Source organism: Rhinichthys klamathensis, unplaced genomic scaffold (assembly GCF_029890125.1).
Source record: "Rhinichthys klamathensis goyatoka isolate OS25496 unplaced genomic scaffold, OSU_Roscu_1.1 h1tg000566l_1, whole genome shotgun sequence".
Lineage (NCBI taxonomy): Eukaryota > Metazoa > Chordata > Actinopteri > Cypriniformes > Leuciscidae > Rhinichthys > Rhinichthys klamathensis.
Window position 1 is genome coordinate 953,605 of NW_026607032.1, and position 240,178 is coordinate 1,193,782.

Below are 240,178 nucleotides of genomic sequence, written 5' to 3' on the forward strand. Positions count from 1 at the left end.
CTCTACTCCTACAGATGCTTGGCAATGAGTGTGAGATCTGCTTTTGTAGAGTAGCACACAAGGTTAACTCCTGACAATTTTGATAAACAGTGAAGGACTTTTTTTTTAGTGTCATAAAGGACGATAACTAGAAAATCCAACGCCCACTCAACAGCCTCATCCATCCCCCATTCTTTTCTGTGGCAGGCAGTTGTCCGTGTCTGACTAGCGCCCAGACGAGCGTGTTTGTGCTAGACTGAACGGCTGCACTTTAAGTGTCTCTTGGCAGACACACAGCAAATATCTGCTCCAGGTGGATCGGCAATCCCAACACACACACACACACACACACGGCTCAGGTGTGACTGCAAGCCCGATCTCATGAAAGTGCGTATCTATACCACGAATGTCATTTCTCGTGCCATTTATACGCCAAAAATGGTTTTTGCGTCTATATGATACGCAGTTTTCGCGTGCATATGATACGCACTTTATGGCGTGTAATACGCACGCACTCCCCACCCCCCTCCCCCCTAAACCTACCCAAGGGGTTTTCAGTGCGTAGCATATGCACGCAAAAACCATTTTTGGCGTATAAATGGCACGAGAAATGACATTCGTGGTATAGATACGCACTTTCATGAGACTGTGTTGGCAAGTCCGAGAATTCCCAAAACAGTCAGTGTGGTGTAGACTTGCACTTTCAAACTTAAAACCTTGGTAACACTTTATTTTGATGGTCCCTTTTGAACATTCTGTTGACTATAACTTTGCAACATCAGTATTAGCAGACTTAGGGTGTATTCACACCAGGAAAGTCCGATAGTTCACTTGCTTTGGTCCGGACCAAATCATTCTTTTTTTTTTTTTTTGTACGGTTCGCTTTCACACTGCTCTTTTTGCAAGTGAACCAAAATTTGTAGACAAAACCACACGTGTGCTAAGGTCGTCCATTCATTGGACAAGGATTCTCAAGTAGGGAAATCAGGAAGTGCAAAAAAGGCTCAGCATGGAGATATTTCGTACTGCAATATTTGTTATTTGTGTATATATTTGTGTTATTCTGTGCTACATGGGCAGCTGTGCTACATGGGCATTTGCACAATTGTTAATAAGGCAGCGCGTCTCTTCGAAGCTCCAGGTCAAACCATGCCTCATTTTATCAAATGTAGTAACAGATCACTTTCCCATAACGCAACTCCGACTACGGAAGCCTGTTAACTCAAAGGCGCAGTGCTTTCTTGCAATTGGGTCGGTTCATGTTCACACCGTAAATGAACCGTACGAGAGTTCGTTTGGAACCGTACCGAGACCACCTCTTCAGCTGGGTCTCGGTTCGGTTGTTTGGTCCGCACCCGAGTTTGATTGCTGTATTCACACCTGCCCAAAAGGTCCGCACCAAGGGGGGAAACGAACTAGAGTTCGATTCAATTGAACCAAACAAGGCAGGTGTGAATACACCCTTAATATCTGCTAACTCTTTATTGGGATGGTTCTCCAACAGATATTCTACTGATTATATATATTTGCAAACTTCTAAAACTTTTAAAAGACACTTTTTAAAACTACTTCAAACTTTTCACTTCTCAAGCCAACATCATTGTGATGAACTTCTTTTATAGTTATTTATAAACACTAGTTTGTAGCGCAGATAGTTTTACTTTTTATCATTATTCTTCTAGTTATTTACCTATATCGGTTAATGAAGTGAGATTAACATACATTTCATTACTCGGAAGTCTTAAACATGAGAATGCTTCAGTAAGTTAAAACCACAACTTGGGTTGTGCAGAGTTCACTCTGTGATGTCTGCTATCTATAGATGTATTTTGTCCATAGAAATACATTTTTTATTTACAGTGACTGACGGACGTTTTCAATGCACAGCTCATAGACCCGATTTATTGATAATGACATTTGTAATGATTTTCATTATTGATGGACTGCATGATCAATTCCACATTTACCGTCAATGGCCATCACAACTTTCGGTGCAGTGCAGCATAGAAAATTGTGAGAAGATTATGCACAAAATTAAATCTTGTGGAAGTCTCCCATGACAGGACAAAGCAATACTGATACGATCCACCTATATATATATATGTTTGTTTTTTTTGCCTGAGATTCCAATGGAAATACACTCCAGTCAATAAAAATATAACTGTTTTAATGTAAAGGATTTTTTTGTAGTGATTTTTCACAGGTGCTTTAACCCGTGTTTTGAATTACACATTGTGTTGTTTGTTAAATGAAATGTTCGTAAACTTAACAGATAATGGCCTGGCAGACAATCTATTATTCAACTGACTTTTTTTCTAGTGTAGGTCGATGGTCTGCATGCATAGAGTCCACAAGTTGTTGCAACCCTATTTCCAATGCAGGTTAATCAGCATCCTCCAGACACTTTTCAATACTACTACTAACAACAGCAAAGTAGGTACTTACGACAGTAACTTAGACAGTAGTACTGGAATTGTGCCTTCAGGGGTCACAGAATTAATTTTACCTCAAATAAACCTTCAGAAAGAAAAACAAACCTCCTCCTTTCCATATGAACATGTGTGTATGAGACCATATGGGCAAGTTTATTTTTAGTTGGGAGCACTATTGGGTTTCATTAAGGCTGCAGTGAGGGTCCCAGACGGCCCGCCTCGGTAAAGACCACGCAATGCCAGAGGCCAAAGTGGTTTTTTGCCCATGTTGTGACGCAGAGCGGTGGAGCACACATGCTTACATACACACCATCTCTCTCACACACAAAGAGCGTGTAGAATGGGTTCTTTGTACTGCTTTGGTGCCATGTCTCTCTGCTGACAACATTTTTCCCCTTCAAAGACCAAATCCAACACAACTCCATCTGTCTGTTTGGGTGGGCGAGAAAAGGGTCAGGACTCAGGAGTGAGGGAGAACCACGCCATTCTTATACGTTTTACTTTAAATTATCTACTACGTCTGTGCCAAGACGGTAGCTATGATTAGACACCGCAGGGTGTTCTAATACACGAGTCCGCACTGGTGTCAGGTATGGGTTATAGGTTTTCCAGACCAGCCGCATCCTGCGTCTCTGATTGCTGTCTAAATCTCGGAAAATTAGACTTCTTAAATGTTCTTGCCCTTTACCACCATTTAAAAAATATTCCCTGCTGGGTGAAAGCAATTATAAGTAAATAAGAAAAAGGCCCTCCATGGAGACGTTTGTTCTCATTTATCTCCATCAGTATTGCTTGCGCCTCTTACTCTCTGCTTCCCTCTTAGGGCAGAGAATAGAATTGCAGAGCTTGTTCTTCAATTCATTTGCAATCCAATGCTGCTGACATGTCTCTGCCAGTGAATGCCAGTCTTAATGCTCCTGTGACCTTGAGAATGGAGCGAATAGACAAATAGATTAAAATAGAATGTGGACTCTTACAGAATTCAAAATGGGATAGATTATAGCCTCATATAATGAATAAAATACAAATTCTGTCAGTGTTTTACTGAGAATCAGAAAGATTTTTATTGTTTATCAACTCTGCTCACATACAGAGGGAATTTGCCTTGGTATCAGGATTTCCACTTTTTTTGTTTGTTTGTTGGATTTTGGGCAGGTTAGATTATAATGTGTTGTAAAAAAAAATACTTTTTACCTTCAGAAATGTATTTAAAATCTGGAAATAATTATTAATCTAAAGTAGATCTGTACGTTACTACTTGTATTTGTATTAATCTTTTATTTGAAAAATAGTAAAAAAAAAAAAAAAAAAAAAAATTATAACCCTAGTGCACATGGACGTGTAAGGAAAATGTTTTTACTTTTTGTTTGATTGTTACACCACAAAAGTTTTTTAAGCATTTGAAACCAACATGAATACATACATTTCTAAAAACTTAGATTGAACAAGATTCTCCTTTTTAAAGGATTTTTTTATATTTATGATGGGCATCCAAGTTGGCATTTCTCAAGTGCAGTTAAGGGCAATTAACATGCTTGTGTAGTAAGTTCTACCAAATTAATGAGTTCTGCTATCTTATTAGGGTTTACAGTGCACTTTAATGTTACTAACTCATTTTCAGAATAATACAAGCATAATGAATATGTTTAGTATTTGTGTACTGAGAATATTATATGCAGAAAAAAAATGTCTGTACAAGTAGTTTCAATAAGGAAAACAGAAATGTGAATATCAAATAAGATATAATAATAATCCATCACACACGGATTTGTTAAAGGCTGAAGTGAACATACATGTTTCATAAGAAATGAATGTGTTACTGTTAAGAAACCTTATTGGGCAGTGGTGGAAAAACTGTTCATGAGACAGATTGCCTGCAGCAAAAACAGTCGATTGGTCTCTAACGACTTGCCTGCCATTTTCTCACTTTGGAAGTGACAAGGGCAGGCAGGGGTGCACTAATGATCTTCTTAGCTGTCTTGACTGTCTGTTGTAGCCAATTTTTGTCTTATTTGGTTCCTAAGACAAACCAGACAGCTCCAGATGTGTACAGACTCAATGCCCACTGAGTGTAACTGTATCAGAAACTCCTGTATTTGGCAAGTTCAAAGTCCTCAGTTGGCGAAGGAAATACATGCACTGTTGACATGTTGAGCCTTTTTTACATCAATGTAGATCTCCCACAGATTCTGGGAGAGTAAATGACAGAGAGAGTTCACGGCTGACAGTGATGTTGAGTATGGTGAATTTTGATGTCCACTATTATCTCTACATTCATTCAGTAATAATAATTTGTGATTTAATAATAATAATTAGATGTTCATAAATATTGTGGAAATATACAAAACCGAGAAAAAAAACCTTTGTAACCAACTGCTTATTACAAATTTACAAGCAATATTTTCTCAGCAGAGAAATACTTTTTTAAGCAGTATGGTTTCATTTCTTTTGCAATGCAATTGAATCAACACCAAATTCCAAAAACACTGAGACACCCACTTCAGTGACAAGTGAGTGCACTGGAGAGTGATTACAGAACCAGTCTCTCTGTGCCCATAAAGATGATGAACTTTGGAATTGATGCATTGAATTGAAGAGAAAAACTCAAATAAGTGTTTTCAAATAAGTGTTTAGTAGACATATCTGACATTAAAAAAATAACAGAGGGGAGAGATAATTGTGCCAGTCAATAAATGTGACATCTGCCACCTTTCAAAATAATGGACAGTTTCAGTAACAATCAATACCTGATCATCTGATTAAAAAAAAACTTTTAAGTGAAAATGAAAACAAAAATGCATTTTTTTTCCATGTATATATTTTTGTTTTTTAATTCCGATAAGTCAAACCTTAGTGACATCACTTTTAATTAAACTGTTAGTATAATTAAAATACTATTTTTGCCATAACATTTACATTTAGCCTATATGTGGATGAGGGGTAGATTTAAAATTACCCTCATATTTCACCAATGTTCTTACCAATTTACAAATTATATATTTTTTTATTTAAAGTTTATTAAAATATGCATATATTTTATATTATATTATATACTTTCATAATAGTTTGATATTTTGAGGATGTTTCATTTTTATTATATTATATTGTGTCCTGTCAAACGATAAAAAAATAACTGGATTAATCAAAAAATGTCTGTGATTAATCACGATAAAGCTCCAGTTGGGAGTTTTGAGAAAACGTTGACTTAGCCTGAAAATTTGAACAAGCACAACTTACAGGTCCCACCCCCTTGCTCTCTGCTGCGCTACAGCCCTCCCTCCACTCCTCCACAGCGGAGCCTGTCGTGAACGCGCAGGCTAGTAAACAGGGCCACCGATAACAGCGGATAAAAAGTTATATGGCACATTCACTAATAGGGACTAAACGTCAACAATATGCTTTACATTGACTATGGCCTGCCCGTACTTTGACTACAAACTTGGTCCTCAAATCATTATGTATTTTGCAATAGCCTACATGTAACTTTATAACGTTGCACTCTTTCTATAAGTTATAAATAGCTAGTAAGATAACGTTAATATAACGGTAACTAACGTTACAGTATGTAAGTAATTATTCTAGCGATATATAATGCTAGATAAGGTGTGCTAGTACATTATTTCAGCAACATGACAAGCCAGTGAGTTAGCAGATTTCAATTGTTGCTTAGCAGAGTGCGTGACATTTTATCTACATGTTATGCGGCTAGAGTTTTGACACCGAATCAATGGGCTCTGTGTAATTCTTTCTTTTTCGCTTGTTTATCATCATCAGTCTTTTTCCTTTTACCTCTTTGTTTTATGAGCAGGTGTCACTCGAGAATTGGCAGTTTAGGTTGTTTCTCCGTCATAAGCACAGCTGCAGCACGCCGGCAATCTTGAGTTTGAGCTCCGGCGCTCGCGCTGTGCAAGAGAGGGGTGTGATCAGCGCGTACACGAGCGTGATTGACACTGCTAAGACACTCCTCCTGGCTCTGATTGGTTGTTTCTGACCGGGAGCGTGTATTTCTTGCAAATGGCAATAGGACCACTATGAGGAGCCAGAGGAGCTTGATTTTTACACAGATTATCTGTCTCATATTCTACTGTCAGGACATAATGACAGTTTTAGCAAATAAATTTTTTCAAAAGATACCTACAGCAGCTTTAAGTTTTCTTTTTTTAAATATATTTTATAATGTAATAATTTCACATTTAACGTCGCCATGGTCTCCTGAACTGCCGGCTCCACCGTGGCCGCCCAAAGGGTCTTCTCGGCAGTGGCCGCCCGAAGGGTCGTCTCCGCCGTGGCCGCCCGAGGGGTCTTCTCCGCCCTGGTCCTCTGCACATCCTGATCTGCCCTGGCCCCCTGAACTGTCAGGTCCGCCCTGGCCCCCTGAACTGTCTGCTCCGCCCTGGCCCCCTGAACTGTCTGTTCAGAACTGTGATCCCCTGTTCTAGTCATGTGATCTTGCCTTGTGTTCCCTTGTCTGTTGTGTCATGTTGTCATTGGTTGATTGTTTAAATGTCCACAGGTGTTCCTTGTCTTGTTTATTAGTCTCCCCAGGTGTCTCGGATTAACCACGCCCTCTTGTTATCTTGTTTAGTTTGTCTACTTGTGTATTTATACCTCTGTGTTTCAGTTGTGGTTTGTCGGTCGTTGTTGCTTGTAGCTTTTTTCTTGTTCCGTGTTCCGAGTTCATGATCTGTTGTTTTGCCCTGGATTACCTGTTTGTTTATTAAATTAGTAGTTGCATTTGGATTCTCTCCGCTTCATTCCTGCCTAATCGTTACAGTCTCGATGAAAATGATTCCCCTATTTTAAACATAAATTATAGCCATTCCAACATTACAGTGTAATTTAAAACTCTATACATTTTTAAACATTTATTAGGCTTCAAAAAAAATAACAACTTTTAATTTAAGTGAACTTTAAAACAATCCTCCCATAAACCCATAATAAATTGAATATTTACCTGTGCCCTTCCTACCTATAATAGGTAAGAAATATACAAAAATTGAATAAAATTATCAAACAGTCTGCACTGCATGAGTTACAAATTAAATATAGATTAATCCTTATTAAAGCTACAAAAGATCTTTAGTCAAGAGCAGGGAGTAATTTTCTCTGTTCCCTTTGTTCTTTGATTAACGTTAATGACAGACAGCATTATTGTCACGATACCACACACAGGAAACAGGGGTAGATCCAATAGCAGTTTAATGGGTATCCGTAAATCATAAAACCAGTCCAGGCAGGGGTCAAAATCCATATAAGCAATCCTAAACGAGAAACAAAACAAGAACAGGCAAGAACACAGACCTCCAAAGTGGTGTGACGAATAACAAAGACTCCGTAACAAATACTAAAGGCAGGGTATTTATACACACAGAAACTAACAATCATGATGGGGAATGGCTGAGTGCAATGAACAGTGATGAGTGCAGACAAGGATTGTGGGTGATGCAGTTCCTAATGCGAATGACACCGTGGGGGAAGAGGACCTCTAGTGGACACCAGGGAACATAAACCAACACTGTGACAATTATTGGCTGCTGTCACTTTAAGATCTGCCGCTGCTGCATATGACGCGGATCTCACACGCGCCTCCTTTTCTGACAATTCTTTACGCTCATTTAAGACTTTAATTTAAGACTCATTTAAGACCAGGTCCATGAAGGGGAACAGGAACATGGGGTGACGGCTTAGCCGGCGGCCAGGGCGAAACAGAGAGTCCATCGGGTGACCAGGGCGAAGCAGGCGACCCATCGGGCGGCCAGGGCGAAGCAGGCTGTGCAGACGACCAAGGCGGAGACTTTCCCTCTGGCGGCCAGGGAGGAGACAACCCTTCAGGAGGCCAGGGAGGAGACGACCCTTCAGGCGGCCATGGCACAAGAACAGGCTCAGGTGGCCATGGCTCAGAAACGGTAGCGGACACCGGCTTAGGAAAGGGGAAAGGACACCGGCTCAGGAAGAGGAATCGGCTCAGGAACAGAAACAGGACCTGACCCTGGCTCAGGAACAGACACCGGCTCAGGCCCCGGTTCAGGCACAGGAACAGGAACAGTCTCTGGATCGGCAGACATGACCTGAACAGTCTCTGGATCAGCAGACGTGACCTGAACAGTCTCTGGATCGGCAGACGTGACCTGAACAGTCTCTGGATCGGCAGACGTGCCAGGTCGCTGGGGTGGCACCGGCAGGGCGAGCAGCTTGGGCACAACCTCCGGGGAAGGCAACGGGCTGCTCGGGCACGGCCTCCAGGAAGGCAGCGGGCTGCTCGGGCACGGCCTCCAGGGCGACAGCGGGCTGCTCGGGCACGGCCTCCAGGGCGGCAGAGGGGCTGCTCGGGCACGGACTCCGGATTCTTGTGGAGGCTGGAGGTCGTCCCCCTCCTCCGCCGTTTCTGATGGCGATGTGGAGGCAGGAGGTCTTCCCCCTCCTCCGCCGTTTCTGATGGCGATGTGCAGGCTCTGGGCTGGACGGGAACCGCGGCGAACAGAGCTCTGGGCTGGGCGGAATCAGCGGCGAACAGAGTTCTGGGCTGGACATCACCAGCCCAGGGTTGAGGAGGGACCGAAGCAGAGAGTGTTGCCGGAGCTCACCTCTAGCACCTCCTCTCCTACGACCTCCACGGGTCCCAGAAAACCTGGCCAGACGGGTTCCCTCAAAAGATTGTCCGTGCCTGATGGAAGGGTGCTCCAGGGAATTGACCGCCATAGTCTCCTCATTCTGACGGGGCCACTGTAAAGTACGTAAAGCACTGAAAAATGTTCATACGAGGCGGAACCTCTCCAGTTTGCGAATTCCCCCTCTGCTGCTTCCTCTCCCTCTCGGTGGTTGGGGAAGAGCCACGAAAACCCATACCGCTGGATCTATACATGACGGAGTCCTTCTTTCACGATACCACACACAGGAAACAGGGGTAGATCCAATAGCAGTTTAATGGGTATCCGTAAATCATAAAACCAGTCCAGGCAGGGGTCAAAATCCATATAAGCAATCCATAAACGAGAAACAAAACAAGAACAGGCAAGAACACAGACCTCCAAAGTGGTGTGACGAATAACAAGGACTCCATAACAAACACTAAACAGGCAGGGTATTTATACACACAAAAACTAACAATCATGATGGGGAATGGCTGAGTGCAATGAACAGTGATGAGTGCAGACAAGGATTGTGGGGGATGCAGTTCCTAATGCGAATGACACCGTGGGGGAAGAGGACCTCTAGTGGACACCAGGGAACATAAACCAACACTGTGACAATTATTGGCTGCTGTCACTTTAAGATCTGCCGCTGCTGCATATGACGCGGATCTCACACGCGCCTCCTTTTCTGACAATTCTTTACGCTCATTTAAGACTTTAATTTAAGACTCATTTAAGACTGCTCTTATGAGGATACTCAAAAACTGACATTTGGCATGAATCTGTGTTATTGTTCGTTCAAACGTGAAAGAGAACTTGATATTGGCGCTCGTCTTTCTGTGCGTCATGTGTGTGTCATAAGGACGTTCAAAGACCGCATTCTCTTTTGTCTAGTCACGCTTGAATGGTTTAAAAGCATTTGCATGAATAAGAGTGTGGTCATATAATATAATGCTAGCCAAAAGATGACAGAAAAAAAACGGATGCTGCATAAGTTATATTATATTATTGACAGCAGTTATTCTATTATATTAATAAAGATTTTCATTGATTGTTGCATTTATGACACTGCCAGTTACAGCATGGCTGTTTTGAGTGTAACATCAGGCTTTGTGTAACCTACTTCTAGTTTAATTGTATCAGACATGATTAAATTATAAATTTAATTGACACTTGAAACTGCTGCTGACATTTTGAAGATGTTTGAGGTTAAATATCAGTGTGGTTTGGGATAATTATTTTCTGAATAAATTAGCTACAAGTGTTACAATTATTCCCTAGTCTCCTCTACACAAACATAAATAATTTCTTTGGGGTTGTGATATAATGGATAGAGTGACTCATTGCATCTCTCTGTTTTAAAGTGAATGAAACTATTGCGGTGCTTCTGCTCCATTTACTGACCTTAGGCCAAGTCGTGGACAGATTATTTAGCGCTTTGAAATAGAAAGACTGATTACGCACTTCCTGCCCCTTTTCCAGTGATCAAGATAATAATTGGCTGCCTGTGTAGGTGGCATCATGGGGTTATTTCCATGCTATTAGTCCATCAGTCCAACTGCTTGATTTTGCCTTGCTGTTTCTCTGAGCGATACAGTCTGCATGGCAATTAAAGATGCATTATGCAGTGAATATCAAATATCCGCTTGATGTCACTAGAGCAAATTGAAAAACTATTAATAGATTTGGCAAATTTATTTATGCTAATCCACATTCACTTGGTAAATACATATATCTCAGTTTGAAAACTCTGATTATACATTTATAGATATAAAAAAAACATTTCTCAATGCAGACAGTATATGCGCTGATAATGATTATAAGATTCTTAAATGGACAGGACATTTTAGACAGATATCTGTTTAGTCTCTTCTGTATCCTACAACACCCAGTAGGCTAATAAATAAATAAAACAACAAATCCTTAACGAGAAATATGGAAATAAAAAGACAAGAAGAAGACAAACAAGGCTACTCAAGTACAGTCAAATTTGAATGCAAAAATGAATTCAATAAGGCATTTATAGAGCTAACAGGACCATGCTTCAAAGATGCTGAATAATTTATTAATGCCAAGGTTAAAATGACAGCACTTCAAGTGCTTGAAGAAGCTTTTAGCTACTTTGCTCTGCTTGTCAAAACATTTCACAAATGCTAATGATAAGACATCTATTTCTGCTAAGGACAAATGTAATTAAGCAAGCTTTGCGATAGCATATGCTAGCAAACGAAATCAGACTTAATTCCCCTTTGAATTCCTTCTCACTAAGCATGGTAAGTAAATCTACCCTGTAAATGTGTTGTATTGCCATTTGCACATGAATGAAACATTTTACCTCAATTAGTACATCAAAATGATGGTTACATTTAGAAACCCTTGGAGGATGCTATTTATTTAAATTCAGTACTCTGAAATGTTAGGGCCGCTTCACTCAGAATGCGTTTTTGTGTTCCACTGCTCTGCTTGTTAATCGTTTTTCATTGTAAGCATACAATGTAATGCATAAGCACCACTTTTTTAAGATGCCCTCAAGGGTCAAGGTAATGGTTCTCACAGAACACGTTTTTGAATTCCACTTTGCTTCTTTTCCATTGGTTTTCTTTTCAAACATGCATTATATGGCCATGTTTTACCGGTGAGCTCATGTCTTCCATTTTGTAAAATCTTACACGTGACAGCCTTCTAAAAACATGGCACTCAAGTTCAACTCTTAAAAAATCTTGTTTCGGGACTAAGGTTTTGAGACCTTGTGAATGGCTTCCAACAAGAACACCTTTGACCATTACGTCCTGTTGCTTTTTCACGTTTTTATGATGCTGTGTGAAGATATAGCCTATAGATAACTTATTGGCCCACTTCATTTTCTGTGTTCCTCTCCATCTCACGCATAGTTCAATGAACTAGCCTTTCAAAGTATACTCCTTTGGCCGTGAGTGCAGTAAGACGCGTTCGGCAGACATTGTTTTCAAGCTGTTGTATACACACCATCCGCGCTGACACAAATCTTTTGGCTTCATGCGGACAGTGCGCCGACTGCCGTGGAGGCAGACAGCTGAAGTATAGTTTAGGCCAGGGATAGGCAACGTCGATCCTGGAGTGCCGCTGTCCTGCAGAGTTTAGCTCCAACCCTAATCAAACACACCTGAACAAGCTAATCAATGTCTTCAGGATTACTAAGGCTAAAGGTAGGTGAGTTTATATCAGGGTTGGAGCTAAACTCTGCAGGACAGCGGCACTCCTGGATTGACGTTGCCTATCCCTGGTTTAGGCTATAGAGGCTGTTCACAAAGAAAGCATTTCTTTTCCATTGTTTTCTTAGTAGACATGCACAAGATGGATGTGTTTGAATGCTGCGCTTGCAACTAGTGTCTTGCGCATGACACAGCATTATATAAACGCTGCATTCAAGTTAAAAGATGTTCAACTTTTAAAAAACATTTTTTTTCTTTCCACTGCCCTTGTTCTTGCTTTTTTAAACTCAAAAATGCATTCTGTGGGAATTGGCTTTTGCTGCGTGACGTCTCGTGTTTTTAAACGCAAGTTGTGTGTGAACGGCCCTTTAGTTTTAAATCAAAATCTTCCATTTATTATCACATTAATGATATCATTCTGTCATTCTCAATTCTGTTCACACTGTTTGCCAATCCCCAGTATCTATCACATGATAATCTCAATGGCCTTGGTGGCAGGTGCAGCATAATATGTTATTCTGTGCTGCGAACAGCATTCACTCAGTCTTGAGAAGTGGCGTGCTTTGAGAGTCTTTACCTTCTGGGTACACCTCTTCAGGTTGATCCATGCCTTAGAATGTTCAGAATATATAAATATAACCGATGAAGATCAGTTTGGAGTGGATGTTTCGAGAGGAAGTGTGCACAGGGTGGTGTCGTGTATATGTCAAGCACAATGGATGAGTCAACAGTTGCCATGTTTGATTTAGTCAACATCCTCTCAGGCAAGCTCCTACACATCTCCACTGGCAGAGGATCCGTTTGGCTCCCCATGCTCAAACTTACGCACTGTAAAATGAGCTTTCCATCCACAAATTTAGAAAATGCAAGCTCTCTATACCACAGCAGGGCCACCAATAAGAGTTTAACCTTTTGGTTTGGATGTTGGTTGCACAAAGGATGTAAACATCAAATTATACTATTTAACTCCAGCTGTAATTACAACAGTAATAATTAATGTGCACTTTTGCAGTTCTTTGCTCTCTAAATGCCCTTTCGCACCACATTAAAATATTTTTTTCGCAGCTCAGTGAACTGAATTTTACTCTTGTTAATGCAGAGGAAGCCTGAGCTTCAGCAACTAGTTGGCATGCGAAATCATGGTTTAGATGTAATTTGCTCTCATTTCCTCTCAGTGTTGCTCTCCTCCGTTGCTACAAACTTTATTTCTGCATTGGCAGTGCGGGAGGCGACACTGCTGTCCCTCACTTTGTGTCTAAAGAGGAAGGGGAAGGTCTTCCTGAAAGACTTGCGGAAGCTAGCGCCCATAAAACCGTAGACAATAGGGTTGATAGAAGAGTTGGCATAGGACATGCAGTTAGCCCACGTCTTGATCTTATATGTTGCGTAGTTGGCCTTGAAGTTGGGGTAGAAAGACTGGAACAGGACAAAGATCTGAATGGGACCCCAGCAAATGGTGAAGAGGACAACAATGACCACTACCATTTTGGAAATCTTACTCCTAATGGAGATAGTTCTCTCTGAGAGCAGGTGGACCTGAAACAAACAATGTTTTGACAAGAAGAAGGGAACTTAGTCTGATATCTGCTTTCACTTACAAAAAAAGGCAATAAAATAATAGATCAGTGACATTTTAATAATAATCTGCATATGTTTATACATAGTGAGAATGCTCTGCAAAAGTACCTATAGACTTCTAGTCATTCTAATGAAGGTCTACACTGAAATGCAATTCTTTGTAATTTAATTGAAACTTGACAAAACAAGAAACTTTCATTTTTTTTCTGCCTGAATGTTAAGAAATATATTAAAAATGCTATTATACTATACTACGCTATCATACAGATAATGACTTGAATGCACCTCTTCTATGATGAAAATGTTTTCAATTTCTGAATTAAAATTTACTTTTATATTTTTCATAGGGTTTAAAGTAAAAGAAAAATGTCGCAATTAAAGGTGTATCACCATTAGAAGTCTCATTAAATGTCTGAAAAAATGTTGACATAAGTAGTTTTACATAATTTTTATTCATATTTTCTATATATTTAAAAATATAAGTAGTTTCCTATAAAATATTGTTACTATTTGGAAAAACTGCCAAATCTATCTAATATTTGAAAAAAGAAAAAAAGATCAAAATGTGTATTTAAGGTGTAGTGACATTTTCTGGATAAAGGTTCCAGTTTAATCCTGCCATATAAACTCACTATACAAGAAAAATAATGTTAAGACATGTACTCAAGAACTTTGAGTGAGTGAGAGGTCACTCAGCCGTATATGTGGGGAAAAGTCTTTTTTCTCAGACAAGATGGAGCTTTTAGGAGCTTTTAGTCTGAAATTCAAAGCGAATATGTGGCAAAGCTAACACTGCCTCCTCCTCAAGGAGTCACTATATCTACAGCGAAGTCTGGTGTTTGGCAGCATCATGCTGTGAGGGTTTTTTTCACTTTCAGTGACTGGGTTTCTTATCAAAGGGAAAAGGTGACTGCAAAATATGGGAAAATACAGCACATCTCAGTTCAATAAAGCATTTGTGGCACTACTTGAATATTGGAAGCACAGGTGCAAATCTAAACCCTGTCACAAATATGTTTTGAAGGCAGCATTTATCAATTGGCTCAGCAGTTGGTGAAAAAAATAAAACAAAATGATAAAATCTATTTATACATGTCATTTATAATTATTTCAACGTGATTCTGTCAAAAAATAAGCTATTTAATATACGACTGGTTATGTCTCATCTATCTTTAGACATGATGTTTATGGTGCTTTGGAAATCAATTTCTTTACAGGGAACCTTTAAATACAAAACGTGTGAAGTCATGAGATTTTGGGCACTGCCTATGTGATACTGAACCACACCTACATCAGATTACTTGTGAGAATGCTGTGTTTGCTGTGAAAATTAGCTTTACAAAATATTTAAAGTAAGGATTACATACTTTTATAAGAATATTTTATATTAATTACATTCATTAATTCTATCACTATATTTATAGTTATGTAGTTCATTAAGAATTAAAGATGCAGTAAGTGATTTCTGAGAAACACTGTTGATATTTGAAATAAACCCAAACAAACACACCCCTCCCTTCATTTGCTATAACGTAACATTTCAATTATATTCTGCTAAAGTGAACTAAATGACTTGGAAAAAAGATTCATTAATTTTGCCGAATGAGACTCAAAGATCTGAGTCAGTAAAATGATCCTAACTTCCCATTGCTACAGAGAATATGTAAGAAAAGTGAAGATGACGAATGAACAACTAAGAAAAACAAATGAACAGTTCACAAGATTATATGCAAGCAAAAATGTGTTAGTTGCCAGACTGTCCGTTTACTAAAGCTAAAATTACAACAACAGCATATTGGTTCTGTGAAACATAAAAACCAATGTTACTCACCAGGGTTTCATTTTTCAACAAATGAAATGTCCGACAAAATTAAATCTCTCCGGTCAAATTGTCCGATTAAAATGGCCTAATAATCCAGCCCCCCTAACACAATCTGAATCTGAGAATAAGCCTTAAAAAACGTGCCTTACTCCAGTCCTGTGGTGGCGGTAATGCACAAGAAATAGTTGCTAACCGCAAAATAAGAAGCAGCCTAAAAAAAATGTATAGGGCTTGGGCGTCGTGACGTCATTACTTGGCGTGGCGGCCATGTTGACAGCTTCGCGAATGTAAACATGCAGCAAGTCGAACGAGGAGAAGCAGCAGAGTTGGGAGAAAGAAAAGAAAAAAAGATGTTAAAATCCCTAAAAGGAGGTGGAATTTACCGGGATACGTTAAATAGGGAAGCCAGGGACCGGTATGTGGACAAAATCGGCACTTTTAACGGTTTGGATCCATATGAAATTTCCAACAAAGAGTCGGCAAACAGTGGGAACACAGTAATCCGGACAAAGGTAACTTTAAGATGCGCTCCACCTAGCTGCTAGTTTAGTAACCATTACTGCTAACAACCTTCACACATGTACTTTTAACTAACGTTATGTGTTTTAAAACTGTAACGTTAGCTTTCAACCCTCCCGTTTTTTTCCGGGCTTCTCGTGTATTTGAGCTCTTTTCCCGCTGTCTTCCCGTTTTAGAATTTTCCTGTAAAATATCCCGTATTTTAATAGTCTAATAACATTAACGTTAGCCCTTCCATCGGACCTGTCAGTCTCTGTACTGTTGTCCTGTTGCTACCCCCTTGCCCTAAGTATCGTTTTGCTTACTAACTTAAGTTTTGCTTAAAACAGCTACTAACTACACTTTTGAAACACATAGTTAAAAGTACGTTACATGTGTGAATGATTGTTAGCACTAACTGTTACTAAAGTAGCAGCTAGGTGGAGCGCAGCTTACCTTTGTCCGGATTAAGTTACTGTGCTCCCACTGTTTGTTGGAAATTTCAAATGGATCCTATGGAAGCGTATTGCATTCACTGGAGGAAAAAATCTACTCTGTTTTTCTGAATTAACGAGTTAATTATCTCAGAATTACGAGATAATTTTTCATGGAAAAAAGATTTTGCTCTGTTTTTCTGAATTAATGACTTAATTATCTCAAAATTATGAGTAACTCATTAATTCATAAAAACAGAGTGAAAAAAATGTTTTTCAAGAAAAATGTGTCTCATAATTCTGAGATATTAACTCGTTAATTCAGAAAAACAGAGTAGATTTTTTTTCCTCAAGTGAATGCAATACGCTTCCGTAGGATCCAAACCGTTAAAAGTGCCGATTTTGTCCACATACCGGTCCCTGGCTTCCCTATTTAACGTATCCCGGTAAATTCCACCTCCTTTTAGGGATTTTAACATCTTTTTTTCTTTTCTTTCTCCCAACTCTGCTGCTTCTCCTCGTTCGACTTGCTGCATGTTTACATTCGCGAAGCTGTCAACATGGCCGCCACGTCCCAGAATGCAACGCGGCGCCCAAGCCCTATAAAGCAAAAATACACGGACCGATCAGGGGTGCGTTTCCCAAAGCCAACTATGGTCGCAAGTTCCGTCGTTATCAATAGAGTTCAATGGAAATTGCAATCATAGTTGGATAACGATGCTTTCGGGAAACGCACTCCAGAAGGATTATTTACCATTTTACAAGCATTGAGTCTGCGGACACTGCTCCTCTTAAAAATGCCGTAAACCTGCGACGTGATGCCCTCGCTGTCATGACAGCGCTCCGTGGCTATGGAGGACTGCATTTCTCCACAGCCTGCGAAGCCCTCATATGTGATTTCAACAAAATGTATGCAGCAGGGATGCTCATTTCGGTTAATTTTCCCAACCGACAACCGCCGCTTGTTAATCGATTATTAACCGTTAACTGATAAGATTATAATATTGAATTGGCATTAAATAAAAATAAAATTGACACATATCTGTGACCCGTTAAAAATACAAACATTTTTATTTATTTATCAAAGGGTTTATTTAAATGTGCAAAGTGCAAACAGCAGCATACAGAACAGATCAACAACAGAACTCAGATCAAATTTTCACGCACCTGCAACATTTCTGACAGTGAAAACAGAGAAAAACAGAATAAAATAATACAAATAAAAAAACATAAAATTGGCCAACACTAAATATATATTTTTTAAGTTAAATAATTAACAAATTAAGATGACAAAAAGAAAACACTGAATCCGAAGCTTTAAAAAAAATAGCAATTTTTTTCTGTTAGACTAAGATTTTTCGTTAAATAAAAATAGCAGCCCTACCTCAATCCACACCGAGATGTTTTTATCTCGATGCGGCACGGACGCGCTTGGAAAAAACGAGCGCGTCGCTTCCATTATGAGCGCGCATACCAGCACCTACTTTTAAAATAACGAACTTGAGCGCGCAAAAGACGTGGTGTGAAGATGTGATCAGGCCCTTACGCGGCTTATGAGCATTGCAAGTTGTGGAGACACTGGTAAGTTTTGATTTTAAGTCGGCAGCTGCACAATTCAGCACTGCAAAACAGCGTAAAAAGTAGCCTAAAATGACTCGAGGCAATGTTATAGGCCTAGTCATTTGTTTGTTCCAGTTCATTTCTCAAGGAGTCATTTCACGGTGGCCAATTTAAATGTTACCAGCTAAATGAGACCTACTGAGAGTGTATAATTAAGTTCGCTTGAGTAAAAACAATAGGCTACTATTCAGATATTTTATGTGGGGAAGGGGGATTGGTTTGTTAAACTATGTGAAACCATAGTAAAAACAATTGCCGTTGATTGACGCCAATCGGACATTCACGTTTCTGTTCCGTCTATTTGAAAGTTAGGCTAATAAACATGTTGCATTCAATACGGCCTGATTATGTCATTTTTTAAGTTACATAGCCTGCCTCCAGTTTTCCTCAACTTGACTAATTAAGAGGCGATATTTGACCGGCATATCATCAAAATGTCCGTAAAACGAAAACTCTGCCGGTCAAAGCCGGCACCATTTTTTTCTAGCGGAAACTCTGTTACTCACATATGGAGCAGAATCAACGCAACCTCTGCATCCATTTTCAGGCCTTTCCGCTTCCTGTCTCTCCAGTGTTGAAAAGCTTGTAATTTTAACTCGAGTTCTAAAGCTCTTGCCTGATCCATAACCCTTCTTTTTCCAGTGATATTCCTCTGACCTTTTCTCTTTTGTAATGTCTCTCAGCCATCTCCCTTTCTACATTCTTTTTTCAAATTTCCCTCTTGCTCTTTCTCCCTCTACTCCCCCCATCATCATTGTATACGCCCCCTACTGCTGATTGGCTACAAGTTTGTTGTGGTGCTCGGTAAGATTCACTTGCAACAGCATTTCTCAGAAATCACTCACTGAACCTTTAAAAGTATTTCCAGTAATTTTTTTTATTTATGCAAAGCACTGTCTTTCATTTTGGCCTTAAATTACTTTTATTTTACCAAATAAAAGGTTACTACTACAACTACTTTGTCTTTACTGTTGAAGAGAAGGAAAGAAACAAAGATATTTCACAACCCCTCGTAGCACACCTGAATTATAGATTAAAGAGTGTATAGCCTTTTATATATATTCGGTGGAGTGTCATACCTGATGGCTGTTATCCACTGGTTCCACAGAGGCCTGTCCCACTCTCTTCAACATGAAGGAATAACAGAAGGAGATGGTAATGACAGGCAGTAGATAAACAGCTATGAACTGATAGAGGATGAAAGCCTTCTCAGTGGCCTTTGATGGAAACCTCTCCATGCAGTATTTTCTTGGTCCATACCAATAGCCGTCCTCAAGCCTCTGGTACAGGAAGATTGGTATGGAAAGAATGAAGGAACCTTGTTGCATAAGAGAGGGTAAGATGAGAATTTAAATGCTCATTAATTTTCAATATTTTACATAGTATTCTGGGTGATGAAATGCAGTTGAGTGCTGTCATCCACTTATGTTAAAAAGCATCAATGTGAAGCTTGAATTTTTGTTGAAGCTTTTAACCTACATTCATTTTTCCGTAAAAATAAAGTTAGATATTTGAGCTGTATTGTCTCAACTGTTCTTTTGAAGTGGGGCTACTTTTAGGTGGATAACAGGTCGACCTCTGGTTACTTTATTGATGTAATTTGGTATCCTTGTGTGAACATGCAAAACTTAGCAGTTTTACATGGTAATGACGAGTTAAATACATTTGATAACCAATCCTTACACGTTGTGGTTCTAGCATGTTTTCGTATGTTTACACTGAAACGCATTTTTTTTTACGTATTATTGACAGCAATTAAGATATCTACAAAACTACAATGCTACAAATAATAAAATACAAAAGTATATATAATATAAAGGACAGCTTTAATAACTTAAACACATTTATGAATTATTTATATTTATACTGTATTGTAAATATATTTGTATAGTTACATTTTACTGATATACAGTACATATACATTACGTCGAAAAGACTGACATTATGGGATCTCACTTGGGAGCCCAATCATCTTTAAGTGGTAACAAAACAAGCCAATGGACATTGGCGAGTGAGATTTGCATGGCAAGCCACTCCCCTGGACATACAGGTATAAGCTTGCTGGCAACTCACTCATTCAGCTTTTTGCTTCTGAGCCGAGCGGTTGTTTGTCAGTGCTCTGCCAATCTGCCTTCATTCACGAGACGTTCTGTCACCTTCATTTATATAGCGCTTTTCTGTGTTAGAGAGATGTCAAACTCAGTCGTGTGTTTCGACATAAAGAGCAAACGTGCTGTGTAGTGATCATCACACCCCTGGGCATGGCCGTAGATTACGCGGGAGAATCCATCAGTATCAGTTCAAAACGGCAAAAACTCTTCACTTGTTTTTCACGAAAAAGTCAAGCACTGTAAGTAAGTTGTCATGTGGTATCCGAATTGTGTTGCACAATGATGAATAACTCTGCCTATTTCTCTTGTTGAATTAAGAAGTTTTGTTGTAAATTGAAAATATTCACTACCCGCAAAAACGTGCACTATTTTCAATCTTTTTTTATTCGTAATGTCTTTTATTTTCACAGATATGTTATCAAAGCCCTTCAAATTAGAATAAACATGGTGATTGTTAATGCTGAATTTGTATTTTCATGCAATAACAGCCACGATCTGCTTGAATCAGGCAGCGTTGTAACATTTACATGATGTTTACCATAATTCGGTAACACTTTACAATTAGATAAAAAAGTTATAGACAAACTTTAAGTTCTCTTGAAAAAGCCTAACTAGAAAGTTTTAAGTAGTTTTAAAAGCTTGAAGTTTGAAGGTTTTCAATTGGAAAGTTTAGTAAGACAGACATTGTTTAGGCTTTTAAGGAAATTTAATTTTGCCAAAAGAAGAACTTTTATTCTAAGTAACCTAAATGTTATTTACACAATTTTCTTACGGTGGGGCATGCCCCCGGACCCCCCTAGAAGTACCGAGATCCACCTACAAAAATAATGTGGGTAACACAGTAGGCTATATGGTGATCTACGAAAAATAAACATTTTATTATATAATTTAAATACATGGTCGGGATTTTACCACCTCCGCCTCGTTTTCAACCAAAAACCCTGCATGTGCAATATAGTACTGAACATCTGCATTTCTTTCTTTCTGTTTTATTGCTTTAAAAATAAATTGCATATTAAACCAATTAAGCAAAAACCTGTCAACAAAAGTCTGAAGAAAAAACCTTGACATTCTGTCCGCCTCACTTTTGAAATGATGGCTACGCCCCTGCCCCTGGGCGCTCCTGGCCCAGTCTTACAGCCACTGCCTCACATGTCTGGGCCGTAAGCTCACTGAGGAGGTGTTCGTTAATGATTCATGTTCTCACTGCGGGAACATGACGATTGTAATGTTAAGATCGAGGCTCCGATACCTTGAAAAAGGTGGAGTACCCTCTGTTATACCCCGTTCTAGTTTCTCTGCTCCACAGAGGACCCCTTTGGTTAATACACAGGGAAATCTGTGAATTATAGTGGGAACGAACCCCATCTCAGCCATCGCTACACCCTCAAAAGTGTTCGGCGAAACAACATCTCTGAGACAGGTTACCCGGAGAATGAGGGATCTGCTCTTGTCCATAAGATGGTATAGGCACCACTCCTTCCCCTGGAGGAGGGCCAGGTGGAAAATCTTTTGTTCATCAAAAAATAATTTATTTCTGTTCCGCCGCTGGTACTCAATTTTTTTTTTTTTTTTAAAGAGCAGTTTCCTCAATCTCATTCCCCTCTTCTCTCGCCACAGCGCAGGAGTTTGTTGCTCGAGGGCGCAATGCCTCCTCACATGTCTCCAACTACTCCCTTGTGGGAACCATGGAGCCAGGTAAGTCACATCACACTCACTTCCTCTACTTCGGGACGCTACACCTCCCAGGTTGGGACCCAGCGATCCACTTCGCTGCCCCTCCGCTGGTGCATCTGTAGTTCCACTGGTGCCTCTTGCATGGTGTCTGGGGGCCGGGCTAGTGCTTCCCAGCCCGTCTCGTTGGCTCATTAAGATGATCAGACTCGGCTAGGCGATTCAGGTTGCTTGGTTTCCCCCCAGGTTCAGCAGCGCCCTGTTTACCGTAGTGGCATAGAAGGATGACCCTCTCCTGTGTGCAGAGATTGCGATCAAGCTGGCAAGGACGCAATAGAGCCAGCCCCTCCAACAGAGATAAAGTCGGGTTTTACACCTCATCCTTCATCATACGCAAGAAACGCAGTGGGTTACAGCCAATCTTGGATCTGCATGTCTTGAATCGGGCAATTCACAAGCTTCTGTTCAAGAAGTTGCCGCAAAAACGCATCTTCACATGCGTTCGCCCTCGAGATTAGTTTGCAGCGATCGACCTGAAGGACTCATAAATGTCTCGATTTTGCCTCGACACAGAGCATTCCTTTGGTTTGCTTTCAAGGGCATACCAGTACAAGGTCCTCCACATCAGGCTGTCCCTGTCCCCCTGTGTCTTCACAAAAGTCGCAAAGCCTGTCCTTGCCCCACTAAGGGAAGCGAGAGTTCGCATTCTCAACTATCTTGATGGCTGGCTCATTTTAGCTCACTCTCGAGATTTGTTGTGCGAACACAGGGACCTGGTGCTCAGGTACCTCAACCATCTAGCGCTTAGGGTCAACTGGGAAAAGAGCAAACTCTCCCCTATGCAGATGATATTTTTTCTCATTATGGAGTTGGACTCGCACAACATAACAGCTCATCTGACGAACGAGCACGCACCGTCAGTGCTAAACTGCCTGAATTTGATCAGGGGGACAACAGCTGTTCCACTGAGACTATTTGAGAGGCTCCTGGGGCGCATGGCATCCTCAGCCATGGTCACGCCGCTCAGATTGATGCATATGAGATCGCTTCAGGACTCGTGGCGCACATCGGGTGACCATCACACCGATCTGTCGCCACACTTTCAGCCCGTGGTCGGACCTTGCCTTTCTATGGGCTGGAGAACAAGCCCTGGAGAACAAGTATCCAGGCACGTTGTTTTCTCAACAGATGCCTCCAGAACGGGCCTGGACGCTGTATGCAACGGACGCTCCTGGACAGGATCTCGACTGCAGTGGGAACATCAACTGGCTCGAGTTGCTAGCAGTACTGCTGGCCCTGCGCAGGTTTTGAAGGTTGTTGCAGGGCAAGCACATGCTGGTCCGGACAGACAACACAACCATAGTGGCGTACGTCACCAATCAGGTTGGTCTATGTTCACGCTGCATGTCCCAACTTTTCCGCCATCTCCTCTGGAGTCAGTTGTGAACCAGGTTGCTCCGTGCCATTTACATTCCGGGTGAGCTCAATCATGCAGCTGACCAGCTCTCACGCTCCCGGGTGAGTGGAGACTCCACCCCCAGTTGGTCCAGCTGAGATGGAGTAGGTAACCGGTTTGCCGGGTCCTCCCATTGCCAGCTGTTCTATTCCCTGACCCAGGGGACCCTCTGCACGAATGCACTGGCACACAGCTGGCCCCGGGGCCTACGCGAATATGCGTTTCCCTCAGTGAGCCTGCTCGCACAGACACTGTGCAAGGTCAGGGTGGAAGGGGAGTAGGTCTTGGAGTAGGAGGGGTGGTTACAAGTGCCCTATTTGCTCTGGCACACCCCACCTGTCACACCCTGGATGGAGTTTCCTCCAAGCATCCTTCGGCAGTGGACGCAGCGGAGGAGTCCGACACCAGGCTCAGTACACGAGATGCAAGCCTAGGTAGTCAGCCCATGTACTGGGCTAGATGCCCCATATGTGTATTCTTCCAAGGCACGGTTTCCCTGTCGGTAAACCCGTGTCTTTCCCTGGGCAGATTCCACTTTGCCCCGTCTCTCCATCTGTAATGGTTCTATCCCTGACTGTCTAGGCAGGACCTACCGCAGAGATCTTCCATATGTAGCACTGCCCCACGAGTCAGTCCATATATGTATTTCCACATGTTACCTTCCTATCAGCAGGATGTAGTCTCTGTAACGGCCCTTTCCATCTGGACTCGGCGCGTTTCCCCAGTATTGTCCAACCAGTCGTGGCTGAATTGGTGAAACAGATAAGAACAACAGCTATCGACCTTCCTCTTGGAAAGTTCTATCCTTCCGCCCCATCAGGTACGGAGGTCTGCCCGACTTACATGGGCGCTGGGTAGGATCAACGGTTTAGGCACTTTCCATAGGGACAAACGTGACTGACTGATAGGGAACATCTCGGTTACTGTTGTAACCCTCGTTCCCTGAAGGAGGGAAAGGGTACGTTATGGCCCGCCTGACCTGTGTATATATATACAATATAGCCAATTTTCAAAGATTTATTACACTGTAGGATGACTTGAACTTATTTATGTGATAATCGACAGCAGATACTGTGGAAGGAGATTAAGTTGTACATTTAAGTTGTTTACATTTAATAAAGTGGACTAATTATTGCAGTTATAGCGAGAATACTGTTACATAAGTGTAGGGATGGTGTCACCTTTATTGATATTAATGACATGATAGCAACGTTATGTGTATAGTGTATAATTCTACTAAATGACTTACCGATCCAGATACAGATGCTAACAATCATTGCGACACGAGGGGTCCGATGGTGCAGGGATTTCAGAGGATACACAGTCACATAGCAACGGTCTCCACTCATCGCCGTAAGAGTGATGCACGTCGCCTGTACGGTCACCTACACATTGCCAAACCTTTTGTTATCATGTGTTCATATCATTATCAGTACATGCAAGACAGACATGCCCCAGAGCGCTGGAGTAAACATAAAAATTGGATTTAAGTAATCTAAAATCTAGCACATCAAAAACGCATAATGCTTTCAATATAGGCCAGTCTTTAGCTCATCCCTTTCTGAATTCATTCTAGACCGAAAAAACAGCCCCATTCATTTGTGGTTTTGTCTGGTGAATTAATTGAACTGAAGGGCCTGATTGCTTATCTTAAATTAAAAGAATCAGGTAGGAGGAGAGGCTTTAGAGAATAAAGTCACCCATTGTGCTGAGTGTTTTATACAAGCTTAACTATCCCTTAGCTCTTTGATGCAACAGGTGTGAACAAAGAGCTGTTCCTTCCCATCATTTTTTGTATAAGGTATCTAATGATTAAACAAAAAAGGTGTGCGTAGCCTCAATCTGAGGAAGCCTGTGTTTATGACACGAAAAGCTTCACGGCTAGGAAAATACCAAAACCACAGCTGGATGTAAATACAACTAAGAATGAAGACTTGTGAATTAACCATAGACTTTCAGTAGATTTTCATGTACAGATAGTAAAATTTATTTTACTTTCAATTGCACTGCAACATTGCTTATGTAAGTGAATTTAATTCAAAGTATAGACGAAACAAGTAACTATTCATATGTTTAATGGGATGACATCCCTTTTGTTGCATATTCTTTTTTCTTTTCTTATGTTTTTAATGGTTCTATAAACATATTGTCCTACTTTTCTCTTTGGCCAATGCAGTCTCTCACGAAGCAGTGAATAAAGATTGACTCACATCTTCTATTATCTACATGAAATGAGGGATGAATCATAATGTTGAAATGCCACACAAAAATAAATTCTTCCTCCATGTGTACCTAAATGTAAAAAAAAAAAAAACACACACACACACACCTTGATATTCCTCGGAGCATTTCTATTCAATGATGATTTTCTTGTATGATGTACACTAACCTAAAGGATTATTAGGAACACCTGTTCAATTTCTCATTAATGCAATTATCTAATCAACCAATCACATGGCAGTTGCTTCAATGCATTTAGGGGTGTGGTCCTGGTCAAGACAATCTCCTGAACTCCAAACTGAATGTCAGAATGGGAAAGAAAGGTGATTTAAGCAATTTTGAGCGTGGCATGGTTGTTGGTGCCAGACGGGCCGGTCTGAGTATTTCACAATCTGCTTAGTTACTGGGATTTTCACGCACAACCATTTCTAGGGTTTACAAAGAATGGTGTGAAAAGGGAAAAACATCCAGTATGCGGCAGTCCTGTGGGCGAAAATGCCTTGTTGATGCTAGAGGTCAGAGGAGAAATGGGCCGACTGATTCAAGCTGATAGAAGAGCAACTTTGACAGAAATAACCACTCGTTACAACCGAGGTATGCAGCAAAGCATTTGTGAAGCCACAACACGCACAACCTTGAGGCGGATGGGCTACAACAGCAGAAGACCCCACTGGGTACCACTCATCTCCACTACAAATAGGAAAAAGAGGCTACAATTTGCAAGAGCTCACCAAAATTGGACAGTTGAAGACTGGAAAAATGTTGCCTGGTCCGATGAGTCTCGATTTCTGTTGAGACATTCAGATGGTAGAGTCAGAATTTGGCGTAAACAGAATAAGAACATGGATCCATCATGCCTTGTTACCACTGTGCAGGCTGCTGCTGGTGGTGTAATGGTGTGGGGGATGTATTCTTGGCACACTTAAGGCCCCTTAGTGCCAATTGGGCATCGTTTAAATGCCACGGCCTACCTGAGCATTGTTTCTGACCATGTCCATCCCTTTATGGCCACCATGTACCCATCCTCTGATGGCTACTTCCAGCAGGATAATGCACCATGTCACAAAGCTCGAATCATTTCAAATTGGTTTCTTGAACATGACAATGAGTTCACTGTACTAAAAGGGCCCCCACAGTCACCAGATCTCAACCCAATAGAGCATCTTTGGGATGTGGTGGAACGGGAGCTTCGTGCCCTGGGTGTGCATCCCACAAATCTCCATCAACTGCAAGATGCTATCCTATCAATATGGGCCAACATTTCTAAAGAATGCTTTCAGCACCTTGTTGAATCAATGCCACGTAGAATTAAGGCAGTTCTGAAGGCGAAAGGGGGTCAAACACAGTATTAGTATGGTGTTCCTAATAATCCTTTAGGTGAGTGTATATTCTGTATGGCTGTTATAAATGGAACTGTTTGGGTTCACAGAGGATTAATCTTTTATGTATTGCTGCTGAGAGAGACCGCTTGCCAAGCTATAATCTACAGTTGCTACTTTTAGTTACTCCAAAACACTAGGGGTACCAGCACTTTTAGCCCACATCCCCATTGCCTAGTATTAAAATATTTAGCTCACCCATTGTTGTCGACTTGCATTAAAAGCACATCTGTTGCATAGTTCACAATAGTTTTAGCGCCGAATAATTTTATAAAAAGTATAGACGCCTTTCTGTCGTTTCCTTTTACCTATTTTTTTTTTTACCAACCTCACTGAGAAACGTGCACGTGGTGACGACATTTCTGCAAAATTATGTCATGCTGCTTCTTCCACATTTTGCAACACTTTCAAAGTTAAATGTCCAGTTATTGGCACCAAAAGGGCAAACAGATGAACGTAAGTCTGGCAAAGTATTATTATGTTGGTTGTTGTTTGCATCGCAGCAGTTCGGAAATGAAATGTCCAGTGAGTGGTACTAAAAGGTTAATGTTTGTTTAGAAAAACATGCTACCTAATCTAAAACCCTTCCCTAAGCCTAAAAGATACCGGTATTATGAACAAAAGAAAATATAAGATTAAAAAAAACATTTGGAGAATCCACCATTAAATTTTAGCTTGGTTCTTCATGCTCTTTTATTGTGACTGCCGAGAAAGTTTATGATGTCAGAAAAGCCTTATACTGCTTATGGAGCTGGTTAAGTGATGCAAACGTCAAAATGTTTTCATTTTGTTTTCAAATCATGCATTATGGTAAATTATGGGTTATTGTGCAAATTGTTTAATTATTAATAAATTATTAAATGTAAATTATTGTGCAAGGAACCACTCGAAAATAAGTCTCCATTAATCAATAATCTGCCCCAATCATAATTTCTGTGAAAAGAAATCAAAGTTGTTGGTCTTTTAATGCCACTAGTAGACATTTTAGCTGGACCTGCATTGAATTGTTTTATAAAGGTAAAAAAAAATGAAGGTAGAGACACATTTTTTAAATGAGTCTAGTTTTTTATATATATATATATATATATATATATATATACTTTTTTTTTTTAAATCAGAGTTCCTGGAGCGGCTTTCTCTCTGCCAGACAGTCAGAATGTGGTTGTCCAGAGAGGTACATTGATTGTGAAAAAGGTGATGAAATCAGAAAATGTGCGATGATTCTCTACACACCCCACATACCAAAGCAACTACTGTACGTTTGTTTCGAAATGTATCTTGAATTTTTGACATTTCAGTTTTGACATCTCTCTATACAGAGTCAATCTAAGAATACATTTTTTATTAGTATTAAAAGATATGCAAGATACTTTTGCAGTATACAACTAAAGCATTTCTAATTCTATACAAGACAAGACAAACATTTCAAACGTCATGAACATTTGGTCATGCGACTTGAACTAATTAATTTCGTTGCCAAATAATTACATCACGATGTGCCCATCTTCGGCCATCCCCAACTCCACAACACGTTGTGGCTTCACTACACAACACTAATTTTCTATTAAAAATAGGGACTATAGTCTTAATCAGTGTATTAATTAATTTATTGCTAGTTGACACTGCCGGCTACCGTATTGAAATGCAGAATCCTATCAGCATTGATTTTACACATTTATTCCTCCTACTTTGTACTTCACAGTGGCTTTGTCGGTGTGCCCATTGTCCTCAAAAACATTCTGAGATCATGCAGCAGGAAAAACATTTGCACTACACAAAAGAAAAAAGAATCTTGTTTTTGAACACTAATCTGTGTTTCCTTAGGTGTTCTCCTTACCTGTTGGAGAAAAGCAACAAATTTGCACATGAAGTCCCCAAATATCCAGCCTGGCAGGGGGTAGAGAGTAGCAGTGAACGGCACGCAGCATAGCAGAAAAATGATGTCAGTGGAAGCCAAGTTTGCTGAGGAATTAAATATATGTGTAATGAACGATCTGTCTCATCTGAATAGGTATGCACAATTGAATGAGCAATGTGAGGTGGCACTGTTCGTATTATTGTTATCTCCACGGGGTTCATGGATTCTGCCAATTCTTCAAATATTGTGAAGTTAAAACAATCTTAAGAATTATTGGAGACAGAAATGGTGGAACATGCAAGGATATGTGCAGTGAATGAAATACAAAGTTCTCTCAGCAACACTGAAAATGGATGTCAATCTGACTGCCTGTCGTGCTATGATTGATAAAACGTCCCTGCAAAAAAAAGACTAAAAGTACAAATACAGTAACATTACAAATACTAAAATACAAACATATAGGCTTTGAGTGAGTGTGACTTTTTGTATTATTATTAAGTCATTCAAGTTACATTTCCTAACCTCGCAATCTTGCTCAAGAGGTCCTTCTGCAGTGTTCCTTGAGATAATGCAATAATTCTTTGTTACATGACAGCACATCATCCTGTGGCTAATGAATCATTTACCACAAATATAATGTCAATAAGAGTTTGAACTTCAATTTGTTTCCTGTCACAGCAATTCCTGTGCAAAATTAATTCATTTCACTGTGCTTGTATGGAGTACTAAATAATCTTATTAATTACTTAATAATTTTTGATAATATGTATAGCTCCTTATATATAAAATTAAGTTCAAAGTACAGTAGGTCTGAGCATCATTTTTACAAGAAATAAAGCATAAAACAGCTGGGCTGCTGCAACGTGATCTCATGAGAATACGTGTGTATTTTTTTACGTAAAGTGTAGTTCTATCATACGTACATTTATTTACGTTTTATACACGCAGACACGTATAATACTGACGTATTTGCAGCACTAAAACGTAAAACATTTACGTATTGACAGCACAAAAACGTAATTTATTTACGTATGAACAAATCTACCGACGTACAAATTTTTACGTATTACTATTTATGCATATTAAAAAGTTTTCAGTCACATTTATTTATATAATACTAATAAATATTTACATTTTGCTCGTTTCGCCTGAATGGTGTTAAACAATAATACACTTTAAAACCTTTAAAATACCGTCTTTACTCGTTTTTGTAATATAGTCTATTTACCGTGAGACACAAAAAGCGTTTTCTCCAATAAAACACAACATAAATTCACAAGACATCAATTTTATTAGTTTGATGTAATTCAAATCTTTAGAATCCATATGTTGTTTGCAATAAACACATCCAAATTCAGCCTTTTATCCAGTGATCTTCAACTCCATTTCTCAGCAGCGACCGTTCACGTCAAATTCCGCGATGGTGATTAATTCAAATTCAAAAATTGCGCCCTCAAGAAGTGTTACGTCATGTTTTACGGCAGTGATATCAAACGCTCATTGGCTCTTCCCTGCTTCGTCACAGATTGCGACATGCCGTGTTTCAGTTGGTGTAGATTTGAAATGGAGAAGCGCGCGCGCCTTCACAGAGCGAACCGAAGCCGGATTAACATTTTCATGGATTATTAATTAAAAATCTGCTCTGTACCTCATACAAAACTATTATAATACTACCAGAGAGGACTGCAACACATCATCATGTGAACGACTTTTGGTACCGGTTTTGACATTTTCGCAAAATATAAATTATTGTGATTATACTTGTCTGTCTGTTTTGTTTTTCTTCATAATTGTACTCTAACGTTACGTTGTTTTAAGGAATGGTTATGGGTAGGTTTCCATTAATGTTACGTTTCATCCTTCTTATATTCTGTATGGGTAACTTATGTTTAGGTTTGGGAATAGGGTTAAGGGATCTTACATTTATCTATAAAATTGTAAAAATGGTTACAGAAATCTTTATGATATGGAATATACGTAAATAATTAACGTTTTGTAGCTGTAAAATCGTAATAATGTTACGTTTAAATGTTGCAGATACGTCTTATACGTTTCAGCATCTATCCAAACGTATAAAAAAGTACGTTTTCGATCTTTGAAAATAACGTATTAATACCTACGTATTAACAATGAGACCAGGCTGTAAAAACAACAAGAATGATAAAATAATTTGAAAAATATGCAGAAAAGTACAAAAATAATACACTTACAATTGCTTATATTATTCCAAAGCAAAGAAATGTCTTTAGAAGCTTTTTACATGTGAATGCTTATAGAGCTGGTCTAAGCTGGTGAAAGGTTGTACAGGAAAAAAAGGGAATTGGCTGAAACTCACCAATGTAAAAGTTAGTGGCCGTCCTCATCTGTCTGTGCTTGGAGACGACATATATCACCAGTGAGTTCCCGATCAGCCCCACCAGCATGATGAGGGAGAAGAAGAGGGGCACCAGCCAAGCATCCGTCAGGAAGGGGTGCTCCTCGTCCTCAATATCATCCATAGAGTAGTTTCCAATGGAGCTGTTCAACAGCTCACTTGAGTTCCAGTCTTCACCAGGAAACATGATTAAAGACCTTAAAACAAGATGAAAAAAGTAACGTTTCTTCTTTTCAGCAGTGACAAAATCCTCATCTCCACTAAGATTTCTCTCCAAGAAATATTAAGAAAAAGCCGTCTGAATCTGGCGTTGTACTTTCATAAACCTCATACTAGTCACTGAGGGAGTTTTGTAAGTTGACAGGTATTTGAGGGAGATGATCACCGCAATTTTTCTGACTTCTCTTCAGCTCTTTAAAAAAGGAGCCCTGCGAGCAGTATCCACTCAAAGACAGAGTGGTTTCGCTCCCATTGGCTTTATACACAGCCTGAACACACGTGGGCAACAGAGTGATTGTAGAATGAAGAACTGATGTCAGGTCGCCTAGCAACAATTTTAGATCTCTTGCTCTCTCTCTCTCTCTCTCTCTCTCATTCCACTGCTCTCTGTGCAGAGAGAGTAAAATATAAATGGTATTTACCCTGCAATATACACATAGCCTAAAGATACGCAACCCTGTGCAATCAAAGAGATCAATGTGGTACAATTTGTTCTACTATGACAACACATAATTCTTCCCTAGAAATTATTGGCCACATGGAAACACGCAATTACCGCTTCTTGGGACTGTGCACTCTACATCATGGCAAATTGCCATGTAGGATCTCCTTTGTTGAGCTCATGAAAGTTTTTCCTCCTTACAAATTGGTATACATGCACTTTTAGTGCAAATCGAACCAAATTCAGACTATGAACGAGCATTTCAATCAGACCTAAGTTCTGTGAGAATAAGCCCACAATCATGGTCTGACTGCTCAGATAAGAGCACAGTGGTCCCTCTGAACACTGATGATGAAGAACACTCCTGCATTATATTCAGTCAAATTCAACAAGCTTTCTTTGACCCCCTTACAGTGCCTATAATTGCACCCATTTAATACATGAAAGAAAGTGCTTATTATAATCAGAATTGTTTTTGTTTGGAAAAAAGTTCATCTTTTGTTTTTAATTTAATTAAAATATTAAACCAATATTACACAAGCAAGTGCTGTTGTTTGACATATTAGAGTATGTAAATAAATATGCAATATAAAAAAATAAGATAAATAATAAATAAATAAAAAAGAATATAAAAAAAATATTAAAAGGTTTTCTTGGAATTCTCAAATCTAAGTAGTCCATTGCATTTAGATGGCTGATATTTCCTATAACATTCACCCTTACCTATGGCAATGCAGTTAATCATACCATTAGACTGTCATTTAACTGTAAGAATTATTGCAGGAAAACTGCATAGAACCTCTTGAGCGAGACTGCAAGGTTAAATTGCTGGAACTTGAATACTTACTAATAAAAAAAATCATAATCCTAAAGTCCAAAAATGTTGTAGCTCAATATATTAAAGTGAAAGTGACATATGAAGGCCATCATGGTAACCCATACTCGAAATTTTTCCTCTGCATTTAACCCATCCAAGTTAGTGCACACACATTAGGAGCAGTGAGCACGCACACACTGCAAACTGTGGACGCACACACCCGGAGCAGTGGGCAACCATTTTTGCTGTGGTGCCCGGGGAGTGATCGGGGGTTAGATGCTTTGCTCTGTCACAGTCACCAGGGGCCGGTTGCACCAGCTGTGCGTAAGTTACAACTTAGCCTAGTTTTGACGTAAATGGGCACTAAGTTACAACTTACGCACTACTAAATATTCTTCCGTTGCACCATTAAACTTAGTTTAAACGTAACTCTACGTCCCAACTAAATATTTACGGCAGCTCCGATCAGGAGTAACGGTTGGAGTAAAATATCAGACAGACTGAACTGCATCAATAAGCTCTTCTTTTACCTGACAGACTTCAATTCTTTAGACATATATGATAATGCTGACATTTACACTCGCTTACATTTTAAGAGAGAGCAGTGGCGTAGGTTTGATTTTGAAATTGGTGGGGACGGGGACATCAATATTTAATATATTTAAAGTTTTGATCGAAAATTTTGCTAGGGATATATCAGTGTCACTGGATGGTAGGGACACGTCCCTAGCGTCCCTACTAAATTCTACGCCCCTGAGAGAGAGAACATTATGTGAAAAGATTACTTTGTTAGCAGCACTTTAACACGAACCCGTCCTAAACGACTGTAAAAAATAGGTCCTACACAGCGCCGCTGTGTGCATTTGTTCATGTTGTGCATGTCAAATATCAGTCATAATCAATAAACGTAATTTCTTGTTTTTTGTATGAATATTTATTTATTGATCCTTATTAATTTCATTTCAAATACAGTTTCTGAATGTTATTTATATATAAAAACACTTATGTTATTCATGATCAAGTATCGTATTAAATGGAAACTTATTTTTACCGTTAGTAACGTGAGGCAAAAGAAGTTAGAATGAAGGATAAACTGAAATTCACGGCATTTCAACACAACTTCTGCTCACGTATTTGAAGGCTGCTATTGGTTCATCGAGGCTAAACGTCATATTATGCGACTACGCATTACTTTACGGAGAGTTTACGACCTACTAGCTAAGTTCTACCTTACGAACAAATGGTGCAACGGAATAAAGTACAGAGTTAGTTACAAACTAGCTAGTAGTTACTAAGCCTCTAGTGTGGACTTTACGTTACAATTTAAGAAAGAAGTTACGAACGGCTGGTGCAACCCTACCCAGGTCAGTAACCTGTCAGCACTACATTTCCCAGCATCCCTCATGGTCCCCACCTGCACTCAGTCAGCCATCACCACACCTGCTGCTGATCATCACCAGATACTGATTCCCTGCACCTGCACTCCCTCATCAACACAGCCTATATCAACCTGAATCACCCTCACATCAGTGTCTGGTCTCGTCAACGTTACTACGAATGTATATGCTACGTAAACAGTCAGACTTCTTACCTGAACGTTCACCTGAGATTGTCCTGTCAAGTCTCCCCGATCCAGATCTCCTGTCATTGTGTTCATCCTTCACCTGCACAAAGAATTCACTTCAGTCATCACCAGCTAAGTCTACATCACCATTCGTCAAGTCACCATCATCTGGTTCCCGCTGTTTCCCCACACTCTGCTTCAATAAACACTGTTTGCACATTACCATCTGTCTGCTCCCTTCTGTGTGACATGCTCAAGGGCACCTCAGCCATTTCCTGCCGGTATTGAGAATCAAACCCGCAACCTTCGGGTTACCAATCTGACTCTCTAACCATTAAGCCACAACTGCCCCAACTCTGAGTTTAGAGTATAGATTATTTTTTTAATAAAAAATATGTGATCTCTTTGGAATTCTTAAAGCGGTCACACTTTAGTTTAGGGTCCAATTCTCACTATTAACTACTTTTGCCTCAAACTCCTAATTACTGCTTATTAATAGTTAGTAAGGTATGTTAAGTTTAGGTATTGGGTAGGATTAAGGGGTGTAGAAAATGGTCATGCAGAATAAGGTATTAATATGCGCTTTATAAGTACTAATAGACAACCAATATCCTAGTAATATGCATGTTAATAAGCAACCTTATAGTGAGAATTGGACCCTAAACTAAAGTGTTGAATCAGTTGTCTATTTCATAACATTCGTCATCCAGGGCAATGCTGTTGATCAGACTTTTTGACTAATCTGAATATCACCACGGATCTTACGTCTCAGTTATCGACTGTAGGGATTTTTTTTTTTTTTTTTTTACAACAAAACATTAAAACTTTTATATGTTTCACAAAAGGATGTGATGGACAATTGCCGAAAAACCCTCAAGGGGCTTAATTAGTGGCAATCTCCATAGAAAAAATTATATTTAACAAATTAAAAACGTTTAAAACTATTTAAAATTGAATTTAGAGCACAAACCCATGTGGAAAATTCAGACAACTTAGTAACAACAATTTTACTCTCTGTTTAAACTGTTCTTTAGAAACCTCAATAAGTGATGTGGGGAGACTGTTCCATACCTTTGACCCTCTGTACAATACACTAAACTGTGTTTGAGTCGTACGAGAGTAAGGAGGCCTAATAAGACAACTACTACGAATTGGATACTGGTGAAATTCATTATTAAAAATAAAAATATTACAAAAGTGCTGGGGAAATAACTTTTTTAAACGAATTAAGCAATTTGAAGTTGATTCACTTGGTAAACACTAAGCTACGATTTACCCAAAACATTATTCTTAAAGCTCGCTTCTGAAGTCGAAAAACAGATTCCAGTTTAGTTGGGTGGGTGCTAGCCCAAGCAACATTACAGTATAATTGATATAAGGGTACAACATTGAAAAATACAACATAACTGCTACTTTTCTATCAATCAAATGAGTTTTTCCTAGTATACCGACTTACGCTATTTTTCAAAGTTAATCACTCTAAAACTACCTCTGAGTACTTCAGTTCTCTTACGAGAGGTTCTCTCGTATTGCGTAAGTTTAGCTTACGCTACGGGAAAGATTCATCTTCTCGAGATATTGAAGCCAAAAAATTATCCTAATTTTGTATTCATTGTCAACGCAGTGCAGCAGCTAGCAGACCTAGAGCAGGCAGTCTAGCGTGCTCATTGGCTGCCCTGCAGGCAACTGCTGCAGCCTACCAGTGAGCCCGGCGTGACGTCACGCCCAATGAAGGGCGCTCGCGCCTTCATAGCGTCACAGCCCGCCAGAATGGGCGTGGCTTAGCGTATAAAAGAAGGGGCTCGTAGGCTGAATTCCCTGATTTTTCGACTCTTCAGCGAGCTCTTCGCATCGCTGGATTGAGGGAAGCCACCGTCGCCGTCGAGACCGCGAACAGCCAGCCAGGACAGCGCTGAGGAAGCCGGCCGTCTTCGCCACCTTCAGCCATCCGTGCGAGCTACGCTATCCGGCGACGTATCCTTTTTACATTGTTGTTGTATTCTCTTTTCTCTTACTCCTAAAAGAGCAGCGAGCGTCTTTTTCAAGATGCCTCGCACTTCCTGTGGACAGCCGGAACCTGTGGCCACAGCGACGCGCTCGCCGGAGAACCTCCCTCGAGCCTCGCTCTCGCCTTCCCCGCCTCTCTTCACCGACGCGCAGCTGCCGCTCACGAGCCTCACTGCCGTCGCGTCTGAGGATGAGGTTGAGGGACACGCCACAAGGGACTGCTGTTCTAACCGCGGCTAGCTTCCTTTACGTTACAAGGAAGCTACCGCGACTCCGCAGAAGCAGTCACTCCGCCCTTTGTGGGACCGCGCAGTGATAAGCGCCGTTCCCAAAGGCAGCCGGAGCCTGTAGCCACAGCGACGCGCTCGCCGGAAAGCCTCCCTCGAGCCTCGCTTTTTCACCTTCCCCGCCTCCCTTCACCGACGCGCAGCTGCCGCTCACGAGCCTCACTGCCGTCGCGTCCGAGGACTGCTGGACTGCTGTTCTAACCGCGGCTAGCTTCCTTTACAAGGAAGCTGCCGCGCGCGCTCTTTGTTATCTGCTCGCGCTACTTAAGCTTATGTTGTTTCCCCCGTGGCTCAGTGGCTAAACTCTAAGCTTTCGCGCCAGAGACCCGTGTTCGATCCCGGCTCTCGCAGCAGATACAATTTATGCAGCTCTCCTCTCTGAGCTCGCGACCAGCTTTCTTACATACAGAAAGCGAGCGCGCGCCCCGAGCGACACGCACACGAAAACTGTGATGACGCTCTCTCTCTTATCTGCTCGCGCCAACTAAAGCTTACGTTGTTTCCCCCGTGGCTCAGTGGCTAAACTCTAAGCTTTCGCGCCAGAGACCCGTGTTCGATCCCGGCTCTCGCAGCAGATAAAATTTATGCAGCTCGCGCGACCAGCTTTCTTACGTACAGAAAGCGAGCGCGCGCCCCGAGCGCATGCGTCACCGGCGAAAGAAGGAAAGAGTGGTTTTTTGTCCCGCCGAGGCTTGACAAACCCCCTCTTTTTCTCAAACATTTTCCAGCTCCTCCTAGTTCGAGCGGCTGGTAATGTCTATACTGCAGTAGAGAGCCTGTTATAACACGCACGCCTGCAGACAATGCCGACACGCACACGAAAACTGTGATGACGCTCTCTCTCTTATCTGCTCGCGCCAACTAAAGCTTACGTTGTTTCCCCATGTGGCTCAGTGGCTAAACCTTAAGCTTTTGCGCCAGAGACCCGTGTTCGATCCTGGCTCCCGCAGCAGATAAAATTTATGCGGCTCTCCTCAGCAAGCCGCCGTTTTCGGATCCGGCTCACGCCGATGGTGTTTTTTAGTGTAGAAAGGTGCCCACATCTCGGTGTTCACCCCTACACACAAGCACAACACTTCCCGTGTTATTCACAGAACAGAGCCCACTCCCTTAAAGCGGGAAACCGCTCGAGTGTTGAACGTAGGATATGTGTCCACGAGATCGTGCCCATGCCTATTTTTCTGCCCGCTCTATCACTAAAGACTCATATCAAACTATGAGAGAGAAAGACGCGCGTGTCCCGCTGCGGCCGGACCGCCGTCAAAGTTTATTTCCCTGTCAGTCCCCTTCAAACAGGCTACTGCAGTGGTCCATTTAGCAGCCAACGAGCCGGTTCATTTACCCTCTCGCCTGCACACATACGCCGTCTTCACGGCGACCCAGAGAAATCTCAAAAGAGTATAGTGCCGTTGGTGTCTTAAGTGTAGTGAAAGTGCCCACGCCCCAGTGTTCACCCCTACACACAAGCACAACACGTTCCGTGTCACTCACAGAGCACACTCTCATAAAGCGCAGAAAAGCCGCTCGAGTGTTGAGTGTAAGAAATGTGTCCACAGGTTTGTGCCCACTGTCTGCCCGCTCTGTAACACGGTCAATGAAGCAGGTTATGAATGTAAGTCTCGTGCCCGCCAGAGAGCGTTCACGCTTACTAACACACACTTCTCCCCGGGCGCCGCCCGCGCGTCTAAGTGTTATCACAAGGCGCAGGGCGTTAATAAGACGCTCCCCATCCTATTCGATCGGGGCGTCAAATACACTTGTAAGTCTCGTGCCCGCGCACACGCGTTCACGCTTACAGAAAGCTTCTCCGCCCAGAGCGCTGCTCGCGCGACAAAAAGTGGAAAGAGAATGTTCCCCATCCCTTATGATTGGGACATTCCACATAAATCAGCCGGTTTCGGTTTTCAGCGAGCAGCCATTGCCCAGAACCGAGAGCGCGCGCGCCACGCTTTCGGCTCCGGTTCAGTTTTCACAAGCCCGCGAATGGCGGCGATCTGAACCTGGAGGCCATTCGCCCCCTAGCGGCTCACGTAGCTGCATGGGAAGCTATCCCAAGGGTTTCAGAATGGGTGCTGAGCACAATAAAGCATGGCTATACACTTCAATTCATTCGCCGTCCCCCGCGCTTCCGAGCCCGGACCGCGACGATAGTGAATGCGGAAGTAGCACACCTACTTCACGCAGAAATAGCAAAGCTGCTGTGCAAAGGGGCAATAGAAAGGGTACCGCCTTCTCTGAGCGAGTCAGGCTTTTACAGCCGATATTTTCTCGTACCCAAGAAGGACGGAGCCTTCAGGCCCATCCTCGATCTGAGACATTTGAACAAGGTGCTTGCGAAAAGACCGTTCAAAATGCTTACGACCAGAAAAATCCTCGCGCACGTTCGCCCGAGGGACTGGTTTATTTCTCTAGATCTGAAGGATGCCTATTTTCAGATTCAGATAATACCCCGTCACAGGCGATTTTTGAGATTCGCCTTCGACGGTCAGGTATATCAATACACCGTCCTGCCGTTCGGCCTGTCTCTAGCACCCCGTACATTTACGAAGTGCATGGACGCGGCGCTCGCCCCCCTGAGAAGTCAGGGGCTGCGAATAATGAACTACCTGGACGATTGGCTGATATTGGCACAGTCAGAGACAGAACTGATGTCTCACAGAACAGTGCTTCTCAGTCACCTGGAAAGCTTGGGTCTCACGGTCAACTGGACCAAGAGCTCATTAACGCCCAGCCAGTCAATTTCCTTTTTAGGAATAGAACTGGACTCGGTGACTATGACGGCATGTTTATCGACGCAGCGCGCGCGCCGTGTTCGACACCTAGCCGCATCTTTCCAGAAGGGCAGCTTTCTCCCTCTGAAAACATTTCAAAGGATGTTGGGCTGTATGGCGTCAGCTGCAGCGGTCCTTCAGCTGGGCCTACTGCGCATGCGCCCGCTCCAGCGCTGGTTGAATGCTCGCGCGTCTTGCCGAGCTTGGGTGTCTGGCGGCCAGAAAATCAGAGTGACTCAGACCTGCATAGCGGCTCTGCAGCCCTGGTTAGTAGCCGACTTGTACCAGCAGGGAGTGATGATGGGAACCATCTCTTACCGAAAAGTCACAGACCGGCCTTCGGCCAGTGGTCAGATCAAGAGAAGTGTTTCCACATAAACTGTCTGGAGATGTTAGCGGTCGAGAACGCACTGAAGTGCTTCCTCCCGTTCATACAGGACCAACATGTTCTTGTCCGCTCGGACAACATGTCTGTGGTATCCTATGTCAACCGTCAGGGCGGTGTCAGATCCAGGAATCTCTGCAATCTGGCGGAACGCCTCCTTATGTGGTCTCAGATGCACCTGCGTTCGCTGAGGGCGACGCACGTGCCTGGCCATTTGAACGACGGCCCAGACAAACTGTCCAGGGACAATGTTCCCCCAGGGGAATGGTCCCTGCACCCACAAACGGTCCAGAAACTGTGGCGCCTATTCGGCAGAGCGGAGGTCGACCTATTTCCGTCAAAAGACAACGCTCAATGTCCGATATTCTTTACGAAAGACGAGGACGCGCTGGCCCAGGTTTGGCCCAGCCTCCCGCTTTATGCTTTCCCTCCGGTCTCTCTGTTACCTCAAGTGTTCAAGAGAATCAGGGAAGCACGCCACTCGGTGCTCCTCATAGCCCCGCGATGGGAGAATCAGATTTGGTTCCCGGAACTGACACAGCTGTCACGCACAGCTCCGTGGCTCGCGGCACGATCTGGCATCCCTATCCAGAGCGCTGGTCTCTGCACGCATGGTTGATCAACGGGTACTCGTTACCCTGCCAGAAGGAGTGATGAACACAATCACACAGGCTAGAGCTCCTTCCACGAGAAGGCTCTACGCGTCTAAGTGGTCGGTGTTCTCCAGATGGTGCACCGACAGAGGTCTGGACCCGCGGACATGCGGGGTGGCGCATCTGCTCACTTTCCTACAAGAGATGTTGGATAAGGGGAGGTCCCCATCCACGCTCAAAGTGTATGTGGCGGCCGTGGCAGCGTTCGCAGAGCCGACGCACGGCCAGTCATTGGGAAGACATGAGCTGGTCATCCGCTTCCTTAGAGGAGCTAGAAGGATGAAGCCGCCGCGCCCCCCGTCGGTTCCTGTGTGGGATCTTTCATTGGTCCTCGAGGCCCTGAAAGCTTTTCCATTTGAACCACTGGACTCCGTGGGGTTGAAATATCTATCACTAAAAACCGTTTTTCTGATTGCACTGTCGTCAGTAAAACGTGTGGGGGACCTGCACGCGCTGTCTGTCAGCGCATCGTGTCTGGAGTTCGGGCCGAATGACTCTAAAGTCATCCTCAGACCTAGACATGGCTATGTCCCTAAAGTGATGGGCACTCCATTCAGAGCGCAAGTCATTTCACTGTCAGCTCTGCCAGCATCTGACAGCGAAAGTGATGTGAATCTCCTCTGCCCTGTTAGGGCGCTGAGGTTTTACATTACGCGCTCCGCCTCCTTCAGGCGTTCGGAACAGCTGTTTGTTTCGTTTGGAGGGCGCACCAAGGGTCTCGCCTCCTCGAAACAGAGCCTGTCCAGATGGATAGTGGACGCTGTAGCAGCCGCTTACGCGTCAAAAGGTCTGCAATGCCCTTTGGGTATCAGGGCTCATTCCACGAGAGGCGTTGCCTCGTCGTGGGCGTGGTCCAGTGGGATCTCTATCCATGACATATGTGTAGCGGCGGGCTGGAGCTCCCCGTCTACCTTTGTCAGGTTTTATAACCTAGAGGTTCCCGCCTTGCAGGCTAAACTTTTGTCAGTTTGAAAGGGATGTGTATTCTGCCCAGATATTCTGCTCAGATCACTCTCACGTGACTCAGCTCTCCTGGTTGAGCTGCACCAGTAGGGTATGTGCCATGTGCCTATACAGACCACCGCGCTGCTCTGTATTCCCTATGTGTGCTTATATACAAGTGATGGCCCGCATGGCTGGCCACCTTATTTTTCCCACTTATTGGGCTCCCCTGAAGTTCGGGGTCTCATGGTGGATGCTTGGCGCGCACGGCGTTGACAAAGTGTTCCCGTAGCGTAAGCTAAACTTACGCAATACGAGAGAACCTCTCGTAAGAGAACGATACTCGGTTACTAACGTAACCTCGGTTCTCTCTAGAGAGGGAACGAGTATTGCGTAACCGGCCGTGCTCGCGCCACGAGCGACTTCGCTTCAGTTGTCGAAAAACCAGGGAATTCAGCCTACGAGCCCCTTCTTTTATACGCTAAGCCACGCCCATTCTGGCGGGCTGTGACGCTATGAAGGCGCGAGCGCCCTTCATTGGGCGTGACGTCACGCCGGGCTCACTGGTAGGCTGCAGCAGTTGCCTGCAGGGCAGCCAATGAGCACGCTAGACTGCCTGCTCTAGGTCTGCTAGCTGCTGCACTGCGTTGACAATGAATACAAAATTAGGATAATTTTTTGGCTTCAATATCTCGAGAAGATGAATCTTTCCCGTAGCGTAAGCTAAACTTACGCAATACTCGTTCCCTCTCTAGAGAGAACCGAGGTTACGTTAGTAACCGAGTATCGTTTTAGTATTACTGTAACAGTGTTCATCTTGTAAGCCAATAGTTTTATACGTTGTACGGTAGTTTTTTTTCTTAAATGGTGAGTGATTAACTTTGCATTACATCAGCTGGTTAGTACATACTGTGGTGCCTTAATATTTCTGAAATAAAGCAGAAGTCTCCATCAAAATTGACAGTCCTTGGAATGGAATATTGCAATATTATGAATGATTTATCAATCCACACCATTTTAAAAATGCATGTGCCCTCATAATCTTTCATCAAAATGACTTGCCCTCTGTCTTCTTTAATGATGTGTTTACTGGCACGAGGGCAGGGCAACCTGTAGGCTAATGGACCCTTTTCACATTTCTGGGGTTCTTAGAAGCAGAAGTTGTCATAGTTCGGTAAACGGCTATAGCAGTGAATGAGAGATGACTGCAAATATAATTTTGTATTTGCATTTGCTCTAATTGCAAAAGTAAAAAAATCCATGATAGCGTTTCCAGGACTTGCAAGTTTATATCTGGCAATTCAGACTTTTCTCAGAATTGTGAAATATAATCTCGCAACTGCTGATCACATCAATTATTCATTTATTTTTCATTGTTTGCGTTTGTATGTTACAATTTTCAGATAGTATGTGCTGTGAATAATTTTGCAAGGCTTTTTAAAGTAGTCATGAAACAGAAGTTGATAGTCTCCCCGAAAAAATGTTGGACAGGACTTGATTTTGTCAATTGGGGACTGATTGGATTGTTGTGGTTTAGTATGGATTATTTTCCCAGACTGTGATGATGCGTTATCAACATCACAAGTAAAGTTTTTAATATTTTCATAAAAAAAAAAAAAAACACATTTATAACGCTATTCTTTGTGTGTTACCTTGGCAGGAAATGACAAAAAAACGGCTGCGGGAGTGACCGCAAATTTGAAATCTGTCTCTCTTCTGACTACCATGGAAGCTTGTTTCTGCCACTGAATAATACTTTTTTTAAAAAGTTAATTGCGACTTTTTATCTCACAATTGACTTTTTTTCCTTGCAATTCACAATTTTTTCCGACAGAACTGCATGATATAAAAATCACAACTGCCAGTTATAAAGTCAGAATTGCGAGATATAAAGTCGCAATTGCATGTTATAAAGTCAGAATAGTTGGAATTCTGAGAAAAAAAGTAAGTCTTTTTCCCTCTAAGCATTGGACTTTATGACTGGCAGTTGCGATTTTATATCATGCAATTCTGTCAGAAAAATTCAGAATTGCAAGAAAAAAACTGTAGCTGTAACAATGTCAGTTTCATGACAACTTTAAAAGCCTTGCAAAATTATTCACACAGTTTTGTTTCACAACATCCAAACTTGACATGTACTGAAAATTTAAATATTCAACCAGATTAGATGTTGTTCATAGTGATTCATTTCACCGCATACTATCTGAAACTTGTAACATACAAAGCCATACAATGAATCATTGATGTGATCAGTTATTATACTTTGATCACTCTTGCACTGAACATGGCAGCATGGTACACCTTACAGCACAAAAAGGTTTAGTTGAACATTCAGGCACTTAGTATGCCTGTCTGGTTGTTTTGAAGGTCATAGGAAACCATGCATTTGTATTCTGCCTCTGGCATTCTCTGAGTCTCTGGGGACTGGGGCCTGCTTCAGCTCAGCCTTCATATGTGCTGAAGGGCTCAGCTTCAAAAGTGTCATGTCCACGGCCCTTGTTCACAAAGCTCCTGTCTTCCAAAAGGCATTGTGGGCACCTTATCTGTTTCACTGCAGCGGTGGTGTATTATTTGTAAACGCTTTACCATGGAAATAATTGCCAAACGCTTGACTGCATCGATAAAGTAAAATTTTCCGAAATCCTCCCATGAAATATGTATGCCCTGCAGCAAACAAGACAATCAAAAATATCAAAAATGATAGATACATACAGAGCAGAACCTGAGGCTAGAAATTTGCCCCAAGCACTCTTCAAAATCTAATTACTGTGAACATGGGCATTATATTTTTCTAAATAAGATTTGTTTTTGTTTTGTTTTTTGTTATTATTTTTAACCTTTGTGGGAAAGACCATTGCTCTGACCTTTTTCTCAGTTACCTGGCAGCTGAATCAAATCTAGTATATGTGCCAGGGGATACGTAGTGCTTAGTGCCATTGCATAAACATATTTCATTTCTCCATCCTGCAGTTCGCCTGGAATGGCAGAGATGTTAGAAGCAAGTCACTTAGCTAAAACTTTACATAGGATTGGTTTGCTTTTCAATTTGTCATTCATAGAAGCCTGTGGTCATGGTTCATAGGACAAAACAATTAAGAAAACTGAGGGGGGAAGTAATTGATGCTCCACAACTTTTTCGTTTGATAATAACCTTATGTGTTGGCATTGATAGGATGACACATATAATTTGCATAGTGGTAACTGAAGCTAACAAACCAAGTCCAAGGCTGTTTAAAATGCAAATTTTAAAAGCGTATATGCTAAAAAGTTTTGTCAATATTTTGGAGTATGCTATATATATATATATATATATATATACTATATGTGTGCATATAGATGGCCTCAAAGCTGTTTTCCTCCAAAAATAATATAAAACTCACTTAGATTAAGCAATTTCACAAAAGCACATAATCTAGACAAAATAAGGCTGAGGAAGGTCGATTGACTGAAACTGCTACATCAAGTTTGAATAGTGTGCAGGATTTATTTATTTTTTACAGGATTGAAAAATGCATTTTACTTTTATTTATGAAGAATGTTTGATGTTTATGAAAGAAGTCTCATGCTCACCCAAGGCTGCATTTATTTGGTCAAAATACAGCAAAAACAGTAATTTTGTGAAATACTAAAATAACTGTTTTCATTTCATAATTTAAAATGTTATTATTCCTGGGATGACAAAGCTGAATTTTTAGGATCCTTCAGCACTTCAGTGTCACATGATCCTTCAGATATCATTCTATGCTGATCATCAATGTTGAAAACAGTTGCGCTGCTTAATATTTTTGTGGAAACTGATATTTTTTTCTTTCAGGGTTCTTTGATGAAAGTTCAAAACAACAGCATTTATTTGAAATAGAAATCTTTAACATAACTTGATAATGTACTTACTCTCACACTACCCTTGCCTTTGAACTTACATTTGTATAGGCTTAAAGCTGCAGTAGGGAGTTTTGAGAAAACGTTGACTTAGCCTGAAAATTTGAACAAGCACAACTTACAGGTCCCACCCCCTTGCTCTCTGCTGCGCTACAGCCCTCCCTCCACAGCGGAGCCTGTCGTGAACGCGCAGGCTAGTAAACAGGGCCACCGATAACAGCGGATAAAAAGTTATATGGCACATTCACTAATAGGGACTAAACGTCAACAATATGCTTTACATTGACTATGGCCTGCCCATACTTTGACTACAAACTTGGTCCTCAAATCATTATGTATTTTGCAATAGCCTACATGTAACTTTATAACGTTGCACTCTTTCTATAAGTTATAAATAGCTAGTAAGATAACGTTAACATAACGGTAACTAACGTTACAGTATGTAAGTAATTATTCTAGCGATATATAATGCTAGATAAGGTGTGCTAGTACATTATTTCAGCAACATGACAAGCCAGTGAGTTAGCAGATTTCAATTGTTGCTTAGCAGAGTGCGTGACATTTTATCTACATGTTATGTGGCTAGAGTTTTGACACCGAGTCAATGGGTTCTGTGTAATTCTTTCTTTTTCGCTTGTTTATCGTCATCAGTCTTTTTCCTTTTACCTCTTTGTTTTATGAGCAGGTGTCACTCGAGAATTGGCAGTTTAGGTTGTTTCTCCGTCATAAGCACAGCTGCAGCACGCCGGCAATCTTGAGTTTGAACGACGGCTCGCGCTGTGCAAGAGAGGGGTGTGATCAGCGCGTACACGAGCGGGATTGACACTGCTAAGACATTCCTCCTGGCTCTGATTGGTTGTTTCTGACCGGGAGCGTGTATTTCTTGCAAATGGCAATAGGACCACTGGGAGGAGCCAGAGGAGCTTGATTTTTACACAGATTATCTGTCTCATATTCTACTGTCAGGACATAATGACAGTTTTAGCAAATATATTTTTTGTCTGAGATGAAAAGCTGCACTGAAGGACAAAAAAAAAAATCAACTTATAAATGATGGGCATTTTGTCACTTAGCAACCATTCGCATCAAGTATCTGGGTCAGTCTTTATTAACAAAGCTCGGCAAAAGTGCACATCCCTCATAATATGTTTATCTCTGTGTTGTGTTTTTCCTCTCAATAGGTGAGATGGCAGCTGCCAGAGTGCTCCCATTTGCAGAACCATACATTCTGTCTCTTTTAAAAATCTGTGGATTTTTTTTCTGTAACGATTGTTTGGAGAATTCGGCCAAAACATCAGTACCCCAGGCAACAGCAATACTGCCGGCTACAATTCCTCAGTGAGTCTCACTTCAATCTCAAAGCCAATGCCAAAGGAAAATCTATCCACCCCTTTAAGGCTAAACTCTTTCTTCCAGCCTTTCCTAAACTTATTCATCAGCATCTCTACATGTTCCCCACTGAATTCAATCAAGCTGTTCATGATGAGGCTACCAGACTGTTGGAATATCTGGGCCAGAACCATGAGTGCAATGTCTTGATTGATGAGGTGATTCAGTGCTTTTTACATTTTTTTCTGAATATTGTGACATAATGATTGGTGGGAAAATATGCAAGGAGGATGGGTGATTTCACCCGAGTGTCATTATGATGCACGCATCATCAACATATGTGCATAAGGTCTCACATATTCTGCAATTCACATGCCAATCTTTTGTCCTAATAAATTACACATTTCAAGAGTAATGTACACATTCCTAGAGTATCAAATAGAATATGTTTGGCATCAGTTATTGCTTTGATATTCAGTAAATAGCACATTCACATCAGAAGGCATTTGTGATATAAGCTGAATAATTTAAATCAATACTTTTTTAAGCTGTCTTTTGACAAATGTATTGGTTTGAAATGTACAGACAGCATCATATGGCAAACACACAAAAAAAGCACATCTACACAGAAACACTTTCTTTGTCAATACACCTTACAAGTATTTGATGTCTATGAAATATTTTACAGAACTGGCTCTTTCAGGTGACTGTTGTTGTGACAGTTGTAAACAGACTGTATAGGGAAAAGAGCATAGCCGCTTCTACATAATTATTACCTAAAATTCTTTTCAAATGGAAATGCTTTGATCTCACCAAGCACTTACCTGCGTGAATAAGACCTTCAGAAAAGGTGTGCGGTAAATTTAGTAGGGATTCTTTTGGGAATGTTGATGATTACAGAGCTAGCTAATTGATGATGAAGTGGCTCTAAATTGCAATTCACACAATGAGATTCTCTGTTTGTATGAATTAAGCGAAGTCTGAAATTACATTACTTAAAATGTCTTGTGTCTCTTGGTGGTAGATGGGGCTTGAAGAGGCCATGAAACCTGGTGTGTAAGTACCTGAAATGTCCATGGTTTCAACAGCAGCATCCATTTGATCGCAGTGGCTCAGTGGTTTGTTTCAGTTGAAGAGATGCTGATTATAGAAACTAGAGAGAGACTATTTAGACCCTGAAGTGGAAAAATGGCTTGTTTAAAAGCTAAAACCAAGATGATTCTTTTTTTTTTTTTTGGTTTACTTTTCATGCTGGTAACCAAGGGAGATGATGTTCGCCTATACGGCAGGCTGAATTAGGCTTCATGCATATTCGTCAAGAGTTAGATAATTAGTATTGAGGGTTTTTTTTTAAATGGTTGATGGTAATGTGAAGAAAGCATTGGTGAAATATGGGGTGAAATAAGGGAAATGTTGTCTCTGAAGCCACAAAGTTCAATCTACCCAGAGCTCTTTTCTGTCTGAAATGACAGGCTTTGGTCCACTCAGTCAATGTAAAATCAGGGATGGGCTTGTAAAATGGGCAAAAAGACAGTAAAAGTAGACATCCAGAAGCCTCCTTGAAGTGATGAGACTGACACTGGGATGTAAGTAAAGTCTATTATATTGTCATCTTCTATAGAACTAGTATTGAAACATTGTCAAAAGAATTTCAGACTTTTTTTGTTGCATTTCTTAAGAAAATATTAGTGGTGCTACAGGATGGTTGCTAAACTCCTTGTTCATCCAAAAAATAAAAATAAATTTACTCATGTCATTCTAATGACTGACTTTCTTTTAGGGAATGCAAAATAATTTATTTTAAATAATGTGGATATGGTGGGTTTTGTCCATACAATGAAAATGAACGGGGTCCAAAACAATGTTGTTATTTTTAACCCTCTAGGGTTGTTCGTTGAACAGTCACACTTGGGGTGTTCGGGTCCAAATGGACCCAAAGGGCAGGATTCATATTTTTTTTTTTAAATCATATTTTTTTTTTTTTTTACTTGTTTTTTATAATATTTTTTTCTTTTCTTTTTTGGTGTTTTGAGATAATTTCAAAAATAAAAATGATTTATAATTAATATTAATGCAATAATTATAACCCATTTTTTCCCCATTGAATATAATAGAATTTTTTTTTTTTTTTTAAAGCTGTATTCCATTTTAGAGTCAAGCCTAGGCCTCATGAAAGCAATTTTTGAAATGAGATGGATGCCATCTGGTGGACAAACTGAGCATTTTAAAAATTCAAAACCCATATGTAATCTGAATTTATTAGTGTGTATGTGTGTAAAAGTGTGTGTGTGTGTGGATGTGTCTGTTTTGCACTCTTGATGTTTTATAGATTCACCCCTTCACTCTTGTGTGCTTTTTTTCTGGATCGTGGCTGGTTTGTAGATTGTACGCACAAAAAAACTCTGTATTTTCAAATTTTTGCCAATTTCCCATTCATTTCCTATGCGGGTCCATTTGGACCCGAAGGTCCTGAGTGTGACTATTTTTTTTACAACCACTTAGACTATTCAAATCCTGTCCCCAATTTTTTTGGGTGTTCATATACCAAGCACCAACAAAGTCACCAAATTTCGGACCATTCCGATAAAGCTATGATTTAAAAAAAAAAAAAAAAACATTTAAATGCTTCGGGTCCATTTGGGCCGAACAACCCCCAGAGGGTTAAAGGGTTAGTTCACCCAAAAATGAAAAAAAAAAAGTAATCAATTACCCTCATGTCATTCCAAACCCGTTAGACTTTCGATCATCTTCGAAACACAAATAAAGATTTTAAATGAAATCTGAGAAATTTCTGTCCCTCCATCAACAGTTCACGCAACTACTTCATCGTATAAAAGCCTAAATCAAATCTGTTCATCATAAAAAGCGATCAAGTCACTTCAGAAAATTTGAACTAAACTGCTAAATTCATACGGATTAGTCTCACGATCTCTTTATGAACTTTTTGAAGCGTCAAAATGGTTGTTGCGTAGACAATGGAAAGATAAAAATTACAGACAATCAGCAGAACAACACAGGGAGTAGGGGAGCGCGGGGCACAAGTTGCACAACCTAACACATTTTGGTTTTGGCTCAATTATTTAAAAAAAAAAATTAAGTTCGATTACTACATTTTTTTACACAAGCAACATACAAATGAACTAGTTACAACTTTTTCTAGGACCTACCATTTTTGTTGCACTGAAAGTGACAGAACTGCAAATGTTACAACTTACCCCATATGCGGGGTTAATTGTAACAGACAGAGGGGTTAGTTGTAACACTTGTGTGTGGCACACATAATTCAGTACTATTTTATCTGTATAGTTTGATATTGTTTGTACATCTGTATAGATAGATATCCATATATCCATCCCTCATCCAAACATCCTTCTATTATGGATCAGTATCATGGATAGAGAAAGGGCTAATAAATAAATAAAATCATAAAATATTGTAATTTCTATTGAATTATATTTGTGTGTGGCAGCTGCATGCAACATTATTATTATTAATAACATTAATAATAATAAAAACGAGCTCTAAATCACATTTTAAAGGGTTTATTGCATTAAAAAAACAGGCTTTTTAATAAAAAAAAACAAGAGATCAATGCATAGTTAACAAATGTGGGAAAAAATCATACTTTGACATTTAAATTCCAACATTGTTTGTGAAAGTTAAATGTGGCAAAATAAATATATAAATAAATAAATACTCAAACCTGAAAAGTTGTGTGGCTCCCTGTTTTCCTTTCATTATCGTTGTAGCCTACACTTGGCGGCTTAGTTGTAACACTGCTACAACTAACCCCGCTGTGAAAAAAATATTTTAAGCCTAGCTAACAGTTGCTAGGAGTTGCTGATGATAGGTTTCAAAATGTTGCTATGTTTCAGCTGACAGTGATTAAGGTAATATTACTTTAGATTTGGTGACGTACACACCCAACTCAGAAACCAAAAAAAAGTTTGATGAAAAAATTTACTAGCATGGTGTTGTTATGGAATTTTTCTATTATTACTCTGATTTCAGTGATTCCTAATGATGGCCTCATCTGTTCTCAGGAATGTAGTGAGAGGGGGCCTTTGGGTGATAATTTACTGTGGTTGGGAGTCAGTGGAGGTAAGGAAAAGTAGGTGGTCAAGGGGTCATCTTGAGCATTTGTACGTTATAGCCTAAAGGGTTAAGGGGGCATTTACCTCTCAGGGCCAGGGAGAAATAGAAAAAAACAAAGTATATCTCTCCTGTGAGGGGAGGGCAGAAATAAGGCCTTGGAGGACACAAGATATAAAAAAGACAGACACTGCTTCTCTTTATCTCTCCTCACTGACTCACGAATGTGTATTGGTGACGAAGATCTCTCTTGCAAGAGAATAAATACTTTATAAACTATCAAATTGGATTCAGAGTGTCTCTTACTCAGTGATGATGTTTGTTTAATAAGAAAAAAGCCACAACAGTGTCAAAACACTCTTTAGTATCTTCACGAAATCTTATCAAAACTTTCCACAAATCAGCGGGAGACCGTCTTCTGGCAGCGAGAGAAAATAAGCGGAAACACAACCTGCTTGACCCTGACTAACTATGTAAAAGGTCCGTGTTGCATTTAACCCCGCATTAGGTTGTGCCCGCGCGCTCCCCTAAATACACAGAGAACTAAACTAGACACAGGTGGGACTAATCAGTAACCAGGGTAATAAACAGGGAGGAATTAGTAACTAAGGAACTAAACTGAAAGGAAACAGAGGGCCTGTCCAAATTTCCACATTTGGCCACTTGAGAGCACGCACACAACAGGAAGTGAGTGCGCAAGACCCTGGTCTGAAAAATGTCAAAGCGCAGTACACTTAACGCACACTAAATCCACATTATCTCTAATACCGCGTTGGAGTGGTCTTTGAGGCTACTGTCATTCATCACGTTCAGGAATTTACGTGCCCAGATTTAAATCCCAGTTGTGCAGGTGGGGAACTATTAGAACTATGCTATTATATTCAATACTTTTATGAATTCTTTTGAGAAATCATGAGAAAAGGTGAATAAAGCTTGAGTGTCAATGTGTAGAAATTATTCATTATTATTATGTTGTTATTATTATTATGAACTATGCTGTAGCTGTGTTTTGCGGTGTGTTTGTTTTTTTGTTTATTTTCATTATTAAAAAATGCCATTATTTTACATGAAAAAGTTCCTAATTGTATTTTATTGACAAACTATTTTAGTTTGTCTTATTTAGTTTGTCTGTTTGATTAGGTCAGACAACATTTTAAGCTGTCTATATGGTCATGTTACAATGTGCATGCTTTTCACTTCCATTCTTTCAGGTTAAATCAAGAAAAAAGTAAAGTATACACCGTATTAATGAAACAAAACCACATAATTGTATTAGACGTGTGACATGATTGTGGGGAAAAATAAATACCCTGAACCCCAAGTTGATTTACACAAACTGAGAAAGTCAAAAAGTGTTAGGTTGTGCCACGTTCTCCTCTGATTTGTTTGTAAAACATAAAATGTTGCACATTTCATTTATGCAGAGACTGCAGAGATTATATGCACTTTGTAAAACGTTTGCAAATGAAGCTTTGGCACCAGTCAAAAATCATAAATTTTGAAAAGTAATCAAATCCCTACTGTAATGAGCTATAGTGATGTTTGCTGTAGTGAGCACCATGAATAATACATCAGACTTTGGTGCCTATTATTTTCCCTGTTAAATGATTAATGTGTATATCATTATTCATAAAAGTAATATGCATATTTAATGAATGTCCTAATGAAATAGCTTCTTATAATAATTGCAATAAAGTGACAGCCTGTGTGGAATGTTCCTCGTCCATATTTAAATGGTAACAGACAGAACAACTATTAAGTTAAGCATTGTTGTATCTCTGAGTCAAGATCAAATCTTACCACATCTTTGCTTTCTGCATGACTTCCTTTTGAGCACTCAACAGGTCTTGTTATGTGCTTCTCTATTAACAACATCAAAAACTGTATAATGCATGAACATTAAATTTACCTCTTAAAGTGTGCTTATCTGCGGGAGATTATGTTACTCCTGAGAAGATCCTTTGCTAGCTTTTATATATTACGACTATCACAGTAGGGTATCTTTTAATATAAATACCTCATTTCATTTGACTACAGTTCAGTGAGCTCATAATGGACAGTGTGGTTAAGAAATATGTATAAGCTACAGACCTGAAGTTGGTAACCATGCCAACGTTTTCTTTTTCATAATCACCACGGGTAAACCAACCAAAGTAATTTTAAAATAATATAATAAAGTATTAATAACGCAGTGTCTGTTATGGAATGGTTCAGCATGTTTTCTCTCAACTACAGAACATTTAGAGAGTAACGCAATGTGTCCTTTGAGAATTTGCTTTTGTAACAAGACATTTAAGTTTGGATGTAGCAGGCTCAGCTATATTGTTCGCATAAATACACATTTAATAAATTTTCAGGTATAGGCCTATGGATTGCTAAGCAGGTTTTATTACATGGAATAGGCTACTTTGTGTATACTAGTTGTGTACTGTACATGCGTCCCAATTCAGAGGCTGCGTCCTTCGAAGGACGATTGCGTCACCGCTGTGCGACGAAGGCTTTCCCAATTCGAAGGCTCCTTCAGATGCGTCCTCCTTTTCCCGTGAAATAAAGGATACAACAGATGGATCCTTCGCTGCCTTGCCTAACCCAGAACTCATCATTGCGTACTAGCGACAACGGGATATTTTTGAGAGAAATTGCAGAATTAAGCTTTTAAACGCAAGTATTGGGTATGAGGTGCCCCTAGGGACATTATTCAGAATTACCTTGCATATACATGTACTTTTCCTCTCACATACACATATAAAACCAAATTCATTCACATACTATAATGAAATGCTCACACACATACAAGTGAAATGCTCTCATACATACAACTGAAAATATTATGCTCACACACATAACTGAAACACTCACACACACACAACTGAAATGCTCACACACATACAAGTGAAATGCTTTTACAAACACAACTGAAACGCTCTCATACATACAACTGAAAATATTACGCTCACACACACAACTGAAATGCTCACACACATACAAGTGAAATGCTTTTACAAACACAACTGAAACGCTCACATACATACAACTGAAAATATTACACTCACACACACTACTGAAACGCTCACACACACACAACTGAAATGCTCACACACATACAAGTGAAATGCTCTCACACACACAAGTGAAATGCTCACACACATACAAGTGAAATGCTTTTACAAACATAACTGAAACGCTCTCACTCACACAACTGAAAATCATTTCAGTATGTTATATGCAAGCATTTCAGTATGTTGTATGCAAGCATTTCAGTATGTTGTATGCAAGCATTTCAGTATGTTGTATGAAAGCATTTCAGTTGAAACGGAAGCACATTTCAGTTGAAACGGAAGGTGGTTAGAGTCCCCGCCCACTCCAGCAGGGTTGCCAGATGCCAAGGTTTTCCATCACAAAACCTCGCCAAAAACTGCGAGAATGCACAAAAAAAACGCCCCAATTTGTTTTGGCTTGTTTCTCGTTTAAACACAGTGAAATCATTAGCAAGCTTCAAAATTACCCATGCTCCCTGTACTTTTGCGTCCATTCGTTTTCCCCTTTTTAACCCGTAATTGAAAAACGAAAAATGGTTGTTGTAGGCCCTATTTTTAAAACGCAAAGTTGAACACCAAAATTTGAATTTGACCTGTAGCCTATACACCAAATGCTACGCAAAAAAATAAATGTTGAAGTATTTTTGAAGTAGTGACTTTTTGCCCCTTTATTAAACATTTAAAATATTCACAAATTAATATGCAAAAAAAATGATTTTACTGGTTTTCTAACTAAGGCCAAACCAGGAAATGATATTTTTCCCGCAGTGCTGAATGAAAAGAGCCATAGCCTACTCTCTAACCATACAGAGAGGTGATTTAGGCTTTAGGTGATCTGAAAAAATAACGAGGCTATACCTCCATCTCCGCTGTAAGGATGGGCCTTTAGAGAGAAATTCATATGGATTACATTATCAGACGGTATTTGCTTTCGATTCGAATTGGTTCTTTAAAAGTGGACATTTCAAGCTTTAGCCTACATAGGCTATATTTTGTTTCAGTTCATTTTTGAGACGCGATCACGGAGACCATGAAAGCTCGCCTGATTGTTTTATTTTATTTTACAAAAGCACAACGTTTTCTTGTTATTGTAAGTTTACACAAATAAAAGTAGTTGCGAATGATGTATTATTATTTTCTGTATGACCAGAAATTATAGAGTATTTTAAGTTGTTTCCACTGCTGATAGGAAAACGCAAGTGTTCGCGCCTCCGTGCCATGCAGTGCGCGCTCCGCACAAACCTTTGGATAAGCGTCACAATCTTGTGTTTATTTGTAATAATCTTAGCCCTGTATTATTATTGTCTAACCTGTATTATGACTGACATTTGATAATTGGTAATTTCTTGAATTTTCTAAAAAACAACATTTACATCTTTAAAGTCATTTTGGGGGGGGGGGGGGGGGGGGGGGGGGGGGAGCTCAGTATAATATAATAATAATTAAAAGAAAAGACTTCACATATAAAAAATAAACATAAAACAAAAACATTTCAAAAACTGTAAAATGTCAGGTTATATAAAAAATAAAACATTAATAAATTATTTTATGAGAAACATAATTACTGTCTTAAGTGAACTCATTTATAGTTATAACCGCAAATAATAATTGCCATTATTATTATTATTATTATCCTACATTTAAGCTAGAAGACGGTTTTATCCAAAAAAAGGAACAAAGCATTCGTCAAATGTCAGTCATAATACAGGTTAGACAATAATAATACAGGGCTAAGATTATTACAAATAAACAAAAGATTGTGACGCTTATCCAAAGGTTTGTGCGAGTGTGGCACGGAGGTGCGAACACTTGCGTTTTCCTATCAGCAGTGGAAACAACTTAAAATACTCTATAATTTCTGGTCATACAGAAAATAATAATAATAATAATAATAATAATAATTCATTACATTTATATAGCGCTTTTCTAGGCACTCAAAGCACTTCACATGGAAGGGGGAATCGCCTCAACCACCACCAATGTGCAGCATCCACCTGGATGATGCGACGGCAGCCATAGTGCGCCAGAACGCCCACCACACACCAGCTTACTGGTGGAGAGGAGACAGTGATGAAGCCAATCAGTGTATATATATATGGGGATGATTAGGAGGCCATGATGGACAGAGGCCACTGGGCAAATTTGGCCAGGATGCCGGGGTTACACCCCTACTCTTTCGAAAGACATCCTGGGATTTTTAATGACCACAGAGAGTCAGGACCTCGGTTTAACGTCTCATCCGAAGGACGGTGCTCTTTGACAGTATAGTGTCCCCGTCACTATACTGGGGCGTTAGGACCCACACAGACCACAGGGTGAGCGCCCCCTGCTGGCCTCACTAACACCTCTTCCAGCAGCAACCTGGTTTTCTCAGGAGGTCTCCCATCCAGGTACTAACCAGGCTCAGCCCTGCTTAGCTTCAGTGGGCAACCAGTCTTGGGCTACAGGGTGATATGGCTGCTGGTTGTACATCATTGGTAATACATCATTCGCAACTACTTTTATTTGTGTAAACTTACAATAACAAGAAAACGTTGTGCTTTTGTAAAATAAAATAAAACAATCAGGCGAGCTTTCATGGTCTCCGTGATCGCGTCTCAAAAATGAACTGAAACAAAATATAGCCTATGTAGGCTAAAGCTTGAAATGTCCACTTTTAAAGAACCAATTCGAATCGAAAGCAAATACCGTCTGATAATGTAATCCATATGAATTTCTCTCTAAAGGCCCATCCTTACAGCGGAGATGGAGGTATAGCCTCGTTATTTTTTTTAGATCACCTATAGCCTAAATCACCTCTCTGTATGGTTCGAGAGTATGGCTATGGCTCTTTTCATTCAGCACTGCGGGAAAAATATAATTTCCTGGTTTGGCCTTTGTTAGAAAACCAGTAAAATCAATTTTTTTGCATATTTATTTGTGAATATTTTAAATGTTTAATAAAGGGGCAAAAAGTCACATACAAAAATCGGAAAATACTTCAACATTTATTTTTTTGCGTAGCATTTGGTGCAGGGCTTGACATTAACTTTTTGAGGCACTTGTCCTTCGGACAAGTAAATTTATGTTTCTCTTGTCCATGCACAAAAGTCACTTGTCCGGGTAAAGATTTATAATTTTATCTAGGGCTGCACGATTTGGGGAAAATGTCATATTGCGATTATTGAGTTCAATATTGCGGTTGTGATATGCAATTGCGATATAATAAACAAATGGTTTCAGGAGTTAACTTGTTTGGTTCTAAACCAAATGCACACACAGATTAGTGATAATTATGAAATTAGCAATAACAACTAAATGATTGATAACACCTATAATGATCAATAAGCCATTGATGTCTGGATAAAAAAATAACTGTCTAACAGGTAGGACATATACAGAAGTTGAATAAAGTTATCAAACAGTCTGGGCTGCATAAATTATAAATTATATATAGACTACTACTTATTGAAGCTACACAAGTTCTTTAGTCAAGAGCAGTGAGTAATTTTCTCTGTTCCCTTTGTTCTTTCAGTAACTTTACTGACAGAACGCTTTATTGGTAGCTGGCCCTTTAAGAGCAGCCGCTGTGGACCGAGACGCGGATATCACACACGCCTCATTCTCTCACGAGTCACAACTCTTTATGTCCATCATAAGACTGTTCTTATGTTATGAAGATACTCGACAAATGACATTTTGGCTTAATTGTGTGTGTTGTTGTTGATGTTCGTTCAAGCGCGAAAGAGAACTTCTGGCGCGCGGTCTGTGCATGCGCATTATACTGGCGCGCGTCTTTCTGTGAGTCACATTCAGGACATTCACAGGCAGCGCGAAAAAATGTGTTCGTTTCAAATCGGTAAAATTAAATCTGTAAAATAGACGTAACGAGTGGCACATAACGTGAAGTAACATGGCATTTTATTTTGTTTGAAATTTAACTTGTCCGGTCGGACAACTAATTTTCTCTTCTAGGCTACTTGTCCTACAAAAAATCCACTTGTCCCGGACAAGCCTTAATGTCGAGCCCTGTGGTGTATACAATTCAAATTCAAATTTTGGTGTTCAACTTTGCGTTTTAAAAATAGGGCCTACAACAACCATTTTTCGTTTTTCAATCACGGGGTAAAAAGGGAAAAACGAATGGACGCAAAAGTACACGGACCATGGGTAATTTTGAAGCTTGTTAATGATTTCACTGTGTTTAAACGAGAAACAAGCCTTTTTTTGTGCATTCTCGCAGTTTTTGGCGAGGTTTTGTGATGGAAAACCTTGGCATCTGGCAACCCTGCTGGAGTGGGCGGGGACTCTAACCACCTTCCGTTTCAACTGAAATGTGCTTCCGTTTCAACTGAAATGCTTTCATACAACATACTGAAATGCTTGCATACAACATACTGAAATGCTTGCATACAACATACTGAAATGCTTGCATACAACATACTGAAATGCTTGCATATAACATACTGAAATGATTTTCAGTTGTGTGAGTGAGAGCGTTTCAGTTATGTTTGTAAAAGCATTTCACTTGTATGTGTGTGAGCATTTCACTTGTGTGTGTGAGAGCATTTCACTTGTATGTGTGTGAGCATTTCAGTTGTGTGTGTGTGAGCGTTTCAGTTGTGTGTGTGAGCGTAATATTTTCAGTTGTATGTATGTGAGCGTTTCAGTTGTATGTATGTGAGCGTTTCAGTTGTGTTTGTAAAAGCATTTCACTTGTATGTGTGTGAGCATTTCAGTTGTGTGTGTGAGCGTAATATTTTCAGTTGTATGTATGAGAGCGTTTCAGTTGTGTTTGTAAAAAGCATTTCACTTGTATGTGTGTGAGCATTTCAGTTGTGTGTGTGTGAGTGTTTCAGTTATGTGTGTGAGCATAATATTTTCAGTTGTATGTATGAGAGCATTTCAGTTGTGTGTGTGTGAGCGTTTCAGTTGTGTGTGTGAGCGTAATATTTTCAGTTGTATGTATGAGAGCGTTTCAGTTGTGGTTGTCAAAGCATTTCACTTGTATGTGTGTGAGCATTTCATTATAGTATGTGAATGAATTTGGTTTTATATGTGTATGTGAGAGGAAAAGTACATGTATATGCAAGGTAATTCTGAATAATGTCCCTAGGGGCACCTCATACCTCATAATTGGGTTCTACTTATTCAAATAATCAAATGTATCTAATTATACTAAAATAAAAATACACAGTACTGTGCAAAAGTGATATAGGCACGTTAGTATTTTCACACACACAAAAAGGGTTTAAGTCAGTTATTTAAATCGTTTGCTGTAGTGTCAGTAGGAAATATCAGTTTACATTTCCAAATATTCCTTTTGCCATTAATTGTAATAATCCAAGTCTGACAACAGCAGGGATGATCTGATCTCACCATCATCGAGTCCATCTGTGATTACATGAAGAAACCGAAAAAACTAAGACAGCTATTTTGCCCGTTCATTTTTTTTTGTACATTGGAATTAAATATTTTTCCTTAGAAGAAACTTTGAGTTAATATAGAGGGAAAATAATTTCAACTCAAATAATGTCTACGAATGAGCTGCTGATACAAGCATGTGAACTAAGCAGTTGACTTGAACAAGGGAGCAAAATAAATGTTTTTTTGATGGTTTTTCATGTTTTATGTAAAAAAGGTGAGTTGATTAGACCATTTATTCACTTTTTTATGCTTTAGACATGTAAAACATCCGTGTTTCACTTCATTAGGTGCTTTAATAAGAATTGCGTATACGTGACATCATTTGTGATTTCCTGAATGAACTAGTGATTTTTTTAACAGTTAATTGAAACGAACTGTCTGAAAGAACCAGTTCACAGAAAACAATCAGACTTCCCATCACTCGTCATGGGCTCTATTCATTTATTCTGGAGTAGCCTGCAAGAAGGTCTTGGTTTTATTTTTACAGTAATGACCCGTTCAAGTAGTTTATAGCTAAGTGCTCTTATAATCGCAGAATGATTTATCCTTCAGGATTTGGTGCACAGATACTGAGGTCACCGGAGACATAGTTTGTCATATCTGCCAGTTAAACTTAGCTATTCAACATTTATTTCACAATTGCAAACAAAAATTACCTCTTAATCTAATGACTAGTATTCAATAGTTAGACAACAAAACACTATTGTTGTTGCATAAATGGTTCGCCTGTGAACTTCCATTAATATGCATACTCAGACATCACTTTTGATGAGGTATGTTGATGTGGACTCTGTAAACACAATACAATTGCAAAGTATTGTTTCTTTCCAAGGTTTTTCCTTTCTCCAAAGGGCACCTGATTAACAGGAGCTCTTACTGATTCTGAGCTATTATGCAATCCCACTTTCAATTTCTGTTCAGAGACTGGCAGTTGTTTGTATGGGATTTGAATGTGGGATTTTTTTCTCTCTATGCCATTCACGTGTATAATAATAGCACATGCATATTATGTTTCATGCATTCTGAGAAATGTATGCAGCACATAGTCATCTGTTTACTTTTGGCTGATCAGGATCAGTAGTAATGAACCCGTAGTTGTTCCTCTAACTCTCTCTGTCCACAACAAAGCTGATTTGTTTCAGGCATCACTTCTCTTTGCTTGTTATTTTTCCTTTATTTTACTGCAGGAGTGTTGCTTGAAATTTAACATAAAAGGACAGCTCAGAATCTAAGAATGAAAATCGAGTATCTGGTCATCCACAGATGCCTTTGATATTATTGTTTTCTGGACAAAAATATAGCAGATTGAAACAGATCTTAATATTCTGCATGGTTCCATCTAAAATAGCACTGCAGTATTAAGCAATTCAAATCTAATGGTGACGACATTTGCATGTCTTTTTTTTAAACAGAAAATAACCTAAAGAAAAAAACTCATTGTTTTTTAAAGGTGGATTTGAACAGCAGGCGATATTCACTCTAATGTGAGACAGACACATGATCTGTTTTGGAAAAGCAATCTGTGACAAAAAGTGCAGTTGAGATGTTCAATCTGCACTCTCTCATTATAGGTTTTTTCTCAACTGTTGCAAATAATACTACACTGTGAACCACAGCTTTGCTGGCTGTCTTGCAGCTGATTTTCCCCCTAAAGTGACAGTGAAATAATTACAAGGAGCTTCTTGCAGCAGCTCAGGGTTTTTCTAAAGAGGGTCACTCACATACTTGGGACTGAATCCACAGGCTTTCAGTTAGCAGCCCAGATCCTTAATCATCGTGAACACCACACCCCGTTTAAAAAACAAGAGGCAGCTGTACTGGCTCCGTTTACCTGTAACGCTGCAAGAAAAATGTCTATCTGCTATAATGAGGTGGTTAAGCTGGTTTTGTTTGTCATAAAACTATTACTGGAAAGAGCTGGCAGGCCATCCGAGTATTCAAGGACATGTCAAAATGCAAATCATGTTCCCGACTGAAATTAGTTTCTCATTATTCCATGAAAGAGTTTCACAGTTTGTGATAAAAAAAAGTCTATTTTCATATGTTATTTTCAATCTTATTCTCCTCCAACCTCATGATGTCTTATCTGTACTCATTTTTCTCAAAGAAACTATCCAAAACACATGAGAAGCGTTCTAGTGTTGGGATTTAGGATTAATGCGAAAAAAGACTTGTGAGCCCGGTTTAATTAAAACATGACGTTTTCTTAATTAATCTAGCAGGAAAAGCTGCATCTCTTGAGAGCATTGTGCCCTGACACTGAGAACGCATGGGACTGTACGCTCCATCCGCTCGGTTCAGAATGCTGACATGTGACACACAACAACACGTCCGGGTGAGTTGGAATAGAACATCAGGTTTGCATCATTCAGCCTTTTATTAATCTGCCGCTCCGGGCCTGCTGATATTGGACATATGTTCCTTTTAGCCGAGCGATGTTAAAATTATCATACATCATGTGCTCTCAGATGCACCCTTGTGTTGTGACTTTCGCTCACATATGCTTCATAGGCTTTGACATTCATTAAGTCCCATTTACTAAAGCTGAAAAGCTTTTTGCTCTCTGAGTTTTAGCTGTGGAGATGTGCCTAGAATGAATAAATCACACTTAGGACATTGATTTGGTTACACTGTTGTTTGCACTTCAATTTCCCTCACTTAACCCAGGGAGCTATTTCGTTTAAATTGTCTCTTGTCCCCCTTCCAGCTGTGTAATGTTTTAAACTGATTATAGGAGATGACTCAGTGGCTGTCTTTAGGACAAATGCAATCTTTTGGTTGGATGGAATTCAATGTGAACTTGCATAATCGCACACAAAAGAACAGAATAATATAGCAGTAATAGAAAATGAATCATAAATCTTTTATCATGCCCTGCAAATTCGTAAAATTACCATGCATTCAATAACAGGAGAATCACTGTCTATTTGGCTTTATTTATTTATTTTAAGTTTTAGCACTTTCATTTAAGTCTTTATCTCATTAACCTAAAACCTAACTTTTAAAAATGTACATGAAAAATTAAAAACATTTATATTGATTTTATCAGTTATTGTTAACAATACCTTAACATCACATCTGTCACGGATGGAACAGGAGTCAGACAGGTGGTAAGTGAAATAGTGTTTATTTACAGGTTGCAGATCCAGACAGAGATATGGTGAGTGAGTATGCAAGCAGACGATATTCAGGATGGAACTTAGCTGAAGGATAACCAGAGTCTTTGTTTACAGATGCGGATGGAGAGTCACTGGGAACAGGCTGATAACCGGAGACTGGAGACTGAACTTCCGTGTGAAGGCTAGCAGGTGATCGATGGATGGAACTCAGGTAGGTAGCAGGTAAGATGCAGGTAAGTAGCGTGATAGTCTGCAGTGTCATGTAGAGACGAGACCAGACAATGAGTGTGTGAAGAGGAGTTGAATATATAGGGAGGTGAACTGATGAGGTGCAGGTGATGGTGATTAAAACTCAGGGGACTGTGAACGAGTGAGTGAATGAGTGGGAGGAGTGAGTGAAGCTGGTGGAATCCTGACGGTACCCCCCTCTGTCCCGACACCTGAGACGAGGGACGAAGACGGCGACGAGGTCTACCACAACCCCTGGGAGCGGGGCGATCAGGATGGTCGACGTGAAACTGAGTGAGGACATCTGGATCCAGGATATCATCGCGAGGAACCCACGACCGTTCCTTTGGACCATAATCCTCCCAGTCAACCAGATACAGTGCCCTCCACAATAATTGGCACCCCTGTTTAAGATGTGGTCGAGGACTTCTAAAAATTCTCCTTTTTTTTTAAAACAACATAGAACCCAAATGCAAAAAAAGAGAAAATCCAACCTTTTATTTAAGTACATTACTTTGGTGGTAAAAAAAAAAAAAAAATAGAAAAAAAACCCACCTTGAAATCATGTGTCCCACAATTATTGGCACCCCTGATGTTAATACTTTGTACAACCCCCTTTTGCCAACAAGACATCACTTAATCTCCTCCTATAACATTTCACAAGATTGGAGAACACAGAGAGAGGGATCTTTGACCATTCTTCTTTGCACAATCTTTCTAGATCATCCAGTATCCTGGGTCCTCTCTTATGCACTCTCCTCTTTAGCTCGCCCCACAGGTTTTCGATTGGGTTGAGGTCTGTGGACTGAGATGGCCATGGGAGGACCTTGAGTTTGTGACTGCTGAACCATTTTTGTGTAGGTTTTTGCCACATGTTTTGGATCATTATCCTGCTGAAAGACCCAATGACAACACATCTTCAGCTTTCTGGCAGAGACCATCAGGTTTTTATTCAAAATGTCCTGGTAGTTCAAAGCGTTCATAATGCCATGCACCCAAACAAGGTTCCCAGGGCCTTTGGAAGAGAAACAGGCCCACAGCATCACAGATCCTCCACCATACTTCACGGTGGGCATGAGGTACTTTTTGGCATACTCATCTTTTGTTTTACGCCAGACCCACTTGGAGTGTTTGTTGTCAAAAAGCTCAATCTTAGTCTCATCTGACCAAAGCACACAATCCCAGTTGAAGTCCCAGTGCCGCTTAGCAAACTCCAGACATTTACGTTTGTGAGTGTTAGTGAGAAAAGGCTTTTTTCTTGCATGCCTCCCAAACAGCTTGTTGGCATGTAGAGAGCGTCTGATGGTTGTTTTGGAGACTTTGTGACCCCAAGATGCCACTCTTTGATGCAATTCTGTGACAGTGAGCTTAGGACTTTTTTTACTTCTCTTAGCATCCTCCTCACTGTGCGTTGTGGCAAGATAAACTTGGGACCTCTTCCAGCCTTGTTTGTCACTGTTCCAGTTGTTTTAAACTTCTTAAAGGGATACTCCACTTTTTTTGGAAATAGGCTCATTTTACAACTCCCCCAGAGTTAAACTGTTCAGTTTTACCGTTTTTGAATCCATTCAGCCGATCTCCGGTTCTGGCGGTACCACTTTTAGCATAGCTTAGCATACATCACTGAAGTGGACAAGACCATTAGCATTTCTCAAAAAAAAATGACCAAAGAGTTTCGATATTTTTCCTATTTAAAACTTGACTCTTCTGTAGTTACATCGTGCACTAAGACCGACGGAAAATGTAAAGTTGCGATTTTCTAGGCTGATATGGCTAGGAACTATACTCTCATTCCTGCGTAATAATCAAGAAACTTCACTGCCGTACCATGAGTGCAGCAGGCGTAAATGATATGACGCAGCGCCTGAAAATAGTTCCGTTGTGTTGACGGAAGGTGGCCTATTTTCAGGCGCTGCGTCATATCATTTACGCCTGCTGCACTCATGGTACGGCAGTAAAGTTTCTTGATTATTACGCAGGAATGAGAGTATAGTTCCTAGCCATATCAGCCTAGAAAATCGCAACTTTACATTTTCCGTCGGTCTTAGTCCACGATGTAACTACAGAAGAGTCAAGTTTTAAATAGGAAAAATATCGAAACTCTTTGGTCATTTTTTTTTAGAAATGCTAATGGTCTTGTCCACTCCAATGATGTATGCTAAGCTATGCTAAAAGTGGTACCGCCAGAACCGGAGATCGGCTGAATGGATTCAAAAACGGTAAAACTGAACAGTTTAACTCTGGGGGAGTTGTAAAATGAGCCTATTTCCAAAAAAAGTGGAGTATCCCTTTAATGATTCCTCTGACTGTAGATACGGGCAAGTTAAGGCAAGTGGCTATTTTCTTGTAGCCATTGCCTGACTTATGAAGGTCGACACACATCTGTCTAACTTGAATGGTGTGTTCTCTTGTCTTTGCCATGTTGACAAATGGGTAAGAGAATTAGGCCTCTGTGTCACGTCATATTTTTCCAGGGAAACATGAAGTCATGAATTACTAATTAAAAGTTCCTAGATACCATGACCAACTTTAGCAACTACAGAAAAATATATATATATATAAAAAAAAAAAAATCAATTCAAATTTTCAGCAGAATTGTTAGGGGTGCCAAATAATTGTGGGACACATGATTTCAAGTTATTTTTTTTCTAAATGTGTGATTTTTTTTACCACCAAAGTAATGTACTTAAATAAAAGGTTGGATTTTTCTCTTTTTTTGCATTTAGGTTCTATGTTGTTTAAAAAAAAAGGAGAATTTTTAGAAGTCCTCGACCACATCTTAAACAGGGGTGCCAATAATTGTGGAGGGCACTATTCCAGCCGAGGACCTCGTCGCCGTGAGTCCATGATGGTCCGGACTCGGTAGATGGGCTCTTGCTCGACTGGAACCGGAGGAGGAGGTATGTCCTCTGGGACGGTTTCTGTGGGAGGAAAAGTGACAGGTTCAATGAAGGGCTTCAACAGTGACACATGAAAAGATGGTGAAATCCTGTATTGTGGAGGAAGGTCAAGCCTTAGGTGAGTTCGTTCAGCTGCCTCTGCACGGTGAAAGGACCGATGTATTGAGGACTCAGCTTACGGCAGGGCAGGCGGAGGCGGATGTCCCTGGTCGAAACCCACACCTTTTGTTGGTACTTGTTGGTACAGGCTGGTACTGTTGAGGTTCAGCACGACGACGATCCGCTTGGTCCTTGTGCCTCCGCACTGCCTGCTGGAGGTGCGCGTGAGCCGAGTCCCATACCCTCTCGCTCTGATGGGACCAGTAATCGACAGCTGGAACCTCAGAGGGCTCACCCGACCAAGGGAAGAGTGGAGGTTGATAACCCAGGACACACTGAAAGGGGGTGAGCAGTGGTGGATTGCCGAAGGGAATTCTGGGCGTACTCCGCCCAGGGAAGGAACCGGCTCCAGCTGTCCTGGTACTGGTGGCAATAGGTCCTGAGATGTCGTCCGATCTCCTGGATCTTCCGCTCAGTCTGGCCGTTTGTCTGAGGGTGGTATCCAGAAGATAAGCTGACAGTAACCCCGAGGAGTCTGAAGAAGGCTTGCCAAACCCTTGAAATGAACTGTGGACCTCTGTCCGACATTATGTCCTCGGGGATGCCGAAGTTTCGAAACACATGATTGAAGAGGGCCTCTGCGGCCTCAAACGCAGTTGTAATAGCTCTAATAAAAAAAAAACATTCACTCTTAATTAGAAATTGATGACTGTGGCTCAGTGATTTGTAAAAAAATTCATTGCAAAATTGTGAATTGCATTAATGGAACTTGCCTCAAACTGCTTCACAAGTCTCTTATCAAAACTGTGTGAAATAGGAGTTATATTTAAGCATATGAAATGTTTATTACAATATCGAGTTTCTTGGCTCACCAACGTAGGCTGATGGATGGATTTCAGGAAGTCAACGTGAATCTGGTACAGGGCCGTGCACAGACATTTTGGGGGGTAGGTGTCAAGTTAGTTATATACTGTAGAACTGTAGAAATAAAATACTTTATTTAAATAAATAAATAAATATGTCCTTATTCTGGATTTGGGAATTGGTACACAGGCATTATGCTGGAATTGATAAATGAGCAAAATCAATGTTGTGCATTATTGACAGAAATTACTATTTCTTATTACTATTATTTATTTAGATGCATAGACTGCAATTACAGTTGCAGTAATAATGTTATGAAATAAGTGTAAAAATTTGAATTGCTATAGAAATATGAAATTATACTTTTCTATATGATTATTTTATATGAAACTGAAACCACCAGTAGCCTAAGATGCGTCAAGTCTTAAAGCAACACTAAGTAAGATTTTTTACCTTAAAGCTGCAGTCCGTAGCTTTTTTGGGGTTAAAATTAAATGATCCAAAATACAAATTTGAGAAAATACATAACCAGCCAGTGTTCAACACTATATGCTTGCCGTAGCTCGATTCAAAATGGTAAGCTTGTAATAATGTTTTTAATTCCAGTGGTACTGGTGGATTTCCGCGGGAGATTCGAGCATGTCTTTGCGTTATTACGTCACATCTGTACACATAAAGGAGTCTCGGATAGTAGGCTATGTTGCGTGTGAGGATGCTGGAGGTGGAGATTTATAGCCTTTTCTCACAGCACTTGATATAATCAAACTTATCAATTTGATGGCGGATCCAGAAAGGTTCAAACGACAATCACCAGTGACAACCGATTCACCCGCTGTAAAATGCAAAAGACTACATTCGGACTTCGGAGTGACTACAGAAAGAAGAGACTGCAACCGGCCCATGCGAAAACAAGGATACATATCGGAAGGACATTACATGTAGTCACGCAATGCTTGCTTATGTTGTTAACATTAACAATTTGAGAACAAAGTATAATTTGCACGGTTTTGCGTGATATGATAACTTATAAGCGATTGTTAGATTTAATCAGCGCGATTTACTGCAATGTCAGAACCAGAACAAAAGTGGATGTTTCTTACTAGTTCAGAGGACATTTTCCGGTGAAAATTCTTATGTTGGTCACACTTCCAAAAAGAATAATCTGTGATTCTGAATGCCACTATCCACACCGGCGCGGTGATTGACAGCCTCACAGTCTCCTCAAACATTGTGTTCATCCGCGCTGTGCCGTGTAGAGGGTGTTGAACTACAACTCACGTAAAGTTGATAATTCCGCGAATGACTGCAATTGCAGATTTCGAACAGAGATGGCGACAAAGAGGAAAAACGCCGGACTGCAGCTTTAAAATAATGCTTCCAAAATCGTTTCAGTGGTTCATCAAGTCGTAACAGGGTGAAAGGCACTTATGCCTCAGCTTTGCAGTCCTACATCTGCTATAACCACGCTATGTAAAATTGCCAGATCGGGTCGAGTTTCTGTAGTTCTAATGAGACATAAGAAAACTACAAATTTGACTTGCTTTACGTCAAGCGTTACAATAGTCATTATTTTGTTTTTCTTCGTTTCTGATGTCGCAATACATCATACTTTCATGAAATCATGCAACATACTCTACCTTGTCTGTGGACATCGTTCATTTCAAAGCTGGTGCTGGATAAACAACGTAGAAATACTAATAGTGTAGTAACAGTGGTTTAAATTGACAGTAGTGACACAATTCAAAGCTTAGGGTAAACACTATGGTTAATTGGCTGTCACCAATGCTGCCCCGCTCGATTTTCGTGGTGGCTATGAAGAGGGGGAAGAACATGGCAGGGGCTTGTGCGGTCTCGCAGAAGCCAAATTTAAATAAAACCTAAAATATAAAATTAAATTAAAAAAGGGAACTTATGACTTAAAAAAGGGCACTCATCTAGTCAGAGACCAAAATGGCAAGTAGTACTTGAGCACCACTTGGGCTCTATCTGTGCACATATGCTATCAAAAGTAGATGAACAAGTCTGACTTTGCCACAAGGAAAGAAAGCAAATAAAGCTTGTCCATTGAATTGACTGTCTGCAGGTGAAGATAGGAAATTGGTGTGAAGCTCACTCACCATCCTCTACTAGCACTGGAAATAAGACTCCTGTGATGATGTAGCAGAACCCAGAAACGTATATCAATGTGTGACTGACAAATGGGCTACATACAACACTATCTAGCATATTTTTTACCTGTTTACCCACCATCTTCCAGGAATTCACAGTTCAGATGGCACAGAGAATATCAGTAGTAATGTCTATTTGAAAAACACACTGTCAGAAATGACACAGTATTTGCACCTCCAGTTAAGTAACATTAAGCAGATTGAGTGTTTCTCCTGAGGAATGATGATACAAGCATAGGGGGATACAAGTCATCAGTGGATTTTCTTCTGACAGACGCCTGAATTTAGATTTTCCTCATTATTGGGAATTTACTGCCATCGTCTGGGTAAAGGATGAACTGCAATAAATTTAAATTAAAAACTTTTTTATTTATTTATATTTTTCAGGTGTTTATTATAGTCCTTCTTATTCTGACTGTTTTACAATCAGTTTTTCCTAAACCTTCCTAAACCTTATTTTTATTTTTAAAAGCCAAAAATGTTTACTTCTATGAATAGAATCTTTTATGAATATTATAATGTTCATATTTTCTCTTCTTCTGACTATTTACAATCAGTTTCTCTTAAACCTATTTTTTTTTATTTGATAGACAGACAGACAGACAGACAGACAGAAGGACAGACAGACAGAGACAGACAGATAGATAGATAGATAGATAGATAGATAGATAGATAGATAGATAGATAGATAGATAGATAGATAGATAGATAGATAGATAGATAGATAGATAGATAGATAGATAGATAGATACCGGTAGATAGATAGATAGAAAAATATATACCTTTTCCCCAGATGTTTATTTATTTATTAATCTTATGAAAATGAACATGAGTTGCCGATGTCTTTTTTAATAGACAACAGACAATATATGTTATAAAACAAATGTATATGTAAGTATGGCAGACAAACGGGCAGTAGGGGGAGCGCGGGGCGTAATGCGGGGCTAGTTGTAAGTTACAGTAACACACTTGTTTTAAATACTTCCACACATGCCAGCATGACGAAACTTGGTGTATTTACTAGTTGCCATTTCAACACTATATAGAGAAAAAAATGCGCCAAAATTCAGAAATCTTTGCAAGATATCACGGAACATTTATTTAACCATAGCAAAAGTACATTTCTTGCTTAAAGAGGCTATATGCGTTTTTCTGAAATTTAAACTCGCGACTGACACCTGTGGCCAAAAAACAGAACTGCTCTTCCTTTCTGCTCGCTCTCGTACGTGCACAGTTCACAAGTCATCTGCTGCAAGGAGGTCAACATTATGTTTACAGAGGTAAGAACAGTCAAATACATATTGTTTGAGATAAGTGCTGGCAAGCGGTGGTGGCAGAGTGATCTGAAACGTTTAACATGAACGCGCTTGACGTCACATCCGCCGACAGCGCGGGAAAAATCCGACCCGACAGAAAATAGGAAAAATAGGATACAGGCTTATAGGTGCACCCACTGTGAGCGGACAAGGTGTCAGTATGCTCAACAGGAGATGTTTGAGTCATAAATGGTAAAATAAAAAGGCTATTGTTACGTTTATTTTGGGGAAAAAGTTATATATAGTCCCTTTAAGTTAAATTTTCTTCTCTTATTTTTGTGTTTATTTAAAATTAGACAAATCTGATATTATTTTAATCTTCAATCAGTTGATTAACAGTTGATATAGTTCTTTAATGCTTCGCTAGCAGAAGACACTAGCAGGGTTTAAACCCCAGTTGTGCAGTTGGGGCATGTTGTAACACTGCGTTACAATGTGCCCCTATTAGAAATATGCTATTATATTCTATACTTTTATGAGAAAACATGAGAAACATGTAAATAAATACTGAGAGTCAATGTTCAGATCAGAAATTAATTATTATTTTGTTTTGAACTATGCTGTATAGCGGTGTTTTCCGGTGTGTTTGTTGTCAAACTCAAAAATTAGTTTATTTTTAATTATTAAAAAATGCCATTATTTTATATGAAAAAGATAATAATTGTATTTTATTAAGAAAATATTTTGGTTTGACTTGTATATATTTTTTTTGATCAGATAGCATTTTAAGCTGTCATATATGGTGATGTTACAATGTGCCCCTCACATGTTACAATGTACCCCATCTATGGGGCATGTTGTCACATTTCACTTCCATTCTTTCGGGGTAAATTAAGAAAAAAAGTATACACTGTATTAATAAAACAAAACCACATAATTGTCTGTGGGAAATTAATGTGGGGGAAAAAATAAATACTCTAAAGCCTAAGTAGATTTACACAAACTGAGAAAGTCAAAAAGCGTTACGTTGTGCCCCGCTCTCCACCTAGGCCTAGCAAAACAAATGAACATCTATATTTTCTTAGTAAAATGTCGCTTTAAGTATATTAAATTAAGTATATTAAATTATATCAAACTATATACGCTTTAAGTATATTAAATTATATCAAGTATATTAAATTATACTTGCTTATGTTTGTTATTTGATATATCGACAAAGGGAAACCAATATGAGCTGACCGGAGATCAGCGTTTAAGATCACTAAAAGGAAGAGTGACGTTTTGCGTCACGTGCACAGCTCGAGCTCGTCACATGATCAGCTGGTGACTCCTTCCCCTCTGATGGATGCAGGATTTACAGCCTTCGCCACTTCGAAGGGCTCACAGGAATCCATTTTTCTTCAAAATACAATTATCCAACAGAAAATAACATCACAGTAGCTTTAGGTTTATTCGTGGGAGAACCTTTAGAGAGCAAAACTGGCGCTGTTGTTGGAGTGGATGATGAACGGGCACGCAATTTTATACACCGGGGTCACTTTGGCCTTCTGGACGACCATCCTGATTGTTGGTAAGCGCTAATGAAACCTGCTGACATAAGCACACAAATAACACACACATCTTAATACAATTATCTTTATCTGCTTTATTCGTACGCAGATATCGTTATAATCTTTCTCTGTTTCTCATGTTTCTTTAGCTGGAAAGCCATTTTTTGGCTAACATCAACGTTAGCTGTCATACACTAACTAGCACGATTACGTCAAATAATAATTTAAATATAATTTTAATGGTATTAAAGGCTGTTGTCATAAAACATTGGTGTACACATTTTAAATTCGAGATCTAGTGATAGTACCAACAATTTTAAAGGCTGTCATTGAGAATTAGACGTACACCTGCTCTGATGAGAACGTAAATTATTTTAGCTAACGTTATAGTTAAAATGTTTGTCTAGTATTTATATTCTGTTCTTCTCCACACATGGGCTGGAATCGCACAGGAACAAAATTCAACATGTAATATGGATAAAAAAAAAAAAAGTAGATCTAAGGCAGTTAAACAGGGTTTTATGACCAAATGAGGAAGATGGCTCTCACATGACTGTGAGCTTTCACATACATACCCTCTATGATTCTGAATGGAAAAAGGCTATCCATATTTTGCCTTTTATTCAGATTATTCCACTGATTTTTGTTTTCTTTTTGGTTTAGATGAAAACTATATCACTTTTATACTATCACTTTATTACCTACTCTGCTTATTTACACGTAATTTAAACACTACTAATCATCTTTTTTTTCTCCCCAAAGGTACTTGCTATACGATATTTGATCTTGGATTTCGATTTGATATAGCATGGTATGTGTTTAGTAATCCTTGAAACATTAAAGCATGTTATTGCTTAGCAGGCTTTTCTTGTTCACTACAGTAACATTTGTTATATTACTGATATCCACAAAACTTAATGTAAGACTTGAAGTAAATGAATAAAATGCTTCTTATGATGTCTTGATAACATAACCTTTTCTGTCACAGGTTTTTAACAGAGACTTCTCCATTTATGTGGGCTAATCTTGGAATTGGCCTGGCCATCTCTCTGTCTGTTGTTGGAGCTGCATGGTGAGACTGTCCATTTCCTCTTTTTAGTCTGTCACAAAAGCAACAATGGGAAATTTTGACATGTAGTACAGTTTTCCGTATCCTCTTCTGCAGTGCTTAGTTGAAAGAGGTCCATAACAAAAAGAAGCATTCGACTCTTTTTATCAGTAGCTCACTCACCAAAATATGATCTAATGCAAAAGCTTATAGCATTCTCCTTTTGTGGTATATACATATTTAGATATTTGAATGGTGGTAACAAACAGTCAGTGACATACTTGTTTGTGGAAAATGATGTATTTTGTCTTGTTACTCTGCAGGGGGATTTACATCACTGGGTCCAGCATTATTGGTGGCGGAGTCAAAGCCCCTAGAATCAAGACCAAAAATCTTGTCAGGTATATGCGGTGTGCTTAATGTTTTGAAGTTTTATGTGAAAAGATTCTCCTTTTTTTGCTGCCTAATATCCTGATTTAGACATTTCTGGGTACATTAGTTGTCAGTGGAAAAAAAGGCTAAACTTAAATGAAGTCAAATTTTGAGGCAAACGTCTCTAAAATATATATTTTTTTGGCTCATGCCGCTTTTGTCAGATGAGCCTTTTGTTCTTATGATTCCTTCTGTCTTGTAACTCGGGTTTATTTGCTTGCCTAAGGCTTTTTTGGCTCACATTTGCACTTAGTGACAGTTAATTTTTTCTTTCTAGCATTATCTTTTGTGAAGCTGTTGCCATTTATGGGATCATCATGGCAATTGTCATTAGCAATTTGGCAGAGGTAAGTTAAAACTTATTTAATTTATTTCATTCTTTGAACACATTGGCTTTAGAGTAAATCTTAAGTTGTAGGTTTAGAAAAGAGAGCAGATGTTTTCCCTGAGCTTTTTACATCATTTAAATTGGCTGTATTACATGTACAGTACGATAGTTGTTCTCAACATTGTTTTTAAAAACATTTTTTATGTCATTTAGAACTTCAGTGGCACGACTCCAGAAACTATTGGGGCAAGGAACTACCAAGCAGGTGCATTTTACTTCTAAATCACTTCTCATCTCGAGTGAAATGTTTTTCTTTGCTTCTTCTGAGCAACCAAATGAATTTGGATGACACAGTGGTGCTGTTTTTTTCAGGCTACTCCATGTTTGGTGCTGGACTCACTGTTGGCTTTTCAAACCTCTTCTGTGGCATCTGTGTTGGCATCGTGGGCAGTGGAGCTGCCCTGGCTGATGCTCAGAATGCCAGCCTCTTTGTCAAGATCCTCATTGTTGAAATTTTCGGCAGTGCCATTGGACTGTTTGGAGTGATCGTAGCCATCTTGCAGGCAAGTGTTTTTTCTGAAATTACCATGTATGTTTCTTCTCCTGCAATATTTTAATATAAGCTGTTGTGGTCATTGTTCACTAAATAAAGCATAGCTTTAGTTTTTAATGTTCAAACTAAACTTTTTGGTAACACTTTACAATAAGGTCTCATTTGTTAACATTAGTTAATGTATTAACCAACATGAACTAACAATGAGCGATACATTTATGTATTTTTTAATCTTTCTTAATGTTGGTTAATAAAAATACAGTCATTGTTTGTTCATGTTATATCAGAGTGCATTAACATGGAGCTTATAATATGACAAAATGTGTATATTTGAATTATTGACAAGTGTAATCTAACAAAATGTAATATTATGTGGAATTTTAAATAATTCTGAATTTGATTTCTTTAAACGAATATTTAACATTTGAAATTAACAAATTGAAATGTTTTTATGGCTGAATTTTATAGATATGTATTTTCAAACAGCTATTTTTTTTTGTTCTGAATTCTTAGACTGCAAATAGCCAGTTTTAAAAAATACAGATTCAAGGTTTCAAGAAGAATAAGAAATTCGGAAGGAACTTCAAATTCAGTTTTCTAAAATTCAAAACGTTGAAAATTCAGATTGTGCAGAAAGTAGGTCACAGAGAAGAGTAGAGGATTTCAGAAAAGTCAAACTGAGCATTTTGGCTGCACTGGAGTAGTTTTAGTAGAGAATCCGTGTATCATTCGTTCAGTCGTTTTTTGATTTAATATTATGAGTAGAAAAATGAGAAAACAGCTTGATGATTAGATTTCTAATATTCTAATAATAGTCCTCCGCTGCTGCAGTTGCACGGATTCTTAACACGTTTATTGCAACTACATAGTAAAGATGTATAGGGTACATTTAATCTTTTTCTCATCAAACAAACAGACTAACCAATGGCTCGACACAACCTGTACCGGGGAAGAGCCTAGACAGGGCTTTCTTCTAGATATAATTTCACCTATGCTTTGCATCAGCTGGGTATGGCAGGGTAGGCTAAATGACATCTGTCATAGTTAAAAAAAAGAAGAAGATATAAATCAATATAATTAGTAGTAAATTAAATATTTTTAACACTAATACAAAAAGGAAAGAATAATGCATTGACTTGGGTATATAATAGGCCTAACGTTCACGCATGAACTGTCAGAGTGACTATCAGAGATATTAAAATACATAATCTTCTGAGTTTTATGATGTAGGCCTTGTGTTTTATTTTTTTTATTTTTTAATGATGTCAAACAAAACGGTGGGTGTTGTTTTCTCTGCCAACTAAACTTCCAAAGTTAAGTCATTGTGCGTTTTCTCCGCGTTTTCTCTTGTCTACACCAAAATAAATTTCCAAGGACCCCCTAATAATAACAGTGATTAAGCCCAAAATAATGTGGGTGAGGGTAATAAACACAATGTTTTTTTTTGCCCAAATGGTCTCCAGTCTGAATTTTGTAATAATACAGCAACATTTTTTAACTGACCGTATTTGCCAGAAAATAAGTCGCATGCACCTGAGTGTAAGTCACACCGGGTCATGAGTAGGGGTGGGGGAAAAAATCGATTCTTAGATGCATCGCGATGCGGACGTGGACGATTCTGTATCGATTCACAATTGTCAAAAATCGATTTTCAAAAAAAAAAAAAAAAATTTTTAGATATATATTTATAATAACGTAATATTGACGGAACGCGAAAGACGGAACTCTGAAGCGCGGAAGTGCAGTGGCCGGTCCGTCTGTGGCGTGCACATAACAGACGCGGACGCGATGGCTGAGCGCCAAATCCAAACACCCTCCTCGTTAAAAGCTGACGTGTGGAAATATTTTGGCTTCTGAAGTTGAAGGGGGAAAGGAGCTGGACAAGAGCCACACTAGTTGTAAGCTTTGTAGAGTAAAACTAAAATATTTCGGAAACAAGACACATGAAGCCAAATGACACGTTTCCAGCCAGAGGAGGAAAAACACTCGGCTGTAACGTTACCGGTCGTTGTTATATTATTAATTTACTACAAATATGCTGCTGCTAGTTCAGACACACATGTATTTTCCTGTTGGTTCTTTGCAATGTTAATAAAATATATTGTACGTTAATTCTTTATGGGTCATTACTTTGTACTTTTAAAGCAAAGTATTTATAGTCACACACACACAAAAAAGATTCTGATAATCGATTTAGCATCGAATCGCAGCCCTCTGAATCGTAATCGAATCGAATCGTGAGGTGCCTAGAGATTCCCACCCCTAGTCATGAGAAGAGAGAAACATGCGCGCGCATCACATTGTCGTAAAAACTGCATTTTATTCAGCAATAGTGTAAAAGACCAGTAAATAAAATACAATATTAACATTATAAACACTACTAACATGTAGGCTATGTGTATTTTACTTTCCCTTACTGTATGACAAATCCTTTAATGAATGCAGAAAACAACAAGAATGAAAAAAATAAGTAGCCATGTATAATAAAAAATATATATACACATAGTAGCCTAGCCTATAAAAAATAGCCTATATTGTGCTCTTTATTACAAACAACATTTAGCCTATTTTAAACACCAAGCCTAAACAAATTTATTTGAATGGAAACTGAAACTGTACCGACGTTGAGTTCGCGCATCTCTCATTCGGTCCAAAGTTTCTATATTTGCAATGTAACATTTGGATGCTAACTATTAATATAAAGAAGGCTTCATACTTCAGTTGAGTTCCAATATACACGTATTTGCTAAATCAGCATCTTCACTGCAAGGTACATGTTCCGTTGTGTCAAACAATTCGTTAGTCTAGTTGTTTGATGAGAAAATGAAATGTAACCTTGTTGCAATAAACGCGTTAAGTTTCGTAAAAGCTCCGTGCAACTGCAGCAGCGGAGGACTATTATTAAAATATTAGAAATCTAATATTCAAGCCGGTTTCTCATTTTTCTACTCTTAATATTAAATAAAAAAACGACTGAACGAATGATACACGGATTCTCTTGAACCACCACCACGTTTGCGGCAGAAAACTACTCCAGTGCAGCCAAAATGCTTCATTCGACTTTTCTGAAATCCTCTACTCTTCCCTGAGGATGACCTGTGACCTACTTTCTGCACAATCTAAAATTTCCGCGTTTTGAATTTTAGAAAACTGAATTTGAAGTTTTGAATTTCTTCTTGAAAACTTGAATCTGTATTTTTTTTTTAAACTGGATATTTGCAGTCTTAAGAATTCAGAACAAAATAGCTGTTTGAAAATACATGTCTATAAAATTCAGCCATAAAAACATTTCAATTCGTTAAATTTTAAATGTTCAATATTCGTTTAAAGAAATCAAATTCAGAACTATTTAAAATTCCACATAATATTACATTTTGTTAGACTACACTTGTCAATAATTCAAATATACACACTTCAAATTCAAATCATTTTGTCATATTATAAGCTCCATACATTAACTAATGTTAACACATGACTTTTGATTTCAATAATGCATTAGTAAATGTTGAAATTAACATTTAAATAATAAATGCTGTAGAAGTATTGTTCAGTCTTGTTAACTAATATAACTTAAGTGTCAAGTTTTATTTGTAGAGCACAAGTTTAACACAACCGTAGTTGATCCTAAGTACTTTACAATACAATGAAAATAAATCCGAATTTGAAAGAAGAGGAGTAGAAAAAAATATAGAAATTGAGACTAAAATCAAGGATCAAAATCAACCAAAATGTATATACATACAAGCATAATGTAGAACACCAGCTTTTTAAAATACATACGCGGCAGCATTACTCGAACGCTAGAGAGTTAAAATAAGCCTTTAAACTGGATTTAAAAGCATCCAGTCATGGAGAGGCCCTGATGTTCAAAGGTAGACATCGTTCCTAAGCTTTGGGGAGACTACAGAGAAAGCTTGATCACCTTTTGATTTACAACGAGAATGAGAGTCGGATAAAAGAACCTTTTCACAAGATCCCAGTGACCTAGAGGCTGTGTATGGCCTAATAAGATCACAAATATAATCCGGGGCCGAATTGTGCAGTGCCTTGTATGTGAAAAGAAGGATCTTAAATTCAAATCTGCGTTTGCGCGTTGGCTGGCGCTGAGCCAGAGAGACAGACGCTCTCAGCGCTGTCATATATCACAACTATTCAGTGTTTTCAACCACATAAGCTTTATTAATTTAAAAGCACATAAGTAGGCTTCTAGCAAAACAACATTTGAAGAGTTCAGATGCAAAAGCCTCTAAATGCCATCTGAAATTTTCTTCTAAAATGATCATTTTTATCAAGCTCGTATATTTAAATTCAGTAATTTCACTTAAATGACAACTAATGGGTAATTTTTCTTGCCATTCAAGTGAAATTATTGAACTTAAATATACGAGCTTGATAAAAATGATCATTTTTAGAAGAAAATTTCAGATGGCTTTTAGAGGCTTTTGCATCTGAACTCTTCATTTATAGTTTGTAAAAACCAAAAGCCTTTGGTTTACCTAACAGATAAAGAACTGTCATGAAGCATATTCTTCCCCATCTGGCTTCCAGCAGGATCATCTTTTGAATTATTTCTCATTAATATCCATCTAGCTACTTATGACCACCCTCTGGAAAATGAATATTTTATCACCATTTCCAGTCACACACTGTAAATTGATCTGACATGCATACTTGAATTCAGATTGAGATTATTCAGCCACACAAGAGCAACTCCTATTAAAACTGTCATATCATATGGCTTTTGCAGTTGCAATATGGCCTCTAATGTTTTTTGATATCATTTTGGTTCATCACAGTCTTTTCAGGAGAATATGTTTTGTGGCCATGAGATATCAAATTCTGTCTGTTAACCTAGTTCATTTTTTTTTTTTTACCTGTAAAATCATTAACATTGTTTCTCTCTCTGTTTAGACATCGAAAGTAAAAATGGGAGATTAGAAGACTACACGACCTACAGATCAAAGACGCTGTGTTGCTGGTGCAAACAGGAGGTGTAAATACATAGTAAATTATTTAAATGTATTTTCCTTTGTCTGTTTTTAACCATCATTTTCTGAAGATTGAATTATTGTATGTGCACCAATTTGTCTTAAAAGAGTGCATGATGATGTCAAAGGCAGATCTTTGACGACTCACTTAGTTTGACATCTCATAATACTGAAAATGAAATATCACTTAATGTTTTTGGCCATACCTCCACGATGTCATAATATCAAATTTAAACATTAGAAATTTTATTTTAATTAAGAGGTATTTTATTTATTAAAATAGCCTAATCATATAAACGATGACCCTGGAGACAGAAAAGACAGTCAATAGACCCAATGTTCTGGTCTCTTGACACACAGGGTGTTATGTTTGTAATCATCTCAAATTTCAATATATAATTCGTTGTGATTGTTCTGTACAGTACAAGAAAAGTGATCAATTGCATTAGTGTGGTTCTTTGCGTTGGATGGCTGTAAATCGTAAAGTATTCTCTTGATCGCTGAATGCAAGAATATTCTTGTATTTGCGTGATGACACCTGGTGTATCCAGTGTGCTTGACCTGATCTCACTCTCATGTGTTGTGTTTTCATGTTGCTACCATGTTGAATTCAAGTAAACAATATCTTTGAGAAAACAGTTATACCAAAACTATGTTAAAAAAGAAAAGAAAAAAGAAAACCAGTCTCCAATTGTATTTCTACCGGTGTGGTCCCTCACTTTGTAGGGCTATCTTCAGTTCAACGAAGTTAAAAATAAGAGGATATAATAATAATCTGATGCGTGTACATATTTAATGCAGCTGTTTATTTTTGTGTGTGAAGCATGAGGGTGTTTGCCATTCTGTATTTCCCTAGTTGTCTTGTGATTTTTGTCTACTTTTTGTATTTTATTATTTTTTTGGAAGCAAGAAGTGGTCTTTATCCCCTAGGTCTCTTTCGTTACTGTATAATGTCTACAATCAAAGCTGGATGAACGATATGAAACATCAACTTTGTTGTTCAGTTAATTCTGAAAATGATAGAAGTTCATAGCAGAAAAGCATAGCAAACAGCTGTTGAAGGTTGACTTTAATTGGTTACAGACATTAGATTCCATATTTATTTTAACGCAAATAAAAACCAGGTTTTAGGGTTTACTGTATTTTAAGATCTCATTTTCACAACCAAATTTTTCGTCCACTTGAAATGTTTTGAAAAGACGTACTTTCAGTTTTGCATCAGCTGAAATATTTAGCAGTACAACAACCCATTTATTCATCACAGCCTCACTTTCACTCACGTAAAATGAAATATGGTGTTTTCCTTTTGCTAGGGTCCATAGGTTATTGAATTCTAACAGTATACCACTGGTTATAACAATGATCAAACTTGTAAGATCAGTTGACCTTCTTTTAGCTATACTTGGATGCTTTTCAGTCAATGATGTGTTTGTGAATTGGAGGTACACACTAAACATGATTTTACTAACCGCTGAATGTCCAAAATCAACTTCTGTTAATTGTCTGTTGTTTAAGTTATAATGATCAATCGAACTGCATACCCCCTCTGGAAAGCACTATAGACTTTTGAATCACTTCAAGTCTATTGAACAAGTTGATCCATCTGTGTAATTCTTGAACTGGATTTGTGGAGTGATGCATTATTTTGTATTGTTTTTTTCACCCTCATTCTTTACCTGCAAGTGTTTATTTTAAAACATTCCAATTTAGACTTGGTTGTAATGACTCGGTGGTTAACCCACTCCTGGGGGATCACACTGCGAGGCTGCTTTAGGTCTCATTATAGTGGGGCTTCCAGGACCTGGACTGGCTGTCTGTGGTCTAGTGGTTCAGGAGTTGACTTTTTTCCCATTTCTCCTGTTTCAGCGATTGTTAAATATGTTAATGTGGTGATTCCATTGTTTTGATGTGTACAAGTGGATCCTCTAGGCTTCATAATTGTCCTCTAAGAAATAAAAAAGAAATGTGGAAAAGTTCAGTGCCATGTTTTCTGTTTATTGTACAGTATCAGCAGTAGCATTGTATAGCATAACTCAAACACTAGGTTAATAGATGACTAATAATTCATTTATATTTTAGTGCTTTACACTATAGACGTGGAACTGCACACTCCATGATCGATCAGCCAATAGAAGTAAACTGACTACCCCCTCATTACCATATTGCAGGAGGAAATGCACTACTATTCAAATGTTTGGGGTTGGTATGATTTTTTTTTTTAAAGGAAGTCTCTTGCTCACCAGGGCTGCATTTATTTGATTATAAAACAGCAAAAACAGTAATATTATGAAATATTGTTACAATTTAAAAAATAACTTTTATTTTAATATATTTTAAAATGTAAGTTATTCCTCTGATTGCAAAGCTGAATTTTAAGCACCATTACTAGTTTTCAGTGTCACATGATCTTTCAGAAATCCGTCTAATAGGCTGATTTGGTGCTCAAGAAACATTATCAATAAGATATTATTGATCAATTACATTATCAATTATTTTATATTATTATTACATTATCAATTATTTTATATTAATATTGAATCAAAATCCCACATATTTTATAAAACATATTTTGTGAATTATGTGCTCCAAACTAAAATTTTAATATAGTTTAGCTATAGCTGTTGCGGAAACAAGTAAACACAAAAAAAATACTGACACTGACACACTGACATACATGATGATGTATCTTGCCTAAAGTCATGCTGCCTATAGAATTATGTGTGTGTGAATATATATATATATATATATATATATATATATATATATATATATATATATATGTCACATGTGTTTTATATGTTGTCATTTTACAGAATTTATTAATAATGGTTTGATATTTTAATAAGGTTATCTTTTAAATGTTTTGCTGTTTCTTGAAATTCTGCCAACTGGCCCTGGTCTTCCCTAAATTAAAGCACAATTATCCCGATTTAAAAATATAAATACAAATTAAAATACAATATCAAAATATCATGCTTTGGAAATTGCCAATGTATACAACTAAACATTATTGGCTATGCATGATGATTTAGTAAATGCAGCATTGTACAAGCATTAGCGATCAGGTGACTGCTTTAAATATCCACCAGATGGCGCCAAAGGACGCAACACCGTTTCATGGCTTTCGTTTATTTAGCAGCTCCATAGTCCATCGCTTGTCACAGTTGCTGGCTGCTTATATAGGACCCTTTAAGAAACATAAAAGTAGAGCTAGCTTCACCTGTCAACCGTGATTGCAGTAAGAGAGATACATTTCATTCTTGACTGAACTGCAATGAACACGTTTGGCTAAAGAATGGACCACGAATCGATGGATGTTTGATTCTCTCGCTTTCAATCATGCTCGTGTGAAACTGCTTAAAATTGGGAAAAAAAGCTGCTATAAGGACAAATAATTATGCTCCCAAATAAAAACTAAATAGTACAAGTGTGTTTCAACCACTGATCTATACATAATATACATACATAATGTCATTATATAAATCAGTGGTTTCAGCCCAGGCAAAAAAAAAAAAAAAAGATAGAAAAAAAAATAATAATTCCAAAACAAAACAGTACATGCCTGGCTCGATACCTATCGAAGAGATATTAACTGCGCCCTCTTGCGGTGAATAAGCAGACCTCCGATTGAGCCTTCCGAGTCTCCGTACAAAAAGAAAAACCTGCCTCCCTATTCCTTTATTCGCACACCCATCATCTCTCCTCGCAAAAACACTGACCGGGCAAATGAAAATACAGGGCAAAATATTCAGTTTCATCATTGGAGTGTACGCTGTTGTTAAGGGCTCTGAACAACATGGAGAAATATAATGTCCCTGCAATATGGCATAATCCTTTCATCAGTGTGCATTTCTTTCCGAAAAATGAATTAATCGGCGTTATCTGCAGAAAGAAATAACGGTATCCGGCAAGTAACTTCCTCCTTTTTATATGGATATTATGATCAAACTAACTGTATTTCACACAGATGACACATTTATGGCTGAAACTGACAGTTCTTCCGAAATAGACAGTCAGCTGAAGTGAATACAACAAAGATGAATCCCTTTTAGAGGAGCCCCCTGGCTTGCAAAGGAACAAGGTAAGAAATTGCATGTTTGTGTTTATGTAGTGCAAATATGAAACATTTTAATCTCTGCACGACTTCCTTTGAACGATGCTCTTTGTTTTCGCTTAATATCACATGCTATCTTTATTGCCTGCCATCTTGATCAAGGCGCACATATATTCAACATAGAGATGGTGCCTATACAATCTTAAATCTTGGCCAGATGACTCTACCACAAAATAGTATTTTTCATCGAAATGCACATTTCAGCTCCTCCCAGCAGCAGAGACGAGTATAAGCAGAGGGATGATGCTGTGTAATGGTACCCACAGCATCCATGGACAGCATCTTGCCCAGTGTCTCAGGGTAGGAAGCTGGCAGGACATGTGTGGCTTTGTGGCCGAATATCTGAGAGTGTGGAGAAGAATTTAGAGTAAACACTCTGTATGAAGCCTGGATGTTTAATGCATTATAATGATATTTGTAATGCCTTACAATGCATCTTTAAATCACTGTAGATTCTCATTAATGACAAACAAAATTATAAGACTTACATATACATGGTTAAAGTATATACAAATATGGTTAAAGCCACATTTCATGTATATACTCATTCTTAAGCATGAATAGGTACATTTTAATATCTATAATATTTGGAAACCTTCTTTTATGAACAATAACGGCGGATCACATTTTTTATCATAATGCATGATGTTTACAGACTTCACAGAAAGTGTTTCTGAATATTGTGTAGTAAGCTTTCTAGAATCTTTATAAAAGTATGGCGTATATGAAACATTTTCCTATTAACCTTTTGATTAGTAAATTATTAATGAGAGCACATCATGGCACTTAAGTCTCAGGGCAACCGCTGTTTATGGGGTCCAATTAACATGCTGCTGTCTTCCCTTTTTATTTAATCGGTGATTGCAGTATATCTCATTAATTTCACAAATTGTGATACCGTCTTAAGCAGTTCCATTCTTAAAAAACATCACGTTTGCTCAATGTCAGCTCATGCAGTACGGCATTGAGACAGTTTTGTTTTGATGTTTTGTTGTATTAAGTTAAGGGGTTTTAGGGCTGTTTGTTTCACTTGCAAACAATCTGTTTCTCTTTCTTTAACCTTTTTTTCCTCTTTATCAAGACTATTTTCTGCGGAATATCTCCTATCCTGTATGTTAGTCAATCTGCAACAATATCACATAGTCAGTAAGGAATGAAGTTTTAGCACTCTAAAAGGTTTTGCTCACATACTTGTGTATAAAAACATTATCTAGTCCTTATTTAGATCCTGCTCTGAATATCTTGTCCGTAGTATATATATATAATAGTGCTGTCAAATCGATTAATCGCGATTATTCGCATCTAACATAAAAGTGTTTGTTTATATAATTTAAATGTGTGTGTGTGTGTGTGTGTGTGTGTGTGTGTATACATTTATATATATATATATATATATATATATATGCATACATAAATGGGTGTGTGTATATACACAGACATTATATAAACAAAAACGTTTATGTAAGATGCGATTAATCGCAATTATATATATATATATATATATATACTATGTACAGTATATATATATATATAACTAAATAAATAAATATTTAATGTAAAGTAAATTAAAATATAATTCTGATTATATCACTGACAGGGTGAAAGTTAAATAGGGTGTCAATTTAAATTTTAGCTGTAACTTACTCATTTATAGTCAGTCACTTCTGTTGTCTGATATCTGTGGTCCATTAGTTCTCGTCGGTTCCTCCAAGTGACTTTCTCTCAATGTCTGTATCTGTTCCTCTCATTCACCCACACAGTCTGCTTTTTAAGCTCTTTCTACAGCACTATGTCTGAGAGGCCCAAGGGCAGATTGTCCATTGGTCCATTTTACGGTTTGTTTTAAACAGGAGCTGCTCTGTTTGGCTAATCTGCCTGCATCCACCAGAGATAAATGACCTTTCAAGTCTGATGCCGCCCATGAGTTCCTTTCCTTATATGATGGGAATGATTTTGATGGGAAATTAGGGATCAATGTGTATTGTGCTATGCTGAACAGATACACGAGGCATGTCTATAGAGCGAAACCGTTGGGTGTTGGGATTTGTTGTCATGGGAACAGTAAGACCCGTAACACAAAGGTAGCATGAAGTGGACAGCTTTGTTTTGTTCACTGTCTTTTGTCTCTTCCTCAGCAACAGTTTAAAGTTAATTTTTCTGAACTCATGAGCGTGAAAATAACAAATTATTTATGATATCAGTCAAGTCTGGTTGTGCCCTGGAGTACAGAATGTGTTTGTCGGTTGCTGTTTATTTCTTGGGGAGTTGCAAGGGTATTTAGGTGAATGGGGATAATCATGTCTAAGTCTATCCAGATGCCAACTTGGAGGTCCGTCCAAACGAAGGCTTCAACTGCGGCGGTTTAATTTGTCTCTTGGCTCTGAGTAGAGTGAGCAGCTGGACTTGAGGCAGGCAAAAGCTGGGGCCGCGGTCTGTGGAGCTCACACGCTAACAGAGCTGGAGCGCAGCCACCAAAGCCTTTCTTCAGCTGTTTGTGTGCTGTGGTATGAACTGTGTATTGAGACAATGCTGTGTAATTAGCCGTACGGGTTCACATTTTGCTCAAGGAATGTCTCTGCAATGGCTTACCTTTGTGATGTTCAGAATTAGATACATTTCAAACTCTGAAAGAGAGAAAAGGACTCGATTACATAACTGCCTGGTGTTCAAATAAGGCTGCTGAAATGTTGTCTTGCTTGAGTTAGCCTTAAAGGAATAGTCCGGGTTCAATATAAGTTAAGCTCAAACTACCGCATGTGTTTGTGCCATAATGAAAAAAATCATTCTGACTCATCTCTAGATTTCTCGAGGATACAAATATTGGAGGATTTATTAAGAAATATTAAGCAGTTTTGTTATTGTTTACAAATTTTTTTTTTTTTTTTCGTTAGTCGAAATAAAGCTGAAATAAATATAAATATTAGATGTAAATTAAAATAAGTACTACTAAGTAAAAGGACGTTACACTTACGGTTACACTTTACAAAAAGGTTTCATTAGTTAAGACTAGTTAACTACTTGAGTTAATATGAACTACGAATGAACATTACTTCTACAGCTTTAATCTTAGTTGATGTTCATTTCAACATTTATTAATACTTTATTCAAATCAAAAGTTGTATTTGTTAACATTAGTTAATGCACTGTGAACTAACATGAACAACGTCTGTACTTTTATTAAATAACATTAATAAAGATGAATAAATATAGTAACAAAAGTATTGCTCATTGTTAGTTCATGTTAATTAATACATTAACTACTGTTAACAAATGAGACCTTACTTACCTTAAGTGTTACCAAAATTACTGAGAAAAAAAAGATAATTAAAATGATGAATAAATACTTTATTGGTATATAAATAAAAAATAAAAAAATGAATGTAAAGCTTACAATTTTATAAAAGCTTGTTTAGTATCTGAGCTGTAAAGTTGTTATTATTTTTCTGGTTATTTTAGGGTTTTAGGTATTGTGTTGTTGAGGCAATAAAGATGTTAAATTTAATATATCTTAAAATTAGCCCTTCAGCCGTTACTTATTCACGATACAGCACAGCCTCTCGTAACTTATTGCTTACATAACATTTATGGATTGCCTCCATTTACTTCCAGTGTAAGTGCCTTCATGTTACCAAACTCCCTTTAAAGGGATAGTTCACCCAAAAATGAAAATTACCCGATGATTGACCCCAATCGTTCTTCAAAATATCTTCCTTTGTGTTCAGCAGAAGAAAGAAACTCATACAGGTTTGCAACAACTTGAGGGTGAGTAAATGATGACAGAATTTTCATTTTTCAGTGGAGTATCCCTTTAATAAAGGCCTTCTGAAGCAAAGTGATGCGTTTGTGTAAGAAAAATATCCATATTTAAAACTAAATTAAAATACGTAGCTTCCGCCCAAACGAACATACGGATTCCACTTAAGTCTAAAGCGCAACTTATGCGAGTAATGCGACGTACTGCTGATATTAGGCTACGCCATGACGCACTACGCCACTTCTGACGTCACAAGTTGCATAAGTTGCCCTTTAGGCGTAAGTAGACTGGGTTTTCGCTGGAAGCTAGAATTTTACTTTGTAACGTGTTAATTATGGATATTTTTCTTACACAAACTCATCACTTTGCTTCAGAAGGCCTTTATTAACCCCCCTGAGCCGCGTGGAGTTCGCTTATGATGGATAGATGCACTTTTATGGACTTGAGAAACAGCCATTCGCTGCCATTATAAAGCTTGGAAGAGCCAGGACATTTTTTAATATAACTCCGATTGTATTCGTCTGAAAGAAGAATGTCATATACGCCTAGGATATCTTGAGGGTGAGTAAATCATGGGCTGAGTTTTCATTTTTGGGTGAACTATCCCTTTAAGACTATATAGACTATTAAGTCTTTGCTGTAACCCAGATACAAGTTGAAATAAAGTTGTTGTAATTAACATTATGCTATAAGTTCTGTCAATTGAACTTATGGAATATTCCTTTAATTTGGTTAATCTGCAAAGATTAAATATTAAATTGTTTTATTTACAGTAGCCTACAACTGACATTTTAAAATCATATCTTGATACTTCTTTCCTTTTTACACCTCCATATTTTCAGACCTCGCATTTTTCTCTTCGCTTATTCAAGCTATTGTAGAGAAGGTAACATAACACAGCACAGGATCTTGAAAGTGATGTTTACATCAAAGTAGTGAGTTGAATGTGTTTTGAAAAGTATAGGCTGCTGTATACTCGTCGTAAGATTGAAAGAGTAGCTGAGTGGGTCTTCAAGCAGAGTACCATTGAATCTGAAATTGATGTCACGTTCGCATCCCACTGAACAGGTGCTGGCCACAGATTTACAGCCAGAGGAAGCACACTTTTAATGTGGGAAAATCATCTTAGGTCAAGGAATTTTTAGGCATATATTTTCAATATGTGGGCCTTAGCCTCCTACCTCTCAATATGAAGCATCTAATTTTAATCTTTAGCGATTAGTGGGTGGGGTTTTCTTCTGGGATGTTTTGCTGAGTCTGACTTTGTAACCCAATTTGAGCTTGACAGCTCTAACTGGTGTATAGCTAAAGCTGCTTGAAGCTTATCCAAAACAACTTAAAATGATGTTTTTCTTTTCTTAATTGATTTAGGGTTCTTCACTAAAGCAGTAATTTAGTTTAGCTTTTCTCTGTGCTTTAGTTGTCCGTGAATGATGTATTGTGAAAGACCTTGTTTTTCCCCCCAATTATTATAATGAGGCTATTTATGTGAAGCAAGCAGCGTTTCGTTTGGACTCTATTCGTGTGAACCATTTTTCACAGTGTTATACTTTAGATAGAAGAAAAACATTTTTACATAAAAAATACATAATCTTTAATGAATCTCAAAATATTGGCAAGATGGAGAACACTTTAGGCTATTATACATTTTACTTGTCAATACGGTGCTGTTTTCAAGTAACTTGTAGGAGTGGAAACATGCCAGTAACCTTGATTAATGGAGGTCTTTATGTCCCAGATCCATATATTCCTGTAGAATATCAATATCTTTGTCTGATTCGTTCAGTTTTTATTAAGAGTCAAAGTAAGAGTTGTAAAAAAAAATGCCCTCCAGATTTGAAGAGGATAAAAAGCTCTTTACATTAATAGAAGTGTGAGTGTTTTATGAAGTGGCATGCAGAGTATGTTGTCCGCGGAGCTCTAGATCACAGGTTTAGGGATGTGTGCCAGCGTGAGGTGAATGGTGTCATGTCCATAGGGAGGCTGGTATTCAGAGTAATGAAATATTAGCCAGAGGCCAGTGACTCTTAGCTCGACTCTCTTCACCTGCTGCCATGAGTGTTTATCAACTCTTTGGTCCTGCAGGGGTATGACATGTCATGCCACTGACCCCTCTACTTCACATCCATGTGGCAGTGCTGGTAATTGAGTGGATGCAATCCCCTTCTCTTTTTGTCACTGGTTTGTCACTGGTTTGCAAGTCGCTAGTCTCTGTACTGTGAAGTCGCTTGGGTGTTCCTAGACTGCATGTCTGGCCATATCTTTAGGAAATGCAATCACAAGATATCATTCTAATTTCACGAATTAGACTTAAAAGTAGCATTCTGCTGTTGGAAAGTGTTGTGGTATAAACTACAGCAGTGCTCAGTGCATTAATACATTAACCAGATTAAAGGGTCACTCCACCCATTTGCATTAAGAGGTCCATTGTTAGACAACCAGTCATACTATTGAATGGTCGTGCAACATTCTTTCATTTTCCCCTGAGACGAGAGAAATCTACTATTTACCTTTTTCACTTCCTCCTACAATGACGCAAAAATCGTCATTTGACGTCATTGTAGGAGGAAGTGTAAAAAGGGGGGATTTCTGTATAGACTACAAGCACAAATTCCCACCCTTTCAAACCCGCCCATAGGGGGTTGTGCCTAAAGCGCTAACAGAGCTATCACAGATCAGTGGGTGGGACTTCACTTGAAGATACTGAAAGCAATATCAGCCATCTTGTTTATAAGCTAAGCTAACAAGCGCTGTGGAGATAGGAAGTTACGACAATGACGGAAGAAACTAAACATGATATGGAAGTAGAGGATTTTGAAATTCTGCTGCTCGAATCCGCTCTTCGTGGCTATCTTTACGAGCCGCAATATAGTGAAGAGCAGCTGAGGCTGATGGAGGATCAGGAGGCGGCTGCCTGTCGCGAACGAGGAGCCCGGACTGGCTCGAGCTGGGCGGACTGCTGGTGCCTGTGCTCTCGCTGTGCGCTACGGACACAGATAGATAGTCTGATCTATAGACTATCTGACACAGATAGTCTGCTGCAGAGAATTTCAACGATCGCAATTTCTCCTAGACGAAATCTCTGAATCAGACGAGCGCACGGACGTTTGTGTTGTGATGTGAACCATCCTAGTTTCGCCTGACTGAAAATCCAGGTATCATGCAATAATTCACCATATAGAAAGAAATACAAACGAGTAATTCACTAATGAGTTTGCCAATGTAACGGGGTTCGTTGTTGTGGGAAGAAGGAGGCTGGAACCGGCGAACATTTAAACATTTTAATAGTAAAATAAACAAATACAAAACAAAAGTATAAGCCAGCTGGCCACACACAACAGAAACAAAACATAAAATCAGGCCTGTTCCTTTTGTGCTTCCGCTCCTCCGTGAGAGATATGAGACAGCTGCACAGGTGCCATTCATTATCACTCGCGTCGTCCTCTCACGTCCCTCGCCCTCGTCCTGCTCGCCACAGCCAACTAACTAGACATTTTTTGTGAAATGAATTTCAAACTCATTTAGCAGCTAGCCTTCTTGTAGACGGAAAAATGATTTCTCTGATGTTTGCGCTGTTCTGGATTAGTGGGAGTGGCTTGCGGAGCTGTGCAACGTGGTGCATTGTGGGAGTTGTTGTCTTACATACAAATGCGCCCTAAAGTTATTTTCTGTCTTTTCTCGGTCAAGAGGGCACCAAATTCAAAATTTCTTTTACATTTCGACTACATATATAACCCACTTTCAATAAAGATTAATGTTGAAATGGGTGGAGTGACCCTTTAACGATCGATCAATCAACAAATTAAACTCCCTTATACCGTTCAAAATGACTAAAATGTCATTCGAATATAACAAATAATCAATTTTCTTGTCTCTAATAATCAACATAATGCAGAGGAAACTGTAAAACTGTAAAACTGTTCACTGCATCATAATTAACAATACGAACTATCAATTTATGAATCAAACTCACTAAGACTGCCAGCAGTTTCCCACGCATCAATCAATCAATCATTTTATTTCTAAAGCACATTTAAAAACAACACAAGTTGACCAAAGTGCTTTACAGACCCAACCTTACAAAACATATAGACAAACACACCAGACAACTAAACAAAACACTAAATAAACAACATGTAGCTAAAAACAGTTAAAAGCAGCAGAGAAGAGATGGGTATTCAACCTAGATTTAAAACACTCAATGGAATCACATGATTTAATGTGTAAAGGGAGACTATTCCAAAGACTGCTACCACAAAAGCACGACCTCCCTTAGTTTTTAACCATCATTTTATTATATCCTTGTATGTGTTGTTTACTGTCTAATAACAAAACAGTGAATTTGCTCCGGAACTCTGTCCTGGACATGTGTGTGAGTAGGCCTACTATCCCTTTAAGTGAAATTTGACAAATCAAACTGTAAGTAAAGCAAAATGATTTTCATGTGCATAAGCTCAAATATTTTTACAAACATTTTAACAGTAATTTAAGATATTTTTCAAATAATTTTCCCAAAGGGAAATGGCCTGTAATGTATAAAGAACGGGGTCTGGTAAAATCTTAATAGAATTAATAATTATTTGGAAAATAGAATAAGACGTTTTTAAAATAGTACAATGGTTTTGTGTGTACTGTGGTTATTTATTTTAAATGGTTTATAATTAAATATAAGACTACAGTGTGACTAATTGTTTTTTTGTAATTGCAAAATACTGTATCACAAATTTCAATAATTTCAAAATTCTTAATAGAAATGTTGGAGCGCACTTAGGGCAATATTAGTGTAGTCTAATAATGCAATTTGAAAAATGATTATGATTTTAATTAAAATTTGTTTGATTTGGAATGGTATTTTGTGGTATTATAAAAATGTTCATTATGCAGGCAAAACAATTTTATATCAATGGATTATTTGTTTATTTATTTAAAAAAGGATCTTTGTCAAGTTATCTGTCAATACCTTTCAGGCCTTTTGGCCGGTAACACGTCTACAATGTTCCCTCTGTAGTCAAATCATTAGGTTTTGAAACAGAGCATTTGTGATTTTCAGCAGAAAGATTAGTTATATCCACACCTCACTAGTTCATACTGTACGTGCCTTCATGTGTAATAAGTTTCACACTTCTTTGGTGTGAGATATTGCTTGGCTTGTTATTGGCCTCAGAGAGTAAGATACTAAAAGCATGCATGGCAATGTTGAGATATGGTAACAATTTACAACAAGCTTTCATTTGTTAATATTAGTTAACTACATTAGTTAACATGAACTAAAAATGAGCAATACTTCTACACCATTTATTAATATTAGTTCATCTTAATCTCGGTATTTACTGTATTTGTAAGCTCAAAAGTTCAATCTGTTAACATTAGTTAGTGCACTGTGAACATTAACATTTTTATTAACTAACATTAACAAAGATTAATAAATGCTGTAAAATATTTTGTTCATTGGTTCATGTTAGTTAGTGCATTAACTAATGTTAACAAATGAGACCTTATTTCCAAATTGTTACATGAGTGATTGATTGCCATTCCATACAAATATGTATTGTGTGAAGATTCAGACATTTGTGGTGTTCATGACAATTAATTTGTTCAAATTTGAGCTAATAAGCAATTACATGAAATGTTCCAGTAAATACTGTTTTGAATGTGGCTGGTTTCATTTTGCTTGTCGGGAATTTTCTAGGAAATTAGATGTTTTTAGTGACATACATATTTTCTGTTATTAAGTCAATGGGTTTGGAGCTGAAATTTCAAAGAAATGACCTTGAGTCATCTGCTCAAGTCTAAATCAATTTATAAGTAATTGCTCTTAATTTAAAGTTAAGCCCCAGTTCTCATGTTGACATCTCCAATATATATAATTTTCTGTGGTGGCAGTCCTCTTAATGGAAGATGATTTCTGATTTGTAAAAGCCTAAACGTGCATCGATTTCTCGGATATAATTCGCTTGAGTACCTCTGGACATACATTTTTTCTTTGGTTTTATAATTTGGGGTAGTTTTCCTGAAAATGAAGCATTGGAGAAAAGCTTTCTCGGTCGTTTTGCCCTTTATAACCGAGCAGATGATTAGTACTGATCATAGCGCTGCTGACAGACAGCCGCAGTCCCTCACACATGTATGCTGAAGATGCCTGTCTGTAGAGTGAATCACTTGGTGCTGCCACCCTATTAAACATGCTCTTGCTATTAAACATCAAAGTCAGGACCTGATTGGTTTCTCTAGGCCCAATTAATTTCCCTGGATGGGTTGAAACCCCTCATGTCAGGTCTTAGCATGTTGTTTGAAAATGAGCCTGATAAGAGTTTTTCCATCATGAGGATGAGAGGAGGTCTGAGGTGAATTGTGTTTTCATCTACTGTATTTTGAATGAGAGCGGGAGGGTGGCTATAGGGCTTTTTGATCTTGGAGGACGACCAAATTGGAAAATGCTTCCAGTTAAGAAAGGCACAGCTTGTTGGGTCGGACCGAGTTTATGAGTTTTTTTTTTTTTTTGCATTGTTGTTAATGCTAAAAAAGATAGGAAGGAACATGTTGTTTGAAAGTTTTTGCTTACAAATAGGTTAGACTTAAATTAGGGGAACTTTTCTTTCTCCTAAGTGGATTTAAAAAGAAAGAAAGAAAAAAATATTGTGGCCAACATTCTTTTTTTTGTTTTTGTCTCTTTAATTACATTTTTCTAAATTGTTAGTGTTAAAAATGTCTGCAAGCAGTAGGTTAAATTTGTCAGATATTTTGGGCTTGTCCCCTAACTATACTTTTTAACTTTTCTTCCATAGTTTATTTATTTATATATTTAAAAAAAGCATTAAAATTTGGAGACTAGTTTGTACTTTTCCCTAAGAAAATAAAAGCATTTCTTTTAAATTGCCATTTATGGGTACATTTATACATAACAAACACTGTCTCCAATGCTGTTGTCATTACCATCACACCAAGCATTTCAGAAAATGATTAAGTTTTAACAAGAAAATATATTGGTTATTATGGATATTAGAAGCGACCACATGTGGATCAGAATTCTGCTAATGAAGTTTTTCCACATGATTTCAGAGTATTTTTTAAATTTGTTGTTATCTATTATTTTAGACTTATAATTCAGTTTAAAAAAAAAAAAAAATTTTACATTCAATATGTTTTTATTCCAGGGCATGATAAATGTTTTAACATAGATGAAACAGTAGTTTGGAGAAGTTTAATTTGTCAAGATTTCAAAAAGGTTCCTAATTGAAGAATCACCCAAATGCATTATGGCACATTAGTGTTTATCAATTATAGCACTCAATACAATCTGTCGTCTGACCAGAACCAGGATATGTGGTTCCTGAGCCATTAAATCTCACATTTATGCCTCCATCTAGCTATGCAGTTTGTAAATAGATGACTGATGAGTCTTTTGTGAAGCGTAGCCATTAACGTCATTTTGAATGATGGAGAAACTGGAGAGGCTGCCCACCTAAATCTCTCAGAACTCTGCGGTCTGTCCATTTTAATGTCACAGTCCCATACAGAAGTTACAACAGTGTGCAAAAGAGAGCACCAGAAGTGATTAATAGATTGTTGGAAACTGCTTTAGGCAGTGGAAGATGGCTGAATCTGTCATTTCCGGATACAGAGATGTGGCTTCTGAAGCACAACTCTCCCACTCTACCAGATGTTTCTTTATTGAGTCACTCATGCTGGGCTTCACCTGTTTCTTTTTCCATTATAGCTGTTTCCCTGTCTTTGGGAAGGACATAGTACAATTCCCACACAGTTATTTTTCTTCATGTCATGAATAACATCCTTGACTAACTATTCAGTGTTCAATTCGAGGCCTACAAGTTGTCATTTGGTTCCCATAGAACTGTGTCTTATAAAACTAGACTACGGTGTAAAATTACTCTACCATTCAAGTTTGGGGTCACTTTTCTATTATAATTTATATTAAAAAGTAATTTATTTCTGTGATGGTAAAGGTGAATTTTCAGCATCATTACTCCAGTCTTCAGTGTCACATGATCCTTCAGAAATAATTCTAATAAGCTGATTTGGTGCTCAATAAATGTTTCTTATTATTACCAATGTTGAAACCATGATGGTATTGTATTTGTGCCCTTATGTGTATGTTCATAACATTCTAATTGTGACTATATTTTGTATAAAACAATTATACAAATATAGGCTGCTTAATACATTTTGACTCTTATTTAAGTCTAGATCGTTATAATAAAGCTCAATAAGCTGGCTAAATAACACAGTAAAGGCAATTTAAAAATATAATTTATAGAGGCATTTACTGCAAACACACTTTGATTTCTTCTTTTTAATGTTTAGTTAATGTAATTGTTTAGTAAATGTTGGGTTGAAGGCCAACATGAATAATACAATGCCACAGTTTGGTCTGTTGGTTATAAAAAATTAAGCATATAGATGCTGTACACATTTTGTTGCCAGTTGATTTAATGGATTCCCTTGTGTCAATGTAAAAACCTTGCTTTTTTCACCCATTAGTTTATAACATAGGTGTAATATAAAATATTCATTAGCCTCTATTTCTGGCTTATTCTGGACAGCCTGCATTGCTTGAGTTTGTGCTAGTGTCAATCTTTTTTCTTTTCTTTTGTTTTTTAGTTTATTAAGATAGTCTAATGTGGGATACTATTTGATTCAGGGTCTTGGCTTATTAATGATCCTGACTTTATTGAGACCAAATTGCTAACTTCTGGATTGTTCAAAATGTAGCCTCATTAACATTGGCATTTTCAAAAGAGGCGTAAGTCCCTCTTTGAGAGTAATATTACAGTTAAGTGGATATACTAAATTAATGAGCACAATCCTGTGGAATTTATTCTAGAGAGCATCTGGAAGTGTTCCATTTATTGAATAATTGATTGGATGGCATTTGAAAGAGTAGGTGGTTGATATTATCTTACCAATTTAAATTTTATTGTCGTTCTGTATTGCTTCCCCTCCCCCAAAATGACAGTTGAAATTTCGCTAGAAAGTGCTTTGTACTCTCTGATGGGTAAGAAGTGAAGCTAAAGGAATGATGTGTGGTAATAAGGTAAAGTCTTTTTGCTCAGAATTTTGCCAATGGGGGTCTTCTTTTTCTACAAGGCCATTGGAGCTGTGATGAATATTTCAGTAGGCCTAGCTTTGGTTTTGGGACTTCAGCATATACCACTATATTCTTTGAGACAAAGTTGCAAGTATGCCTCCCATGCTAGTTAGAAGAGAGTAAAGTTTGAGAAGGATCTGATGACAGCAAAAGGAGTTTGTAAATGTGATTTTGAGAGAAGATCATATATTAATGGAGTAGCAACTTGGAGTGACCTCAGCCTTATGTGTTATATTGATGTCCTATTATTAAGGACCATTACTGTGCTGAAACATCCACCCACAGCTACAGCTCCAGAGAAAGATGCACACTGCAGAATCTACGGCCTCCGTTGGCTTTCCTTGGCCGTTAACCTGAATGATCACAAGAAATGCGATAATTTGAGGGAACCGTGAGTGAGTCCGAGTCTGATTCCAGGTCTGTTATAGTAGGCGACTGATGACTGAATGATATACTGCATCTGCAGGGGCTGAAGTGTGTAACCACTGGACATTTCATTGTCCCATAAGGTAATGGGAGATGTAAAGACAAAAATTGTGAGCTGGGTGTCTCCTTTTAAGTGTAAGTGCTATATATATTTTGTCATGGTTAAATTGTATTCATTAATTGATTTGACATTTGTTTTTATAGTCCAGGAACACAGCAATTAATACTTGTACTCAGCAAAGACGCATTAGATTGATCAAAATGTTATGATGATTACAATGTTACAAAACATTATATTTAAAATGAATGCTGTTCCTTTGAACTTTCTATTCATCAAATAATCTTGAAAAAAGGTATCACAGTTCCCACAAAATATTTAGCAGCTCAACTGTTACCAACTATTATCAGCATTGATAATCATAAAAAATGTTTCTTGAGTAATGTGACACTGAAGACTGTCTGGAGCAATGACTGCTGAAAATGCAGCTTTGATCACAGGAATAAATTACATTTTAAAATATATTAAACATTTATTTTAAATCGCAATAATATTTCACAATATTAGTGTTCTTACTCTATTTTTGTTAAAAAATGCTGTCAAAAACAAAGAAAAATCTTACTGACCCCAAATCTTTGAACAGTAATGTATGTCCAGTAATGTATTTATACTACACACCTCCCATAAATGGTCATGCATGTCTGTGACTTGCACTCAACTCAAGTCACACTTAGGACACTAAAAAGAGTTGCGTTTGTGCAAGGCACATGTGAGTAAAACATCCTCTTATTGGTCAGATTTCACCTGTTTACGTTCCTCTGCATCATCCATCAAGATGGATAGACATTTTTCGCTCCTCGGGCGTATGTGACACGCAAACATATACTTGATTCCTGCTCTGACTGATACATTTTATATATTTAATTATATATAAAATTATATACAGTATATATATTTAAATTCAGTTAGAGCGGGAATCAAAGCTTTGTCAGGACAGCATCACCGTCCTCTCTGTAACTCTGTATTTTTGTCTTGTTCCTGTGTTTTTGACTGGCGCCGGTGTGATTCATTAGGGGGGTTGGTGAGTGTTGAAAGATTCCCTAATTAAAGGATCTCAAACCAGGCTGAGCCGTGTGAATTGTGTCAAACAGTGTTTTTTTCTCCTTAGTGCTGATGATGGTTATTGCAGAGGAGTCACACATGCTACACGGGGTGGTGGTGCAGGTGAGGTGTACGGGGCCAGTCGTGGCATGTGTTGAGAGATCAGTACATCCTTTACATCCTCCCCTACATGGCCAGCCTGTGAGTTAGCACTTGCAAGCTGCTGATGTGAGCCCCCCCCCCCCCCCCCCCCCCCGTCCGAACTGCCGCGGGGGAGCTTTCAACAGCTGGCCATGTGTGAAATCAAGAGGCTTTCCCATCCGGTTTCATCCAGCGATCACGCCAGGAGAGAGTGAAAGGGAGAAATTAGCCGCAGGTCTCGACTTCAGGCTGTAGTCTGTTGCTGCGTAAACTTTCTTGCCTTTGGCTTCTTACTCTTAGTGTTGATTGGAAAAAAACCTGTCAACATTGTAATTGCTCACAGCAAGATTTGGATAGCCAATAAGTGATTTCTAGGTTATCCCAATTAAACCTGAAGAAAGCTGCAGTTTCACTGTTGCTGTGCAAATTACAACGTCTCGAATAGATTTTTCTTACATTTATTTTTGCTTCACATGGCTAATGGGGTTTGAAAGTGACTTTGGACTTTATTTATCAATATTATACTGAAAAATAATGCTGTGAGTAAGGGATTTTATGTTTAAGATAATTCAGTGGGTATAGTATTCTGTTTTAACTGCATATAAAAAATAATTGCCATGGAGAATTTGAATGAGCATTTAGCTTATGTGAAAAATTGGAATATCGCATAAAATATTTTGCCAATAAAGCAGCGTTTCCATCCCATTTGTTCAAGAGAACAAAATCGTCACTTCCTGAGAAACTGGCACAAAAAATGTTGTAACAAAAATGGAAGTTCCTGCAATAGGGGAAGCCACTTTGGATTTTTTTTGCCTTCATCATAAATGACTTACACCTCAGAGCGCGTAGACGAAACACGATAAATGACAGACTCAGGCATTTCAGAATGACCAAACCAACATTTGATATGCTGTGATGTGATTGGTTCACACTGGTTAGTCGAGTTATCCAATCACTCCGTCTGTTGAGGCAAAGTCACGTGAGTTTGTTGTTGCACATCGAGGGATTTATTCGGTAAATGTGTTTCCATCGTAGTTCATGCGCATGTCGTCTTATTGGATGAAAAATGAAAATCAGTGTTTCACCATTTGTGGGTCTGTTCGACAAAAAGGAAAAAAAAAACATTTAATAAAATGTAACTAACTATATAGGGATGCATAGTTAAGATAGCAAAATCAATTGATTTTAAAAGGGAGGAGAAACACTTCCTTTTGTCAAACTTTTTGATAAATTGATATGTCAGCAAACTAGGCATATGGCAAAGTGGTTAAAATTTCCAAAACAATAATTGACAAAATATTACAACAAAGCTTGCACAAATTATTAGCACATCTACTACTGCAGCATTGGCACAGCTAGGGAAGCTACTCCGACATAGTATTAGCATAATTAATGTTTGGTTAAACAGTAATTTACTGCTGCAATAGAGATTATCTTAATAACATACCAACAAGAACATAACAAGACAGTTCAGCTACATGATGCTTCATTTTGAAGCTATTTCTGCATTTGGGATCGAAGCTTGTTCTCACCCAACAGTTAAATCATAAATGCACAGGAGTGTGATGTAACTCCCCTCTCTTTTGTTTTGTAGGCGATTTTTGTAAATTGAAATCCAGGAGGGTTCAGCGGCGCGGAGAGGTGACGTTGACCGGATGCGTGTAGCGGAGCGTGCCGTGTGGCTTTGACCATGAGCCGGCTGATGTTGGGCCGGACCCTGGAGCGGATCTGCAAGGCTGTGCTGTTGCTCTGCCTGGTGCACTTCATCATCATGATGATCCTCTACTTCGATGTCTACAGCCAGCGTTTCGACATCTTCAGCCGCTTTAACAATGGCCGTGGAGTGAACAGCTCACGAGGACCCCACCACAACTACTTTAACTTCTCCAGTGGAAGGCCCAACACTACCTTTGCAAGTTACCTGGCCACAGCTGACCATCTTCTGCCCAGCACCAAGCCAGAGGCAAACCACACTCCACCAACCCCTAAGCCATTACCACCATGTCCGGAGGTACCTCCTGGTCTGGGTAAGTAAGTTCTTATAGGTACTTACTCGGCACATATAGAAAAGTATGAGCGCTAGGGCTGTACGCTAAATCAAAATGCAATCAAAATTGTGACATAGCATAGAGCTGGCGCTATTACTAAACTTATGGTCAACTACACGATACAACTGAAAATTTGACTTGTCTTTTTCACCCCCCCCCCCCAAAAAAAAAGGCATGAGGGTTTAATTGGACCACCTACCTTTACTGTGTGAAAGTGAAGAAATCATGACAAAATATAATAATAAAAAGTAATAGAATTGGAATATCTGAGTGTAAAAATAATAATAATAATATAATTTAATAAAATAATAATCTCTCTCTTATTATATTGAAATTCAATACCATTTTCACTACCACAGGGAAAACTTGCCACAACATTGAGGGCATCAAATTGGAACAGTAAGTTTATTTACTTTTGACCATGGTCAAATTTTTATCAACCGAAACTCTGCTTTCTGATTATTAATTAATACGAATAATAATAAAAATATGAATAAGAAAAATATTAATAATAATAATAAAAATAAAATAATAATAATAATAATCACAATAATTAATGTTTATAATGATTATTATTATTATTAAGATTATTATTATTATTAAGTCAAAGACATAAATATATTATCATTGTTATACACTGTACGCTGTAAAATAAATACTTCAGTACTCCCTAATTTTAATTTCTTAAAATGTTTTCTCTTTCAATAGTTAAACCCTTGAGCTTTTATTTTGTTGAAAAACTGCAACTACACACTGAGGTGGATGCTTAGGTGGGTTATAATTGTTGGCCAAGCGACTCCTTGTCTTCTGTGACAGGACTCTCTTGGCAAGGAACTAGATCAGGCCTCTAATGTTGCAACTTCGTAAAAGTAAGAACAAAATCCCTTACATTACAACAGTGATCAAACAGTCAGTTGTGCGAGAGAAAAGAATTATGAATAATACGAGAGACAGTAATGCATGGAAGGCGCTCAAGCCTCAAAACTCTCAATTAGTGGCCTGAATAGTTGAAAGCAGACGATGACTGGTGTGATATAAGGGACATGTGGGCAGGACCCCAGTCACTGTTCCCCATCTCAGAGCCATAATGGATTCTCTGCAGACTCCAATTACTGTAAAAGCCGTCATCTCGCTCTGTTTTCCGAGCTGACTGGAGAGTTAAAATGGATTTAACATCAGCATGCTCTTCAGCGCACTTATATTTCATCCGCCGAACCGCTTTATTACCGGTGTCTTACGCAGTGCGTGACGTGTTCAGAGACGTGTTCAGAGAAAATGAGCTGAAGACTAACAGGACTGTACCAATTTACTATCTTATGCTACTATGTCAGTCTGTTCCTGTTCACCGTAGAATAACATATAGGGGAAAAAAGAACAGAACTGCTTTATGGGATGTCTTCCTAGGTGAAGTGGTTATTGTGCAACAGGAAGTCAAATCTCTGCTATACATTATAAGGCAAAATACCTCTTCCAGAGTAGTATAATCCATCTGCATAAAGAAAAAAAAATCTAATTAATTACGATGTCATTGCACTGCATTTTCTAGCTCATAATAGGGCAAACCTTCAAAATGAATGTGCAGCAGCTATTTGATATGCCTGCAAGCAGCGGGCCTTTGCCACCCATATCCTTCTAATGAGTTTAATGCAGAGCTCTGGAGGGAGTTGAGCTGTGTCATATGAATCGTTTGCTGTCTAGCCTGCTCAGGGGTCTCTCTCTTCTACCCTCTTGAGTAATGGCAGAAACCCAAGATGGCCATCTCAAAACTTGTTACTTTCACACTCATGGCCCAAAATGCTAAGAGAATTTGATAGATGTCTTTAGGGGCTCTTCATGAAATCAGATTTTGCCTCATCTGTAAGGCAGAGTGGAATCTGTCATTCACTGGAACTTTGACAGGAAGTGTTCAAATGAAAATGCTCTACTGTATTCCCACTTTTCCCAGCTTTTTTTGTGTCCCCCTTCCTGTCTTCTAGCTGCAGGAAGTACAAAGAACCCTGTGTCGACCACTGTTTTCAAAGAAATCCAGTGTTTCCAGCTGTTAAAGTGTGGAACAGGCCGTTTATGAGACCATCCCAGCCTCTCGAGTTCAAAGCCACATTTCAGTTTGTCATTGGCAGCGCTGCTTAGTCTTCAAAATGCCACCGTAATGCGTATTTGATGTTTGCTGTCAAGCCAAAACAAGTGTGTCTGCAGTAAACACTCGCACTTTGGCGATTAGAAAACTGTAAACATTTTGAAAAATCGTCTTGATTGAGATGCCATTGAGCCGTTATTAGCCCAAAGAGATTTCGCGAATGAACATTGATTGCATTTGGCGCACCCTTTCATTCGTCATCATTCGGTTTACAAGAACTGACCTGTTGATGTTGGTTTAGAGAGACTGATGTAATTGAGGCGTGTAAGAAGCAGACGTTTCTAGCAAGATTTCCATGCCGGTCCCAGGTGCGTGTAGAACATGTATCTTATTGCAGCAGAGGCCTGTGGGGAAAACCCAGTGTCTGTGGTAGATTGCTTCCCATCTGGCAGGTGTGGCTTGTGGATGATGATGACTCACTGGTGCCGTCTTCCTGGAGGGAAGCTGTGTCACACTGTCAGCCACCACACAAGCGGCAGGAGGCCTTCCGTGTTATAATCACTCACAAGCAATTAGTGCATTAGAAATAGCCAACAACCTGGTGTCACAAACAGAATGTTTTTATATCAGAGCTTAAGATTTTTTACAATATTGATGACTGATCGCTTAGATACAGTGGGGTTCAAATGTGAACACATAGAAAATCTGGAATTCAGAATATTTTCTTTGTATTTTTAAATCGCAATATAGTACAAGAATATCCTATTCAAATCTATGTGATAAACAAGTTAAGGCTAAAAGTAAGGTCAAACGTAATCAAAAAGTAATCCGATTTTATTACCTAAAATGTGTAATGTAATTGATTATACAGTTTTTGTCATCTAATTTGTATTCAGTAATGGACCACAATTTGTAAGTAATCTACCCAGCACTATATGTAAGGAATAATTGACAACGGGCCGATGAATTATTAGAAAAATAATGCACACCGGAGGTGGTAATGCGGCCGCAACGCAAAGCAGAGTTTTTTTCAATTCATTTCATTATTTTTCAATGATTCAATGACCCGGAGTCAATTATCCTGCTTATAGTTACCACACCTCAAAACATTGTTCAGATGATGTATTTCAAGACATTTGTCAGGTTGCTTTTCCCTTAAAACGCTCTTGTGTGTAGGACTAATTTCCAAGCCTCTGTTGCTAATTCCAAAACGTTATTTTAGAGCTAGTAACGGAGGCTTGAGCCATTGATAGCAGACTAATGCAGTTATGAGAGGGAGAGATTAAGCGTATGTGAATTACCCGAGTCTGTCTCTCAACAGTGTTCGGCAGCAGCGTCTCTACTAATAGCGAAACTGTAAGTTTATCTGCTCCAAGAACAGGGGCATTATTACCTCACGACTCACGAGTGAGAAATGCCATGTAGCTTTTAAGTTGTTGAACTATTTTACTGATAAAATCGCCAGAGCAGCGCTGACAACACGTTTCTGTGCCAGGAGTGTGTGTCCGTACTGTATGTGTGCGCGCTTGAGTGGAGAGAGAGCGGGAGAAAGACAGTGTATGCTGTCCGTACATAAACATATTTTTGTGCAAAAAACATGGAAAAAATTTGTTGTTTTAATTTGCCTATTGTTTGCCTATATATTTTATTTTGCTTAGTCAGTGTCTTTTTGGGTTTTGGTTCTTTTGCTGTTGTAGGCTGTAAGGACCTTTTGAAATAACTGAAATCGTTTGGCGAAATGATATAGATCTGTTATGCGGTCAAGACCTACCTGGAACTACTTTAGCTGTGCGTTTCCCTGAAAATTATTGCACACCTTAGAACATTTGTCAACCAATCAGAATCAAGCATTCAACAGCCCCGTAGAATAAATATATATATTTTACACTGTAATATATATATATATATATATATACTGTATATATATATATATATATATATATATATATTTATTATCAGCCAGAATTGTAATATTGTGGCATCACTAAATTAAATGTTGTAACAATTAAGCACAAGATGCTGTTTGGATAATTCTCAGGAATACTGGATGACATTATCAACAATTTTTTTTTATTAAATTAGAAAAATCCAAAATAGAAGCATATTGACTAGTGCCCTCTGACCGTTGATTCCCTCATCAAAATCATGTCTTAATACGACAAGTGCACCTGCCAAAGTGAATAGTTTAGCTTCAGTAATAACTCATGAATAGTTCAGCTTCAGTAGTAACTCATGAATAGTTCAGCTTCAGTAGTAACTCATTTAAGCGTCTCATAGAGCTGATGTGTTGGGATGCTGTAGCCTGCGGCGTTCTGTCTGTGACCGTTCTTGAATAAAACTCGGCCGGCTGACCAGCTGGCCCAAATGTCTTTGACTCATAGGAAACTGACAACCTACTCCATGAGGAGGGAAAGACATTCTCTCGGGCCCACTGACATCCTTCTCTCCCTTGAGTTTCCATCAAGCAAGAGGGGAAAACTCATCCCAGAGATAGCACTTTAGGAAGGGGCACTGCCAGCACTTCAGCAAAAAGATTTTGTGAGAGGTGAGATACAAATGGGAGAGATCAGAAAAGGCAAATATTAAAGGGATAGTTCACTCCAAAATGATAATTCTGTCAGTATTTACTTACCCTCGTGCTGTTCCTCCAACTTCTTTTAATTTTGACTTTTCATTTTTGGATGAACTATTCCTTTAAGATGGTGCTTTTTAATTGACATTTAAGAGGGTGTTTTGTTTGCACTTAAACCATCACTGTTCTTGATGAATTGTATATTGGTGCTTAAAAAGTACTAAAACTTATTAAAATTGAAGTCAGATAATTTTGTAGTGTAGATGTGATAATTGCCAGTATTCATGCACAGTATAAATATGGATACAGTATATTGTGCACATGCCTTAAGCACGGTTTCTCTTCTTCTATCGGTTGAGTCACTAGCTTGCTAGTTGGGTTGTCAGGCTGCCACAATGTGTTAATAGTACTGTAAGACCAGAGATCTGTATGTTGTAAAAGAGCTTAGAAAGCTGTCTGGGTTTGGCAGAGTAAAGTCTACCATTTTGTGCAGTTCGGGAATAGTATTAGGAGACATGTTTTCTTTTTCCTTTTTTTAAATAAGAAAATATTTTTTGGCAATCAGCCAATTTTCTTTCACTAGGGTAAGCAGTATTTTCTCTTGGTGTTTTAAGCTGCACTGCTTCTGCACATAAATTTTACAGTAAGGGCAATTTCAGGCAACAATCAGTCATGTGTGTAAGATGTGTATGTAGACATAAATCCATAAAATGGTCCCTTTGCAGATACTTTCAAACAGTATTTTAATTGATGTTCCACAGTCTCTCCTCAAGAACTTCAAAACCTCTTCCTTATGCATACTGTAACTTATGCAACATATTCTTATTCTTCATTAGAAACATGAATGTATTAACAAGGGCGTTATGATCTCATTTGGTTCCGGTTCAGTTAGTGATTTTTCTATTAACTATTAAACTGAAATCATTTTCGAATCATGAATGAAAAATTGAATGGAGGATTTAAAAACTTTAAAAAAAAAGTTTTTCATTTTTAAATTCAGAATGGGGCTCTCTGTTTTTTCTTCTTCTTCTTCTTTTAATGGTGGTCTTGGAACTTTTTTTGGCAGTCTCAAGCCCCCCCCCCCCCCCCTCAATTCCTTTCAATCCTTAACACTGTTACACCTTCTTTAAAGACTCTTAGTTCAGTCCCTTATGGTTAGTCCTGCAGGCACAGGCACCTCCTGGCATTTGATCTCTCTCTTTTTAATTAAAACTTCATATTTAGATCTTCTTAATGAAGAAAGGTCTAGAAAAAGTCTAGCCAAGTAGTTAAACATCAGCATTTTCCCCTCTAACTTTGCAGCAGTTATATAACCATACAGAAAACTGAATATATAACTATGACTGAGAAGCAAAATTGTAATAATCTCAGTTCAAGTTTCAATCCTCTCTCCATTAAAGCCTTAGCAAAGATGCACTTTTGTTCATCCATTTCAGCCTTGTCTTAAGATGCTTCTTGGGATCTCTCTCATGAATTATTCATGATCCTTCTTCGGTTTTTACTTGGTACATGGAATTTCCTGTGGCCTAGTAATAGCTAATCCGCTTTTTAGTGTTTTTCTAATATTTCTGTTTCTTTATATAGGCACCCCAGGGTCTGTAGGGTTCTCTTCTTGAGCTGAAGGTATAAATAGCTCTTTGGCTTCACCCAGACGGGTCCATGCTCTGCCCCTCACCTTCCCTGGAGCGCCTGCTTGCTTCCTCCAACACGCTCGCTGAATATTTAGTTCAAGTGTAAGGAAACTTAATGTTACTTGTTTTACAAGAAGAATACCTTCACACATATTACTTCATAATGGAACATTTTCATCCGCTGAGCAATGCGCAGTTGTGCAGCGGCCTTTATGTATTTAAACAGGTCAAATTGTACAAGGTGGCATTTTTTGCAAGAGTGAAATATTCAGTGGTATTTTGTCCACTAATTTCATCTCTCATCACTGTTGACTGCACATTCATCACAGAATAGGATGTTTGGCTTTGCTCATATGATCACATCTTGTTTTCCTCATCAGAAACTAATTGCTTTCAGCGAGATTACAGTTTCTCAGATATTTAAGCAACCATGTTTTATTTGTGCATTTGAAGTGGATGAAATTGAAATGGAAAAGCATTGATAAATCAGCAACATTTAACATGATCAACCTGATTGTATTTTAGAGTATATGCTGCTCTAAGAGTAACAGAATAATTCTGTAAAAAATACAGTAAAAATGTAAAACAGAACAACCTGTAAACGTGGTGTTCCTGGTGGTTGAGGAGATTCCCCCTTCCATGTAAAGCGCGTTGAGTACCCAGAAAAAAACGCTATATAAATGTAACAAATTATTATTATTATTATTAAACTGTAATTTACAAACAAGAAAATTGCAATTTAAACCGGTAAATCCTAGAACGCACACTGCTACTAAAAGCTATTTTGTACCTTTAACTTATACTGAAAACCACCATAATAATGCAGGTGGTAAAAGAGGAAGCCACATGAAGAATCATGAAGAAGTTCATCCTTTCCACAAGCCAAGCTTAATTATACTAGTATACAAAAGGTGCACAGAGTCATTCACACAAACACAAAACACCATCATGGTAACACACAACACTAAAATAATGCAATAAACATTAATTGATTAAACAACAGAAGATGTCACATAAACCCAAATGTGTATAACTGAAAACAAATACTATTAAGAAACATTTAACATTTGATTTGCCTTTTTTACTTCTAAAAACTGTACATTTAACAATATTTTACTGGAAAAATTACATGAACCTTGATCACTAAGATGGCAAAGTGCTCTGGAAAGGGAAAAATACATTTAAATGAGGCTGTTTTCTGTGGTCAGTGTTATTTTAGTGTTATTTATATACTATTATTAATATTTTAAATTGTTTTTATATTTATATTTTCAGTTTTTATTTTAATTTTAGTTTAAGTTAGTTAAGTAATTTTGTTATGTGCTTTTGTCTTTTTTTTAGTTTGCCTTTAATATTTCTATTTAGATGTTATTTATTTGTATTTCATCTTTAGTAATTTTAGTACTTCAACTTATTTCACTTAGTTATATTATTTTTTTTATAAAATGATTAATGAAAACATTTTTTTTATTAGTTTTAGTTTTGGTTTACATTAATAACCTTGCCTGTGCTGTGGCGTGTGTTTCAGACACAGTTTTGTTTTGATTAACTGCTGCCCTGTTTGGACGCTCAGCGGATCCTCGAAATATGATAGTTAATGGGGCGGCAGTATTAAGATTGTCACATCGGTTCAGTGTCTGAGAGAAGATTGTAGACACAGAATCAATGAATGCCAAATGTGAACGCAAGGAGCTAAGGAGGCAAGCACTATGGCAGGCAGAGAAAATTGCATTCATCCCGCCATAACACCCAGGAAGCCATTAAGACGTTGGTGCCTCCTTAACTAGATGAGCAGCGAGCTTTTCCAAATGATAAATGACAAAACAGAGGACTGATATTGTCATCTGGAAGGGGATTACAAAATTGTTGTTGTTTTTTTCTGTGATCGCTGTGATGGAAGTCTTTGAGCAGAGAGTGTGAATGTCTGGAGCATATATATTTTTTATAGGATGGATACGTGGCTAAATTTAAAATGCAGATGTGGGTGCAGCCATTTCATTTCACATAAACCACTCTTTATAACACTGTTTATAATACGAAACACCAGAAATAGAGAACAGATTGTCATTGTTTTTTTGTTTTTTTTTATTTCCAGCTGGTTTAATTTAACAAAAAATTCAGTCAGTGTCAGTTTCTGTTGATTTATTCAGAGGCATTTGCTTATTTATTAGAACTGTTTATTCATGCATTGTGTTTCCCTGGATTATGTAAGGAAAGCCAGTTCTGTGAGATCAGGGGTATGTCCTAAAAGAGATCAAAGGATTTGATGTGCACATATTGGATTAGGCCATGGCCTGTTAATACAATAAGCTTAAACTGATGGCTATTATTGCACTAACAGGATAAGTGACCTCTCATCCCGTCTGGTTTAACCAGTAGACACAGGTGAGATCAATACGAGGTCTCGCAGCAGCCTGTCGCTAATGTCATGTTCATGCCAGTTGGAAAGTCTCCCATTCTCATTTCAAAATGTTTGCAGCTCTGAGAATATGATGATGAACCTCAGTGGCATCATGCTCTTGGCAGAAGTACCTTATACTGACTTTTTTTTTTTTTTTTTATATACACATCAGGTTGACAGAATTCATAGATTTGGGAGAATTGCTTAAAGTCCCCCTGTAGTAAATAATTGTATCCCTCAAAACTCATCTTTGATCACCAAAATGACATATTTAAACGTTATTTCATGTGAAAAAAGTTCTTCATGCCTTAAAAGCTTGCATGCAACTCTACACCCTTGCTTCAGTTAGTATACGTAGATCCATGAATATGCTAATTAGCCCCGTCTCCACTCACGCCAGCTCAGAGATTCACTCGGCCAACTTACTGAGGTAAAAGCTGCACAATGGCTCTTTACAACGACACGTAATTAATATTATTATATATATATATTAGCCTTTTGCTTGACTATGTCAAACAGCTAATAATGTGTTGCTAATGTTACACAAACCATGTTCCTGTTCGCCATCTCTGTCTGCCTTCTAACAAGCATCAGAAATGCTTTTAACAACTCAGAACGTTAGTGGAGAAAGGCATATAGTTCATCATAACATTGTAATATACTGTACAGCATACACCCGCTATATTGCTAAACCACCCGATTTTTCATATCAACAAAAAAATATACCAGGATAACCTGGCTTCTCTCGAGACTCACCTGCTAGTTCGCTGTCGATTATATGCTAAAGCCCGCCGGCACGTTGATGTGATTGGTTACAAGGTAGTTTGTGACTTAAGAATCACCAGCGATTTCAAACCGCGGTTTTGAGACTGTCTTTAGATCACTGCAGGTTTAAGGAGAAAATACTCAGCAATGGTGTTGACTTATGAATTTGCACATGGTTTGTCTAAAAGCACATTAAAAACACTACATAGACATATAAACAACATTAAACACTTGATTTTCACCACAGGGGGACTTTAACATAATGGCTCACATTTCCTGCAATTGAAACATGGGCACCAAAATGTGAGAGGAGCCATGAGAATGTCTCTGATGATGATGAGTCACTCCCCCACAGTGACATTAAGCTGGTCAGATGATTTTTTAGGAAGGTGCAGTGTTGAGGGGGCCGGAGTGGTAAGAAGTTGACGCTGTCTCAGAGAATACCTGCCAGTGGCATCACATGTCACATCTGATTCGTGACAAATGGATTTTGTGCTTTGTGTAATTAGGAAATAATGCTGCTCGACCACTTTTGGCACTTGTAACAAAATACGTTTCTACAGATTTGTGTTTCTGCTGCGATCACAAGGTCGTCCGGTTACTGCCGCAATATTGAGAGTTTCTGTTACACTTTTTGAAGAACGAAGGACAATGTAATGAACGAGAGAGAGAGAGAGAGAGAGAGAGAGAGAGAGAGAGCTCTACCAGAGAACAACTGCATGCCACAGTAATTGATTTTTTTTAAAAGAGGAATGTAATCCTTAAGCTCTGGCAAATTCCTCTCTGGCAGAAGGTCTTTTCTTTTCAAGTTTTCTCTGCTACATTTAAACTGTTTTTAGTAACAGAAAAAGAGAGCGAGAGGAAGCGGGATGCTTTTAAACTCGGCCTGTTGAAATGGCAAGTATCCAATGGAAACTTTCCATTGTTCTTGAACATCGTGCAATGTAAAACATAAAAAGAGAATATCACTTTTAAAACAAGCAAAGAATGCTGAAAAAATAAAAAAATAAAAATATTTACTTTCGTGAATTTGGTTTATGTATACTACAATTCTTGAAGTAAAAAAAAAGCAAAGCAGGTGGCTGGATTACTGTTTTTTTTTTTTTTTAGTTTTTTTTTTTTAGTCCCATTTGTGTTCCCAGCATGAATTCATATGGCTGCATTTTTTTTTTTTACATTACTTGTGATGCTTTCCTGAAGCTCAGAGGTCTTGAACCCTGCTCCTGGGGACCCGCAGTCCTGCAGAGTATAGCTCCAACTCTACTCAAACACACCTGAACCAGCTAATCAAGCTCTTCAGGATCACTTGAAATCGGTGCGTCTCAATCAGCTCCCTATAGCTCCCAAACTCGTGAATCAGTATATCGTGTTCACGAATTCGGGCACTGGTAGGGACAGTAAAGGACGCTGGCTCACTACAAATTGGGACACTGATGAATCTATTTCCGGCGACGTGACAACGTCCTCTTTGTACAGCATCACTACTGGTATTTATGAATAACAGCAGAGCGGATATCTTTCTGACATTATATGCTATGTTACATTATGATAAATATTTTGCTTGTTACATATATGTGCAACATTTCAGCCTTAAATAAATGATAAATGTTTGCTAGATTATGTGTATTACCTGTCTAGCGATGTATGTTAATGCTGAAATATAATTGTAAAATGGTTTGTATTTTTAAAAACATCTACAGTATCGTGTTTCGTTATATGTAGTAAGCCTGGATACACCCTGGTTTTCACAGTGCATTGTGGGACTTTTTAAGGAGCGAACTGGAAGGATTCTGCGATTGAGACAGCCCTTAAAATGGCATACTCCCTGATCAGTGCCCTAACTACTGAACTAACGTTCTGACGTTCTACACTGATACAAATCATTCAATGGCGAAGTAAATGCTACAGAAAAAACAAATGTAATTTCTACATTAAAGGGGCCCTATTATGCAAAATTCACTTTTGCATGGTGTTTGGACATGTGTCCACATGTGTTGGACATGTGTAAATGTGTGTTGGCAGTGTGTGTACACAACCACCCTACAGTGATAAAAATCCACCCACTCCTTTTTTTTTTTAAATCCCCATAAATCATAAGCAGTGTCTCCCAACGACCTGTTTTCAGAATGCGGCTTTAGTGACGTCACTAAAGCCACAGGCTCCGCCCACGAGTGTTGACAGACACTGCCGTTTTAACATAGAACCGCCCTGATCGAGTTCACAGCGAGTTGAGAGTTGTACACATCCACCGTTGCTGCACTGACGAGAATGTCTCCAAGGGTTGTCGGTGTTGTGTAGCTGGATGTATTAATCCACATAGCTCTATCTATTTACTAAAAGGTTACTCCTGAAGGATGTAGCAGTGCCAACTGTTCGTGATCCAGCTACACATCTAGAAGTACGTGTAACGCGTGTAAATTACATTACGCGTAATTTGTCAAGCTCATAATAACTTGTTAGACTTATAAAGTTTGTGATAGCATGTGATAGCACCATGAGTCCGTCCAGCTATGTTGTTATTTTTTTATCGCGCTGATAGTGGAAACTTTATTTGTAAAGGATAGCACATCAGAACAGAGCAGCCAAACAAGAGATATTGCTTGCCAGACAGACTCAAAACCACTGACCAAGTCTGTTGGTACTCAGTTATCATTCAATGAAGACGTTTCATGTTCGCTACAGGAGTTCAGGTATGTTTATGTATTACATGATACTGCTTATTATACAGAGGACCTCTCTCGTTGGAAAAGTGGGGCGAGAGCAGCAGCTCATTAGCATTTACAGGGAAACGCACTAAAACGGTGCGTTTTTGCACAAGCCCAAATTTGGCAATTTTAAAATGCTATAAAAAATTATCTGTGGGGTATTTTGAGCTAAGACTTCACATACACAGTCAAATACTTGTTTTACATCTTGTGAAAAGGGGCATAATAGGTCCCCTTTAAGTTAGTATTAGTACTCAATTCAAGCTATGAAAACTCCTTTAAATGCAAAGATCGACGACGGCCCCAGATTATTGTTTTTCAACATTCACTGTACTTTAAAACATCACACTTTTATTTGATCTGGAAGAGTATCATTAGAAATATTTAAGACTCCAGCTTCGATATTTGACCACTGTTTATGATAAAACTAGGTTACAGTGACAATAATTTCTTAACTTAACTTATGTCAGGAGTGAAAAATAATCAATCTGTAATTTTTGATAGTTTGAATAGAATAACAACTTGCATTCATTTTTTGTCACATGTGCTGCGGTTTATTTACAATAGATTCACTAGACAGCGTCCGTTAGGGCTCTTAGTCCAAAAGTGTGCATATTTGGCGAAATATTGATTTATTCTCACATGTTTGCAAAATATTTCGTCATACAGAATATAATTTCTAATCATTTCCAACTGAATTATGCAGCCTGAAGATCTGAAAGAGCATTCAGAGGGAGCTCTGCCTCTCCTGTTCTGGGTTTTGCTTATGACTGAGAGCGACCATTCGATCTAGAACTGTCAATCATCTTACGTGACCGTAATTCTTGCCCTTCTGCATGACACTGTCATGTACACTTGATGAAGCTTGATTTTACTTAATTCTATACATGTGAAATTTGGAGCAGAAGTTTATATGCCTTGTATATATAAAATGTATAGAGAACAGAAAGCTCTCAGATTTCATTAAAAATATCTTCATTTATGTTCTGTAGATTTACTAATGTCTTTACAGTGCAGTGGTGACACGTGAAAGTGTGTGTATGAATAAAAGTAAGTTCAAGTCTCCTGAGTGAATCCAAACTGAAAAGCAGCACTCAGTTTTGTTCAAATCTGGTGAAAAGACAGCAGCATTATCAACATGATACTGCTGATAGTTTGACAGTTGTTTATGACAATATGCAAATAGTTGTTTGAATACTTTAGCAATTGGACTGTAACATCTTTCACAGATTGTGTTGGGATTCTTTTCTAAAGACAGAAGAGGCGATGTAAAACCAAACTCCAAAACAAATTTGATAGAAAATAGCCTCTGTTACATTTCATGTGAGTTTGTTCAGTTATTTGATGCAAATTGATTGTTGCAGTAAAAATTATTGTTGCAGAGAAAATAGCAGTTGTTTTATTTTTTTAACAGAATTGACATTTTGTTACATTTAAACAGTTTAGAGTATAACAATTTGTCCTTGTTTACCCCGGAAGGTTTTTTTGTCACTGTTATTGTCCTGATCTTCAACCAAATCCCAAAGCAGAGGGAAAAGTGTTCTGTAGTCATTGTCAGTGGTAGTTAATGTCAGCCACAGATGAACGACTTCTATTAATTAGATTTAAAGACAATGCGCAGCGACTTCCACTAGTAAGTGGGCTGCTCATAAATCATGAGGACTTTAGGTGCTGCAATGAAACTGATGAAAAGTCTGGCTGCAGAATAGTTTTAATGGCTCAGCAAGTACATTGTAGATGGTTAACAAGTTGTAAATGCTGCTGTTCAGATTTGCTGTCACCTAATTGAGGCCCCTTTTTGTTGTTGTTTTGAGCACATGGTGTATTGTTTCACAGTAGCCATAAAAGCTAATGTTATTGAGCTTGTCAAATAAATATCGGCATGGAATTAACTTTATTTAGACTTATCATAAATGGTGTGTATTGCCACCCTGATAAATATTTTATATACAAGGCATATAAACTTCTCTAAGTCAATATATCTCTGTATGAATTTGCCACACAACCACTTTAAGGTGTTTTGGTCCGCTTGCCTGGTGAAAAGGCTGAAGCAGTAAATCGCTTGTACCTTGAGGAAGTAGGTCACCACTGTAAATATCCCAGCAGTAACGGTTCTAGCCGTTGTAGCTGTATTGATCATGCAGCCGCTGGAGATCTGGCTCAAAGGTTTTGTTTTCCCACACTAATAAAGAGAAGGGAATTGTTGCAGCACTGATGCACTAGTTACATCTACTTGTAGGTCTAGTCTGAAAAATCTGAGGACTGGAAGAAAATTGTCTCTGAATTGCAGTTTTCCTCTCGTCGTTATTGGATGGGCACATTCAATAGCACAATGTCCTGGGATTTCTGTCAATGCAAGAGGAACTGTATGAATAATGATTGACTAGTATTCTTGGTGTTTTCTGTATTCTGGGACGTTCCTTTGAGAAGCACTGATATCACAGTAGAATCGCTATTGTAACCTTTCAGGCTTTTGTCTTATGCGAAGAGACTTTCAAGCAGCATAACAAAAAAAAATTCTGCAACAAATCACCTACCTTGCCTTTAAGGGTCTACATTCTCCGTATATATTCTGTGTTCTGTATATAAATATTGAAGCCAGTTTCCACCTTACAAGGTACTTGTGAGAAAGTTTAAAATAAGAAATCAACCCACACTGCAATATAAAGTTGTAATTACGAGAAACAAAGTAATTCCTTTGATATATGAAGTCATATTGCAAAATATAAAGCAATTACCTTTTTGTTTACTGTGATACGGAAATGCGGCTTCCATACACAGTACTGTTCAAAAGTTTTTTTAAAGAAAATAATATTTTAAAGCATCCCTGACGAATAGATAAAAAGTAACAGTAAAGACTTTGTTAACTTCCAAGTAAATTTAAAGTAAATGTTTTATTTTTTATTCTATTCATCAGAGAATCCTGAATGTGTCTGTGTAGAGAATTCTGAATGTGTCCATTGAAATATAACACAGCACAGCTGTTTTAATCTTGCATATAATAATAAGAAATGTTTCTTTTGCACCAATTTTGCATAGCCTATATTATAATGATTAATGGAGAGTAATGGCTGCCTACAATTCAGCTTTGCCATTACAGGATTTAACTACATCTACATTTTAAAAGAACAAACAGAAAAGGTTATTTTAAATTGTAATAATATTTCATAATATTAGTTTTTACTGTATTGTTTTTTTAGTCTTGTTTAGAATAAGACTTCTTTGAAAAAAATCTTACCAACCCAAAGCTATTGAATAGTAGTGTATAATAAAGCAATAAGCCCATTGAAGCCGTGATTTACAGGGAATTTAGAACAGCTAAGGGGGTCCGCTCCACGTCGTGCCTAATAACGCCCATTAGCTGTTCTAAATTCACTGTAAAACACGGTTTCAAGGGGTTTATTGCTCTTATAAAACGGTTACTCCATAAAAATATTCATTTTAATATTTATTTTATTCATAAAATAAACACCAGCAACAAAACATATAACGTTATAACAGATGTATTCCTCCGCCAAGCAATGTAGTTCCAAAGAGGTTGCCAAGCAACACATCAGAATCAAGGACCGGAACTATCCGTTTTTTAAATGTTAGAAATAAACACAGTAAATAAATTACTGCCAGAAATCACTTATGATCAGCAATTTGAACAAAATGTGTTTTGAATGTACCTGTCCAAACCTGTATTTCTGTAGATTTCACTGCAGAGCTGACTTCATCAAAAGTTCGCCTTAATAAAAGCTACATAAGAGACACAACAAATATTAGGATGCTCAGTTGTAAAATACAAAACAAATAGTTCACATTTTCCTTACCGGTACAGAATGTGTTGCCTGTGCTACTTTTTGGCTGATTCAGTTTGACTGAATCAGCTGAAAATTATTTTAATTTTCTCTCTTGTCTCTTTCAGCTTATATAAAACTTGTCTTTTGGACTTAATTCAGAACTGATGGTCAGTACCAAAAGTCTGATTTAGAGCTTTCAATCAAGATCATTTTCTGCTATAGGCCTTCTGCTCAGATATCTCTCCAGCTGGCAGTGGAGAGGGGTGCATGTGGCCCAGTTAAACCCCAGGCTTTGGTGCGGCCACAGAATGATAAGGCTGAGCCAGTAACAAGCCCTCAAACCGCTTGGCCCAAACTCCAATTACAGTGGAACCCTGCTCTGAGTTCTCAGCATGGACATGAAAGCCAGTTTAGTGGGGTATAATTTCACTGCGGCCATCAAAACTGCCCAAGGCTTCTGTTGGGTCATATTATGGCTCGTTCAAAGAAAAGGGACCAACACAATATATAGCAGCTTCATGGATTCCTCCTTTGACCATTGGCACGTTCATGTACAGTATTTTTCTATTGATGTGGGTTTTGAGAATTTCTTCCTCATTTGAGACACAACTAAACTGTCTGTTTCTAAAGTCTTGCAATCAATTGCTAAATTCCTGAACAAAGACAGGGCCCGTTTTCCATAGAAAGGACGCGCAGTGTTCAATGACTAAACTGGAGGAAGTGATCACAGTACCTTCTGGGATAGGATTATAGCTGTTCAGAAAAGGCTTGCCAAGCTGAAATCTCGCTAATTATTAATTACATACCCAAGCACTTGGCTCAGGGGCATGGCATATTTTCTGGAAATATGTTGTTCTCAGAAGGCAAAATACAGCATTTTACTGTACTAAGTACTGACGGCCTCTGATACTGCCATCTTATGTTCAGCAAACAGCCTGATAAGGGCTTTTGGTTGTAAATGACTGTCAAGCAGATAAAATGAAAATGCACAATGGAAATGTGCTCTGGAGTGTATTTGCTGTCTCATAGTCTCAGCCTCTGTTAAGAGGTTATTAACTCAAAATAATCAGTTGAAGCCATTGACCTCAAACAGTAGCACTTTGTAGTGATTAGTAGACTTATCTAACAGCTAATTTAGAAATATTTAAAGTCTAAATGTAATTACCGGTATTGCATGAGGGCTGTAAACTGCAAACAACTATTTATGCTTGTGCTTTTGTTTGCTATAGGTTTTCAACCATGTGGGCCATGACCTCTGACGGGGTTGCTAGAGATGAACATGTTTTATTTCTACGAATTGTATCCTGTTTATGGTACATTTTTCGAGCATTATTTTTGTAGTTGTTGGCTAGACTTATGAAATATGCAGGTGAAATATAGAATATAAGCATCAGTTCTGTTTACAAAGCAAAGGAAATCTCAAAATCTATCACAATCACTGCATTTAAAAACAAGACATGTTTAGTTTTAGAGTGAAGCAGGTGTTATATTCTGTTCTGCTTCATTAAATGTTTTAAAAAGTGATATAAATCTATATAACCCTTAAGTTTGGGTGAATTGAGGGTCATAGAAAAACTTGATACTAGGTTCAAGGACCATTTACTAAATTATGAGCATCCCATAGTTAATTCTGGGTATTCATGGAATAAAATAGGTAAGGAATAATTGACGACGAGCCGTTGAATTATAGAGAAATAATGCAAACCCGAGGTAGTAATGCGGCCACGATGCGAAGCAGGTATGCATCATTTTTCAATAATCCAATGGCCTGGAGTCAATTATTCCGCTTATACTACGGTTACCACACCTCAAAACATTGTTTAGATGATGTATTTCAAGACATTTGTCAGGTTTCTTTCCTTTAAACGCTCTTGTGTGTAGGACTTATTTCTTATGCATCTAATCCCAAGCCTCCGTTTCTAATTCCAAAACAAAAGTTTAGATCTAGTAACTGAGACTTGAACCATTGATAGCAGACTATGCAGTTATTAATGCAGTTTTTAGAGTTCGGCAGTAAGTTTTGCATCTTTCTTACTGTAAGTTTCTACTTTTGCTGTTGTAGGCTGTCAGGACCTTTGAAATAACCAAAATCATTTGGCGAACTGGTATGGAACTGTAATGCGGTCAAGACCTGCTTGGAACTTCTTTAGCCGTGTGTTTCCCTGAAAATAATTGCACACCTAGAGATCAGATTCAAGCACTAAACAGCCGCGTAGTATAAGCTGTCAATAAATCTGAGTCGGTATGTGACCAATAACTGATTTAGAATTGTCATTAAGGTTCTACAATAATACTGATACATTTGTTTGAAATCTTTTGTAACATAATTGTTTACTGTCACTTTTGATTAATTTAATTCATCCTTGATGAACAAAAAAATATAAGAAAGAATAGAACATTGTGAATCTTACAGATCTAAATATGCAATACTCTCAGTGAATTGGTGCCCCCTCTGCAAAAGCAAAATCCTGAAGGAAACACTGCATTTTTTTTTTTTTTACTTTTGGCCTTGAAGTATAAAGTGAAAAGGGATCGGTGTTTTGAAAGGTGTTTCAAAAGCAGCGAGAGGAAACAGCACAATTTCACAGCAGTTTGCTTCTGTACTGCAATAGAACATTGTGAAGAAAGATTGCAAGAATAAAGATAAATTGTTTCATATGGCTAAACTATCTAAACATAGTGCAGGGGCCGGTTTCACAAAGATAGACTTTGACTATCGCTTAGATATAGTAGATAGTCTGACTTCAGATAGACATCTAAATCAGACCGTTGCACAAAGCACTTAAGACTCTGACTATCTTAAAACCCTCTGATGGTCTTCGGGGTCTATTGGACCCCAAATGACTTTTGCTCAAATTAAAAAAAAATTTCTCTTTGTCCAAATGGTTTGAAACTTTATACGGCTCTCAACACTTTCTAGATCTACAAAAAAAAAAAGAAAATTTAATGATATCTGTTTTTATGTTGGCGTGACAAAAATAGTCACACTCGTGGTCTTCGGGGTCTATTGGACCCCGCAATCAAAATAGACAAAATAACACCATCAAAATCAGAAACAACGTAGAACACATAGACAGAAATGACAGAAATAAAGTGGCACACTTCCAACAATGCAAAAAACATCCACAATCCAAAATTATCATGCTCACCACAGGCGCACACACACACACAAACACACACATAAAGAGGAATACATTTATACAGGAATACATACAGACTATAAAAACTGTTCTCTTATCATTTGTAAAATAAAATAATCTAAAATGCAGAACCACCAGAAAAATAAATTGTTAACACTTAGACGCATTGAAAATGTGCGCACACACACACACACACACACACACACACACACACACACACACACACACACACACACACACACACACACACACACACACACACACACACACACACACACACACACACACACACAGACACACAAACACACACACACAGGAATACATTTGTAAGGCTATAAAAAGTCTTATAATTTGTCAAATAAAATCATACAAAATGAAGAACCACCACAAAAATAAATTGGTGACACTGTACACATAAAAATAAAAATAAAATGTACACACACAGACACAACAACAACAACAACAGTGAAGTGCCAAACCTGCTCCAACCCTGTCTGCAGAAGTAATGCGGTTTACCATGCATAGTGTTTTTTCAGTACAAAAAATGCAAAATTTTGACAAAAATTATTTTATTTTTGTTATAATTGTGATTTTATAATATTTAGATATGAATCCAACTGAATCCAACTTTAGAAACTAATTTTTTCAGTAATTCAAATAGCAAATAGCATATAATGGAGCTCTATAGCCATCTAGTGGTTAAAGTGATTTATTACAAATTTTAACCTGTATTTTCCAAAAAATGGGCAAAAATCTTACATTAAACCTTGTAAAATTATCCATGGTATCCCCAGGAATGAAAGTTAGAAATCTGGGTCTTTTATAAAGTTTATTTAACATAAAATGCTGTTTTTTTGTAAAAATCCTATTTAATTAAATATTTATTTATTTATTTATAGAAATTAAAAAAAAAAATCATAAATTCTCCAAAAACTGCACAAATGTTGAGTAAAAACATTAATAAACAGAGTAAAATTATATTTGTTAAAAAAAAATATATTGTTCGGTTACAAAATTAAATGTTGTTGTCTGGGGTCCAATAGACCCCGAAGACCACGAGTGTGACTTTTTTTTGAAGACCATCAGAGGGTTAAGTAGGACTACACTGCAATGCATTTTGGGTAAAATAAGACACTTTTCAAAACAAAAAACATGGCGGAAAGATTGCTACGACAGTGTGGCGAGCAGGACGAGGTCGAGGGACGTGAGAGCGGCGCGAGGCCGGTGGCGTGATTGATAATGAGCGACACCTGCGGCTGCGAGACGCACCGGTCTCGTATCTTCACAGTCGTCGCTCCTCCTTTATGCTTCCGCTCCTCCGTGAGAGATACAAGACCGGTGCGTCTCACAGGTGTCTCTCTTTATCACTCACGCCACCAGCCTCGCGCCACTCTCACGTCCCTCGACCTCGTCCTGCTCGCCACAGACAGTTAACAGCGTTAATCCGACCGTTGAGCGGAGCGTTAAAGACGTACAGAAAAGAAACAAAAATATATTTCCAGTAGGTTACTGCGGTCCCTAAAAACCCTTTCCCTTCTCATAGCTCTCTCCATAACGTCGTCAGCAAACCACAAATTATGAGCCATTTTCCCTTTTCTTTCGGCTGTTTCTAATGTAACTGATTGTTACTGCTGGTTGCCAAGGTAACAGAGTCTTAGACCTAAGTTAGCCTGGGGGAAAGTTGTCTAATGTTCTTGGTCTAAATTAAGTTAGTCTTTATTTTTGTGAAACAGTCTAACTTGCATTAGACTAGTCTATGAGCTAATTTCAGACTTGTCCAACACTATAGACCGGTCTAAAATAGCTTTGTGAAACCGGCCCCAGAATGTGTTATCAAAATCGTTTGAGGTGATAGCCGTGGTTGATCTTTTCTATTTCTAGACATTACATTGCTTCTCTGTGAGCAGAGCAGACTTGTTTTTAGTTCTGCTATTGATAGGCCTGGTTTCATGGCATCCTTTAGAAGGGCTTGGCAGAAGTTTGTGTGCCCAGTTCTAGGGTGGTGCTTCCGGCTCCTGCTCATTACCTATGGAGGTAGTGGTGTGAGATTGCCTTCCCCTCTGGTTGGCTCAGCTTCTGTGGTTTCACATGAAAGGCCCGGTTTGACTGCGGATGATGGCAGCTGGGAGCCCCAAACAAAAGGATCCTTTCTGTCTTTGCTCTGTCTCTCTCAGCTGGCCCTTTTATTGCCAGGGCTCTAGCCCGTTTGGAAGTCAAATCTGTTACATGGGCAGTGAGGAAGATGGAATCCGGTTGCCTGGGTTGAGCAGGATACAAATATGAAAACTCCTGCAAACACTGGGGAAATCATTTCCACAGATTCCCAGAATGCACCTGACATCCAGCACTGGTCCGACCTTTTGTTTTACTGCTAGTTAATCTTTTTGTGCCTTTCTGGACACTACTAGAATCTTCGATTGGAGAACCAGTAGCCAATCCTGTTCCTGGAGATTTACCTTCCTGCAGTGTTTAGCTCCAGCCATGCTCAACACACCTGTCTGTAATTATCAAGCCCCGTGTTCGAAATCGCCCCCTCCATTATTACTCCAGTAATATAGTCCACTTGAAGGAGTGAATGAAAAAGAGTGAGTGAATTTGGACACTGAGTGTGCCAAAAGGGCTGCCGCTTTTGCATAGTTTGTGCCTGCTGTAATCATTTGACACTTAGCAAACAGCTCCAGCAGTAATGAAAAGATTTGTCTTTAACTCTGTTATTGAAACTAGTATGTATAAACCTTAATTAAGCAATTTCATAATCAAGTAAAAAGGAATTATTTATACCTGGATGATATTACGATGTAGCCACATTAGACCAGCGGTTAGAAAAATGGTTGGATGGATGATGATTAAGCATTTTCTGGCGAGACGCGGAAATTCATTTGGTGCAACTATCACAGTGCATTATGGGTATTTTCTAGCTGTTGAGCGTACATCAGTTGTGCACTCATTATTGCAGTGCATTGTGGGATTGAATGAGTGCACTCAATAACGTCCACTATGGTTTCGACCAGCCATTATTTTCTTTTTTTGTTGTTGTTGTCTTAGTTCTCCCAAAAATTAAAACCATCTTTCTTTACTCTCTCATCTAGTTCCAAACCTGCATGACTTACTTTCTGTATGACAGATGTATGTTTAACCTATCACTGAAATCAAGGCTGATAAAATATTTTATTTGCTCTCTTTTTTATTTGAATCCATTAGGCCTTTTTTACACTGCAGACGGAAGCAGTGGATATTTAGTTCGCCGCCGTTAAAAACAGGTTACAATTTCACACTGCCTGCATAAATGCACTGCTTATGCAGGCACAAACATTGTCAGAATTAAAGCACAATGTGATGTTTGCTGCAGTTAAGCTGCTTTTTCACCTTATACAGTTCATTTATAACGGAGTCAGAGTTATATGCTTATGTTTACTATTGACAGAAATTGCTGTTCCGAATTCTTCATACATCTTACTAGACCAGTTTTTTTTGTCTCTTTGTGGTGGGATTGAATTCGTAGCGGGCTCCTAGAATAAGAACCTCTCATCTTTTAATTAGAATTACAGGATGTTGTCTCTCTTGCCACACAATCGTTAGTCAGGACAACAGGAAATGGGAATGAGTCATCATTAATGGCTTCAGCCATCTTTCAATGTTTTCAGATGCCAGTGAGCTACTAGTGCTTGATGAACTCTGTGTACAGTCAGTGCTGCTTTTGCTCTTATCTATTGTACACTCAGAAATGTTGCTGAGTGGACCCACACTATGTGAGAGGATTGGCAGGATCGGAAAAGGATGTTTTTGTGTATTGCACAAAAGATGTGGTGTACATGAAGTGTCTTATGATTCACTTAGAGAAGACAGCGTATATGGCACCTTTTCATTACAGAAAAAGTCCTGGTGGTAAGTGAGATCGACTGAAGCTTTATGGCTGCTTCTGTGAGAAATGGCTGTAGCACACTATTTTGTAAGGGATAATATTGGGCCTGTTTACACCTGGTCACTTTATGCATTTTTACTGATCGAATAGCTATCCCATTTTGTTCCAGAAAGAGGAACAACTGTTCAAACAACTGTCGCCCAACTGTTCCATGTATACTTGGCCATAGGGCTGTCACGATGTTAGATTTTTCACACCACGGTTATTGTGGCCAAAATAATTCACAATATCGATATATTGCGATATCTATAGAATCTATAGGGGGGGAGGGGTTAATCCCCATTAATCCTCATTAATTTGATCTACAATCAATAACTGAGACGCCAGATGTGCGAGTCCTGGATGAGCGGGCTGATTTACAACATTGTATTTTACACGCTAAATGCCGCGATCGACCAATCAGAATCGAGAATTTCAGAGAGAAGTTTAATGGAGAACAAGTCGGTTCCGGAAGTAAAAATGCCTTTCATTTTCTACATTGAGGAAATTATTTTGAAAACGATAGCTAATAAACCTTTAATAAAACAAAATATCATAACCGCAAACTCGTTGCCTTTCGGCGAAATTTGTCATTTTGACATCGAAATAAGCCATTCACATGATTCATGCAAATCCGAGGACTCTTCACTTTAATATATATATATATATATATATATATATATATATATACACTCAGCTAATAGATTATTAGGAACACCATACTATTACTGTGTTTGACCCCCTTTCGCCTTCAGAACTGCCTTAATTCTACGTGGCATTGATTCAACAAGGTGCTGAAAGCATTCTTTAGAAATGTTGGCCCATATTGATACTAGGATAGCATCTTGCAGTTGATGGAGATTTGTGGAATGCACATCCAGGGCACGAAGCTCCCGTTCCACCACATCCCAAAGATGCTCTGTTGGGTCGAGATCTGGTGACTGTGGGGGCCATTTTAGCACAGTGAACTCATTGTCATGTTCAAGAAACCAATTTGAAATGATTCGAGCTTTGTGACATGGTGCATTATCCTGCTGGAAGTAGCCATCAGAGGATGGGTACATGGTGGCCATAAAGGGATGGACATGGTCAGAAACAATGCTCAGGTAAGCCGTGGCATTTAAACGATGCCCAATTGGCACTAAGGGGCCTAAAGTGTGCCAAGAAAACATCCCCCACACCATTACACCACCACCACCACCACCACCAGCCTGCACAGTGGTAACAAGGCATGATGGATCCATGTTCTCATTCTGTTTACGCCAAATTCTGACTCTACCATATGAATGTCTCAACAGAAATCGAGACTCATTGGACCAGGCAACATTTTTCCAGTCTTCAACTCTCCAATTTTGGTGAGCTCTTGCAAATTGTAGCCTCTTTTTCCTATTTGTAGTGGAGATGAGTGGTACCCGGTGGGGTCTTCTGCTGTTGTAGCCCATCCGCCTCAAGGTTGTGCGTGTTGTGGCTTCACAAATGCTTTGCTGCATACCTCGGTTGTAACGAGTGGTTATTTCAGTCAAAGTTGCTCTTCTATCAGCTTGAATCAGTCGGCCCATTTCTCCTCTGACCTCTAGCATCATCAAGGCATTTTCGCCCACAGGACTGCCGCATACTGGATGTTTTTCCCTTTTCACACAATTCTTTGTAAACCCTAGAAATGGTTGTGCGTGAAAATCCCAGTAACTGAGCAGATTCTGAAATACTCAGACCGGCCCGTCTGGCACCAACAACCATGCCACGCTCAAAATTGCTTAAATCACCTTTCTTTCCCATTCTGACATTCAGTTTGGAGTTCAGGAGTGTCACGTGTTTAGTTCTGTGTTTCTGTATTTGGGTTCATGTTTAGTGGTCATGTGTTTAGTCTTGTGGTTTTGTAATATTCTTGGTTAATTGTTCCCTGCGTGTTAATACTCTTCCCAGGTGTTTCCCATTGACCACACCCTCTCGTTATCATGTTAGCTTATTTAAGCCTGTGTGTCTTGTGTAGTCTTTGTGAGTGCTTAATGTTTGTGAGCTGGTTGTTCTGTCCTGACCTTGTTTCTTGTTCCTGAGTTCACGTTTCTGTAGTTAGAGTTTGTATGTTTAATAATGGATCCTACTCTCTTGTTCACTTCAACCGGCCGTGACAAGGAGATTGTCTTGACCAGGACCACACCCCTAAATGCATGGAAGCAACTGCCATGTGATTGGTTGATTAGATAATTGCATTAATGAGAAATTGAACAGGTGTTCCTAATAATCCTTTAGGTGAGTGTATATATATATTAAGGCTGAAATCTAAAGTTTATCATTTTATAAAACTTTTTGTTTTTGTAAAAAAAAAAAATTAACAAGTAAAATGAGTTTGCAGATATGATTATATTCAGAGGTGCACATGCATGTTAAAAAGAAATGATGCGCAGCAGAAAACGTGGAGGGAAGTTGTTTGAGTACCAACATTTTTGGGGACATGGACACGTTTACTTAAGTAGGATTTTTCTTCATCTCTGGTAAGATAGCAATCATGATGATGAGTGTGTTGATTAATTTTTAGGGGTGCAATGAATCGCGTGATCCGTACAGACCAGGCCCCATGGTTCGGCACCGGCACGTATTTGCAGATTAACTGCTAAGTTTAACCATCATAGAGTGAAAGTTTATAATTTGGACGTGTTTTGTTTTGGCAATTTACACATTCAAACGATTTTAAACTCGGAAGAAAAGGCGAAAATCGAGACTCGCATGCTGTTATCTGTGTGCACAGCCTCACACACCTGAAGAGCGCGCACGCAGAGAGAGAGAGAGAGAGAGAGAGAGAGAGAGAGAGAGAGAGAGAGAGAGAGGCATGTTTCAGACAGCACTCAAACACCAAATTGATTCCTCTTTCGCGTTTACTTGCGCTTGAGTGGACACATACACACAAAATTGACAAAATACACATCTTTGCAAGTATTCTCTCGGTTATGTCATAAGTGAACAGTTGAGAAAGAAACCGGATGTGTGTCAGTAGTATATTCTGTCCGAGCATTCGGTCTTAAAGGGACAGCAGCCTAATATTCCTGCTGTTGACTGTGTCATTAATGTTAATAAAATGAAGGAAAAAAAAACATCATCATCTACCATGTTTGAGAGAAAAGAAGATAGTGAGTAGAGCAGTCAGGAGAAAAGTGATGGCGAAAGCTTGTAGGATAAGTGTGCCACGTATAAAGTGTGAGTACCAAGCAGCATCTCCAGGTGCTCCCTTGAGAACCAGAACAAAAAAGGTATGTGCACACCTGAATATATTGTTTCTATATATAATCAACAGCATTCCCTGATTAAAGCTGGTAAGTACTTTTGTCTTTTTGTCATATTTTTAAATAGCTTTTTGGTTCAAATCAAAGTTTTATTTTTAGATTAATGTCGTAGTTGGTCTGTTTGGGGCATGGCTTATAACTCCTAAACAAAGACTGTTTTAAAAGTCGTGTTAATGTTAAACAGCATCAAAACAGTGATCAGGAATAAGGGTTACACACAAGCAGGTAAACATGCCCCCATTTTTCAGACGTTATCATAGTGTCCAACATGAACTGTATGCGATTCCAAAATGTCAGATGTTCTAGTATGTTGTTTGTTTTGATAAGAGAGATCTTATCAAAATCACCTTTCATCTGCTTCATGGGTAATCTCTCTGTTGTCAGTGAACCTCTTTGCCTCTAAGCAGTTATTTAGCATGCCTATTAGCAGCACAGCAATATTTGAATGCTATCATTTATAAGCACCTGCTTTGACTTGACGCTGTGTGCCGGTTGCAGTGTAGCATGCTAGCATTCATCACGTTCTCCAGTGTCTTCCTTACTTACGGCTGGCTGACACCAGCACTGATGGGGCTGCTCCATCAAAGGGCTCTAGTATCTGTCAGTGAGTCACCAAGTCGCTCTGTGAAATGTCAATAGAGTGCACGGCACATTCGAGGATCAGTTCATTTAAGTTGGCACATGCCGAATGGATGAGCAGAGGGTGAAACCATACCCTCTGTGAAAGGTTATCTCCTCACCCCGGTCTTCACCTTTGAAGTTGTGCTGCGCTAAACAATGTGTTATTGAGCAGGATGTAACTCTAGAGTTCCACGGACTCTGTTGATCTGCCGCTGAGAACAGCAGAGATGATGAATTATTGAGTCCCGGGGCGATAGAGGCATTTGGAGGCCATATTGTCCTGGTCTGTGTGAAATTTTAAATTGTGATGGTCAGAGAGAGGGAAGCAGAGTTCAAATACGTGGTGATTGAATCAAATGAGTAACATTACAAAAGGGTGCTTGCGCTGATATTCTCCAGTGATCTGTAAAGGACAACACTGGCTTTTATTTCCCACTGCATTGAGGGTCATCTAAATTCAATGATATGATTTAACTCGGATCTGAGTGCAAAAATGTGACTTGAAACTTGAAAGGCCCGTTCACACCAAGAACGATAACTATAAAGATAATCATAACTTTTTTATTTGTATTAGCCTCTGGTAATGTTCTGGTTGTTATAAGCTGTTATAATATGTTGCAGTTATTTCATCTGCCACTAAAGGCTCAAGCTCTTTAAAGTCAGGTAGATTCTGATTGGCTGTCAATTGTGATTCCAAAGTTATCGTTCCTCTGTGTCATTGTTGTTATAGTTGTGGTAAGGACTGAATTAGAATGATTATTAAAACTTTTATGGTAGTAGTTAGGGGTGGGAGAAAAAATTGCTGCACCGATGCATCGCGGTTCTCTCTCCAACGAATCTCACTCTGTATGTGCTTTAGAAACAACCGTATTCTGCCTGCTTCTAATTCCTCACACACACCACTCAAACCTTTCATAAAATAATCTTACATAAAGTTTGGGAAGGTTGAAATGAATTACAAGGACATTCGCAGGCTTTATTTGCAATGGATAGGTGCTGTGCTTGATGTTATGCTTGCAGTGTGTGGTCTCGCCCGCTGGTATTTTTCTTACAAATACTCTACGAAGGCATAATTTATGTTCTTTGGAATGCAGTGGGGAGTGGGCATTATGAAACTCACTGACAGAAGGCTGCTTTCAATTTCAAATGCTCACGTGCACTTTGTGCAAGATTTATGTGCGACTCTATGTGTTAAATCTACTTGCATCTCAAAATGCTTTTATGATGCGAAATTAATGTAAACAGTCAATTATGTCTTAAGGGATTAAACAGACAGGACAAAAACATCTTATATTTCAAAAGAGATCTGTGCATTAGTGTGATTACAGCTTATTAAAACATTGGCTGTCTATGATGTCATCATAATAATCTAACAACAGTAAAGAAAAATCTCTCTCTGAGAAAGAAAAATCACTCACTGCTCAGCTCTTGAATGGAAACCTTTCAGATACTCTTAACCCTTTAAGTGTCACCCCTCTTTTTTGAATAGACATAAAAATGCACATTTCGAACTTAAATGGTTGTAATTCAAGAATGCTTTGGAATATAGACGCAAGATTGGTTGTTTTAAAGAAGACATATGGCAGATTTTTGTAGAAGTGAAATAAATTAAGAAAGTGAAACAGAAAAAAAAGTTATAGAAGTTTGAGTTTATGGAAATCTGCAATGTAAAAAAAAAATATTATTCATATTTTATATAAAATATATATTTTCAAAATCTGGGCTACTCTAAAACTGCAGAAAAATCAAAGCCAAAAATCTGAACAAGTTGTGTTTTAAAATTTTAGGTTGATATCTCAAAAAATGAGCTTTCAGTAATATTTTGTTTGGGCGCAGTACCACACTTTTTCACTTGGTCACAACCAGACTCCATTACTGCCCATATAAGGGCGCCTCCATTTCCATATGTGTTTTGAGTGATCTGAACCATTATTTCCACAATTTTCATACAATTTATGAAGTAGACATTCTATTCAGAACTAGTATGGGAAGTCTGGCAGATTTTTATATGAATTCAACCTCTAAGAAACACATACAAAGAACACGCATGTGCGTTATAGCTCGCTGCCACATCACAAATGGTGAATTTATTATTTTTTTTCTTTATATTTAAAACATTTTCAGACCTTTTTTTCTAAAATAATTGAATGGATGTTATCTTTTGAACTCTTGGCATGAAAACAAACTGAGGTTTCTACCATTTTTTCATGATCAAAGAATCGGATCGGATCGTGGGGTGCCTAGGATTCCCAGGCCTAGTAGTTGTTATAAGTATCGTCTTTGGTGTGAACAGGCTTTTTGACTTGTTTTGAGTGTTGAGTTGCAGGGCTCCAATTTAAAGAATTGTGAGCAACAGGTGTTTAGATCTTCAAATTTCGATCTCCAGAGAATTTTTTTCTCTGAATATCAGAAAACTGCTAGAAATTTGCCACTTGTGCAGTCTTTGTCACTCTTTTCTGGTAAAAAATAATAAAAATTCTAGGAAATTTATACAAATAATAATTTAAAAAATGTATATGTGAAATTTAATTGTTCTCCATGGTTTATAACACATATTGAAACCTTGAGCTTGACTTTGTATACTCTGTATAAAAAATGGCGAAGGGCAGTTTGGCTTGTATGTTTCTGCACACCTTGACTTTGAACTACCACCTGCTGAGGTTTAATTAAACATCTGATATATACAGAGCTGTGTTGCTTTGAGCACTGCTCTGCCCAGTAGCAGTTGGTTTTCTGCATGGATGAGGTGTGTGGAGCAGCTGGTGTGATACAGGTAGTCTGGGGTTTCATCTCTACAGCCTAAAGGAGTCTGTTCTGAGACTTCTCTCTCTCTTTCTCTCTATTTATCTATCGATCTGACTGTCTGTTTGTCTGTCTGTCCTTTCTTTCTGGCTGCGTCCGAAAACTTAGGAAGCTGATGTGTTGCCTCACTGCCTTATCAGGCAATGCCTTTGTAGACAGCGTTTGCGCACAAAGGCACCTCACGAAACTGATTTCAGACAGCGTAACAGTTTAATGATCTACAGCAAAATAGAGCGAGCTTTGGTGATAACTAAGCAAAATATTTTTACTACAATAGTTATTTTTCGCTAGAAATGACGTCAGAAGTGGAAAACATTGGCAAAATAAACTTACATTTACACACAAACTGACCTCCAACCTCCTTTTTAGCTCAACTGTCACAGAATGGAAAGCTCATGATTGTGGGATATCAAAAAGATATTCAAAATCAATCAGATGAAGTTATCTCAGGAAGTGAAGCTAACATTGGATTGGGACTTGCCGAAGGCAGCATTTTTAAGATTTCAGACGCAGCCTCTCTCTTGTTAATTTTTAATTTTTCAATCAGCCATTGTTACCTAAATGTTTATTGCAAGATATAAAATAAAGGAAACATCTAGTTAAAAATAATCATGCCATGTTTTCCATTTCTTTTTCACTGAATGATCGCAAGGAAGATGTTCATGATGAATTCATTAGGATTGACAAGGCTCCATTTATGTGTTCTAATATAGAGGAAAAACTAATATTGTGAAACATTTTTACCATTTAAAATAACTGGGTTCTATTTTACTATATTTTAAAATGTTATTTATTCCTGGGGTGGCAAAGCTGAATTTTCCGTTCTCAAGTAACCTTTGTTATTATGTTTTTGTTAAATGATTATGTTTATAATAAATGTCTCTACTATCACTTTTGATCAATTTAATGCATCCTTGCTGAATAAAAGTTAAAAATCTCACTGTTTGGGATGTTGCAAGTTGCAAAAAAGGAGACAAATTATAATAAAAAATCCTCATTGTGAATATATTGCAAAGTCTCCTAGCCCTGCCCTAGTGCCATCTCAAAATTTAGAGACATTCATTACAGCACTCTCCTCCTGCCCACACCCCCTTAGTCATGTTCCCTCAGCCCATTTCTCTGTCATTCTCTCTTTTTTGGCTCTCCGATTGTTCGCCTCCAGTTCTGTCCTCCCACTCTCTCTCTCTCTCTCTCTCTCTCTCTCTCTCTCTCTCTCTCTCTCTCTCTCTCTCTCTCTCTCTCTCTCTCTCTCTCTCTCTCTCTCTCTCTCTCTCTCTCTCTCTGTCTCCCCCCCCCCCCCCCCCCCACCATCATTACCTCTACTGCTTTACTTCTCATGGCTCTCAGCGTGCAGTGTTATGTTCAGTGACTCCTCCATCTGTTCATCTTTTCCTCTTCCTCTTCCTCTCTCTCTTCTGCTTCAGTGGTCACTTACAGCCACGTGGTTCTGCTGTGTAGTTCACAGGGCTGCCAACGCTCCATCACCAAAGCTGGAGACATAGCTGTAGAATACGGGAATGACCCAGGGTCTCTTAAAAAAACATTTGCTGTGACTAAACACACTTTTCATCCTCTCTGTATACATGTATTTCCTCTACCAAACACAAAGGAAAATATTTTTAAAGATCTTTTTTTTTTTTTTACTGTTTTCGTCCATACAACAAAAGTCAGTGGGTTCCAAAACAACACTGGACTCTCATCCTGTGTAACTGGAGTAACTATCATCGTGTGGACAATGCATTTTCCTTTGTGTTCTGCAGAAGAAAGGAAGTCATACAGTTTCAGAATGAGCCCTGTGTTAAAGTTTAGAGCCGGGTAGAGGATGTTCTCACTGTTTGGATTTGAGCATTACAGCAGGTGTCAAAGTAAAGAGAAATAATTGGATTGAGCTTGAGCCCAGTTTAAGTTAACTAGATTTTACAGATACTACAAATGTCCTATCTGAACAGGAAAGGCGAGACCTCCCCCCAACAATGACCCAGTGGGTGACATTTGTGTGGTGGTGAAGTGGTTGTGCATTTGACAGGATTCGTTTCTAATACTCCCTTTCTCTCTACAGTATGTTCTTCTCCTTTCTTTTTTCTCTCTCTCTCCCTTTCTCCTGTGCTCCAGCTGCCTACATTATTATTTGTGGTGATGTTGCGTAACTTTGTTGGCTGTTGGCCTGAGAGCCATGCTAGACCTCTGCAGGGGTCAGAAGAAAGTGTGATGGGGATAGAGAGAGAATTAGAGCGAGTAAGCCAATGAGCAAGTGTGTGTGGCCAGGTAATAAACCGTTTGTGCTTTGAGGCACCTACAGTAAAGTATATTACAGTTTCATGGGCTCATCCCCCATGGTGGCCTGGCTGATGTTATGTAATGACATGTTGGATGCACTTAGTAAAAGTCCCTTCAAGGCAGCCCAGTATACGTGTCTTTGATGCCCAACAGGGTAATGCTATTTTCTGTAGGTTTGGGAATTAGGAAAAACTGAAGCCCTGTTTGTGAACATTATATTTCAATAATATATTTAAAATCAGCAAATATTGTACAAATCACAGTAAAAAACAAACATAAATAATAATAAATAACTAAACAAATAAATACACAAATCAGCAATAGTGCTAATCTCAGTAAAAAAAATATTTAAAAAATATTTTTTGTTTTCAATAAATTATTAGAATGAATATATATATATATATATATATATATAATGTATTCATATATTTACAGTAAACGGTTCGGAACATTATATTGATTTTAGGGTCACTGTTCAATACGAGTTTGGTACAACAAGAATAATCAAGAAATCCCCAATTTTCATTTATTTTGAACAGACAGTAGTGCAATTTACAGTTTGTTCCACCTTAAGCGTCTCCCATCATGCATTATGTCCGTGAACTCGCATGCCCCGAAATCGCAAGATGTCGAGGAAAACATTCCACTAAGTCAAATTAATTAGATACTACATATAATTTTGTAGTAAAACATAAAGTGTTGCAAATTTTATTGGTGCAAATATGAGTAGGGTATGTGTATTTTGTACAACATCTGCAACTGCTTTTTATCACTTAATTAAGAAGCACCACAATTTTGAAATGGTGTCTTCTGTTAGTTACGTAGCAACTACTGAACAGACATTTTGCAAACACTTGCCTTTTTTTTTTGCAAGACTATAAGTTTGTCCCATTGGGTAATCAAAAGTTCTATACAAACTTGCAGTTTTCACGCCTACTTGAACACTTGGGCCAAATAGAGGAAATACGTCATGTACGTAAGTAGACAAGTGGTCAAATGCAAAGACCGCAAGTGTGGGTATTTAGACAGGGCAGTTGTATCCTTCATTGCCCGAGAAATGAAGGGCGCATTTGAAGTCGCTTTTTAATCGGGACAGCCTTCGTCGCACCGCAGTGACGCAATCGGCCTTCGAATGCAGCCTTTGAAGGGTGCAGCCTCCGAATTGGGACGCAGCTCTTGTTTTGTATTGGTGCATAGATCATCCTTTCTTCTTCTGCTCATTTTCCTGTTGTGGCGGATAGCGAACTGCGTTGCATTAGCGTGTGCGTGCCCCATTCTGGATTGGAGTGTGGATCGCTGTTTGTACCGAACCGTGATGTCCATATACGATGTCGGTTCGGGATGAAAACGTACCGTTACACCCCTAATACAGTATGTATTGAGCATTTATATATATATATATATATATATATATATATATATATATATATATATATATATATATATATATATATATATATATATATATATAAAATATAAAATATATATTTTATGTATATTTATATATACATACTATATGTATACTGTATATATATATATGTGTGTGTGTGTGTTAATAATTAATATATTAATATTATATATTTAATTATATATTCATATATGTTATATATTTAAATATAACATAATACATAATATATTTACATTATTTCAGCAATAGTGCTAATCACAGTAAGTCACCTGACCCTCCTGGAAATAACATAGTAGCGTGGTGTAATTACTGCTCTCTTCATTGTAGTATTCATCAGATATTCATTATATATTTAATTATATATTTATATATGTTATATATTTAAATATAACATAATACATAATATATTTACATTATTTCAGCAATAGTGCTAATCACAGTAAGTCACCTGACCCTCCTGGAAATAAAATAGTAGCGTGGTATAATTACTGCTCTCTTCATTGTAGTATTCATCAGACAATCTTTGGATGTAGCTAAGATTAGGCTGCACACTAAACATGTTATGACGAGGCGGCGGAAGAACCGTCCGGAGGCAATTGTTTACCTCCTCCAATCTTATCAATGGCCTCAGTCATTTGCGATCAGAGTGGAGGGAACACTGTACGTGAGCAGCCAGCCACTATTGCAGGTGTTCAGATTGCAAGGTATTCATCTCTCTAGACCACTTTCTCTCCATTGCCTTCCACGCTAACACTTGACTGCTTGCCTGACTCATATAACGCCATTAATTAGAAGTAGCTGGATCCAATGAGCCTTTGTAGAGATCACTTCAAAGGGACCTTTGGAGAGATGCGGCACACGGTGACGGCACGCACTGGATTTATTGAAAGAAGGAGCTTGTAATTAGGTTGGTGGATGCTGTGTTTCAAAAGAAGTGGACACAACAACCCTTTTTTCTTACATTCTATCTCTCTGTGTCCATGAGGAGCGGCCAATTATAGCTTATTTATGGAAACAATCTGACTGAGCACAGGATGAGGATAATACAACACACACTGATGGGTAATGCCATTATAAACATCTGAATATGAAATTGTCACGGTCAACGAAGCTGATTGAATGATGCTAAAGATACAAACACTGATCTTGCATTCAGAAGGTCTTTTAAGGACAAGTACCCTTATCTCCAGTCTCAATTACATCCACAACCCTGCAGGCCTGCCGCTGCTGCTTATTTTAATGATGTGGCTGATAGGGAAACGAGCACAGGTGCAGCAATAGGCCTCGCATGCAATCAACATTAAATGTATTTTTAACCGGACCTGTCCAATGCCTCCCAAAATAGATTAGCAGCCTGTGAGATGTTTACACAAAACTGCTGTTCTTCACATCTAAAGTGATGTGATGTTGCTGCTGCCAAGGTCAGCTCAATTTCTGTAAGCTCCATAAGGCTTCCAGGTGTCGATGGGTCAGATTTCACAGAGGTGCTTGATGTTTGATCTTTTATAATCACTGTCTGTGACCTACGTCTACTTTAGATTTACACTGTATATAAAAAAACATGTTGTTATACAGTACTGTTTAAAAGTTTGGGGTCAGTAACATTTTTTTTTTGTTTTTTTACCTTTCTTGTGCTCACCCAGGTTGCAATTATTTGATCAAAATACAGTAAAAATATAATATAAATTATATTAACTGTTTTGTATTGTAATGTATTTTAAAATGTAATTTATTGTAGAATAGAAAGTAAAAAAAAAAACAGAATTATTTAAAATCTTTGAAATGTTTTGTGAAATTTATAAATCTGTTTACTGTCACTTTGGATCAATTAAATGCATCATTGCTGAGCAAAAGTATTAATTTCTATTAAAAAAACAACAAATTGTTGTCACGATATGGCTCATTAACAATATATGGTAATGTTTTGTTTAAATAAATTGTTAAAAAAAACAAGTCTTCCAATGCTTTTTCAAAAGAGAAGCAACACATCATTATGATGTTCAGTTTAAAAAAATGGATATCCATTTTGAGATATACCAAAGATTACATTTAACAGTGATAAAATGTATTATTTTTTACAAATAAGTCTTGTGAGCTCAGTGACCTTAGTGAACATTAGATGACTGCAAAGATAATCTAAATGTCTAAATAAACACTTTACAATAAGTGTTCATTAGTTAACATGAACTATCAATGAACAATGCTTCTACAGCATTTAATATTCTTAGATAATGTCAATATCAACATTTACTAATGTTTTTAAAATCAAAAGTTAAGTTAAGTATCTGTTAACATAAGTTAATGCACTGTGAACTAACATTCCCGGAATTTTCCTGCTGCTTTCTTATTTCATTAAAATTAGACTTCTACTTTTAGATAATGCACCTAAATTAGCCTAATCGACCAATCTTCGCTTGTATTTCACAAGTTTTGTACAACTGAAGTGAAACAACAAATTATTGTTAACACAATTTGTTAATTCATTGCTATTAGCTGATTTAATGATTCAGTTCAGTGTTAAAAATAATTTATTGCTTCTTGCCAAGTCTAATTATTTTGTTAATTAAGCTTTTTTTTTTTTTTGCCCCAGTTATTAGCCAATCACCTCGCAGACCACTTGCAATCCTTCACGGACCACAGTTTAAGAACCATTGCTTTAGCTGATTTACAGATAATGAAAAGGCTTGCTTTATAAAAGAAACTCAATCACCCTTGAAAGGTAGCATGCTCTTGTCTGATCTAGACATGTTTATCTAATATTTTCCTTCATTACCATATTTGATTCAGTTACCGTAGCTGATTTGCAATGCATTAGATTTTTCTAGACAGAATGATTCTTTATGATCAGATGAGAAAACATCATGCTGTTACCTAAAAATGGCCCTCCATACATATTCAGTAGCAGCATAGACTCCTTCTCTAATGAGTGTTGTTGAAGTCCCTGCGGCCAAAATTACATCAATTCACCAGCAAATAGGGATTAGATTGTGGCTAGGTGTAGTCGCAAAATCTTTTAGTGTTAAGACTTGTGCAAAGTCTTTGTATGAACGTGTAATCAAGCCTTACTCTGCTTTATTGATTGGTTGTCTCAACTTAAGATCTGTGGATCAATGAAAAGGAAGAGGGACTCAAAGAAACGTTTGCGCTCCCTCTGCTGGACAGACAGCTAGTGATGATTGTATTGTAATAATCTAACTTTAATCATTCTCAGATTCACTCTGCTGTAAAGTAATGCTGTTGAAACTCTCATAAGATCTCACTGACCCTCTTTTCTGCTCTGTTCTGCAGTGGGGCGTCTCCTCATTGAATTCAGCTCCCAGATAACCCTCGAGCGGGTACAGAGAGAGAACCCTAATGTGACAGAAGGGGGGAAATACACTCCTCCGGACTGTCGGCCCAAGCAAAAGGTGGCCATAATCATCCCATTCAGGCACAGAGACAACCACCTGAAATACTGGCTTCACTACCTGCACCCAGTCCTGCGCAGACAGAAGATTGAATATGGGATCTATATCATCAACCAGGTTAGTGTGTGTGTGTGTGTGTGTTTGTGTAGGACACTTGAGCTTTTACCTGAATCCATATAATCTCTGTTGGAGAATCTGTGTTTTCGAAAATGATATTTGGTTTCTAGCTGGTCTAAGATGGTTATTAAAGGGATACTTCAGGATTTAGCATTAAGCTTTGTATCAGTAGAAAACCAGTAGTATTTTCGAATTAACGTGCTTTTACCATTTTTAAATTTGACCATTTACCATTCATATTAGGGCTGTCGCGATAACCGCAATATTGCGGTACCGCGCTACTGACAGGCCAACCGCAGAGGAATGCAAGTAACCACAGCAACTGCCAAACCGCGTTTTCTTTTTTCATAAGGCCACCCATCGTAGTTCGTACCATGTATTGAATGTTAAATAAGTTAATAATGATAACAAGACTGTTTATCATGGTGATTTGTACAGAGGCTTCGTGGATTTGGACTTAAGCCTAAACAGACAGTGAATGAGATCGACTGAGCGCATGCGATTACCTGCGTCTGTCTTTGAAGTCAAATCATGTATATTCGTGAAAAGGTTGCCGTTTCCAAGGAAAGCGAAATGTTTGTCGTATCATCCTTTTAACGTGTAAGGGTAGGCTATTTACCGTGAATGGCGTCAGCGCTGGTCAGCATTACACAGTGCGAGGAAGCCATGGGGGGGAAAGCAGCGAGTCACGCATTGGTCTCTATTAAGTGAAGCATTGCTTCAGCTTTGCCCAAAAAGTGAAGCATTGCTGGCCAGCTGAGCCTTGAAAAGTGGAGCTCAAAGTTAAAAAAAATAATTAACGCCTCGTTTCATTACATCTATCATTTAAGGAATCAGCTTTTTTGAACGTTTTCGTTGAATGAACGGTTTAATGACTCACTCAGTCTATGACTCAAAGACAGTCCGTTGGCATAACAATGTAACTGCGCGCTGAGTGACAGTCTTTCAATGCGCAGAGACGCTGTTTAGTTTCGGTTACATTGGTTACATTGTTTTTGTGTATGCTGACCACATCATAACACGTATTTATAGGAACAAATAAATATAAATAAATAAATGCCGGTAATACCGCATATCGCGCTATTGAGCCACTCAAAATTACCGCAAGGGAAATTCCTTCACCGCGACAGCCCTAATTCATATCCCCCTGATATGAGAGAAAAATATTTTTTTTGTCTGGAAAAAATCCTCCGATGACGCAAAAATCGTCATTTTCGTTCGGAGGATTTTTGTGCCAGAGGCTAAAGACTACAGCCAGTGTTCCGCATGTTTTCACCACGCCCATATGGGGCGGGATCTCACTCACAGAATTTAAAGATAGTGTCAGCCATCTTTCTGTAGAAGCTAAGCTAAAAGGCTTTTGCCTCTTGGTCTGTGTAGAAAGTTTGTATAGTAGGCTAATCACGATGGCGGAAGATAGTTTTAAAGTTGAAATGGCAGAAGGGGATTTCGAAGATCTGTTGCGAGAATCTGATGCTCGCGGCTACCTGCACGAGCCGCAATACAGCGATAAACGGTTGCGGGAGATGGAGGAACAAGAGGCGGCCGGAGCGAGACCTGAGCCCGGCCAGACTCGCGAATCTCAGCGATGCCATTTTCTTCTGGACGAGATCGCTGAATCCGCAGAGCTTTTAATTAAAAGTTATAACTCACATTGGTTGTGGTTCTTTTTATAAACCTTTAGTGTTACTAGAGTATGGATTAGCCTAGATAATGTATTAGCTTAGAGAAATAGTGATTTCAATTGGAGTTCATATGCAGATCTACTTAGCTACTCTGTTGACATGGTCTTGCCTTGCATCATATTTTTAATGTGAAAGTGTAAGTTGTGTTATATACATTAGGGTAGTACATCCCGGTACAACGCAATTTAGCACCATTTCGATGGAAATTTATCAAATAACTCACGGTGTATCAAAGCAAGCCTAGTTGTATCCATTTTTCGGATACTGCCGCCTGTAACCGGTAGGTGTGGTTTGGGAATGGCCTCGTAAGGGCAGCAAAGCAAGTGCATTCTGGGAGTTGTTGTCTTTCAGCCACATGAGTAAAAAATACATTTTCTGCCTTTTCTCAGTCTAGAATGCTTAAATTAAAAAAAATAATTTCACATTTCTACTAAATAAATGACCAAAATTAAATACACATTCATCTTCCCAGAGGTGAAGTATCCCTTTAACAATTCTAAGCTAGGTATTAGTTCATCTAAGCTGGGAATTTAATGATTTACCAACCATCAAGGTTGAAAAACTAACTTTACCAACTTACCAATATACTTCAATATACCAATCTATTTCAAGCATAATTGAATAACGAAGTGTGATTTCGAACAAAATAAGGCCAAAATGAAGTTTGCTTGATGTTCGGTTCGGGAGTTTGAAACCACTTCCCAAAGTGAATTTTCCAGAAAAACTTGCTCTGGCTGGTAAACACCTTAGAACTACCATTAGTCTGTAGCGATCACACCATATTCTTTGGTTTGGCCAGAGGAGAACTGGCCCCCTGACTAAGCCTGGTTTCTCTGGCTTTCCATTTCTGTCACCTGATGGCTTGCTTAGTTGGGGACACATAATATTTAGCAATATCATTGATCTTCCATAATTGATTAACTTTACACAGTTCTTGAAGCAAACTGAATCAACAATGAACGGACTTCAGCTGAATAATGACAGAGCAGAACCTAAATCTATTTGCATCATTGATCAATATTTTCCTGTTTATCACTATAAAGATGCTTTGAAACAGTCTGTATTGTATAAAGCACTATATAAATCAAATTTACTTGACTTGATTACGTCATACGTTTTTGTTCTCTGGGCCTCCTCCTTCTTTGATGTTGAAGGCTTCTCGGGTTCATTTCTCCTGTTCAGTCCACCCAGGTCAGATGTGAGTAAAAACATGAACACACTGGAGAGCTGCTTTATAGTTTAAATTGAAGTTGTAATTCTAATTTCAAGTGACACTGACAGTGTTTTCATGTTTAATACTGTAAAGCTGATTGCTTTAAAGCTGTCTATTGTATGGTATATAATAAACAAGACATGACTTGACTGGAGTACTGAATGGCAGAGCTGGTGCAAACATCCACATCGCTTTCATCAGATGCTTTCTTAACTGCTGTTTTCTCACCGCTGTCATTTTTGTTGTGAGTTTATTTTGTTATTGAGAGGAAAGAGTTTACAGTTACCTCTGCTCTGGTATTTCAAACTTCTTTTTTACCTCCAATCAAAGAATGAAAAAGAACCATGAGTACATCATGGCTTTTAAGCTGATGTAGCTAGTTTGTTAATGGTCTAATGGTGCGTTCACGTGCTATGGAAAATATGATATTTTCCACTTGTGAACTGGTATTTACCAGTGTGTTGCGTTCAAGTGCTTTTGTTGTCGTAATGTGGTAAAAAGATGGAGATCCAGACCTGTTATTTAGCTAAAACTATTTTAGATTGCTTAAGTCATCTGCTACAGCAAGAAAAGGATTTATCAAAACTCAAACGGTAAATAATATGCTGTATATTTTCTAGATCATGAATAGTACATATTTTTACCATTCATGACTCTCGCGTTGCTCTCCGCCATTTTGAAAAGGTCAAAGGTTATCTCATCTTGGCAACTCGTGCATCAAAATATTCTACGAGTTGCCCAGTGGAAAATACCACATGAGGGGGTGTTCATGTGCATTTTCCACGTCGGCTTTTGGTATTTACCATAATTACCATAGCACGTGAACGCACCATAAGACTTACAGCCTGGGCCAGCTAGTGACCACCAGTTAAAAAACAGAAACCATCTGGATTTTCCAGCAGGAATGTCAGAGAATGTAGTTCATTTGGTTGGTGTGAATGCTATTTTTACGTGAACAAACCTCAACGCATACATAAAAAAGTTATTCTTCATTTAAAGAATGAATGAAGTTCACCTTCTTCTCTGGAGTATCATCTAGCTTCAATGGTAAACAGCTGCTTCTATTAGTAGTACTCACTGTGCTACTCACATTGATGGAACGCCAAATATTAAAACCTCTAAACCTCTAGGGGATGCTGTCAAGGTTAGCTAAAAATTGTAATGGGTAACAGGGAGCCAAGAGGCTGTTTTATTGAATGGAAGTCAATGGAGGAGATACTTTAAGGCCAATTCACACTGCTCCGTTAGACGCTGACAAACACCAGATTACAGTACGCCACTTCTCAGACATCCCACGACCCGAAAACAAGCGCCGACTAATGCCAACAGATGCCAACAGGGGTAACACTCTGATCATCTGACAAAACCCCACAAAGTGTCTGTTGCCGTTGGTCGGTGCAGGGAATCTTGGCCTTTAGAATGCTAAATAAACTGCTTTTGTGCAGAAATAGCTAATTAAGTAACATATTGACTTGTTTGTTAATCTTCAACAGATTTGCTATCCGATGTCCATTTTGTTTTTTCTTTTGGAACTCATATATTTGATTATATATTATATATATTTGCTTATTTTTCCAATGATGTAGACATGGCCGTTGATATCTCCTCCAACATCTGGAAAAATACTACCAGAATAAGAGACCTGTGGGGGTCGGGGAAGTTGGTTAGGATTGAACTCTGATTTGGACCAAGCAATCGAACCATTTGTGAAAACAGCTGGAAGTATTGCTTCTCTTCCGCCTCCCCCTCTTTCATCAGTCTGTTGTTCTTTGTGTGTAGTGACCCTGGAGGGGCGGCAGAGATGTTCATGGCCATGAGAAATCATTAGCCTGCTTGCCACATTGTTGTCTGCCTAGGCCTGTTGTTTGGGTTAATGAGTTTGCAGCTATCCATCTTCAAAGTTTTCAGAGTAATGATGTGACCTGTCGAGCAATGAGCGCTGTGGAGCAACAAAGAAGGGCAAAGAGTCTGTAATTGATGGAGCATCGACTGAACACTGGGCTAAGGTTACCTTTCTTAGAGCTATCACCTCACTAAATGCAGGTCAAATATGTGACAGGTTGATTTTCATTGTCACATTATAATTTGTTTTTTTTATCTCTTAGATTTAAAACCGCTTCATAAGGACATAAAACTAGTCCGTTTTTTAGTGCAGTCTTTAGTATCCGTGTGACAGTTGGAGTTGTTTTAAAATGCAAAGCACTTTGGATCTTCCTCAGGCTCAGCCTTACAATTACAGATAACTGCAGACTGAATAGTTTTAGCTAGTCTTGTCAATTGATTGCAAATTTTAATCAAATTAATTACAGGAAATGCTGATTAGTTAGTTAAATGAATCACGATTAACAGCATTAATCAGTATTTGCTGAGAAGAGACCTCAGAGGACGATAATGTGAAATTAAGTATATGATGATGAGTATAGCAGACTAGTCAAAAAATGTATAATTGGACCTACAGTAAGTTTATCATTGGCCTACATTTCACAGTAATCCATTTACCTAACTGTTTTCTTTTGTAATAATTTAAAATGTAATTATTTCTGGCTAGAAATAATGAATAGAGAATTCAAAAGGAGATTTTTTTCCCCATTATTTTCATTATAAATGTCTTTGTCACTTTAAGTCAGTTAATACATCTTTGCTGAATACAAAAAAAGAAACCTTAATTCTCTTTAGCCATTTCACTGTATATCTTGTTCAGCATCTCCTGACATGAGAGCTATGTTAAGTTAAAAACAGTTTCAACATTTTAAAAGGCACTTTGAAAATGTTTTGTTCCATTCCGTTGTGCTCCATCCGACTATTTTTAAATTAAGAACGCGTCATGTGCGAACATCTTGCTCGTTCTGGTGAGGTTTGACGAGACACGTTGCCTGTGGGGGTGACTGCAGGTTCGCAAAAACATAAATGTTGTAATTCAATTTCTTTGATGGTAGCTTATTAATGAATTTACTTATCCACACTTTTGATGTTTTCTGTTATATTTGAACTCATTGTAGTCCATCTCATATCACACAAATCTCCTCTTCTGACTCAACACTTAGTAAAAAACCAGTGTTGGGCAGTAGCGTCGCTACAAGTAGTGACGCTACTAGTTTAACTACATTTCTCAGTAGCGTGGTGGTAGCGTCGCTGTTTTCTGAATCAAATAGCTTTCCAGTAGCGAAGCTCTTTTTTTGATTAAGTAGTGCGGTAGCGTCCACACAAGCTACATTTCCCCAAGCATTTCTAAAGCTTAAGCTCAAATCGGAAATACAACTACTAAGTATCACTGATGCATAAAGACGATTTAAAAAGGAATCATGCATGTTCTGCGTGTCTCTGTGAATGAATGGCTCAGAAGCGCGGATTCATTTACCACACACACACACACACACACACACTGAAGCACGCTCGCGATGTTTTCAGCCTATATGAGGACATTCATACGTGCACTTCATCTACACAGCCGCTCTGAGAGTCACTTTAGAAGCATTTTAGCTTGATTTGAGAAAAACTATCGTCATATCAAAAAAAACACAGAGAGACTCAAAGGTCTACATGGCAACCTGTCAAAATAAAAGGTTGGTTTAACCTTTGAAGAAAGTTTTGCTTAAATCATTAGGCCTACATTTTAAACAAATTGGTCATTACAATTTAAACCATTAAAAAAAAAACATTTCATAGCTCTCTTAAAATGTAATTTATTTTAAAATTTTAATACATTAGTATTAAATTGTATACGTTTCATGATTTCAATTAATTACACGTTTTTGATTACTAAAATTTTATTTAACCATTAAAATGGGAGTCCAGAAAAATGAAAACGAAATAAAACTGAATTTGGAATGTGGGGGAAAAAAATTTATTCTATTTTTAAAAACATTTTTTAAAAAAAATGAAAATTTCATAGGGCTCTACAAACCAGCTTTTTGGTGCATTACCACCACCTTCTGCTCCGTATGGTGTGACATCACGTACCAATATCAATCCTTGGGCTGACACGTGAGAAATGTACTTAATGGAAAAAGATGCACCCGCTCTTGAAACCTGGTTTTGTTATAGTTTTATATAGTTATATGGTTTTATGTTATGTTATGTTTTTTTTGTTTGTTTTTTTTGTGCCAAATTGGTTTGGAACAGTTGTTGAATAAACAATTGAACTGACAAATTCTGCCTGTCTATATTTGATTGACAGTTTTATTGATCACTGAGATCACATATTGACTTGGAATGAAGTATAAAAAATAAAACATTTTATAAAATGTAAAAAAAAAAATAGCTTACATGTAGTAAACTACTTTTGCCATATCGCTGTAGCTTAGCTTGCTACATTTCCCAGGGTGGTAGCTTCAGTGTAGTGAAGCTACATTTAATGTAGAGTAACTGCTAGCTTAGCTCACTACATTTTCTAAGTAGCTTGCCCAACACTGTAAAAAACTTATGCTAACATTCATCTGTTTAGTTTACTCAAGCAGTTCTGTCAAATTGTGTTGAGTGGGTCTCATCAAAAATGTAAAATGTGTAGCTAGTTATTTGCGCTGTCAGAGCTGAGCAGTGAGGAACGCACACCATATGCACGTACACGCTCAATTGTGACATTATGCACTCTGCATTTTCATGCAAGTAGTATCAGTAAATTTCCAAGCTCAGCTCAGTATAACAGAATAGAATAAGAATAAGCAACAGAATAAGCTGAAGGCCAGCGTTTGCTCTTTTCTCAGAACAAGGTGTTTGCTAAATGAGTCTATGGGTCCTATTTTAACGATCTGAAACGCAAGTGTCAAAGCGCAAAGCGCAAGTAACTTTGTGGGCGGATCCCGGTGCTGTTGCTATTTTCCCGGCGGGATAAATGCCTCTTGTGCCTGGCGCAAATCTAAAAGGGGTGGTCTGAAGTAGCTTCATTATTCATAGGTGTGGTTTGGGCGTAACGTGAAATAAACCAATCAGAGCGTCATCTCACATTCCCTTTAAGAGCAGGCGCGCTTGTTCTAAAGCGGATTCCTATTATAACGGCGGATTTGCCAGGCTTGCGCCAGGAGCGGTTCGCAGCCGAGGAGAGCAACGTTCTCGTCAGGGCCGTAAAACACAGAGAAGTGACATTGGGGATGGAGAAACCCACCCAAATTAACTTCTGTTAAACAGGCGTATGATAATTTGGGTAAATGTGTAAGCTACATGTATGCTTTTATAATAAATTGTCTATCTATCTATCTATCTATCTATCTATCTATCTATCTATCTATCTATCTATCTATCTATCTATCTATCTATCTATCTATCTATCTATCTATCGTAATAATGTATGATTTGCAAAAATGAAAACTGCTGCTTAGATGAGAGAATCAAAGTGTATGCGCGTTGTGCACACGCTACATTGATTATGGCCAAGCATGCGCGCTTAAAATAGCATTATGAACAACGTGCAACGCGCCACTGACTTTAGACTAGGTTTTTTCTGGTCAGTGGCGCAATTGTCTTATAGAACAGCAAAATAGCATGAGGGAAAGTTTGCGCCGGAACACGCCTCCTCTTTGCGCTGAACCGCCCCGGGGAGCGCAAGTGTATTTCTTAGTTAACCGACGTGTGTCTGTGGAGGGAAAAGTCCGCTTTGCGCGGGTGCAAAATAGGAATGATACATGCGTCAGTGTACTAAGTCATTTGCGCCGAGTGCAAGATAGGGCCCTATATGTTGAAGTATCTGGTACATCCAGGGTAACTGTTTACCTACCATTAGGAGAAAAAGACAACAGGACCCTTCCAAATTTAAAAGCACTACATATGTTATGTCATATACATATGTACATATGTATATGTACATATGTTTTGTGTCTCTCCAGTTTGTGGGTCAACTGTTTTGATATAAAGTGCAGTTTAGAAATGTTCTTTAATTCACTTTTGATTGAAGGCTGCCGCTGTGTGCGTGTTGATCATTATCCATTGTGTTGATAATAGAACATTATACATTGAAATACAGAGTGAAATTATCTTCTATTTTAGTTGAAGAAAGTATTTTTTCTGACAATTACTTTATCTCACACATTAGGCTATCTAATTACATGTTTAATTTACCTACGTAAAATGAAAAGAAAATTAAATATGCTACAGACATTTTCAGTTGTCTAATTCCACAGGCTTTTCTGTTGCTAAATTGCTTGTATCCATTGCAATCTTTCTTTAGCATCTTTTATTCAACTGGCTGGCAAAATAGAAAATCATTTCTGGATTTTCTTTGCTTCATTTTACATGTAAAAAAAACATAATGTTTTTGGCCTGTTTGTCATTATAAAAATTCCTGTACTTATCACAGTTTTCCCCTCCATTTTCAGCTTTTCTTTTCTATAGAAATTGTATTCTCTTTTGGTATTGTATCAAGCATACCAGAGCAGATGACTCTTTATGTCTTTTCAATCCTGTATGATTTTCTTCTGTGGAACATAAAATAAGATATTTTGAAACTCAGGGATGTCAAAACATCATTTGGAACCCTTTGACTTTCATTAGCCTATGTGGACAAACAGTTCTGTAAAATATTTTCTGTTGTGTTCCACATAAGAATGAAAGTCATACAGTTTTAGAACGACATGCGGGTCAGTAAATGATTACAGCATTTTAATTTTGCGGTGAACTGTCCCTATTAGGTTGTCGAATTGTACTAGATGATGTAATGATGTTTTTTTTTTTTTAAACAGACCATTTTCACAGAAACTTTTGAGTTTATGAAAAATGGTATAAAATCACAACTTTATGAAAATCTGCTTTTATTAAATTTCCTAGGCACTGCATTTTAATGACAATCCTTCTTTTTATCACATTATTAAGAAATTGGAAATGTATAGAACCCTTTCTCTTTTCTTGATCTTGAGTCAGAGCTTACAAAATACATAAAATAATATAAAATAGTCTCATTAGATTGAAGTGAAATATTGATATTGAAGTGCCCTCTATTGCAATAGATTTCCCCTTTCAAACATTCATGTTCACAAATGATTTGCATTATTACAGGAAAGCTGCCCTGCTGACTCCTTTGTTTAAGCAGCGACGGTCACAGATCAGTGAATCTGATGAGGACGATGCATCATTGCTGTGACCTCTGCTGCTTGCTGTTGAACTGAAATAGTTTGAATCTCGCTGGATCTCATCCAGTTAATGCAAAGAGGACAGACACTGAGTTCAGCCAGGTTTTCTCTTAAAGGTTTACACACAAACACACACTGCCTATGCCGAGTCATTCCTCATCAGTATCACCCACTAGAAAACACACTGTATAATGTGAACACAATAGAATGTGACAGGTGCTGAAAAAATAAAAACCATTTAAGGCAGGTCAATAAGGACTCTCTCGTCTCGCACTCCCTCCCTGTTTGTCTTTTCCTCTTTCACTCTCACACTTTCTGCAGGATGACAGTTGGGAGTACTTCATGTATCATGCTCACTAGAGTGTTAAATTATTTTAAGTGAGACTGCTTTACCCAGGATTGGGGGAAGACGTGCAAATTCTTCAGATCTTTGGGCTGCCGGATAAATGCTGTCATGTCCCAAGAGTTTTGTAACGTTGGGTTTGGAAAGGTGCACCGGTAAGATAGCCCTCTTTTTTTCTTCTCACGTCTGACCACTTCAGGAGGTTTGACACTGGCTTAACAAGTTTAATGCTGAAATATTTATTTTTGTGTATAAAGCAGGGTTTTTTTCCTCCATGAAAGCCAAAGTTAGTTTGGTGAGGATATTATGTTCTGTGCACTGTTGGGATTGATTAACCGACTGTTGATTAGTGAGTTTGACTATAGTTCAGTTACATTAGACTCGTCCAGTAGTTCTCCGCTGGTGAGTAATAACACACAAACTCAAATACAATTCTAAATGTAAATGATTAAAGTCTGTACGTCCTATCAAATGGTGTTTGCATCTGTCACTTGGAAGAATCTAAAGAATATGTCAATTGGATATTTTCTAGATGAGGAATTTAAAAAGTGTTGTTAGACAAACTATCAGATAAGTTGTGTCTCTGATTCATCGCCTTTGAAGCAGAGCTTATTCAGTAGCACAATTACGTCGCACTTCACCGTTCAGATCACCTGCGGGGAGCAATGTTTCCATTGTTAGCATAATCCTTACAACTCTTTTGTCTGAACTCCTATTCATTTTGTGCAATTAAAGATATAATATATCTTAAAATATAGATATTTTGCCTTTTTTGAACATCTGTTGGCTACCATATTGAAGCTCCTCATGCTATTTTGCTATTTTTGAGATATTTGCCTATATGCAGATGGACTTTGTCTTATTTTTTCTTGTTTTTGAACAAAGCAGTGTTTCCTGTCTTTACACCCACTTAGAAAAGTAGAAAAATTTACTTACGGATTTACTTAAGACTAAGTAGTCATTCAGACAACCCACAGATTGGTCAATTGACCAAATATAGTTTTGATAAATATTCTTATCCATTCAAAAGTTTGGGTTTGGTAAGATTTTTTTTTAATGTTTTTGAAAGAAGTGTCTTATGCTCACCAAGGTTGCATTAATTTTTAAAAATACAGTTCCTTAAGATTTAAAAATACAGTAAAAAAGAACTGTTTTCTAAATGTAATTTATTCCTGTGATGGCAAATGGCCATTACTCCAGTCTTCAGTGTCACATGATCATTCAGAAATCATTCTAATATAAACATTTCTTATTATTATCTTTGCTGAATAAGTATTAATTAAAAAAAAAAATCTTACTGACCCCAAACTTTTGAACGGTAGTGTACAGTATATATTTATAGATGGATAAAAAGAGTCTCCTGAATTAATCTACATGCTGACCTTAACCCTTAAACTACCCTCTTCCTCATTCATTTTTTAAAGCTAGTATAAGTTAGACAATAAACCTTCTTAGTATTCCTCAATCAATTCATTATAAACAACATGACAAGGAAAAAATAAAATAATTATAAAAGGCTGCCTGTTTTCCCATTAATTTTTTGTAAAAATTGTATAGGGTCACTAATGACCCGAGGTGTGTAACGGTGTAAGTATGTTTTTCTGCACAACAATAATTGAATCTTTGATTGCTGAATAAGTGCAATTCACAATGACGAAGTGACGTTTCATGCATAGTTACTGCAGGCAGAAAACAAGAGAATAGAAAGTATCATCAGCAAAACTTAGAGCAAGTACTGAACGCAATCAAATATTAGTGTCACTGTCACTTGATGGTGGATCTGGTAAGCTGTCAGCTATCAAAACATTGATATTGAAAGATGTTGAAAATTATAGTTTTGAGAATATGTTTGAGATTGCGAATATAAGCCAGATGCTGAATGTACTGGAAAATTAGCTCTGACAAGGACAGTGATGATATAAAACATCTGCTAAAACCCTTCCAAGCTCTAAAAGGTAACAAATTATGCTTTATTTTATACTTTTGTAATTGTTACTCTAATATCATGAGAATTTTATAATGTCACGACAGGTAGAGATCCATCCGTGTTAGATATAGATCCGGGTAGCTAAAGCTAAAGACCCGATTATGTAATAATGATTGGCGAAAAATTCATGCATTTAAGGGTTAAATAAACAAATGCATGTTTTATTGTTTTTTTTCCCACTGTATCTTTCATACATGTAGGGCACGACTCATTATTCAGCCTCAAAATCATTCCTCTTGATCGCAATAAATACTTCCTGTTCATTCTCAACCTTCAGACATCCTCCAACTCTCTTTCACAACACATGGGGAGCCTCTTGCCGCCTCCTCTTGCTTCACAAGCTGATTGTTGCCATGTCTGGTTATGATAGCGCTGTGCAGGGTAGGACGAGGACTGTGTCTCGCTAGGTGCTGCCAGGGACACAGGCCAATGTTTCCCTGCCTCCCATCATGCAGATTGTGTTCACTGGACAACTTCCCAGATGCACAGAACAAGCTAATATTCAGAATGTAAACCTGTACTTACTAATACAACATGATAGGCTTCAGTTCTGCAGCACTTGATACTATAGAGTGCGTCGAGATGTGTTAGCATAACTCATTTTTATGTTTTTGACTGATGTCCATGTGCAAATTACCCTCATTGAGCCCTCAATTACATTTTACCTCATGTTTCTTGTATCTACAAGAAAATTTTAAGTCCGTTTTAATGATAATATTATGCTAATACTTCCTTCATAATGTATGAGATTTTGACATGTATTATGCAAGATCACCAGCCTGTCAGATTTACTTACCAAAGCTTTAGTGTAAAAACATTAAACTTTTAAAAGGAACTGAATACGTTAAACATGTTAAATACCAAAAATTACAAGATTATTTACAAATTATTGACATTGAGTTATTAAATATATTGACATTCCTGGTTTCATTTCATTTGTTGCCAGAGGCTGTTTATTTATTGAGTATCGATACCATGGTGCTAAAACCTGGTATTGGTATTGATCCTGGTATCGATCTGAATGTCTGCAGGATTTTGCTCCATGTGGGATATCTGAGATTTTCAAGTTCATATTTCTCAGTTTTGCAGTTAAGACACAGGATTAAAGGATCCTGCTTTCATCTGAGGGCACTTGGGGATGCAGGATATTTATGATGTGGTACTGCTGTCACTGCTGACCTTTAAGATGCCATGTCATCACAGCTGCCTATCAGCGTGTCATTTCCTGCTCTGTTCTTTTTCTCCACCTGTCTGCCTCTTGCGCACCTGGAGATAAATAAGGAATAACAGCCTTTTTTTTCAGTATTTGTTTGCATTGGGGGAAAGTCGAACTCAGGCAGATTGGATGTTCAAGCCTCTGTTGAGCCAACAGTGAAACAACCGAACATGTTATTGCATGTCACTCACTCGGCAACAGCAGGGTTTCTTCCTGTTGTGTTTGTGTCATTGTTTTTGTGGTGTCGGGGTGAGTGCAGTATTATGTGCTGTCATTCTAATGAGATTAGATACAATTCCTAAGATTTCCAGTGAAACGGCTGCCAGCTTTCTAGAGCCATGAGGAGTGAGAGGGGTGCTTGGTGTGTGCTTGAGATAGATGTGTTGTGTGTCTAATCGTCTGTTGTGATTAGAGTCCAGTTCCCATGGCCACTCCAGATCTCCTACACCTACACTGCACTGTCAGCACTATCTGTTAGCTAGTGTAGTAGACAGGGAATCTATAGCCGCGTTTCCACCGCAGGAACTTTCCCCAGGAACTAGGAACTTTGGGGTGGTACTCCGTGTGTTTACACTGCAGGAACCAGGGTCTAAATGAAGTTCCGGGTAAAAATTCCCCCCCCAGAAAGTCCCTGCTGGCGAGGTAGTACTTTTTCAGAGTTCAGGAACTCTCGGGGTGGGACTTGTGCGCTGAACATGCTGATTGGTTCTTTTACCTTGTTCTCTCTGCCGGATGGCGCGCGTTCGTCCCATCCATCTCACGGTCATGTCCGCTATAGCTGATAACAAACGTTGTCTATCTAGCATTACGAGCTTTCTGAAATGAATACGCTTTGGTATTAGTGTTCGTCTCTTTTCTGCCGTTTTGTTAATTACCTCGTTAGTAAACCAATAGATCACACACAAAAACAGCACAGCTTGAATCTCCTCAATACTTAAAACTCAAAACAAGTACGCGCAGACTGGGAGGAGCAGTCGCACGCAGTTCAACGTCACCATGCAGACTAATCTTCCCGGTACTTTAGTCCACGGTGTAAACGCAGTGAGCAACCGTTCTGGGGCAAAAAAAGTTCCTATGAAAAAAGTTCCTGGGACAAATAGTTCCTGGTAATTGCGGTGGAAACGCGGCTCATGATCCAATCATTGGGATCTTGTTCGGATTAAGGTAGTCACAATACCAATACTTCAGTGAACATGCAGTACTTCTTGAATTAAAAACGTATAATACGTATGACCAATTTCAAGAAAAATATATTACATGTAATTGAACCAAAATTACTTTTTTAGTTATCTAACATTAATATATCATTATTGTACATTGATCAAAAGTAGCAGTAAAGTAGTAAAAAAAATAATAATAATTCTATTTCAAATAAATGCTGTTCTTTTGAACTTTCTATTCATCAAGGAATCCTGAAAAATATAAAGCAGCTGTTTTCAACATTATTAATAATAAGAAAAGTTTTTTGGACACCAAATCAGCATACTACAGGAAATTATTTTTGAAGGATCATGTGACACTGAAGACTGGAGTAAGGACTGATCTATCCATCCATCCATCCAATTCAGCTTTATTCTAATATATTAGAATAGAAAGCAGTTATTTAAAAATGTTGCTCCAGTAAGACACCTGTGTGAGTTATCCAATATATTTAGAGCTTGTCAGCTCAAGAAAGCTATAATATATTAAAATATATTAACATAGAAAACAGTTGTTTTAAATTGTAATAATATTTTGCACTTTTAAAATTTACTGTATTTATAATAAAATAAATCCAACCAAAAAATCTCACTTTTGAACAGTAGTGTGTATGTACAAGCATACTACAATTACTAAAGCAGTGAGTGTTTTTATTTATTTCATTATTTATTCATTTTCCTGTCAGTATTATTGTTTGATTAATATTAATGGCATACAGTAATAGTAATAGATAGTGGCAGGTCTATTTGCTGTATTTACACTGTAAGGCCCAATGCACAAATCTGATTTTGTTTTATTTTATGTTCACTTAAGAAAAACCCACTTTTTTTACATAATATACATGCATTTGTCTGCCTTTGCTTGCAGCTGCATTGCCATGAGCGTTCCTCACAGTGCTCATGCTTATACACGTGTGAGTATTTGAACGCAGCTGCATACAGTATCAGATCAGATATAATGACTTATATCTTATAAGACTAAAATATTACTAATATAATTACTTATATATATATTTGTTTTACATTTTATTTGAGCATTTTAGGTAGTAAGCAACAGTGCTTTTGACATCCCTAATAGGTATCAAAGCTAGCTCACTCCCTTGACATCATATTTTAACAAAGGCAGATGAAATCTTCCCTTTTCTAGGAAGAATATGAAACAGACAAGTCTACTTTCATTTAATAGCAAATTAAAATGTGTCTACTCTTCTCTAATATTTTCTTCCTCAAAGATCAGAATACCAATTTCACACTCTTTTTCTACCTGCTTTTTCCAGTCAGTAGTGCTCCAGGACTGTCTGCTACCAGATTTATAGAAAATCTACATATTTAACTGTCCAGAATTTAAATATTGATCCTGGTTTCCCTTTACTTACTTTAGTGAAATTTACAGAATTTCCAACTCGTTCTAAGCTAAAAATGTGACTGGTCTGTGCACAACCACTATCAACATTGTTCCACTATTTAAGCTGTCGTACAGTAGCTATTCATACTTGGAATACTAAAAGCTTACAAATTTAATTGAAAGAGAGTCTAATCTGGGTATATAAATGGTATATTTAAGTGTAAAATTCACCACTGTTACCTTTGTATCAAGAAGGCATGTGAAATAATATAGAGGGAGAGCATTTAATTTTTATTTCCTCCTTGATTCCATTGATTTTTTTCTTCTCCTAGAAGATCTCAGACCTATTAAGGTTTATCTCTGTTCTGCTGGTCAAAGAGCCTCACTTGGGATTGTAGGCAGACATGTATCCGCATAGGCATAATTATTATTATTGGTTTCATTTTGTGAAGCCCACTGAAGCTAAGCAGAATTAAGTCTGGTCAGCATACTGTATACAGCATACAGTATATATATAAAGCTAACTTTACTGCTGTAAGAGGTGATTTTTTTGGCCCTATACACCGCAGTGTTTAAAAATAGTAGTAGTAGTAGTAATAATAATAATAATGATAATAATTGGTTAATAACAGGTTAATAACAATGTTACAAGCTATCACTCAGTAGGGGCTTGCTAGTTTGGTATATTTGGGGCCAAATGTTGGTGTAAAGCTATTTGAAAAAAAAAAATCCCATAAATTAAAGAAAAATATTAGTTTTAAACAAGGATGCATGAATGGGTACAAGAATCCAGTCTGCATGACAATTTGTCTAAAATTTAGAAAATGAAATGAGATTATTTATGTGTGTTCACGTTCAGGAAAGCAGTGGAGCACAGCATGTGCAATGCATCAAAAAGACAAGGCTACATGTATACAGGTTTTCCTCAGCCCTCACTGTAAAGCAGCTGAATAAGCTGTTGACGTCTCATTGCTTGGCCTTGCCAGATTGAGCTCTATTAGATCTATTGCCTAATACTGCTGAGACTGTAATGGCATACTTTGAGATAAAAAAAATTAATAATGGTCTCAGCTGAAATTTTTTCCCTTTCTATCTCAGTTTTATGTTTCATCTGTCTCTCTCACCGTAGCGGTTGACCTTGCTGGGGAGGCATCTGCCACAACATGAAAACAACCCCTACTGAGACTGATCTGAGAACTGTAATGTTCACCTGAGAGCTGAAGTCTGCCAGCTCTGCTTAATCACGATTATGTGTTCAGCAGTCCTTGTATTGTACACTCTCAGAGCAGAGAGGTGACTGGGTGTTCAGGGTCAGTATTGGTAATCAGTGCTGTCGTTTTAGGCTGTTGCCCAGATGGGCCAGTATGTTGGGAGGGAATGATGGGTCCTATTGGTGGTGATGTTATTGTGCTACTGTGTGCTTTTCCCGGTGACCTTCATTCATTTTCATATCTATCCATCTACTATCGATCTATCGATCATATATATTATATTAGACAAAATATGTAAGCCAATCAATAGTAAAATTCCATCTAATTGAAATGATTAATCATTACATATTTTAATTGAACAATCCTTAATCAATTATTCAATTAAAATATACATTTTACTATTAATTGAAATGCGTAAATCTAAAAAAAAAAAGCCTTAAACATTTCTTTGAGTGTATATTTTATAAATTTAATGTATATTTGTACATTTGTTCCCACTTTCTTTGTTGATTTGATTATCTTTTTATATAATATATATATATATATAAACTATTTACATGTTTCTGTCTGTCAGATAAGATGATGCAGATGCAGAACAAATGTGTTGGGAAGCCTGTATAATAGTCTGTTCAATTAGCCCCTTGATTTTTGCTTGATTCTGGCCTTTTTTGTTATTTTCCTTCCTGTAATTCATGGGTGTTTTTCGCTTGAATTTGCTATTTATAAGAGCACTCATTCTTTCACTTTATTTTTGTGGTGATGAAACATGTTATTGGAGTAAACAATAGGCCTTGGGATTCATCCTAATGGGTATTAGTATTACCCTGATACCCTGATTGAATCCTTGGAGCATGTTTCTTCATTTTTAAATAGGACAAAAAATAGCCTTATTTGCGCGACACTGACATATTCCATTTAAACTCAGTGAAAAGTGGATATTTATTTTCTATCTGTTCTTCCTCACTTATATTTGTGGTATTAATGTAATTGAGTGAGTGCAGTTGTTCTGGGCTGTGTTTTCGTCTCTGAGGGATAAGCGTTATGCGGCGGCCAGCTGTGTGTCGGTGCATGCTGATGTCGTCTGAGCTTTGTGTCTGATGTGGGCGCTGCTTAATAGCTTTCGTAATATTCCTCCAACCTTCAGTTATTCACATAGTCTTCAAATTCTTCATCCATTGTGGCACCTCCATACAAAATCTAGTAGTGAGACAAAAACATGACTTTTGAAGGTTGTTAAGAATGGATCCTCTCAAAGCTGGCAGGTGATCGGGGTATATAAACATCCAGGTAGAAAAGATTTGAATGATGTAATGTTTCATTCTCTTTCTGCAACAGGGTTTGTGTTTGGGGTTTTGCACCAGGTCAATGTAATCAATCACTTTATATCTCGATGGTATGCGATTTTTGTTGAATTTTACCACTAGCCGTTCCCCACCTATTGTTGTTAGTATTGGACAACATTTGAAGACAGTACTGGAGATGCTGCGAGCAGCTCTCAGCACGTCCAGCATCTAAAATGTGTTGCTTTCAGCCTAAATCTATACAAGCTTGAGTTTCTCTGGAGATACAATTTTATTTACTGGTCTGCTTTAACTTGTGGTTCTTTTCAAGGACATTTATCAGACTCAGTTTCAGTTCTGCCTCTCCCACAAAATGATATAAACAAACAAACAAGCACATCAGCTGTTTGGATGTGCAGTGCTTATTATTCAATTTCACAGCCTCTCTTTTTTTATACACTTTTGCTGGTGTTCAGTGCTGTATTTATTTACAGAGACTTGCATAGCCGGATCTTTGATTAAACTACAACAGGTTTAGACCACATTGCACCATATTCTGGCCATCAACCATTATATGAAGTTGATGCTATTAATCTTGCAATCTTTGACAAATCCAGTAATTATTTCTCCAATAAGACACCTGTGAGTTAGCCATTCGGATTAGAGAGTATTTCCAGTTTTTAGCAATATGCATTAGACGTTCTGTGGGTGGACTATGCCATCTCAGACTGAGACCACGAAAGGACAGACTGGCCTCCACTTATGGTGCGGCTCCTCACTCCCTGGCACCTTGACCCCTGCTTCAGCGGTACACCCACCTGCTCATGCGTTTAGCCAGGGCTATGGTGTGAGTGTCAGCATAATCCACCTGCCACACTTACAATCTAGGCGAGACAGCACTCCTCAACCCTGACCATGTAATAGGCTGTCTTTCAGAGTGGAAAAGTCCCATGGGCACTACTCTAAAAGCACAGAGAGAGAGAGAGAGAGAGAGAGAGAGAGAGAGAGAGAGAGAGAGAGAGAGAGAGAGAGAGAGAGAGAGAGAGAGAGAGAGAGAGAGAGAGAGAGAGAGAGAGAGAGAGAGAGAGAGAGAGAGAGAGAGAGAGAGAGAGAGAGAGAGAGAGAGGGCATATCACAGTGTTGGTCACGAACACACGAGGCTCTTTGCCTCTGGACCTTGTGTGGCAGGCCTAATCCATCATTTAAGATGAGAGGACCTTATTTTACTCTCCCGTCTCACCATCCTCACTACTCCCGGTTACTGTTTACCTTTTAACATGTTAACCTTGAATCGCCAGCACACATCAGGTATTTATAACACCTATAAGCGCCTTTTTTTTTACTGTAATAGCTATGCGAGGAAGCCCTCAAAAAGTTTCTAACCTTGACTACTGGGAAATTGTGGTCAAGTGCACATATTCTCATAAAATGTTTAATTCTGGGTCTTCATTAATAATAGATTTAGGCCGATACCAAGCTGGCTGTGACAAAGCGAGAAGAGAAATTATAAACAACTTAGTGTTTCTCTTGTTTTCTTTGAAAAATAGTAAGATATTCCACATCCAACTGAAAATATCAAGGCACATATCTAGCTAATCATCGTGCACATCACCCACATGTACCCAGAGGAGGACTGCAAAATGCTGTCTTCTGAAGGACAAACAGCAAAATGATCAAGCGTCTTTTTTGGTAATTGCCTCATTTTAGTGGGCAAGGGCTCGTAAGTGAAAGTAATGATGTTTTCCCCATATTTAAAGTGAAGTGCTATGGTGGATGTGAGGTAGGGAGTCATGCCATCTGTTTATCAAATTGCCAGTGTAATGCACCGTTTTTAAGACTAATGGGATTTGTAATTAAAGTTAAGCGCATAGGCAACACAAATCAAGAAAGCTCATCCTAAAGCACACTCGCATTTAAATGCACAATTCTATTAGCAGCTGCAGACTAAAGACCATCAGAAAAATGAAGGTCTAATTCTTTAATTGCTTGCCCTCCCCGTCTGGGGCTCTTTTAGGCAGGAACTGTTTTGACAGCAGTTTGCAAGGGTGAGTGCTATGCTCCACAGAGCCGACAGATGAGGAAAAAATGTGCTTTTGTAAACTAGGCCCTCTATTCTGGGAATGCATGATATATTCGTAGGACTATTTATTGTTGATGTGATATTTTTCCACATTTAATGCACAGCATCCTTGAAAAAGAAAATATTCATATTTTACGATGCACTAGTCAACAAGCTGCTGTACTGTGTTTCTGTGTTTACATGGTACATTAAGTTTATAGCTTAGTAAAAACCAACAGACAGGCAAAAACAAGGCTTCAGTAGGTGCTTGTCCGTTTTCTTTTCCCCACAAACCGCATTTGTCCTCAGGTGCATTTTATTCGTCTGTCCTTCATGGGTTCATACTTTCTTTAAAGGGATAGTTCACCATTCTGTCATCATTTAATCCCCCTCATGTCTTTCAAAACCTGTGATTTTCTTTCTTCTGTGAAAAACAAAAGGAGTTGTTTAATTTATAGCAGAATGTTCAAGCAGCTCTTTTTCATATATAGAGTGACGGTGTGACTGTCCAGCAAGATTTTTAATGAATAACGTGAACAGATGTTAGTTATAGATGTTTCTCCATATAGCCTGCTAGCCAAAATTAATGTAAATTCATAATTGATTTTTTTTTCTTCACATGTCCTCAAGTCCTGTTCTTCATTTCTGTATTGCCAGCAAGATACCAAGGCAGAAAGACATTGTCTCCCTGAAGCCTGACCTTTTAAGTAGTGAGAAATTGAGGTCAGGCACGGAGGCAGTCCAATTATGGCCCAACCATAGTTAGATTAGCTGCAAAAGTCCTACACTGTATTCATGGGTTTCAGTCTGGTTGAATTTGATCTGGTTTTAGAGTGGAGCAAATCAACACAGTTCATCTGAAATCAATTATGGATAACCTGCGAAATAAAAACTGATAACCTTCACTGATTGGCTGCTGAATGCAGAAGCATATGAGTATTTCAGTTGTGAAGGAATAGCATTTCAGAGTGAAATTTATGTGTGTCTATGGGATATATATTTTAAAAGTTTGGAGTCTGTTTACGTTTACGTCTGTTTAAGTTTGGAGTCTGTTTACGACCTTACACTTTCGCGCAGGTCATGTTTTGAAAGATGGTGTCCTGTAGCTTACTAATTTAAAGAAATAAAAATGTATACAAAAATGTGATGTCCGACTTCTTTTATGAAGAAGAAAGCCTTAAGTTTTCAAAAAGCATTAGACATATGACCCACTATTCTGCTTCGTGTAAGTTATATATCAATGAATTCCAACGTGCTTTCACGCGTTGGCTGGCGCTGAGCCAGAGACATACGTTATCAGTGCTGTCATATATCACAACTGTTCAGTCTTTTCAACCGCATAATTTTTATTTGAGGTTTCAGACATTTAAATACACATAACTACTAGCAAAAAAATATATTTGTAGTTTGTAAAATACACACTGATGTCTATGGAAGCGTCAATAATAATCCTTTCCATTATAATAAGACGTCACGTTTTATTCATATCAGATACACATTGTGTAAGTAGCTTTACATTTCCCAGTTCACTGGTCACTTACTTTCATGTATTTCGTGAGAAGTTGAGAAATTGATGATGGTCTGTTTACGTTTTTGAATGTTTTTGAAAGAAGCTCACCAAGACTGCATTTATTTGATCAGAAATAAATCGGATTGTTTTCAATTTTAATATATTTTAAAATGTAATTTATTCCTGTTATAGCAAAGGTGAATTCTCAGCATCATTACTCCAGTCTTCAGTGTCACATGATCCTTCAGAAATCATTCTAATATTCTGATTTGGTGCTCAAGAAACACAGAAATTATTATTATAAATGTTGAAAACGTTTTTTTGATAGTATAGTTTTATTTAAATAGAAAGTTCAATGGAACAGCATTTATTTGAATTTGCATTTTTACACACATTTATATATTGTCTTATTAGAATTTTGTTGTAGTTTTCCTTAAATGCCAGTAAAAATCTCAAATGTTCAAAATGTTTTTATTTATGCTGAAACTATTTCAGTGTAATTTCCATTCACATCAGAATTTACTATTTTATAGGATCAAATGATTTACTTCAAAGCAGATTCAGGTCAGGCATCCAGACAGAATCCTGCTATGTATTACTATGTGAAACAAGGTTGCTGATGCAGATTTGTTTAACGATTCAAGAGAGCGATTCTGAATCATTAATCAAATGGTTCCTCTCTTTTCTGAGCCCCACGGAGGCATGGGGCAGATGTTTAGGGAGATAATAAGAAGAGTTCAGAATTCGATTGGTTGTGCTCCAGCTGAGCCTCGTGGAGTTGCATGCTTATGCACACTGCCAGAATTTTGATTTGGCACAGCGCCGCAGCCATTATAACTCTGCTTGATTTCAACAGACTAGAGTACATATGTGTTCCCTATCTCTTTCATGACATTCACATTTTCCACTATTCCTTTGGAGTGGTTGGGGTATGGCTGCATGCCTTGATCGTCTCCGCAGAACTCCAAACAATTTACAGTTTGTCAAAATTGGAGTGTGGTTACAAATAATGGTTCCTTACTTAAAGATTCACACTTTACAGAAGGCACATGTGCCACTTCAGTACTGTTGCATCTTCAATCCAGCATAGCACACTAACAAGGAGAATTCTAAAGGCTGTCCAAGTCGCTCTTTTCCATGTAGAATGAGTGAGGACTGAAGCTTTCAAGCTTCAAAAATGACTCACAGCGCCATAAAAGTATCATTGAAGTAGACACATGCTATATCCCATGTGATATAGTAGCGTTGTGTGGGAATTGTTAATTGGATTATTGCATCAGTGTTTTGAACTCCAGAACAGGATCAGTGTGATTCATTAAGGAATCATTTGTTTTGTAAATTGGACCAGCTTGAAATAATGATTTGTTCATGAATCTGACATCTCAATAATGTGCCAAATATTTTCCGTGAATAAAATTTAAAATAGAAAATCTGCCACACAAAGGCATTAAAAGTCTTGGAATATAGTCTGTGAGTTGTATGTACCACTTTTATGATATTTGAATGGTGTTTTTGTGTTCTTTTTGAAGCTTAAAGCTTACGTTCCCATTTATTGTCAATGCAAAAACAGCATGGAGAACAGTAGTTCAAATGTTCTCTTTTTTTACTCTGCAGAAGAAAGAACATATGCGTTTGGGGGAGAAAAAAAAAACTTGAGGGCGAGTAAATAGTGACAGAATGTTCATTTTTGGTGAACTACCCCTTTATAACAATAGTACCTCTATAGGGATCAAGCGTCTCTCTCTCACTCACGCACACAAACATAAACAACCCATTTAGTATGTTCACGATTGTGGCTACTGGCTACATACACTTTGCTTATTGGATTTGTGATGGTGGATCAAGGGCTAGCTTTCTGTTACACATGTTATGAAGAACAACATAACACATCAGGGGCATCCCCTAAGGAGGGAAATGCTTGGAGCTCGGCCAGCGAGGCATATAGAGAAAGGATCATATGCTAGCTGGCACGCATACAGTAGACTGGTTAGATTGTGTGCAGTGTTAACACTTCAGCTGTTAAACCCCATTCAGCCAGCGCTGCTGAAGCGGAGGTGGTTTGCCGTCTCTTAGAATAGAGACTAATACTGGTGTCAGGCTGGTCAATCCACTGCAATCATTGTTTTTTCACTGATGTTTGATTTGGAATGTTTGCATTGAAAGTTTCACTCCAAATGTCAGTGCAGTGCTTTTGTAATGTGAGCGCTGAGAGCATTTCGGCTTGACCTGCTGTTAGTCTGTAATACGATTTGGTGGTGTCAGTGAGCTCATGAAAACAGTTGAGCCCCACAGAGAGTCTGAATGAGGAAGTCAGTTTGCACGATGGCTTAGGGCAATACTTGAAGATTAAGATTAAGACATAGGCTGGGTGAACAGCGTGTCCTGAGCATCGACTAAGAAGGACTTTCTCTGACTTGACATCGCCTCTTAAGGGTACTGGGGTCCACTCCACAGACTTTCCTTGCTCTCTCGATGCACAGACATTTCAAGTGGCTGAAACCTCACAGGGATAAATTAAAAATTGGGAAATTGTCACATTTAAATACCAACTTGGTTATTTTTCACAAGTTGTATTTTAATATGTGCACGTTTATGAGAACTTCTTCTTCTTTTTTTTTTAAGTAGACTTCATCCCTCCTGAAGGTTCAGGAGGAGTATGTCAATTACAGTGCAAAGATATATAAACTGCCACTTGCCTCAGTCTTTACTCGTTAGTTTATGTCCTAGGTGTATTATTTTGCATTATATAATATTATATATATATATATATATATATATATGTCCTTTAAAGGGTATTTCAAGATTTACTGCATATTGCATATTACTGTGTGAACTTGTGAAACAGCTAACAGTGCTTTATAGTGTGTTAGAGTGATTTATTTTCCGTGAAGATTTCTGAAAGTATGAATAATTCTTTATTGGACTATTTATAAATTTCATATAAATAAAAATATATATATTTTCCAGCACAAAAGGAATCTTACAGAGGCATTAGAGATACATTTAATGAAGTTACATAATAAGGACCTTTATTGCCAGACATTGGCTATGAATATAACCCAGCTGTTAATATTTTTGACATTATCACAGTTCACATTGTGCAGTTAAATTAGGTCTGTGAAATTTCCCTTCCCCCAACATCTGAACACTTGCTTGTCAAAGAAGAGCGTTGATGTAACACCCACCTGTCTCCCAGTATTATATTGTAGCACATTTATTTCATGAGCCTGATTTATGAAGCCTCTTCATGCTGCGCAACTTATCTGAATTCCATACCGGTTGACAACTGAGTATATATTAATCACCTGCTGATGTGCAGGGTCTCTTTTATTCTACAAGCCCCAATAGCCACACAGATTAACGAAAATGAGGCCAGCGACGTTATTACATTACATTAGCATGCATCTCATGCTCACCCACATCTTGACTTAACTTCAGTCCTCCTTCATAAAATCTAGTCCATGTATATTTATCCCCCTCAGTCAAACGGAAATTTCTGTAACTTTCCAGCAAGTTAAACGATTGCGTCTGACATGGAAATGACAGATTTTCCCTAAAGTTGTTTAATTCTCAATGTTTTTCATATTATGACCACGAAGAGTAATGCCTCCAAATTAGCGTTGTTTTTCTCAAGGAACAAAGAAAATCTGTCCTATTAACAAGAAAAGGTGTGTTGTAAACTTTTCGATGGAGGATTTCGAGAAATAGAGGCAGACTTTGAAGACTTCCTTTGCAAGTGTTATGCCAGTTCTTGCCTCGTGATACTGATACTGTCATGCTTTGTAATTTATCATTTACTTTACAGTCCACAAAAACACAGAAGGGAACGAAAATAAGACTGGACATGCATGTTGTCCCTTGTTAGCACAGAATGATTAATAGTTCCCCATTGTGCTTTGTGATTTCTTGCATGAGATCCCTGTGGTGGTGGTGGTGGTGTTGCTCAGAAAGAATGAACAATAAAAAAAAGAGAGAAACATGGCATGTATCCTAAGCCACTGGACTAATACCAACACATCAAAATCAAATTAGCAAGGCCTGGTTGAACTGGGTATATTTGTCAGGTTGGTGTGCAGGTAGCTGCAGACGAGGACAAGAGGACTTCCAAAAATAGCTGATTTATTTACAAAATAAACTTCTATAAACATACAGGAACGAAATAACAAACTCCAGGAACTTCAGGGAAAACACAACCATACAAGGACGACGACCAACCAACACTGAGGGAAAACACAGGGCTAAAAGAACTGGGACTAATGGGATAATTAACTGAACACAGGTGAAGAAACTGAACATAAACGAGGAGCGGGAAAACTAACAGGACTGAACCAAAATCACAAAGACAGGGGGAAAACAAGATCACAGAACATAACTAAACACATAGAAAACATGACAGAACCTCCCCCTCCCCGAAGGCGCGTCCTCGCGCCGTATAACATCCAAAGGGGTGGGAGGGTGGGCGCCCTGGAGGCTGACGAGGGCATGGTGGTGCAGGGACGGGAAGCCTCCAGGGCGGAGCTGGTAGCTCGGGGAACCGGTGTGGAACAGGCTGTGGACATGGCCATGGCGGAGCAGGCTGTGGGCGTGGCCAGGGCGGAGCAGGCTGTGGGCGTGGCCACGGCGGAGCTGTCGGACCCTCGGGCGTCCAGGGCGGAGCTGTTGGACCCTCGGGCGTCCATGGTGGAGCTGACCCTTCGGGCGGCCATGGCGGTGAGGACCCTTCGGGTGGCCATGGCGGTGAGGACCCTTCGGGTGGGCGCCCCCCCCAAAATTTTCATGGAGAAATTGACAGGAAAGGGGGGATCCGGCAGCCGCGAGGGTCTTGGGCTGGGCAGGACCAGCGGTGAAGAGGGCTTTAAGCTAAGCAGGACCAGCGGCAAAGGAAACTCTGGGCTGGACAGGACTGGCGCAGGATCAGTGGGCTCTGGTGCAGGATCAGTGGGCTCTGGCGCAGGATCAACGGGCTCTGGCGTAGGACTGGACGGGACCAGCACATCATGGGACTCGGAACTGGACGGGGCCAGTACATCATGGGACTCGGAACTGGACGGGACCAGCGGCGAAGGAAACTCTGGGCTGGACGGGACCAGCGGCGAAGGAAACTCTGGGCTGGAGGTGGAAGTAAGACCTGGGACTGAAGACCGGAGAGGGAAAACTGATTTTAACGCTGATCGTACGGATTGGAGCGCCGGATCCGCCATTTTTGCCCCCAGGTCCCTACTGTTAGAAACCAGCTTGCGGGCTCGGGGCCACACGAGAGTCTCAGGCTGAACAGCAGGGAAGCGAGGAACCCCTGGGGCTGGCTCTGTGCTGGAACGAAACTCTGGCTGGATGGTTGTCGCGACGTGACGTGCAGGCTTGGGAAGACTGATGTGGAATGCAGGCTCGGTGGGGTTGGAGTGGATTTCAGGCTGAATGTCTCCCACTGTAAAAGTTGAGCCGCTCAACCAAAGTGCATGGTCTATGTATTGAGCCAGGGAAAAATGAATCTTCCCACCTGGCAAACAAGACCGGATAGGTTCATTTAAACCTATCCTAAATAAGTCCTTAAGAGCCACATCATTGAAGTCCAACAGATGAGAGCGTTCACAAAACTCTACCACATAATCCTCTATGGTAAGGTCTCCTTGACGCAGGCTCAGGAGAGACAGAACTGCTGGATCCATACCGTCGAATATCTGTTTCCCTAGGTCAAGCCTTCTGTCGGTACGGTTGGTCGTTCTGTCAGGTTGGTGTGCAGGTAGCTGAAGACGAGGACAAGAGGACTTCCAAAAATAGCTGATTTATTTACAAAATAAACTTCTATAAACATACAGGAACGAAATAACAAACTCCAGGAACTTCAGGGAAAACACAACCATACAAGGACGACGACCAACCAACACTGAGGGAAAACACAGGGCTAAAAGAACTGGGACTAATGGGATAATTAACTGAACACAGGTAAAGAAACTGAACATAAACGAGGAGCGGGAAAACTAACAGGACTGAACCAAAATCACAAAGACAGGGGGAAAACAAGATCACAGAACATAACTAAACACATAGAAAACGTGACAATATTGAGAAACATAGAGCCCTTTTCTTGAAGAGGAAGAGTTCTCTTCTGCCCGCAGTGTTACTGAAGACTGCAGTAACTCACTTTGACAGGGGGACTTGCAGCAACTCTCTATGGTTTATTAGCTGACAGCAGGTATTCTGATAGCTTTAATGTAAGCCGATTGCTAGCAACACAGTGTATAATTCATTCAGTAGCACCCAGAAAGAGGTTGAGATCTTCTATATTGCTTGTTTGACCAGATTTTGCCCCAACCCGCTGAATGCAATGGAGGGTGTGTGTATATTACGAAGACCCAAAATAGTCATTGAGAGTTGTGGAATGGCTAGTCTTAGCCTCAGATGTCACGCCCATAGACATAAGGCACACAAAAAGGGAAACACTTCAGGAGCTTCGAAGTCAACAGCTGATTGGTTGAATGCTACAGGATTTCCGGGAGACGTGTGTGTTGTGTTCTTTAGAGGTCTGCCTGGAAACAATGCCGTCATGACCATAACCCCCTCATGGAAGAAGAAAAATGCTGGAAGTATGTGAAGTTCATGGCATAGAGTCATTAAAATACATCCAAGAGTTTTACATGCCAGTCTGTTATTGTAGTTACATTGGCCCTCATTTATCATTCTTGCGTAGAAACGGGCGTATATGTTGGCGTAAGATTATGCTTACACTCCTCTCACCGCCTGATTTATGAAGCTGTGCGTACCTTTGAAATCCAGGTGTACGCAATACCTGCCCTTGATAAATCCCGTGGCTGAAAACGATCGTCATTAGAATAACACGCCCCTATATATTCAAGTCTCCGCTTCCCACACGCCCTCATTTTACGCCATGGACACACGGAAGACGGCAAAGAAGAGAAACTTCTCTGACGTGGAGCCGAAATGACCCATCACAATGCATTATTTTACAGCACGTCTTTTGAATTAGCATTCAATTTCGAATCACGTTACATGTATTGGGGTGTACAATAGTGATGATGATGATGTGATGTGGAGTACCATTCATTCACATTAATAATTGCATGACAATTTGTAATATTCTTCTTATTATTAGTATGATTTGTATTATTAATGACGCTTATTGTTATTTAGAAGAAGAATGTCATTATTATTATTTGTATTATTATTATTATTTAAAAGAAGAAGAATGTATTTTTTATTATTTTGTCAGTCTGAATTATTTTTTGGTCATTGAACGCCTTTCGTTACCGAACCCAGTCCGTGCGCACCTGCCGGGCCAAACCCTGAAACGTCAGGGTAAAGCGCACAGGCTCGCAACTGAAGGAATACATATGCTTACAAATCAAATGCTTTGGTAAAGTCACACAAATTAAACATTGAAGTCCATGTTGCACAAAAATAAACACTGAAGTTTATAATTACTATGTTGTTGTTTTTTTGTTTTACAGTGGGTCATAATATATAATATCTTTTAGTTTGTCAGTGCATTTTGTGGTGTTAGGAATTGTTTTTCTGCGCATTTCCGCACTAACTCAAAACGTGCGTACACCACCTCCTGAGCTGGCGTAGGATTTGAGCGTGCCGTACGCCAACGTCCATATTGATAAATCTCAAAGTCACCGTGGTTTTGGGTGTACGCCAGGTGTACGCTGGAAATTTGGTGTACGCACTTTTGATAAATGAGGGCCACTGACTTTACATTTTTACACCCCTAAGCATGACGTTGAACAAAATTGGTTAAATGTGATTGGTTTATTTACATGTCAGTCAGACGGCCTCTTGGGCAGTCCTTGTCCAATTAAAGTTGCTATGAATTCCAGATATTCTGCCATCAGTCCGAATGTCTGGATACGCTAAGGAACGGCATATCACTGAGTGTTTCTGTCACGGCATTTGATTTTGCAGACGTATGATGGATGTGATCAAAATCGTACTCCCTGCGAGGTGATTCTGACCTTCGCAGTTGCAGTAGCTCAACCCAGAATGCCCCGTTCTTTGTTTACTCGAAAGCCTCACGCTTGGCAGAGAGAAATGTTGGTGAGAGAAGGCATCCTAACTCTTTGTTTGAGTGATTTGTTTATAATGAGAAATTCCTAATTCCCTGTGGGCTGTTAGAATATCATATAGATTTTGTGTCAGTCGGACAATGTGAACGTGGGCGCTGGTGTTGTGTACTTTAGTAAGGCTTACTCTAATAATCTGCTCCAAGGCTGATGTAGGCCCAGTGGTAATCCATATTTAAATGGTGCACTGATAGAACAGCAATAATTCATTGGCCTCTCAAGTACTGGAGAGAATAAGAATAACCCTCTTACCATTGTATTGTTATTTTCTCTATACACCATAGAATGCTTTATCCATTATATATTTCTATCTGCATCTGCCTAGAAGGGAGATAGGAGGAAGGAAGTCAGTCAATGAGATAAAAGCAGTGGTGGACAAAGTACACAAATCAGAACTTGAGTGTACTAATAATGTACTAGACACTAGATAGAGCTTTAATAGGTTACTGCTCAGTTTAACATTATGAATTGTTGTGAATTTTTAAGTAGCCAGCACTAGTCAATAAAGAAGATTATGCAGACATTTAATATGTATTGATCCGCAAGTAAGAAAACTTTTATTTTTAATTACCAAATCTTGTCATACATATTCTTGTCATACACTGATAACTACTACTGATAATTAGCCTACTGATAATTCAAGTATGCGAACAACCGAAAGTAACATAATATACCATACTGTATATTATATAGAAATTAGGAAAAACGTGTGTAAATGTGTGTTGACAAATATAAACATACAATATAAAACAGATATGTCACATAGGGCAAAATGGGTTATTTTTTTAAAGAAGAACGCTATGCAAACATAGTTTTACATCATTTGAAACTCCTACGGCATGGGCATTAATTTACGTTATTTCAACCTTATGTTTAGTTTTTACCTATACCATTCAGACGGCCAGCAGATTTAGTTTACTAACAACTTGGAGTTGTGACCTAAATATGATTTTCATTTACAATAATAAATCCTAAAATTTGGCATTAGTAAGTTAATTTTCATGCAATCAGTCGAACACACACCCAAGCTCCGAGGATATGCCATTCTTGCCTCATTTTGAGTCAGAATCACTGGAGACCATGATTCAATCATTGAGTTGTTGACTCGAAAACAGATTAATACTTTGTTGTGGTCCACCCCTGGATGAAAGGAAGTGAAAAGAAGAAAATAAAGAAAGATTGGAAGTGAGGAAGGGAAATTAAATATGAAAGGAAGGAAGGAAAAGCAAAAGTTAGAAGAGACCAAAGAGGGAAAGAAATAAAGGGAAGGTTGGGGAAAGCAAAGTCGTACTGAAGGTGAAGAAGGAAGGAATAGACGAAGAAAATAAAGGAAGGATAGAATGATCCTTCAGAGGAAGGAAAAAAGAAAATGAAAGGAGGGAAAGTATGAATGAAGAAAGGGGAAGGAAAAAAGAAAATGGATGGAAGAAAAGCAATAGAGGTGGAAAGAAGGAAGAAAGCAGGAAAATTGATGGAAGGAATTCAAGAATGAAGAAGGAAAGAAAATGGAAGGAAGGCAAGAAAGAATGAGGCAACAGTAGAGGGAGAGAAACCAATGAGGTGGAAGTAAGAAAGAAGGAAAATGGATGGAGGGAAAGAAAGAATTAAGAAAGACGATAGAAGAAAGGAAACAGAAGGAAGGAAGGGAGAGAGAGAGAGAGAGAGAGAGAAACCAGAGGCTGGAAGGAAGGAAAGTGAAAAGATGATGAAGATAGGAAGGAATGAAGAATGATAGATCGGAGGAGAGAGAGAAAGTGAGGAAGGAAAGAAGGGAGCAAGAAAGGAAGACGGAGGGAGTAAAGAAGAAACAAATAAGCAGAGAGTGCTCTGATCCGGCCTAATGAATCCATCTGATAGCAGCAGCTCGTTTCGTCTGTCTTTTTGCCATACTAATCCATGTGATGTCAGGCTATTGATGAAATGGAGACAACCTCAAATTGAATTCTCAGAAATAGCTGGGGTTTGTCTGTAAGCTGCCTTTCTTCTGAGCTTCCATAGCCACTGTTTCATTACTGTAAATTAGTTTGCCTGGCCGGTCGCCAGCGTTGCCTCATCCTCGGGCTCAGAGCCTCTCCTCCAGCCATTGATAAGACATGATGAACGTATGTCTGAAGCATGGTTTTAATTAAGCCCAGCTCATTGTACAGAAGTTGTCAGGTACAGTAGCAGCGAGGAACAGTAATATGAGGCAACGCTCTCCTAAATCAAAGCAACTTCCAAAACAAGCTAAGTGTAATAGAAAAACGTCCAGCACAGTTGTTCAACAGCGAGAAACGTCAGGCTGTGTTTCTGAGCTTAATGCTTGACAACAGTTCTGTAGAGAGCTGTTATTTCCTGTGAGTATTTTAGAAATAGTACAGACTATACAGACCATTTCTAGCGAGCAGGAAAAAAAATAGGTCACAATAAGAGAGCCTGTCAAAACATAGCGCGTATAAAACACTCACTGAATGTGGCCTGTTGACTTTAGCATGCTTGTGCAACATATGGTGTCCTCATTTAGGTGAGATAGAGTTTCTGGGGATGGTGTGGCATAGCGGTTGTTCATCTAGACTGGTTAACCGGAATCCACAAGGAGTGATCTGTGATCAAGACACTGACGCTCAGGTTGCTGCAGAGGGGTTTGTGTCATTAGTGTACTTAGAGTCACTTTGGATAAAGGCCTCAGCTAAATGAATACTTTCTTATCTTTCAATTCTACAGGATTTTTCATTTTACTCACATTTTATGAAAAAGAAACCAGAGCTCAAGTGTAAAAATGTCCCAGTAGCCGTAAAATTTATAGAGGAAAGTATTTAAATGAATCGTGCAAGGTGATTTACTAAGGTTTGCGCTAATCAATTTACTGGCACATTATTTACCGCCCAAATTGGAATTGCGCTCTTATGCTAATTTTCCCTGTTTAGTCAATGTTCTTCACTGTGTTTATCGGACTGATATTGATACAGTTTATTTTTATATACATTTTATTTTTTATATACATTTATATACAAAATAACATTTATTTTCAGATTTTTGACAAAAGTAAATTGATCATTAAACCACAAGAATACAAACATTAAATTAATTATGAATATTTAAATATTTTTATTATTAATATTTTGTATTCAGAATTATTTAATCGTATTATTATTAAAAAAATGGCATTGTTATTATTAATTATGTAGAATATATCATAGTGTGCATTGTTTGTATTATTGTAGTTTAATGATTGTTAGATTTAATGATTGCAATTGTCAGAATGCAAAAACAAAAATATTACAATTATTGAAATGAAATATAAAAAGCAATTATTTTATCATTATTGTTATTATTAGGATTATCGTCGTTGTTTATGGCAATATATTTATTTAAAGTTGATATAAAAAGATATCTATATATATATATATGGGGCCAGTGAAAATCTTAGCAAGGTAAGTTAAAATTTAACCCAAAAAATCCTTACTGTTGAGCTCTGGAGGCTTCCTTTTTCTCCTCTATGTCCTTTCACTCTATCGCTCACGCACACTTTCCCTGTAACTCAGCTTGATCCGGCTCACTCCTGATTTTTTTTTTTTGTCCCCTCTTCTTCTCTAGTCTTCAGCTCTGGCATCGATAGCACGCTGGATGATATGGTCAGCCTGCTGGGGACTGATAATGCAGGCTTACACAGAAACACACACACACACACACCTGCACAAGAAAATGCACAATGCAATCTCTCAGGATGAGCCCTGGTCCTAATCTGTCTCCATAGCAACGGGGTCCGGGTAGGATTCCCTGGTTGGCCTTGAGTGTGCCGCTATAGGAATCCTGCCTCATGACTTAGAGCGAGCAAGGGATTGTGATTAGCTATCAGTGTGATCATCAGATAAAAAAATGCAGCTAATTGCTTCTCAGAGAGCAAGTATTGAGCAACTGACATGGTTACGATAAGCTTATAGAAGAAGGAGACTCTAGCTGGAGGCCGATGTGACTCTCAGACCTCAAGATGAGTGGTTTAAGTCTTGGTTAAGAAACCGATTCGGTCGTACTTCTCAGTGTGGTACTGATGGAAAGAGGGAGGCTGTTTTATTTACTGAGCTCGAGCTAAGAATGATTTTCCTCTGACTGCAATGAGAAACAACCTTCAGTGGAGATACATTTCAGTTTGTAATGGGTTATAGATCAAACTTACACTCACCGGCCACTTTATTAGGTACACCTGTCCAACTGCTCGTTAACACTTCATTTCTAAGCAGCCAATCACATGGCGGCAACTCAGTGCATTTAGGCATGTAGACATGGTCAAGACAATCTCCTGCAGTTCAAACCGAGCATCAGTATGGGGAAGAAAGTTGATTTGAGTGACTTTGAACGTGGCATGATTGTTGGTGCCAGAAGGGCTGGTCTGAGTATTTCAGAAACTGCTAATCTACTGGGATTTTCACGCACAACCATCTCTAGGGTTTACAGAGAATGGTCCGAAAAAGAAAAAACATCCAGTGAGCGGCAGTTCTGTGGGCGGAAATGCCTTGTTGATGCCAGAGGTCAGAGGAGAATGACCAGACTGGTTCGAGCTGATAGAAGGGCAACAGTGACTGAAATAACCACTCGTTACAACCGAGGTATGCAGCAAAGCATTTGTGAAGCCACAACACGCACAACCTTGAGGCGGATGGGCTACAACAGCAGAAGACTCCACCGGGTACCACTCATCTCCACTACAAATAGGAAAAAGAGGCTACAATTTGCAAGAGCTCACCAAAATTGAACAGTTTGAAGACTGGAAAAATGTTGCCTGGTCTGATGAGTCTCGATTTCTGTTGAGACATTCAGATGTTAGAGTCAGAATTTGGCGTAAACAGAATGAGAACATTGAACCATCATGCCTTGTTACCACTGTGCAGGCTGGTGGTGGTGGTGTAATGGTGTGGGGGATGTTTTCCTGGCACACTTTAGGCCCCTTAGTGCCAATTGGGCATCGTTTAAATGCCACGGCCTACCTGAGCATTGTTTCTGACCATGTCCATCCCTTTATGGCCACCATGTACCCATCCTCTGATGGCTACTTCCACCATGTCACAAAGCTCTAATCATTTCAAATTGGTTTCTTGAACATGACAATGAGTTCACTGTACTAAAATGGCCTCCACAGTCACCAGATCTCAACCCAATAGAGCATCTTTGGGATGTGGTGGAACGGGAGATTCGCATCATGGATGTGCAGCCGACAAATCTGCGGCAACGGTGTGATGCCATCATGTCAATATGGACCAAACTCCCTGAGGAATGCTTCCAGCACCTTGTTGAATCTATGCCACGAAGAATTGAGGCAGTTCTGAAGGCAAAAGGGGGTCCAACCCGTTACTAGCATGGGGTACCTAATAAAGTGGCCGGTGAGTGTATATGAGGATTTATATAACCATATTCATGTACCATGGGATTTTACATGGTACTCTAAAGTATTCCAGAGAATACCATTGCTGCGTCCCAATTTGCATACTATCCGTCCTAAATAGTATTCGAAAATAGAATTAGTACGTCCCAAATCGGAGTATGTTGAAATGAGTGTTCCAAAGAAGAGACCCGGATGGTCTACTATTTCCGGTCAGAATCCAAAGTGCAGATCGTTGCACACTCTAACGGCTGATATTGCCCACAACCCATCGCGCGTTGGACGAGGATTCGGTTAGAACTACAAACACAAGTGAAAAGTGTTCAAAAACTACAGACATGGAGGACACGTGAGTCCAGGGGTTTGAGTGATTAATTATCAGTATCTAACCTGAGGAAAATGTATTTATTCAATGTTGTCCACATTATATTGCATCTGCAGCAGCATTGTGAACTTTTGCAAAGATATGTTTAGCCATTAACTTTTAAATGCATTATTATATTCAAAATCCAAACACATGAGGAGAGTCTCGGCATGAAAGACCCATGACTGGCAGATGAACGTGCTACAACATTTCTCTCCGAAACCGTAAGAAATGAACTTAGATTGAATGGAGGATTTTAACTGTGACGAGATGATTGACAGGGCAGTTTACGGTGATAGGATGCACGCAGCACGCGACAGATCTGTCCGTTAATGATGACGAAGTACTATGTCCCAAAGCTTGCCTACTCTTTTGCTACACACTCAAAAGTATGTACTTTTTCTTCACAATACTTTTAGGGCGTAGTATATGGAGGCGAATTGGGACGCAGCACATGTTGTTGTTTTTTTTGTGTGTGTGTGTGTTACCACGTCAATGGATTTTTCTTCTGTCTAAATGTCAAATAGGCATTAAAAAAAAAAAAAATTATTTAGCAAGGATGCACTGTTGGCCTACTGTATGTAATGTTACAAAAGTTGTTCCAAAAAATGCCGTTCCTTTGAATTTTGTATTCCTTAAAGAATCCTGAAAAAATGTATCACAATTTCCACAACAATATTAAGCATCACAACTGTTTTCAACATTAATAAAACTGAGAAATGTTTCTTGAGCACCAAATCAGCTTATTGAAATTAGGCTGCCTTCACATACAATCAGCAGGGATGTCATAAATAGAAGTTTTCTAGTAAAAATCGGACATGAATGCCCTCTCAAGTTGTATTTACCTCTAGGAAGCTCGGGGATAATTTTGACACACGTTCCCAAGTAAACATGGTGGAGGGGAGAACAATTGCTGCAGTGACTGGTAGTTTTTTCCACAACAGCTACATCGCCTTGTCTTGTTGTTAAAGTAGTGCATATTAACATATATGAATAACCATTGGAAGCGTATTGTATGTTTTACACAGCTAAAATACGTATTTGACCGCAATTCCAGAATCGGGTATAGCACGTGAAGGCAGCATTATTTCTGAAGAATCATGTGACACTAAAGACTGGAGTAATGATACTGAAAATATAGCTTTACCATCACAGGAATAACATTTTATATATACATTTTAAAATATATTAAAATAGAAAATAGTTATTTAAATTTTTTATAATATTTCACTATATTACTGTTTTTACTGTATTTTAGCTTAAGAGATGTTCAAAAACATTACACAGATCTTATATATGTAAGCAATAAGGTACGAGAGGCTGTGCTGTATCGTGAATAAGTCACGGCTGAAGGGCGTTGTTAGGCACGGCAACTGGATTAAATTAGTCCATCACCAATTATGATAGTAATTGGCAGAAGAATTGTTTACTCTAATTATTAACATCAATACATTTAATCATTGATTGATCATTGGTGTCTCTTTCTAATTTATAAAAACAAAAAATCATTAGTGCTGGGCAACAATTAATCACGATTAATCGCATCCAAAATAAACGTTTGTGTTTACATAATATATGTGTGTGTGCTGTGTATAATTATTTTGTATATATAAATACACACACATGCAAGAATAGATTCAAGAAAAAAATATTTATATATAAAATATTTACAGTATATTTAGATATAATTTAAATTATGTATAAATATATATACAGTATATACATGCAAATATTTCTTAAATATATACACTACCGTTCAAAAGTTTGGGGTCAGTGAGAATTTTATTTTTATTTTTTGGAGGAAAGAAATCAATACTTTTATTTATCAAGGACAGTAAAGACATTTATAATGTTACAAAAGATTATATTTCAAACAAATGCTGTTCTTTTGAACTTCCTATTCATCAAAGAATCCAAAAAAAAAAAAAAAAACTGTACAACTGACAGACCAACAACTGTTTCAACATTGATAATAATAATAAATGTTTCTTGAGCATCAAATCCTCATATTATACTGATTTGTGAAGGATCATTTGACACTGAAGACACTGACACTGGTGATGCTGAAAATTCAGCTTTGATCACAGGAATAAATTACACTTTACTATATATTCACACAGAAAACAGCTGATTTACACTGGAATAATATTTAATACTATAACTGATTTTTGTTGTATTTTTAATCAAATAAGCGCAGCCATGGTTAGCAGAAGAGAATTCTTTTAAACGTATTTAAAATCGTACCGACCCCAAACTTTTGAACGGTAGTGTACATGCATATGTTTGTATTTATATATACAAAATAATAATACACAGTACACACATATCTTATGTAAACACAAACTTTTATTTTGGATGCGAATAATCGTTGCCCAGCACTAAAAATCATTTATGTTACAGTGATTCTACCACAGTAAGTAGGTTTTAGAAGCTCTAGGTGTCTAAACACAGCCTGTCATGTATTTAATATGTAACTGTGCACAAGACTACAAGCACTTATGTTTGTTTTGATGATGTAGCACAAAAATAGGATATTATAACCAGTGTTGTATAAAGTAGACAATCGTCATACTCAATTATTTTTCTTATGAACAACTTTAACTTTTACTCGAGTCAATTTCCAAAAAGGTATCTGTACTTTTACTTAAGTAAAAGCATTAAAGTAACTGATATTAAAAGTACTTACTGTACAGGAAGTAAGTACAGGTACATTATATAAATAATGGCACTGGTGATTGTAATGGTGGCAACCTACTGAGATTCTGTGTTTGGGTATGTAAGAGCATGTCTCACACACACACACACACACACACACACATGAAATCCTATCATCATTTACATGTTGGGAAAACATGAGGGTAAGTAAATAACCAAATATTTTGGGTAAACTGCCCCTTTAATTCAAGAACTGAACAATTAAATGAGTGTCCTACTACAAATGCACTATGATCCACAAAACAACAAATAAAGCAAACTATCTAGACATAAATCTACAGTGAGATGAATGAATTCGTTCAGACAACACATTTGGAACGATGCAGAACAATGGAAAAAAAGGAGGCACAACGGTTAAAGATATCCATCTACGAATGTAGAAGAACAAGCTATCCCATCTTTTTCATCACTACCACTCTCCAGTTCAGTCGCATATTGCACGTAATTACAATTTCAAAATGTTTACTTAAGCCTAAAACATATTTACCTTATAAACACAGAAGAAAACTTACATGAATAGCGTCTTCAATTTAGAGCACTAGTGGAGAGCCGTTACGCATTGCTCGGTGTGCTTGTGCTTCTCAAGATTTATATTCGTGATTTGCGAAATGAATCATTCACACCTCTTCACGAACCAGTTTGACAAATTCAAAGGAACCAAACTGATCAAAAGATTCATTTGCGAACTGGATATCGCTATGACCGATCAGAAATGATTGCTTTGCACTTCGCAGCTGCAAATGTAACGATAGGGTCTGGACAAATGCATCGGAGTAAAAGTACAAATTTTCTCTTTAATATGTAGTAAAGTAGAAGTCAACAAAAATATTTATATTTGAGCAAAGTAAAAATCAAAAACTGTACTTAATACAGTAAGAAAGTATTTGTACTTCATTATACACCACTGATGAGCCATTGTCCCTGAGGTTAATGACTTAGAACAGGTGCAAGTTTGCTAATGAGGGGAAGGTACTACACCTGTCTCATAATCAACCCTACTTCATGGCGTGTTGGAACCATGCAAATCGAGCCAAACACCGCAGCTGAAACTTTAGAATGATTGCTTAGCTCCGACGATCCTTTTGCGAAAAATTAATTACACTTTTTTTTGTTCCAAAACCATCTGTTCATGATGTCCACATATCCTCCGTCTTGGAGCTGGTTTCTTGGATGAGAAATACTAAGTCGTGAGCATGTCCTTATAATAAATCTGTCGTTTTTAGCGAGGTGTGTTAATACCAGACGTCTACTGCTGTATTTGCCTGATCTGCCTGCCACCTCACAAGGAATACATCTTAATAAACTAGTAAAAATGATCACAGTAATGTTTAATGGCACCCTTGCTGATGAAAAAAAGAAGCTATTTTACGTCTCTTAAAGATATTTCCTTATCTGCCCCCTCACTCTTTCTCCATTTATCTCTGGTATATTGAAGTTCCTTTCTCCTCTAGGCCTCTGAGAGAATTAAAGTTAGGATAAATATTGATAGAAGCAAGAAGTCACTTAGTATCAAGTTATTTACTTTACTTTTTTAGCATCAGCGTCGTGAAATAAGATTTCACTTGCTAAAGCTTTGCTCGGGAGGTGCTTCTGTTTGCATCCAATGCCGTTCATCACTGTTTACAGCCGCGGTTGTTCGGTGAATGCAACTCTTCAAAGGCTCACATAAAATGCATTGATATTGCTTTTGTAGTGCAGATCCACCGGCATTGTGCTGAAAAGGCAGTAGATTTGTGGCAGTAGTTCACACCTTTGGATTATTAGGCCAAATCTCAGGTATTACAGGATTACATGGGATTATTGTCACACTGGATTATTAGTTCAGACACCACATGGTGTTGTGGTGTTGATGTGTATTTCTTACTGCTCAGTGTATTTATAGACTTTTTTGCACCATATTAGATGTTTTTTTTTTTTAATTTTTTTTAATAATTGTAAGTCCCCCCCCCCATTTGAGAACCACTGTGTAGAGTGCTGAATGCTTATTTTAATGAAATGTGCAAGCTCTGTCTCAGAGTAAAATATTAAAGTTACAGTGCAAATGGTAACACTTTTCAATAAAGTCTCATTTGTTAACATTTGTTACTGTATTTATTAATCTTTGTTAATGGTAGTTAATAAAAATACATTGTCATTCATGTTAGTTCACAGTGCATTAACTAATGTTAACAAATACAACCTTTGATTTCAATAATATATTGGTAAATATTGAAATAAACATGAACTAAGATTAATGAATGCTGTAGAATTATTGTTAATTCTTAGTTCATGTTAACAAAGGTCGTTAACTAAATATATACATTTATAATAGCATATTTAAATCAATTAATTATATGTTTATTTTTCATTCTTATTATCGTTATATAAAGTGAGATATAAATTCACAAATTCACAGGATTTTTCCCATCCTTATAGCAATTGAGCTGTTATTTATTAATTTGTTTCAGCTTGGTGAGGAAACCTTTAATCGGGCCAAGCTGCTTAATGTTGGCTACACGGAGGCTCTGAAAGATGCAGAATACGACTGCTTCATTTTCAGTGATGTGGACCTAATCCCTATGGACGACCGGAACCTCTACCACTGTTACGACCAGCCCCGTCACTTCGCCATTGCCATGGACAAATTCGGCTTCAGGTAACATATTTAATATTGAGGGAACCACAAAGAGCAGGAATATGTTGACAGTGTATATGATATATCATTTTATCTCCCTTTTATAATTCTGGTCCATTTTGATACATAAATAATCAGACCTCTCATATAAAGCTTGGAAATGCAATAAAATAAAATCAGTGGCATGTTTTATATGAATTTAATATCCTTGTAGAATTGTGGCTTTGCCTGAGTTTATTACAAATATGCTGGGCTGCATTTGTTGCTATTTACATACATATTAATAGACGCCATATCTGTATTTGTCTTTGTTTCTTTGCAGAGAAAAGAGTCAGTTAATCAAACAGCCATAGCTTGAGGGCTGTCTGTCAAAACCTGTGCTTCTGATGATTAATTGCTTCTTATTTTTTCCACTAGGGAAGATATATGTCTTATGACGCTTTGTCATCTTGAGAATGCAGCTGAATTATTCTGGATCAAAAGTTCATTTGTCAGGTGCTGTGGCAGTCTAGACAGACCTGGAGCTTTCACAATACATATGTATTCATTTTTCAAGGCAGACAATTATTTAGCTGAGACAGACCCGTTCTCTTTAAATGTAATAGCTGGAGATATTAAAACACTGGTGAAGGTTCTACGTATTATGTTTTTTTTATATATTGTCGAACTTGAAATTAATTTTGTCTCTCTTCTGTCGGCAAGAAGACACATTGGCCTTTGCTCCATGGTGTTTAATTTCCTGTCTTTGCCACTCTGTCTTAACTTTGCCATCCTCTGGGAATTCACTTGCATTCACACAAAGGGAACACCTCTATCTTAAAATGTAAGCAGTGAAGTTAGACCAGTTAGTCCAATAACTAGTTACCAATCAGTTGAATTGATATGTGTATCATTTTATGATACTTTAACATGATTAAAAAGTAGTTGCCATTATTAATTTATTTTATTTTATATTTATTTATGAACAACCAAATAATAATTATATGATTGTTACGGCCCTTAATCCATTCTAGCTCGTTCAAGACAAAAGACAAGGACCGTACATATCAAAAACCACAGACGAATAGTAGGGTTTCAGACGTCAATAACACCATTGACTTTTAATGAGAGAGGAAAAAGGCACCTCAAAAGATAAGCAATCAGCAAACAAAGTTTAAGCGAAAATAACAATACACAGGTAGGGCAGCTAAAAGAAAACAGGAACCCTTAACTACACTTAGGTAACCAGTAGATCTTACCTAGCTCCCGAGAACTAGAAAAACAGGTGAGTCTTCCGGACAACTGCTTCCCTCGCTGTTCTAAACTAAATAATAAAAAGTGAACTAAGAAAAGTAACCCCACTACCTGGTTTTAAAGAAAACTCAACTCAAATTAAGCTCAAAATATAGCCATCTCAAGATCTTCCAGCATGTTGGGAGAAGACGGTGAGTGATCTCCCAGCTGGCAACAATGAGCGAACAGGTGAGGAAGAGAGAGACCCGCCATCAACGCCGTCGCCGCTTAAATATCAGGAACTCCCATGACGTCACTCCACTTGAGTGGTTCAGGGAAAATCCCTTCCCACAACTCCACCTACGAACTCACATAAAGAAAAAAAAACGCACACCAACGGTTCGATAAACACAGCCACATAACAATGATGATAATATATTATTATTATATTTGGATGTTTTTAATTGGTTATGTATTATTGTATACATTATATATTTTTTATCAGTTTGTTTATTGGTGCAGTTACTGCATTTTGGTTTTGTATGACAGTAAAATCAACCTGTTTATTGACTGCCTTAGAAGCATCAGTGGCCATTTATAAGAAAATGATGGGTCACAAATTTGTGAGTGGAATGTGCGTACGAGAAGAACTAATCACGATTCACCCAAAAAATTCATAATAAAATGTATTCGAAATTTGCGAAAAAAATATAGGAACAACTGAAACCACACATACTCAAAAGGCACTTAGAGTACTCTGTATGGCCTTATAATCGTGTTCCGAAGTTATATTTCATCCTATTTTATTGAAGTATGTTGCATTAATTGTATTATATAATCCCCATATAAAATTATATAGCTTCAGCTGCGAGGTTTCTCTGAATAACGCGTATGTACAGCTGGCTAAGGAGAGGTCTGTAATCTGGGTCTGTATAAAAGGTGTTTATTGTGAAAACTGGTGAGAATGGCACATTGGCATTGCTCGAGGGCCGGGCGAGAGCGTGTCTGCAAACAGCCGCAAGTTTGACGAGAGTGACGAAACGCTGCAAGTAAAGCGTGTGCGGAAAGCCTATAAAGGTGCTCTAAGCGATGTTGGGTGACGTCACTTCTTGTTGACGTTCGAAGTATTGTCAAACAAAATGGAGGCTAGCTAGACCCTCCCTTCTCCTCATCCCATCCCCTCCCCCTGTAGTTTTACTGATACTTCATTCAAGGTGTAATGTCGCCAAGTTAGATAAATGCTTTCATATAATGCAGAAAAAGAGAAACATTACCAGAAAAACACGATAAAACGTTTCGCCACCTGAGGTTATAACTTTAGCTCCCATACAAGGACGCAATAATAGCAAGATAATGTTAGCTTCGCGTTTCCCAGTGAGCATAAACAACGGCTTCGTCGTAAACAAATTTAGTCAAAGTTGTCAATAGGCTATGAATGAACATTCAAATTCATAACAAACACTTGGTGAAGACAATCATTCACACAAACTGTCGCCCTACTGTGAGTTTGCTTGATCATTTACAATAGAGAACGATAGCTAGCTGCTAGAAACCTAACGTTATGTTGTATTCACCATAGTTAGCGCTGACTGCATTGTTCTAGCTAATTATATCCTTGTGTTTGTTAGGCGAACATGAAAGTCCATTTAGAAAAATCAAACTGCATTTACCCACCTGTCCAGCAAAAACAGAGCTACCTGAATGTCGGATTGGAAGCCCTTCTGCCGGCGGAGTTCTCGTCACCTTTCAAAGGCTTTTCCAATGTAAATTCGGGACTTTGCGTGATCATTCTCCTTTTCCCTCTTCTTTGCATTTTTGCAATCTGTTCATCGGAACGTCGTCTCTTTGGTCGTGTGTCGGCCATATCAAACTTAAAGAGTTATAATTCTAACTTCCCTCTTCATGCTTCTCTCTCCTCCACACCCCCCTTCATGTGCACGCGCACTAACCCCACCCCTAAATCATTCTTGTCGGTTATTGGCTGGAACACTGTTTGTTTTGTCTCGTGGAGCGGGTTGCCACAGTTTGTTTTTGTTGCTGTTTGTGGAGCCTGGGCTGTCTACAGAAACCGCGTTTTTTTTTACTGTGTGTTCAGGGGACAGGCAGCTAGCGGATAGTGAGGAGATGTTTGCTGTATGTGACAAAAAATGTTTTGGCCTAAAAAACGCGTGACATCGCTTAGAGCACCTTTAAATGGATATGGTTTGGGCCTTGCATTTTATGCAAATGACTAACCTCGTGCACGCGGCCGCTCATTTAGAATACTTCGAATTCACTAACATCAGAACGATGTTAAGAACAAATTCATGTGCGTACGAACGTGTTGTGAATTAGGCGGAGATGTTTCGTGAGAAACTCTCCTGTGCGTACAAAGACGAAATAATCCACGCAATTATTAGTGAATGAGACCCAATGTTTTCATTTTTATTTACGGAGCCACGTTTCACCAAAGCTCTGTCTCAGCAGTTATCAAAACTACAGTACCTGCTTAGTGTTGTGGCAAAATTTGAACTTGGTTTTTATTTCTCTGCGGACAGCCAGACAATATGCTACTAAACAATTGCCACTGACCTTCTCCGAGCCATGAACTGCCTTCAACTGTCAGTGGGATAGTAATTCCATTTTCTCTGTGAGTGATTCACGCTATTGGTTTGTGTCTCCAGTCTGAGGAGGCCTTAACGTTGCTGTATTTAATAAGTGGGGCACCTTTAGAGAATTGCACGCTCTCAGACCATGAGTGTGTGAAGAAACTTCAGCCATACTGTTTCTGTGAAGACTGCTGCTGTAGCAGATGGGCTCATTAATTTTAGCTTGTTGTCTTTTAACACGAGGTTGCTGCGTGCACAAGCAAGTGTTGGTGTGTGTGCGCGTGCGTGCGTGCCTGTAGGTTCTTGCTTCTCTTTTTCCCTTATGTCGCACATTTGTTTGCGTAGGTGGATGTGGTTGCTGTCATTGGTAACACATTGCAGTAGCCCAAGGCGAACCTCAGGCGGCTACCCATGATGCACCTGCCAGCCCATAATCCAGTGGGCCTCTTAAAAGAGAAGACATAGAGACAATGTTTTCAACCACCTTTTCCAGACTGTATTCAGCATTTCTTTGAAGGCTTCGAAAATTTGCTTGAAATATAAATCTGTGGTTTCATACCGCTCTGTGGTTTAAAGGTCAAAAACATAACTTGGTTCTGAGAACCACTAAGGCCTTTTAATTCATCCTTTTTGAATCGCAATGGAGTATGTATATTTATATCAGCCTTTAATCCTGTAGACGATGAATCCTTTGATAATTCTCATCTGACAGTGGCCTCTTGCACCGTGAGCTGTATTCCTACAAGCGGAGACGGATTCTACAGTTTATGGCGCACTTAAGCTTTTACAGGGCCTTCTTAGAGTTGTGTAGCTTAACTGACAGGCCTGAGGGGTGGCAGCCAGGAGAGAAGTGATGAAAGACAGTTGAAAGAAGGATCAGATATCATTTGAAAATGTTGAATCCCCTGTGGGAGGACTCAGTGGCTCTCTAGAATCACTCTACAAGATGCAATTTTGTCAAATTCGAATGCTTCTGTAGGCTGACTAAAGGGCTCAGTTCAGAGAACTGAACCTACAGAATGATGTTTCCACTCTAGACTTGTATCAAAACTAAGCTCTCAGATTTAATGCTGATTTAATGTGTATCAACTGAATAAATGACTGTGGTCTGTTCCTTCTTGCAGGCTGCCCTATGCAGGGTACTTTGGAGGGGTGTCCGGCCTTAGCAGAAAACAGTTCCTCAAAATCAATGGCTTCCCAAATGAGTATTGGGGCTGGGGAGGTGAAGATGACGACATATACAACAGGTAAGTCCATAAATATGCCATCTTTCTCTTTTATAAGTGCCTTAGCCCTGGTCCCTTAAAGTCACGATAAAACAAAAGTAATGTCAGATCTTTTCTCCTGTTTTTTGTTTGAAATGTTCTAGACAGGCTTTTAAAAAGTCATGAGTAAGCATGCGTCATCAGAAACAGTCTCTTAGTTGCTGAACGATGTCCTTGCGCAGTTTCCTGGTCTTTTTCTTTCTCTGGGTTATGCCGCTCTGCAGGGAGCAGCTATATATTCTCGCCGCTCACAAATCTACACCATGTCCAGACAGAAACGTGTGAATAAATGATGCTCTGCTGCCTGATGCCTGTCTCTCCAGATAATGAATAGCTGCGTGTTCACTAGCTATCATTTTTCCCCGCTCAGGTGATGAGAGAGCAAAATTTGCAGTATATCAGGGCACACACGCTCTTGCAACAGCGATAACACTCGTGGAGAAATGTCCCATATGTCACTCTTTTCAGTTGTTTGGAGTTGCATTGATAGTATATGGCGGAAACTGGATGGTGCGATAAATCACACCATTATCTTTTTCTGCCTTTGCCAACTGCTTTTGTGACACAATTAGATAGATTATATAAGTAAAAATAAGCATTATAGCTTGAAATAAACAAGCAAGAGCTTCCCCTGAGATCTCCTCCTGAACCGAGCTGTTTTTATTGGGAGAATATAAATGACTCCATGTTGTTTTGAAGGAGTTTATTTTTGTGGCTCTTATTATATATATATATGTATGTATATATATATATATATATATATATATATATATATATTTCATGAATATTTATTATCTGTTGATCTTTTTGGACTTTCTTACTGCTCATATTATGTTTTAGTTGTGTTGAAATGAGCACTTTTGCCAGGACAACAAATTAAAAATGCATATATTTAAATTTCGGTTTCATTTGATGTTGATACAATATTTAAACACACTACAGTTCAAAAGTTTGAGGTCAGTAAGATTTTTTTAATGTTTCAAAGGAAGTCTCTTATGCTCACCAAGGCTGGATTTATTTGATCAAAAATACTGTAAAACAGTAATATTGTGAGATATTATTACAATTTAAAATAACTGATTTCTATTTTAATATGTTTTAAAATTGTATTTATTCCTGTGATGGCAAATCTGAATTTCCAGCATCATTACTCCAGTCTTCAGTGTCACATAATCCTTCAGAAATCATTCTAATATGCTGATTTGATGCTCAAGAAATATTTATCATTATTATGAATGTTGAAAATGGTTGTGCTGCTTACCCATTGTGTGTGTGTGTTTAAACTGTGATGATTTTTTTCAGCATTCTATGATGAATAGAATGTTCAAAAGAACAACATTTATTTAAAATAGAAAACTTTTTATATTATAAATATCTCTTCACTTTTAATGCTCCTAGTAACTAGTATAATTTATTTAGAATTTTTTTTTAAATCCAAACTTTTGAACGGTAGTGTAAATATTGTAGTGTACATACTTATCCATGTCTATGAACTTATTGTTAGAAGCCTTAAGTGGCCATGCATTAATTTTTTTTATTCTTGTTGTCTAGATGAGACCTCAACAAAACAAAAGTTGTTTTCTTGTGATCTCAGTGTATCTACAACAATAAAGTTGTAGCCGCCTTCTCGAAAGCGAATTAATCACAAATGAGCTCATCCATAATGCAGTCAATGCCAAGAAAACAAGAAAAAATGGGGAGAAAAACCAAGAGAAAACAACTTTTAAGTCAAGATCTCGAGAAAACAACTTTTGAGATCATTGGAATGAGATCATGTCCAAATCATGAGAAAATTAAGTTCACGACAAAGCAATGAAGTGACTTTTAATTGAAAGAAATACAGCACACATTTAAAGCAAATCATTTAATTAAAATAATTTTATACAATTTAAATGATAAAATATAGATGACTTTATACACCCACTAAAAAAAAATAGCTTGGGACCAGTAACTGAAAAAATGCTTCTGAGAAATGTAGTTCTACCAAACACTTTTTGAAGCCACTGTGAATTGATATATACAGCTTTGATATATTACTGAAGAATGAATGTGTGCTGTTTCACAGAAAGGGTGGCGATATAGTCCTTCAAATAGGCGAATAGTCCCTCAAAGATAAGATGTAAGAGTGAATGGCTTGTGGACCCAGCTGTGTGTTCTGCTTCGAATTCCCCGTCTGACTGGTGGAGAGACACGCACAGACTCAGACTCTCGTCCATTTAGGTCCTCTGGGTGGAGGTTTACTCAAACTTACTGTCACTTCTCTGGAACCAGTTTGCTGGGGCTCCAGGGACTCCCAGTTCCTGTCAGAACAACTTTCTCTCTTCCCACATATTTGAAGTTCACCGGTCTGACAGTGTGACCCCAAGTGCCAATATCCTCCTCTCTAAGCTCGAAATTCTGCAGCCCAGATTCTTAAAATCTGTCAGTCTGTGCGGACGTGCCCCTCTGCCATTGTTGCTTTAGAAGAGGCATTTGTTTGTAGCTGGATCGTCTCTGTGGACTGGGTTTTTAGTTTATTTTTGTGAAGGCAGCTGGCTGGTTCAGAATCCTTGTTTCTTGCTGTATAGCTGATCCTGCAGTAGTACAGTTGATTCATTAGTGTATTTTCTAGCCGTAAGGAAGAACTGGAGGCAGGCCTGATCAAAGATGCCAGACTGAAATGGAGTAGGAAAGGTTAGCCACCATTGGCAAGAAGCTACTGCAGCCATTTCTGCCCTTGGTTTTTTGATTTAATGTATATGACGGGGTAAGATGGGTCATTTTGCAGCTGCACTGAAACTGTTAACTTTTACACCGTTTTTGCTATGGTCATAGTTTTTGTCTCTTGAGGAAGTTTAGTAAATATTTTCGCCATGTCATATTCATTTTAGCCAATTTCACTCTGATTATAATGGCTTTTTTTTAATAATTAACAAACATATATTATATATTGACTTAGACATAGTTAAACAAAGTAACTGAAATGTAGTAAACAGTAATATTGTAAAATATTATTACAATTTATAATAACTTTTCTATTTTAATATATGTTTAATGTAGTTTATTCCTGTGGTGGCAAAGCTACATTTTCAGCATCTTTACTCTAGTCTTAAGTGTCACATGATCCTTCAGTAATCATTCTGATTTGGTGTTCATGAAACAAGAATTATCTATGTTGAAATCGCAATGCTTTTTTTTAGGACACTTTGATGAATGGAGCTAAAGAACAGCATTTATTTGAAATATAATTTTTTTGTAACTAAATAAAAGTCTTTAAGGTCACTTTTTATCTATTTAATGTGTTCTTGCTGAATAAAATTAGTATTGATAAAAAAAAAAGATCTTACTGAAACCAAACTTTTGAACATTAGTGCTTATATTTAGTTTTTTTATGAATGCGTTATTTATTCATTGGCTGTGTTTTGGTGTCCTTTTTCAGTATTTCTATTTATGATCAATATCTGGACGGCAGCCATCAAACTCCAGATATGGACAATCCCTTATAACTGTCGACAAGAAGTATTTAATCTTACGGCAGCTTCATAATAATGTTCTTTTTAAAATAATAAGTCACCAGAAGAGGCATTATCTATAAAACCTTCTTAATGGATAGAGCAGCCACTATCGTGCTCTACAAGCTGGACAGAAGGTCATGGCTGCATGCATTCGTAGAGTGAAGTCATTGTGGATAGAAATAGCCCAAAGGGATGTGTGTGAGGGAGGATAGTGGACTCAGATGACTGTGTCCTGGCCTCATGCACAGCAAATGTTCCGTCAGACTGGCTTGAAACAAAAAGCGAAGTTAAAAAAAAGCCTTTGGAGAGTTTTCCTCTCCCCTCTAGCCATGTGGACAGAGAAACAGCCCATCATTCTTTCTTTGATTTTCAACATCTGTGTAGTTGGAGAGGATGGAAGCCCTGGAGGGACATTTCCCTTACAGTGCAGCAAGAAGGCAGTAGACGTGTGCTCCACTGTGGATTTTAAGTTGAAATTTAATAGTTATGAACAACTCTTGGGAAGACTGGACCAAAATGAGCAGTCTATTTTTGATGGCGTTCAACAGTCCCAGTCTGAGTTTGTGTGCAACTCCATGGGCATGTAGAGATACATGAGTATGATACATGATTATAAAATTCAACCCGCCAAAGTAGCTAGTTGGAGTGACTGCGTTACACGCCACTGCTGAAATCCACCCACATTTGGTGGGTGTTAATGTCAAGCCCTATTCATGTAAAAAAAAAAAATATATATATACAGTATATATATATATATATATATATATATATATATATATATATATATATACATACACATTTTATTTAGTTAATAGTATAATAAAGGAAAGCAATTTGTATGTTTTATAAAAATTATTTTTAAAAGTTGCAATTGTTTAAATGTTTAAAAGCATCTATTCATTTGTAATTTTAACTGACACTCATAGTCCTCCATAAAATGAACACATCAAACATATTAAATACAGCTTATTAAAGGTGCTGTATGTAACTTTTCTTCTAAAATGAATCCTTTTTTTATTGCCTGTGTGTGAAGGGGTTGTAATCACACATTACAATGATCCACTTGTCGGGTTTTGCTATTACCTCTGAAGGCCAGTATTCCTATTTTTATGTGAAGTCTCCGGGTCGGATTTTCTGCGAAAGCCATCGGATGTGACGTGCACGCGCGCTCCCGAGCCTCTTTCCTTTTTATATACAGTCTATGCGACGGCACTGCAGCTGACGACATGGAGTCTGATAACACCAAAAAACGACCTGCCTCGAGCACAACACACACTCCAACACAAACTCCACATAAATATAAAAAACAAAACAAAATTTATCTGCAAACATTTATCTCGTCAGGCCAAACGTGAATCGGATCGACTTAGGACGAAAACACGGATCAACATCGGCAGAGCGTTTGAATTATGGAGAGACCTCCGCTATTTTTATTGTGGTAAATTTCAAGTTTTCAGATATGCTGAAATAAATAATGGTAAACTGTAATGAAATAGCAAGGTAAACTACAACACACATGAGACATGAAATGAATACAAAAGACTGTTCCAGGATAACAAAAAGTAAGTGCTTTAGGATGTAACTTTTATTTTATGTACTAGATCTACTGTCTAATGTCACTCATCCCACTACTATCATATTGTTTATAATTCACATTTCCAGACACGTTCAGTACAGTAATGTTACTTCCTACGATCTTACTGTTACACTGAAATTGTTCAGTCTAGTTCACTAACCATTTTCGTTATCATATTATACATTCATCTATGTTGACATTGCTGATTGTGAAAGACACGAATAGTTATTGAAATGCTAACACCACATGTCGGCTAAATGCAGTCAATGTAACGTTATCATGGTACGAGCATGGAGCATTAGTTCAACGTCAAGCTGATAAAAGTAGCCTATTATTGTAACTTTGCAGTGGGAGTTTACATGAGTTTCCAGCATGTTGTGTGATGCTTTCTCCGGTGTGTTGAAAGTCTCAGTGTGGCCGTGTACCATGAGTGCTCGCTCTTGTGTTCGAGCACGCGCAAGAGCACGAGCGCTCTTGTAAAAATTGGTTGCAATCTGAAACATCACCGATAGAGGCCGCTAAAAATACATATAGAACCTTTAAATATTGTTTCATGTATTAAAAAGATATTATGAATTATACAGTATATACTGTACAGTAATCAGTACAGTACTATTTTATTCCAAACAGTTTATGAGCAAAAACAGAGAGGGAAGGGTAGTGTGTCTGGGGAGGGCTGCAATGGAAGAAGAAAGCCAGACAAGGTCAGTCATTCTGCCATATTGTATGACCACTCCTCTATCCCTCCCTTTCTCTCTTACTAGTTCCCTCTCTTTCCTCACCCTTTGTCTGTCTGTCTCACTCCCTATATCTCTGACCTATCTTTTATTCCTGCTCTTTTCCCATTTCTGCACTGCCAGCAAGACATGAAGTAATAGTAATGATCCCATTTCCCCTCCACTCCAAGGGTCTAATGCAATTAAACAAACTGCAGGGAGAAAGAAAGAAAGGACATCTAGGAAAATTCTCAGATAATTCAATCAAGGAAAAACAGGTCTCCAGTCAACACTATTCAATATTACATCAGCATTCAGGCAAACATTACCTAAATTAAAAAACGGACTTTTTGGCTAATAGAGACACTGATAGCTATTTCATCATATACCACTATTATGGGACAATAGTAATGCTTGAGCTCTGTTTTTTAGTTGTTGTTTTTTTGAGTAATGAGTGTTTCCCCACCTATTTTCCACTTTTGCTCTCTTCCTGCAGATTTTTTGATGAGTTCTTTGTCTCTAAGGGTTAGGTTAATTAAGTAGCATCTTTTGTTTGTTACCAAAAAACAACGGAAAATAATAATTTTTCTATGCAGTGGCAAAGAAGTCACAAATCTTTCATATTTTCAACATGGATTTCTAAGGTCTTTATACTGCACAGCATTTTGCTTTTTCCCCAATCAGACGACTCTCAAAAGCGCGGCGGCCCCAGAGTAATCACAGCTGTCTGAGCCGAGCGTGAAAGGCCAGAGAGTTCAAGGAACACTGCTGCGAATGAATCGCCCAGTATGATATGAAAATGCTCGCTGAATATGTGTGTATAATATGCATAATAATGAACACAAATCCAGCATCTTACTTGAGGCTCATGGCTGTTTAGGCAAATTACTCCAGGTGTCCAGAACAGGAGCCAACCATATAATAATTACAAACATGGACACGGTTATCTGAGCTTTTTTGTCATCTTTTTATGCCTCCTTCAAATACCTGGAACTGAACTGATTCCAGCCAAAACTCAAATCAAAGCAGAAGAGCTAAAATAGTTTCTCACCCAGCAATGCAGTTGAGTAAAATTCAGATTTGAGATATTCATAATTAGGCAATGTTCTTAGACTGCAAAATATAGCTGTCATAATCTGTATTTTTGTCTTGTCCAGTAAAATATTTAAACATCTTTAAAATTAATAATAATAATAATAAATCTTGTTTTTTTTTTTCAGAACCTAATTGGAATAGTTATTTTCACTTGTTTGATTACATATTTTTTCTTGTTTTATATATATATACTTGTATATACTTGTTAAATTTTTTTAATATATATATATATATTATATATATATATATATATATTAAAAAAATTTAACAAGTTTACCTCTTAAGGTATAAAGGTACTTTTCTCATTGCCTGCCCTACACTGTAAAAATTAATACGCTATATCTACTCAATAAAATTTTGGCAACAGATTACAAGCAATATTATTAATTAAATTTAACAAATTAGAATTGAGTAATAATTAACCAAATTAATTCCTTAAAAGTTAACCATTTAAAATTGAGTAAAATTTACAACAAATTTTTTTTAAACAAAAATATCTGAATAACAGACAGACGTCAAAGATGAATTAAGAAATCTTAATTTTTTATTGCCAACATTGAAGACACCTGATGTTAACAAGCAGAATCACTGAAGGAGAAACCGTCATTTTAAGTCACCATTGTGGTGATCGGTGTTTGTTTTAGTTGGGCTCTTGACCCTTAAATCATTGACTTTAGATTTTGTTTGGCTGCTGTACCTGAGTTATATCAGCCAGATAAAAAAATGGAAAAATAAAAGTAGAAAAGGTGATCTGATGGTGTTGGTTGTGTTTTAACATAATCATTATTTCACAATCTTTTGACCTGAATCACTGAAGTCATAACCACAAATAGCACATTAAATACACACTTCACCTTTAAAGACCGTTATAAAAGAAAAAAAGGAAAAAGATAGATTCCTGAAACCATTCCTGAACAATGTGTGCAGTGTGGTAGAGTCCGTTATCCTGCTGAAAGAGGCCACTTCCACCAGGGAACACCATTGTCATAAGGGGTGTACCTGGTCTGTAACAATGTTTAGGTAGGTGACGTGTCAAATTTACATCCAGATGAATGGTTTCCCGCAGAACATTGCTCAGAGCATCACACTCCCTTCACTGACTCATCGAACCAGGTCCAGTTCTCGCTTCACCTGTGACTGGTTAAAATGATTTGGCTCATGTTAATACTTTGGTACTTTAGAATACCCCTTAAATCCCATTAATATATTATTAAATATATGGAAATACCATGGAATATGATAATCATTCAGTAATATAGTATCTATCAAAGCACCATCGCTCTACATAGCCCTTTTTTCTAAGGTGAAGTATTTTACATCGTCCATAATGCGCAGTCTTGGTTTACAGTTTATTTAAAATTTACAGTACAAAGAACTACAAACTACCAAATGAATTTGCATGCAAATTTGGTCACTGTCACGCATCAATTTTTGTCCTCAGTGACGTTTACAAATCCACTCTCTTATGCCGTCGTCTTTATTGTTTGCATTGTCTTTTCTCTCATTATAATCTCAGGCCCTCAGAAATCTCCTTTCTGTTTCTGGGTCAAGAATACCCAGAGATTACCTTCAATCCTCCTAGCTACATTATTTATGACAAAGGCCTTGCTCTTGTATTATTAGGATGAGGTATATACACTCACCGGCCACTTTATTAGGTACACCTGTCCAACTGCTCGTTAACACTTAATTTCTAAGCAGCCAATCACATGGCGGCAACTCAGTGCATTTAGGCATGTAGACATGGTCAAGACAATCTCCTGCAGTTCAAACCGAGCATCAGTATGGGGAAGAAAGGTGATTTGAGTGACTTTGAACGTGGCATGATTGTTGGTGCCAGAAGGGCTGGTCTGAGTATTTCAGAAACTGCTAATCTACTGGGATTTTCACGCACAACCATCTCTAGGGTTTACAGAGAATGGTCCGAAAAAGAAAAAACATCCAGTGAGCGGCAGTTCTGTGGGCGGAAATGCCTTGTTGATGCCAGAGGTCAGAGGAGAATGGCCAGACTGGTTCGAGCTGATAGAAGGGCAACAGTGACTGAAATAACCACTCGTTACAACCGAGGTATGCAGCAAAGCATTTGTGAAGCCACAACACGCACAACCTTGAGGCGGATGGGCTACAACAGCAGAAGACTCCACCGGGTACCACTCATCTCCACTACAAATAGGAAAAAGAGGCTACAATTTGCAAGAGCTCACCAAAATTGAACAGTTGAAGACTGGAAAAATGTTGCCTGGTCTGATGAGTCTCGATTTCTGTTGAGGCATTCAGATGTTAGAGTCAGAATTTGGCGTAAACAGAATGAGAACATGGAACCATCATGCCTTTTTACCACTGTGCAGGCTGGTGGTGGTGGTGTAATGGTGTGGGGGATGTTTTCCTGGCACACTTTAGGCCCCTTAGTGCCAATTGGGCATCGTTTAAATGCCACGGCCTACCTGAGCATTGTTTCTGACCATGTCCATCCCTTTATGGCCACCATGTACCCATCCTCTGATGGCTACTTCCACCATGTCACAAAGCTCTAATCATTTCAAATTGGTTTCTTGAACATGACAATGAGTTCACTGTACTAAAATGGCCTCCACAGTCACCAGATCTCAACCCAATAGAGCATCTTTGGGATGTGGTGGAACGGGAGATTCGCATCATGGATGTGCAGCCGACAAATCTGCGGCAACTGTGTGATGCCATCATGTCAATATGGACCAAACTCCCTGAGGAATGCTTCCAGCACCTTGTTGAATCTATGCCACGAAGAATTGAGGCAGTTTTGAAGGCAAAAGGGGGTCCAACCCGTTACTAGCATGGGGTACCTAATAAAGTGGCCGGTGAGTGTACATTTTTAACAAAAATCATAAGATCCCACACAAACACACAGGAATAGGCATGCCCTTATTCTCCTCGGAAGGATTTCCATCTAATCATATACTTTAAGAAAGGCGTCATCCCTCAGAAACGCGAGGCTCAGAGCTCGAACGACACGATGCTCACATGGCAAACATAAGATTTGCACTAATGCCAAGACCTGGAGACAAGCAGGGAGATTAGAATGGTTGGATTGTTCAAGCAATCCTGAGTCGCTCTAAGCTGTAGTTACTCAAACAAATGGGATTGTACTTCAGGCTGGGTGTGTGTGGAGCTGCGTGGTCTGACTGCTCTCTTAAGCAAACATTCCCGACTCAGTTCTCGGCTACTGACTTGTTTTGCTTTGTTTTTCTAATTCTGCCTGGTTTTCTGCTCATTTGACATTTTCTGGCATTCGTGTGGGTTAACGAGTCTTTGATTAGCTATAGCTGCTTGATGTTCATTGTTTGTTAATTAGTGAAAGCCTAAAGTGATAGTCAGTGTTACTGATAGTAAAGTCTGTACTTCAATACCAAATAAGAACCAAATGATCTTTAAAAAAAATTATAATAATAATTATTAATATTATTAACAATAACAATTTTCAGTTATTATTAAAAAGTCCAAAACAACAACAAAAATAAGAATTGAATATATAAATAAGAATATTATTATTATTACCAATTCTTATTTTTACTAAAAAGTCCACAATTACAATAATAATATATTTGCATCAACAACAACAGAAAATAATTGTTGTTAATATTATTATCATTATTATTAACAATTCTTAATTATTATTAAAAAGTCCATAATAATACTAATACTTTAACAACCATTATTATTAAAATGTACTATATTTTGCGTTGCATGGTTGTTATTTTATTTAGGGTTAGATGTATTGTTTTCATTTTTTTTTTATGTCCAAAGGAAAATAACAGCATGATGGATATAGCACTGTATGTAAGATCTTCATCAATTTTTGGTACATACTTTGAACATGTTTGAACATACTTGTGAAGGTGGACGCAAAAGAAACTGACAGAAAGTGTTTGTAATTTGAGCTGGGTGATTATGTCTCTCCTCTAAACAACGACTATGACCGTCATTAGACGATGTTGTGACTGCGTGAGGCCAATCAGTCGGTCGATATGAAACTCATATACGCTAACTATAATTTTTCTCTATTGTTCTCCCCCTTTCTGTCAGAATCACACTAAATGGGATGAAAGTGTCTCGGCCTGACGTGAGAATCGGCCGCTACAGGATGATCAAGCATGAGAGAGACAAGCACAATGAGCCAAACCCCCAGAGGTAAGACCCTATTCTCCTGCCACCTCATCGCTGTCATGTGAAACGCCCACCGCCTGTGCATGAGAATGCTTAAGATTCAGAAGCGCTGTTAGGAAGAGTTAAATCACACCACTTACAGTATCCTATTCTTGTGACTTATTGATCTAAAACACAGCAGAACCCTCTGCACTGCAGATATAAGACATTGCTTGATATTACTGTCATTTTACAGTCTTCAGGCAGATTGTATTCTTGCAATTACCTTCACTGCTCCAAACACCATCATGGAAAGTTTTGTGGGTGAACAGGACTGTCTGTCTGGTCTACCAACTTAGGTCAGCACCAAACTAGCAATAACCATCTTAGACCTGATCTAGTTATCATTCAAATTATTGCTGTGCTATTTTGCCTTATTAACATAATGTAACATTCAAATCATGTTTGTAATTGACAGTTAAAGAGAGATATGTTTTATTAATTTTAAGTTATTTTGTTTGATAGTACATCCTTGGTTATATCTTCAAAAAATTACTGATAAAAATGTGAATTTTTTTTCAGTGATAAAGAACAAAGAAGAATTAAACTATTTTAATTAAGACATACTGTTGAAGAAAATATGATATTGTAGAGTAGGAAATGTGTTATTTTGTGTGTATTTGACCGTTTAGTCGCATTAAGCAGTGAAAAAGAACTTAATTTAGTACTGAGAGGCTGTTTTATGCCCGCACTTTGGGTGTGAGCACAAAAAAATGACCTCTAAAAGTTGGAATTGCTCTAAACTGCAACCATTCAGCACAAACAAATCACACAACAAATAATTCCTCATACTGATATGGAAGGGTAAAGAGGCTGCATATCGAGCACAACTTTTTCAGAAACAAGCCAATCTCACTATCTGTCGCAGCAACAACTATTTATGCTTTAAGTCTATCTGCATGATGCACCTGAAACTCATTGCTGGCCAGCCTCCTCCAACAATTTACTGTAAGACGGTAAACTAAACCACTTAGCTATCAGGCTAATTAGCAGTCTCTAGAATTCACAACACAGTATCTTTTAAACAGTAGCTAATACTTCACTAAACTCACATTCTGTTATATCAAGAGCAAAGGAAAGTTTCTATTTTGTTTAATTTGATATCATATATGTTTTAATGTTTATATTTATTTTCAAACATTGATTTTTCAAATTATTAAGAAATGTGGCAACATTTTTTTTTTTTTTTTTTTTTTTATTATTATTATTATATTATATTTAACACATTGACAGTTACAATGACATTTTTGTTGACAAAAGAAATCTATTTTATTTAGTAAAATATGACAGACCACATGAAATATTGCCTGAAATTGAGAAACATTTTCGTCACAAGAAAAATAAACTGTGAGGATGTAATAACAGTGAACATTGCAGTAGCTGTAATAATCCACCCAGTTAGTCACTCATTATAATTGCTAGTTTGGTGTATTGCAAAATTTTCCAGCTTTTGTCACTCAATTATCTGGGGCTGTTAAAATGTTCTTTTTAAGATGCATTCAGTCTTCTAAATATGATTGTGTGTGTGTTAATGCCAGCTGGCGGAGGTTCTTAATGCTCGAATGGCTCAGACGTCACCGTGTGTAAAATAGCCCAATCAATGAGTCGATAAGCCCATCCGTGGACGGTGGGCTGAGAGCCAGATTGTTCCCAGGTAGAAAAGCTTCACAGCGGAGAAACTAATTGCAAAACGATTCCTGCAGTTGCAGGTTGGTCCACTCTTTCTTGGTGGTTGTCAATCTTGGGAAAGCTTTGAGCGAAATGGCAAGACAGAAGCAAAAGAAATGCCATTAAAAGTTAGGATTGGTCTTTTCTCTGGTCGTCGGTTTCACTCAGCTCTCACTGTGCAAAGATAAGAGTCAGTGATTTATTCTCTTTTGCTCAGTTTCATTCTTATTCTTTTTTCCCTTGATCTCTCTTTCTCATTCACTCACTGTCTCTCTATTTATGTCTCCCTCGTTCTTTTTGTCTTTTTCCTACAAGTGGCTCAGACAATTGAAGTAATGAGCACGGCCCACCCAGAGAGCCACGAGCGAATGCTAAACTCAATTTCACTGGAGAGGACATAAGAACACGGGTAGAAATGAATGAGGTGTCTTTGCTGAAGTTAATGAATTGAAACATGTCACGCTAAAGTAGGCCTGTTGTCACAGACAGGTCGTTTGTTTGTGTTCTGTCTCAAACGGGTAAAATGATGCAGTTTCGATAGCTGAGATCCACCTTCAGTACAACCATCAGACCGGAAAATGCGCCCTTTATCGTTCGCTGAAACATTTATTTTATGCTGTTCAATTAACCCAGGGCTGCTCTATCAAAACCTTGCAGCAATAAGCAGGATACAGATACAATGCAGGTTATATATATACACTCACCGGCCACTTTATTAGGTACCCCATGCTAGTAACGGGTTGGACCCCCTTTTGCCTTCAGAACTGCCTCAATTCTTCGTGGCATAGATTCAACAAGGTGCTGGAAGCATTCCTCAGGGAGTTTGGTCCATATTGACATGATGGCATCACACAGTTGCCGCAGATTTGTCGGCTGCACATCCATGATGCGAATCTCCCGTTCCACCACATCCCAAAGATGCTCTATTGGGTTGAGATCTGGTGACTGTGGAGGCCATTTTAGTACAGTGAACTCATTGTCATGTTCAAGAAACCAATTTGAAATGATTAGAGCTTTGTGACATGGTGGAAGTAGCCATCAGAGGATGGGTACATGGTGGCCATAAAGGGATGGACATGGTCAGAAACAATGCTCAGGTAGGCCGTGGCATTTAAACGATGCCCAATTGGCACTAAGGGGCCTAAAGTGTGCCAGGAAAACATCCCCCACACCATTACACCACCACCACCAGCCTGCACAGTGGTAACAAGGCATGATGGTTCCATGTTCTCATTCTGTTTACGCCAAATTCTGACTCTAACATCTGAATGTCTCAACAGAAATCGAGACTCATCAGACCAGGCAACATTTTTCCAGTCTTCAACTGTTCAATTTTGGTGAGCTCTTGCAAATTGTAGCCTCTTTTTCCTATTTGTAGTGGAGATGAGTGGTACCCGGTGGAGTCTTCTGCTGTTGTAGCCCATCCGCCTCAAGGTTGTGCGTGTTGTGGCTTCACAAATGCTTTGCTGCATACCTCGGTTGTAACGAGTGGTTATTTCAGTCACTGTTGCCCTTCTATCAGCTCGAACCAGTCTGGCCATTCTCCTCTGACCTCTGGCATCAACAAGGCATTTCCGCCCACAGAACTGCCGCTCACTGGATGTTTTTTCTTTTTCGGACCATTCTCTGTAAACCCTAGAGATGGTTGTGCGTGAAAATCCCAGTAGATTAGCAGTTTCTGAAATACTCAGACCAGCCCTTCTGGCACCAACAATCATGCCACGTTCAAAGTCACTCAAATCAACTTTCTTCCCCATACTGATGCTTGGTTTGAACTGCAGGAGATTGTCTTGACCATGTCTACATGCCTAAATGCACTGAGTTGCCGCCATGTGATTGGCTGCTTAGAAATTAAGTGTTAACGAGCAGTTGGACAGGTGTACCTAATAAAGTGGCCGGCGAGTGTATATATATACAGAAAATATACAGTATATACACGATTTTAAAATGTTTTTGAAAAGTCTCTTATGCTCACCAAGGCTGCATTTATTTGATCAAAAATACAGTAAAAACTGTTATATTGTGAAATATTATTACAATTTAAATGAAAATATTTTAAAATATCATTTATTCCTGTTATAGCAAAGCTGAATTCCTTCTATATATGCTGTTTTGGTGCTCAAGAAACATTTAATATCATTATTTATAATAAGTCTTTGCTGATTGATATTTGTGTTGAAACCCAGATGCACCACTACCACTTAAACTTATATGTTTTAAATTAAAATGATTAAAATTGAAATTTAATCATTTAAATTAACACTTTTATTCAGCAAGGAATCGTTAAATTGATCAAAAGTGACAGTAAAGACAATTATAATGATACAAAACAAATTCTATTTCAAATAAATGCTGTTTCTTTAGAGCTTTATTCATGAAAGAATCCAGATTTTTTTTTTATTATTGTATTAATATTTCACAATATTACTGTTTTTACTGTATTTTTGACTAAATAAATGCAGCCTTGGTGAGCATAAGAGACTTCTTTCAAAAACAGAAAAATCCTACAGACCCCAAGTTATATAGTTACTCAATTTTACAGCTGTTTTATTTTGGCGTTAGTCAGAAAAGCTCCATTTAAGTGTACAAAATAAGTGAGCTATCCGTGTGATGATGAACATCCACAGACCGACACAGACATGGGCACTGCGGCTCGATGACAATCAATATATCAGGAAGGGCGGTCTGAGATTGATGGATCTCAACCGCATCTCTGAAACACCCCCTTACTCTGCCAGGGCTGATATAACACACACAGACATGCATCAGTGTAGGTGGTAGAGTCACAACTCATCTGGGCATCTGATTAATAATTGATTAGCACCATAACTAGAATAATGGGAAGTCATTTAGAGCATGATCCCTTCCTCTCTAGATTTTATTGCCTCCATTAGAGACTTGTGGGGATTATTCTAAGATGGCTCGTTTGTACGTGATAAGAGGTTTAGTCTCAAACCTAACAGCCTTTTAAAGTTGAGCAGGAAATTTGATAAAAGAAAGCTGATTTGGGAAATACTGTGGATTACTGACATTTATTTATGCAGCTCTTTCAAGCATTTCTTATTCACATTTTTCGTACTTCCTGTGTTAATGTATAGGATTTTGCCTCATTTCCCCTGTAATTTGTCGATAACTGTAGGGTGGACAATGTATTTATGTAGCTTCAGCTTGCATTTAGTAGTTATACATTTATTCTCGAGAGCCTTGTGTGATCAAATGATCACTTCTCACCCAAATTTCCCTTTAACATGTTTTGTATGAGGCTTTTTCCTATTCAGAGTGCTGACCAACCAGTCAGAATTAACCTTAAGCTCTGCAAGATATATCTTATACACCATTTTGGCTATTGGCTGAATTTTTTATGTTTTTATTTATTTTTTATAGGTATTGTTTGATATTGGATATTTAATTGTGCATTTCATTTTATGTATATGTATCCAATATCGACCAATACAATTTTTCTTATTATTATCAAAGTTGAACACAGTTGTGCTGCTTGATATTTTTGTGGAAACAGTAATACTTTTATACATTCTTTAATGAATAGAAAGTTCAAAAGAACAGCATTTATTGTAGATATTAAAGTCTTTACTGTCACTTTTGAATAATTGAATGTGTCCTTACTGAATTAAAGTATACATTTCTTTCAAAAACAAACTTACCGACCTCAAACTATAAACAGTTATATATATATATTTTCATATAGGGAAGCTGATACTTCCTGCATCATTTAGGTTGTGGTAACTTCAAGCTACTTCCCGGCACTTTAAGTTTTGTTTTATTTTCCTGTCACACAGGTTTAGGGCATTTGTTTTTTAGACATACTTCATGGATTAAATAGCTGCTTTTGCCAAGCGCACCGTTTTTAAAAAGAGTTGCAAGAAAGAATTGATGAATGGTTGCCCTCTCCTCAGCTCTGTTACTGCCACAGCCGTCTTTGTTTGGTCAATCTGCAGAAGAGCATCAACCTCCATAATGAGACGCTATGCTTGCCGGAGGAACTGTGCTACTATTCATCAACCTTTCCCAGATTAGTTAGTGCTACCGCACACTGGTCCGCATGAATATTAATTCTAGTTGCGTGTGAGCCCTCTCAAATACTCCAATTTCATTCAAGCAGTGTACATAAATTATTATCTTCAGACTCTAATATTCTTTGTGGTACCTACACTGATATGGAAGTTGATAGCTGCGTCACATAAATCAAGCTACCCTTTAATGGACAACTTGAACTCTCTTTCCTACTTTTGTGGCATTTTTCAGAGCAAGTGTCCTATTTATTAGTACAGTTATTCTTCGGCTAAGGCAGAAATGTTGAAATGAATATCATTTAAAGTGTCTTAAAGGGATACTTCAGGATTTAGCATTAAGCTTTGTATTATTAGAAAACCTGTAGTATTTTCGAATTATACCATGCTTTCCACCCTCATATCCCCTTGAGACGAGAGATTTATGTATTTTTTGTCTGGAAAAAATCCTCCGATGACGCAAAAATCGTCATTTTGCGTCATCGGAGGATTTTTTGGCCAGAGGCTCAAGACTACAGTCAGTAGTAGGGGCTGTCCCGCATGTTCTCAACCCGCCCATAGAGGGTGGGATCTCACTCACAGAATGTACACATAGTGTAAGCCATCTTTTTTTGGAAGCTAAGCTAGTAGGCTCTTGTTCTGTGGAGAAAGCTGAGTAGTAGGGGTTACCATCCTCTTTTTCCCGGACATGTCCGGCCGTCGGTGTCCAGGATTCAGCTTTTGCTTTCTGCAGTCGCCATTCATTGTTTACATGCACACCTTTTGTTTCAATCTAACTGAATTCATTCCGATTGGTGAATCTGAATGTAGTGTTTACATGAACGCCAAACAAGTGATCGGTTGATGTGCGCTTTAACATTGCTAAGACGTACCCGCTCCTCCGTGAGAGATACGAGACCGGTGCGTCTCACAGGTGTCGCTCATCAGTAATCACGCCACCGGCCTCGCGCCGTTCTCCCGCGGCCCTAGCCTCGTCCTGCTCGCCACAGTAAACATAATGAATGGCGACTGTAGAAGGCAAAAGCCAAATCCCGGACATTTTTGCGATCTCGAAACACATTTTCGGGCAGACTCATCACGGAGACTCACTAGTAGCCTAGACTTGTTGTTTAACTATTGCGCTCTGTTACCGGTAGGCGTGGCCTCCTAGGGCAGCGAAGCAAGTGCATTCTGGGAGTTGTTGTCTTTCATCCACATAAGCCAAAAATACATTTTCTGCCTTTTCTCAGTCTAGAAAGCTCCAAATTCTAAAATAATTTCACATTTCTTCTACATAAATGACCCATTTTAAATACACATCCATCTTTCCAGAGGTGAAGTATCCCTTTAAGGGATGGGAGATTAAGATGTAATATAAAACACTACTGGGGAAGCACAGCTCCTGAATACTCCTCTACTTTGCTTAAGGAACCTCTCATTTTATTGATAAACCACGGGAGTCTCATATACTAATATCTCTTTTTCTCTTATCTTCCAGAGCCCAAACCAAAATGTTCCTTTTCTCCGCTGTATTAAATTGTAAAAACTTGTTATATTGCTAAGTGTTTGAAAATGTTCAATGTGGCTCATACAATTTATGTTTGTTTTGATACATGATAAATGTGGTCCATTTGTTTTTTTCTTTGTGAGAGTGATGCTCTGTGCACTTTTATAAATGTTATTTCACCCCCTGCTGGTTGACATTGGTATAACCCTATGTAAGTGCTCTGTATTATGATACTTACCTTTTTTGACATTATCATTTGGCAGTGACTTAAAGGTTTTATCAGTATGACAATTCTTGAAAGTTAGACCAAGGAGCTTGGCTTTACTAGCTCTATGCTGTGGCAGTTGAGCATTTGAACATACATTTGGCATGGGACCCGAACCTTGCCAAGGGAATAGTCTACCAAAAACATGGTGTTCCAAACCTGTTATTTTCCTTGAAACATGAAGACATTTTTTTTTACAGAATCTTCACATATCTTTTCCAGTGAGTATGGACTGTCAAGCTCCAACACGACAAAAAAAGCTATATATGAAAAATTACGACTTGTACGCTATACCACAAGTCTCCTGAAGCCAAATGATGGTTTTGTGTTATGAATAGACCCAAAATCAATGCTTTTAACTGATAACCTTTATCTTCAGCTCTGAAATCAATGATGGCACCTATGGAGCAGGTCATGGTGTTTAGTTACAAGACAGGAGAACCAGTGTCATTGAGATTATTGACTTCCAACCTGCAGCAAGGCTGCCATATTTAATGTCAGAGCTGCGGATTGAGAAGATTATTAGTCCATAATGACTTTTGGTATTTCACAGAAAAAAAAATAGGGGTACAACAGCTTGTATGGATCAGCACTGGGTCATTATCCTTAAAGGGTCGACTTTGTATCTTATCAACCCCTAAAAGTGGCATATTAGTTGAATAGTAATACATACCCTTAAGGTACTACTAAGGAACTTTTAGGGGTAAATAACATACAACAATTTTTTTTAAGTCTTTTTGAAGGTACTTCAAACCGAGCTGTTGTACCACTAAAGGTAAAATATTTTCACATTTTCTCTGTTTCTTCAGTTTGAGCCCTTTGTGGGTTTTGTAAATCCATCTTAAATCCATGGCACAGCTAATACGGTTTGTATTTCTTCTTCTTTCTCTAGGTTCAGTAAGATCCAGAACACCAAGAACACCATGAGGAAAGATGGGATCAGCTCGCTGATGTACAGAGTGGTGTCTGTGAAGAAGTATCCGCTCTATACCAACATTTCCGTAGAGATCGGCAAGCCTCCTCCCAGACCCTTCAAAGGATAGAAAGCTACCAGGTCTTGACCGAGAGACCATGACCTTGCTAAAGTTCAGCACACACACGCACACACAGCACAAACTCTGCCCAGGGTCACCTTCCTATGATACAGCAGTGATATGCTGGATAGTTCTCAGGAATACATGGAAGCTTGTTGTGGATTCTTATCCTGATCCAGATCGAGATGTGCACACGGTGTCTGGAAGGACAGAAACATCATCGTTATACCCCAAAGGCTGTTTTTATTTCAGACCTTGAGGATCAATACAAGCTTTTAGGCTGTTAGCGGGAGGACTGTTCAGTTCTGGATGTGGTGAGGAACATCTGACGATGATCTACAAAGAACTGCTTGGTCACTTGATGTAAGTCAGTCAGAACATACTGTACATTTCAAAAGCGAATGTGTCTTTGTACCTGCGATGCTTGCAGTGTTCAAATCTCTTCTTTCGTATCACAGATGTTGGTGGATCATGTGAGGTTGATAAATTGGTGCTTGAAGTTGGCTCTTTGGATTATATATCTCTCTCTTGCTCTCTTTTATTTTGAATCGTCTCTTGGGACTAAGCTGAATTTCGTCAACCATGAAAACACTTCTCACCATTTCTGAGGATGATATCCTCGTCGCGATGTTATCATGAGAACTCGGGGGACAATTATGTAATGTGATTAGACTGGATCTGGACTAGTCCTACAAGCACATGACTGTGTCAGTCAATATGGTCCAAGTGGATCGTCACTGCAGATCCTCTGGCTGCCGTGTAGATGCCCGGAGAAACGGCAAGAACTTTCGCTTGGAGATAGAGGAGCTTCTGTAGAAGTTACTGATGATCAAATCTCTGTATCTATCACCACCTTCTCAAAACTGACTGTGCTACGAGGCACTCTCTCTTTGTTTACTCTCATTTGCCTCAAAGATTCATATTTAGACCTGTCATATATCAATGCTTTCTTTTTAAAAACTTGAAGGATGAAGTTAGTTATGAGTGCATTGATCAAATAATGCCCATATCGTTCAGTCTTAGAGTCTCGCACCTCTTTTGAAGATCATTTACTGAGGCTATATATAAATTATGGTTTGATATTTCCAGTATCATAAAATATTCACCCAGGGTCCAAAATCAACCTTTTGCCACACCTGCCAATTTGAGTGAATTGAGAAAATTTACAGACCCCAATTATGTTTTTTTTGGCCAGGAATTAATATTGGCATTTTTTATAAGTTTTTGTCGAGGACAAAGGAAGAATTATTTTAGATTTTTTAGCATATTTGTGAGAGCACAGATCATTAGAAGGAGCTGAATTCAGCCTTTGTTGATTTGTAAAAATGTCATAACTTGAAGTCCTATTTTACTTCAGTTTTACTTCAAGGCCTATATCTTAATGTGTAGAGTCTTGGAAAAAAATTTTATTTAAGAAATTAATACTTTAATTCAGTATTGTTATATATTTTTTGAGGATCAAGTCAGCATACTAGAGTGATTTCTGAAGGATCTCTTGACACTGAAGAAAGACTGTGTCATGGCTGCTAAAAATTCAAATTAATTTCTCAAAATTGCTGTTTAATAACTGTATTTTTAATCAAATAAATGCAGTCTTGGTGAGCATTTTTATCAAAAACAAGAGATTTTGATCAAAAACATTAAAAAAAAAATCTTACCGACCCCACACTTTTGAACGATAATTTATCGGGAGTTCGGGAGGACAAAAAACATATATAAAAACAAAATCATATATGAACATAAGATTGGACTAGTCTTAAAAAAAATGTATCCAGTGTCATTGTCCTTTTTTACTCGCAATTGGCATTTGGCGAATGTTAATTTTGGACCCCGTTACACTTTGAAAACTTGTTTTACAGTTCCTTATTACCATTTTATTTTACTGCCTGAAAACACCAAGCTGATGCCTTCAGATGTTTTATGAGGGGTAAATGTGAAGGGAGCACAAGCTATTTTTTTCTCTCTTATCGGCTTTCCTGCGCAGTGTGTGCAGGACGTTCTTTTGTGCTATCAACGATTCTTTCAGCCCAGCACAGAGGAAGTCATTAATGAGAGCCCAGCCACTCTCCCTGACCTTTTTAAAATACACATTTCCTCTTCTTTTCTCCTCATGCCTTTCAGTTTAGCCTCACCAACCTATTTCATTTCTGTGTGTGCATTTGTGCTGTCTTAACTGCTGACCCAAGCAGTCACTGTGTTACATTGGTTTCCTCCTTAAGTATTTCATCACCTCTGTCTCATAGGTGCCACTACCTGTCAGTTAAAAGTGCATCACTTCTGCCATGCCGTATTTGTACATACACCATCAAGCAAAATAACTGCTAAAACTTACCTGACACAATTTTGCCTTAAGCTCTTTTTCCTGTATTAATAGCATTAAAGATTATGTCTATAGTTTAATTTAAAGAAATATGCCCTCTCTTTGCACATAGTCGAGTATATTCAGAACTGTTCATTGATTATATTCAGTAATATTTACTATAGCTCTGTGACCTGTATTTTAAATGCTCAGAACAGTGTTGCAGAATGCAGTGAATCCTGAAACTTTTAACTCGAATGAGATTTCAAGCCAATATCCATATTGAAAAGACATTATGCTCATCCCGAAATATCTTGGCGAATGAAAAGGAATCTGTTTGAGTCGGAGCGAGATGAGATTATTTCTTTTTTGGGTTCTTGTATCAAGGCACGTATTAAATTGAAGGAGGAAAAAAAAATGTTGCTGAGTGCTTGTCATTTACATTATCTTAATTGTTTTAAAAAATGGAATAAAGCAGTCCATGTGGTGTAAAGGGTCCAACATATTGGAGAGACACACATCAGGCCTGACACACCATGATACTTTTTAATGTGTAGTCATTTTTTGGGGAACTTTTTATTTTTATACCTCTCAATTTAAAGGTGTACTCAGTCATTTTTGTTGGTTGCACTGATTGATATGGATCATCATAGATTTATGCTACCATGACTAATTTATTTCACAAGTGAAATTGTTCAGTAGGGCAGTTAGCTATATACTGTTCAAAATGTTGGGGAAGTTTTTTTTTCTCATTTTCTTTTAAGAAATTGATACTTTTATTCAGCAAGAATGAATTCAATTGATCAAAAGTGACAATAAATACATTTTACGTATATAATTGTTAAAATAAATATTATTATGAACTTTATAATCAAATGTATAATTGTATAAATGTATAAGTATAATTCAAAATGTTATTTTGAACTTTCTGTTCATCAAAGAATAATGAAAAAAACGTATCACTGTTTCCACAAAATATTAAGCAGCACAGCATAATAAGAAATGTTTCTTGAGCACCAAATCAGCATGATTTCTAATATGAAATGGCTGCAGAAAATTTACCTTTGCCATCGCAGGAATAAATTACATTTTAACATATATTAAAATAGAAAACCTTTATTTTAATTAGTAATATTATTTCACAATATTACTGTTTTTGCAGGCTTTGTGAGAGATTTCCTTTACCTACATATTTATAAAATTACTGAGTGCACCTTTAAGGGCAATGTTCTGAAAAATGTATATGGTGAAAACTGCATTTTTAAAAGTTAGTCTGGTGATACAATCTATTAATTTGATTTTACTTCATTCTTATATTGCCCCAGTGGCAAATAAGCTGCATTAAAGTCTACGCTATAGATATATTCTTTAGTCTTTTGAATGGAATTCAATAATATTAGAAATGTTATATTGCCGTTTATAAAAGTATATACATTTACACATGTATACAATCATCTTATTGTTCCATTAATACGTTTTTCATATTTCTTGTGCCAACAAATGCAATCAAGTGAAGCTCGCACAACTCCCATTGCCAACCTTGCGAAGCACAAATGCTGTCCTTGAGATTAGGATGCTATTCACCATTCACTTCAGCAACTCTCGCTTTATAGTTTGCGAAATCACACCAGTGCCACAATGAATGCGCTTTTTATTGTGATGCCATTCTTTTATCTCACCCTTGGGTCAGCAAACCTTCCCATCCTGAGAACTCGCGCGCACACATATAGTTACACGTAATGCTCACCCTCTCTCCTTCATCTCCCTTTTTGCCCTCAGTCATTCTCTGGAAAGAACTCCATCTTGTGCTCGATGCTTGTTTATGTGAGAGAGGGACAGAAGTGGGAAAGTATTCCACACCTACACAATGACTTGCGTAAGAAACTACTGACGGCCTCAGGTCTTCATGTCTGGGGCACATTTTTAAAGACTTGCTAGGTTTTTTGTACATTGAATGTCAAAAATACTATATCTTATATAGAATGCATTATGTCATATCAAACATACTTTTTGTATACAATCAATAAATCTGATGCTACAAGAATTTGATGGTGGGGTTCTGGGGTGGAACGAATGTAGAATGCCATATGTTCATGCTGTTTGTGTGTGCAAAAATATGGAGTTTATAAGAAGACTGTTATGAGGCTAAATGGATCTGAACAAAGTAATAAATCTCATATTTACACCTGATTATTATAACACCCACCTTTTACCAGCACCAGTCCAAATCACTGCTCTGGGACATGGCAGTTTATTGGAAAGGGAACATCGTATCTCTAAACTGTCAGCCATGTGGAGGAAACTCAATAATATGTTCCTCAAAAAGTTTTTTTTATTTTTTATGTGACAGATGTTGCAATAAACTAGTAGATATAACACCACAAACATCCTCCAGATTTATATATGGGATAATAAGACAAGACACATAGATCACTTGTGGTTTATTTATATTTGTGTACATTCTGTGTCATTGCTGCAAATGCAGGCCTCGAAAAAAAGTAGCAATTTTCCCACAGCTTTGAATGAAGTGTCAGAACAGAAATAAAGCAAAAATGATTCATTTATGATAGGTTAGTTTGTTTGTATTTCATGCTACATTAGCTGTTTCCATGCTTGCATAGCAGTAATGTAAGTCTTGAAATCTGAATATACTTTGGTTTTCATGCATTTGAAGCAGAAAACTATGTAAACAACAGTACTACAAATCATATACGGATTTAAATATAAAAAAAAACAATCACAAAGATTAGCGTAAGATCACCGCATCTGCACCGTGCCCAATGTCAAAGTTTTTTAAACACAACCGCACTGTAGATACTAAAAGGCATGATATGAACAATGTAATATGCCCACTGTGCTATTTATGACCATGCCAAAAAGGTGTCTCAAAACTAAGCTCTATTACCTGGTTCATTAGGGAATATCCCTTAGTAAGTCAAAGAAATAATATACCCACTCAATTTACATGAACAACTGGAATGTGAAAGGGTTAGTTCACCCAAAAATTTAAATTCTGTCATTAATTACTACTCGCCCTCATGTAGTTCCAAACCCGCAAGATATTTGTTCATCTTCGGAACACAAATAAAGACCTTTTTAATGAAATCTGAGAGCTTTCTGTTCTTCCATTGACAGCCTATACGCAACTACCAAGCCCCAGAAAGGTAGTAAAGACATCATAAAACTAATTAACTAATAATAGACTGTTCTTTAATCATTAAAAACTTGTAGGCTATATATCCTCAACACTTTCATCAGGAAGATATCTGCTGAGTTTTTGTCATCCATTGTGTAAATTGGGATGACAGATGACCCCATTTTTGACCTCTTTCCTCAGTTTAGCCCTCATCAGGCTGGCAGTTGCGGACATGGGAACACATTGCCAGACGGTGGCCCTCCCAATAACCTGCATCCTGTTCTTCATGACATCGACATTTAGTACAGGAGTCGACCCACACTGGCTCACCTCCAGGGATCACTTGGGTCCTAGAGGCATTCACGTAACAGTTGGGCCCTGGAGCCATAAAGAGAGAGATGATTAATGAAGCCCATTATCTGTAGATAAAGGGTGAATTATTCCCCCCTTTTGACCCTAACCAGCCTGCAACACTAACTCAACCAATAATTTGAGTTTTGGGACGAGACTATCTGTTTGTCCAAACAATGGCAGATCTTGACTTGAGGGTCCCAACACAGTATTTGAAGGCCATCCACATATAATATTTCTTCTGGTATGCTCTGAACTTTAAAAAATTAAGAGAAACTGAGAGTGTCAATATTTTGAATTAACCCAAATTAATTGTGATTCCAGATTTTTTTTTTTTTTTTTTCTTAAACAATAGTTGTTGAGGGGGTAAATTAAAAATAAATAAATATATTTAGTTTATACCTTGTGCATATATTGTGTTTTTAGCTTTATAATTAAGTTGCTTTCTGGTCCATGTCAGAAAAACCCCTCAAGTCTCCCTCCTGTTTTATCATCCGAATTGTAAAAATTGAAATTCAGAATGCTTAGAAAAGTAACAGATCACCTCTCCACAAAAGGCCGCACAACTTTACGTAACATTCATGTCTGTAGCACAAACTATGCTAGACAAGTTATGTGCAGAATTGAAATACTTAAGGTCAAGTGTTTTTGCAAAACCTCAGCAAGAACCACTAATTAGGAAGCCTTAGAGTGTAGATAATGGCACATTGCTTGTTTCTGTTTAATGTTTAAGATAAGGTTTTACTTTAATTTTAAAGTTACTTTAGATTAACTGAAAACTTAATTTAACATTTTCCAACACTGAGGCAATTTGTATCTACAAAAATGCAACCATTTGAGGAACTGATCATTTATCACATTGGTGAAGTATATGCTTTGATTTATGTGTGTTGTGTTGTTTTGCCTGCCTTATCTTTAGTCTCTGTAAACACTATAATTGCCTTCATACTTCACAGTGTACAGAGAAAACAATACGGTGAAAGGTAAACTCATAAGGAGCGTTATCTTATTTCAGGTGCAGAAACCAGTGTAGCACATGGCCCGGCATCTGAACCTCCCCATCTGTTATTGAATGAATTATATGAAGATATTACATACAGCATCATTACCAAAGACCAAACACAATTGTGCCCTCCATTTATGTGTGGAGGCTATGAGAATGTCATACTGCATTAGTCGAGACCGAGGCAATTGCACAGAAGTTTAATCAGCCTTACAGACATGGCAAAGTTTTCTTTTAAATTCTAAAATAACCTTACCATCCATGCACTGAGGGCAGCATATCCCTTTCTGATAGACTGGATTAACACACGGTGGAGGGACACAGTCTGCTACCTGACAGTGGGCGATACCGTCGCTGTAACAGGTACAATGATGGCATGCTGAGGGCTGTAAATCAAGTGCAAATCATCAGTTGAAAATAGCTTACCAAATGATGCAATTCCATCAAAAGACATGTATTACTCTATTCTTTCAAAAGGCTTTTTAAACAGAACCAGCAGGACTATCAAATTGCTCGCTTAATGCAGACATTTGATGTTGTGCCAATCCAAGACAGCGTTTAAATATCCTATAATGTGAAAAATGTGATCAAATTGCACTCCCACACGGCTGTTTAAGTAGGAGCCACATTACCACCTGTGGCTCAGACAGTACTGGAGGTTGGGTTAAATGGACTGGAAGAAAATGATGTCAGCTCAGGCAAAGTGTATTCCTTGGAGTCTGTCAGAAGGCTTCAATTTTCCCTTCAGGGATTCCCCATTAGCCATAATAACCAAATCAAGGAGATAATGAAGCACATATAAGCCCCGCTTCTTCCATGCCTCTGCCACCAGAGATATTTCATTCTTCAATTCCTTAAACAGTATTAAATTGCCCTTTGTGATTCCAGTCTAGTGTGCATCAGATTTGTACTTCACCTTGACTCAGAACAAGAAACCTACTGTATTAGCTTTTAACTTGCACAATGATTAAATATGCATAAGAATGGATATGTACTAGGAATTGGCTCAAATCAAACTATTATCTTTCAGAAACAAAGGGCTACTTTTGTTCTGAGTAATTTTTTTTTTTTTTTTAATCCAACTTAAAGGGTTAGTTCACCCAAAAATTACTCACCCTCATGTTGTTCCAACCCCGTAAGACTTTCGTTCATCTTCGGGACACAAATTAAGATATTTTTGATTAAATCTGACAACTGTCTCAGGCCCTGATCACACCTAAAGGCCCTTGCACACTGAGTCCTAAATTTTCGTATGCGTTTTTTCATTTTCGTGATTTGGTGGCTCTGAATTGTCAAAACACCATTCAAACTGCTTGCTACGGATGCGAAAAATGCTGAAAATCGAACCCGATTCGATTTTTTTTTATGACGCACGAATGTTTCGGAGGCAGTGTGCAAGCGTGATTGACATAACGTGAGGCCGTTTACTTTCACGTATTTTTACAGCGCAACACTACGTCAGAACGTAGGCTCACTATTGGCCGACGCTGGTCATGAGTGTGATGCTGGCCAATAGTGAGCCTACGTTCTGACGTAGCGGTGCGCTGTTACACTACGTGAACTCACTCTGAGGCCCACATAGAAAAAAATGAATAGTTGAATAAAGTCGTTATTTTTGAGTTTTTTGCACCCAAAACGTATTCTCGTCACTTGATAAACTTAAGGTTGAGCCACTGTAGTCACTTGGACTATTTTAACAATGTTTTAATTTACTTTCTGGGCCGGAAGGTTTCAATTACATAGAAGTCTATGGAGGAGTGAGACAGCTCTCAGATTTAATCAAAAATATCTTAATTTGTGTTCCGATGATGAACGAAAGTCTTATGGGGTTGGAACAACATGAGGGTGAGTAATTACTGACAGAATTTTCATTTTTGGGTGAACTAACCCTTTAAATGACAAAGTGGCATAAATAGTGCTAAATCAGTGATCTAAATAGGAATGTCTGTTTCGGAAACAAATTTACTAAGTGCTATTTCATCTGTGAATTAATGAATCGTTCTCCCTTTAAGGAGCATTTCATTAGATGGACCTCAAGAGCAGAACATGTTGCACAAATCCCCTTTCACTGAACAATGTGCTAATTTGAAAACGAAGAGTTGACTGACTCCAAATTTGCGTACCTACAGATTTCTCAGCACAGCAGATCCTTGACTAGATTCATTTAAATGTTTCGGTCAATTCAGCGTTTTACCGAATCGGTTCAGTGAACGATTTAATAACACCCTCACTCTTTAAACACTCACGCTTTGCCACATAGGCCTACTGGCGCACAGATGTAACCTGCCAAAAGAGTCCCTCAGATTCATTAAAATCTCCATAACGGAGACAATATTAAAGGGATAGTTCACCCAAAAATTTTAATGAAACTCACCCACAAGTTGTTTCAAACCTGTATGAGTTTGTTTCTTCTGTTGAACACACAAGAAGATATTTTGAATAATGTCGGTAACCAGACAGTTAACGGCACCCATTGACCTCTATAGTAGGGGAAAAAAAATACTATGGAAGTCAATGGGTGCCGTGAACTGGTTACCAGCATTATTTAAAATATCTTCTTTTATGTTCAACAGAAGAAAGAAACTCATACAGGTTCGGAACAACATGAGGGTGAGTAAATTATGACAAATATTTAATTTTTTGGGTGAACTGTCCCTTTAACTTTATCATGAGCCACGTGATGGCGCTACATATTCAGAATTTTCCTTTTAGGACCAATATCAAACCTTTGAAACAGTCATCGCATTTCATTTTTAAATAAACAGTGAAAAAAGGGACCTGGTCACTCATCTTAAAACAATTATTGCCGATGGAATTACGGTGTATTATTACACTTTTATTTGGTCACTATGTTAAGGGCTCGAAAAAGAGCAATTACAACGAAAAATATAAAGTTAGAAAGCATTCAGACCTAAATCCGTCAACTTAGTGTACACATATTGTAATTTTGTTACAAATGTTTGTTCTTTCTTTCTACTATGTGACCTTGAATGCAGAGTCTTACAGACACATTGAAGTTCACCTGAAAGTGTTGCCCCAGCTCGTAGACTTCTCCCCCGTACTCACAGCCGATCTTCTCGCATATCGGGCAGCAGTCCTTCGGGTAATGGCTGACATGGATGCAGGCGGCAGGCAGGGATGCGCACTCAGTCCGCGCGCAAGCAGACCCGTCTGTTGTACATTCGCATTGGGTACAATGATCTGAGTCTAAAAAGTACCATTCGCCAACATAATAAACACTGCCGTTTGCCTCACAGGTCCTCTCTTGTTGTCCAGCGCCCGAGAAAGCCACAGCACACTGGCCACAGATCAACAGGGTAAGCGAGACATGAAGAAAACTCCCCGGGGAACCCCAGAGTACAGCCATGCCCATCACCGAAAACTTCTCAGTCCCAAAACAAGACTTGCCAATAAATATATATTGCTATGCTATCTTCAATAACTTGCTATTGCACACGTCTTTTTAACTAAACTGGATAAAGTTTAAAATGCGTTTCATGGTCAGAATGGGCTGTGCGCGCTTTGGATGCAGTTGCGCACAGGGAAAGTTTTACTCCTCCTGGGTTATGTTTCAATTTACACGTGACAGCCGAATACCAGAATATTGATAGGCTGTAGTAGTCATTCGCTTTTATTGCAGCTTTGTGTGTCTATTGAGAGTTTAAAATGGTTATGTTTGCTTTTATAATCTAAGCTCGTTTTATGCAGCTATATCTACTGTGCATTGTCCAATCTTTTTGCTGGATAACTTTTAGAACAGAACCATGTTGCAGTGACACCACAATGCTTTCTACTCTAAATGAAGTTATACATGCTAATGAATAAAGATGAAAGTTTATTATATTTTTTAATAGATCATGTCCATGATGACAGCGCCATCTTCGATTTTTAACATGAATGAAAACGAGGCTGTGAGGGATATCTCTTCAACTTGTGCTGTTATTTGACTTGGATTGTTACTTTTATATTATAAAAAAAGTTAATGCAAAATCCTACATTCAGGCATACAACTCTTAAGAAATATCAAATATTAATATGATTCAATCACTGAAGAGAAAAAAGATGAGGTCATTTGTAATGTGCACTAGGTCCGAACGGGTTAATGAAGATCACTATCACGAGTCCTTCAGCCAATCGTTTGACTGCGCAAGTTTGTCTCCATAGGAACAGGAATGTTTACACTGATACAGGAAGCCACAATTGTTCTGGTGAGTAGCCTATCCGCCAGCGGGGAATGTGCTTGTTCTAAAACTAATGTTTATGCTTGCACAAATGTATGCCAGCTAAAATCTTTGTTCGATTCATTATCGTGAACGTTTAAAGCCACCAAATAGGCCTACGTTATTAGTTTAACGTGTTATTGCCAAAGTTAATTAATAAGGTCATTATTTACCCAATATGTTTGTTTAGCATGCTCTTTCCCTTTGTACAATGCACCACTGCCGTTGAATGCTGTATTATATTCTGAAATGTTTGTAGGGATTTATTCATTTTTCTATGTATATATTTACAGCTTTTGTCTCCAGTATGGGCACACCGAATGCACTCTAGTGGTGAGCTTTTTGTGCTCAGTCCTGGAAATAGCGGCCTCATGGACAATTTCCAACGCCAACAATCTGTGTGGAATTTAGTGAAGGAAAATGTTCCCAGCTCTGAGCTTCCTGAGATCCGAGCAGTACTTGGAGATGCATTGATTGATACGTACGCAGAGTTGTATTCAGAGGTATGAGGCATTTATGCATTAGACTGTCTAGTAAGATAGAACAGAATGTGATCGCTGAAAGTCTATAATAGGTCAATCATTTAATCTTTTATAAAATAACTGTAAAGCCCAGACTACATAATTCATGTCTTCACCTATTGATGTTAATACAGTACGTTAATTTTGCTTTTGAAAGGTAAATGGAAACATCCCTTCAGGCGGTGGCTACATTTAATATTTAATGTTTGATATTTTATTATATATATATATATATATATATATATATATATATATATGTGTGTGTGTGTGTGCATTCATCAATGCATTTGTTTTATGATTTTATACACTGAGAAAAGTCTCCATCAACAAGTGTGCTAGTATACCCCTGACGTGTAACTTTAAACCAGTTTTGAATTACAACTCTCATGAGTGAATCAGTGCATGGAATGCAAACCTTATTTGAACAGATACAGGGACTGTTTCAGAGCTGACTCTTTCAAAGATAAATTGTCTTTCACAAACTGCATACGCAGTATAAGCAGACATCCATTTGCATATGGAAATAGTGGGTGGAAACTTGTCTATGGAAGACTTATGTGATTCCTCCTTCCTCTGAACACTAAATATAATTTATAACCTTCTGTTTAAAACCCCCTCTGCTGTTCATAAGGATTTACGAGATTTTTTTTTACATAGAAAGGCATACCAATGCCTCGAATGTGTGTTCAAGGGAATTTTATACATTTTTACTACAAATAGTGATTATGATAATGCATTGTCTTATCAACCAAGGGCTTCGTACCTTGCCAGTAAGACCTATTTTGAATACCAGTAAAGTTTATAACTGCTATGCTGCAAAACAAAAATGCAAGGAACTTTGCTCTTTTAAGACTCTTGCTTTTCTGTCAATTTTCCTCTCTCGGTTTGCCTTTGAGCTTGTCCTTGAGAACATTTTTCAGTACAAAGATTAAAGTCAATAAACAAGAAAAGAAAAATGTTCGTTTGTATCAAAGTTTGCATTTAGGTCATTTTTAAGCCTGCATCCTCACAGAAATGTCTCTCCGGTGCCTGTGCACATCCTAAACCCCAGGTTCTGGAGTGGAAATAAGAAGAAGCTGAAGTTATGTAGGCTTGAAGTTGGTTTCATGCAGGCACAGCAGGATCAGAATTCTCAGGGAGCTGGTTTTACTCCGTCTTGCATTGCCTTCGACAAGCTTTGAAGTGTATTTTCAGAGTCCGAGGGAAACTTGAACGTCCCAAGACAGGTGTGGAGATTGGTAATAGAGTGCAGACATTGTTTGCCAGTGCCTTGACAGGCTTTCATTTCCCTAGCTGGCTTTTCACCTCACGTGGTGGAGCGTTTGTCAGAAAAACACATGGATTTTTTTTTTTTCTATATTCTCTGAAATTTCCAGTTTCTTATGCCCATTTCAGAGATAAGAGACGTTTGTGATGGGATGTTAACCAACTGTCTGCATTTCTCCAGTTGTAGAGCAGCTTGTAACATGGATTTGGAAAGTGCATTTCATACAAAGCTGAGCCAAATAGCACTCTCCTGTTAACGCTTTCCTCTGTTGACCTGTTCTAGGTGGAGATGTGGGAGAAGATTTGGCTGGAGCTCCATTACTCAGAGCAGGGCAGCAGGCCAGAAGCCCCTGTGTTCCCTCTGGCTGACCCCCCGGCTGTTAAAGAGTTGCTAAAAGCAGAGATTCAATTGTTGCTGCTCACACTGAGGGAAAAAGCAGCCAGACAGGGCAGGTGAGAAAGATACAGTATTATAATATCACTGCTATGCAACATGGACTGTTACACAACAGACATCAAGCCTCAAACATTAGGCCTATATCAACAGTTAACTTTAACAGTTATCTATCAGAGCTAACAAAAAATAACATTAACTATCAGCTCTGAAAGACTTTTAACCTCTGACGTCTTGTTGATAGTCGTAAACTTTATTAAAAGCCACTCAGACATGAGCCATGAAATTTGGTTCAAATTCTGTCTGATACAGATACACTGACATTACAATTCTATGCTATTCATGAAAAACTAAAATAAATCATTTTAAATGTGACGAGTAAATTCCAGCATCACAATGTTACAATGTACAACAGTATCATTAGCTAAAGATCTCATTTAATAGTGTTGTTCAGTTATTAATGTTTTTAAAGCTTAATTTTAAGCGAGCTTGTTAGATTACGGGAAAGGGAATCTAAATAAAATTACAGAAATGATCATACTAGGGATGTCAACGATTAATCGACGATCGATTAATTGTCGATAACACGTTTAATCGATAAACCTTATCGATCATCGATTAAGCACGTTCATGCGCGTGCGTGCTGCTCAACCCCGCGAAACATGTAAGCGAGCGCGCCGGAGTTATGTTTGGGACTATTTTACACCTTCATCATGACTATAAGTTTGCGTGTGCATTCGCTGCCTTTTGTTTTGTGCAAATGTAAGTTGTAATAGTTTATTTTGTGTGCGCCTATCTATATCTGATTTACCTCATATTGGATGCATTTGGTTAAGAATTGACGCAGCGTGATCTTTAGCGCGCGCAGCTCAAATGGCAATGCACGACTAATAACGACTATTGGGGCTGTCATATTATATAACATTATAAAGAGAACAATATTGTAATAAAACATTGTGAATTATTTGGGTTTACTTGCCGTGTCGCGTTGTTCCAGGAAGAGCGCATCCACAACATGAGTCATTCTGAATGGCACATAACGTTAATTTAGTTCAAGTTCACTTGTGCATTCACGTCATTTTGTGCAGATATAATTTGTAATATTATGTTTATTTTGTATATATCTGATTAATCTCATAGGATGCGTTTCTTTGAGTTAAATAACGTGCTAGCAAAGTGCTCAACGGTTAGTTATTCATTCAGCGCGCGCCGCTCAAGCAGAATGCACGACTAATAACGAGGATTCATTTGGGACTGTCATATTACATAACATGAGAACACTATTTTATTAAATCGGTGTGAATTCATTGGGCTTAGTTGCCGTTTTAAGTGCGTTGTTCCAGGAAGAGCACGCGTCCACAAGTCACACATTCTGACAAGCGCATCTGAGGCGGCGTTGGTGACACGTTGTATTAGTCGTTATATTTGATTATGAAATATTTAATTTGATTCAGGGCCTGAATTTCGTTTTGGAAAATGGGGGGGGGGGGGGGGGGGGGGATTTTTTTAGGGGGAGAAGGGCGGGGGGCATTTTTTCCAAACAAAAATTACATTTATCTTGCCGAAATGTTTGCGCTCATTGCATTTTTACAATGGGGTAATATTGTTGTTAAGAGTTTGCACAACACAAGGAAGCTTGATTTAAATTGTTTAATTAAATTGAAAAAAGTAGCACAAATAAATACAATAGAATAAAGATACAAATAAAGACAAATAAAGAGAAAAGTTTGTCAATGGGTCTAACTTCATATAGGCCCACAGAAACTGAATAAAGTAATCAAATGGAAAATAACACTGGGTAGTATTTTAGTCCTGAATAAATTAAATATATATAGGCTATTAATCCTGATTCCTTTAACTTAAAGCTATCTTTTGTTGTTTTGACAACTAAATTAATGAGCTAGTGCACGGATCCTGCGTTCATTATACTGGCATGCGTTTTATGCTTATTAAAAGACAAAACCGACTATGTTTAGAGTATACTCACGAAGACCGAGATTGACACAATTTTGCATGTTAAAGTAACACTATGTAGTTTTTCAACCTTCATAATATATTTCCAAGACCCTTGTGATGGTACATCGACTTAAAATAAGTTAAATGACACGTCTGCCATAGCCTGACGTGGTCTGTATCGCTTTTACTGGCACTATGTAACTTCGGGTTTCTGGTAGGAACCCGTGCACAAAAAGAACTACAAAATTCGACTGCTTTACGGCATACGTCACTTCCCCCACCACTTCCTCAAATTGTCTGTGGCCATTGCAGACATCCCAAGTCTCCCGGGAGTCTCCTGCGTCTCCCTGATGCCCGCAAATTAGTTCAGATCTGCCGGAATCTAGAGCGCGCATGCGAGGCAGAACATACTGCGCGCATAACATACATAGCGCGAGCATGGCAGAGAGAGAGAGAGCGAGAGACCTTGCGAGTGTGCCTCACGAAAGCTAGTCAACCCGCCACCAGCCGCCCGCCCCCCCGTCAACAATCCAGTCACCAAGATATACCTCCCTGAAATGACTTCTTGCAGGTTGGGATGTCTGCCGTTGTTGATTCCAAAGCCGGTGCTGGATAAACAGCGAGCGTGCGCGTGCGACAGTCGGCTGCGGAAGGCTAAATTATTTACGACAGCAGTAATGGACAATTCTGCTTCCAAACTGTAGGGCGACCGCTGAGGAAAAATCACATGGTGTTGCTTTAAGGCATATAATCCGCGAAAAATAACTTTTGTTACTGGCCAGCTGTTTTTGAGGCGGACTCTCTATGAATGTGCGCATATAAAATAATCTCTTAGAGAGCGTGCGAGCACTGATTAGTTTAAAATCGCTTGAATGTTTAAACTGGTAAGACTTAAAAAGACGTGCAAATGGTAAACTTCAGTCACGATGCACTGCTGGCCCGATTGTGCAAGTGAATATTCCGTCATGTCCCGACTCCTAAACACGAGTGTCGCCGCAGCGCTTGATGCTTTCCTTGCACAACACATTTTGAGAGAAGAGACAGAAGACGCGGCACCGCTGAACACTCACGCTGTTTGTGAAATTGCGCCTGGCAGATAGTTGTTAAAAGAATGATTTGGTTGATTTTTATAATCTGTGTGGATTACGATTGCGGGAATTTCCTTAAATGGGAGACCTGTGGGAATTATTAGAATTATGCGCAATACCCGCAATCCCGCGCCGAAATTCGAGCCCTGTATTTAATTATCAATCACATCGAAACATTTTACATTCCTACTAGCCCTTTATTTAGATTAAAACCATTCTCATTAATTTGGTGAGGAATATAGCGGTTTGAGCAGCATTTGCAGAGCTGTCATGCTGTTGGCCATATTCACTGCAGCAGACTCATATTGCAGTTAACGATTAATCGATTAATTGATCGTTAATTTAAACGATGATCGATCATGGGAATTTGTGAAAATTGACATCCCTAGATCATACACAATTAAATATCTAATATCGACTGATACCAATAAATTAAAAAAGAGTTAAATCTGTCAAAAAAACGATATTGTACCAAAATAACGTGCATCCCGACAATACAGTCATGGTTTGATGAACTATATTACTTATATTAACTCTAAATTGTAGTCATTTTTAAAATGAACATTTTCAATAGATTCCAACTGAAATGTTTCATCTGAAGATCTAGAACTCACTGTCAAGTCTCATCTGCGGGTGTCGTGGTGTAATTGCTTTCCCTGACTTGACGAATGAATGTTCTGACCTTAATGGAGACCCGAAGTATTCTTTTCAGCTGACTGGGAGTGAGTTCATAGGTCAGGGCTTTGCTTAAAATGCTTGCTGATAAATCATTGACTTTAAAAGCTTGGAGCATCCATTGGAGCACATCACAAAAGAACTGCTTTAAATGAAGTGAATTATGTCAGCAATAAGGACTATGTCTGGTTTGTTTGACAGTTCGTGCTCTGTTTGCTTTTAAATTTGTAGCAAATTATGATTACATTTCAATTTGTTGCCTAGTGGCTTTTCTTAGGGTTCTTTGTTACTTTTTGTGTCTAATATAACAATGCACCGGGGAAGAAGATATTTACAGGTACCAGTCAGGCAGGAGGGGCGATTTTCTCTCAGCAACTAGCTAGACAGTGGAAAGTATGTCCTCAGAAGGAAAGCATGTCCTTTTGAAAGCTTTTTAATGTACTTTAACATGTAGCTACTTTATTTTTTTCAACAATAAAATTACGATTAGTTAAAATTTGTTGGTTAACTATTTACATTATTCTTTGCTGAGCCTGTAGATCCATTTTTCACCTATTTATATTCCTTAAAGCCCTTCTCTCTCAGTAGACAAAAAGCTCTCTTTTCAGCCATGGCAAATCAGCAGCAGGTGTTTGGTGACTACCGGTTCAGTCCATCAGAGTAAACACTTTCATTCATTCTCAAATTGCTAAAACGAATTGGCTCTGTCACCCAGAAACAAATATTACATATGAGCATTGGGGTGTAAACTTGTTTGGTTTCAATGTCAGTTTTTGTTTGTTACCAACTTCCTTTGGTCACATAATTTAGCTGCTCTGCTTTGAGGACAAATCTGGATTACTTCTCTTTCATATTGCTCCAGGTTTGGAGCTTTCCCGGCACCTGATGTGGGCCAAAGCAGGAAACCCTCGATTCAATGCCGTTTTTAGCGCTTTAACGTGGGCAAGAAAGCTTTTGAAAGGAATTAATTTAATGGATCTAGTTAGCGACACTTTTTCCCCTCTCGGCCAATGGCCTCCCCTCCTTCCTGTGTGGTCCTTGTCTGCGTGATTTGTTGTGGCTGTATGGAGTCAAGCTGCACCTGTTTCTTTATGCTAGGTCTCAGTTTAATGGGCATTGAGAGAGAACCTTAGTTCATGCGTGAACTGCGAGCGGCTGAGACTTTAAAAGCCGACAAAAGGAAGGTTCTTAAATCTCTGGAGAGATATACCGCAACAATCGGCGCAGGAAGGCTGGAAAGAGAAAGTTGTGTGCACAGCGTATTTCACATGTAGGTAAATTATCAGTGCAGATGGAGGGGCGTTTTGAAAGTCTCTTATTTTCCTCTGATACATTGAGGGATTTTTCTTTTGTCCTCTTTTTGATGTGGCGGCTCCTCTGTGCCATCTTTGTTGGCAAAAGTATGTTCCTCCCTTCTCTGTGAACACTGCTAAGCTGCTTACTGATCTGTGCCCACAATATAGCCTCTGTTCCCGTCAGTACATCGCCTCTATATGAGCAGAGCAGAGATGGGCTTCGGACCTCTGCTCGTAATGCAGGATTCGGTCAGAGATGCTTGTTAACGTGTTCTGCCTCTTTTTATCAGGCTTAAAAAGGCATTAAAAACGTATATTGTTTTTATTATATATTACTAGTGCAATGCCCGTGCAAAATCAGTTTTTGTGTGTTTTTAGTAATTGTTGGTTTGGTATGTTTGAGTTGCTGAATAGCCTAGGCTACTATTAGATACTATTAGATTCCAAAAAGAATCGCTACTTTTCCAAAAAATAATCGCTACTTTTCCAAATTCAATCGCTACTTTTTCAGAAAAGATTCACTACTTTTTTCAAAAAGAATAATGTAACAAAATAACACTATAATAAAAGTATAATTACATTGTAAAAAAATTATAATAACATTGTAATAAACGTATAATTACATTGTAATAAATGTATAACTACCTTGAAAAGAATCGCTACATTTAAAAAGAATCGCTACTTTTCCAAAAAGAATCGCTACTTTTCCAAAAAGAATCGCTACTTTTTCAAAAAGAATCGCTACTTTTCCAAATTGAATCGCTACTTTTTCAGAAAAGATTCGCTACTTTTTTCAAAAAGAATAATGTAACAAAATAATAATGTCATAAATGTATAATAATAATAATGTAACAAATGTATAATAACACTGTAATAAATGTATAATTACATTGTAATAAACGTATAATTACATTGTAATAAATGTAATAACACTGTAATAAACGTATAATTACATTGTAATAAATGTATAACTACCTTGAAAAGAATCGCTACATTTAAAAAGAATCGCTACTTTTTTCAAAAAGAATCGCTACTTTTCCAAAAAGAATTGCTACTTTTCCAAATTGAATCGCTACTTTTTCAGAAAAGATTCGCTACTTTTTACAAAAAGAATAATGTAACAAAATAATAATGTGATAAATATATAATAATAATAATGTAACAAATGTATAACACTGTAATAAATGTATAATTACATTGTAAGAAACGTATAACAACACTGTATTGTAGAATTACATTGTAATAAACGTATAATTACATTGTAATAAATGTATAATAACACTGTAATAAACGTATAATTACATTGTAATAAACGTACAATTATATTGTAAAAAAAAATTCTAATAACATTGTAATAAACGTATAATTACATTGTAATAAATGTATAACAACCTTGAAAAGAATCGCTCCATTTAAAAAGAATCGCTACTTTTTTCAAAAAGAATAGCTACTTTTTTCAAAAAGAATAGCTACTTTTTTCAAAAAGAATAGCTACTTTTTTCAAAAAGAAAAGCTACTTTTTTCAAAAAGAATCGCTACTTTTTCAAAAAGAAACGCTACTTTTTTCAAAAAGAATCGCTACTTTTCAAAAATTGAATCGCTACTTTTTCAGAAAAGATTCGCTACTTTTTAAAAAAGAATCGCTACTTTTTCAAAAAGAATAATGTGACAAAATAATAATGTATAATGTAACAAATGTATAATAACACTGTAATAAATGTATAATTACATTGTAATAAACATATAATATCACATATAAATGTATAATAACACTGTAATAAACGTATAATTACATTGTAATAAATGTATAACTACCTTGAAAAGAATCGCTACAGTTAAAAAGAATCGCTACATTTAAAAAGAATCGCTACTTTTTCAAAAAGAATCGCTACTTTTCCAAAAAGAATCGCTACTTTTTCAAAAACAATCGCTACTTTTTCCAAAAAGAATCGCTACTTTTCCAAAAAGAATTGCTACTTTTTCAAAAAGATTTGCTACTTTTTCAAAAAGAATCGCTACTTTTTTCAAAAAGAATCGCTACTTTCACAAAAAGAATCACTACTTTATCGCTACTTTGTCAAAAAGAATCGCTACTTTTTCAAAAAGAATCGCTACTTTTTTCCAAAAAGAATCGCTACTTTTCCAAAAAGAATTGCTACTTTTTCAAAAAGATTAGCTACTTTTTCAAAAAGAATCGCTAATTTTTTCAAAAAGAATCACTACTTTATCGCTACTTTGTCAAAAAGATTAGCTACTTTTTCAAAAAGAATCGCTACTTTTTTCAAAAAGAATCGCTACTTTTTAAAAAAGAATCGCTACTTTTCCAAAAAGAATCGCTACTTTTTAAAAAAGTATCGCTACTTTTCCAAAAAGAATCGCTACTTTTTCAGAAAAGATTCGCTACTTTTTAAAAAAGAATCGCTACTTTTTTTCAAAAAGAATAATGTAACAAAATAATAATGTCATAAATGTATAATAATAATAATAATAATATAACAAATGTATAATAACACTGTAATAAATGTATAATTACATTGTAATAAATGTATAATTACATTGTAATAGATGTATAATTACATTGTAACAAATGTATAATAACACTGTAATAAACGTATAATTACATTGTAATAAACGTATAATTACATTGTAACAAAAGTATAATTACATTGTAATAAACGTATATTTACATTGCAATAAATGTATAATAACACTGTAATAAATGTATTAATACATTGTAATGTATAAATACATTGTAATAAATGTACAAATTAATTGTAATAAATGTATAATAACATTGTAATAAATGTATAATAACATTGTAAACAATGTATAATTACATTGTAATAAACGTATAATTACATTGTAATAAATGTATAATTACATTGTAATGTATAACAACCTAGAAAAGAATCGCTACATTTAAAGAATCGCTACTTTTTCAAAAATAATCTCTACTTTTTCAAAAAGAATCGCTACTTTTTTCAAAAAGAATCGCTACTTTTTCAGAAAAGATTCACAATTTTTTTTAAAGAATCGCTACTTTTTTCAAAAAGAATAATTTAACAAAATAATAATGTCATAAATGTATAATAATAATAATAATGTAACAAATGCATAACACTGTAATAAATATATAATTACATTGTAATAAACGTATAATTACTTTGTAATAAATGTATAATAACACTGTAAAAATTGTGTAATTACATTGTAATAAACGTTTACGTAATACATATATAATAACACTTTAAACAATGTATAATTACATTGGGATAAATGTATAATAACACTGTAAACCATCAGTGCCCAACCAGTCGATCGGACTGATCCCAAGTCGACCGCGAGGAGTGTAGGAATTATTTTTTTTTTTTTTTTTTTTTTTTTTTTTTTATGTGTGTTTTATATTTTTTATTAAATTTACACTACAGCCTATATCATGAGTCCTTGCCAACACATCCACAAAAAAGTATTTAAAAAAGAGAAAAAGGAAAAAGTAGGACTTTTGGTTGGACATATACACATGAGTTTTCCCTGTACGGGCCACTATCTGTAACAAACTTGGCTTGCAACTTAAGTAAACCAGAAGTCACTTAAAAGTTCAGGGCACTCACAAGGCATGAATGAATAATGGAAAAAAAAAAACTGTATCAATACTTGAAATCAGACAAAGATAGGCCTAAGCAGGTTAACCAACAAAGTATATTGATAACTCAATAGTCAAATCAGAAAAATTAACACTTATTCGAGAATCCTTGATCAAATAGTCATGCGTGAGAAGTATTGTCCTTATGCGTGAATCCTTTGTCCTTGAGCCCAAAAAATGAATCAAAATGTCCAGGAAAAGTGGTAATAATCCTCCAAACTAGCCTGACTTCGTCATACTCATATTCTAGTCAGAATGTGAGTCTGATACTGCTTCATAGGGCTTTGATTATGAGGCGTGTCTTAACCGAACCAGGAAAAAAAAAACCTCTGCACTCAATTGGATAGACCTACAACCAATGAGAGCAACGCAGTAAGTCAACTACTTTGCATAGCACAGTTGTCAACTACAGAACTCAAATGCACGCACGCTGGAAGAAGTAAAATAACGAGTGTTGCTTCTTTTACTTGGTCCTCTATGAGTGCGACCAAAAGAGAAACCACAATGACCACAGGGTTTTCATTGCGTCCCATCTTCTTAGTTACCATCGGAGCCAGCTGATAAATTAAACTTTTGCCGAATCCCATAGGAAGGACGGCAAACACATCTTTCCGATCGACAAATGCGTTGATTGCAGTTATATGTTCGTCTTTTAAAATGAATGCGCTGTCGATTTCTTTTACAACGGACGCAATAGCGGAATCTCTACATCTCAGTTCTCCAGCGGCAGTCATCTCTGAGGGAAACCAGTTCAACCCAAGCGCTCTTTGATAACGTGAGGATTACGTCCCTGCAGATCATCTGTCCATCATCGTATAAAGCCCGCCCTGGCAATTTGATTGGCCCGACGATTTCTGAACCGATCATAATTACTCCTCAATGGAGCGAGTCCAGACCGAACTTCCCTATCAAAAAATGTTGTGGGCGGGGTTCGGGCTGGCATCCAGGCTAGCTCCAAACGTGATGAAATAGCAAAAATACCAAAAACCCCAAGTCTTCTCTTGAACCTCGATGGGTAGTTAATCCATAAACTCTTCTTCAAAGGAGAAGGCTAAAAAACACCAATCTGTTTGGTTTAAACAGGATCACCTAACATGCATGCTGTTTTGCCAAAACCTGGCTTGGCCTTTTTTACTAAACAAGGCCTTCCTCTTCCAAGGTGCTCTCCTGTCAAAATAAAAGTCAATTTTGCCAACTACAGGATGTTTCTGCACCAAACATAAAAGTCCCTCATACAAAGGTAGAGAACTTCAACTAGGGCCTGAAAACAATTGAATCATACATATCCTCATAAAATAATGTGTCTTCCAAGAAAATTCTGAACTTTTTGCCAGAGAGAGGGAGTGGGGGAAGTGGGAAAGAGATGTATTCTCAGGTGAGACTTGCGTCACAAATGGTGATGCTAACTTCACAAGAGAGAGTTCAAATGTTAATTTCCAGAAAGGTCCTTTGTCTTCTCAGGGGGTGGTCGTTCCTCAACCAGACTGCCCGGCATTTTCTAATTTCTCAAGTCTTACACTCTTATCTGGTATTTTTATGGATATCATTCAGCATCTTCATTCATTTTTAGTGCACTTTTAAACCACAACAAAAAAATCAATACTGTGTGGAAAGAGACTCTCCAAATAGCTTTAATGAGATGAGATCTATTTAATGAGATCCCATTTTGTCTTTCACAGGTTTCTTGAGAAAGATCTAACTGCACATTTATTTATAATTAAATCCAATTAAGTATAATTAACTTTTTTAGTTTAACAAGGCAAACTCCTGCTTGGGAATCACAGTAAAACTGTGCTAGCACTTTTCACTTTCACCATTCTGTCATTCTCACTGTCAGTAAATGAGTATGCGTGTGTGTCTCAGGGATGAAGAGGAGGTCATGGCCCTGTACAATCCTAGTGTGGTGAGTTACGCATTGAGCAGCAGTAGCACACAGAGACAGGGGAGTCCAGGCAGCCGGTGTGAAAAGAAATCACCTTCCAGACCCCCATCTAGCCAGAGCAAGATTGGAAGCAGGTCAGTGTTTCAAAATGATATACCTGTGGGTGTACTTCTACATGACAGAAGTTGATGATATTGATTGAGTTAGTAAGTATTGAATAGCACTCTTTTTTCAGGTCAATCTCTAGCCTCTCGTCTCACTCCAGCTGTGAGGAAGAAATCAAGGCCTTAAGACACAAGTTAAACATCACCCATATAGAAGAAGTCGTGACCCATCTCAGGTGAGGTGTATATCTAAGCAGTTATACGCACTGCTCCCTTTAAAGTACTCAATTCAGTTGCTCTGCCCTTTAGACTGAGTAGGGCAAGTGATGCTCATTTTTAAATGGAAGTCACACAGAGTGTGAGTACATGTTATTATAACTGAGGACTGCTTTGAGCATATTATGAAAACTATGAACAACAGCGAAATTTCAGACCTAATTCCATGCATAACAAATGCAATTACTTTTTTATCAAGCAGATAATATTGGAATCATTTGTTTACACCCGAGGCAGTGTACATAAAATAATGACTTTTTAGCCAGCAAGATTGTCCGCTTGCAGTTTGATCCTGGTGTGCAGTGAAGTTAATATTGTGGAACACACATTCCTCCGGGTAGAATTCTCCCTCCTTTGCTCAACATGTCCTCATACAGACTATGGATGCAGACACGCTCCTTCTTGTGCAAACATGCTGTTGTTAAAACAGAATGTTGGACTTCCTCACCTTCCTCTCTTTCCCTCTTTCCACGACTGCTCATGCTCATATACACTTTCATCTAGGATTATATTACTTACTGCTGGTTCTAAATTGGTGGCTAAATTTCGATTTGAGGTTGTCTGTAAGCTTACACATACACTAACAGTCAAATGTTTGGACACTAAACTGATTTCTCTTGATCTTAAAAAGCTTTTCATCTATGTTTTAATGTCATAAATAAATGAATTCACTTTAAATTAATTAAACATTAATTAATTAAATCATTTTCACATAGTTAAAATGTATTTATTATTTTATTTATTTAAATATTATTTTAAATTAAATATGTAATAATATTAAATAATATTATTTTATTAGTTTTGTTCATTCATATAAACAGATTTTTGATTAATAAAATATATTTTTTATTTAATAAATGTTTAATAATATTAAATCGTATGATTTTACTAGTTTTATTAATTATTACTAGTATTATTTACTGGATATATATATATATATATATATATATATATACATATACACACACACACACACACACACACACACACACACACACACACACACACACACACACACAACCAAGTACTTTAAATGACTAATATAACCATCTCATACCATCACTGTGTCATGGTACCACCTCAGTACATCTAGTAAGGGATTCCCTCTTGAGTTCCCTCTCTCCTTAAGCCTCTCTTTCAGTCCAAACTTTCTACTTTACGACCGCCTCGCTCAACCCCTTTACCACCCTCCATTCTCTACCTCTCATCCTCTCCTTCTCTGCCAGGCATGTGTAACTCTCCACCCAGCTAAGAGGAATGCAAACAGTAAGTCCTGCTCAGTGGGGCAGCAGGGAATTGAGATAGAAGGAGGGGAGCTGGAGCGAGCAGTCCCATCTATCCCTCCATCAGAACAAAAGACCTCATTGTGAGCAAATGAATTCCAGATCTCGACATATGTAAGATTCCTTGGCCTTAAAAGAAAAGTGAAGAGAGTTTAAGTGACTACAATGCTTATGTAACAGAGAAGAAGTAGGCCAGTTTTCGCTTCCCTGCTGATCTGGAAAAGAGTTCATGGTGCAGCAGTTTGAGTCCAGCCCAGATAAAAACTCTTTTTGCTTAAACTTGTTTAGTACTTAAATGAGAAGAGGTCTCCTATTTCTCGGAAACCCATAATGGCTCAGAATATGGACAGTTATTTATAGTTGCCATAATTATGTGTATCTTATTCTTGGTGCCACATATGGTATTTTGTTTGTTTGATATATATTTTTCCCCATTACACTTCATAAGTGTTGATTTAGAATAATGCATATATCCACTTCATCCTTTAAAAAAGAAGGCCTTGTTTGATTGACAGGTCAGTCCTTACCGAAGAATCTGAAGCATTGAAAAGAGACGTGCGGGTCCTCCAGGTAAGGGCTCATTTTGACATTCAATACTGGTTTTGATTGCAACATCAATTTCAGGATTACTTTAATAACATGCTATGAATCTGGATCCAGAGGGTGGAGGAATCTTTTTTCTTTTTTTTCTTTCTTTTCTAAGCGTATCTTTTTTTTATCTGCTGAGATAAAACTCCATTATAGTTAAAGTACTGTACTTAAAGGAAAACTCCGGCGCAAAATGAACCTTTGGTCTCGGCGTAAAATGGCAAAAATCGGCGTTCGTAGATCGACTGGTAGAGACTGTTTTTCAAAGATGGCTTCTGCCTGTATACGCGAAGTTGACTGTATGTAAAAAATATCTTCTTATTAAACTGTCTGGACACTGACAAAGTTCTCAATGCTTCGGTTTGAAGGTAGGGACCCTCATTATGCTACCGTGCTAGTGTGGGGCTATTTTGAGCCTTGTTAGTGGTATTAACAAGCGATTTTTATTTGTCATTACTCTATGCCCAATATACTAGCGTTATACTAGCTTTATAGGCTAAACTGTTTTTAGAGATAAAACTATTTACATTCGATAATCATGAAAACAAATCTCAGATAACGGTTGACTAGGTAACAATGTGTAATTAGACCAAAGGTTCATTTTGCGCCGGAGTTCTCCTTTAACTCTTCTTTTGTGGTTTCTACAAAAAACTAAATGTATAGCTTTCAGATTGGTCATGTTTTTTAAACATTTCTATTTAGCTTTTTTTATTTTATTTCAGCAGCACTACTAATTTTTGTATGTTTGTGTTTTATTTAAGTTTAAATCTTAAGTTTCGTCTAATATTTAATTTATTGATGAAATGATGAACGTAAAATGAATAGACTTAGTTTTAGCAATACCAACACCGGCTAATGTTGCCAAAAAGCTGCTATAGCTTTCTGAACTGCTGCAGTTTTTATTATTATTGTGAAATAAGTATCGCAGACATAAAAGCAAGTTTCATCCCCATAAGACTAGTGAAGAGCATAGTTCATTAATATGATAGTTCCCAAAACCCAACTCTGAGTGTTCTAACACTGTGGAACTGCTCTTACAGATTAAACTGCTTAATAACCATTTTCAATGATCTCTGTTTGGTGCAACTGAAAACTGCAGTGCAAATTTGTGTTTGACTCTCTATTAAGGCGCTTTCACACTTGGATCGATTGCCTGTTCCGAACCCGAGTTCGATTGCTCCCCCCTCCCCTCCCCTGCCCTGCCCTGCCCTGCCCTGCCCTGCCCTGCCCTGCCCTGCCCCCGATGGACTGTGTTCACATTATATTATTTATATCCGAACCGCGGTACGCTTGCGTCATCAAGCTGCAGCTGGCGCTGGCGCGTAATCGTGTTGCTTGGTAACTGCTATGAATGAAAAGGCGACAAAATGGATAGAATAGCTCGCTTCACATTTGTTCTTCTTTTTTTGAACCTCTGGTTTTGTTTTCAAAGAAAAGATACAGAATCACACTTGCGTCTGTCAAAGTTATACGACCACATTATATGCCATCAATCACTTCCACGTGTCGCCATCACTTCCACTTCAAAATCGTGGTTCACTTCCACGATTTGGTACGATTGTGTTCATATCAGCAGCGAACTGTACTGGAGTTCACATGAACCGTAACCCAGACCACCCTTTTTAAGCGGACTCGAGTACGGTTCTATATGTCTATGTTGTTTTGTGAGGGCCCAATCCCTGAAAGTGTACAGTGTGCATTTTTCCCTTAAGTATTTTTTTTTTCAACCTTTAAGGGGCTTTAGAGCCCCTTAACATGCAACTGGCTCTACAGCTCTAGCTTGAATACTGTCAAAAAACGTGCATATATCATGTATGTATGAAATCGGATACACATATACTTCTCATTGAGCTGAACACGTGGATGTGACTATTGCGAGTCACGGTCATTGTGCCACCAACTGGCAGCAGGAAGTGTGTCACTTAAAACAGGCTTTGAAATCAGCCGCTTATTTACCTGAATTGCTGAATACGGGGTCAGAATAATGTCAAGACACGGCAGATATAAATTCGATTTTTTATGTATTTACCTTCTATATTTACCCCATTATCTAAAGCCATGGGGTGATGGTGGCGCCTGTGCTTGGGGCCCGTCATCGCTGCCTGCTTCTTTTTTTCGATATGAGGTACCAATCATGTGCCTTTAGAGGTTATTATAATATTTTGGTGTTTATTCAGCATAAGCCTTAAGGTCCTTGCACTTTCCGAGTCCGAAATTCTCATCCAAAATGTTTGCACTTTAAAAAATAAATACGACCTCACGTTGTGTCAATCACATTTACACACTGCCTCTGAAACCTTCATCTATCATTAAAAAAAAATCAGATCCGGTTCAATTTTCTGCATTTTTCGCATCTGTAGCAAGCATTTTGAGAGGTTTTTTTACAATTCAGAGCCACCAAATGACGAATACAAAAAAACGCATACGAAAATTTCTGAAAGTGATTCTTTCCTTAGCATGACAATATGCACTAATAACAATGTGTAATTATGTACAACACCACTCATGAATTATACCTTCATTAGATAGTTTATTTCAATTACCCAGTGCTTGCTTAATAATTGCACCTTACATGAACACTCATGTAAAGTGTGAAATATAGAACAGTTGTTCCTTTTGATGTGTTACATAAGCAGCTGGGAAATGGATAATCATGCATCAACTACCATAGAACGAGCATATGTTTTTTTATAATGGATCACAGAGGATTTCTATAGTATATAAATACGAATACGCTAAACTAGACCATTAAGCTCTTTTTCCGTCTTTGCAGCCAAACACGCAGTGTCACACTGATCTCCTCTCAGTCAGCCAGAGGAACTTACTGTAAGGTTTCTACTGTACATCCTTGCTTCACTCTCTCTTCTGTTAAAGTGCAGAGCTCAGCCACAGATGTGAGCCACTCTCAGTGCCAAGCAAATGAGAACGCCATTTGTTTTTTATTAACACACATATGCACACTATTTGAAGCATTCTGTTCAAACATGCTGTACAAATGCACTTGTCCAAAGTCCTGGACATACACAGTTGCACAATGCACTCCACCTCTCACTGTGAAATGTCATCCTGCTACACATAACAATACAGTACTGAGCATCAAATACACTCCCCGGCCACTTTATTAGGTACACCTGTCCAACTGCTCGTTAACACTTAATTTCTAAGCAGCCAATCACATGGCGGCAACTCAGTGCATTTAGGCATGTAGACATGGTCAAGACAATCTCCTGCAGTTCAAACCGAGCATCAGTATGGGGAAGAAAGTTGATTTGAGTGACTTTGAACGTGGCATGATTGTTGGTGCCAGAAGGGCTGGTCTGAGTATTTCAGAAACTGCTAATCTACTGGGATTTTCACGCACAACCATCTCTAGGGTTTACAGAGAATGGTCCGAAAAAGAAAAAACATCCAGTGAGCGGCAGTTCTGTGGGCGGAAATGCCTTGTTAATGCCAGAGGTCAGAGGAGAATGGCCAGACTGGTTCGAGCTGATAGAAGGGCAACAGTGACTGAAATAACCACTCGTTACAACCGAGGTATGCAGCAAAGCATTTGTGAAGCCACAACACGCACAACCTTGAGGCGGATGGGCTACAACAGCAGAAGACTCCACCGGGTACCACTCATCTCCACTACAAATAGGAAAAAGAGGCTACAATTTGCAAGAGCTCACCAAAATTGAACAGTTGAAGACTGGAAAAATGTTGCCTGGTCTGATGAGTCTCGATTTCTGTTGAGACATTCAGATGTTAGAGTCAGAATTTGGCGTAAACAGAATGAGAACATGGAACCATCATGCCTTGTTACCACTGTGCAGGCTGGTGGTGGTGGTGTAATGGTGTGGGGGATGTTTTCCTGGCACACTTTAGGCCCCTTAGTGCCAATTGGGCATCGTTTAAATGCCACGGCCTACCTGAGCATTGTTTCTGACCATGTCCATCCCTTTATGGCCACCATGTACCCATCCTCTGATGGCTACTTCCACCATGTCACAAAGCTCTAATCATTTCAAATTGGTTTCTTGAACATGACAATGAGTTCACTGTACTAAAATGGCCTCCACAGTCACCAGATCTCAACCCAATAGAGCATCTTTGGGATGTGGTGGAACGGGAGATTCGCATCATGGATGTGCAGCCGACAAATCTGCGGCAACTGTGTGATGCCATCATGTCAATATGGACCAAACTCCCTGAGGAATGCTTCCAGCACCTTGTTGAATCTATGCCACGAAGAATTGAGGCAGTTCTGAAGGCAAAAGGGGGTCCAACCCGTTACTAGCATGGGGTACCTAATAAAGTGGCCGGTGAGTGTATGTTGTGATTACGTCATGTCACACAGCAGTTTCACGTTTGGGGTACACAGACAAAACTTGTTACATTGAACTGGGCCGATCCTAAAGTTCACTTAGACTGACAGGCTCAAACCAGGATATAATGTTCCCTTTGGACTGGGATGTGTACTGTCACATACCATTAAATTTGATGGTGAAGAAATTAAACAGTTCCACTGGCATAGACTGTTTATTTTAATTAACTGATCAGTCTTTAGCGAGAAATGTATATAATCTGAACAGTGTTAATCAGAGTATTAGTGATAGCCAAGAATTTAATGTCTCATTGCAGCTGGGGCCTGTAATTGGGGGTCTCAGCACTAAAGGGGCCCACAAGGTGGCTGAATTTTATTGAACCCTTTCATGCATGAATTATGACAATCTTCCTATGTTTTTTGATTGCCCTTAGGGCATAAAAAACAAGATTTGATTAGAATTTTTTTTTACACATTTTTTAAAGAGATTTTCAGATGTCTACTTGAGTGGATAGTATGCGTTTTTGGTTTTAACTGAAGAGGCACTGTATTAAACCTAATACAGAAATAACACAGCAATATTGTGTGTATTTAACGAACCCATGAATAAATTGATATAAAATCATGTGAAAACTATATACAAAGATTGCAAACGCAAAATATTGCAAACGCAATTGAGTTTGTTTCCGTTCGATTAGACGAAGAACTTCATGTTGAACTTTGCGTGTCTTTGATATCAGAACATGAGGACGTGATTCTCTGTGAAGGACTCAGACTATGTAAAAAGCTCACACTCTATCCAGAAATTCTTACAAATGATTAAACTCGTGATCATGGATGTCATGTTTCAATTTTTAAACGTTTTTAACAATTCATAAATTTATGAATTCATTGTTTATATATTATTTAAACCCTGAAAAACTTCTGGAATTTAATTTTTATATATATATATTTTAATTATTTCTTAGTATTGTATTTAATTATTTTAATATATATCCTTGTGTTAGTAAAAAAAAAAAAATTGCCCTGCAGGGGACCTTTGAATATTGTCATGAGTCAAAGTCAAACAGCAGTGTTATTTTTTACTATCATTGAGATACTGTTATAGTTTTTGTTAATATTTTGAATTAGATTTTAATTTTAGATTTTATGTTTTCATTTTAATGTAGGTAATTTTGTTGTGTGCTTTGTCACTTTTATTAGTTTTCATAAATACAGTTGTATTACTTTGTACAGTCTTTATTAGTTTTAGTTTATTTAGTTTTAGTCATTTTAGTACCCCAACTTAAATTAAATTAAATTAAATTTAGTGCATTAATTCAAGTAATGATAAAGGTTTTTTTTTATTGTTATTTTTATGGTTATGGTTTTATTTTTAGTCAAGGATAATGACATCTGCTCATCTGAGGGAGTGTGGGAGAGGGCGTCCCTCCTCCCTCTGGTCTTAGATTTCAGTGTCCTGCCTCATACTGTAACTATGGCTTTGCTAATGCTATTTCTTTTCCAGCTGGCCTCTGGGGTTATACCGCTTCCCACAGACCACAGGGCTAAAATGAATAGTCTCCCGTACACTGGCAGCAACAGTGCCCACCTCAGACAGCTCTGTTTTTTGTTTCATTTAAAAGGATGAGTGTATATGTGCTGGGCAGTAAGCATGACTCTACATGATATATCAGTGACTAAACCGAGGCAGCAGGCAGATTGGTGTAATAATAGTACTCCGCTGCCATACAACATGTGAGCTAATGGAGATCCGTGGCTTTGCAGCGAAAGCATGTGGTTTTGGAGTCCTGTTTTAAGAGCTCGAGTCTCAGTGGAGCAGTGCTGTGGGATCATTTAGTGCAGTGTGAGCTCTGGGGCTGCGTAATACGGAGCCCCTTAAAGGGATACTCCACTTTTTTTGGAAATAGGCTTATTTTTTTAATCCATTCAGCTGATCTCCGGTTCTGGCGGTGCCACTTGTAGCATAGCTTAGCATACATCATTGAAGTGGACAAGACCATTAGCATTTCTCAAAAAAAAAATGACCAAAGAGTTTAGATATTTTTCCTATTTAAAACTTGACTCTTCTGTAGTTACATCGTGCACTAAGACCGACGGAAAATGTAAAGTTGCGATTTTCTAGGCTGATATGGCTAGGAACTATACTCTCATTCCTGCGTAGTAATCAAGAAACTTTACTGCCGTACCATGAGTGCAGCAGGCGTAAATGATATGACGCAGCGCCTGAAAATAGTCCCCAGCTCGGTAACTTCCAACGTGACCGGGACTAAGTGCCTGCGCCTGCTGCACTCATAGTACGGCAGTAAAGTTTCTTGATTACTACGCTGGAATGAGAGTATAGTTCCTAGCCATATCAGCCTAGAAAATCGCAACTTTACATTTTCCGTCGGTCTTAGTGCACGATGTAACTACAGAAGAGTCAAGTTTTAAATAGGAAAAATATCGAAACTCTTTGGTCATTTTTTTTTTTTGAGAAATGCTAATGTCTTGTCCACTTCAATGATGTATGCTAAGCTATGCTAAAAGTGGCACCGCCAGAACCGGAGATCGGCTGAATGGATTCAAAAACGGTAAAACTCAACAGTTTAACTCTGGGGGAGTTGTAAAATGAGCCTATTTCCAAAAAAAGTGGAGTAACCCTTTAAAGGGACCTTTGCAAAAATAAAAATATACAGATTTTCACATGCTCATGAGAAACTTACGCGTGCGCACACGAGAAACTTTATTTTTGCAAAGGTTCCTTTAGGGGCTCCGTACTTTTTCCATTCTTTTTTATTTATTTATTTTTTGTTTTTATCTGTAAAGCAATTTGGCAATTTATTCTTGATGCAGATACAAAGTTTCACATCATGAATTTTTGATTGAATCATCACTCACATCAAATAGTAAATAGACGAATAAAAAAAGTAAATCTTACCAGAACATTTTGTTCGTTCGTGTTTTTAATCAAACACGAATTTTAACAATTACTGATGGAATATTTATATATACTGCAGTTCAAAAGTTTCACCAAGGCTGCATTTATTTGATCAAAAATAAACAGTAATTTTTGTATCAATTTAAAATAACGGAATATTGATCACAAATGCCATAGAATAGTGTCTATGAGAGTGATATGCTATAAACATATACAGCAAAGATAATTTGAAGTTTTATTTGCAGTGGATACCATAGGAGAACCATTCTGGTTTCAACAAAGAACCTTTCAGTGAACAGTTCTTAAAAGAATAATTTTTTTCTTAATGCTAATGAACATTTTAATATTTTAAAGACCCCCCCCCCCCCCCCCCCCCTATAAAGAACCTTTTGTGGAACTGAAATGTCCCATGGATGTTGAGGGTTCTTCATGATGGAACCATCAATGGCAGTAAAGAACCTTTACTTTTAAGAGTACATTTGGAGACAAACACTGCGGGAAAAGTCTCTGCCATAAAGCTTAGTGGAGAGAGTGAAAGTATTGGGGTGTTGAAATCCTTTGGCTTGATTGGATGTTTTATCACAGGGAAACCTTGAGACTGAGAGAGCCAATACCCAGACAGAACCTGTCTCGCCAGAACCCACCCTAGCAGGTATGTGCTTATTCATCTTGACAAAAAGATTCTGTTTTCATGCACCTTTGTATCAGACAAAAGCCTACTGGCAGACTGAACTAAAACAAGACTGCAGCTCTGAGGAGTTTTTGTCCATAAAAATATAAATTTGTCCATATATAAATTCAACTGTTGAGCATAATCTTTCTTAATAAACATTGCATCATAATGATCATTAAACCATTTTATTTAAAATCTGTAAATGTCTTCAAATGTGAAGTGGCCTTTTGAATAGTGTATCACCACCATCTAGTGGTTCACTCCTAAATCTTATGTACACTTTTCCTCTTTTTGTTTTTTTGGGGGGCTGATGAAAAACAAGTGTGTAAAAACAAGTGTGTCAGCCAGTGTGTAATGCAGTTTGTTCTTTTTATTGTATATACAACTCGTTCATAAAAATAAAGCAGCTAAATTAGTAATTCTGCAGTCTCAAATAAAGAAAAAGATCCGATAAAAATGTAGACTGCTTAACACTGATTTCTTGTTTTCTCTGCTGGCTTTCAGAGCTCAAAGAGGAACGGAGACTCATTCAGAGGGATCTGAACGTCAAGAGTTTAATAAACTGCTCCTACAACACAATAAATCAGAGTACCAGAAACAGAAACCTACAAATCCATGCAAGGTCAGATCACCTTTCCAGAATAATGCTTTGTATATGACTTGATGCACAGCCATGCAGAGGTGGACAGTAACAAAGTACATTTACTTGAGTACTGTACACTCTTTAAAGATCTGTTCTTTACTTGAGTATTATTTTTTCTGGAAACTCTTTACTTTCACTTCACTACATTTGAAAGACAAATATCATACTTTTTACTCCACTACATTTCTGTCAAGGTCCTTGAGTAGAAAGTTTTAACGTCAGTCAGGGGATGATTTTAGTTGCAGGGGTTGCATTTTGGTTGGAAATGAAAGTCGGGTTGACGTCAGACCTGACTGATGTTGGTTTCTGACGTCAACCCGTTTTTAATTTTCAACCACAATACAACGTCTGTCCAACGTTGGAGATTAACGCCAATCTGACATTAGATTCTGACATCAACCTGATGTTCATTTTCATCGTTGGGTTTGGTCTTCTAAATGCAAATTGTGTCATTGTTTTGGAGCACACTAGCTTATAGATAACAGCAAGGCTAACATATTCATACTGAAAGCCAAAAAAACTTGGCTTCAGTTCCAGTTCCAGTAGTGGGATTGAATGTGAGATTGAATAAGTGCACTCAATAACAATGGTTTCGGACACCCAAATGGCTGTCCGAAACCATTGTTATTGAGTGCACTTATTCAATCTCACATTCAATCCCACTACTGGAACTGTGTGTTCTAGAAATAAATTTGATATTGATATGAGGGTATGCAGGCATAGATTTAGAGGCATACGGTGTAAGTATTACATACAACAATGCAACAATATTAAAACAATGCATTGAATCGGTCTGTAATGGAGTTATATTTGACCAGTAGTATCTGTACTTTCACTCAAGTAAGTTTACTTTGTCCACCTCTGCAGTCATGTAGATGATCCAAGGTTCTTCTGGCATAAATGTAGTATGTTTTTTAAAGGGAGATGAGTGGTCTTGCTTTGTCTGCAAATGATTCAGAAAGACCAAAACCATCAAACGGAACAGTTCCCCATTTGAAACCATGTCCGCCCAGAGACACAAACCACATCAGGAGCGATGTACCACTAATAAGCTCTTCAAGTGCTGAATCCACGAGCCCTACTTCTGCTTTGGAACATGGGGACAAAGGTTGCAAGCACAGAGGAAATTCAGTAAGAGCTTCAGCATTCAGACTGGTGCCAGCAGCCACAGTCAGAGCATCAGGATCCGTCAAAGACTTCCTCCTAAAGATGGAGGTGACCAGAAACGGTGACCACCTCCAGCCCGCTCCCCCTGCAGTGCAGAGAACAGCCAGCAGGAGGCAGAGGGGGAACAGACACCCGTGCGTTCCTCAGCCCAACAGCCTGCTCACTTCTCTTTGACAACAACTGGATACTGCTCTTCATCGTTTTGTTTTGTTTTTCAGGAAAAAGCCATGGCCCTTACCCATAGGAATAAAACACAAACCACAAGGTGATCTTTAAAATAAACTTTATTTACCATTTCAAATTGAACAGTTTAAGATATACAGCTGACATGACTAAGACAATTTCAATGCAGTTTGGCCCTAAAATGGAAAAGACATGGTTAGATATGTTTGATAAAGTACTGAGCTCATGTCATTATTGTGCTTGTCTTTTTACTTCACTGTTTTTATATTGCCATGAGCACACGGGTACACACACACACACACACACACACACACTATTGTGATGACATCTCTTCTTTTAGGATACAGGACATGGGAGAGATATGGGTTTTATTTTTTGCAGTTATGTATTATTTTCTGTTGCTTTCAAACACGTATACATTTTAAAGTGCTGTAACAACATTAAAATACATGATGCTGTTTTGAATAAACACTCCGGTAAGTAAATGAAAGAATTCAGTTTCATTTGAGACACAGTGTGCTGATTCTGTTTATAGCTTACTTTATACAGCCACAAAATTGTGCTCAATAGACATTTCCATCTAGAACTTAGAGGTTTTTATGTGCATATATTTTTGTTTTGCTCGTTATACAGCCCCGTCATGTCATTTGAATGTGTATTCCATCACAATTCATTTACAAACTAATGTAAAAGTGTTCGGTTCTTCTTAGAAACACATTTTTTTGCTACCCAATAGCAGATTGACATGAAATTTCCAAAACATTAATTCAGTATATATCATTTTTCAAATGCATTTTTCTTTCCAGGCAATCAAATGTGCTTACTCCGTTTCTTTTTACATTGTGCAGAATACATGAAACTGTGAATGAAATTGACAGAAATGTTCTTAAAGGGGTTTGCAGCACTACAAATACACTTACAATACTGAGATGAAGATATAACATTGTTGGCTTTAGACTGTGTCCTTTCTCATGAATAAACGATTTCTGTTTGACCAGACGCATTTTTTTTTTTTCAAGTTTCAGTCCAAAGCCTTTGTTTGGCAATGTGTTTGAGTTGAGATCAGCTGGCTTGAGGAGGTTTAGGGAGGAACAAATGTAGTGTCACTGAATATAGCTAAAAAAATATTACAACTGATGATAAAATACAGTTTTAGTACTATAAAAATAAAAAGGAAAAATCTCTTAGAAAGGTAGATTTCTGTTAAATGGCAAAAACAGATCATTACATACTGATTAAAATTACTGTACGACATCAATAGTGACAGAACGTCCACTACACAGAGCACTCTGTACACATAACATTAGCTACGTTACCATAAGAAATAAAGTAAAAACAACTAAAAATAAACCCCACTACAGCAACCCACCCTGATAAAAACAGATAACACAAACATCAGTTGAATTTTTGTCTTTTTTTTTTTACATTACTGTACAACGGAGAGAGAGAGAGAGAGAGAGAGAGAGAGGACTAGAGGTGTGGAACAGTGCAAGAACGGCACTGATGCATAACATGTCTACTGTTATATAAAGAGTTTGCATGTCAAGGTCTGTTCACATTGCAGTACCTAGAGACAGACACATGGTCTTCATGCCACGTTCAAGGTCTGAGGACCACACATCAGACAAATGAGAGGGCTTCAATCTTGTGCATTCACATTTGCAACAGCGATTAATCATACAGTGGCTACTGTGTACGTAGCCAGCTAAAGTGAACCAGTAAATAAAAGTGCTGTTAGTCTCACGACACCTAAACTGCTGCTCTAATCTGTCTAACAGAGGAAAAGCTAGAGTCTGTGACTTGCATGTATGGTTGTGCCATTAGCTCACAAAGACCAATGAACCTCTAACTACTCCCCTGAGTGTCCGATATCTCCTGTTAGGCAGCAGAGGGTTACTTTTATTCTTGTTGCATCTCTTTTTTTTTTCTTCTCTTTTTCTAACTTTTTTAAAGTTAGATTGTATTTTATATATTTTTGGATAAAATCTTGAATATAGGCTATATATATACCTTACCTTCATGCAGAGATTAATACAATGTACAAATAACAATGAACTCTAGACTATTATGCCATCAGGTTTTGAATACTGATTTTATCTGTGACCTGCTCCATCATTTTGAGTCGGTTTCAGAAAAAAACATATCGAGTTTTATGAACTAAAATATAATGCATTTAGGGTGAATATATTTATAATTTTATGGATATGCTCTTCTCTAAATTAGTTTTTTCCCCCTCTAATTGAGAAACAATGGAAACTGAATGA

At 38.1% G+C, this 240,178-nt stretch overlaps 5 protein-coding genes, 1 long non-coding RNA gene and 1 pseudogene across 6 annotated transcripts; 3 read left to right on the plus strand and 4 right to left on the minus strand.

Annotated features, from left to right (window-relative positions):
- Nucleotides 1-13,263: 13,263 nt before the first annotated feature.
- kiss1ra (KISS1 receptor a) lies at nucleotides 13,264-31,457 on the minus strand. The gene is made up of 5 exons (XM_056239533.1): nucleotides 31,220-31,457; nucleotides 28,864-28,988; nucleotides 24,677-24,812; nucleotides 19,266-19,504; nucleotides 13,264-13,770 (listed from the first exon to the last, which is right to left on the minus strand). Exons 1-5 carry the CDS (start codon nucleotides 31,443-31,445, stop codon nucleotides 13,396-13,398), a joined length of 1,101 nt encoding a protein of 366 aa, XP_056095508.1. The 5' UTR covers nucleotides 31,446-31,457; the 3' UTR covers nucleotides 13,264-13,395.
- A 24,574-nt stretch (nucleotides 31,458-56,031) lies between these two features.
- LOC130074039 (5S ribosomal RNA) lies at nucleotides 56,032-56,148 on the minus strand (annotated as a pseudogene).
- Nucleotides 56,149-62,972: 6,824 nt separating this feature from the next.
- On the minus strand, nucleotides 62,973-63,912 carry LOC130074036 (uncharacterized). The gene is made up of 2 exons (XR_008804400.1): nucleotides 63,375-63,912; nucleotides 62,973-63,194 (listed from the first exon to the last, which is right to left on the minus strand). It is a non-coding gene; the product is annotated as an uncharacterized LOC130074036 (long non-coding RNA).
- A 7,146-nt stretch (nucleotides 63,913-71,058) lies between these two features.
- atp6v0b (ATPase H+ transporting V0 subunit b) lies at nucleotides 71,059-79,438 on the plus strand. The gene is made up of 8 exons (XM_056239538.1): nucleotides 71,059-71,293; nucleotides 72,036-72,084; nucleotides 72,262-72,345; nucleotides 72,645-72,722; nucleotides 73,031-73,100; nucleotides 73,295-73,346; nucleotides 73,454-73,644; nucleotides 78,546-79,438. The coding sequence occupies exons 1-8, from the start codon at nucleotides 71,224-71,226 to the stop codon at nucleotides 78,570-78,572; spliced, it is 621 nt and encodes a 206-aa protein (XP_056095513.1). The 5' UTR covers nucleotides 71,059-71,223; the 3' UTR covers nucleotides 78,573-79,438.
- A 2,828-nt stretch (nucleotides 79,439-82,266) lies between these two features.
- b4galt2 (UDP-Gal:betaGlcNAc beta 1,4- galactosyltransferase, polypeptide 2) lies at nucleotides 82,267-202,545 on the plus strand. The gene is made up of 7 exons (XM_056239529.1): nucleotides 82,267-82,703; nucleotides 98,857-99,289; nucleotides 135,962-136,197; nucleotides 177,267-177,454; nucleotides 182,358-182,480; nucleotides 193,442-193,546; nucleotides 201,901-202,545. Exons 2-7 carry the CDS (start codon nucleotides 98,953-98,955, stop codon nucleotides 202,049-202,051), a joined length of 1,140 nt encoding a protein of 379 aa, XP_056095504.1. The 5' UTR covers nucleotides 82,267-82,703; nucleotides 98,857-98,952; the 3' UTR covers nucleotides 202,052-202,545.
- Nucleotides 202,546-207,607: 5,062 nt separating this feature from the next.
- Nucleotides 207,608-212,391, minus strand: zgc:113531 (uncharacterized protein LOC541359 homolog). The gene is made up of 3 exons (XM_056239537.1): nucleotides 211,854-212,391; nucleotides 209,088-209,217; nucleotides 207,608-207,855 (listed from the first exon to the last, which is right to left on the minus strand). The coding sequence occupies exons 1-3, from the start codon at nucleotides 212,202-212,204 to the stop codon at nucleotides 207,680-207,682; spliced, it is 657 nt and encodes a 218-aa protein (XP_056095512.1). The 5' UTR covers nucleotides 212,205-212,391; the 3' UTR covers nucleotides 207,608-207,679.
- Nucleotides 212,392-213,302: 911 nt separating this feature from the next.
- Nucleotides 213,303-238,660, plus strand: ccdc24 (coiled-coil domain containing 24). The gene is made up of 8 exons (XM_056239525.1): nucleotides 213,303-213,554; nucleotides 215,122-215,291; nucleotides 225,753-225,905; nucleotides 226,007-226,111; nucleotides 227,950-228,004; nucleotides 235,834-235,900; nucleotides 236,426-236,543; nucleotides 237,485-238,660. The coding sequence occupies exons 1-8, from the start codon at nucleotides 213,372-213,374 to the stop codon at nucleotides 237,903-237,905; spliced, it is 1,272 nt and encodes a 423-aa protein (XP_056095500.1). The 5' UTR covers nucleotides 213,303-213,371; the 3' UTR covers nucleotides 237,906-238,660.
- The last annotated feature ends 1,518 nt before the right edge of the window (nucleotides 238,661-240,178 follow it).

Coding starts and splice junctions, on each gene's coding strand:
- kiss1ra (XM_056239533.1), bottom strand. CDS start 31,445: ATGTTTCCTGGTGAAGACTGGAACTCAAGTGAGCTGTTGAACAGCTCC. Junction 24,813..28,863: donor TTGTTGCTTTTCTCCAACAG/GTAAGGAGAACA, acceptor GGCAATGTGTAG/GTGACCGTACAGGCGACGTG. Junction 13,771..19,265: donor CAGTGGATAACAGCCATCAG/GTATGACACTCC, acceptor TGTTTGTTTCAG/GTCCACCTGCTCTCAGAGAG.
- atp6v0b (XM_056239538.1), top strand. CDS start 71,224: ATGATGAACGGGCACGCAATTTTATACACCGGGGTCACTTTGGCCTTC. Junction 71,294..72,035: donor GACGACCATCCTGATTGTTG/GTAAGCGCTAAT, acceptor TTCTCCCCAAAG/GTACTTGCTATACGATATTT. Junction 73,645..78,545: donor TGATCGTAGCCATCTTGCAG/GCAAGTGTTTTT, acceptor CTCTCTGTTTAG/ACATCGAAAGTAAAAATGGG.
- b4galt2 (XM_056239529.1), top strand. CDS start 98,953: ATGAGCCGGCTGATGTTGGGCCGGACCCTGGAGCGGATCTGCAAGGCT. Junction 177,455..182,357: donor ATGGACAAATTCGGCTTCAG/GTAACATATTTA, acceptor TCCTTCTTGCAG/GCTGCCCTATGCAGGGTACT. Junction 182,481..193,441: donor GATGACGACATATACAACAG/GTAAGTCCATAA, acceptor CCTTTCTGTCAG/AATCACACTAAATGGGATGA.
- zgc:113531 (XM_056239537.1), bottom strand. CDS start 212,204: ATGGGCATGGCTGTACTCTGGGGTTCCCCGGGGAGTTTTCTTCATGTC. Junction 209,218..211,853: donor AGCTGGGGCAACACTTTCAG/GTGAACTTCAAT, acceptor CTTGATTTACAG/CCCTCAGCATGCCATCATTG. Junction 207,856..209,087: donor CTGCCCTCAGTGCATGGATG/GTAAGGTTATTT, acceptor TTATGGCTCCAG/GGCCCAACTGTTACGTGAAT.
- ccdc24 (XM_056239525.1), top strand. CDS start 213,372: ATGCACTCTAGTGGTGAGCTTTTTGTGCTCAGTCCTGGAAATAGCGGC. Junction 215,292..225,752: donor AAAGCAGCCAGACAGGGCAG/GTGAGAAAGATA, acceptor TGTGTGTCTCAG/GGATGAAGAGGAGGTCATGG. Junction 236,544..237,484: donor AACCTACAAATCCATGCAAG/GTCAGATCACCT, acceptor TGTTTTTTAAAG/GGAGATGAGTGGTCTTGCTT.